Source organism: Dendrobates tinctorius, unplaced genomic scaffold, assembly GCF_039654945.1.
Source record: "Dendrobates tinctorius isolate UK_male_01 unplaced genomic scaffold, ASM3965494v1 ptg000030l, whole genome shotgun sequence".
Taxonomy (NCBI): domain Eukaryota; kingdom Metazoa; phylum Chordata; class Amphibia; order Anura; family Dendrobatidae; genus Dendrobates; species Dendrobates tinctorius.
Genome location: NW_027361698.1, coordinates 6,104,852 through 6,393,209, shown reverse-complemented (window position 1 = coordinate 6,393,209; position 288,358 = coordinate 6,104,852). Strand labels below are relative to the sequence as shown.

At 44.2% G+C, this 288,358-nt stretch overlaps 2 protein-coding genes across 9 annotated transcripts; one reads left to right on the top strand and one right to left on the bottom strand.

Annotated features, from left to right (window-relative positions):
* Window positions 1–67,943: 67,943 nt before the first annotated feature.
* On the bottom strand, window positions 67,944–264,316 carry GSTCD (glutathione S-transferase C-terminal domain containing). 6 transcript variants are annotated; one of them, XM_073571819.1, is made up of 13 exons: window positions 264,179–264,316; window positions 243,079–243,195; window positions 202,235–202,659; window positions 199,309–199,746; window positions 193,119–193,370; window positions 187,304–187,397; window positions 117,263–117,378; window positions 116,134–116,178; window positions 111,123–111,251; window positions 96,272–96,405; window positions 87,318–87,348; window positions 68,709–68,778; window positions 67,944–68,191 (listed from the first exon to the last, which is right to left on the bottom strand). In XM_073571819.1, exons 3-13 carry the CDS (start codon window positions 202,652–202,654, stop codon window positions 68,055–68,057), a joined length of 1,866 nt encoding a protein of 621 aa, XP_073427920.1. In that variant the 5' UTR covers window positions 202,655–202,659; window positions 243,079–243,195; window positions 264,179–264,316; the 3' UTR covers window positions 67,944–68,054. The 6 variants fall into 6 exon arrangements, with proteins under 6 accessions (XP_073427920.1, XP_073427921.1, XP_073427918.1 ...); XM_073571820.1 differs by lacking the exon at window positions 264,179–264,316 and adding an exon at window positions 263,976–264,111; XM_073571817.1 differs by lacking the exon at window positions 264,179–264,316 and adding an exon at window positions 263,947–264,098.
* INTS12 (integrator complex subunit 12) lies at window positions 264,176–283,517 on the top strand. Of its 3 annotated transcripts, none has more exons than XM_073571823.1 (7): window positions 264,176–264,308; window positions 266,862–267,027; window positions 276,617–276,754; window positions 276,890–277,077; window positions 277,244–277,403; window positions 279,253–279,408; window positions 281,986–283,517. In XM_073571823.1, the coding sequence occupies exons 2-7, from the start codon at window positions 266,872–266,874 to the stop codon at window positions 282,559–282,561; spliced, it is 1,374 nt and encodes a 457-aa protein (XP_073427924.1). In that variant the 5' UTR covers window positions 264,176–264,308; window positions 266,862–266,871; the 3' UTR covers window positions 282,562–283,517. The 3 variants fall into 3 exon arrangements, with proteins under 3 accessions (XP_073427924.1, XP_073427922.1, XP_073427923.1); XM_073571821.1 differs by lacking the exon at window positions 264,176–264,308 and adding an exon at window positions 265,427–265,853; XM_073571822.1 differs by lacking the exon at window positions 264,176–264,308 and adding an exon at window positions 265,902–266,038.
* The last annotated feature ends 4,841 nt before the right edge of the window (window positions 283,518–288,358 follow it).

Below are 288,358 nucleotides of genomic sequence, written 5' to 3'. Positions count from 1 at the left end.
GAAACCCCCCGCATGTGACCTCATTTTGGAAACTAGACCCCCCAAGGAACTTATCTAGATGTGTGGTGAGCACCTTGAACCCCCAAGTGCTTCACAGAAGTTTATAATGCAGAGCCGTGAAAATAAAAAATCATTTTTTTTCCTCAAAAAAAAAAAGATTTTTAGCCCGCAATTTTTTTTCACAAGAGTAACAGGATGAATTGGACCCCAAAAGTTGTTGTACAGATTGTCCTGAGTACGCTGGTACCCCATATGAGGGGGGGAACCACTGTTTGGGCACACGTCAGGGCTCGGAAGGGAAGTAGTGACATTTTGAAATGCTGACTTTGATGGCATGGTCTGCGGGCATCATGTTACATTTGCAGAGCCCTTGATGTACCTAAACTGTGGAAACCCCCCACAAGTGACCCCATTTTGGAAACTAGACCCCATAAGGAAGTTGCCTAGATGTGTGGTGAGCACATTGAACCCCCAAGTCCTTCACAGAAGATAATAACGCAGAGCCATGAAAATAAAAAATATTTTTTTTTTCCTCAAAAAATGATTTTTTTAGCTCACAATTTTTTATTTTCACAAGGGTAACAGGAGAAATTGGACCCCAAAAGTTGTTGTCCAGTTTGTCCTGAGTACGCTGGTACCCCATATGTGGGGGGAACCATTGTTTGGGCACACGTCAGGGCTCGGAATGGAAGTAGTGACGTTTTGAAATGCAGACTTTGATGGAATAGTCTGCGGTCGTCATTACGTTTGCAGAGCCCCTGATGTGCCTAAACAGTGGAAACCCCCCACAAGTGACCCCATTTTGGAAACTAGACCTTCCAAGGAACGTATGTAAGATGTGTTGTGAGCACTTTGAACCCCCAAGTGCTTCACAGAAGTTTATAATGCAGAGACGTGAAAATGAAAAAATCATTTTTTTCCACAAAAATCATTTTTTAGCCCCCAATTTTTTATTTTCCCAAGGGTAACAGGAGAAATTAGTCCCCAAAAGTTGTTGTGCAATTTTTCCTGAGTACGCTGATACCCCATATGTTGGGGTAAACCACTGTTTGGGCACACGTCGGGGCTTGGAAGGGAGGGAGCACCTTTTGACTTTTTGAACGCAAAATTGGCTGGAATCAATGATTGCACCATGTCGCGTTTGGAGACCCCCTGATGTGCCTAAACAGTGGAAACCCCTCAATTCTAGCTCCAACCCTAACCCCAACACACCCCTAACCACAGCCCTAACCCCAACACATCCCTAACCACAAGCCTAACCCTAATTCCAACGCTAACCCTAATTCCAACCTTAACCCTAATTCTAACCCTAATTCCAACCCTAACCCTAATTCCACCCTAACCCTAATTCCAACCCTAACCCTCTTTCCAACCCTAACCCTCTTTCCAACCCTAACCCTCTTTCCAACCCTAACCCTCTTTCTAACCCTAACCCTCTTTCTAACCCTAACCCTCTTTCCAACCCTAACCCTAACCCTCTTTCTAACCCTAACCCTCTTTCCAACCCTAACCCTCTTTTCAACCCTAACCCTAATGGAAAAATAAAAATAAAAATATTTTCTTTATTTTATTAGTTGTGCCTACCTATGGGGGTGATAATCGGGGGGGTTTATTTACTTTTTCTTTCATTTTGATCACTGTGAGAGTGATCAAAATGAAAGAATGGAATCTGCAGCCGGTAGATTCGGGCGGGCGCACTGCGCATGCGCCCGCCATTTTCCAAGATGGCAGCGCCCATCATCCGGACCCGAGGGACACCAGGAGGGACTCAGGAGGTACCGGGGGGGGTGAGGGGGGATTGGAGGGTGGTGGGGAGCAGGGACACCAGGAGGGACTCAGGAGGTACCGGGGGGGGTGAGGGGGGATTGGAGGGTGGTGGGGAGCAGAGGGAATGGGAGGGGGGCAGATGATGACAGAGGCGGCAGATCGCCGCTGTCATTCAGTTGCGGGGGGGCGATCGCCGGTAGGGGGGGTGGAATCGGTGTCACCAGCCATGTCCGATGCTACAGCAGCATCGGCCATGGCTGGATTGTAATATTTCATCAATTTTCATTGATGAAATATTACTATCGCTCTGATTGGCTGTTTCACTTTTAACAGCCAATCAGAGCGATCGTAGCCACGCCCCCTGTGGCGAAGAACAAAGCCCCCTGTATCTGCGGGTCGGGTGACCTTTCAGTGACCTAGGTCACCGGACCCGCAGGGGGGCTTTAAAGTCATGACGCCACATAGGCGTCATGGGTCGTTCTGGCACGACTTTTCATGACGCCTACGTGGCGTCAAAGGTCGTGAAGGGGTTAAAGCTATCATTGACATTGTTAGATGGGGCAATACACTGTATTAAAAAATAGGGGATTTGAACTTTTGATCAGAGTCATTTGGATATTTTGGGTTGTCATTATGATTTAAAAAGAGAAAACACAGTATTTTGACAATAAATGGCTTCACCCAACCACTAACCATGAAATGAGATAAAGTTTTAGTGTTATCATTCATATTCTCTGAAAAAAGGCCAAGAAAGCAAAAATTCTGCCAGGGTATGTAAACTTTTGAGCATAACATTTTTCAAGTTAATTTTATATATAAGTTGAGGTTGCTGTATGTAATTCTTCTTGTAGCTCATTCTTAAATATTTTTTGTGCAATATAGGAGGTATTCAATATACATCATCAGTCTCAATGCACTATTTGTTGTATAAATTTAATTCATTGCCAAGTATCATGAAAATGAAAATGCTGTGAACCAGAGATCGGTCATGCAGCTGCTGAAAATCTGAAATCAAGACATTATGGTCTTCTAATATTTTAATGACTCTGATTTAAAGCTGTTTAGTAGTTTGCATCCAAATATTAAATAGGCTAAAATTATGCCAAAAACAGTGCTTTGATGTATTCTTTATTTATAAGTAACAAGTCTTGGAAATATTGTGATTCTCCTTGTTCACAATGAAGAAACACCAGCTATTAATTTATTAAAGACTGAACATATGTAATGCGTCCTCTTGGGAGCACACAGAATATAGCTGGTTTACAGATGGCAGTAAAACTGCAATAGCTATTCAAAAAATATGGCTTTTTCGATATTTGGAGAAGTGTCACCTCTCTTATGACTAGCTCTGAACAGAAGTGGCACATAAGACTAGTGTCTTTTTGATAACCTTGGCCATCTGCTTGTCTTCTTTAGTGCCAAGTGGTGGAGATGTTTCCTACTTACTTCTTCACTGGAACCTGTGTCAAATGCAGAATAGAAGATGTTCTAGTGGTATTGACAGTGGTCAAAAGACCACAAATGTACATACTGTATTAGCCCCATGCACATTGTGACAAAATCACTGGTAAAGTGGTGGAGGGAGATATGTTTCACTACGCTTAACCCCTTAACCCCCAAGGGTGGTTTGCATGTTCATGACCAGGCCAATTTTTACAATTCTGACCACTGTCCCTTTATGAGGTAATAACCCTGAAACGCTTCCATGGATCCTGGTGATTCTGACATTGTCTTCTCGGGACATATTGTACTTCATGCTAGTGGTAAAATTTCATTCATATAACTTGCGTTTATTTGTGAAAAAAACGGAAATTTGGTGAAAATTTTGAAAATTTTGCAATTTTCCAACTTTGAATTTGTATGCCCTTAAATCACAGAGATACAGCACACAAAAAACTTAATAAGTAACATTTCCCACATGTTTACTTTACATCAGCACAATTTTGGAACCAAAATTTTATTTTGTTAGGAAGTTATAAGGGTTAAAAGTTGACCAGCGATTTCTCATTTTTGCAACATCATTTTATTTTTATGGACCATATCACATTTGAAGCCACTTTGAGGGGTCTATATATTAGAAAATAAACAAAAGTGACATCATTCTTAAAACTGCACCCTTTAAGGTGCTCAAAACCACATTCAAGAAGTTTATTAACCCTTCAGGTGCTTCACAGGAATTTTTTGAATATTTAAAAAAAAAAAAAAATGAACATTTAACTTTTTTTCACAAAAAAAATACTACAGGTTCAATTTTTTTTATTTTACCAAGGGTAACAGGAGAAATTGGACTGCAAAAGTTATTGTGAAGTTTGTCCTGAGTACCCTGATACCTGATATGTGGGGGGGAACCACTGTTTCGGCGCATGGCAGAGCTCAGAAGGGAAGGAGCGCCGTTTGACTTTTTCAATGCAAAATTGGCTGGAATTCAGATCGAACGCCATGTCATGTTTGGAGAGCCCCTGATGAACCTAAACAGTGGAAACCCGCACAAGTGACCCCATTTTGGAAACTAGACCCCCCAAGGAACTTATCTAGATATGTGGTGAGAACTTTGAACCCACAAGGGCTTCACAGAAGTTTATAACGTACAGCGGTACAATTAAAAAAATCATATTTTTTCCACAAAAATGATCTTTTCACCCCCAATTTTTATTTTCCCAAGGGTAACAGGACCCTAAAAGTTATTGTGCAATTTGTCCTGAGTACGCTGATACCCCATATGTGGGTGTAAACGACTATTTGGGCACATGGCAGAGCTCAGAAGGGAAGCAGCGCCATTTGACTTTTTTGGCTGGAATTGAGATCGGACACCATGTCGCGATTGGAAAACCCCTGATGTACCAAAACAGTGGAAACCCCCCACAAATGACACCATTTTGGAAACTAGACCCCCCAAGGAACTTATCTAGATTTGTGGTGAGCACTTTGAACCCCCCAGTGCTTCACAGAAGTTTATAACGCTCGTGCGTGAAAATTAAAAAATCATATTTTTTCCACAAACATGATCTTTTAGTCACCAAATTTTTTATTTTCCCAAGGGTACCAGGAGAAATTGGACCCCAAAAGTTGTTGTCCAATTTGTCCTGAGTACGCTGATACCCCATATGTGGGAGAAAACTACTGTATGGGCACACGTCAGGGCTCGGAAGGGAAGTAGTGACGTTTTGGAATGCAGACTTTGATGGAATGGTCTGCGGGTGTCATGTTGCTTTTGGAGAACCCCTGATGTACCTAAACAGTGGAAACCCCCACAAGTGACCCCATTTTGGAAACTAGACCCCCTAAGGAACTTATCTAGATGTGTGGCGAGCACTTTGAACCCCCAAGGGCTTCATAGAAGTTTATAATGCCCGGGCATGAAAATAAAAAAATTGTATTTTTTCCACAAACATGATCATTTAGTCCCCAATTTTTTTTATTTTCTCAAGGGTAACAGGAGAAATTGGACCATAAAAGTTGTTGTCCAATTTGTCCTGAGTACGCTGATACCTCATATGTGGGAGAAAACTACTGTATGGGCACACGTCGGGGCTCGGAAGGGAAGTAGTGACGTTTTGGAATGCAGACTTTGATGGAATGGTCTGCGGGTGTCATGTGCATTTGGAGAGCCCCTGATGTACCTAAACTATTGAAACTCCCCACAAGTGACCCCATTTTGGAAACTAGATCCCCCACGGAACTTATCTAGATGTGTGGTGAGCACTTTGAACTCCCAAGTGCTTCACAGAAGTTTATAATGCCCGGGCGTGAAAATAAAAAAATCATTTTTTTTCCACAAAAATGATATTTTGCCCCCAATTTTTTATTTTCCTAAGGGTAACAGGAGAAATTGGACCCCAAAAGTTGTTTTGCAATTTGTCCTGAGTAGGCTGATACCCTATATGTGGGGGTAAAACACTGTTTGGGCGCATTGCAGAGCTTGGAATGGAAGGAGCACCATTTGACTTTTTCAACGCAGAATTGGCTGGAATTGAGATCAGACGCCATGTTGCATTTAGAGAGCACCTGATGTGCCCAAACAGTGGAAACCCCCCAATTATAACTCCAACCCTAACTCCAGCACACCCCTAACCCTAATCTCAGCCCTAACTCTAGCCCTAACCCTAGCACTAACCCTAATGGGAAAATGGAAATAAATACATTTTCTCTTAATTTTATTATTTTTCCCTAACTAAGGGGGTGATAACGGGGGGTTTGATTTACTATTTATGGCGGTTTTTATTTTTGGCAGCTGTTGCACGCTAAAAGACGCTTTTTATTGTAAAAATAGTTTTTGCATCAACACATATTGAGAGCTATAATTTTTCTTATTTTGACCCACCGAGTCATGTGAGGTCTTATTTTTTGTGGGACGAGTTGACGTTTTTATTGGTATCATTTTCGGGCACGTGACATCTTTTGATCGCTTTTTATTCCGATTTTTGGGACGCAGTATGAACAAAAACCTGCTTTTCATGAATTTCTTTTGGGGGGTGCGTTTACACCGTTCCGCCTGCGGTAAAATTGATAAAGCCCTTTTATTCTTCGGGTCAATACGGTTACAGCGATACCTCATTTAGGTCTTTTTTTATGTTTTGGTTCTTTTATGCAATGAAAACAATTTTATATAAAAAATAATTATTTTTGCATCGCTTTATTCTGCGAGCTATAACTTTTTTATTTTTTCGCTGATGATGCTGTATGGCAGCTCGTTTTTTGCGGGACAAGATGACGTTTTCAGCGGTACCATGGATATTTATATGCGTCCTTTTGATCGCGTGTTATTGCACTTTTTGTTCGGCGGTATGATAATAAATCATTATTTTTTGCTTCGTTTTTTATTTTTATTTTTTAAGGGGTTAACTAATGGGTCAGTTTTATAGGGCAGGTCGTTACGGACACGTCGATACCAAATGTGTACTATTGTTTTTTTTATTTCCAAAAAATGAATTTATTAGGGAATATCTATTTTTTTTTAAATTTATTTCGCGATTTTTTAAAAATTATTTTTACACTTTTTTTTTTTAAGTTTATTACATTGTCCCAGGTGGGAAATAACTGTCATGTGACAGATCGCTGATCTGTCACATCACAGATCACTGTGACAGATCAGCGATCTGTCACAGGCAGTACAGAAGGCTTCCTCATGCCTGCGCTTTGCAGGCACTGAGGAAGCCGGCTCCCTGCAGGCCCCCGAAGGTCCCCGTCGCCATTGGATTCGGGGACCTGCAGGGATGGAGCCCCCCCCGCATCAGCGCTGCACATTGCGCTGCTGTGGGGGGCTCAGGGAAGCACGGAGGGAGCCCTTTCCTGCCGATGCTTCCCTTTAAACCCCGGTACACCTCGATCGTGTTTGATCGCGGTGTGCAAGGGGTTAACGTTTCGGGGGCGGTCCGTGACCGCCCCTGACACATTGTGCCGGGTGTCAGCTGTGATAATCAGCTGACACCCGGCCGCGATCAGCGGCGCTCACCACGTGGGCGCCGCTGATCGCTGTGACGTACTATCCCGTCCCTGGGGATTAAGTCCCAGGGCACATGGACCGGATAGTACTTCACATGACAGAAAGGGGTTAATGGTGTCTGTGATATCAAAGTTTTTCCTTCAGCACACTAAGTGTGGTGAGGCGTTAACTAATTTGCATAATGGCCTGGCTTTTATGTGGACATCCCTAGAGCGGGTGGGAGTATGTCCATCTTATCTCCACCCCAGGATGTGGTCTTTCGCTTAAATAGGTTGACTCCAGAGGCATCCTTGGTTCAGTAGGGCTAGAGAAAATCTCCAGTGGTTTGTGTCCTGAGGAGGAAAGACTGAACGGGCCACTTCAGCAATTGTATGGACTGTGTCTGTCACGCTCACGCCTTGGCTGAATGGCACGAGCCGGGGGTTGTGGCCCCACTGTGCCCAGACCAGACTACCCTGGAAGGGGCGTGACTGCGACAGCTACCTTGGTCTTCACTGGAGCCTCTGAAGGTGAGGTCAGGCTTGTGCGGCAGGTAGCTGCCGGGTGCCACTCCAGGGTGGTGTCTGGCTGTGGCTGCTGATCCCACTTGGGAACAGGACACCTGGACAAGTGCGAGTGACAAGCAGGCTGAGACACTGCGCAAGCAGGCACGGCTTGGTACACTGGCAGGCAGGCACGGCTTGGAGGCACGGCTTGGAGACACTGGGCAAGCGGGCACGGCTTGGAGACACTGGACACGGCTTGGAGACACTGGGCAAGCGGACACGGCTTGGAGACACTGGGTAAGCGGGCACGGCTTGGAGACACTGGACACGGCTTGGAGACACTGGGCAAGCAGGAGTGGTATATGAGAGAACAGGTTGGGACCTGTTCACACAGGAGATGCAGGTGTGGATATAGGCAGGAAGGTGTGGTATATGAGAGAACAGGTTTGGACCTGTTCACACAGGAGATGCAGGTAAGGATATAGGCAGGAAGATGTGGTATATGAGAGAACAGGTTTGGACCTGTTCACACAGGAGATGCAGGTGTGGATATAGGCAGGAAGGTGTGGTATATGAGAGAACAGGTTTGGACCTGTTCACACAGGAGATGCAGGTATGGATATAGGCAGGAAGGTGTGGTATATGAGAGAACAGGTTTGGACCTGTTCACACAGGAGATGCAGGTAGGCAGAGCCGCAGGAGTGCGGAGCAGGCAGAGCTGCAGGAGTGTGGAACACAGATAAAGCTGCGAGAGTGCAGATGCACAGACAGGGAGGACACAAGGAAAAACACAGCAAGGAAGGAACCAAAAACAAGGAGACTGACAGAGGTAAGACTGAGTTCAGACAGAGACACAGGGACAAAGACACAAGGACCAGGATATTCTGCCCCTGGCAGGCAGACAGAGTACGGACAAGGTACAGGGAACAAGACTCAAGGGCCAGGATATTCTGCCTCCTGGCAGGCGGACAGGGTACAGAGCGAGACAGAGTATTCCTACAGAGAAGGAGATACACAGAACAGGGCCTGGCTAGTTCAGCAGCAAGGAGCTAACTGAGTTTAGACATTGCACAGGCAATGTTTCAGTGGGAGTGGTGAAACTAAATAGTCAAGGGCTCCAGGTGATTGGTCAGGGACAGATTACCCAGGTGCACCCAGACTGCATAAGAACCAGAGAGTTCAGGCGCCGCCCCCCTATACACGCAGTCAGGAAACATGGAGAGAAAGCAGGAAAACAAGAGGCATAGCACATGGAGCTCAGGGCTGGCAACAGACAGATTTCACAGCATGGCTTGAAGCAGAAAGTAAGTTGGTGTGCGGGGAATGGGAGGCCATGCAGTGACGCCAGCAAGGTTGTTACAGTACCCCCCCCTTTACGGCCCCTCTTCCTTAAGCCTGCCAGAATGGCCTGAAGAAGGAGTATGGGACCACACACAGTCCAGGTTGACACGACATCCTTTAGGTAGGGTGGAGTATGTGTGCCATCAGGAATCCCAGATTGCCCGGTTTCTTGGTGCCCAAGGGAGTCAGTTTCCAACATAGAGGGTACAAATACTTCTTCTTCCTGATTGGCAGAAGGCAGGGACCTGGAAGCTTCAGACTTGACCCCTACATCAGCCGGCAAGCTAGAAACAGAAGACACCATCACTGAGTCCGACTTCCGCCTGATGTGCCAGAATTGGACCTCCTCCTCCCGGTTGGTGAGAAATGGAGATAGGTAGGTCACTGCTCCAACATCTTCACCCACCTGCCAAATGGAAGCTGGAGGCATACATACAGGGAGCCACTTCAGCCTGTTACCCTGAAAAAACTGGACCACATCCTCCTGGTTAGATAATGGGTAAAGCTCTGTCTTGGGACCTTCACCCCTGGGCCACAGGGGAGCTGAAGGCATACACTCAGGATCCATCTTCAGCCCTTTATCCTGGGGAAGACAATCAAGAGGCAGGGGTGCTCTTGGGAGCAGGACACTGGTATAGCCGCTGGGGACGTGTGAGGAGACTGAGACCGCCTCCCCCTCTTCAGAGGCATCCTGACACCTTGACTCGGCGACTAGCAAACCAGGCAAAGAAGACGACTTTGCTGACTGAATGCGACACAAGGGAACCAGACACCTCTTGTCACTTGGTTGTTTCAAGTGTGGTGCCTTGCTGGGTCTCCAAACATAAATGGGCATCAGGATCTCTGGTTCAGAATGACCCATGGGCATACCAGACAGAAAATGGAAGACGAACTTCTTCGTATACAAAGATCCGACCTGGAGCTGTAGTTGTCCTTGCAGGACTAGACTGTTCTCCAATAGGGCTCGGCCACCTCGAGACAACGCCGACGCTGGCTTCGGGAGCTGTATGACAGAGGCCACATACTGACTCTGTAAGACTGGCGACTTAAATACACCAAAGCTCCCTGAAGGCAGAGAAACAGTTAAAGAGTTTAATGGAGAGGGAGTACTCTCGCCAGGGACAGCCTCTTCTACTGGCCCAGGGATCTGGAGTACAGGCTTCACAGGACAGAAGCCAGATTCCGGCTGCAACTTGGCCCGCTTCTTCTTTTTAGACCTCTTGGATCTTGCACGGGAGGCCGCATCCGCAGACTGAGGAACAGGTGATGGCTGGACTGTCATAGGTGGTTGAGACGATTCATTCACAGGTTCCTCTTGTCTCTGGAAGCTTGGAGGGGAAGACTTTTCAAGAACAGCTGGACGAGGCATGTCAAACACTTTACGGAAGGCCACCAGGAAGGCCCCCAGGCTCAAGACGACAGGATCCCCTGCTTCCCAAAGGGGACAGATCCATATCAAGGCATCACCAGCTAGGTAGGACATGATATATGCCACCTTGACCCGGTCAGAGGGGAAACAAACTGCATTCTGCAGGATGTAGTGCAGGCACTTTTTCAGGAACCCTTGGCACTCTTTGGGGTCCCCATAGAACCTAGGCGGATCTGCTGGGTCGTGCTCTTCGTAGGCCAGGAGCTGCTCATAGATGGCCTTGGAGACTATGAGTGGTTCAGAAGTCTCCACAATTGGAACCACACAAGGCGGAACAAACTCTTCCGGTGGCTCACACTGGCAGGGAGAGAGTTCATGACGCTCTGCGAGCGGAAGGACATGGGACTCAGCGGGGACCATGGCCTGTGCAAACTGTCACGCTCGCGCCTTGGCTGAATGGCGCGAGCCGGGGGTTGTGGCCCCACTGTGCCACAGACCAGACTACCCTGGAAGGGGCGTGACTGCGACAGCTACCTTGATCTTCACTGGAGCCTCTGAAGGTGAGGTCAGGCTTGTGCGGCAGGTAGCTGCCGGGTGCCACTCCAGGGTGGTGTCTGGCTGTGGCTGCTGATCCCACTCGGGAACAGGACACCTGGACAGGTGCGAGTGAAAAGCAGGCTGAGACACTGGGCAAGCAGGCACGGCTTGGTACACTGGCAGGCAGGCACGGCTTGGAGACACGGCTTGGAGACACTGGGCAAGCGGGCACGGCTTGGAGACACTGGGCACGGCTTGGAGACACTGGGCACGGCTTGGAGACACTGGGCAAGCGGGCACGGCTTGGAGACACTGGGCAAGCGGGCACGGCTTGGAGACACTGGGCAAGCGGGCACGGCTTGGAGACACTGGGCAAGCAGAAGTAGTATATGAGAGAACAGGTTGGGACCTGTTCACACAGGAGATGCAGGTGTGGATATAGGCAGGAAGGTGTGGTATATGAGAGAACAGGTTTGGACCTGTTCACACAGGAGATGCAGGTATGGATATAGGCAGGAAGGTGTGGTATGAGAGAACAGGTTTGGACCTGTTCACACAGGAGATGCAGGTAAGGATATAGGCAGGAAGGTGTGGTATATGAGAGAACAGGTTTGGACCTGTTCACACAGGAGATGCAGGTAGGCAGAGCCGCAGGAGTGCGGAGCAGGCAGAGCCGCAGGAGTGCGGAACACAGATAAAGCTGCGAGAGTGCAGATGCACAGACAGGGAGGACACAAGGAAAAACACAGCAAGGAAGGAACCAAAAACAAGGAGACTGACAGACAGAGGTAAGACTGAGTTCAGACAGAGACACAGGGACAAAGACACAAGGACCAGGATATTCTGCCCCCTGGCAGGCAGACAGAGTACGGACAAGGTACAGGGAACAAGACTCAAGGGCCAGGATATTCTGCCTCCTGGCAGGTGGACAAGGTACAAAGCGAGACAGAGTATTCCTACAGAGAAGGAGATAGACAGAACAGGGCCTGGCTAGTTCAGCAGCAAGGAGCTAACTGAGTTTAGACATTGCACAGGCAATGTTTCAGTGGGAGTGGTGAAACTAAATAGTCAAGGGCTCCAGGTGATTGGTCAGGGACAGATTACCCAGGTGCACCCAGACTGCATAAGAACCAGAGAGTTCAGGCGCCGCCCCCCTATACAGACAGTCAGGAAACATGGAGAGCAAGCAGGAAAACAAGAGGCATAGCACATGGAGCTCAGGGCTGGCAACAGACAGATTTCACAGCATGGCTTGAAGCAGAAAGTAAGTTGGTGTGCGGGGAATGGGAGGCCATGCAGTGACGCCAGCAAGGTTGTTACAGTGTCGCAGCATTTTGTTTTCCAGTTTTGCCCCCACAGGTCTAATAAACCAAGAGAAGATTTAATGAGACAGTGTTCCTGTTTTCTACCTCCATGTAAGGCTGAGCAGGGCAGACTGGGACTAAAATTCAGCCCTGGCATTTGAAGGTACACAGGCCCACTTGTCGCATGGTGAATATATAATATACTACATGGAGGCCCGATGCTATTGGACGGTAATGTCACGATGGGGGCAGGCTTTGCAGTGTTGAGAATCTCTCCCCCCACGTGGTCACCCACCTTTCCACTCTCTCTTTCCCTATGTGCTGACTTCTCCCATCTGTGCTCTCTTCTTTGACCTGTCTACCCCGTGTGCTATCCCCCTTGTATGCTGTCTCTCTCCTTCCTGTGCTGTGTACTCCCGTCATGTGCTGTACCGTTTGAGCTCTCTCCCCCCTGTGCTCTGTCTCACTCTCCCCTGTGTCTGACCATGTACAGAACATACTCACAGCTCCTAGGCAAAGGAGGAAGCAAAAGACAATACAGACATTACAGCAGATCGCAGAGGATACATCTTGTGAGGTAAAATATTGTTTAAAAACAGTCAGTGAAATATTTTACCTCACAAAATGAATCCTCTGTGATCTCCTGCTGTAATGTCAGTATTGTCTTTTGCTTCCTCCCCTGTGAACAACCAACATCTTTTGCAACATTGCGTGATGATTTACCCTCTTTTAAGAGTTTGATAATCCTCTCCTTTGTTTCAATTGACATCTCTTGTGTTGGAGCCTTGATTCATGTCAGTCCACTTGGTGCAACAGCTCTCCAAGGTGTGATCACTCCTTTTTAGATGCAGACTAAAGAGCAGATCTAATTTGATGCAGGTGCTAGTTTTGGGAATGAAAATTTAGAGGGTGATTCCACAATTTTTTCCCACAAAATTGAGTGATTCCATAATTTTTCCCTTCTGCTTGGTCTAAAAAAGTAACCATTACTGACTACCACATTTTTTGTTCTTGATTTCTTTTAGTGTTTCTTAAAGCCAGAAAGTTGACATTTGAAATGACTTTAGTTTTGTGCCATGTCTGTGAACTGCTTTTTTTTCTACAAAATTAAACAACTGAATGAACATTCTCCAAGGCCATGCTGTGATTGGCAGCAACACTCGGCTCACTCACACCCACAGAAGTTTATGGATGCATGTGAAACATCGCACTGTACTCGGATGTCACCCCTGTGCAGTGCGATATACGCCGAGACAGGTAATGGAGGAGATGGAGAAACTACTTTTTCCATCTCCTCCGCAGCTTTGCTCTGATCCTGTCATGCGAGAGAATTGGAGCATGGAGCACTGACACTGGGATCACACCCGCAGCAGAGGGTCATTGGCATATCGCATCCAGTGCTCTTGGATCTGAAGTTATAGGCTCATGTGATTCCAGCCTTAGTTGCAGTACCAAGAAAAGTTGCTACTTTACACACAGATCAGGGTCTCATAGATAATGAAGATAATCCACTCTCCATAGTTCTTCACCTGGTCCAAAATGGCCACATTAGCTTTATTTTGCTTCTATGGGAAAAATGTGCACAGAAAATTTAGCATATCTGCAAGAAAAATTGACATGTTGCGAATTTGAAGCATGCACCGCAGGTCAGATTACACTGCATAAAAAAGCCCAGTGAACAGGAGATTTTTATATGGTAAATCCCATCCACATTGCTGAACTGTAAGATGCTGCATTTTTGATATGTAAAATATCTAGCTTCAAAAATGCACGAAAATCTCATTGTGGACACAGAGCCCAAGGCTGGAGTCATACTAGTGTGTCACATCAGATGCGATATGCTAATGACACTTGGCTCCAACTCTGTTGCGAGTGTGATCCGAGTGTAAAGGCCCTTTTACATTTAGCGATGCACCAGCGATCCGACCGGCAATCCGACCCAGTCAGGATCGCTGGTGCATCGCTAAATGATCGCTAGTGAGCTTCCACACAGGAAGATCTCACAGCGATGCAGCAGCGATACAGCGGACGATACTTACCTTTCACACACAGTGATCCAGACGTCCTCCCGCCCGCGTCCAGCGTCGCTCGTCTCACAGTGAGGTAAGTATCACACATAGCGATATCGCTAGCAATATCGCTATAACGTCACAAAATCAGTGACGTTTAGCGATATTGCTAGCGATATCGCTATGTGTAAAACCCCTTTTAGGCTATGTGCACACCTAGTTTTAGGTGCTGCGGATTTGGGAAAATCCGCAGGTAAATCCGCAGGTCAAAAGACCTGCGGTTTACGTGCGGATTAGCCTGCGGTTTAGCCCTGCGGTTTCACACCTCTACAATGGAGAAGGTGTGAAACCGCTGCGGAATCCGCACAAAGAATTGACATGCTGCGGATTTGAACCCGCAGCAAATCTGTGCGGAAAAATCTGCAGAATGTGCACAGTGTTTTTCATTTTACCATTGAAAACAATGGTACTGTACAACGCAGCTAAATCTGCTGCGGTTCCGCAGAGCCAGAAGCGCTGCAGATCCGCAGCAGAATCCGCAACGTGTGCACATGGCCTTTGTGTTCAGTGCTCCGATGCTCTGGCACGAGAGAATCACAGCACAGAACTGAGGAGATGGAGAAAGTAATTTCTCTGTCTTCTCCATGGCCTGTCTCAGTGTATATCGGACTGCACTGGGGTGACATCCGAGTACTGTGTGATGTTTCACTCAGACCCATAGACTTGTATGGGGGTGTGAGTGAGTGGAGTCTCGCTGCCAATCACAGCATGCTGCCATTGTTCTCTCATGCATTTTTGGCATGAGAAAATAATCGCTGATGTGCTCTGCTCCATAGAATAAAGGGGCCTTTACACATAGCGATATCGCTAGCGATATCACTAAAGCGTCACCGATTTTGTGACGCAGCAGCGATATTGTTATGTGTGATACTTACCTCCGACCGGCTCCCCCGCTGTCTGTCGCTGACCGTGCGAGATCGTGCAGCTCCATTTCTCGTCGGGCGCTTCCTGTTGGGCTTCCTGCTGGCGCCGACGAGCGACTCGTGGACGCGGGCGGGAGGACGTCACGATCGCCGCGTCTGAAAGGTAAGTAACGACTGCTGCTGCGTCGCTACATTGCTGTGAGATCTGCATGTGTGGCAACTCACTAGTGACCATTTAGCGATGCACCAGCGATCCTGACCGGGTCGTATCGTTGTCGGGATCACTGGTGCATCGCTAAATGTAAAGGGGCCTTAACACTGGGCCGAGTGCTATCCAATAAAACATCACATGGCACAGCCCCTCACGTTATTTGAAAAATCAAACTGTGCTTTATTCACACTCCGCAGATCAAGTGTCTACAGTTCTGATGTCTCGTCAATAGTGCTGCAGCCAATCAGGGAGCTCAGCAGCTAATTCGCTGTAGCGCTATATACGATATATGTGTAATATAATTGCATATATATATATATATATAAATATATACACTATATATATATATATATATAAATATATACACTATATATATATATATATATATATATATATATATAAATAGACACACACACACACAGTGTGTGTATATATATATATATATATATATATACACACACACACGCCGTATATACTCGTGTATAAGCCGACCCATGTATAAGCCGACCCCCCTAATTTTGTCACAAAAAGCTGGGAAAACTTATTGACTTGCATATCAGCCTAGGGTGCACAGTGAGTGGCCCCAGATAATGGTGCACAGTGAGTGGCCCCAGTTTTGCTGCACAGTGAGTGGCCCCAGATAATGCTGCACAGTGAGTGGCCCCAGATAATGCTGCACAGTGAGTGGCCCCAGATAATGCTGCACAGTGAGTGGCCCCAGATAATGCTGTACAGTGAATGGCCCCAGATAATGCTGCACAGTGAGTGGCCCCAGATAATGCTGCACAGTGAGTGGCCCCAGTTTTGCTGCACAGTGAGTGGCCCCAGTTTTGCTGCACAGTGAGTGGCCCCAGTTTGCTGCACAGTGAGTGGCCCCAGAAAATGCTGTACAGTGAATGGCCACAGATAATGCTGCACAGTGAGTGGCCCCAGATAATGCTGCACAGTGAGTGGCCCCAGATAATGCTGCAGTGAGTTGCCCCAGATAATGCTGCACAGAGGGTGGCCCCAGAAAATGCTGCACAGTGAGTTGCCCCAGTTTTGCTGCACAGTGAGTGGCCCCAGATAATGCTGCACAGTGAGTGGCCCCAGTTTTGCTGCACAGTGAGTGGCCCCAGTTTTGCTGCACAGTGAGTGGCCCCAGAAAATGCTGTACAGTGAATGGCCCCAGATAATGCTGCACAGTGAGTGGCCCCAGATAATGCTGCAGTGAGTTGCCCCAGATAATGCTGCACAGAGGGTGGCCCCAGAAAATGCTGCACAGTGAGTGGCCCCAGTTTTGCTGCACAGTGAGTGGCCCCAGATAATGCTGCACAGTGAGTGGCCCCAGATAATGAGGACAGTGAGTGGCCCCATCATGTTGCTGCCGCTGCCTCCATTAAAAAAAAAAACTGTATACTCACCTCCGTAGCTTCCCGCTGCTCATCAGCGTTGCCGGCTCTGCAGTGACTGTTCAGGCAGAGGGCGCGTGCTAGCTACGTCATCGCGCCCTCTGACCTGAATGTCACTGCAGAGGACGCAAGACAGCAGAGCGACGAGCAGCAATGGGGACAGGTGTTGTGAGTTCATTTTCCCCTTCACTACTGAGGCTCGAGGAACTCCCTCTTCTGGTGAAGAAAGGTTGTGAGCCTGATGGTCAAACACCTGGGGCTGATGATGATGACTGGCTGAGTGGAGTTAATGACTGGATATAAGGCTGCCGACGCCCTTCTGGCCTGCGGGTGATTTCTCTGTGGACTTCTAGGAAACCAGTCTGATTCCTGCTCATCTAAAGCAAAGATTTCTGCTTTGCCTTTTTGCATTAGTGTTTTGTTTTCCTTGCTTTTCTGGATTCTGTCATTCCCTGCTGGGGTGAGCTGAATCTCCTTTTGCCTGTTGCTCTGTCTTCAGAATATTCCTGAGTACTGACATAGCCTTTTTTGAAGCCTAGCGTCTTCAGGGCCTTTTTTACTGTCAGTTTGTTGGCTCTTATTTTCATAGGGTTTTTCACGGATTGCAGACAGCAGCCTTCCTGTCCTTTCCTATCTAAGCTAGCTTGGGCCCCATCTTTGCTCAGTCTATCTTTCTGTCTGTGTTTTGCTCTTTCTTCTTGCTTCACCATCATTATATGTGGGGGGCTGCCTTTTGCTTTGGGGTCTGCTCTGGGGCAGTTTAGATTTCCCTTTCTGTCTTTAGGCTATGTAGTCCTCCGGTTGTGATCGAGGGGCCTAGGGCATCGTAGGAGCCCCCCACGGCTACTGCTAGTTGTGTTGATAGGTTCAGGGGTCTGCAATCCGATAGCTGCCAACTTCTCTGGTTTTCTGGACTTAGCTAGCATTTCTATTTTTGCCTCCTACGGTGACTCAATCATAACAGAATCACCCGCCATACCGCAGATCCTAGGGTACTCAATTGCAGGAAAGAATTGTGTATAAAAAAAAAAAGGTGTGTATTTTTTCCTCTATATCTCTGAGGCCGTAGGGGGAATTTTTTTCTCTCAATGGAGATAAAGCAATTGTCTGATCGTGTGGAGCTGCTCGCTGCGGAAGTTCGGGGAATTTCCGCCTACCTTGCTCATTCACATGCTGCTGAACCAAAGATTCCTACACCTGATGTATTTTTTGGGGATCAGTCTAAATTTTTGAATTTCAAAAATAATTGTAAATTATTTTTTGCCTTGAAGCCTAACTCATCAGGGAGCTCCGCGCAGCAGGTTAAAATTGTCATCTCTTTGCTGCGTGGCGATCCCCAGGATTGGGCGTTTTCTTTAAAACCAGATGATCCTATTCTGACTAATGTGAACGCATTTTTTCAGGCCTTGGGGTTGTTGTATGACGAACCTAATGCCATTGATCAGGCTGAAAAGACCCTGCTGGCATTGAACCAGGGTCGTGATTCTGCAGAATTGTACTGTCAAAAATTCCGAAAGTGGGCAGTACTTACTACCTGGAATGATAATGCCTTGGCTGCTCTCTTTCGGAAGGGGTTGTCAGAAGCCGTAAAATATACTATGGTGGGATTTCCTGTTCCCTCTGGTCTTGACGATTCTATGTCTTAGCCATTCAGGTTGATCGGCGTTTGCGCGAACGCAGAGCTGCACGAGAGGTGTTGCCACCTGTTGAACAGATGTCTGAACCTATGCAATGTGATAGTTTTTTCCAGAGAGCAGCGTCAGGAGTTCAGAAGGCGTAATAAGTTGTGTTTTTTCTGTGGAGATGCCTCGCATATTATTTCTGTCTGTCCTAAACGCGAGAAACGCCTTGCACACTCGTTTTCTGTTGGTGGTGTTCAACCTAAGTTTCTTCTGGCTATTACTCTGATCTGCTCCCTGTCCACATTTTCCGCCAAGGCTTTTGTGGATTCGGGAGCAGCGCTAAACCTAATGGACTTGGATTTTGCTAAACGTTGTGGATTTCCGATGACACCTCTGCAGACGCCTATCCCTTTGAGGGGGATTGATGCTACTCCTTTGGCTAAAAATAAACCTCAGTTTTGGACCCAGGTTGTAATGCGGGTCGCCCCAGACCATCAAGAAAATTGCAGGTTTTTGGTGTTACATAATCTGCATGATACTATTGTTCTGGGGTTTGCCTGGTTACAAATTCATAATCCAGTTTTGGATTGGAAATCTGTGTCTGTGGTGAGTTGGGGTTGTCGAAGTGCCTTTAGTGAGGCTCCGGTGTTTTCCACCTCTCCTCAGTCGCATGATGTTCCTGATTATTTGGCGGACTTTTATGATGTATTTAGTGAGAATGAGTCTGCGTCTCTGCCTCCTCATAGGAGTTATGACTGTGCAATTGAACTGAGCCCGGGGTGTAAATTTCCCAAGGGTCGGCTCTTCAATTTATCTGTACCCGAGCATGAGGCTATGCGATCCTATATTAAGGAGGCGTTGGAGAAGGGTCATATTAGACCATCCTCGTCACCCTTAGGTGCCGGTTTTTCTTTTTGTAGCCAAAAAGGATGGATCATTAAGACCTTGTATTGATTATCGTGCTCTCAACAAAATTACTGTTAAATATCAGTATCCGTTACCCCTGATTTCTGATCTATTCTCCAGAGTTAAAGGTGCTTGCTGGTTTACCAAGCTTGACCTCAGGGAGGCGTATAATCTTATTCGCATTAAGCATGGGGATGAATGGAAGACGGCGTTTAATACTACGGAGGGACATTTTGAGTACCTGGTGATGCCTTTTGGGCTCACTAATGCCCCTTCTCTCTTCCAGTGCTTCATGAACGATATTTTCCGAGATTTTGTCGATAAATTTTTGATTATCTATCTGGATGATATTTTGATCTTCTCCAAGGATCGGGATTCTCATGTGGAACATATTCGGACTGTGTTCCGGATCTTGAGGGAGAATTCCCTGTATGTCAAAGGATCGAAATGCCTTTTTGGAGTACAGAGGATTTCTTTTTTGGGATTTATTTTGTCCCCGTCAACTATTGAAATGGACCCAGCCAAGGTACAGGCCATTTACGATTGGGTTCAGCCCACTTCTTTGAAGGCCTCCAGAAGTTTTTGGGTTTTGCTAATTTTTATCGGAAATTTATAGCAAAATTTTCTAGTATTGCCAAGCCATTGACTGATTTGACTAAGAAGGGTGCTGATGTGTTAAATTGGTCTCCGGAGGCTGTTTCTTCCTTTCAGGAGCTGAAGCGAAGATTCACCTCCGCCCCGGTTTTGCGGCAACCTGATGTCTCACTTCCATTCCAGGTAGAGGTGGATGCTTCTGAGATTGGTGCAGGAGCTGTTTTGTCTCAAAAGGATCCTGTAACATCTAAAATGAATCCCTGTGCTTTCTTTTCCCGAAAGTTCTCTCCATCTGAACGTAACTATGATGTGGGGAATCGGGAACTGTTAGCCATGAAATGGGCATTTGAGGAGTGGAGACATTGGTTGGAGGGAGCTAAGCATCAAGTCGTGGTCCTCACTGACCACAAGAATTTGATTTACTTAGAGTCGGCTAAGCGCTTGAACCCTAGACAGGCTAGGTGGGCCTTGTTTTTTACACGTTTTGATTTTGTGGTTTCTTTTCTTCCTGGAACTAAGAATGTCAAGGCTGACGCCCTCTCTAGGAGCTTCTTTGCTGATTCTCCTGTGGTGACCAAGCCTGCTACCATCTTAGGCGAAGGGGTAGTTCTTTCTGCCATCTCGCCCGATTTGAGACGTGCTCTGGAAGAGTTCCAGGAGGACAAACTTGAACGTTGTCCCAGTGGAAAGTTGTATGTTCCTGACCAGTGGAAGAAGAGAGTGATGTCTGAAGTTCATTGCTCTGCTTTGGCTGGTCATCCAGGTATTTTTGGTACTAGAGATCTGGTGAGTCGGTCTTTTTGGTGGCCCTCCTTGTCTCGTGATGTCAGGAATTTTGTGCAGTCCTGTGGGACGTGCTCCCGGTCTAAATCGTGTTCTCGCTCTAGTGGGTTATTGATGCCTTTGCCTGTCCCCAAGAGGCCATGGACCCATATTTCAATGGATTTCATCTCTGATATGCCTGTCTCTCAAAGGATGACTGCTATTTGGGTGATTTGTTCTCTAAGATGGTTCATCTTGTACCACTCCCTAAGTTGCCGTCTTCCTCTGAATTGGTGCCCCTGTTTTTACAACAGGTGGTTCGCTTGCACGGGATTCCTGAGAACATTGTATCTGACAGAGGAGTCCAGTTTGTGTCTAGATTTTTGAGAACTTTCTGTTCCAAGCTGGGAATTCAGATATCCTTCTCCTCTGCTTTTCACCCTCAGACCAATGGGCAGACAGAAAGAACAAACCAGACCTTGGAGTCATATTTGAGATGTTTTATTTCTGCTGATCAGGATGATTGGGTTTCATTTTTGCCCTTGGCCGAATTTGCTTTAAATAATAGAGCTAGTTCTGCCACTTTGATGTCACCTTTTTTTTGTAACTTTGGGTTTCATCCTCGATTTTCTTCAGGGCAGGTGGAGCCCTCTGCCTGCCCAGGTGTTGACACTGTGGTGGAGAGAATGCACCAGATCTGGGGCCAAGTGGTGGATAAGTTATCTCTCTCCCAGGAAAAGGCCCAGTGGTTTTCCAACCGACATAGGACCATTGGTCCCCAGTTTAAGGTTGGTGATATGGTGTGGTTATCATCAAAAAATATTGCTATGAAGGTGGCTTCTCCTAAGTTTAAGCCTAGATTTATTGGACCTTACAAGATTTTGGAGATTATTAATCCGGTCTCTTTTCGTTTGGCTCTTCCTGTCACATTTAAAATCCATAATGTGTTCCATAAATCTTTGTTGAAGAGGTTTGTTGAACCTGTTGTTCCGGGGGTGGCACCTCCAGACCCTGTATTGGTTGAAGGTAACATGGAATATGAGGTAGAGAAAGTACTGGATTGCCATCTGGCTAGACGGAGACTCCAGTATTTGGTTAAGTGGAAGGGTTATGGTCAGGAGGATAATTCCTGGGTCTCTGCCTCTGATATTCATGCCAAAAGATTGGTGCGTGCCTTTCATCGGGCTCACCCTGATTGCCTGGTGGCGTGGTTGAGGGTTCGGTGACCCCTCCTCAAGGGGGAGGTACTGTTGTGAGTTAATTTTCCCCTTCACTACTGAGGCCCGAGGAACTCCCTCTTCTGGTGAAGAAAGGTAGTGAGCCTGATGGTCAAACACCTGGGGCTGATGATGATGACTGGCTGATTGGAGTTAATGACTGGATATAAGGCTGCCGACGCCCTTCTGGCCTGCGGGTGATTTCTCTGTGGACTTCTAGGAAACCAGTCTGATTCCTGCTCATCTAAAGCTAAGATTTCTGCTTTGCCTTTTTGCATTAGTGTTTTGTTTTCCTTGCTTTTCTGGATTCTGCCATTCCCTGCTGGGGTGAATCTCCTTTTGCCTGTTACTCTGTCTTCAGAATATTCCTGAGTACTGACATAGCCTTTTTTGAAGCCTAGCGTCTTCAGGGCCTTTTTTACTGTCAGTTTGTTGGCTCTTATTTTCATAGGGTTTTTCACAGATTGCAGACAGCAGCCTTCCTGTCCTTTCCTATCTAAGCTAGCTTGGGCCCCATCTTTGCTCAGTCTATCTTTCTGTCTGTGTTTTGTTCTTTCTTCTTGCTTCACCGTCATTATATGTGGGGGGCTGCCTTTTGCTTTGGGATCTGCTCTGGGGCAGTTTAGATTTCCCTTTCTGTCTTTAGGCTATGTAGTCCTCCGGCTGTGATCGAGGGGCCTAGGGCATCGTAGGAGCCCCCCACGGCTACTGCTAGTTGTGTTGATAGGTTCAGGGGTCTGCAATCCGATAGCTGCCAACTTCTCTGGTTTTCTGGACTTAGCTAGCATTTCTATTTTTGCCTCCTACGGTGACTCAATCATAACAGACAGGTAAGTATGGCTCCCCCCCGTTCATGCTCACCCCCTCCTGGCGCTCGTCTCTGCAGCCCCCCTGCTTGTTCCATGTTTCGGCGCCGCTGCTCTTCCTGCTTCAGCGGTCATGTGGTACCGCTCATTAAAGTCATGTATATGCGCATATTCATGACTTTAACGAGCGGTACCACGTGACCGCTGAAGCAGGAAGAGCAGGGGCGCCGAGAACATGGAACAAGCAGGGGGGCTGCAGAGACGAGCCAGGAGGGGGTGAGTATGATCTCTGACACCCCCGCTCCCCCTTCCCCGACGATCCCCCCGGTATATGACTCGCATATGTCACGATCCAATTATTGGAGCCGTGTCAGCTTCTGGATTAACGCATGCAAACCTTTTTTTTTCTTTCAAGCCTTTGGCTTAAGGTTAGTTTTGCCCCCGGTGGCCACGGGTGTCATTGCATCCTAATAGTTGCTTTGGTTACCTTTTGCTCCCGGTGGCCACAAGTGTCATTGCACTTGATGTTTTCTTTGCTTTGCCTTTTGCCCCCGGTGGTCACTGGGGTTATGGCAGCTTTTGGCCCCTGATCATGTGACCATTCTCTTTTCCTATATAGGGTCACATGGTCTATGAGCAGGTGTGGGTAATAGCGTCTTTTTGGGATTCCAACCACAGTGAAGGGAGCAGCTGGCTGAGGTGTGAAGCCACTGCAGAAACCTGGTGAAGTTAGCAGCTGGCTTGAAGGTTGGAGCCACTGCTGAAACCGGTGTTGAACTCTGTCTGTCCGCAGTGGTGAAGGTGGCAGCTGGCTCTGAGGTGTCGAGCCACTGTGAAAAGTTAATCCGGTGCTGCAACAAAGCAAGATGTGTTTTTGGTGTTTCCCCTGTTTGTATTTTTCCCTGGTGTGTATTAGTACAGCGGTGGGGCCAGTGCCTGCACCACCCAGCTCCCTAGCAAGGGATACGTGTAGGGTGTGCTAGGGTGACAGGTATCCATCTCAGCGACAGGTGAGGAGCCTGTATAGGGTATGTTAGGAGTGTGAGGGACACTGACTCAGGGGAGTGCAGGAGGTCTCCACGTCCCTGTTCCCTATCGCAGGGCCCACCGTTGTAACTGTTTCCCCTTCCCCCGTGTCTTGTTGTTTCAGTTACCGACCTGCGGGTCGTGTCAAACAGGACGGGTCCACGTGACAGCGTATAAGCCAAGAAGGGGACTTTCAGCCCAAAAAATTGGGCTGAAAATCTTGGCTTATACACGAGCATATACGGTATATATATATATGTATATATACTAGCTGAAGTGCTGTCCGGGCATAGTAACTAACTACAGTTAGTTATAACAAATTATAATGATTATATATATATATATACATATATAAAGCTGAGTGTAGAGCCCCGCCCATTCCACATAGCAACATTCACTATAATATCCAACATCATCCCGTCAGCCAGAGCCACTGGACAACTACCCCTAATATCCCACATCATCCCATCAGCCAGAGCCACCGGATAACTACCATTAATATCCCACATCATCCCATCAGCCAGAGCTACCGGACTACTACCCATAATATCGCACATCGTCCCATCAGCCAGAGCCATCGGACTACTACCACTAATATCCCACATCATCCCGTCAGCCAGAGCTACCGGACTACTACCCATAATATCCCACATCATCCCGTCAGCCAGAGCCACTGGACTACTACTCCTAATATCCCACATCATGCCGTCAGCCTGGAGTCAGAACCAGAGCGCTGAGTGGAACGGTCCTAACTTCCATACTGGGGATCCCTTTAAGAGAGGCCTGGCGTCAGAAACAGAGCGCTGAGTGGATTTGCCCTAACTTCCATACCATTGATCCCTTTAATAGAAGCCTGGGGTGAGAATCAGAGCGCTGAGGGATTTACACTAACTTCCATACTGGAGATCCCTTTAAGAGAGGCCCGGGGTCAGCACCAAAGCGCAGAGTGGATTTTCCCTCACTTCCATACCGAGAATCCCTTTAAGAGGGGACTAGGGTCAGAACCAGAGCGCTGAGTGGATTTGCCCTAACTTCCATACAGGGGATCCCTTTAAGAGAGCCTGGGATCAGAACCAGAGCGCTGAGTGGATTTGCCCTGACTTGCATACCAATGATCCCTTTAATAGAACCCTGGGGTCAGAATCAGAGCGCTGAGGGATTTGCCCTAACTTCCATACAGGCGATCCCTTTAAGAAAGCCTGGGGTCAGTACCAGAGCATTTGAAGGCAATTGCCCTGACTTCCATACCGGGGATCCCTTTAAGAGATGCCTGGGGTCAGAATTAAAGCGCAGAGTGGATTTGCCCTAAATTCCAAACCAATGATCCCTTTAAGAGACCCTGGGGTCAGAACCACAGAGCTGAGTGGAACTGTCCTAACTTCCATACCGGGGATCCCTTTGAGAGGCCTGGGGCCAAAACCAAAGCGCTAGATGGATTTGCTCTGACTTCCATAGCAATGATCCCTTTAAGAGGGAAGATGTGCCTATGGGATGGAGGATGTGTGATGGGTATATGAGCACAGGAGGGGGGGTTCATTTCTGTCATGTGCTCTCTGCTCCTTTCAGGGGGACAGACAATGGCTGGGAGCTTATGTTCCCAGGGATGCTATATTTCTCCCACCATGTCAGTGTCTGCTGAGGTGTTGTAAAGTGGGAAAACTGTTGGTCATAGCAACCAATCACAGCTCAGCTTCTTTTAACCAGCTCTGGTGAAATGAGAGATGCTTAGTGATTGTTTGCAAGGAAAACTGTTGCTCATAGCAACCAATCACAGTTCAGCTTCTTCTGAACAGCTCTGGTGAAATGAAAGATGCTTCGTGATTGATTGGTGATACACACACACATTCATTTTTTTTAAATATATTTTATTGGTTTCAATAACATACAGAATTGAAAAGAAGCAGCATTTCAAAACAAGTTCAAGGTATACAAGTTCAAGGTACACAATTCGTTTGGTCATGCAAGACAATAGTATCTTATAAATTCCCCAAATACCCAACTTCTTCCCTCCGCCCTCCCTCCCCAACCACATTCATATATATATATATATATATATATATATATATATATATATATATATATTTTACAGCTCTGGCAAAGATAAAGAGCCCACTGCAAAATTTTCAGTTTGTCTGATTTTTCTCTTTATAGGTATATTTTTGAGTAAAATGTAAATTGCTCTTTTATTCCATAAAGTACTGACAACAGTTCTTCGAATTTTCAAGCAATAAATTTTGAATTTATTTTCAGAAAATGAGAAATAGTCAAAATAACAAAAAAAGCAGTGCTTGCAGACCTCAAATAATGCTAAGGAAACAAGTTCATAATCATTTAGAAACAACAATACTTATGTTTTAACTCAGGAAGAGTTAAGAAATCAATATTTTGTGGAATAACCATGATTTTTAATCACAGCTTTCATAAGTTTTGATATGCTTTCCATCAGTCTTTCACACTACTTTTGGGTGACCTTATGCCACTCCTGGTACACAAATTTAAGCAGTTCTTTGTTTGATGGCTTGTGACTATCCATCTCCCTCTTGATTACATTCCAAAGGTTTTCAATGGGGTTCAGGTCTGGAGATTGGGCTGGCCATGACTGGGATTTTATGTGGATGTTCTTCATCCACACATTGACTGACCTAGCTGTGTGGCGTGGCGCATTGTCCAACTGCAAAAACTATTAGCAAAGCCACAAAAGAAGACTAAAAGCCTCCAAAAATTCAAATAAACAGCAGAAAAAAGGCAGCACCGCTTACCTGCCCAGATCTTTGAACAAATGCACTACAAGGTGCAGCCAGCCCATAAAGCCAGATGCTGGCAACATAGGTGCAAAATACTAGATCAACAGCCACTCTCCACCTACCCATTCCTTGAGGGTGCCCAGCATACACTTGCACAATAAAAGTGTCATGATCCCAGTGCAGGTTTTGACCTGCAAGTCAGGGGTTAATTATTGTAGCCTCTCTTTGGCTCAAGGAGGGCTTCTTATAGCCCTGGGAGACTCCAATCCCTGTCAGTTATACTTTTGCCTTTGGCTGAGTGTGGTGACCCCTGTGTGCCTGTGCCTTCTGATTGCCTTCTAGCTTGCTTATATGGTTCTGACCCGGTTCTGTCCCCTGTTGTGAGTTTGTCTCTTGATTCTGTACTGTTTATCTGCTTCTCTGGTTTCTGACTCATTGCCTATGTCCTGACTAGCCTCTGATTGCCCCACTTGTACTGTGCTGTTATCTCCGTGTATGACTCATTGCTTACGTTCTGACTACTCTCTGCTTGTCCCTCTGGTACCGCGCTGCCTTCTCTGTGTATGACCCCCATTTGTCTGATTTGAGGATCCCTGTAGTAGAATCCTGCACTTATCTCCAGCAGCAGGACGCTAAGCCCCGCCCCCTGCAGTCACATGATCGTAGGTCCTTCACTGCTTTCTACCTTCAGTGACACAGGTCCTGTGAGCCTGGAGCATCCATCGTCACCACTGCTGCCCCGCTCTACAGGTATCTTTGGGCACAGGTTTGTACTCAGGACACGCGCACTGGCACAGTGAGCAAGTGCAGTGCGGTGTTCCTGACATTACAACTGACCGTGAACTTTTTTTCTCTCACTTCTGCAGCGTGGACCCACTGCATGCTTTATCTGAGCAGGTGAAATGCTTGACTCAGTTGCTGCTGAAGCTAAGTTTAGAACACCAAACTCTGACCCAGTCCCAATGGCAGGTTGTGGACTTGGTTCAGGGGATGCTTTCCGCTGGGTTTCAGCAGGTGGGGACTAGAGATGTAATTTTAGTCTCACCCGAATCTCCGGTTAAGTTACCAGATACGTTTGCTGGTAACAAAAATGAATTTAGAGCATTTAAGGAGGGCTGTAAGCTCTTTTCCTCCTTGAGACCCTGCTCCTCTGGGGATGAGAAACAGAGGGTGGGGTGATTATTTCCCTGCTTAGTGGGGCCCCGCAGGCCTGGGCATTTTCTCTTTCCTCTTCTGCCCCAGAGAGATTGACTGTGGATGCATTTTTGAAGCCTTAGGACTTATTTACGATAAGCCCGACAGAGTGCGTTTGGCTGAGGACAAGGTGATGAGTGTCTGTCAGGGGAGTGGTTCTGTTCTGAATTTAGACGTTGGGCAGCTGAGATTTCTTGGAGTGATGCCGCCCTTCGGGGGTTGTTCCGTAGAGGCCTGTGTGAACGTCTGAAGGATGCCCTGGCACTTCATCCTCCACCTGACTCCCTGGAGGATGCCAAGACCAAGTGGTTTGTATGGCTCGCAGACTGCGGGCAAGAGGGACGATGCAACTTGAAACCTCTTTATTCCCCAGTGGTCAGACCCGAACTCCTCCTGAGACTATGGAGGTGAGCGCTGTCACCTGTGAGAAGGAAAGAAGACACTGCCGGGAGAAGCAGTTGTGCTTTTATTGTGGGGAATCTGGACATTGGAAGAAGTACTGCCCCTCCTGTCCGTCATCCTCCAAGGTGGCGGGAAAACGACTAGGTCTGGGTAGTAGTCGAGGAGGCTACCCAGACCTTCAGGTACCTTTTTCCTCACTTGCAAAAATTGTGCTTTGGGTGGAACTGGATCTTGCTGATGGTCCTGTTCAGACTACCGCCTTTGTTGACTGTGGCTCTGCTGTTAACCTGATTGATGCCCGATTTATAGCTCTCAATAAGATAGGGACAGTCAGGCTTCAGGCCCCTGTTAAACTTGTGGCAATTAACTCGTCCTCTCTTACCCGGGACGGTATCTGTTTCAGGTATGAACTTTTTTCTCTGAAAGTGGATTCCATTCATGTGGAAATATTAACTTGTCTTGTGTTAGATAGCTTGCCTGCAGGACTGGTACTGGGGATGCCTTGGCTACAACGCCATAATCCTACCATTGATTGGGTGACAGGGGAGATCACTCAATGGGGATGCAAAGATAAATGTTGTAACCTGGGGCCTCTTGTTAACTCTGTTAAAACCGTATCTGTGTCGTCTGTCGGTTTGGAAGGTATTCCGGAGTACCTGAAGGATTTCGAAGATGTATTTTCCGAAAGCGACGCTGAGGCGCTGCCACCACATAGACACTACGATTGTGCCATTGATTTAGTATCCGGAGCCAAGTTACCTAAGGCTCGATTGTTCAATTTGTCCGGGCCTGAGCGCCAAGCCATGAAGGAGTACATAGCTGAGTCTCCGCAAGGGGCATATCAGGCCTTCTGTGTCACCCGTGGCAGCAGGATTCTTCTTTGTGAAGAAGAAAGATGGCGGTTTGCGGCCGTGCCTTGACTTTTGGAAACTTAACAAGATAACGGTTAGGAACACTTACCCACTTCCCCTCATCCCAGACTTATGTAACCAGCTATCTGGGGCCCAATGGTTCTCCAAATTAGATCTTCGGGGGGCCTACAACCTGATAAGGGTTCGGGAAGGGGACGAATGGAAAACTGCGTTCCTCACATCAGAGGGACTCTTTGAATACTTGGTATTGCCGTTTGGGTTAACTAATGCCCCCTCTATTTTGCAAAACTTTATCAATGTTGTGTTTTCTGACCTGATAGGCCATTTTGTTGTCATTTATTTGGATGACATTTTGGTGTATTCCCCGGACAGTCAGTCTCACTTGCAACATCTACAGACAGTTCTCCAGAGACTCAGGGAGAACCACTTGTTTGCTAAATAGGAAAAATGTTCGTTTTTCTTTTTTGGGGCTGATTGTATCTTGTGAGGGGTTTCGTATGGACCCTAAGAAGGTGCTGGCGATCGCAGACTGGGATCAGCCTCGTAATCTCAAGGGGCTCCAGCGCTTCTTGGGATTTGCGCACTATTACCGGAGATTCATTAAAGGTTTCTCTCAAGTGGTTAAACCACTCACGGATCTTACCCGGAAGGGGGCTGATGTAAAAAATTGGTCAGAACTCCCTAAGGAGTCCTTCTCAGCTCTTAAGAAATGTTTCATGTCCGCCCCGGTGTTGGTTCAGTCAGACACGTCCAAACCATTTATTGTGGAGGTGGATGCTTCTGAAGTAGGGGTGGGGGCAGTGTTGTCCCAGGGTCCGGCCACCCTTACTAATCTCAAACCCTGTGCCTTCTTCTCCAAGAAGTTCTCATCCGCCGAGAGAAACTATGATGTAGGCAATAGAGAACTTCTTGCGGTCATGCTGGCATTCGAAGAATGGAGGCACTTTTTGGAAGGGGCAGCTCACCCAATCACAGTTATCACTGATCACAAAATTTTGGCATACCTTGAATCTGCTAAGAGGCTTACTCCTAGACAAGCCCGTTGGTCACTTTTTTTTCACTCTTTCAATTCTCAATTACTTTTCGACCAGGGTCCAAAAATGTTAAAGTGGATGCGCTGTCCAGAAGTTTTCACCCGGTATCTCCCCCCAAGCCGCCGTCCTCCATTCTTTGCCCGGGGGTGGTAGTGGCGGGGGTCTCGTCAGAATTGGAACAAGAAATTATGAGGGCCCAGTCCCTAGCTCCGGCGGCCAGGCCAGGAGATAAATTGTTTGTTCCAGATTTATTGCGGCCTAGACTTCTGCAGGAGTTTCATGAGTCTAGGCTGAGTGCTCATCCCGGTATCGCGGCCACTAGAGAGGCAGTAGCCAGGGTTTTTTGGTGGCCTTCACTTGGGTCCGATGTCAAGAAATTCATTTCAGCTTGTGCCGTTCCAAAAGCTTGCATAACCGGCCGGCTGGGGATCTCATACCGTTACCGGTTCCTGATAGGCCATGGACTCATCTCTCCATGGACTTTATACCGGTCTTCCACCATCCAGGGGCAATACCGTGATCTGGGTGGTGGTGGACAGGTTTTCGAAACAAGCCCATTTCATTCCCTTGGCAGCATTACCCTCAGCAGCAACATTGTCAAGGTTGTTTGTGCTGCATGTGGTCCGATTGCATGGGGTACCCCTGAATGTTGTGTCTGATAGAGGAGTGCAGTTTGTGGCCAAATTTTGGAGGACATTCTGTAAGAAATTGGGCATCTCACTCTCCTTCTCCTCGGCATATTACCCGTAGAGTAATGGTCAGACAGAACGCACCAATCAATCCCTGGAACAGATTCTCAGGTGTCTGACCTCCACCAGACAGGAGGATTGGTGTGATGCATTACCGTTGGTGGAGTTTGCTTTTAACAACCAGTTGAATCAATCCACCAACATGTCCCCATTCCTGGTCAATTATGGGTTTATTCCTCATTTTGGGGAGTTTTCACGGGTGAATTCCGGTTGTCCAGGGGCGGAGGGATCCATTCAACGGTTAAAAAACCTGTGGGCTGAAGTTCGGCGTAATATCTCTCGGGCCCAGGGGAGGTATAAATATTTTTCTGACAAAAAGAGAGCCCGGGACACGTTTCAGGTAGGGGAGGTTTGGCCTTCCACACGCAACATCAACTTGAAGGTACCATCAGCTAAATTGGGACCAAAGTTCATTGGTCCGTATGAGATTGTGGAAATAGTCAACCCAGTGGCATATAGGCTGCGTCTACCTGCCTCCGTAAAAATATCCAATGTGTTCCATAAATCGCTGCTGAAACCCGTGGGGTCTGTCAAGGAGGACTTCGAGCTTGTTGTTCCTCCAGTGTTGGTGGAGGGTCGCTTGGAGTATGAGGTCAGACATATTGTGGACTCTCGGCGGGTGCGCCACTCCTTGCAGTACCTGGTCTACTGGAAGGGATATGGACCTGAGGATCGCTCGTGGGTTCCTGCTCACTCTGTACATGCAGATCGCCTGGTTTGGGCTTTCCATGCCAAATACCCGGGGAAGCCTGGGGTTCCAGAGGCCCCCGTTGAGAGGGGGTACTGTCATGATCCCAGTGCAGGTTTTGACCTGCACATCAGGGGTTAATGTCTTGGGCTCAGTGCAGGCTTGACCTGCACACCGGGGGTTAATTATTGTAGCCTATCTTTGGCTCAAGGAGGGCTTCTTATAGCCCTGGGAGACTCCAATCCCTGTCAGTTATACTTTTGCCTTTGGCCGAGTGTGGTGACCCCTGTGTGCCTACTGATTGTCTTCTAGCTTGCTTATATGGTTCTGACCCGGTTCTGTCCCCTGTTGTGAGTTTGTCTCTTGATTCTGTACTGTTTATCTGCTTCTCTGGTTTCTGACTCATTGCCTATGTCCTGACTAGTCTCTGATTGCCCCTCTTATACTGTGCTGCTATCTCCGTGTATGACTCTTTGCTTACGTTCTGACTACTCTCTGCTTCTCCCTCTACTACCGCACTGCCCTCTCTGTGTATGACCCCCATTTGTCTGATTTAAGGATCCCTGTAGTAGAATCCTGCACTTATCTCCAGCAGCAGGACGCTAAGCCCCGCCCCCTGCAGTCACATGATCGTAGGTCCTTCATTGCTTTCTACCTTCAGTGACACAGATCCTGTGAGCCTGGAGCATGCATCGTCACCACTGCTGCCCCGCTCCACAGGTATCTTTGGGCACAGGCTTGTACTCAGGACATGCACACTGGCTCAGTGAGCAAGTGCAGTGCGGTGTTCCTGACAAAAGGCCCGTATAGGGTGCTGTTCAAACAAGGGTACTGCATAGTGTCTGGTTCACAGCCTATTAGTCACGCCCCTACTATTTGATTAGGTGGGCTAGCCAGCACACTCTCAATGCATCGCAGTATGAACACCCCTCATACGAGACCAGACGTGTTTGTGCTTGGCTGCACCCTGAAGAATATAGTGCACAGAAATACACAAAAATAGTGATGCATTGGTCGATATTTTGGCTTAAATAAGCAAGCTTGCAACCTTTGTCATGGGTCTTCATGCTTGGAAGTTCTAACAATTCAAATAAGCAGCAGAAAAAAAGGCAGCACCGCTTTCGTGCCCAGATCTTTGAACAAATGCACTACAGGGTGCAGCCAGCCCAAGTAGCAAGATGTTGGCGACATAGGTGCAAAATACTACTCCTCATCCCTATCCTGGTATGCATGGCCACCTCATCTCTATCCTGGTGTGCATATTTCCCTCATCTCTAACCTGGTATGCATGACACCAAAATTTGTGACTGAAAGAACAGTTTTGTGGGAAATATTTTCACAAATCTACGTTATAATCTTCTGTGAAGCACCTAGGGGTTCAAGGTGCTCACCACACATCTAATGGTGTCACTTGTGGGGGGTTTCCACTATTTAGGCACATCAGTAGCTCCCCAAATGTGTCCGCTCTCGATTTTAGGCAATTTTGTGTTTAAAAAGTCAAACGATGTTCCTTCCGTTCCGATCCCTGCCATGTACTCAAACAGTAGTTTTCACCCACATATAGAGTATCAGCATACTCAGAAGAAATTACACAACCAATTTTTAGGGTGCTTTTTCTCATGTTACCCTTGTGAAAATAAAAAATTTGAGGCTAAGTTAACATTTTTATGAAAAAATGTAAAGTGTTCATTTTTTCCATTCCAAATTGCTTTAATTCCTGTAAAGCACCTGACTGGTTAGTAAACTTCTTGAATGTGGCTTTGAGGACTTTGAGGAGTGCAGTTTTTAGAATGAGGTTACTTTAGGGTATTTTCTGTCATATAGGCCCACCCAACATCATTTCAAATGTGATGTGGTCCTTAAAAAAATATAAATTGCTGATCAACTTTGAAACCTTCTATTTTCCTAACAAAAAAAATGTTTAAAAAATTATGCAGATGTAACGTAGACATGTAGTAAATGTTATTTATTAACTATTTTGTGTGTGACATGACTCTGATTTAAGGGAATAAGAAATAAAATTTTGAAAATGGCGAAATTTTTGCCAAATTTCTGATATTGTCACATATAAATGCAAGTCATATCAAACAAATTTTACCACTATCATGAGGTACAATATGTCATAAAAAAAAATCAGTGGGATCCGTTGAAGCGTTCCAGAGTTATTACCTCAAAAAATTACACTGGTTAGAATTGTAAAATTTGGCCTGGTCATAAAGGTGAAAACAGGCTTGGGTGGTGAAGGGGTTAATAGTTTAAAAAATGTATATGACCAAATAAAAATTTCTATGTGTTCCGTATGAGATATTTTTTCTTTTTTTGTGTGCACCTTGTCAGGAAAAAGGGGGTTTTATATGACCTTTGGCCGCACACGGCTACCACATGTGCAGGGGGGCGTAACTTAGTTACCCCACCGCTGCCACACTGTGATGAAAAACAGCAAGCTAGCCTTGCTCTAACAATTTATTGCAGGCGTTTATTGTAGTTACCCCACTGCTGCCACACTATGTTACAAGCTGCCGACATTTATGTATATCCCACTTTTCAGTTCCACTTTGAAACTTGCAGCTTGCCTGCACCCCCTTACCCTCAGGTCAGTCAGAGAAATACACCTAGGATAATTAGTCGCCGGATGGGCTACTTGTTGTGCAATGGCTAGTAGGCCCGCTTGCAGTGAGGGAGTTATAATTAGTCCTGGATGCAGCCAGACAAATCAGCTTATAAAACCCCTTCCGTCACTGCCAGTTGGACCACCTAGGCAAAACACACTTCACTGCCACCAGCTTCAGATTTCTCTTATTAATATTTAAAATTAATAGAAGGGTTCGAAGCAAACCCAAATTAGTAGCGTAATTAGCTTATAGGCACGTGAATTCGTCACAGAGCAAGGAGACGGAACTAATAAATTTTATATTTACTCCAAAAGGTAGGCAGTGTTTACAGATATATAATTAGATTTTACAATGGGGGACAATTAAAATATGTACAATGCAATTACAAATAAAATAAAGGATTAAAACAGAAATACACTTACATAATGCTTAGATCATTTCAGGCAAAACCATGCGGGGAGGAGCCAAATATCACCATGCATTTGAGATCCTATTGCCACGGGATCCCAGCTAGAATGATGGAGGGAGTAGGGGAAAATACCTTATACCTTTGGGCTGGTGACATCACTAAAGGGGCTGAGTTACTACCGCCCTCCCCTTTCTCAAAGTACAGATTTGGGTTCTGAAAACTTATAACCATCATATCTGGGCTTGAGAACCTAGCAGAATATTGGCAGAACCATCATTCATCTTATATTGAAATGAGCTTTCTGATGACATCAAACACTAGCTGTATATTCCGCTCTGTTCGAGAGAAATCCATTTCTCTGGTTCTGTTGGTGCTAGAATTTAGCAAGAACCACTGTAATGAAGCCCGATCGGAGCACGTCCCAATATGCCATTTTCCATATTTCTATCATAATCTGGCGGCATTCTATTACCAAGTTATTAGATTCTCATTATTGCCTATGAGAGTAGTTGCACATTTTGGAGACAAAGGGACCCCCTGCTGTGAGGCAGGAAGCCAGTCACTGGTAATTCAGGTTACACTGATTGTGTGTGTGTGAGCTGAGAGGGAGGAACAAGGGGGGTGAGTGGCTGCAGTCTCAGGTTACAGGCTGCCAGTGAGCCGAAATTTGCAGGCAAAGGGAAAAGGAAGGAGGGTCAAATCTACAGTGTGTGTGAGTGTGAATAGAAGAGTCTGGAATGTTCCAGGAATAGTGATAATCAGGGGAATCTTCCATCATATTTTACATTATCGTTACACACCTATAGACTTGAATGGGTGAATCTGATCCAAAAAATGGATGACACTTGTTCATGAGATTTTCTTCACATTGAGGGTTCTCTCTCACTGGCGAGTGGCATCATGTGACAGAATCAGATGTCATGTGCAAATGACCCTTGGCTCAAACTTTGCTGCAAGCGTGAGCCGAGTGTCACTTTACTGTGATCCAATTCTCTTGCATGCGGAAATCGGATCATAGGTGCGGAGAAGATGGAGAACTTAATTTCTCCATCTTCTCCGTTCTGTGATTCTGATGTTTTGCAATTATCCAAAGACTTTTATGGGTGTACGCTGTCTGATATATGCTACCAATTGCAGCATGTAGCGATTTTTTTCTCATTTTCTGACCCTTTTCTGACTTGGCATGAGAAAGTAAACGCTAGTTGACATTGTAATATACAGTAACAATGGAGCGAGTGCTAGCCGATCAAACATTGGATAACACTAGTCTTAGTTATAATACACTGGCTACTCACCATTGTGAGCGAGCCCTGACACTTGATCCGTGTGAAAAAAACGTACCTCTGTAGAGCCCTATTCATAAAATTGGTCTAAGTCTGCCATCCGATTTTAACATGGTCAGCTCATATAAGTAAAATATACTTGTCTGAACTTTGCCTTAGAGTTACTTGCTCCAAGCTTAAATGTCAGTAGACTGTAACCACCAAGCAGCTGGAGCAATGAAGGGTAACCACTAAGCACCTGTGAAGAGTCTGTAGTCATCAAGTCTTTGTACCTTATACCATACCCGCTCAATTCAACAGAGCTGAGCTTTAGTACATGAGAAAGGCTATTACACAGCGAGCAGAGCTGTGGGATTTCCAGTGGATGCAGGACCCGGTAACAGCTGATCGGTGGTGGTGCTGTGTCACACATCAATCTGAGACCTAATCTAATGTTAGGTTATCAATACCTTGGTGTGGCAAACCCCATTTAAGAATCCACATTTGCTTATATTGCCTGTGCGGGAATTCTCTGTAAGTAACTGCAACACAGTGCAATTCATTGGAAATGAGCAATACCGGCAGAATCACATAAGAAGCATTCAATATTCAAGTGATGCCATTTTGGAAAATTCAAGCTTTGTAGACCACTTCACCCTCGCTTTTTTTAACCTCAAGTAAAATTTAAATGTTTTACTTTCTTAAGACGTTTTACGAAAAAGAAGTACTGTCTGATGAATGTCATTATGCTGAGCGTCGATTAATGATCATTATTGCTTGGAGTGTCATTCACTGAACTACTCTATAAGGAGCAACGCTACAAGAGTACCATCGAAATAATTTGTAATTAAATTACTCCATAGTTTCCAAGGGAGTTTGGGAACATTTCATGTTCAATATAACTTGAACGTACTGTAAATAATGACATTATTACATGTTGAGTGGAAGAAAAGTACATAGACATTAAAAGAGGGTAACAGACTGAATTATCGCACAAAAAAACTATAATAAGCATGAAACATAAGACTAGACCTTAATCTGGAAGATCAAGGTATTCAGTGCCTGAAAGCTTTGTGAGGCTGAACCAGCTAGCCGTACTTAACCCTTGTTAGAATTTTTATTTCATAAATCAATAGTGCACATGAAAATAAGATATATCACAAAGTTGCTTATTGGACAAATCTGCTTCTTTCTCTGCCAGAATTGGGGTCAGTTATTATCAGAATTCTCAATTCTGAGATAAAATCTTACATGGATTTGGGCTCAGTTCAGACACACTGGTCTAGGATCCGGGATCCGGGTTTGGCTGCACACAGACCAGGGGACGAGGTTCAGGTCCTTTCCGCATCGGGACCAGTGGATGAGGTTCAGGCACTGGCCATATCACCAAGGGATTACGGATACACGACTGGCCACACCGGGACCAGGGATACGAGTTAAGGACACTGGCCACACTGAGACCAGAGGACCTCACAAGTAACTAGTAGTACGCCTTACTCACTAATAATTTTACATGTTGCTTTGAGACTTCTTAATGGAGAGGGAATATTTTATACAGGATGACTCCCAGCAATTAGGTGGGAGCCATCTTGCAGGTGCTCACATTATGCTAAATGCCTCTCAGCTACAAAGGCTGTCAATCAATGTGACAGGAAGTAAAAACAGCGTTCTCACTGTATAGTAAATGGTAACTGTCACAACTCCCTACACCGCCCCAATGACAGGAAGCGAGCCGCTGTGGGAAGAATATAACTTAATTTTCTCCCTGTAGCTGCTGCTCCAATAATCTAGCTAAACAGGCTATAAATACAGATTACCCCTGTATCTGCAGGTAAATAGCGTTTCTGGACCAGCAGGTTCCCTTTAAGCATTGACATGTCAATGTTAAAAATATAAAACTGGAAGGAGAACCTTTGTCATGCAAATAGGACATTTTTATAGAGATACTTTAATTATACACAAGACAGTATTCCAAGCAGTTGCATTTTAGGCTCAAATAGATTAACAGCGTTGCTGCAAATTTGCTGCCAACATGCTGTGGGAAATAAAAATTTAATTAAAATTGTCATTTTGTAAAACCTGCTCAGCTGCATTGTACAGTCATTTGTGCCTGATCATGATCCTATATAATACTGTGGGTACTAGAATGAGCTGAGGAGACCTAAATATAAAACAGCTCTTCAGAAATAGATGTGAATGAATTCCCACTTGACTTGACCTAAAAGTGTCTAGATAAAATATTCACATAAAATCATGGGTGCCCTTGGTGAAATAATAAGGATCAGAAGCTTTATTTATATCTTGGAAAATATCCTGTAGAGTGAGGAAACAGTAGACACACGTATAGGCCCCGATTCATGAGGGCGTTTCCCCAGTTTTCTCATGTAAAACACCTTCAAATGTCACAATATTTGTGCAAAAAAATTATGATTTTAGCGTTCTTACTCCTGAACAGGTCCATCAAAATAGGCAGAGCATGGACAGGATGGGGCATGCCATCCATCTAATTCATGAAAAGTTACCCCACTTTATGTACTGGAGTACATTTCTGGTGAGATGCATGGAGGCAAACTGTACTAATCCATAGAGTGGCGTGGGAATCTTAATGAATTATGCTCATCTTACTCCATCAGCTCTTTTCATTAAGAATGACATGCACAAAGTCAGTCTTGCCGAATCAGGCCCATAGTGCTGTGAAAAGTATTTATCACCTACCATGTTTTATTTCTCATTGGTCAATAGTTTACAATCTTTTAAAAAATTATCTGGTAAAAAGGCCCATGAATCATTACTTACTCCCTATTAAAAACAAACAAAAAAACAAACAAAAAGAACCCTTTGGTATACTGGGTGGTAAAAACAGGATTTTTGACATTGTTAATCCCTTTACTTACCGATGTACCATGTCACTGCCTTTACTGCAGGCTCACACGCTGAGCCCATAACTTTCCCAGATCCAACCACAGCTGTTAACCAGCTAAATGCCACTGTCAATTACTGACAGCGGCATTTAACATGCATAGACACGAAGTGCGTCATTGATCCCACCCATCGGCTATCCTGTAACATTAATGTGGAGCGCTGATGGGTTGTCATGAAACCCAAGGGTCTGCTGAAGACCCCATGCCTGCCATCATGATCCTATGAACGCTGGCCCTTGGCCGGCATCATAGGATATCATGATTTTTGCTATACAAACGATCACAGCTTCAAGTTTCCTTAAGGGACTATTAAATACAATAAAAATAATAAAAAACACAAAAGCATTCAAATCACCCGGTTTTGCCTCACTGCAAATAAAACAATAAAAAAACCCCACATATTTGGCATCACTGCCTTCAGAAATGTCCCATCAAACGATAAAATAAATTAACCTATTGGTAAATGGGAGAAAAAGAAGAAAAAAAGATCAAAACAGAATTACATTTTTTGGGTTGCCACAACGTTGCAATAAAAGGCGATCAAAACATTGCATCCACCCCAAAATGGTGCCAGTAAAAATGTCAGCTCAGGGAGCAAAAAATAAGCCATCACCCAGTACTAAATCCTGAAAAACAAGAACGTTACAGGTCTTGGAAATATTGAGAAAAGCTACAAAAAATTTTTTGAGAAATATCTGAATTGTTTTTCACTACTTAAAAAAAAACAACTATACATGTTTGGTATCTGCGAACTCGTAATGACCTGGAGAATCATATTACCAGCTCAGTTTTACCATATAGTGAACATGGTAAAGGAAAAACTCAAAAAGCAATTGTGGAATTGCACTTTTTATTTTGCAATTTCAATACACTTTGAATTTTTTCCTGTTTTCCAGTATTTTTTTATTTTGTTAGAATGAATACAGTAGTGTCAAGTACAACTCGTCCCACAAAAAAAACAAGTCCTCATAACGCTAAATGGGTTGAAAAATAAAAAAGGTTATGACTCTTGTAAGAAGGGGAGGAAAAAACAAAACTGAAAAATCATCCCAGGGGAGAAGGGGTTATAGGAGCCATGACAGATATCAAAATCATAAAATGACCCATTGGATGTGATGTATAAGTTTGTCAATAAGGAATAATGCCAGCGTGGAGTAAGTGTGAGCTGGTACAGGTTACTTTAGCCGTAGTACGGGGCCTGCTATTGCCGGGCTAAGTATGGAAAGATACTAGGATGAACAAACTTATTTTTGTACTATGTATTTTAAGTTCACTTAGCAACCAGATTCCCAAGTTCTATATACGTCCATCTGCGAATGTGCTTGCCTCTATTTAAAATGAGCACATGTGTACATCTGGTAGCCCATACCGGAGACATTTGACATAATTGGCAGAAATACTGGCAATAATGATCACAGATTTATCTGGGTAACAGAAATAAACCTAAGCAAATGGGGATTCTCAGTTAGTGAGGTGCTGTAACGAACCTTGAATGTCCAGAAATAATAGCCATGTTGTTAGGAGAAATACAGAATGATGTATCGATTACAATGTATTGCGATTAGTTGTATATGCGAGTAGTGGACGTGCAGCATATAATGGGTCAGCTCTGAAGTCACTTTACTTTATATTAGGAAACTGCATAAAAACAGATTTTTGGGGCATGGAGATGTGTAAAAATAAAGCAAAACAAATAAAACAGCAAAAGCTGCATTTAATAGATGCTACATTTTATATTAGAGATATTGATGATAAAGGAAAGGAGCTTTACAAGACATTTTACAAAGAATTATATATTTTTTTAAATTAATAAAGGAGTTTTTAGGAGGGTTGTTTTATAGCACAACCTTTCCTATAATACAAGTCTACTGATCGCTGTAAAGGTGGGTTGTCTGTAGTGTTGTGTTGTTCCTATTTAAGTGAATTTGGGGCCGAGTATCACACCAAGTCTGCCATACTGTAGACATAGAAAGGTGTAGAATGTCGGACCCCCTATGTCTATGAAGTTCATGTATTCCTAAAGCCCCCGTTACACACTGCGATATCGCTAGCAATATCGCTGTAAAGTCACCGATTTTGTGACGTTATTGCTGCATGTGATACTTACCTCCAACCGGCTCCCCCGCTGGTTATCGCTGATTGTGCGAGAAGCTGCTGGATCATTTCTCGTCGCTCACTTCCTGCGGCGCTTCCTGCTGTGACGACGAGCGACGCGTGGAGGCGGGCGGGAGGACGCAGGATCGCCGCGTCTGACAGGTAAGTAGCGATCCCCGTCCCCAGCGATGTCGCTTGTGAGATCTGCCTGTGTGGCAGCTCACTAGCGACCACCCAGCGATTCACCAGCGATCCTGACCGCGTCATATCGCTGGTCGGGATCGCTGGTGAGTCGCTAGGTGTAACGGTACCCTTACAGGGCATGTGAAAAGGAGTTAACCTGATAAAACTATGCAGTTAAGGTCACAGGGCGCAAAATTAAAATATCAAATAAAAAAAGGAAACGTAAACTTTGAGGGTAGGATTGTTACAGCATGCCAACTATGCAACAATTTAAATTGTGAAGTTTCTCCCCTCCTAGATATTCTGCAATCAAATTTGAGTGGTGTTATTGATAGGCAGAAGCGTTTAGGAACCACAGCAGCTCAGCCACGAGGTGGAAGACCATGTAAAGTTATCATGCAGTGCTGAGGAGTATAGGGCTTAAATGTCGCTAACAGAACTCATCCTCCAACATGATTATCAACATACAGGGCTAATTCACTAAAAGGGCTGTCTGGTCCAAATCAATAAATCTGCAGTAATTCTGTATGACTGCAGACTTATGAATCCCCCACAGGGCATGCACTGTGTGCTGCGGAGGGATTTGTCAGTTTCTGATCCGGGACTGAAGGGTATGTCTGAGTTATACATACTCCCAGCCCATCCAGTGGCTGCGGTCTCGCTTCATACACTTGTATTGAACGAGGCCTCAACTAGTGGTGAGTCCATTCAGTGGGTATGGCTGTCTAGAGGGCTTGGCCAACTAGTGGGAGTGGCCGACTAGAGGGCACAGCCTCGCTACATACATGTGTATGGAACAAGGCGCTGGGCTCTGGCCGGGAGTATGTATAACTCAGGCATACCCTCTGGTCTTGGCTCAGAGACCAGTGAATCTTCGCAGCGCACTCTGTGTGACTGCAGACTTATCGATTTGGACTGGACAACCCCTTTAATACTGAAGATGCCATTGTAAAAAAGATGCAAGTATTTCATTAAGACGTGCCTCTACCAGAAAAATGGTATAAATTTTGATGAATTTGCAAGGCGGGCTTTGCCACGGTCTGTTCTACTCCAGCTCAGGCCCATTTTGTTAAAGCTGGCAGAGAATAATGTAAAATAAAACCTTTGAATTGCATAAAAATTTTGCAACATTTCATTGTTTTACGTCATTTTGGATTAAACAGATTGAAGAATAGGGCCTGTAAGGTAGCGCTGTTATTCAAGTAGGGGACACTCGCTTAGCCGCCACAAAACCAGATCCGGCACGGGTTTTCCATAAAACAATTATAGTCCATGCGGTTTATTCAGCATCATAAACCCACAGCAGTAACATAACGTTCATCACATCAGCATAGCGTCCATGACACAGTTCAGCTCTGTAACCCCTGTGGTCACACAGGTAAGGCATACACAGGCTCTTCAGCCTCAGTTATCTCACCCACATCAGGGTTTCCTCATGACTGCTTCACCTCATCATGCTGCAGGCGTCCATTCCCTCAAGGGAATCATCAGGCACGTGCAGCCATTCAACACAGCGTTCCTCGCTGTCAGGAAGACAGCCCGCCATCTCTCCCAGACGGGGCCTTCCAAAACGGACCAACCAGGTCCCAGCATTCACACCTGACTTACCCTCGCCACCTTATATGGTCCGTAGCCACGCCCACCGGGTCACATGGCTATGACCTCATCACAGGTCCTTGAACCATTCTCACACTCTTTACAGTATCATTCTTAACCACACCCCTGGGTGGATTTGTAGGTAACTAGTTCCGCCCGTCTCCCCAGCTACCTGGAGACTTCTCCCGGACACATTGAAACAGCACCTCAGCAGTATCACTGCTGATCAACACACACATAAGTCTCCATCTCAAGGCCACCCACCTTGAGATACACAACGGTCATTCAGTATTCTGCCATTCATCCTCTCTCCTAGGACATCCACACAGCGCCCCCTAGCGGACACAGTGGTCACTACACCACATACCTCCACCCTCTGTTCAAACTGGTGGGGTTGAACACACACCTTTACACCAGGATCTCGAGACCGGGCACTCATTACACCTTGCCCCACAGGTCGAGAGAACCGTTTCCATCTGTCATACGACCTCATTCCTACGTTAGGCCTCCCCCGCCCCCAGCGGTCAGAATATCGGCCCTGATCTTTGGCCCTCCAGTCACAGCCTGTCTGCGTCATCAGATACTGTTTGGTCACCACATTCCTCTCCCTGTTTGTTCTGTTCCCTAACCAGCTCCCCCGGTCAGTACGGTCATAAGTCTTAGTTAAGCCTACTGTCTGGCCTGAGTCTGACTCATTCAGCATCTCACAGGAACTACGGTCTCTCAACATCGTCCTGCCAGTCGAACTACCATTTGCTGACATTCTTCGGCCATCTGCCATGTCACTTCTTGGAGGAACCGTTCGGGTCCTTACATCTTGGATTTAAGGCGGCCGCCACCTGATGTTCCGTACCTCTTTATTGATCCGTCGACGGTCCAGCCTTAACTGCTCAATCTATTGCAGGTACCCCACTCGATACTCCAATACCATCCGAAAGTTTCTCAGGCTTACCACGGAGCCAACCACTATGATGGGAATCCTACCCTCTTCTCTGGATATCTGGTCTTCATCATCAGGAGGGATCCTCACCCTCACCACACCGTATATATTCACAAGGTCTTGCATTACCTTCCCGAATCTTCCAATGATTCTCCCAATCAGACCTTTGGGTACCGGAATCACATCTTCCCGCAAACCCAGCCGATCCATAGCCTCCCTTGCTAACTCTAGGTGTCGAGCAGCTTTCATATTACTCCGCCTGACCAGCTATTTGGCGTGAAGATATTGCAGATGCATTTCTTTCAGGACAGCTACCCGGTTTGATGTATCTTCTCTGGCTGAAATTATCACCAACTGCCGAGTCTCAGGCGCCCAGTGCACCTTACATGCCTTGACCGCCTCTTTAAAAGCCTCATGCACACCTTCCTCAGCACAGGCTTCTTGCTTGTCTTCGGGTACCTCGACTACAGATTTGAAGGTCGTAGTCTTTCTCTCTTCCTGGACAGAAGACTCTGGCTTTACCACGGACACTTCCCTCACTACCGTTGACCTGACCGGGTGACTGTCTTCTTCAGTTCATTGCTCCCCAACTTCACAAGATTTTTTGCTACGATTTGTACTGGCAGTTCCGTCTTGTTGTCACTCGGGCCCGGCCACTGTACATCTTCGTCCAAGCTCTTCTCCCGCAGAAGACCTCTTACAGTTTCTTTGAGCTCCACGACTTCTTTCTTGAGCTCCTCGACCCTGTGCTCGGTCGTTTGTCTTAGGACACTTTCCCGTTTCATATGTTCTTCCATCTCCTCCCTAAGGGTCTTGTTCACGTCTTGCCACGTTGACAGGTGACCTCTGAGCTCAACTTCCTTCAGCCCTTCTATGCTTTCTCTCTCAGAGCCACAGTCACCCCCAGAGTCTGCGTCACCCCGACCTGCCGAGCAATCCCTCCAGTTACCCATTAACCGTGCCAATACTCCAGCCGTCTTATCAAACAGGTCAATGTCAGTCCAGTCACGAGATGTCAGGTCCGTCCGTTGGGCAGACGTACCCCTTTTCCCGGTCACTTCTACCTCTGTCCTCTCCACGCCAGGAGCCGTCACCATCTTAATATCAGTTAGGCCAACAGTAGGACTGTCTCCAACCTCCTGGCATATGTCATCAAACCTGACAAAGTCCCGGCCCCACTCCAAGGCATACACTAAGTCTGGCGGTATACTGCCACCTTGGCACTAACTGCCTCCGAACCCCTCAAACATTACTCTATCTACCGCATAGTTCACCGTGACCCCATGTTTACAGCGAACCTGGATCATTTTCTCGGTCAGACAGAAAGTGAGGAGTTCCTGTCAGAGTCACCTGACTCTTGAGTCCAACCGTCCTGAGATTCCTTCCCGATGCAGCATCACGGTACACACTTGCGGCCAGTCATCATCCGGAAAGAATATCCTACATTCTGGAAACATACACGAACACTGTGGTTCCTCTTTTGCCACACCGGCCCCTTTCTGGACCACCACCCCAATTTGGGTCACCGCCCCCCTCTGGGACTCAACCCCCTTTTGGGCTACCACCCCAATTTGGGCCACTGCCCCCTTTCAGGATTTCCCCATGTCTGTTATACCGGTCTTTTCAGACCACAGTTCACACCACACAGTTTATGACTCTTACGATACCACACAAGTCCTTGTTGGCACCACCACAGCTCCTGCTGTCACCGATCTTCGACACCACCGGCTGCCGTTCACACACAGCTGCTGGTGTCACCTTCGTAACCCCGCCGAGTTACCGGAAGCCGCTTGTCCCCTTCGTAACCCTGCAGAGTTACAGGAAGCCGCTCGTCCCCTTCGTAACCCAGCCGAGTTACAGGAAGCCGCTTGTCACCTTCTTGACTCCCACTGAGCCACCGCAGGCTGAGTTGAGAAAAGAGAAAAAAAACACCACACAAAACTCACGTGTCCTGTCTGTGTGCTATTCAGGACGTTCCGTCTCCGCCTGAGACTGTCCAACTCAGGGCGCACCGGGTGCTATTCAGGGAGCCGACCCTCCTTCCAGGGTCTCCCAACACACCGGCCTCACCAGGTCCAGGGGCTCAGCGGGTGCTCTTCAGGACATCCATCTCCTCCTGAGACTGCCCAACACTCACGCCTCACCAGGTCCAAGGTCATACCATGTGTTCCAGGGATCCGATTCTTCTTCCAGAACCTCCCAACACTGACCCTCCAGGACCTTGCTGTAACAACCCTACTGGCATCACTGCATGGCCTCCCATCCCCCGCACACCAACTTACTTTCTGCTTCAAGCCATGCTGTGAATTCTGTCTGTTGCCAGCTCTGTGCCTCTGCTCTCCATGTTTCCAGACTGTGTGTATAGGGGGGCGGCGCCTGAACTCTCTGGTTCTTATGCAGTCAGGGTGCACCTGTGTAATATGTCCCTTACCAATCACCTAGAGCCCTTGACTACTTAGTTTCGCCACTCCCACTGAAACATTGCCTGTGCAATGTCTAAACTCAGTTAGCTCCTTGCTGCTGAGCTAGCCAGGCCCTGTCCTATGTCTTGCCTCTGAAGGCTCTTACTGCATACTCCTGTGTCTTGGTACCTTGCCTAGTACTTCTCTGTCCGCCTGCCAGGAGGGAGAATATCCTGGTACTTGTGTCTTTGTCCCTGTGTCTCTGTCTGAACTCAGTCTTACCTCTGTCTGTCAGTCTCCTTGTCCGTGGCTTCCTTCCCTGCTGTGTCTTTCCTTGTGTCCTCTCTGTCTGTGCATCTGCACCCTCGCAGCTCTGCCTGCATGGCTCCCAAGCCGCTCTGCCTGCACGGCTCCCTAGCCGCTCTGCCTGCACGGCTCCCTAGCCGCTCTGCCTGCACGGCTCCCTAGCCGCTCTGCCTGCACGACTCCCTAGCCGCTCTGCCTGCACGACTCCCTAGCCGCTCTGCCTGCACGACTCCCTAGCCGCTCTGCCTGCACGGCTCCCTAGCCGCTCTGCCTGCACGGCTCCCTAGCCGCTCTGCCTGCACGGCCCCCTTGCAGCCCAGCCTGCTCTGCAGCTCTGCCTACTCCACACTCCAGCCTATATCCGTACCTGCACCTCCTGTGTGAACAGGTCCAAATCCTGTTCCAACATACACCACTCCATCCTGCCTACACCTGCTGTGTGAACAGGTCCTTACCTGTCCCTTCTCATACCACGCCCGCATGTCCTGTGTCTCAAGCCGTCACCTACCTGCTCTGTGTCTCCAAGCCGTGCCCGCTTGCCCAGTGTCTCCAAGCCGTGCCCGCTTGCCCAGTGTCTCCAAGCCGTGCCCGCTTGCCCAGTGTCTCCAAGCCGTGCCCGCTTGCCCAGTGTCTCCAAGCCGTGCCCGCTTGCCCAGTGTCTCCAAGCCATGCCCGCTTGCCCAGTGTCTCCAAGCCGTGCCTGCCTGCCAGTGTACCAAGCCGTGACTGCTTGCCCAGTGTTTCAGCCTGCCTGTTAGTCACACCTGTCCAAGTGACTTGTCCCCGAGTGGGATCAGCAGCCACAGCCAGACACCTCCCTGGAGTGGCACCCGACAGCTACCTGCCGCACAAGCCTGACCTCACCATCAGAGGCTCCAGTGAAGACCAAGGTAGCTGTCGTAGTCACGCCCCTTCCAGGGTAGTCTGGTTTGTGGCACAGTGGGGCCACAACCCCCCGGTTCGCGCCATTCAGCCAAGGCGCGAGCGTGACACTTGCTCACTGAACCCTTCAAGTACAGTCTTTCTCACTGACCCAGGTCAGTACAACACGAACACCAGTCCGTTACCTGTGTCGGCCACACAGGTCCTTGGGTACCTCTTATCCGCAGAGGCACCCTAGCAATCACCAGTCTCTTTCTGACTGCCCCGGTCAGTACAACACAGCTTTCACGACCGTCACCTGCTGGCTGCGCAGGTTCTCGGACCCCTCTACCGCAGAGGAGTCCTATAAGTCTCTTCCACTGACCTGCTGTCAGTATATTACATGGCTTTCACAACCGTCAGCCCTCCTGGCTCAGCGTTGCCAGCACTGCAACATGTGCCTTTGGAAACCGTTGCCCTTAGCAACCGAAACTTTGCAGTCCTCTTCCGTTACTCCTAGCAATAAGGCTACAACAATGCCCATAGCTTTCTCCACCAATTGTAAGGTAGCGCTGTTATTCAAATAGGGGATACTCATTTAGCCGCCACAAAACCAGATCCGGCACGGGTTTTCCATAAAACAATTATAGTCCATGCGGTTTACTCAGCAGTAACATAAAGTTCGTCACATCAGCATAGCGTCCATGACAGAGTTCAGCTCTGTAACCCCTGTGGTCACAAAGGTAAGGCATGCACAGGCTCTTCAGCCTCAGTTATCTCACCCACGTCAGGGTTTCCTCATGACTGCTTCACCTCATCATGCTGCAGACGTCCATTCCTTCAAGGGAATCATCAGGCATGTGCAGCCATTCAACACAGCGTTCCTTGCTGTCAGGAAGACAGCCCCCCATCTCTCCCAGACGGGGCCTTCCAAAACGGACCAACCAGGTCCCAGCATTCACACATGTGACCTACCCTGGCCACTGTATGGTCCGTAGCCACGCCCACCGGGTCACTTGGCTATGACCTCATCACAGGTCCTTGAACCATTCTCACTCTTTACAATATCCTTCTTAACCACACCCCTGGGTGGATTTGTAGGTAACTAGTTCCGCCCATCTCCCCAGCTACCTGGAGACTTCTCCCGGACACATTGAAACAGCACCTCAGCAGTATACCTGCTGATCAACACACACAAGTCTCCATCTAAAGGCCACCCACCTTGAGATACACAACGATCATTCAGTATTCTGCCATTCATCCTCTCTCCTAGCACATCCACACAGCACCCCCTAGTGGACACAGTGGACACTACACCACAGGCCCAATAAAAATGCACCGACAGCTTGGTTTGCTTGGCCAAGTACCTGTATGCAAGCCTTACATCAACAAGCACAATGTCAATTGTCAGATGGAGTGGAGTAACGCAAGTGGAGATGTTATGTGGAGTGACAAACCAAGCTTCTTTATCTGATGGTCTGAAGGATTAATCTGGGTTTTGTGAATGCCAGGAGAACGTTACCTGCCTGACTGCACTGTGCAATCTGCAAAAATTGGCATGAGGGATAATGCCATGGGATTGTTTTTCAGGAATAGGCCAGGCCAGTTAGGCCCAGGGAAGAAAAATCAACTTAGTAGGAAAAGTTTGAGGAAGATCCTTTTGTTCCAGAATTACTATGTATCCAGCGCAAAATGTAACATAAAACATGGCATGGTGAGTTTAGTGTGGAAGAATTTCACTGGCCCACACATAGCACTGACCTCAACTTTGGGATGAACTAGATAGAACAGAGATGAATGGTTCAGAGATTATGAGCCAATCCTTCTCCTACAACATCATTAACTGACCTCACAAACGATTATTATTAGAGGGGTTGTCCGACCTTAGGGTACAAGTCTGCAGTCACCCTATGTGCACACTTCGAGGATTCTCTGGTGCCAGTGCCAGGTGGTCATGTGGCGGCAAATATCCAATTTGCATACTTCAGGCCATATTCCAACTAGACTGTGTCCGCGACCTTGCTCAATACAGTTGCATTGAGCAAGGCTGCGCCCATCTAGTCTGCACGTGACCACAAACTTGAGGTCCTGCGCCCATCGCCGGCACCAGAGTATCTGACAGCGAGATGTGAGGATTCACAAGTCTGTAATGACAGAGTGACAACAATTCACACAGACACTCCAAGATCTTGGGGAAAAGCTCCATATTAATGCCTATGGATTTATATTAGGATGTAAAAATAACTCCTGTAGGAGTACAAATGCTTTGGTTCATACATTGTAGGTCTGACTAATGCCGTATATAAGACATAGTGATAGAAATTCACAACAGTAATAATCCTTTTAAATCAGATTTACAAGGACTGTAGTATGCCTAGATCAGGCCTTTTGTACAGATACAGCACATGTATGAAACAGTATATACGTTGGAATGATAACAGAATGGAGATGATCTCCTTGTCTGTGCTATGAGATATGTAGACAGGTACATCTCTCCCCAGGCCATAGAGGGCATTGTGCTTATTGATGAGTGACAGACGGTGGCACGTTACAGAAATATGATATAATGCTGGGAGAAACGTAATGTAAACTGATCTCTCCCAAACAATAGGTAGGATGAGCTCATTTACTGCGCTTTGCAACATATCAAAATATTCTTTTACAATTTTAACTTAGATGTTTGGTTATAGAATAAAAATAATCATTTTAGCAGCCGTCATTTCACATTTCCTGAGCCATAAGATCTCATTGTATTTTGATTTGTTAGCTATATTTAGAAAATGGTAACCTATAGGCTTCTGTCTAATTTGCTGATTGTTGTACAGTTTTTTTTTATTTGAATGCTTTATTATTTTAGGATTAATTATAAATGTGAGAACAATTTCCGACACTTATATAGTAGCAGTTGGTAAAGAAAATATAAGTCGAGGTCAGATGATGCTTGACTTAATATGGATTATGTTTAATAAATGAACCGCCGGGTTTATAAGTGAACACACCGTGCAGATCCTTAAACAGCACAGCCATTGTACGGAGGGAATAAGTCACTTATGAATGTGTGCAACCTTAACGGGAGACTTGGCCTTTCTCACAGTAAGGATCTATGTGGACGGACGCTATGCAGATGAAGCAGACATTAATTTGTTGTGTGAACTTTAAAAAAAAAAAGGGAGATTTCACTGACACTTTGCTAGTGATAGGGCATTAATAGAATCATGCATTTTGGGAAAAGATGTGTAGCCCACAGGAAGGTTCATATTGGTTCCCTCCGGTTACACCAGGTATTTTAGGTTATTAAGGGGAATTTGTTCTGCTTTTGTGAGGCGAGGGGAAGGGTAGCTCCTTGTGTCAAAACGATTGACTGGACGAAGTGGAATGTATTGTACTTTCAAAAGCTTTCACTAGGAATCACACTTATTGCCAAGCTTATATAAGTGCCCCTGGCACTCAGCCCACCCGAGTTTGAGCTTACATTCTAATTTACCAATAAAGTTGAGCCTGAAGATCTGCGTAAAACTGGCATCCCCTTCTAAGTAGACCCTCAACCTAACAACTATCTGTTCCTTGCACATATGCTGAATACAACCATAGCCCCATATTTATCTGACAGAGGTGAATCATGTCTTTTTGGCCTCTGTAGCATCGTTATGTGTATATTATGTATGTTTGTCTCATATCATGCAGAGGAAAGCACAGTATAATTTTTTTTTTTTACTCAAATAAGTGGGGTATGTAAAAAGGTGCTGTCCACGTAGTAGACGACTCCATTATTTATTTTTAGCGCATAGACATCTTCTTTGTAAAATTATAAAATCAGAATCAATTTTTCCTGACACTCAAGTGCAGCCTTTACTGTACATCGCTGTCTCAGATCTTTGCTCACAGACTGCAGTAGTGATGTCAAACCTACAGTATGTGACCACTTCTGCAGTTTTGGCTTTTAGTACCATCTTTATACTGATGACAAACAACTATATACTTCATCCCCTGACCTTACCCCCCCCCCCCGCTGTTCTACAGAACGCCAGTGACTGTCTGTCTGCAGTCTCCAAAATCATGCCTGCTCTCTATCTGAAACTCAACCTTTCCAAAACTGAACTTCTTTCACTCCCGCCATCTACCAACCTCCCTAAATCTGACATTTCTCTCTCCGTGGGTGGCACCATAATAACACCCCGGCAGCAGGCGCGCTGTCTGGGTGTTATGTTTGACACATCTTTCTTATACCTCCCATATACAATCTCTTGCCCGCTCTTGCCGCTTACATCTAAAGAATATCTCTAGAATCCGCCCTTTTCTCACCATGGAAACAAAAACCCTCACTGTCGCCCTGACCCACTCCCGCCTGGACTACTGAAATGCTCTATTAATTGGCCTCCCCATCACTCGACTTTCCCCTCTCCAGTTGATCCTTAATGCAGCAGCCAGGGTCATCCATCTGGCTAATCGGTACTCGGACACGTCCGCTCTTCGCCAGTCGTTACACTGGCTGCCCATTCATTATAGGATTCAATTCAAAGTACTTGTTCTCACCCACAAAGCTCTCCAAGGTGCGGCACCCCATTACATCTCCTCCCTCATTTCTGTCTATCGGCCTAACCGACCGCTGCGCTCTGCAAACGACTTTCGACTAACTTCTGCACTAATCCGTACCTCCCATTCCCGTGTCCAAGACTTCTCCCGCGTTGCACCAATCATCTGGAATGCTCAACCCCAAGAAATTAGGACCAGCCACAACTTGCAGTTTTAGGCACTCCCTCAAAACACATTTGTTCAAAGCAGCCTATCACGTTCCCTAATCAGTCATTTTATGTGTAAGCGTGCGGGAGTAGCCCATTCACTATTTCTATCTATCCCCAACTCCCTCAAGATGGCTGGACCATCATTGTAAATACATCACTGTAAATACACACCTGTGCTTTGTATCTCCCCCACCACATTGTAGATTGTAAGTTCTCACGAGCAGGGCCGTCTTATTTTGCTTTTATCACTGTATTATTGTTAAAGTTGTTACTTTTGACTGTTGTGTTTGAAACTGGTAAATTGTAAAGCACTGTGGAATATGTTGGCGCTATATAAAGATTATTTATTATTATTCAGGTGATCATTGGGCTAAGTGGTCATGATGTATGAGACCACAGAATCCAGTATATGGCTGCAGCTGTGGTAGTCGTGACATCCCTACTGCAGTCTGTGAACAAAGACCAGGGACTGTAAGGGAGCCGCAACACTGGAGTGGCAGGGGGTAAGTAATGCTGATTATATTTTGTTTTTCACACAGTGCACGCTTATAATAAAACATTTAAAAGTAAAAATTCATGTTAAAGAGAAATCGGACTGTTTGGTAAAGCAAAAAACACTGTAAAAATTAAATTAAAAAATATCACAGCAAACATGGTGAAACCATCTATATGATAGCCTACATGCCGGTTCTGTCCGGTGGATTTTTGATTAATATAGGGTTTCTGACAATCTAGAGAGACTAGCAGGGGCAGACATTGAGCACAAAGAGCCTGTGTGTACAGCTACAGGGCCACACAGGCATATTGCACGCGGCCACAAGGCATATGGTACACTTGGACAGGGCACACTGCAATATGACACACTAGGACAGGGCACATGGCAAAATGACACAATAGGACAGGGCACACGGCCGCAGGACACATGGCACACAGGCAACGTGGCACACTAGTACTGGACACATGGCTACAGACGACAGGACACACAGGTAAATTGCACATAGCCTCAAGGCACATGGTATACTAGGACAGAGCACACAGCAACATGACACACTAGGACAGGGCACAAGGCAACAAGAGGCAGGGTACACCAGTACAGAACAAATAGCCACATGAGCACAGGACACAAACATTAAAGGGAATCTGTCACCCCTTTTTTGAGATATCATATAATGATATCATTCAATTGTGTGTCACATAAGTATTCTTAGTACTTTTGCTTCCCCCTGACCCTGCACCTTTCATGCATAAATACCTTTTTTATATCGGCTCAGATGTATGTAAACTGCCGCTGTCCCGTCCGCTGGGCGGGGCTTATTCACCTGCTCCCCCCTCCCTGTCTTGCTCTACGCATTTCTTCTTAACCCCAAGAGTTTTTTTCATTCATTACCAGGCCAAATTTTACAATTCTGACCAGTGTCACAATTTAAACTGCTTGTTCTCACCCACAAAACTATCTACAGTGCGGCACCCTCCTACATCTCCTCCCTCATTTTTGCTTATCTGCCTACATGCTCATTACGCTAGACAAGCGACTTTCGACTAACATCTACACTAATCCGTACCTCCCACTCTTGGCTCCAAGACTTCTACAAAGTTGTGCCAATACTCTGGAAAGCTCTACCCCACAAAATTAGTACTAAAAGCAACTTAAACAGTTTTAGGCGCTCCCTAAAAACACATCTGTTTAGAGCAACCTATCATGTTCCCTAATCAAAGTCCTTTTATACATAGTTACATTATTTGTCAAAATATCAGAAATTAGGTGAAAATTTTAATTCTTATGTCCTACCAGAGAGTTATGTCTCACAAAATAGTTAATGAATAATATTTCCCACGTCTACTTTACATCTGCATTACTTTTTAAACATTTTTTTTGTTAGGAAGTTAGAAAGGTTATCCCCTTTCTGACATCAGACATATTATCCCGTCCATGGGACCCGGGCCCCTATGCCCATGGACGGGATAGTACGTCTAGCGCGATCAGCGGTGCCCACGTGGCGAGCGCCGCTGATCGCGGCCGGGTGTCAGCTGATTATCACAGCTGACACCCGGCACAATGTGTCAGGGGCGGTCACGGACTTCCCCCGACACGTTAACCCCTTGCACACCGCGATCAAACATGATCGCGGTGTACCGGGGGTTAAAGGGAAGCATCGGCAGGGAGGGGGCTCCCTCCGTGCTTCCCTGAGCCCCCCACGGCAGCGCAATGTGCAGCGCTGCTGCGGGGGGCTCTTTCCCTACAGGCCCCCGAATCCAAGATGGCGACGGGGGCCTTCGGGGGCCTGCAGGGAGCTGGCTTCCTCAGTGCCTGCAAAGCGCAGGCATGAGGAAGTCTGCAGTAGTGCCTGTGACAGATTGCTGATCTGTCACAGTGATCTGTGATGTGACAGATCAGCGATGTCACAGGACAGTGAAGTCCCACCTGGGACTATGTAATAAAGTTAGAAAAAAATAAAAAAAAAGTGTTAAAATAATTTAAAAAAAAATCGACAAATAAATTAGAAAAAAAAAAAAATATTCCCCCAATAAATCCATTTTTTGGAAATAAAAAAAACCCAAAAACAATAAAAGTACACATATTAGGTATCGCCGCGTCCGTAATGACCTGCCCTATAAAATTGTCCCATTAGTTAACCCCTTTAGCGAACCCCTTAAAAAATTAAAAATAAAAAACGAAGCAAAAAATAATGATTTATCATACTGCCAAACAAAAAGTGTAATAACGCGCGATCAAAAAGACGCATATAAATATCCATGATACCGCTGAAAACGTCATCTTGTCCCGCAAAAAACGAGCCTCCATACAGCATCATCAGCGAAAAAATAAAAAAGTTATAGCTCGCAGAATAAAGCGATGCAAAAATAATTATTTTTTATATAAAATAGTTTTCATTGCATAAAACCACCAAAACATAAAAAAATGACCTAAATGAGGTATCGCTGTAACCGTACTGACCCAAAGAATAAAACCGCTTTATCAATTTTACCGCACGCGGAACGGTGTAAACGCACCCCCCCAAAAGAAATTCATGAAACGCTGGTTTTTGTTCATTCTGCGTCCCAAAAATCGGAATAAAAAGCGATCAAAAAATGTCACGTGCCCGAAAATGGTACCAATAAAAACGTCAACTCGTCCCGCAAAAAATAACACCTCACATGACTCGGTGGGTCAAAATATGGAAAAATTATAGCTCTCAATATGTGGTGATGCAAAAACTATTTTTACAATAAAAAGCGTCTTTTAGCGTGCGACAGCTGCCAAACATAAAAACCGCCATAAATAGTAAATCAAACCCCCCGTTATCACCCCCTTAGTAAGGGAAAAATAATAAACTTAAAAGAAAATGTATGGTCCAGGGCTAGAGTTAGTGCTAGGGTTAGGGCTGAGATTAGGGTTAGGGGTGTGTTGGGGTTCGGGTTGGAGTTAGAATTGGGGGTTTCCACTGTTTGGGCACATCAGGGGCTCTCCAAATGCAACATGGCGTCTGATCTCAATTCCAGCCAATTCTGAGTTGAAAAAGTCAAATGGTGCTCCTTCCCTTCCAAGCTCTGCCATGCACCCAGTGTTTTACCCCCACATGTAGGGTATCAGCCTACTCAGGACAAATTGCAACACAACTTTTGGGGTCCAATTTCTCCTGTTACCCTTAGGAAAATAAAAAATTGGGGCTTGTAGGGGGTTTCCACTGTTTAGGTACATCAGGGGCTCTCCAAACATGACATGGCGTCCGATCTGAATTCCAGACAATTTTGCATTGAAAAAGTCAAATGGCGCTCCTTCCATTCTGAGCTCTGCCATGCGCCGAAATAGTCGTTCCCCCCCACATATCAGGTATTAGCGTACTCAGGACAAATTGTACAATAACTTTTGCAGTCCAATTTCTCCTGTTACCATTGGTAAAATAAAAAAAATTGAACCTGAAGTATTTTTTTTGTGAAAAAAAGTTAGATGTTCATTTTTTTTTAAATATTCAAAAAAATTCCTGTGACGCACCTAAAGGGTTAATAAACTTCTTGAATGTGGTTTTGAGCACCTTGAGGGGTGCAGTTTTTAGAATGGTGTCACTTTTGGGTATTTTCTATCATATAGACACCTCAAAGTGGCTTCAAATGTGATGTGGTCCGTAAAAATAAAATGGTGTTGCAAAAATGAGAAATCGCTGGTCAATTTTTAACCCTTATAACTTCCTAACTAAAAAAAATTTTGGTTCCAAAATTGTGCTGATGTAAAGTAAACATGTGGGAAATGTTATTTATTAAGTTTTTTGTGTGCCGTATCTCTGTGATTTAAGGGCATAAAAATTCAAAGTTGGAAAATTGTGAAATTTTCGCCAAATTTCCGTTTTTTTCACAAATAAACGCAAGTTATTTGAATGAAATTTTACCACTATTATGAAGTACAATATGTCACGAGAAAATAATGTCAGAATCACCGGGATCCATGGAAGCGTTCCAGAGTTATGACCTCATAAATGGACAGTGGTCAGAATTGTCAAAATTGGCCCGGTCATGAACGTGCAAACCACACTTGGGGGTGAAGGGGTTAAATGTTGATCATCAATTTCTCATTTTTCCAAAATTTAGAAAATCATTTTTTAGGGACCACATCACATTTGAAGTGACTTTAGGGAGCTTATATGATGGAAAATACCCCAAAGTGACACCATTCTAAAAACTAAACCCATTAAGGTGTTCAAAATTACATTCAAGAGTTTTATTAACCCATCAGGTGCTTCATACAATGCGTGCAATATGGAAGGAAAATTTTAACATTTTACTTTTTTTTCCACAAAAATGTTAATTTAGTCTCACAATTTTTGATTTTACAAAGGTAGCAGGAGAATATGGACACTAAGATTTGTTGTGCAATTTCTCCTGATAAGGCCAAAATCCCTTATATGAGGGAAAACTACTATTTGGACACATGACAGTGCTCGGAAATGGTTGGAATCGAGAGCGGATGACTCGTCGCATTTGGAGAGCCCTTGAAGTGCTTAAGTAGTGGAGGAAGGAATGTATCTAAATGTGCTGAGTACCTTGAACCCCCAGGTGCTTCACAGAAGTTTATAACGTAGGGCCATGAAAATAAAAGGTCAAATTTTTCCCACAAAAAAGTACATTTAGCCCCAAATTTTTCATTTTCACAAAAGGTAACAGGAAAAAATGCATCATACAATTTGTTGTGCGATTTTTTTCCTGACTACACCGATATCCCAGATGTGGGGAAAACTACTGTTTGGGCACATGGCAGGGCTTGGAAGTAGTGCCCTTTGACTTTCTGAATTCAGAATTGGCTGGAATTGTTAACGGACGCCATGTCGGGATTGGAGAGACCCTGATTTGACTAAACAGTGGAAATTCCCCACAAGTGATGCCATTTTGAACACTACACCCCTCAAGGAATTTATCGACATGTGTGGTGAGCACTTGGAACCCCCAAGTGCTTCACAGAAGTTTACAATGTTGAGCAGTGAAAAGTAAAAATCACTGTGAAAATGAAAAAAATAATTTGTTCTGCAAAAATGTTGGTTTTGCCCCACATTGTTAATTTTCCCAAGGCTAACAGAAGCAAAATGGACTATATAATTTGTTTTGCCATTTCTCCTGGGCACACAGATACCCCATATTAAGGCGAAAACTACTTTTGAGGCACTGTGCAAAGCTCAGAATGGAAGAAGTTTGGAGTTCAGGCTTTACTGTTATGGTGTGCGAATGCCATGTCACAAAGGCAGACCCCCAGAGGTGCTAGAACATCAGAAACTCCCCAAATTTAACATAATTTTACAAACCACACCTCTCAATGAATTCTTCAAGGGGTGCAGTAAGCATTTTGACACCACATGTGCCTCCCAGAAATGTATACCATTGATAGGTGAAGAAGGAATAATTACATTTTTACGGCCAAAATGTTGCTTTAGCCCCATTTTTTTTCATAAGGGGTAATAGGAAAAAAATGGACCTCTCAGTTTCTTGTGCAATTTCTCCTGAGTGCGCTAATAGCCTACATGTAATCGGGAACTACTTTTGAGCCACCATGCAAAACTCAAAAGGAGGGAGCACCGGAATTTAGTGCAGATTTTACTGTTATGGTTGGTGGGTACCATGATCCACTGGACAGAGATAAGGAGAATTTGCAGACAATCTTCACTCATATGTATACTTTCCGTCTGAACTTGGATCTATTATATGAAATACCAGCAGCACAGAATATTCTCAGTTCTCCTTATCAGTTTTTTCTCGGTCTTATGACTCATTGGACCTGCAGCAGCTGGATTTATAAGTGATAGAAATGTTGTGAATAAACCACTAAATCAGATTAGCAAAACCTTAACACCCTTATCTCCCTTGGATAAAACCCTATTGTGTGGTCTTTTTCCATCTAATTTTTTCCTATGACAGACTGGAAGAGCCCCTGAGGTGCCAGAACAGCAGAACCCCCCATAAGAGACACCATTTTACAAACTACTCTTCTCAATGAATTCATCTCCATCTAAGGCTGCAGTCATCATATTGAGACCAAGGGTGTGTCACAGGATTTTATACCATTGGGCAGTGAAGAAAAAATAATTCGTTTTTTACCACAAAAATTGTAGTTTAACCCCATATTTTGCATTTTTATCCTGGGAACTGGGTAAAAATGTCACCAAAATTTGTTACACAATTTCTGCGGAACGTTGAAATGACTCAGTACTGTGTACAGTACAGCTTAGCCACACTGCGAGACCTGAGGGTTGGAACGCAGATTTTTCTAGAATAGTTTGAAGGCTCCATATACAGAGCTCCTAAGTGCCAGTAGAGAAGAATATCCCCCTCAAGTGACCCCATTTTGAAAATTATAACCCTTTTGGGAATTTATCTACTAGTCTAGTGATGATTTGACTCCATACGTGTTCTCCAGAAAAAAGCAGCAGTGGATGCTGCTGACTGACAATTTAAAATCTGCTATTGTAGTGCCCAGTATGTTGTAGTGCCCAGGACATTATGCCCAACTCGTGCTTTTGGAGATATATACCAGTAAATTCAGCGGGCTCTCATCGCTACAGAAATGCCAAACATGTGAACGCTAAATTTGGTTTAGGCACACTGTAGGGCTCAGAAAGGAGGAGTGCAGAATTTTCTGCATTTCTTTTGAGAGGTGAGGAGAATCGTGCTCCTGCACCAGTGTACTTCTCTGCCCTGACAAGGGCAGAGCAAAGTACTGCAGTGCACATGCATAGGGAAATGTCAAAGAGCCCTGGTGCATGCGCACTGCAGTACTTTACTGTGCTCTAGTCTGGGAAGAGAAATATGCCTGCACAGGAGCGCAATTCCGGTGAGACTGTGTGAATGACGTAGAGATGCATCATCCACACAAAGCAAGAAAGAGGACTGCACTGCAAGAACAAGGGAGGCGCCAGACCAAAACCAGCAACAACCATTGGACCCGACTACCCAGTAGGCGAGTTTATTTTTGTTGCATGCCAAATTGGGGGGCAGGTACACCACATATTAGAATGCTGTAAATTAGAGCTGAAAGGTGGTGGCCGTATCTCATGTGGGACAAACCTGGGGACAGGTTCCCTTTAAGAATTATTATTGGGCACTCAGAGGGGCAAAATGTGGACACTGTTTTCTAGGGCATTAATGTTTTCTAGTGAGCAATTTTACCATCCAAAGGGCACAATGGAGGCATTATTACTATGCAAGGGGCACAGAGGTGATCATTATTATGTGAGGCACTAAGAAAAGCGCTGTTATTGTGCCAAACAGCTGGTGCAGTAATGGCTCACTATTGGGTTATCATTGGGATGAGGCATGTGAGCAGGTTGGCAATAGATGGGGACGGGGCTGGAAATGTGAGAAGTCAGATATGTCTTTGTTGCAATCTCTGGAGATGATTCCTGGCTGGAGAAGTTGTCATCTCTGTCTGGGTCAGATGGAAAAGATGGGAAAAGTGAACTGCTCCATCAAACAGAACGTCAGCTGTAAGCCGATATATATAACTGTACTGTAATCACTTGTATATCTTCCACTATATGGTCACCATATGGCGGTAATTTCTGTCTTCCACCATTATTGCTGAACCCCTAGCTACGTCTTTGACCAATATAGCATGATCCATTTACAAACTGTACACATACTACATCAGGAAGGGCTTAAAAATAGACTGGTCTCCACTTCCATCATTTATACTTTTGCAAATACATGTATTCTCCATGAATAACAGGAACAGCACAATGCAGAGGTCTAAAAAGACGTATTAGCATTGCTATTTCTTGAAGTATATAAGCACTTATTAAAATGTCACATCAGGAGAGCTAATGGGTGCACTTTTTTTTTATTAATTACAACTGTATACCGAAATGCACTTTTTTTTATTAATTACAACTGTATACCGAAATATTTCTTTTTTGCCTTTCATATATCCTTAGTGGAAAAAATAACTAATTTCACAAATGCATCAATGAGACTATCAGCTTATTGTAAGCCCTGGCCATGAAAAGTGCAATATTTCAGATTTTAGAAATATAATATACATACAAACAAAAAAATTAAAAAAAACAGTGGGTTCTACTGAAGAAATCTTAGATTACCATAAAGTGTCTAAAATCATTGCAATTATCGAGGTTCTGACATTTGGTATATACAAGTGGTGGATAAGTGTCTTCTTGATGATGCTGTGCTGCACTTCTTGGAAATGTTTTACAAATAAAAAGAAGTGGCCATTGTAACTCCACTTTTCCTATGCGGGTTTCTTTTTATCATCTCCCATTATCTTTACAGGAAGCCTGTATAACTTAAAGAAAAACATTACCCATTTGCTCTACCAAAAATAAATGCGCAGAATGTTTTCCAAAAGTGGTGGATAAAAATCAGGATTCAAAACAGGTTTTTGCTGTCTGTAAAATGTATGTCCTTTGAGGAGACAGCTATATGTTCTTGATGTGGAGCCAAACTCAATCTTCAAAGCAATTGTAAATGATTTGATTGCACTTGGACAGAGGAGTAAAAAATGTAAAAGGAAAACAAATGACTCCCCCACATTTCTTTCTGAAAAGCACCAGCATAGCAACCACTCTGCAAAAATCGAAAACGGAGCATGTTCTGTGGAACAACCATAAATTCCAGGAATCTAATACACAAAACCCTTGTACTTGGATGAAGCTTGACCGTAAGCAAATGTAATAAAAAACAAAAGTCATAAACGGTATTCATTATCCACATTAGCTTGAGACCAAGATATCTAGGGATACAGCAGGGACAGAGAGCGGAGGATGTGTATGGAGAAGAATTCTGCACCATTCCTTACATGATCATAGCTGTAGAATTAAAAAAAAGGTGTAGTCAAAAAAGGGATAAAGCCGATATCCATTGTACCATGATCTTTATTAGTTGAAACAGAGAGTAAGGATGACATGTATTTTTAAAACTAGTAAACTACATGCTTATATTTATTGGTTAACTAAGTTTTTGCATTCTTTGTTTTCCTTAAAGGAGCAAAAATCACATCCCAACAAAGTCAATACACCCCAGATACACAATACGCTGCCGCCACTGATCAAATTGAGTGACTGTCCCCAAAATATACACTGCTGGCAAACAGTTAAAAGGCCACACACTCGCTGAAAGGCTTCTTTAGAGCATACAAGCAACAAGCTTATTAAAGTTTTAAGCGTTAATATAAAAAGTATAATACTTATAAAAAAAAAATTAAAATTAAAAATAAGGCATCAGGATAAAATAAGAAAGGGGAAATAACAAAAATACCTAAACATTTTCACCTATAGTTGGCTGACCCCAACATGAGAACATCTTTCCATCTTTTTATATGCCTAGTCTTGGGCTCAAAGCTCCAGAATAGCCTATATTTTAATAAAGAAAATGAAAAGCAGCACAGGCAGATAGAGTTCCTGGGTGCTGTGCCTCCAAGGCAATGACTAAACGAAGGCAGCACACCAGTTATGGTGAAAAATGTGGCTATTTAAGTGACCAAAATGGCGACGTTTCGGCTCAGGATTGTGAGCCTGATATAGTCACATTTTTTCACCCTAACTGGTGAGCTGCATTCGTTTTCTGGCTCTATATTTTAATAGTGAGATCACACGTCTGTAACATGTCCGTGAGCTACCAAGGAGGCATGTACATATATATCAAGTAACTTGTTTTCTTCCATCCTGCCTTCCTATTGTAAATGGGGGGGATGTTTTGCTTGGGTATATTGGACCATCAGCCCATCCATTGAAGGAATGACACCCTCTATATTCCCAGCAATACTCCCCTTGGCTCTGTTAGCCTCTTGACCTGTAATAAGACCTGACAGAATTTATGGCTCTTTGTGCAGAGTTATTCATGTGAATGACAGACTTATCATAATTTTATATTCTGAATATTATATTTCCCAAACAGGGTGCTACGAGGAAAATGGCTATAGAGTATGGTGGTCCATCATTACAATCATTATTCCTATTATCTCAATTCAGATGGGAAATACAATCTATGAAGGTAATGCCTGCATATTGACAACCTATTTAATGTGACAGCCCAAAGAGCTGATACATTCTGTAAAAATGTCACATTTGATGGGGCTCTTAGATTTAATTTGGCAGGGTGAGTACCATCTCTGTTACTTTACATTACAGGAATCATTTAGGATCCACTACTTATTTCTCAGGACTGCTCATACTGATTATATTAGTGAGTAGGAGACTTTCCAGATGTTTTAGTTATTAATTGTCTGCAAAATAAGTACTGTATTCCTTCTACTTAAAAAAGTTTACATTTCATAGGGATATGGGTTGTACTAAGAATGGCATTAGTGCACAGAACTTAGTAAGTGGGTACTACAGCTCTTTTTCAAATTGTCTTGTGCCCGTTAAATCTGATCCATGTAAGTGGTTCACATAGTTTGTAGAATATCTAAACTGGCAAGTCATAAACAGTGGTTGTATGGATTTTGAAAACCCCTGTCCCCCTCCACTACATTTTTCTAGCAGAGGAGTTATCATTTCAGTGTTTCTAATGACAAGAAAAAATAAATATTTTATTTGACTTTTTTTTAATTAAAAATGACTGGTCGGAAAAAAAACGATCTTTAAAATGAGACTGGAAGTTTCTATTAGCCTTTTTTCTATTTACCCGTGACATTGGCATAAATGGTAAATCCACCCCAGACTAATTTGCTGTTGAATTTAAACAGTGAAAAATCTGTGGCGATGCAACGCACATGAAATCCTACAGCGTAAACGGACAAGATGAGGATTACAAATCCACACAGCAAGTTTATGCTGCACTTTTTCACACTGACACTGATACATCAAAATGTTTTCAACCCAAATCTGGTGTAAAACACTTGATGAGTGCGCCTCTTAATGAATCAAGCGCCTCGGACTCCCGCATGCCTCTCATTAATGCCAGTGTGAAAAATGCCAGTCTTGACAAGTCAAAGCCATTATGTGCTTGAGACTTAGTAAAATCTCAGCTACAATGCTGTACTGTAATAAGCTGGTCCAGAAAACCTGCTGCATAACTGCCCGATGTGCACTTACCATAAAGGGTTAGGAGTGTTATGCCTTGTGCTTACTACAGGCCTAAATGGAGCGCTGCATGATAGAGGGATTCAGAGACGATCCACCATAGACCCCTGCTTGGGTCCCTAAGAACCTGTAATTGGCATAAGCTTAAAATCAGACAAAAGCAAACTGCAGATGAGACTGGCTCCATGTGCAACGCGGTGTGCTTGCCCGCATAGTGAATGGCTACAGGAACTGCCTGCTATTAATATTTACCACGCAGACTTGGGGTACATGTGAATAATGGCCATGACACAAGTAGCTTAGGTTTTCAGTCCCGGATGTGATCATCTATTGCAATGATGCATCACAACTAGTTTTTCACGCCGACATTGACAAGGAGACATGCTGGAGTCAGACGCTCCTGATTCATTAAGAGGTTAACTCTTCTTTAATGAATCAGTAGCTTCTGACAAGTGGCGTGTGACCACAAATCTTACTCTAGTTGGGGACTAGCGTGAGGTGTGGTGTATCAAATTCTACAGCTCATCATGAATTTGACTAGCAGGGGTTGCCATGCTCCATCCCGCCTGAGCTACACAGACTTTGTAAGAGCTGGCCAAAAATGGTGTAATAATGCCAAAAGTTGAAAAATTTTAGTGCAACCTCAGGTTGTGACAAAACTTTGCCACTTTTCAAAGCTTTTTATGCCAGAATTTGGGGCGTAAAAGCTTTGATGAATCGTGCCCTATGTTTCCAGGAAGTATAATTAAAAATAACGGTTTAAGTTCCCTTTATACAATGAATGGAATGATGGTTGAGTTTTACACTCACAAAACATTTGGGCTTTAAAAGGGTTCTCCGGTCTTAGAAACAAGTCTACAGTAACTCTGTGCGACTGCAGACTTGTGAATCCGCACATTGTGCGCACTGTGCGGATTCTCTGGTGCGGGCACTGGGAGCAGCATCCACTTGACTGCAAGTATGTGATTTGCACATGTGCCGTCATGTGCCGACTAGATGGGCATGGCCTCACTCTATGCAAGTGTATAAAGCAAGGCTGGAGAAGTCTAGAAATGTGGCTGGAAGTATGCAAATCGGATACTTGCGATCATATGACTGCCCGATCCTGGCGCTGATGAATCTTCAGAGTGTGCGCAATGTGAGGACATAGTGTGACTGTAGACTTGTGGCCTAAGGCCAGAAAACCCCTTTCACAGATAAGTTATTTTTGGAGAAAAACCTATGGGAAATGAGCTGAAAATCTTGGGGTCTGTATAATTAGCCTGGGAAAATGTGTCAGTTTTAATTAATCATTAAATGGGTCAAATCTGCTAGAACACAAGGAGACAGACTGAAGCTGATGTGAATCTTCAATCTTGTAAGGACAAAAGTAAAGCAAAATGTGGTAACTGGTTCATAAGAAGCCGTGACCTTCCACTTACATCATTTGTCAGCAGAATCAGCTGTCTTCAAAAATGACTCCTGGCAGCGATGGTCTTGGATTATTAAAGTGAGAATGTTGAACTCTTGTAGGACAGGTGACTGGATACAGAATGACTACATGCTGAACAATATCCGTAGAGACAAATATTCTCGTAAAATTCTTGTCAGGCAGGGCAATAAATACTTCAGAAAGAAATACAGTCTGTGCCTATCAGAGGAATGCAAAATATGACAAGGCCTGAGGAAAGGCCTAAATTGTCTGGAAAGCTTTCAGCTAAAACACAGCGAAGCTATAAAAAGTATCATCTTCAGCGAACCATTTGGCGTTTCCCTTAATAAAACATATTTTCACGATGACACATGAAGGCGTCCTTTACATGCTCCATTGTAGGTACAAACTCAAAATGATCCTATAGGACTTGAAAAGAAAAGATGAACAGACATTTCAGAAAAGGTGGGACAGACATCAAGGCACCAACACATTTCTTATCACTTCCTTACCAATACATTCTCCATTTATAGACGAGCTCTGGTTTTCAACTAAATACACACATGATTTGTCATTTCTGTTCACTTAATACTTCTCCGGAATTAGAAACAGTCTTGCATCTCTTCTGTTTCACGATAACTTTAAGAGTATTTTTAGTCAATTCTCCACCATGTTTCACTGAGATCTATGATGGCTTTAGTTTGGGTCAGGCTGGGATTTCAGCTGTTATTTGCTCTTGTGAAGCCAGCTTTTGGGCTGCATGCACACATCCGTGTTAAGTGTCAGTGTGCTGTCTGATCGGGCAGCACTCCGACACAATGAGTGTGTCCTATGCAGAGCCTCAAAATCGGGTCAAATAAGATACGCTCTGAGTTTCATAGATCTTAGTCTCGGATTCATCATTTGAACAGATGTCATTATTTGAAAAATATATTCAATCTGTCCATGTGCAGTCTGATAAAACCCCCCACAGAAAACAGACATTTCACATGAATGTGTGAATGCAGCCTAAAGGCTCATTCAGATGTCTGTCCACATCAGTCCGACAACAGACCACAATGCATGAGGTTCTCCTGACCCAAGCAGGAAAGCTTCATGTATTTCTGTGAGGTTGTCGCACTCGGGTCAGGAAAGTCGTGGCTGGTCCGTGCATTGTGGTTCAATCTTGAACAGATTTGCACGGATACCTGAATGAGCCTTTAGATTGATATGTCTGCCTATGATGGCATATGGCTATGGGGTATTCCCATAATCATAAAAATGGCTCATATCTTGCTATTTGTAAAGTAAAATGCATTGACAAATATGAACAAATTATCTGCCATGCACCCCCCTTTCAAATATCCCATCTCATTAGTTGTCTAGGTTTTTGGAGATGGAGCATGTGCTTTTGGACACTATTGTTATAGTGGTTTTGTTACATTCCCTGGGCACTGAGTCAGCATAAGTACAGTTTTCCCTGACTGAACAGGAAGGAACAGGATAAACCATGGTTTTCTTCTCTATGGGGAGTCTGGCTGTGTCTGACAGCTGGCTTCCCACCCCCACAGCTGCAAGATCTTCTGCAAGCTGCACTGACGATATCGAATGTCAGTGCAGAGTAGCGTGTGGACTGCCTGGTTGATTATCATAACTGTAGTTAAAGGTTATATGTATTTCATTCATCTATTCACTGGCTCTCTTTTGCAGCTCACTAACATATCCAGGTAGCCTTTACCTAGCTTGAATAAGGGTATAATTATCCGAAACGTTGCTTTTGATGGTCATGTGTTAAACCCTGATTACATAATAAATACTGATATCACAAAGTGATATGTAATATGAAATGAATACTATATAATATGATATATAATATTATATAATACTTACATGACAAAGCCAGAGTTGCTGTTCATTATCTCTGGTATACTTTGACGAGATACTTAGGTAGTAATTGCCCCACACACAATAAAAAAGTGGATTATTTTCATAAACAAACAATTGTCTGAATGATGAACGTTTGCTATCATTCAAAAACTCGATTGGCCGTGTTTTTTCACTCGATGAGGAGGACTGGCTGTGCCAATGACTGTTTAACCATGTCATTTTATGTATGGGGTTCTTAAGGATCAGAAAGAACCTGCACACTGCAGGCACGTTCGCCACTCCTGAGGATGAGTGCGGCCACGGAGGTCTTAGAAATAGGTGTAACAGAAGCTTCATTATCTGTGTGCAGTGGACCCAAAGTTATGGGAGTGAGGATGAAAACTTTAGTATGTGTTAAGAATATACATTTTTTTTTAACTCGTGCTCAAACCGACTAATTCTTATTTATGATGATGCAGAATCTAATTATTAACTTCAAGTATTAATAATAAACCCAGAGTGCCTGGAGCAATGGATTTGTACAATATTCTCATATGCATAGCATAATAACTCTTGATTTATATGCAGGAGATTTGGCAAGCTGACAGGCTGTGCATAATATCTAGCTTTAGGCTATGTCACGAAATACAGATTGTGGGTGTGGATACTGTCCTAAGGCAGAGGCGAGAGGAGGCCAAATATCTTACTTCACAATATTGCTAATAGCCAGAGATTATTAATGATGTTCTAGGGATATATCTTAATTAGTGATGGGACTGTGCAAAAAGAGATCTATCTAGGGTTCGCATAAGGTAAAATATACAACAAGATCATATTTTGGGAAGTGCGGCATTGTAAGAAGCCATATTCGGAGTCTAGCTGAGCTCCAGATCTATGAAACTCATCAATAGCTGCTGGTTATTGACTACTCGGTAACACATAGAATATATTGTATAGCCAAATAAATAGCCATTGGGGGCTTCCTAGTTATGTTTGAACTATCTGGTAAAATTAAACTAGACCTTTGGAAGCCATAGAAACACCAAAGCAGCAATGCACAATCTACACCAAGATCCCCAAAGAGTACATGTGATTTATACTACTGAATTAAATGTATATAACCCCCCATAATCGCAGCTTTATGTGTACATTGTATAGTGACAGGGAGCTGCTAATCAGTGCTGGGGGTGTGGTTGGACCAGGAGGCAGCTTGTCCTGTAGCAATTATTGCCTGCTGATAAAACACTGATTGTATTGAAATAGCAAAACCCAACTCAGTAAGTAACACATACCTGGAATCAGGGTCTCAGCTCCTACATTACAGTGATCTCAGATTACATAGCAAAAACCTGCAGACAGATTGCCTTCAAAAGTTTGTAAAAACATGAAAGAAACCCCTATAATTATGAATGTCATTAACATCAATTTATATTCACTAAGCTATAAAAAATAAAAGTATTTCATAATTTTATTAAAACAATGACTTAAAACAGGATATATTTATAAAAACCTAGTCTCAACATAACAGCATAGGAATTTAAAAAAATAATATTACGGTAATTTAATTTGGGCAGCCAACAATCACATTATTTTTTGGTGAGCAACTCTCTGGTTCCATTGAGAAAACCTTGGTTTTGTAGTCATGTCGTTCAGAAGCCCATGCACGATCCAGGTCTACCAAACCCATGCAGTTCTTCCCTGCAAAAGAAGATATGAAGCTGTGTATAACATATAGACTTCCTTCTAGATTACCATAGTCTCAAAAGGCTATAATAACGGCAAAACACTGAACACTTGGGTCATTGGGTGAATTGTACCACCGCAATCATGGACCTTCAGGCACTCGTTTCTGGTGCTGTACAGTGGTCTTCATTAGACAGAGATATCCCCCCCCCCAGTAATGATTATCTTTTCCTTGCAGTTCTGAAAGTGACAGATAGGCACATCTAAGGTGACTGTGGCTTCTTGGTCCTCCTAAATCTTGGTGGCAGTGTCTCATAAACCCGGTTTCCTCTCTTGTCATGCATGTGAAGCTGTAACGCAAGACCATCACTGGTCATTCTAACTAGTAATTGAAATGCAAACCTCACACACTCATTTGCTGAGCTTTTATTTAGGATGCATATGATTATTTAAATAGCCAGAATGTTTTCTTTCTGCATTCTCAAAAAAGAGAGCGTGCATACTACAAGTAAGCGGCATAGCCCATGCATACCTATCAGCCTCCGCTCCGGAGGAAGCTGGACAGCTGTCTGATCCGCAAATCTACACAGCACCATGTGCTCCTGGAGAGAAGGAAAAGAACATCTACTTAGATCTAGATGAATGCAAATATCGATTTGTATTATAAAAGACATTGAAATAAAAATAAATGGAAAATTCTTCATAACATAATCAGTTTAGATTAGATCTCAACTGGAAATTGTAGAAAAGTGACCAAAAGCTCCGGTATTTTTGGAAGACACAATCTTATCCACAGTTAAATAGTCTTAAGTTATCACTAATACAAATTATCCGCTTATAAAAAGGTACATAAGAGTCGACAAGATTTCAATATTCCTCCATAACATCCCTTAATAAGTGGGTGTTCGCATATGGCACCCAGTGGAATATAGGATGTCCATAGAAGCCCCACGCACTGCTTCCAAAACACAGCCCTGGAGTATTCATGAGGCCTTTTAAAAAGTTACAATCCAAGTAATTTCTCTATTCTACACGTGTTCAACCTCAACTTTTCTCTAAACTTGACAAGTACGTCTCGAATCAGAGAAGTATCGCGCAACTCGGTAGACAAGCATGTAAAAACTGTATACGTTTATTAGAAGTTACCGTGTTTTTTGGACAATAAGACACACTTTTTTACTCCAAAAATGTGGAGGAAAATGGGGGGTGCATCTTACAGTCCGGATGTACCTGCTGTGGTGGAGAGGTGGAGGAGCGGCGGAGCAGAGGGTCACAGGAGGCAGGAGCTGGTGGCTGAGGCTTACACCCGGCCCGCTGCTAAAGAGAAATGAATATTCACTGCATTCCACACCCATGGGCATGGAGGGCAGTGAATATTAATTTCTCTTTAATCGCGGACACGCTGTTAGCCGCAGCCGCCAGCTTCCTGCAGCGGTCAAGTTTTCGCGTGTCCCCGCTACTTAAGGCAATGATCATTCACTGCATTCCACTCCCCCCGGCGGCTGTGGCTAACACTGTGCTCGCTATTAAAGAGCAATGAATACTCATTGCTCTCCATGAACATAGCCCCGGCGTGGAGAGCAGTGAGTATTCTGGTGACTGTCCTCGGCTTGTAAGCAGTGCATGACGTCCCTGCCATGCACTGCTTACAAGCATAAAGCAACTGCTGGCATCGGAACAAGATGCTGCGATGGAGAGCAGGAAGGAAAGTATAATGGTTTGTTTTTTTTAATGTTTTTCTGATGGGGGCCAATCATAACTGGATAAGGATGGGAACATGTATAACAGGACGGAGATGGGGGCCCTGCATACCAGGATGTGGGCCAATCGTACCAGGATAAGGATGGGGCCATGCATACCAGGATGAAGATGGGGTCCTGTATACCAGGATAGCGATAAGGGGGCCATGCATACCAGACTATGGATTAATGGGCCATGCCTACCAGGCTAGGGATGAGGGGGCCATGCATACTAGTATGGGGATGAGGCGGCCATGCATACTAGTATGGGGATGAGGCGGCCATGCATACCAGGATGGGGATGAGGGGGCCGTACACACCAGGATAGGGATGAGGGGGCGGTGCACACCAGGATAGGGATGAGGAGTCCATGCACACCAGGATAGGGATGAGGAGTCCATGCATACCAGGATAGGGATGAGGGGGCGGTGCACACCAGGATAGGGATGAGGGGGCCATGCACACCAGGATAGGGATGAGGAGTCCATGCACACCAGGATAGGGATGAGGGGGCGGTGCACACCAGGATAGGGATGAGGGGGCCATGCACACCAGGATAGGGATGAGGGGGCCATGCACACCAGGATAGGGATGAGGGGACCATGCACACCAGGATAGGGATGAGGGGACCATGCACACCAGGATAGGGATGAGGGGGCCATGTATACCAGGATAGGGATGAGGGGACCGTGCACACCAGGATAGGGATGAGGGGGCGGTGCACACCAGGATAGGGATGAGGGGGCCATGCACACCAGGATAGGGATGAGGAGTCCATGCATACCAGGATAGGGATGAGGGGGCGGTGCACACCAGGATAGGGATGAGGGGGCCATGCACACCAGGATAGGGATGAGGGGGCCATGCACACCAGGATAGGGATGAGGGGACCATGCACACCAGGATAGGGATGAGGGGACCATGCACACCAGGATAGGGATGAGGGGGCCATGTATACCAGGATAGGGATGAGGGGACCATGCACACCAGGATAGGGATGAGGGGGCCATGCATACCAGGATAGGGATGAGGGGACCATGCACACCAGGATAGGGATGAGGGGGCCATGCACACCAGGATAGGGATGAGGGGGCGGTGCACACCAGGATAGGGATGAGGGGGCCATGCATACCAGGACAGGGATGAGGAGTCCATGCATACCAGGATAGGGATGAGGGGACCATAAATACCAGGATAGGGGATATTAGGTACAGAATTGACCACGTTTTTTGCTTAAATTTTTTTTTATTTCCTCCTCTAAAACCTAGGTGCATCTTATGGTCTGTTGCGTCTTCAGTAGTGATGAGGGAGTATACTCGTTGCTCGGGTTGTCTCCGAGTATTTCACGATATGTCAGCAGAGCCCCCCCCCCCCCCGCCGAACCAGAGACCCCAGCAGCACTGCCGGAGACACGGGTAGCAGAGGACACCCGCAGCGGAGCACTGCACACCCCCTCATTCCAGCCTGCGGCCTGCAGCATCACCCCACTCCTGCCTCCTCCAGCAGCGGCTTCGCTTCATCGCAGCCACCACCCCAGGTAAGCAATAAGATGCATGGATTATAAGAAGCAACATCATTTTATTAAAAAAAAAAATTATTTTACTATTTTTCTCCTCAGAATCTGAGAGAATTGGGCCGATTATCCTAATCTTACTCTGATCATCTTCTCCATTCTGTCAGTTGGTGGAAATTTGACTACACTCAGATGTCATCCAAGTGCAGTATGATGTTTTCCAGATTCCTTGACAAGCATGGCCGAGCGCAATCCGAATATTGGATACAAATGCAAGTTGAGCATACTGAGATTTTTTGATGGGACAGACTTTGTCCAAGAAAAAAAATTTAATATATATTTATAGTAAAACTTCTGAAGCACAATACACTAAGACGCCACAAACTGATCACCGACAGCAGATTCTTTATGTAAGGGCCCCGTTTCACATAGCGACGCACCAGTGATCCTGACAACAATACGACCTGGTAGGGATCGCTGCTGCTTCGCTACATGGTCGCTAGTAAGCTGCCAAACAGGCAGATCTCTTCAACGATGCAGCAGCGATCCCAACAACAATACGACCTGGTAAGGATCGCTGGTGCATTGCCACACAGCAGCTATTCTGAACGATTCCAGCCTGCGTCCCTGAGTTCTGCATCGCCAACGAGGTCGCCCGTTGGCATCAAACACAGTGATGCATGCTGGCAAGCGGGACGCCGACTATGAAAAAATGGCCCAGGACATTCGAGCACGATCAGCGATATCCAGTGGGGGGGCGGTCGCCACTATGTGTCACATGTAGCGATCTCGCTATGGGAGACGGGGCCGTAAGGAAATCAGGAGGTCCAAGGCACACATCCCGCTAACACCAGTTTGCTTTAGAATTGCACAGGAGAATTGTTTTGGAAAAAATGAAGAAATATTAGAGTTTTAACCTACTGCTGAAGTTTATACATTACATTAAAGATATGCAATGTACAGAGAAGATCTGATATCTGCACCAGTTATTTCTGTTAGCCACCTTTCTGTATTTTTTTCCTTAGTATTGATTTTTTTTTTTTTTTAAGTAAACCAATTAAGAAGAGATTTAAAATTCACTGTGAATTCCTTGCCACAATTCACTTTTGAAGTACAGGCTTTCAGAGCAGGACTAAAGGAAAATCTTTAAACTGTGTAACTCCATCAAAGTAGGATTTAGTGCAGGTAATTAATGGTCAAGAGGACTAAATCTGCTTGTCCAGCCAGGCTATTGCCTTGAATATTGGGCCTTCTGCCAATTAGCAAGGATAAGTCCCTAAATAGACTATTAAAAGTACCACACATCGCTGCTGGCACTAGGGCTGCTTTGCTACAGCTTGTGCAAACACATATCCCTCTCACACTCTTAGAAATGGCGGCTGGGGCCGGGCAATGCAAAAAATAAAACAGGAATGTGATTAGTCTAAACTTTTCAAATAAAATATCTTTTATTCCACAGACCGGAAATTGAAGAAAAGAAAAACTGGCTGCAGTTAAAACTTGGATCTTTACTCCTGATATACTAGAGTCAAATATTTGCACATTGTTGTTGTGGTCTTTAAAGCCAATGGTGGTGAGCATTGCCTGGATCTAGAGAAATGTCTGACGCCCAAACTTGAACAATTAAAATATTTTGCATGTTCATCATATATACATATCTGGGGCACGAAGATAATAAGTTAATAAAGATAATGAATTAATGATAAATTAAAGGGAATCTGCCAGTAGGATCAACCCTCCTAAGCCATCTCTATGGCTCTTAAAGGGAACCTGGCAGCAGTTTTGGCCGATATAAGATACGGCCATCACTTTTCAGGCCTGATATACAGTATTCTATAATGCTATATATAAGCCCCCAACCCGACCTGCAAGATAAGAAAAATAAGTTTTAAGTTTTATTCTACTCACCTGTGGAGCGGTCCGGGGGTGTCGCTGATCTTGGTCAGGTGCCTCCCATCTTATGATCGTCGTCCTCATGCTTGCTTCTTGCGGATGATGCGACCCTGCATCACACACACAGGCTCCCCGGCATCGCGCTCCTGCGCAGGCGTACTTATCTGCCATGTTGAGGGCAGAGCAAAGTGCCGCAGTGCCCAGGCGCTGGAAAAGATCAAAGAGCCTCGGCTCCAGTTTTTCCAGGTTGGGTTCGGGGCTTACATACAGCATTATAGAATGCTGTATATTAGCCCCGAAAGGTGATGGCCGTATCTTATATCGGCCAAAACTGCTGACAGGTCCTCTTTAAGGACATAGAAAGCTGGAAAAAATGATACCTTTCTAACAGCAATTTAATGTCTTATTCCAGAGAAAGCCACGTTTTTCTTAATATGTAAATAAACTGTTAAGATCTATGGTTGAGACATAGATCTCCAGAGTTTATTTTAAATGAAAGGGAAGTTACTTGTGTGAGACATGTCGACAAGGAGGGCAGACTGTCATTCATTACATGTCTCACACTGGTACTCCTCCTTTCATTTAAAATAAGCTCTGGGAGTCAGACTCTTGACAAGATCTATGTCCCAACTACATATGTTAACCACTCTAACATATTAAGAAAAATGTGGATTTTTCAGGAATAAGGTCACAGATATCAAGGTATCATGTTATTCAGTTTCCTATGACCTAAATGCACATATAGACGGCTTAAGAGGGTTCATTCTACTGACTGATTCCCTTTAATCAGATAATGCCACTCCTACTGAAAAAAACATTATTTATAATCAATAGAAAGGGAAAACTCTCAGCTGTTGCAGAACCTCAATATTAAGTTTTTTTTTGGCGTGTGGAATACAAATAAAATAATGTGTAACTTTCGGGATTTTTTAGGGGGAAACTACAGAAATAATAATTCTGTCAATTTTTCATCAGGTCGGTCAATAGGTGGCTGCCAGCAAAAGCAATCTGTGAAAGACTAAGGCTGGTTTCACATTTGCGTTAAAACAACGCTGCGCCCTGCGTCGTTAAGCCCCGCCCCGAGCCGGCTCCCTGCCCGCCCCATCCGGGATCACCGCCTACTTTCGCATTTGCACGCATGCGATCGGCGCACCCTATCTTTAGCATAGGGTGCGCAGATCATGCGCTGCCAGTGTGAAAGTAGCGTGCTGCGCACTTTTGACGGTGCGCCGTGCGCGCCGAAATGCAGCATGTTGCATTTCGGCGCGCACGGCGCACCGTCAAAAGTGCGCAGCACGCTACTTTCACACTGGCAGCGCATGATCTGCGCACCCTATGCTAAAGACAGGGTGCGCCGATCGCATGCGTGCAAATGCGAAAGTAGGCGGTGATCCCGGATGGGGCGGGCAGGGAGCCGGCTCGGGGCGGGGCTTAACGACGCAGGGCGCAGCGTTGTTTTAACGCAAATGTGAAACCAGCCTTACAAGTACAAGCCGTTTCAAGTGTCTTCACAGAATATGCTGCCATGTGTGTACAATTACACTATTTATGGCCATTATATCGCTTATATTCTGTATTTGCACCAGTTTTCCTCTCTGCAGACTCAATCTCTAATTTTCAGCTGGCTCCGAGTTACTGGGCGGAAAATAATTGCTGTGATGTCTCCTATACACAGCAAACACAGACATGAGGCTTTTCTTCTCTGCTGTCATTATGCATCACATGTTCAAAAGTAGCAGCATGGAGGACATTACTGTATATAGCAGTACTGAGCAGTGTAGCTGTGAATGAATGGTGAAAACTAAAAAAAAACACAAAGCACCATGTGTTAATGTCTCTATGCCTCTATCCTGCTTTGCTCCCCTCTCCAACTTCTCTCTCCAACAGACTTTAATAAGCAGATGTGATCTGACCCACCTCTTTCTCACTATGCTCCCCTCCAACGCCTCCTTTCTCCATAGATTTCAACAGAAAGATGTAATCTGACCCACCTATTTCTGACTTTGTTCCCCCCTCCAACTCCTCCTCTCTCCATAGACTTCAATAGGCAGATGTAATCTGACCCACCTCTTTCTCACTATGCTCCCCTCCAACGCCTCCTTTCTCCATAGATTTCAACAGAAAGATGTAATCTGACCCACCTATTTCTGACTTTGTTCCCCCCTCCAACTCCTCCTCTCTCCATAGACTTCAATAGGCAGATGTAATCTGACCCACCTCTTTCTCACTATGCTCCCCTCCAACGCCTCCTTTCTCCATAGATTTCAACAGAAAGATGTAATCTGACCCACCTATTTCTGACTTTGTTCCCCCCTCCAACTCCTCCTCTCTCCATAGACTTCAATAGGCAGATGTAATCTGATCCACCTCTTTCTCACTTTGCTCCCCCTCCAACTCCTCCTCTCTCCATAGACTTCAATAAGCAGATGTAACCTGATCCCACTGTGCACTGGTAGCCATCTTGTTTTTAGCAAGGAAGATTTTACTAGTTTTTAAAAGTCAATGAGTTTAGGCACATGAGTCAAAAAAGAAGTAGATTTCTATAAGATACATTACAAGGTTTCTTATATTTGCTAAAACCATTAATTTATTGGAAGTCTAATGAAATTACAACAATGTGATCATTTAATAAAAAAAAAAGAAAAAAGATTCTGAAAAAAGTTTAAAGATTAACTAAATCTGTGATACGATTTTTTTTTGTCTACCTAACGGCAAGCAGATCGATGGGGGTCTGGATCAATAGCTCCCCCCGGGCGGCTATATCCCATGCTGGGCTGTATACTGTGCTCGGCTGTATACTGTGCTGGGCTATATACTATGCTGGGCTATATACTATGCTGGGCTATATACTATGCTGGACTGTATAATGTGGCTGGGCTATATACTGTGCTGGGCTATATACTATGCTGGGCTGTATACTGTGCTGGGCTGTATACTATGCTGGGCTATATACTATGCTGGGCTGTATTCTGTGCTGGGCTATATACTATGGTGGCATTGGTGGGCTATATACCATGCTGGGCTGTATACTGTGCTGGGCTATATACTATGGTGGGCTGTATACTATGCTGGGCTGTATACTGTGCTGGGCTATATACTATGCTGGGCTATATACTATGCTGGGCTGTATACTGTGCTGGGCTATATACTATGCTGGGCTGTATACTGTGCTGGGCTATATATTGTGCTGAACTGTATGCTATGCTGGGCTGTATACTATGCTGGGCTGTATACTATGCTGGGCTGTATACTATGCTGGGCTGTATACTATGCTGGGCTGTATACTGTGCTGGGCTGTATACTGTGCTGGGCTGTATACTATGCTGTGCTGTATACTGTGCTGGGCTGTATACTGTGCTGGGCTGTGTACTGTGCTGGGCTGTATACTATGCTGGGCTATATACTATGCTGGGCTGTATATTGTGCTGGGCTATATACTATTCTGGGCTATATACTATTCTGGGCTTTATACTATGCTGGGGTTTATACTATGCTGGGGTTTATACTATGCTGGGCTGTATACTGTGCTGGACACTATGCTGGGCTATATACTATGGTGGGGTGTATACTGTGCTGGGCTATATACTATGCTGGGCTGTATACTGTGCTGGACACTAAAAATGTCCTTAAGATCAATTTTTGGCACTTCAAATACAATAATACACTTAGGGGTAAAAAAGAATTCACTAATTATCCCCAAAAGAAGCGAACCAACACACCATATATATAAAAAATATTATTTTATTGAATATCAAAAATATTCCAATTTTAATAAAAATTACAGACTACATAATACCTTACTCATAACATACCCCAACGGGGAAAAATGCACAGACCATGAACACGGATAAATAATCCTTCTGTTAATAATCATAATATTCCTGTACAATTCATGGAATAAGGCAACAAGACCAATATTATAATAATCCTAAATAGGAATCAATCTAACCTTGCCGTTATAAGACGCCACTAAGTTTTATAGTATGCAATCATAAGTCTCACTCTAAATATAAAAATTCAGGGTAATAAGAAATCCTATGAGGTTATAGAGATACGACATAATACCAGCACCATATAAAGCCTTCATATCGACAAAATCGGGGAGGATTAATCTAACCCCGCTGTGAAAAGCACCGATACAACCTGAGCTAAAATAAACTTAGGACACATAAAATGACAAGGTAGAAGAGCTATCAAACTGATAATTACCTTAGACCGGATTATGCAGGTGTAAATAATCCTGTGCACAGATCCCCGCGCCCCGACGCGCGTTTCGCCCTCTAGCTTCTTCCGGGAGCGTACCAAATCTAGATTAGGGGCTTCTCTTTATATCCACAGACGGCCAATCAATAAGCTGAATCCCTCATCATGTGACCCCATACTTCCGGGAGTGCGCAGTGTAGTGTCCGACGTGATAAAATAATCTAAGTGCACAGAAGACATTACGGCGCATGCACCAGTCCGACACACTCCGGCACGATAAACCTACTTCCTGAACATGCGCTGAATGACCCACACGTGCATCCATGTGGATCATTGTGGCAGCGCTGCAAGAAGTACACGGAGTGCCGACCATGCATGCGCACTATCTTCTAAAAGTGACTACCCAAAAAAGGGGGGACATAAATTATTATAACAATATACATTACCACATACCAATAATAAAAATTCCATTTTTATATATTCAAATAATAGTGCTTATAATAAATAATTACTTTAAAGTAATAAGTGCATGTGCCAAAAGTAACAAATAACTCTATTATTATTAGTGAAATACCTATTAATACATACTAATTAATTCCAATCAAAAGTATTATTAAAAAAATTTATAAAAATAAGTGATAAATTTAATAGTGCCTATAAATATATGGCCGATAACAAAACAACATATATTTTAAAAATACAAGTCCATAGATTACAATCCATACATAATATAATACATATAATTCAAATAATTCAAATATGCATCTATCATTCTATCATACATATAACCTCGATAGCTTTATTATCAATATTAAGACACTTATTCTTTATTATTAAATTCTTGATCTTTAATTCATTCTTGATAAGAACTTCTGAAGACACAGCTACTCCAAACAACCACATCAGAGAGCAGCAAAAGAATGGCTCGATATCCATACACTGGAACAATGAGAATGAACAATTTTAATAATAAAATAAAATAAAATAAAAAGAACCCCACCCCTAAAAAGGAAAACCTCTCAGTAGACACGCTAACCAAATGGAAGTACCCCAAGCTTATTGAAAAAGAACACTCAATGAACATGTTAAATTTAAAGAAATTCCCCGAAACCAAAGGATTCATTAAGTCCATCCGGGCTCAAACTGCCCAGACGGTAGATCCATCTACTTTCAATTTGCAATAGAGTTTTAGTAAGATCACCCCCTCTGACCCCCAAAACTACTTGATCTATGGCCTGTATCTTCAGGCCTTTTGCATTGCATTCATGTGACATTTTGAAATGTCTTTGAAGGGGTTTAAGAGAGGTAAAGTCCTCATTGTTTCTAGCTTTTTCAATGTCTCTAACATGTTCCCTAGTTCTTACCTTGAGCTCCCTTGTGGTCATTCCTATGTAGATTTTTCCACAAGGGCATTTGGCATGATAGATGACTCCAGAAGAATTACAACTCAGGTGTTTTCTTATATCGAAAGTGCGTGATCCATCATGATTAGAAAAAGAGACCGATTTTACATGATTCCGACATCCCTTACACAAGCCGCAGGGAAAGAAGCCAGGCGTCCCAGACTTGGATTTTTCTTTTCTCGGTTCGAAGTGGCTGTGGACTAAAGTGTCTCTCAAATTTGCCGATCTCTTGGCTACAAAGGAAGGTTGAGCCGGAAGAATCTTGCGTAACACAGGGTCCACCATTAAAACACCCCAATGATTTCGCACAATACCTCTTAGATCGTCCCATTTGTTGCTAAAAGTGCTGATAAACCGAATTTGATTGCTCTGTTCTCCTTTATTTCTAGAAGAGGTTCCATATAAAAGATTATTTCTTGTAGTTTTAGTTGCTCTCAAATAGCCTCTCTTTATCATCTTTTTACTATATCCCCTATCCAGGAATCTTCTTGTTAGGTCCACAGCTTGTCGTTCAAAACTCTCCTCCTTTGAACAAATTCTTCTCGCACGTAAAAATTGACCTATTGGAATGCCCCGAATAGTGGAACCTAGATGTGCTGAATCTGCAACCAAAAAAGAATTAGTTGAGGTGCTTTTACGAAAAATATCCGTATTCAAAAAGCCCTTAGAATCCACTGTCACTTTAATATCCAAAAAATCGATTTCTCTACCAAAACGAAAAGTCAGCTTAATGTTTTTATTGTTGTTATTTAGATGTTCCATGAGTTGATGCAGTTCTTGTACGGGGCCATCCCATATGAATAGAATATCATCGATGTATCTCATCCAGTTGTGAACATGGTTCAACTCCTGGATGAGATCACCTTGAAACATCTCTCGTTCCCATGCCCCTAAAAATAAGTTCGCATAAGAGGGGGCACAACAGGCCCCCATTGCTGTTCCTTGCAATTGCAAATACATCCTCTTGTTAAAAATAAACACATTGTGCGTGAGGATGTATTCTAACAAGGTCATAATCAACTCAACCAATGATGTTTCCAGCGGACTGGAATCCAGAAAAAACCTGACCGCAGCCAAGCCATCCTGATGCCGTATTGAAGTGTACAGGGACTCCACGTCGGCAGTTACAATGACCATGTCCTCATCTAATGACAATTGGTCCAACCTTTGTAAAGCCGACGTGGTGTCCTTAATATACGATGGTAGATCACATACCAAGGGTTTCAAAAAATGATCCACAATTAATCCAATAAGCTCACATGGTCCATCATTACCTGCCACTATCGGGCGGCCAGGGGGATCCACAATACTTTTATGTATCTTCGGTATTAGGTAAAATGTTGGTAACTTAGGATGACTATTCCGAATCCGATCCAATAACTTCTTGGCAATTATACCCTGTGCCAAAGCCTTATCCAAGATATCTATTAAAAGGTTCTGGAAAGAGGATAGGGGGTTGAAAGTTAATCTCTGGTAACAACTGGTGTCATTCAAAAGTTTATTGGCCTGTCTCTCATATAGATTTATTGGCCAAATAACCAGATTTCCCCCTTTATCCGCCGGCTTAAAAACTACATCATCCCAAGATTTCAAATCTTGGGATGATGTAGTTTTTAAGCCGGCGGATAAAGGGGGAAATCTGGTTATTTGGCCAATAAATCTATATGAGAGACAGGCCAATAAACTTTTGAATGACACCAGTTGTTACCAGAGATTAACTTTCAACCCCCTATCCTCTTTCCAGAACCTTTTAATAGATATCTTGGATAAGGCTTTGGCACAGGGTATAATTGCCAAGAAGTTATTGGATCGGATTCGGAATAGTCATCCTAAGTTACCAACATTTTACCTAATACCGAAGATACATAAAAGTATTGTGGATCCCCCTGGCCGCCCGATAGTGGCAGGTAATGATGGACCATGTGAGCTTATTGGATTAATTGTGGATCATTTTTTGAAACCCTTGGTATGTGATCTACCATCGTATATTAAGGACACCACGTCGGCTTTACAAAGGTTGGACCAATTGTCATTAGATGAGGACATGGTCATTGTAACTGCCGACGTGGAGTCCCTGTACACTTCAATACGGCATCAGGATGGCTTGGCTGCGGTCAGGTTTTTTCTGGATTCCAGTCCGCTGGAAACATCATTGGTTGAGTTGATTATGACCTTGTTAGAATACATCCTCACGCACAATGTGTTTATTTTTAACAAGAGGATGTATTTGCAATTGCAAGGAACAGCAATGGGGGCCTGTTGTGCCCCCTCTTATGCGAACTTATTTTTAGGGGCATGGGAACGAGAGATGTTTCAAGGTGATCTCATCCAGGAGTTGAACCATGTTCACAACTGGATGAGATACATCGATGATATTCTATTCATATGGGATGGCCCCGTACAAGAACTGCATCAACTCATGGAACATCTAAATAACAACAATAAAAACATTAAGCTGACTTTTCGTTTTGGTAGAGAAATCGATTTTTTGGATATTAAAGTGACAGTGGATTCTAAGGGCTTTTTGAATACGGATATTTTTCGTAAAAGCACCTCAACTAATTCTTTTTTGGTTGCAGATTCAGCACATCCAGGTTCCACTATTCGGGGCATTCCAATAGGTCAATTTTTACGTGCGAGAAGAATTTGTTCAAAGGAGGAGAGTTTTGAACGACAAGCTGTGGACCTAACAAGAAGATTCCTGGATAGGGGATATAGTAAAAAGATGATAAAGAGAGGCTATTTGAGAGCAACTAAAACTACAAGAAATAATCTTTTATATGGAACCTCTTCTAGAAATAAAGGAGAACAGAGCAATCAAATTCGGTTTATCAGCACTTTTAGCAACAAATGGGACGATCTAAGAGGTATTGTGCGAAATCATTGGGGTGTTTTAATGGTGGACCCTGTGTTACGCAAGATTCTTCCGGCTCAACCTTCCTTTGTAGCCAAGAGATCGGCAAATTTGAGAGACACTTTAGTCCACAGCCACTTCGAACCGAGAAAAGAAAAATCCAAGTCTGGGACGCCTGGCTTCTTTCCCTGCGGCTTGTGTAAGGGATGTCGGAATCATGTAAAATCGGTCTCTTTTTCTAATCATGATGGATCACGCACTTTCGATATAAGAAAACACCTGAGTTGTAATTCTTCTGGAGTCATCTATCATGCCAAATGCCCTTGTGGAAAAATCTACATAGGAATGACCACAAGGGAGCTCAAGGTAAGAACTAGGGAACATGTTAGAGACATTGAAAAAGCTAGAAACAATGAGGACTTTACCTCTCTTAAACCCCTTCAAAGACATTTCAAAATGTCACATGAATGCAATGCAAAAGGCCTGAAGATACAGGCCATAGATCAAGTAGTTTTGGGGGTCAGAGGGGGTGATCTTACTAAAACTCTATTGCAAATTGAAAGTAGATGGATCTACCGTCTGGGCAGTTTGAGCCCGGATGGACTTAATGAATCCTTTGGTTTCGGGGCATTTCTTTAAATTTAACATGTTCATTGAGTGTTCTTTTTCAATAAGCTTGGGGTACTTCCATTTGGTTAGCGTGTCTACTGAGAGGTTTTCCTTTTTAGGGGTGGGGTTCTTTTTATTTTATTTTATTTTATTATTAAAATTGTTCATTCTCATTGTTCCAGTGTATGGATATCGAGCCATTCTTTTGCTGCTCTCTGATGTGGTTGTTTGGAGTAGCTGTGTCTTCAGAAGTTCTTATCAAGAATGAATTAAAGATCAAGAATTTAATAATAAAGAATAAGTGTCTTAATATTGATAATAAAGCTATCGAGGTTATATGTATGATAGAATGATAGATGCATATTTGAATTATTTGAATTATATGTATTATATTATGTATGGATTGTAATCTATGGACTTGTATTTTTAAAATATATGTTGTTTTGTTATCGGCCATATATTTATAGGCACTATTAAATTTATCACTTATTTTTATAAATTTTTTTAATAATACTTTTGATTGGAATTAATTAGTATGTATTAATAGGTATTTCACTAATAATAATAGAGTTATTTGTTACTTTTGGCACATGCACTTATTACTTTAAAGTAATTATTTATTATAAGCACTATTATTTGAATATATAAAAATGGAATTTTTATTATTGGTATATGGTAATGTATATTGTTATAATAATTTATGTCCCCCCTTTTTTGGGTAGTCACTTTTAGAAGATAGTGCGCATGCATGGTCGGCACTCCGTGTACTTCTTGCAGCGCTGCCACAATGATCCACATGGATGCACGTGTGGGTCATTCAGCGCATGTTCAGGAAGTAGGTTTATCGTGCCGGAGTGTGTCGGACTGGTGCATGCGCCGTAATGTCTTCTGTGCACTTAGATTATTTTATCACGTCGGACACTACACTGCGCACTCCCGGAAGTATGGGGTCACATGATGAGGGATTCAGCTTATTGATTGGCCGTCTGTGGATATAAAGAGAAGCCCCTAATCTAGATTTGGTACGCTCCCGGAAGAAGCTAGAGGGCGAAACGCGCGTCGGGGCGCGGGGATCTGTGCACAGGATTATTTACACCTGCATAATCCGGTCTAAGGTAATTATCAGTTTGATAGCTCTTCTACCTTGTCATTTTATGTGTCCTAAGTTTATTTTAGCTCAGGTTGTATCGGTGCTTTTCACAGCGGGGTTAGATTAATCCTCCCCGATTTTGTCGATATGAAGGCTTTATATGGTGCTGGTATTATGTCGTATCTCTATAACCTCATAGGATTTCTTATTACCCTGAATTTTTATATTTAGAGTGAGACTTATGATTGCATACTATAAAACTTAGTGGCGTCTTATAACGGCAAGGTTAGATTGATTCCTATTTAGGATTATTATAATATTGGTCTTGTTGCCTTATTCCATGAATTGTACAGGAATATTATGATTATTAACAGAAGGATTATTTATCCGTGTTCATGGTCTGTGCATTTTTCCCCGTTGGGGTATGTTATGAGTAAGGTATTATGTAGTCTGTAATTTTTATTAAAATTGGAATATTTTTGATATTCAATAAAATAATATTTTTTATATATATGGTGTGTTGGTTCGCTTCTTTTGGGGATAATTAGTGAATTGTATACTGTGCTGGGCTATATACTATGCTCGGCTATATACTATGCTCGGTTATATACTATGCTGGGCTGTATACTGTGCTGGGCTATATACTATGCTGGGCTGTATACTATGCTGGGCTGTAAACTATGCTGGGCTGTATACTGTGCTGGACTATATAGCATGATGGGCTATATACTATGCTGGGCTATATACCATGTGGTACCATGTTGGGCTATTTACCTTGTGGTGCTGGGCTATATACAATGCTGGGCTATATACCATGGTGGGCTGTGCTATATACCATGGTGGTGCTGTGCTATATACCGTGGGCTGCTGTGCTATATACCGTGTGGGGCTGGGCTATATACCATGTGGTTCTGGGCTATATACTAAGCGGCTGTGTTATATTCCAAGGGGGGTACATTTTACATTATAATCTATGGGGGAGGCTATGTTATATAATATGAGGGGTTACATTATATTTTATGGGGAAGTGGGCTGTATTTTATTCTATTTGGGGCTACATTATATTCTATGGGGGGCTGTATTATATTTTTTATATTCTATGGGGGGTGATTGCACCATACTCTATGAGGGGGCTACATTATACTATATGAGGAGGCTACATTGTATTCTATGGGGGGGCTGCATTATAATCTGTGGGGGCTAGATTATATTGTATGGGGGCTTTATTATATTGTATGGGGGCTGAATTATACAATATGAGAAGGGCTATATTGTATTCTATGGAGGGGCTACATTATCTTATATATAAAGCTCAAGTGTGTGTATGTATGTCCGGGATTGGCATCCGCACCGTCGCAGCTACAGCCACAAAATTTGGCACAGTCACACGTCTGGACCCCGAGAGCGTCATAGGCTATGTTGTGAGGCAAAATTTTAACCCCGCGCGTTCCAATTCACCAAACAATTTTGCCCCTACATACATACTGGGGAAAAAGTGTGTGTGTGTGTCAAGCCCCGCCCCTCATTATGATGTCATAATGGTTGCCATGGCGACGCTGATGTCATCATAGGTTGTAAGCCCCGCCGCTCATTATGATGTCATAATGGTTGACTATGGGATGGAGGATGTGTGATGGGTATATGGGCACTGGACTATGGGATGGAGGATGTGTGATGGTGTATGGGCACAGGACTATGGGATGGAGGATATGTATGATGGGTATATGGGCACGGGACTATGGGATGGCGAATATGTATGATGGGTATATGGGCATGGGACTATGGGATGTAGGATGTGTGATGGGTACATAGGCATGGGACTATGGGATGGAGGATGTGTGATGGGTATATGGGCACTCGACTATGGGATGGAGGATATTTATGATGGGTATATGGGCACGGGCCTATGGGATAGTGGATATGTATGATGGGTATATGGGCATGGGAATATGGGATGGAGGATAATTATAATTTGCTATAACTAACCACAGTTAGTTAACTATGCCTGGGCAGCGGTGGGCTCTTCAGCTAGTACTATATAAGGGGCTGCATTATACTCTATGAGAGGGTTGCCATATATTCTATGGAGGGCCAGCATTATATTCTATGGGGGGGTTACATTATATTCTGTGGAGTGGCTGCATTATACTCTGAGGGGTAGGTGCATTATGCTCTAAGGGGTGGCTGCATTATACTATAAGAGGGGGGCTGCATTATATTCTATGGGGGTTACATTATATTGTAAGGTGGGGCTGCATTATACTCTGTAGGGTTGCTGCATTATGCCATATGTGGGCTGCATTATACTGTATCGAGGACTATGGGGAATACATTATATGAAGAACTATGGTGTGCATTATACTATGGGAAGTGAAATGTACTACATGGATGACTATGGCGGTGCATTATACTATATGGAGCACTATGAGGAGAGTATTATACTATATGGAGGACTGAACAGTATATTTTAATATATGGAGGACTATAGGGAGTGTATTATACAATATGGAGGACTGAGGAGAGTATTATACTATATGGAGGACTATGAGGCACATTATATTATATGGAGGACCATGGGGTGTACACTGTAGATGTGCTGCTGATAACATGATACTGTATGGTGATCTGTTAGTGATCCATTAGTGATTGTTCTGTCCCCATCATTCTTTTTCAGATGGTGGAAAGAGGCCTGGAAACAAGTGCTGAACGACTTCAATATTGTCGCTCATACTCATTTAGCGGCCTGAACTCAGCGCATGTAAATACAACTGAAAAGCTTCTGTGTGATGTGCAATATGTTAGCTTTTGGGGCCCCATTTTAATCTTTGCCTAGGGCCCCACTTTGCCTAAAACCGGCCCTGCCCACAAAAAACAAAACACTGAGGTTGGGCAACCAGAAGTAACCATGAAGCTTTAGGTTCTTTTAATTATTTCTTCTCCCACCATTGCAGGTTTAGAAGTACCACGCTGTATGTTTGGAGTTCCTCTAGCTTCTGCACTACAGCTGCAGTATTGCCTGGGTTTAGGCTGTAAATACTTGGTTACATAGAAGTTTCAGATGCAGAACATATGAGAGCACTGTGAGAATACCGACCTAGCTGACTTACTAAGACAATAACAACATAGCTTAAGCTGACTAAAGAGCTCCTGTCTGAGAATTAATTAGCCAGGAGGTCGGTGACCCTACAAAAAAATGAAACCTCCCACACTACTTAAAGGGATTAACAAGAAGTCTGCTTTGAGTCTATATTGTTCCAATAATGATATGTCCAGGGAGGACTTCTGTTTATAAAGCTGCAGTCCTGTAATAGAGACTTGATTAGGAGATACATTATTAACTAAATCATTCAATCAACTAAATCAGATCTCTGACCTTAATCATTGAAATATAGATCTGAGGATGGAAATAAATACTATATTTCTCAGTATTTAGGCCTGTATTGATTTTGGTATTTTTGTCAGTGCTTACCTGATGGTAAAAAAATGCTAGAAGGATCTTTTTTTTTAACTTTTCTCTTTGACCTACTTATTTATCCCAGTCCTCTTTAACTAATGTGTAAACTAGGAACCCAACCACAAATGTAGACCTGAGCATAGAGAAATAAATGGGGATCTCTTTATTCTCCATAGATTTCCATGGAGCAAATTAAATACTCTCCTCAAGCCTCACAACTGACATGGGGAGATGGCGTTATTGGAAGCAAATTGAACTCTGTCTTCATTGCTGTCCCTGGGCAGCATCAGTTTACAGCATAAAACTCCATTCATAAGACCCTCTGCAATTCAAAAGCAGCTGTATACAAACTGACGCATATAATGAGATAAAGAGGAAAATACCTTGTAAGACAGTACACTCTGGAAGCGGCAACTGCAATAAACATAAGAAGAATTGATGGTTGCTTGATCAGTTATTACATCTATTGTAATGATAGGATAAAGATTCCTACATGTTAATGGAAGAGGTAACTCTGTAATGAGTCATTGCAACCAGTATGTAAATTATTTTAAAAGGGAACCTGTCACCATGTTTATAAAGTACAGCCACCATCTTTAAGGCCTGTTTTACATCATTCTATTAAGCAGCATGTATGTCCCCAATCCCCTTTATATAGCGCTAAAAAGTCCGGTTTGATGGATGTCACTGATCTTGCTTTGGCACCTCCTCTCTTACTATAATCACTGTGCTCCTGCCTTGCTTCATGTGGCAGACGCGTCTTACGTCACACAGTGTCCCATAATTGTGCATATGTGCAGGCGCACTTCTGTGTCCTGCCCTCAGCAAAGTAGTGTAGTGTGCATGCACCAGGAAAGACCAAAGAGAACCAATAACCCGGAAGTAAAGCCAGCGCATGTGCACAAGTTATTTGTTCTGCCCTCGGCAGGACAGAGAAAAGCGCCTGTGCAGAAATGCAATTGGAGGACACTGTGTGGATGACGAAAAACTTATAATCATCCACATAACGCAAGGCAAGAGGAAGGTGGTTGTAGAAAGAGTGAAGGCACAGGATCAAAACAAGTGACGCCCATAGGGCCGGACCGCACCATCTGTGAGTATAATAAAAGGTAATTTTTGTGTTATGCAGAGGAGTTTGTGGACATACTTACAACATACAAAAATGCTGTACAAGAGACCTTAAAGGTGGTGGCCATATTTTACATTGGGAAAACCTGGTGACAGGTTCCCTGTAAGAGATCAGGGTAACTGGGTGCAACAAAATATGGCATCTTAACTATTGGACTTTCATTCAGCTCAGAAAGAAACTATCCTTTGACCCGGCAGATGTTCTGCTATTGTCCTATAACCAAATCCAAAGGAAAAAAGAGGGGGTCTCCAGCACCAAAATTAGTGAAAAAAGATAAAACTCACATTTATTAGGAAGGTTTTAAAATCATATTAATAAGCCACCATGACAGGCAAGGCTACTTATGCGTTTCAGACAGATATTACATGTCCTTAGTCATAGGTATATCTTATCAAAACTAGGAAGCTTAAATAAATGAATACATGTAATAAGCCACCATGACATGCCTTGCCTGTCATGGTGGCTTATTAATATGATTTTAAAACCTTCCTAATAAATGTGAGTTTTATCTTTTTTCACTAATTTTGGTGCTGGAGACCCCCTCTTTTTTCCTTTGGATTTATAGCGCCAGTTGAACCGCACTGGACATCTGGCATCAGGACGCTTATGGACTATATGGACACTGATGTACGGTAGGCTGAATATTTTTTCTTCTTTTTTTGCTATATTGTCCTATAACGCTGCTCCTGATCACCTTGAACAGCATGTCCATGTTGAACTTTCTTCCCACCTCTCTTTTAGCTCACTGTTTGACAACCTACATTCCACCAAAACTGCCCTGAACAAAATGACTAACTACTTACTTATTGAAAACATGGATTTTTGTGAGTACTCACCGTAAAATCCTTTTCTCCGAGACGCTCATTGGGGGACACAGAGACTGTGGGTGTGTGCTTCTGCCGTCTGGAGGCTGACACTAAGTATACAAAAAAAGAGTTAGCTCCTCCTCCGCCGCATACACCCTCGCCCCCAGACCGGGCGTAACTCAGTTTAGTGCATAAGCAGTAGGAGAACGCGCCTTAAACTCAGGCAAGAAATTATACGTCTGAAAAAGGGGCCACCCTAATCCTTACACAAGGATTTGTATAACTCAAAATAAGTAAATGCCAACTGGCTAATAGGGTGGGTGCTGTGTCCCCCAATGAGCGTCTTGGAGAAAAGGATTTTACGGTGAGTACTCACAAAAATCCATGTTTCTCCTTCGTCTCATTGGGGGACACAGAGACTGTGGGACGTTCTAAAGCAGTCCTCTGGGCGGGATCTTAGCTCACCCAATCCATGCTAATTTGCGCCCCTGATTAGAGGTGCGCAACTGCTGCCTGGAGAATCTTTCTTCCCAGGCTTGCATCCGAGGATGCCTGGGTATGTACGTTATAATGTTTGACAAACGTATGCAAACTGGACCAGGTAGCTGCTTTGCACACCTGCTCCGCTGAAGCCTGGTGTCGCAGTGCCCATGAGGCACCCACTGCTCGAGCCGAGTGTGCCTTGATCTCTGCCGGAACCGGCGTGCCACTGATTTGATAAGATTCTTGGACCGTCAGGCGAACCCATCTGGCCAAAGTCGCTCTGGACGCAGCGAGCCCCTTCCGCCGCCCTTCTGGAATCACGAATAGAGAGTCTGTCTGGCGGAATGGCGCTGTCCTTGTCACATACCTCCTAAGGGCTCTTACCAGATCCAGGGTGTGCAATGCCTTTTCTACCCTGTGCACCGGTGCCGGGCAAAACGAGGGTAAGACAATGTCTTCGTTGATATGGAATGCAGACACAACCTTCGGCAAGAAGGGAGGAGCTGGCCTTAAAACTACCTTATCTTTATAAAAGGTCAGGAACGGCGGTTTACAAGATAAGGCCGCCAATTCCGAAACCCGCCTAATAGACGTTATAGCTACCAGAAAAACGACCTTTCTGGACAGGTAAGGTAAGGAGACTTCTTGCAATGGTTCGAAAGGAGCCTCCTGAAGGGCCCTGAGCACCAAGTTCAGGTCCCATGATTCCGTCGGCGCCTTATAGGGGGGTACTAAATGTGCGACCCCCTGCATAAACGTCCTAACCTGCCAGACGGAAGCGACTTTTCGTTGGAAAAGCACCGACAGGGCCGAGATTTGCGTTCTGAGCGAACTCGGAGCCAATCCCGCGTCCAGCCCTGCCTGCAGAAAAGCCAGTACATTGGGGATCGAAAAAACCAGAGGAGCCACTCCGCGATCCCTACACCAACGGAAAAAAACTTCCCAAGTCCGGTGATATACTCTCGCCGAGGAAGGCTTTCGGGCACTCACCATCGTGGCCGCCACATCGCGCCTGAATCCTGCCTGTGTTAACAGCCAAGATTCAATGGCCACACCGTCAAACACAGGGCCCCTAAGTTCGGATGGCAGATCGGCCCCTGGGACAGTAAGTCCGGCCGATCTGGGAGACGCCAAGGTACGTCCACCACTAGTTGAACCAGATCTGCATACCAGTCCCGCCGGGGCCAGTCTGGGGCCATCAGAATTGCTGGAACCTTCTCTCTCCTTATTTTTCTGATGACTCTTGGAAGCAGAGGCAGCGGGGGAAACAAGTACGGGAGACGAAACTGGCTCCACGGAAGCACCAGAGCGTCTGCTGCGATTGCCTGCGGGTCGAGGGATCGAGCGACAAACCTTTGTACTTTGGCGTTCTCTCTGGATGCCATAAGGTCCACGTCTGGTGTCCCCCACCGTTGGCAGATCTGTTGAAAGACCTCGGGGTGCAGGGACCATTCCCCTGCCGCGACCCCCTGTCGGCTGAGAAAATCTGCCGCCCAGTTTTCGACTCCCGGAATGTGCACCGCTGAAATTACCACGTGGTTCTTCTCTGCCCAACGCAGTACCAGCCCAACCTCGCGCATGGCTGCCTGGCTGCGCGTGCCCCCTTGATGGTTGACATATGCTACTGCTGTAGCATTGTCCGACTGAATGCGCACCGGCCGGTGTCTCAGCAAACGCTGAAAATGTTGCAGGGCCAATCGTATTGCCCGTATCTCCAGAATGTTGATCGGGAGAATTACCTCCCGAATGGACCACCGCCCCTGGGCTGTGTGACTCTGGAAAACTGCTCCCCAACCATGCAGGCTTGCATGGGTCGTCACCACCAACCACTGTTCCGGGGGAAAAGGTTTCCCCTGGACCAGAGACGAGTCGCGAGTCCACCATCGGAGTGATCGCCGGACCGGCGGACACAACTTGCACCGATGACTGAGAGACAGCAGCCTCCGGTCCCATGCTGACAAGAGCGCATGCTGAAGCGGACGGAGATGGAACTGGGCAAACGGGATTGCCTCCATCGCCGCCACCATTCTGCCCAACACACTCATGCCGTACCGGATGGATCTGGTGCCCGGCTGTAGAAGGTTCCGTACCCCCTGCTTGATCCTTCGCGCCTTGTCCTGAGGGAGGATCACCAGCCCCCGGGAGGTGTCGAAAACCATGCCTAGGAATACGATTCTCTGGGCTGGAACCAAGGACGACTTGTTTCGATTGATCAACCAGCCTAGACGGGCCAGGGTATCCAGTGTGATACTGACATTCCCCTGGCACGCCTGAAACGACGGCCCCTTTACCAAAAGGTCGTCCAGGTACGGTAGTACCGTTATGCCCCGTGCATGCAGGATGGCCATAACCACCGCCATTATCTTTGTAAAGACTCTGGGGGCAGTGGCCAAACCGAAGGGCAGAGCCACAAATTGGAAATGTCGCCCTCCGATCGCAAAACGCAGGAACCTCTGGTGTGGAGGAAATATCGGAATGTGTAGATATGCATCCTGCACATCGATCGAGGCCAGGAATTCCCCTGGATCCATGGCTGCAATGACCGAGCGGAGGGACTCCATCCGGAACCGCCTGACCCTGATGAATTTGTTCAGGATCTTTAGATCCAGTACTGGCCTCACAGTCCCGTCTTTTTTGGGGACCGAAAACAGGTTGGAGTAAAAACCTTGCGTCTCTTCGCCTTGCGGCACTGGGACAATGACCCCTTTGCGCTGTAGCGTCATTATAGCCTGTAACAAATCTTCCGCCTGCGATTCTGTCCCGGAAAGTCGGGAACGGAAGAATCGCTGTGGCGGGAGTCCGACAAACTCTATCTTGTACCCGGACGATATCAATTCCGCCACCCAAGCGTCGCGTGCCACTGCGACCCAAACGTGGCTGAACCCTAGTAGGCGTCCGCCCACTCTGTCGTCCGTAGGTACGAAGCGCCTTGAGTCATTTTGCTGGAGGCTTTTGGGATCTGGCCCCCCTCGCTCTGGGCAAACGGCCTCGGCCTCTACCCAGCGGATTGGCCCTGTAAGAGGTTTGCCCTTCCCTACTCTGGCCATCGTTTGCGGAGGAGGATGCCCTGGCCGAAGTCCCCCCCAGGGGCTACGAAAGGGCCGAAAACGCCTCTGCGTTTGCCTGAATGCCGGGCAACTCCTCTGCTGCGGGAGGAAACTACTTCTCCCCCCTGTGGCTTCTGAGATAAGCTTATCAAGCTTCTCACCGAACAACCGATTGCCCTGAAAAGGCAATGAGGTTAAGGATTTTTTAGAGATAGAATCCGCTTTCCACAACCTCAGCCATAATGCTCGCCTAATGGCGATCGCATTTGCTGCTGCCACAGCCGAACACTCGGCCGCGTCCAGTGAGGCGCTGATGAGATAATCACTCGCTCCTGATATCTGATTTGCCACCTCCAAGACCTCCGCGGGCAGATCCCTGTCTTGGAGGGCCTTATGCAGAGCGTCCGCCCATGAAACCATGGCCTTAGCCACCCAAGTTGCCGCAAAGGAGGGGGCCAGAGCCGACCCTGCTGCCTCATACACCGAGCGGGCAAGCCCCTCTATGAGGCGATCAGTTGGGTCCTTGATGGAAGAAACACTGGGTATCGACAATAGCGATCTTGATGCTAAACGTGATACCGGTGGGTCCACTACTGGCGACTCCACCCATCCTTTATGGAGCTCAGGAGGAAACGGATACTTTGCTTGCAGCGCTTTTTGCATTGCAAAACGCTTATCCGGGTGTTCTCTATGTTTCTGGACTAGATCCTCGAACTCCGGATGCGTGGCAAACCTTCTATGCGGTCGCCTGGTTTTCTTGAAGGAGACCTTGTGACCTGAGGCCGTGGACACATCGTCCTCGATCTCTAATGTCTGGTTGACTGCCTCAATGAGGCTGTCCACCGAGTCTTGGTACCCCAGGCTTTCTAGATTCCAGGCCTCCTCCTCCTCGCCCTCATCCTGATCGCTCCCTGAGCTCAGCGACGGGGAACGAGATGCCCTAATACCCGCCGCCGAAGCCCCGGAGGGCCCGGCCGACGGGGAACGAGCTCTTTTGCCATGAGCTTGTCTGGTACTGGAGCGGCCTCTAACGGTCGGAGGGTCCTGAGACGTGGACGAGCTGTCTTCCGCTGGCAGACCACCATCCTTGTCCCTGCCCGGGCCTCGAAGGGATTCAATTGCCCTTGTAAGGGACAACATAGAATGCGATAAAGACACCGCCCATTCCGGGGGGTCCTGACCCCTGGGCTCTGAAACAGCGGGGGGCTCATGGGCGCGCTCCGACTCGCAGGCTTCACAAAATTTACCCGCCTGCGCCCTTGGCAGCCTGACCCCACAGGAAACGCAAACAGCGTATAGGAAAGAGTGAGCTTTCCCTTTGCCAGACATATTGCCCAAGCTTGAAGGTAGGGTAGAAGGAGGAGGAGGGTAACCCCTTCCTTGACTACCAGGGCGGCTCTCGAAACGGGGTTGCACTCACCCACAGGTAACGTTCCACTCCTGTTGAACGACCGCGGAAATGCGAGGGCGGGGGGGGGCGGGAGTTTCCGCTCCGGTACTATGTGCGCCCGCCGCTCTCCACCCCCTGGGCTGAGCCGTACCGGAAGTCAGTGGGCGGGTCTTCCGGCTACCACCGGAAGTCGGCGGGCGGGGCCTCGCGCGGTACCCACGGACTTCCTCGGGGCTTCCGGCCGCACTCCGGTACACGGGGCGTGCGGCGTTACTCGCCGGGGGCAGCACCGGGTTCCTAAAACTTGCGGTGCGCTCCGGGAGAGAGGCGGACCTCCCCATTATCAAAGGTGAGCAGGGCCTTCCGCCGTGGGGGCTCTCTTGGGGTGCTCTCAACTCCATCCCCGGGCAGGGAGGGGGAGTCTTCTGGTATCGGGACGAATCTTCGATCCCTCGGCTCACCTGCGCCTCCAACTCAACCCCTGGTCTCACTACCTAGGGGTGGAAGGGGCCTCAATGAATCGCGTTGAAGGAGAGGAACAACGTGGAGGGTCGCTCACACGTGCTCGCCCGTTGAGGTTATGGGGAAACCGAATCCTCTTATCAGGATGCGTTGCCGCCTCTTTACAAAATAAAAAAGAAAAATGGTTGTCTGGGGAAAAGTCCCAGATGTGTCCCTCGGTGCGGGAGAGGAAAACACGTGGAGGGTTACTCACACGTGGTCGCCCGTTGATGATTTGGGGAGATCGGACCCTCTCTATAGGATCCGTCTCCCCTGTCTTATCTTCATAAAAAAAAAAAAAAAAAAAAAAAAAATCTAGTCTGGAGCTCCAGACTGCGTGTGCCTCCATCAGACACTAAGCAAAAAACTGAGTTACGCCCGGTCTGGGGGCGAGGGTGTATGCGGCGGAGGAGGAGCTAACTCTTTTTTTGTATGCTTAGTGTCAGCCTCCAGACGGCAGAAGCACACACCCACAGTCTCTGTGTCCCCCAATGAGACGAAGGAGAAAAGTTAGCAGTCAAATCTCTGTACTCCTCCTTCTAGAACTGTCATCTGCTTTTGACAGTCAATCACTCCCCCTACTACAAATCCTCGCTTTCCTTTGTGTCAAAGACTTTACAATATCCTGTATCTCCTCATACCTTTCTAAATGCACAGTGTCTCCCACACAACCTCCTCATCCTGCCCTCCCTCTGTTGCTGTCCCTAAAGGTTCTATCCTGGGACCCCTACTCTTTTCAATCTATACCTCTGGCCTGGGACAACTCTTAAAGTCTCATGACTTCCATTATGCTGATGACACTCAGATCTCTCTCTCTGGCCGAGACATCACTTATCTGCTGTACAGAATCCCAGAAGGTCTATCAGCCATATCCGCCTTCTCCCCCCGCTTCCTAAAACTTAGGGTGGACAAAACTGAACTCATCATCATCACTCCATCTCACCTAACTCCGCAGTTCGATCTATCACTATTAATGACACCACGCTTTCCGCAGTACTGGAAGTCCGCTGCCTTGGATTGACCCTTGACTCTGCCCTGTCCGTTAAACCGCACATCCAAGCTCTTGCCACCTCCAACTTAAAAATATTTCCAGAATCAGTCCTTTCCTCAACCATGAGTCTACTTAAATGCATGTCCTCATCATCTCCCGCCTCGACTACAGCAATATCCTCCTCTGTGGCCTCCCTGCTTACACTCTCATACCTCTCCAGTCCGTCCTTAACTTTGCTGCCGAAGTAATCCACCTCTCTTTTGTTACTCCTCTGCTTCTCCCCTCTGCATATCCTTTTATTGGCTCCCAATTCCTCAACGTATCAAGTTCAAACTACTAACTCTAACCTACAAAGCCGTCCATAATCTGTCTCCCAATATCTTTCAACACGCAATCTCTGGTCCTCCCAAGACCTTCTTCTCTCCTTCACAGTCAAACATTCCTCACCCAATCATATTTAAGACTTCTCCTGAGTATCCCTCATGATCTGGAATTCTGTGCCGCAACACATCCTATTAAGTATCCGCCACACTCAGAACTTTCAGACGGGACTTGAAACACCATCTTTTCAAGATAGCTTACAGCCTGCAATAACCCACCTCACCACTATCAAAGTTGCCTCAATCCCCTAACCTATGTTATCCTTCCCATTATCCTGTAGACAGTAAGCCAGTAAGGGAAGTGCCCTCTCCATTCTGTACCAGTCTGTCATTGTTAGTTCATTGTTGTTCACTGAAATTTATATTTGTATTTTGAATGTAACCTTTTCTCATGTTTGGCACCATGAAATCAATGTTGCTCTAAAAATAAATAATAATAAATAATAAAACGAAAATTGATAATAGTTCTAAAATGTCGAGAGATACAAAACTGATCATAAACATGGGACACCAGCAGCATACAATCACTATTTTTTTTTAAATGTCTTTATTGAGATTATACATGAAATTATTGAAATAATGTACAATAAAGTAGATCAATTTATTTTACCTTCGTGGAAATGTGGTCTTGACAGTATTCTGGATAAAGCCATAGCAGCATGGGCAGATGACGAATGCCGCTCTAGCAATGATGCAGTGCTCTATCACCATATCGGTCGCCACTCCGCATGCATGTAGTGCTACCTACAAAGGGTACATTCCGGAATAAAAATGCATTGGTTAAAAGAAGAATTATAGCATAAACTGGGAAAAGTAAACTATGTACCCACACCATAAAGTAATTCCATTAATGAGGTCCACAGCATAATTACTAAGAGAGACATAATGTATAAAATGTATATTTGTCATGCTTATTAATTTGGGGTAACACTGAACAAAGCCTGCCAATAATGCCTACCATGCTCCAGTAGTCCCCTCTGCTTCCTCTAGACTACACACAGATACAGTATTAGTATTGAAGAATAGGACTGACTGGAAGGCTTTCATAGGCACTTAGGTGATCAAGAAGCAGAGAAAATAATATCTTTCTTATGCACACTAATCCCTGCAAGATAACCAAGTTTCATTATTGCCAAGCGTTCCTAATTTACCAGACCAGACCCAAATTCTGAAGACTCTGTTATTATATTGTGTATCTTAAAAAAAACCCAAAACAATACAATATATATACCGTATATTACATTTTGTGGACAGGACCTCCACCTATGGGTGTCCTCTATGGTAGAGAGTTACATATTTTTGAGGGGGAAGAGGATCTTCAGCCTACATTTTTTGTATGAGATGGAAACGCTCCTAATGTACATCTATGATAGATTGTGATGTATCCTGCTATATACATTGGAAAACCTTGTCCATTGTCTCCCATTGTATAGTTAAAAAATTTTTTTTGAAGGATGCTAATAGGAAATGCGGTGCAGGGCTATAATGTGATGCAAATAGGCGGTCATCACAAATTAGACCTTAACCCACTTTTTGAGCCACGGAAACATGAGAGTCTGGTAGTGCCCCTTTTTATGGTCTGCACTGTGTTTTACTTATAACAGCAGCAGTGTGAGCTCTAGAACTGGGGACTGGAAGTTGCAACTCTAGGCCGCTATTTTCGAAACCGTGGATAAACCATTTTGTCACCACCTAATCAGAGAAGCAAGAGACAGGTATTTAGATATTTTGTTTGTGTCTTTAATTCTCATACTTCCTTCCTTCAGGGAGTCATGTGTACAGTATTCTAGTTAACAAAAAATAAAAAACAACAAAAAAACTAAAACTTATCCAACACATCATAACAGAATTAAAGTGACTATCCAGTACTTTTTTCATGAGGCAAAGAACTGACAGGCAGGTAGTTGCAAATATCTGTCTGCTTTGGCTGGTGCCAGCTCAGAGTGATCACAACAGCTCCTCCGGCGATTCTACTGCTTCATGGCAAAAGAGCAGCTCTTGCACATCTGGGCTACTCTGATGACGGGGCGTGACTGCAGATGTCATGCTGATTGAAAGCTAGCTCCCCGAAGTTATGCACTAAAATATATGGAAACACTGAATATATTAAGATTAAAGTACAGAGTTCAGACGCAGCTGATCATGCAATAGTTTTTCTTGTTCTTATTGGAATGTGCACATTGTAGATTTAGACTGAAGGCAGCAATGCCACGAAGTGAAGTGTGTGAAACAAATCAGAATGTGTGTTAACCCTTAGATTCCTCAAAGAACTCCCATTTTACTCTGATGACAGCTTTACACACTCTTTGCATCCTCTTGAACAGTTTCAGCAGGTTGAAATCTAGATAGACTTTCAATGAACAGGTATGCTTTTATCAAGAGTTCATTTGTTTGCAACCATCAGGTGTGTTTTTCAGAAGCAGGTATGAATACCTTTAATTGATATGATGTAACTGGCTCTCAAGAGGATCGCCTCAGGAAAGGAAGACCAAGAATTACCTCTGCTGCAGACGATAAGTTCATCAAAGTTTATTCCAAATCCAAGACACAACACCATCACTTTTGTTGCAAAAGGGCAATGACCCAAAACAGCTCCATGTGAGGGACTGACTTCTGCGTCAGATGACATGGCCTTAACAATCACTGCATCTCAACCCAGCTGAGATGGTTTTGGATGAGTTGGATCGCAGAGTGAAGGCAAAACAGCCAAGAAATGCTCAGCACCTCTGTGAACGCCTTCAAGACTGTTGGAAAGGCATTCCAGGTGACTGCCTGATAGAGCTGCTTAAGAGAAAGCCAAGGGTGTGTAAAGCTGTCATCAGTGTAAAATAGAAGTTCTTATGAGGAATCTACGGTTTAACACATATTCTGGTTTGTTTCACATGTTTACTACTTGTTTCCACATCTGTTCTTTTGTGGTTTTGCTACAATCAGTCTGAACCTACACTGCCACATTGCAAAAGGAACAAGGAAAACCAATGCATGAACAGGTACTGTATGTATAAACTTGTGACCAGTACTGTATATCGTAGTGTATAGTCACATCCCTGTGCTTCCTGGGCCTACTAGGATTAGTAGATAAGTAAAAGGCACACTGAGCTCACAAAAAGCCACATGCACCTTGGATTCTAGCTATGTGAACACCTGTACATACTTTCAATAGAAGCAGCTGTCTGTACAAAACAACTGTAAAAACACAATAAAATGTAAATGTTCTGTATATGTAACTCATCCATGTAATAAAAATATAAATAACTAGACAGCCATGAAAAGTAAAGCTTAAGAAACGCTTAAAATAAGCAAGGTGTCTTCAGATACGGTAGGGAATCTCTGAAGACCAATTCTTTGGATAACAACTGCTTTGTAATGTAGGAGGAGGTGTAATTGTCAAAGGTCATATATGACTTGATGATGATCATGCACTTGCACATTACTAGTATACATGGCACTGTGGGAGAAGAGGTCATGGAAGATTGCTTTCATCTCTGGGTAAAACCACATTATAGGTCAGCATTCCACTATCATCTTTATGAGACTCGCTCATCTGGTACATTGTTTACCCAAGCTCCGACTCAAAAAATGAAAAATTCCACAGTGACATCTTGTTGTAATCCGCTTCAGCTGAACAATAAGAAGAAAATACAGGTTTGTTCTGCTCTACAATGGTTTATATACTCTTCAAACTGTCTGCTAAGACAAAATACAGAAAATACAACTGCTGATCACAAAAGTTGTAGACGCTCACGATACTTTGGGTAAACAGGAGGCTTCATGCAAACATTACATCACTCAGTACTTGAATATAGACACCATGGATGCCACTCTATAAACATAGTGAGATCTGAGAACTCTGCATAAAGAAAAGTTTCTAGCACTGGTCAGTAAAATGATATACAATGGATGAAGTTCAAAATCATGCTGACAAGATCGCTTTAAGTCCTAAAATAGGCAGGTCAGGGTTGGGCACCGTTTTCAGTTTCAAATGATCAGTTCTTGATGTGGAATAACTAGTGAGGTTTTAACTTGTAGGGGGCATAAACTATTAACGATTTAGTGATATCTTTTGTAAATTAGCATAAGGAAAGTAGGAAGAGGTCCGCATAGCAGAACACTAACAAAAGATCCTTTTTTATTTCTGACTTCATAAAACTTGTTGCATAAAACAAACATGGAACAATGACTCCCAGTAACTTTAGTAAATTATGTTACAACTGCAGATGAGAATTATATGTCAATGTCTTAACCCCTTTCTGACATCAGACGTACTATCCCGTCCACGGTACCCAGGCCCGTATGACTGAAGACGGGATAGTACGTCAGCACGATCAGCGACGTCCCAGGGGCGGAGCACAACTGATCGCGGCCGAGTTTCAACTGATTATCACAGCTGACACCCGACACTATACTATGTGTCAGGGTCGGTCACGGACCGCCCCCCAGCACATTATCCCCTGGCACACTGCGATCAAACATGATCGCAGTGTATCGGGGGATTAGGGAAGCATCGGGCAGCTAGGGGGCTCCACGTGTGCTTCCCTGAGACTCCCGGACAGCGCGATGTGCTGCGCTGCTTCAAGGGTCTCCTTCCCTGCAGGATAAAAGATGGCTGCGGGGGCCTTCGGGGAGGCGTCTTTCTCAGTGCCTGCTGAGAGCAGGCTCTGAGAAAGCCTGCAGTGCCTGTCAGATTGCACAGCACTGTGTCAGATCAGCTAAGTGTCAGATCAGCGATCTGACACTGGACAGTGATGTCCCCCCTGGGACAATAAAATAAAAAAAAAAAAAAAGTGTAAAAATAATTTATAAAAATGCCTAAATAAATAAAAAAAATCCCTAATAAATTCATTTTTTGGAAATAAAAAACAAACAAACAATAAAAGTACACATATTTAGGTATCGCCGCGTCCGTAACAACCCGTCCTATAAAATTGTTCCACTAATTAACCCCTTTAGTGAACCACTTAAAAAATAAAAATAAAAAACAAGGCAAAAAACAATGCTTTATCATAACGCCAAACAAAAAATGCAATAACACGCGATCAAAAAGACGTATATAAACATGGTACCGCTGAAAGAGTCATCTTGTCCCGCAAAAAACAAGCTCCTACACAGCATCATCAGCGAAAAAATAGCTCGCAGAATAAAGCGATGCAAAAATAATTATTTTTTATATAAAATTGCTTTCATTGCATAAAAGCGCCAAAACATAAAAAGAGACATAAATGAGGTATCGCTGTAATCGTACTGACCCGAAGAATAAAATCGCTTTATCAATTTTACCACACGTGGAACGGTGTAAACGCACCCCTCAAAAGAAATTCATGAAATGCTGGTTTTTGTTCATTCTGCGTCCCAAAAATCGGAATAAAAAGCGATAAAAAAAGTCACGTTCCCGAAAATGGTACCAATAAAAACGTCAACTTGTCCCGCAAAAATAAGACCTCACATGACTCGCTGGGTCAAAATATGAAAAATTATAGCTCTCAAAATGTGGTGATGCAAAAACTATTTTTACAATAAAAAGTGTCTTTTAGCGTGTGACAAACATAAAAACCCGCTATAAATAGTAAATCAAACCACCCTTTATCAACCCCTTAGTTAGGGAAAAATAATAAAATTAAAAAAAAGTGTTTATTTCCATTTTCCCATTAGGGTTAGGGGTGTGTTGGGGTTAGGGTTGGAGTTAGAATTGGGGGGTTTCCACTGTTTAGGCACATCAGGGCCTCTCCAAACGCAACATGGCATCTGATCTCAATTCCAGCCAATTCTGCGTTGAAAAAGTCAAACGGTGCTCCTTCCCTTCCAAGCTCTGCCATGCGCCCAAACAGTGTTTTACCCCAACATATGGAGTATCAGCCTACTCAGGACAAATTGGACAACAACTTTTGGGGTCCAATTTCTCCTGTTAGAAACTTCTGTGAAGCACTTGGGGGTTCAAAGTGCTCACCACACATCTAGATAAGTTCCTTGGGGGGTCTAGTTTCTAAAATGGAGTCACTTGTGGGGGGTTTCCACAGTTTAGGCACATCAGGGGCTCTGCAAAGGGAACATGACACCCGCAGACCATTCCATCAAAATCTGCATTCCAAAACGTCACTACTTCCCTTCCGAGCCCTGACGTGTGCCCATACAGTAGTTTTCTCCCACATATGGGATATCAGTGTACTCAGGACAAATTGGACAACAACTTTTGGGGTCCAATTTCTCCTGTTACCTTTGGGAAAAAGAAAAAATTGGGGACTAAACGATCATGTTTGTGGAAAAAATATGATTTTTTATTTTCATGCCCGGGTGTTATAAACTTCTGTGAAGCCCTTGGGGGTTCAAAGTTCTCACCACACATCTACATAAGTTCTGTGACATCGGCGGCCGTGCCCGCCGATGCCCCTTCAGCGGCGGTGCCCGCCGCAGCGTTCCCTCACCTGCGCGCTCCTGTCCACGCGCACTTCCGCTCTGCCCTCCGCCCTGCTGCGGGTACCCGCGCCGGTCTTAGGCCGCGCGCGCGTTCCCCCGCTCTCTTCTGCTAGTGGGGGGCGTCGCTGAGGGGCGGGCCTGTAGGACGTACTTCCTGGTTCAGGATATATCAGGCGTCTGCCCTATTGAGAGGGCGCCTGGTGATTGTGTGACTTCCCTGCACTCACCGGCCGCATATCTGCTCTAGAGTACCCTGCCTGTCCTTCTGTCTAGGGCTATTTCCCCCTGTGTGCCTTGTGTCCTGCTCCGCTCCAGTCTGCCTGTCTCTGCCCTGTCCCCTCCGCTCCGACTCTCCTCCTGTGGACTTCTGCCCAGTGCCCTCCGCTATTCCGTCCTGGTACTCTTGTTCTGCCTGCCTGTCCTTCGAGCCGTCCCTCTTGGTACCGGCTGTCGCGGTTCTGCCCCCTGCGGTCACCTTCACCTGGTGAGCTCGGCCCAGGGGCTCCTGATCCACGACCCAGAGGGTCCACTCTCGGACGTATTTGGCCAGAATCGTCGCAGTATCACCAGGCCATGGATCCCGCCGGTGCCGCGACCGCTACACAGAAGGAACTGCTTTTCCTACGAGAAAATCAGACCCGGATAATGTCCTTCATGAAGTCAATGGACACCCGGCTATCCGCCTTGCAGACCTCAGACCCCGGGCACGCCCCCCTCCTGGCCAGCCTCCAGCAGGAGCTCGCGCAGCAGCGCGACGCTCAATCCCACATCTTAGGTTACATGGCATCCGTGGATGATCGATTGCTTGCTCTGCAATCCTCTGCGGCCGCTACAACTTCCCCCCGGGACGTAGTCTCAGCCCCGTCTCCCCGTCTGGGTAAACTCCCCAGGTACAGCGGAGACCCTAAGTTATGCCGGGGTTTTCTGAATCAGTGCAGACTGCACTTTGAGCTGGCCCCCCTCCAGTATCCTACTGACCGCACCAAGGTGGCGTTCATTGTGTCCCATCTCGAGGGTGAGGCTCTGTCCTGGGTGAATCCGTTGTGGGAGAGGGATGACCCCGTAGTGTCTAGCATTCAGAATATCTTGGAAACCTTTCGCAAGGTATTCGATGAACCGGGTCGCTTAGCGTCCACTACGGAGGCCCTTTTTAACCTCCACCAGGGTTCCCTTACTGTGGGGCAGTACGCCATCCGCTTTCGGACTCTGTCTTCAGAGTTGGGATGGAACAATGAGGCTCTTGTGGGAGCCTTTTGGAGAGGTCTCTCCAGTAAGATCAAGGATGAGCTTGCCGGGCGAGACACTCCCACCACCCTGGAGGACCTTATTTCTCTGGCCACTCGTATTGATCTACGCTTTCAGGAGCGCGCTCGAGAGGCGGTCGGGGAGAGAAGGTCCTTTAGGCTGTACCAGGCTCCTGTCCCTCGTTTCCCTGCATCTCCTGTTAGTACCGCTCCTGAGCCCATGCAGATTGATCGTGTCAGACTGTCCGAGCAGCGGCGCAGGGAGAGGATGACCAAGGGACTCTGCCTGTACTGCGGAGGGGCCAACCATTTTGTGCGCTCTTGTCCGGAGAAGCCAGAGAGGCCGGGAAATGCCTCCACCTAGGTCAGGTAAGAGAGGACCCCCTAGGTGATCAAAATTCCTCTCTCCCCCTTACCCTTTCAGCTTTGATAATTGCAGGTCGGGAGCGTGGATCTGGGAGGCGTATGTGGACTCGGGTGCTGCTGGTAATTTCATCCGCCAGGAGGAGGTTGATAAACTCCGGATCCCGGTAAATGTATTGAGGAACCCTCATGCTATTTCCTCCGTCGATGGTAAACCTCTACCCGGACTCATCACCATGGTTACCGTCGAAGTAGATCTTCAAATCGGAGCACTCCACCTCGAGAGAATAGCCTTTTATGTCCTGCCGCAACTAGCCCGTGCTGTTCTTCTTGGGTTACCCTGGCTCAGACGGCACGAGCCGGTGATTGACTGGCGCTCTGGGGAAGTTCTCCGTTGGGGGCACTCCTGCCAGGAGCACTGCCTGCGGGCTCTCATTCGTCCCCGTCAGTGGTCGAAGCCAGCCGACCTTACGGGCCTTCCCGCACCCTATCACGCATATGCCGATGTATTCAGCAAGAGGGAGGCGGACTCTTTACCACCTCATCGCTCCTATGACTGCCCTATCGACCTGATCCCCGGAGCCACCCCTCCCAGAGGGAGAACTTATCCTCTATCCCCAGCAGAGACCACGGCTATGACGGAATACATACAGGAGAATCTGGCCAAGGGGTTCATCCGGAAATCCTCGTCCCCTGCGGGCGCGGGTTTCTTCTTCGTTCGGAAGAAAGATGGGTCCCTGCGACCCTGTATTGATTACCGGGGCCTGAACAACATCACTGTTAAAAACCGGTACCCGCTCCCGCTGATTCCAGAACTCTTCGACCGGCTGAGGGGGGCCAGGATCTTCACGAAGTTGGATCTGCGGGGAGCTTACAACTTAATCCGAATCCGAGCGGGGGACGAGTGGAAGACGGCCTTCAATACCCGGGACGGCCATTATGAATACTTGGTCATGCCGTTCGGTCTCTGCAATGCTCCGGCGGTGTTTCAGGAATTCGTAAACGAGGTATTCCGGGACCTACTCTATTCCTGCGTGGTGGTATATTTGGATGATATCCTCGTTTTCTCGGCCGATCTGTCCTCCCATCGGAGAAGTGTACGCATGGTCCTGCAGCGCCTTCGAGAGAATCATCTTTACGCCAAGATTGAGAAGTGCCTCTTCGAGCAAACAGCGTTACCTTTCTTGGGATATATCATCACGGATTCCGGCCTAAAGATGGATCCGGAGAAGCTGTCCGCGGTACTCCAGTGGCCTCGTCCAGTTGGCATAAAGGCCATCCAGCGTTTCCTCGGCTTCGCTAACTATTACCGACAGTTTGTACCCCACTTTTCTACAGTTACCAAGCCCATCACGGTCCTGACCCGTAAGGGGACGAAGTCTAACGGCTGGTCTTCCGAAGCCGAGGACGCCTTCCTTGCCCTGAAACGCTCTTTTGCCTCTGCTCCGATCCTACACCGCCCAGTGGCCAGTAGGCCCTTCATCCTAGAAGTGGATGCCTCCTCCACTGGAGCTGGGGTGGTCCTTTCCCAACAGGCTCCATCTGGACGTCTAGTCCCCTGCGGGTTCTTCTCCAAATCCTTTTCCCCTGCGGAGTGCAACTACTCCATTGGGGACCGGGAATTGTTGGCCATTAAGATGGCGCTGGAGGAATGGCGATATCTGCTCGAAGGGGCAGTGCATCCCTTTACTATCTTCACAGACCACAAGAACTTGGCCTACCTGCAATCCGCCCAGAGACTCAACTCCAGACAAGCCAGGTGGGCCCTGTATTTTTCCCGTTTTGAGTTTAAGCTCCACTTCCGGCCCGGCAGTAAGAACATCAAGGCTGATGCACTTTCCAGGTCCTTGCAGTCACCTGAAAAGGAGGAGGATCCATCATATATTATCGAGCCGGCTAAAGTTATCTCCGTGGCTCCTGTGAGATTCTCTACTCTTCCGCCAGGCAAGACCTTCGTCCCTTTGAACAAGCGTCTGGAGGTGCTGCGCTGGGGGCATTCCTCCAAGGTTGCTGGGCACGTTGGGATTAAGAAGACCCTTTTGCTTCTCTCCCGGTATTACTGGTGGCCCTCTCTCCACCAAGACGCAAAGGACTTTGTAGCCTCCTGCAGGACCTGTGCTCAGAACAAGGTTCCGAGGACTCTGCCCTCCGGTCTCCTTCACCCGTTGCCTGTGCCAGAGGCCCCTTGGCAGCAAATCGCAATGGATTTCGTGACTGATCTGCCTCGCTCAGCTGGATGTACTACCATCTTAGTCGTCGCAGACCGCTTCTCCAAGATGGCCCACTTCATTCCCTTGTCCGGACTGCCATCTGCTCCGAAGTTGGCCGAGATCTTTATCCACCAGATCTTCAGACTGCATGGTCTTCCTCTACGAATCGTGACCGATCGAGGGGTCCAGTTTACCTCCCGATTCTGGAGGGCTCTCTGTCGGCTCCTGGGCACGTCTCTCGACTTCTCCTCAGCGTACCATCCGCAAACCAATGGCCAAGTGGAACGGATTAATCAAATTTTGACTACCTACTTACGCCACTTTTCTAACGCCCATCAGGATAATTGGGTCTCACTCCTACCGTGGGCAGAATTCGCTCATAATAATCATCCCAGCGAATCAACGGCCAAGACGCCGTTCTTTGTAGTAACTGGGCTAAATCCTGGTGTTCCGCTGCCCTTTTCCGCATCGTCTGGAGTTCCTGCAGCAGATACTCTCGCCAAGGAATTTTCGCAAATCTGGAGGGAGACCAGGGAGGCACTCGAGGTAGCCAGCATTCGAATTAAGAGACACGCAGACAAGAGACGAAGGGATCTACCCCCATACCATCCCGGGGACAAAGTCTGGCTTTCGACCAAACATATCCGCCTAAAAGTCCCTGCTTACAAGTTAAGTCCTCGATACATCGGGCCTTTTGAAGTACTTGGGCGCATTAATGAGGTAGCCTACAAATTGAGGTTGCCGGCATCACTCCGAGTCCCTAACGCCTTCCATGTCTCGCTCCTTAAACCTGTAGTTCTGAATCGGTTCCAACCAACCTCCATGTCCCCTCCTTCGCCAATTTGTTCGGATGATGTCTTTGAAGTAAAGGACATCTTGGCCATGAAAAGGGTCAAGGGTAAGACTCTTTTTCTTATCGACTGGAAGGGTTTTGGTCCAGAGGAGAGGTCCTGGGAGCCCCGAGAGAATGTCGATGCCCCCCTTATCATGAAAAGATTTCTGGCCAACCTCAGAAGGGGAGGACCTAAGGGGGGGGTACTGTGACATCGGCGGCCGTGCCCGCCGATGCCCCTTCAGCGGCGGTGCCCGCCGCAGCGTTCCCTCACCTGCGCGCTCCTGTCCACGCGCACTTCCGCTCTGCCCTCCGCCCTGCTGCGGGTACCCGCGCCGGCCTTAGGCCGCGCGCGCGCGTTCCCCCGCTCTCTTCCGCTAGTGGGGGGCGTCGCTGAGGGGCGGGCCTGTAGGACGTACTTCCTGGTTCAGGATATATCAGGCGTCCGCCCTATTCAGAGGGCGCCTGGTGATTGTGTGACTTCCCTGCACTCACCGGCCGCATATCTGCTCTAGAGTACCCTGCCTGTCCTTCTGTCTAGGGCTATTTCCCCCTGTGTGCCTTGTGTCCTGCTCCGCTCCCGTCTGGCTGTCTCTGCCCTGTCCCCTCCGCTCCGACTCTCCTCCTGTGGACTTCTGCCCAGTGCCCTCCGCTATTCCGTCCTGGTACTCTTGTTCTGCCTGCCTGTCCTTCGAGCCGTCCCTCTTGGTACCGGCTGTCGCGGTTCTGCCCCCTGCGGTCCTGCCCCTAACGATCCCTGTACAGGGGTCGGTCTTCACCTGGTGAGCTCGGCCCAGGGGCTCCTGATCCACGACCCAGAGGGTCCACTCTCGGACGTATTTGGCCAGAATCGTCACAAGTTCCTTGGGGGGGTCTAGTTTCCAAAATGGGATCACTTGTAGGGGGTTTCCACTGTTTAGGCCATCAGGGGCTCTCCAAACGTGACATGGCGTCCGATCTCAATTCCAGACAATTTTGCGTTGGAAAAAGTCAAACGGCGCTCCTCCCTTCTGAGCTCTGCCATGAGCAGAAACAGAGGTTCCTCCCCACATATCAGGTATCAGTGTACTCAGGACAAATTGCACAATAACTTTTGCAGTCCAATTTCTCCTGTTACCCTTGGTAAAATAAAAAAATTGAACCTGAATTAATTTTTTTGTGAAAAGAATTTAAATGTTCACTTTTTTTAAACATTCAAAAAATTTCTGTGAAGTACCTAAAGGGTTAATAAACTTCTTGAATGTGGTTTTGAGCACCTTGAGGGGAGCAGTTTTTAGAATGGTGTCACTTTTGGGTTTTTTCTATCATATAGACCCCTCAAAGTGACTTCAAATGTGATGTGGTCCCTAAAAAAAAATGGTGTTGTAAAAATGAGAAATCATTGGTCAACTTTTAACCCTTATAACTTCCTAAAAAAAAAATTTTGGTTCCAAAATTGTCCTGATGTAAAGTAAACATGTGGGAAATGTTATTTATTAAGTTTTTTTGTGTGCCATATCTCTGTGATTTAAGGGCATAAAAATTTAAAGTTGGAAAATTGCGAAATTTTCAAAATGTTCACCAAATTTCCGCTATTTTTTCACAAATAAACGCAAGTTATATGAACGAGATTTTACCACTAACTTGGAGTACAATATGTCACGAGAAAACAATGTCAGAATCACCGGGATCCATGGAAGTGTTCCAGAGTTACTACCTCATAAAGGGACAGTGGTCAGAATTGTAAAAATTGGCCCGGTCATTAACGTGCAAACCACCCTTGGGGGTAAAGGGGTTAAACAGTTATATAATTAAGAGCAACATATTCAGGTGTTCATATTCATATTAATCCATTTATTCCAAATTGCAATTGAAATCAATGTAATAAATAAGTACTTTACTAGCAACATTATTATATTTAATTGCCACTTTTTTTTTTTAAATAAACCAATAGCTATGTGAATCGTTGCATAAGGAACTACAAGTAAACTGACAATTTATCAATCAACTTCAAATGCTATTTTGCATTATCTTAGTTTTTATCATAGCAAGCTTTTCTCATACTGCAACAAGAAGAATTTATGCACATTATCTGATTCTTCTTACCTTTAATACACTTACTGCAAAAGAAAACATTACTGTGGAGAAACGGGGTCAGTGGGTGCTCTCGTCCGCTGGCCCGGCTGCCTTTAGCAAGACTGCATGGACCAGGGCTCATACCACTGAACATCTGCTCTCTCCCCATGGGCAGAACACTACACAGACAACACAGGGTTAGGATAAAACAGTGTGGCAATACTTTATTGAACCACAACACCCAATAGCAAACAGAACAATCCCAGCAATTACCCCAAGATGGTGCACATTACAGGGTCTCACCCATCCGCTCTTGCAAGGATAATGGTAGATGTTATGTCCGAGCCCCCAGGGTCTCTACTCCACCTGTGATACGCACACAGAGAGGAGGTAACGATATGTGTAGGGAGACAATCAAGAGCAGTCCTGCGTTTTTTTTCAGCTGGGTCCGATGTACCCTCAGCTGAGATCCTGAAGAGTGGCACCAACCAGAAGAAAAAAAAGTCTCTTTTATACCCGAGGCATGTGATCTATTTTTAGATTTACCCAGTGTCCTTCAGTCCACCCTCACAGCCTTTCTCTATCTACTTTTGAAATCAACAAACTGGTTCCAGAATACAATGCACAATTAGCATATCAGCAGACATCAATAGTCAAAGATAAACGCACACTATGGTATATGGTATATCAGCTTGCAAGTCAATTCTTCTTGGTTTGCAAAAACATGGTTGTCTGGGAAATTAAGATACAATCTGGTTTCTTCACAATTACAAATAACAGAAAAATAAAACAATGAAAGCAAAATTAATTAATGCAGGCAATTCTAGAATTATCATTAATGGGGTTGTCTACAATCAGACAATGTTCTGCCGCGACTGCAATTTGTTAAAGAACAACAAACCACGCTGTACTCACCTTCTAAAAGGTCACTGTTGACTCTGCGCCACTGCTCCCGACATCTGGAATTGGCTGTGGTGCTGACGTCAGGTCGAAAGCAAGCAGCCAAGCAGTTTGCTCACTAGCTCTGAAAGTATAGACGGAACGCCCCCTTCCAGAGGCGCCGATTCAACGGATTCGCTGCCGCATTGTCGTTGTGGCTAATGCCACACACACCACTAACAACAGTGGAGATTCGTAGGATGACCAGGGGTAGGCGGGTACAGCGCAATTTCTTGTTTTTTAAGAAACGCCAGCCGGGGCTGAACATTACTTGAAAGGGGATTTTCCCTTTAATGTGAATGATTTTTGACATACATTAAAGCCACCAAAAGAAGATAGTGGTCACTATCGTTGGCTTAGTTGACGGACCTTAAAAAATAGAGGTTTACCTTTACAAAAAAAAATCTATTATTCTAATCCATTTAAATTAAAAAACTAAAAACTATTTTGTAAATGCCAAAAAATCAGAGGTATGGCATCTCCACTTAGTTGGAAGTTGCTGCTCTCGGATAAAGCTTACTATAAAAACTGAATGATACACAGGGGCTAGTACACAGAGTCCAGTATATATTTTCCCAATTTCATACCTAGCAAACAAAGAATAGTGCTAGACACATACAATTCCAAACCAACTAGTAAGTGGTCATCAAGAAGGTGAGTTACCCTGCAGATGGAGCAGACACATTCTCCCCTGGGTGAAGAAGTTTGACCATCATCTTCGACGGCTGAAGCGTAAGCTTTTATTATTCAGTTTTTGTCCCAAGCCATTTTAATTGAGATTAGTTGGTGTGATATTAAAATCAATATGAATGCCATTGAACATAAGAAGAGGTTTTTAAGTCATACCTGTATTTGGACTGTGGCTTCAATCCAGTCCATTTAGGAAAAATATGTCCATGGCCATGTTGCTTCTAGCTATATTTGGACGATGAGTTGGTGTAGAATTTTAACAGTGTTAGTACACATCATGCAATGTGTGTAACGTTTCTCATGCCCCTAAATCAGTAGGAATTTTTGGGAAGAATTTTCAACTTTTTCCAAAATGTTTGGATAGGTAAGCAAGACTCAATGGAGAGATAAAGATCTGCTTAGACATTCTTTTACTTTGGAGAGTAATTTATGGATGTATTCTCCATGTAGAAATGCGAATATGCTGGTTTGTATGATGTGTAGGGAATGTGTAAGGCAGGTTGTTTAGTTTGCAAGTTTAGTTTTATTTTAGGTGTAATCTTATGGAATGTCTTATGGATAAATACAATGTATGGTACGACTTTCCAATTTAACACAGATACAGAAAAGAAATATATTGCATAAAACCACCATAATCAGCCTGTGCAGAAATTAGAACATAAAACTACACATAAAAAACCTAAGACAAGGCACAATTAGACATGACAAATTACTCACCCCTATATTAAACTTCCCAGCAAAGTAATCCAAGTTTGCTTGAACGAACCAGATATTACTTAATCCTAATCCATTACTTCTGTCCCTGGCACGCATCAAAGACTCCTCTTTATTCTCTACCAGAACAATCTGAAGACGGAGAAGCAAAACGTCTTGTTATCGTATTATGTGACTGCTCTGTTTACTGATGAGAATTTGCTTTTATTGTAACAGAAAAAGATGTGTGCAATAAATATAGAACCGCTACAGTGATAACTGACCCCCAAAGTTGGAAGATACAATAGTGATGGTAATTATTTCCATACGTCATGCCCATTCACATAAAATACACATGTGGTGGTGTGATAGGGGGACCGGTTCTTGAAATACAGTACAGACCAAAAGTTTGGACACACCTTCTCATTCAAAGAGTTTTCTTTATTTTCATGACTATGAAAATTGTAGATTCACTCTGAAGGTATCAAAACTATTAATTAACACATGTGGAATTTTATAATTAACAAAAACGTGTGAAACAACTGAAAATATGTCTTATATTCTAGGTTCTTCAAAGTAGCCACCATTTGCTTTGATTACTGCTTTGCACACTCTTGGCACTCTCTTGATGAGTTTCAAGAGGTAGTCATCGGAAATGGTCTTCAACAGTCTTGAAGGCGTTCCCAGAGATGCTTAGCACTTGTTGGCCCTTTTGCCTTCACTCTGCGGTTCAGATAACCCCAAACCATCTTGATTGGGTTCAGGTCTGGTGACTGTGGAGGCCAGGTCATCTGGCATAGCACCCCATCTCTCCTTCTTGGTCAAATTGCCCTTACACAGCCTGGAGGTGTGTTTGGAGTCATTGTCCTGTTGAAAAATAAATGATGGTCCAACTAAACGCAAACCGGATGGAATAGCATGACGCTGCAAGATGCTGTGGTAGCCATGCTGGTTCAGTATGCCTTCAATTTTGAATAAATCCCAAACAGTGTCACCAGCAAAGCACTCCCACACCATCACACCTCCTCCTCCATGCTTCACGGTGGGAACCAGGCATGTAGAGTCCATCCGTTCACCTTTTCTGCGTCGCACAAAGACACGGTGGTTGGAACCAAAGATCTCAAATTTGGACTCATCAGACCAAAGCACAGATTTTCACTGGTCTAATGTCCATTCCTTGTGTTCTTTAGCCCAAACAAGTCTCTTCTGCTGGTTGTCTGTCCTTAGCAGTGGTTTCCTAGCAGCTATTTTACCATGAAGGCCTGCTGCACAAAGTCTCCTCTTAGCAGTTGTTGTAGAGATGTGTCTGCTGCTAGAACTCTGTGTGGCATATTGTTAACCAGTGATTTCTGAGGCTGGTGACTCGGATGAACTTATCCTCCGCAGCAGTGGTGACTGTTGGTCTTCCTTTCCTGGGCTGGTCCTCATGTGAGCCAGTTTCTTTGTAGCGCTTGATGGTTTTTGCCACTGCACTTGGGGACACTTTAAAAGTTTTCCCAATTTTTCGGACTGACTGACCTTCATTTCTTAAAGTAATGATGGCCACTCGTTTTTCTTTACTTAGCTGCTTTTTTCTTGCCATAATACAAATTCTAACAGTCTGTTTAGTAGGACTATCAGCTGTGGATCCACCAGACTTCTGCACAACACAACTGATGGTCCCAACCAAATTTATAAGGCAAGAAATCCCACTTATTAAACCTGACAGGGCACACCTGTGAAGTTAAAACCATTTCTGGTGACTACCTCTTGAAACTCATCAAGAGAATGCCAAGAGTGTGCAAAGCAGTAATCAAAGCAAAAGGTGGCTACTTTGAAGAACCTAGAATAGAAGACATATTTTCAGTTGTTTCACACTTCTTTGTTAATTAAATAATTCTGCATGTGTTAATTCATAGTTTTGATGCCTTCAGAGTGAATCTAAAATGTTCATAGTCATGAAAATAAAGAAAACTCTTTGAATGAGGTGTGTCCAAACTTTTGGTCTGTACTGTATGTGCAAGTTCTAGTAGTGGAACTCATTTATCAGATATTCAAATGTCACCTGTCGTGAGATTCATGCTGCTCAAACCCCTGGATTCTCCCGATCCAGCTCTAAGTGACTGACAGGTCTCTCCAATTTGTGTACATAGTAAGATACCCATTAATCACCTACAATGGTGCAGGGAGAAGCTGTCTGGAGACTGCACCAAAGCAGTCAGGTCTCCACCTATAGTTCCCACCTGACTTGTTCAACACCCGACTTCTTTGAAATGCAGCGTTTCAGAGAAAAGCATGCCTGGTTACAATCAAGCATGTCTGATTCATGCTGCTTATGGAACAGCCAGCATAAATCTAGTGACAGGTTTCCTTTCACGAACATACATGTTATTTTTCTTTATTTTTTCTAAGGAGTACGGCCCTAAAGACTGCCAACTAGCTAGCTAGGGTGTAGCTCAGTTTAATAATTAAAGGGGTAGTACAGTCTAAAAATATTATTATTCACCTACTGAATGGGTGATAAATTTTAGATTAAAGTGGGTACTATTTTCGGGACTCCCACCAGTAATCAGGATATTCTGGCAAGGAACAAGGAATGGAGCAACCAGCTGCACATGTGCCCTGCCACTCCATTCATTGTCTATGGGGATGAAAATGATAGCTGACAATTTTTGTAGACCTGTAATTATTTTTGCTTTAACTAGACAGAGTTTTTCACTGAGACTATAGGAAGATGGAAGATCTGGATCTCCTCCAGTTTACTTTATTTTTAGCAGTTTACCTATTAGCAAGTAACTTTATTTCCCTTTTTTGGCAAATGACTAAAGAAACAAGAAAGTTCTGCATCCTCTGAAATACAGGTGCATCTCACAAAATTAGAATATCATCAAAAAGTTAATTTATTTCAGTTCAATACAAAAAGGTGAAACTAATATATTATATAGAGTCATTATAAACAGACTGATCTATTTCAAGTGTTTATTTCTGTTAATTTTGATGATTATGGCTTACAGACAATAAAAACCCAAAAGTCATTATATCAGTAAATTAGAACACTTTTATAACACCAGCTTGAAAAAATGATTTTAAAATCTGAAATGTTGGCCTACTGAAATATATGTTCAGTAAATGCACTCAATACTTGGTCGGGACTCCTTTTGCATCAATTACTGCCTCAATGTGGGGTGGCATGGAGGCGATCAGCCTGTGTCACTGCTGAGGTGTTATGGAAGCCCAGGTTGCTTTGATAGCAGTCTTCAGCTCATCTGCATTGTTGGCTCTGGTGTCTCTCATCTTCCTCTTGACAATACCCCATAGATGCTCTATGGGGTTAATGTAAGGCGAGTTTGCTGGCCAATCAAGCACAGTGATACTGTTGTTTTTAAACCAAGTATTGGTACTTTTGGCAGTGTGGACAGGTGCCAAGTCCTGCTGGAGAATTAAATTTCCATTTCCAAAAATCATGTCGGCAGAGGGAAGCATGAGGTGCTCTAAAATTTCCTGGTAGACAGCTTCGCTGACTTTGTTCTTGATAAAACACAGTGGACCTACACCAGCACATGACATCTCTCCTGAAACCATCATTGGTTGTGGATACTTCACACTAGACCTTGGAAATCAAGGTCCCAGACTATGGAGGAAGAGTGGATAGACAGACAATCCAAGCTGCTTGAAGTCTAGTGGAGGAAGATGAGAGATACCAGACCCAACAATGCAGACGAGCTGAAGGCTGCTATCAAAGCAACCTGGGCTTCCATAACACCTCAAACAAAAAACTATGGACAATATGCATATTATAGAAAGTGGCCCTGACCACAACTTCGCCAGCACTAGCCATGGAATTACTCTCAGAATACCATTTACACAAAAGAAAAATAGAGTAAAAAGGATCCACAGAAGCAATAGTAAAAATAGAGTACTTTCATTAATCTTAAAAAAAATGAGTCACCAATACATATTACAAAGAACAAGGTCACAATAATACAAAGTTCCGTCAGAGGAGGGATACAGGTGCAGAAAAAACACATGCAGTAGCACAATGCAATCAGGCAAGGATGCAGTAAAGTGACAGTGCTTCAATTTAGATCAAGATAAATAAAACGTCTAGTGTGTGGCCATATAGAGAAAAGTGCCTAGTCCAGCTTAGGAGCACACATGTGAATAGAAAAAACGACCACAACACAGGTCATGATAATTAAATAATCTTATCCATGGTTGCCGTGTGCGCCGTAGGGGCTACACGTGCGGCGCACACGGCAACCATGGGTAAGATCGTTTTTTCTATTCACATGTGTGCTACTAAGCTGGACTAGGCACTTTTCTCTATATGGCCACACACTAGGCGTTTTATATTTATCTTGATCTAAATTGAAGCACTGTCACTTTACTGCATCCTTGCCTGGTTGCATTGTGCTACTGCATGTGGTTGCATTGTGCTACTGCATGTGTTTTTTCTGCACCTGCATCCCTCCTCTGAAGGAACTTTGTATTATTGTGACCTTGTTCTTTTTAATATGTATTGGTGACTCATTTTTTTGAGATTAATAAAAGTACTCTATTTTTACTATTGCTTCTGTGGATCCTTTTTACTCTATTTTTCTTTTGTGTATATTCCATAACACCTCAGCGGTGCCACAGGCTGGTCGCCTCCATGCCACGCCACATTATTGATGCAGTAATTGATGCCAAAGGAGTCCTGGCCAAGTATTGAGTGCATTTACTGAACATACATTTCAGTAGGCCAACATTTCGGATTTTAAAATCATTTTTTCAAGCTGGTGTTATAAAGTATTCTAATTTACTGAGATGATGACTTTGGGGTTTTCGTTGGCTGTAAGCCATAATCATCAATATTAACAGAAATAATCACTTGAAATAGATCACTCTGTTTGAAAGGACTATCTAATATATGAGTTTCGCTTTTTGTATTGATGAACTGAAAAAAAATAACTTTTTGATGATATTCTTATTTTGTGAGATGCACCTGTATTACACATTCATATACATCTATGTACTTGTGTGGTCTGAAGCACTGTAATAAAATACAGAGGCTTACCTGGCATGATGGCAGCATATATGCCAAAACAATTCCAACGTGACCCTGTGTGAATAAGAAACACACAGTGTATTGGCAAATTTACATTGCGCAACATTTTCTGAAATTGATCTACAATTTTTAGGGGCAGTTGTTCCCAGGTTGGTGAACATCTGACCATCTTTGCTTCTGAGAGACTCTGCCTCTCTAACACGCTCTTTTTATACACAGCCTTGTCACTTAGTTGAACATTGACCCTCCAGCAGTTTTTCATTAGTAACACTTTTCCAGCCGTTTGCAAACTGTCCTGTACCAACTTTTTTTGGGCTGTTTTGCCACCATCAATTTATAAATTAGTTAATTTCAAATTAAATGGAAACATGTCTTATTCTTAAAGTCTCATCGGTGTTCCATTGTGAATAAAATTTGATAATAAGAGATTTCCGAATCATTGCATTCTTGTTTTCTCTACACAGCAGTCCAACTTTATTGCAATGGGCGTTGTAGAAAGAATGAGAAAATATCCTCATGTTTTCAATGTTCTATATATGGCAAAATAAAGTAGCAAAACAGTGACCAAGATTTTATTTCATAATAGCTTCACATACACAAAAATCAATATAAAACATACTATTTAAAGACGGCCTTCCATCAAATATTTAAAATTGAACTGGACACAAGGTGTAATAGTGGCTAAAAAGTGGATTACTTTATTTTTCTTTTAAATTTCGCCTCTCCACCGCCTCTAATCATGCAGGAGAGTAGACCAGGAGATCAGGGCTGTCATACAACTCCCACACTGAGAAACCTAATCTATTGTATTGTGAGGTGTGTTCTTTTTCTGCTGTGTTGCTGCCGTCTCATGATTTGTCAGAACCACACAGGGGTAAGAAGTACACGCCCCCTGAGAAACATGTCTGAAAACACACACCTGGACTTAACAAAAATGAACTAATTAGGTGCCAAATACTTTGATTGCCAATATCTCAGTAATGGTGAGGCAAAATAGAAAAAAAAAAAAAAAAAACAACATGCTTTATTCTGCTCTTCAGACACTCTTAAATCATGTGTTCAGCTCAACATGAAAAATTTGATGGAAGGTCTTAACTGGCCAATATAACGAAAACTTAAGAAACAGAAAAAAACATACCCCTCCACTGCAGAAGTCCACAACTGTGTCTCCTGGTTTTGCCATATTAGTGACAATAGATAAGAGATTATTCAGTTGCTGCTCTTTCCTTAGTGCACGGTCACTGGACATTTTACCTAGGATATACATAAAAAACACCATTAGACATCATGAGGCAGGCTTTTCAGTTGGCATACACATCTATTCTTATTTTTCACAGTTTTATATAATTATTAGCTGAAGAGCCCGGCGCTGCCCGGGCATAGTAACTAACTGTGGTTAGTTATAACAAATTATAATTATCCTCCATCCCATAGTCCCGTGCCCATATACCCAACATACCTATCCACCATCCCATAGGCCTGTGCCCATATACCCACCACACATCCTCCATCCCATAGTCCCATGCCCATATACCCATCATACATATTCTCCATCCCACAGTCGAGTGCCCATATACCCATCACACATCCTTCATCTCATAGTCCCATGCCCATATACCCATCATACATATCCTCCATCCCATAGTCCCGTGCCCATATACCCGTCATACATATCCTCCATCCCATAGTCCAGTGCCCATATACCCATCACACATCCTCCATCCCATAGTCAACCATTATGTCATCATAATGAGCGGCGGGGCTTGCAACCTATGATGATATCAGCGTCGCCATGGCAACCATTATGACATCATAATGAGGGGCGGGGCTTGATACACACACTTTTTCCCCATTATGTAGATAGGGACAAAATTGTTTGGTAAATTGGAACGCGCGGGGTTAAAATTTCGCCTCACAACATAGCTTAGGACACTCTCGGGGTCCAGACGTGTGACTGTGCCAAATTTTATGGCTGTAGCTGCGACGGTGCGGATGCCTATCCCGGACTTACACACATACACACACTTGAGCTTTATATATTAGATAAATGAGTGGACTTGGAACACCAATGATAAATCATCTTTCGTTCTGCACCATTATTTATAGGGCAGAATCCAATCAAAGCAACATTTTAAATGATTGGAAGCAAAATCTTATCTGGCACCTGCTTACCTTGCGATTAGGGAAGTCTGTGCCAGCTTCCATGTTACTTGAGAGAACACAGCTGGCAGCAGCAATTCACCACCTGAGAAGTCCCAGGGGACCTCGCTTCTTATGTCCGGAGCAGACAGTAAAATAGTAAGTCAATCTACTGAACCAAGGGGCTGGAAGTGGGTAACGTGCAATTGTGTTGTATACCTCATAGACTATAATGGAGAGTGCGCGTGTACAGTATAGGCGATTATCTGGTCTAGATTCCAGAATAAAACTATATTGAATATTCAGCTGTGAACAGAAGAACCTTGGGTATCAGGTCTACTCTGAGTACCTGTATCATTTTTCGGCAGTAATTAGGAAGTTACAGGTGCCCCATGTATTGGTGGATCATGATACTTCCGAAAACATCATTACAGAGATCCTTCCAACCCCTTGTATCGGTATGTGTAAGAGGAATTATGGTCTCAAATGTACAATGAAAGTGAGTGAATAACCACATCCACAAGTGGAAATGTCCTTTAAAGAGGATGTCAACTGCTTAAAAAAGTTAGACACCTTGTAAAAATCCCTGAACTTCCCTGATACTACATTTTTTTATTCTGTTTTGCATATAGTACAGACCAAAAGTTTGGACACACCTTCTCATTCAAAGAGTTTTCTTTATTTTTATGACTATGAAAATTGTAGATTCACTCTGAAGGCATCAAAACTATGAATTAACACATGTGGAATTATATAATTAACAAAAAAGTGTGAAGCAACTGAAAATATGTCTTATATTCCAGGTTCTTCAAAGTAGCCACCTTTTGCTTTGATTACTGCTTTGCACACTCTTGGCATTCTCTTGATGGGCTTCAAGAGGTAGTCACCGGAAATGGTCTTCCAAAAGTCTTGAAGGAGTTCCCAGAGATGCTTAGCACTTGTTGGCCCTTTTGCCTCCACTCTGCGTTCCAGCTCACCCCAAATCATCTCGATTGGGTTCAGGTCTGGTGACTGTGGAGGCCAGGTCATCTGGCATAGCACCCCATCACTCTCATTCTTGGTTAAATAGCCCTTACACAGCCTGGAGGTGTGTTTGGAGTCATTGTCCTGTTGAAAAATAAATGATGGTCCAACTAAACGCAAACCGGATGGAATAGCATGACGCTGCAAGATGCTTGTGGTAGCCATGCTGGTTCAGTAATGCCTTCAATTTTGAATAAATCCCCAACAGTGTCACCAGCAAAGCACCCCTAACATCATCACATCTCCTCCTCCATGCTTCACGGTGGGAACCAGGCATGTAGAGTCCATCCGTTCACCTTTTCTGCGTCGCAGAAAGACACGGTGGTTGGAACCAAAGATCTCAAATTTGGATTCATCAGACCCAAGCACAGATTTCCACTGGTCTAATGTTCATTCCTTGTGTTCTTTAGCCCAAACAAGTCTCTTCTGCTTGTTGCCTGTCCTTAGCAGTGGTTTCCTAGCAGCTATTTTACCATGAAGGCCTGCTTAAGTCTCCTCTTAACAGCTGTTATAGAGATGTGTCTGCTGCTAGAACTCAGTGTGGCATTGACCTGGTCTCTAATCTGAGCTGCTGTTAACCTGTGATTTCTGAGACTGGTGATTCGGATGAACTTATCCTCCGCAGCAGAGGTGACTCTTCGTCTTCCTTTCCTGGGGTGGTCCTCATGTGAGCCAGTTTCTTTGTAGCGCTTGATGGCTTTTGCCACTGCACTTGGGGACACTTTCAAAGTTTTCCCAATTTTTCGGACTGACTGACCTTCATTTCTTAAAGTAATGATGGCCACTCGTTTTTCTTTATTTAGCTGCTTTTTTTTTTGACATAATACAAATTCTAAGTCTATTCAGTAGGACTATCAGCTGTGTATCTACCAGACTTCTGCACAACACAACTGATGGTCCCAACCCCATTTATAAGGCAAGAAATCCCACTTATTAAACCTGACAGGGCACACCTGTGAAGTGAAAACCACTTCTGGTGACTACCTCTTGAAGCTCATCAAGAGAATGCCAAGAGTGTGCAAAGCAGTAATCAAAGCAAAAGGTGGCTACTTTGAAGAACCTAGAATATAAGACATACAGTATTTTCACACTTTTTTGCTAATTATATAATTCCACATGTGTAAATTCATAGTTTTGATGTCTTCAGAGTTAATCTACAATTTTCATAGCCATGAAAATAAAGAAAACTCTTTGAATGAGAAGGTGTGTCCAAACTTTTGGTCTGTACTGTATATTGCGCCATTCAAAAGTTTTCACATTTATTGCTTTTGGCAATATGTGAAATCTCAGCTATAAGACCAACTGGGTGTTTATTTAGAGTCTTCCCTGGGGTTGCGCATTTTCATCCTTCTCTACCAGACACTTTCAATCATAACTAGGCAGCTTACCTAGCAAGACACTTCTGAGCTGTCATTTGCAGCATCTGGAAGGATGTGTGAATGTAAACGCCCCAAGAGAAAACTGTGAAGGAATGTCCAGAGATTTCACATATTGTGCTCCAAAGGTAAAAAGTTATCTCTGCAATAGAGCAACGCAGTACAAAATGGAAAAAAGAGACAGAATCAGGGGAGCTCAGTGTTTTGCTTTTTTGACCAAGTGACAGGTACTCTTTGAGAAAAGACACAGTCCTATGTAATGTAAGCATGAAAAGGATATTTCCAATTAAGCTCCTCTCTACCACACACTTAACTGATGAAGAAATTTCAATATAGTTATCATAACCTGCCAGTATTGTTTAACTTAATTATTAAGTTATGTTTTTATCTGTATTTTATATGTGCACTTCACATTTTATGTTTTGAAAACAGTGAAGGATAAATGCGGAATTGGTTCTTTTGGGCATAAAAATGATACTAGAAAACTGGAAATTGTTTATGCAAACATGATTCTTTGTAATGTTCAAATTATTTTGGTTTGGGAGTGTGCTGTGAGCCAGAATTTTGACTTAAAGGAGTTTTCAAATGAACAAAAGTTCATCTTAATCAACAGATCTTGGAATAATAATAATTTCCACAATTGGATGTGTTTAAAAAAAATGTTCCTGTGCTGAGATAATCTTATAATCGTGCCCCTGCTGTGTACTGTGTAATGGCTGTGTCTTACCATACAGGAACATAATGTGATCATACCACATCACCTGGGCAGGGGAAGACGTATACAGACATTACAGCATGGGATTGCATATTATTCTTTATTTGAAGTAAAACATGATTTAAAAATAGGCAGTGAAATATTTCAACTTACAGAAAGAATCAGCTGTGATCCCACGCTGTCCTGTCTGTATACTCTTTTGCTTCCTCCCCTGCCCAGGAGCTGTGGTATGATCAGACCAAGTCCCTGCATGGTCAGACACAGCCATTACACAGTACACAGCAGGGACACATTTATAAGATTATCTTAGCACAGGAACATTTTATTTAACCCTTTTGCGCCAGAGCGTATTTTTGTCTTCGTGACCGCTCCAATTTTTTCAATTCTGACCAGTGTCACTTTATGAGGTCATAACTTTACAAGGCGCCAACAAATCCTGGTGATTCTGACAATACTTTCTCATGACACATTGTACTTCATGATAGTGGTAAAAAAATTTTGATATGACTTGCGTTTATTTGTTAAAAAAAATGGAAATTTGGCAAAAATTGTGAAAATTTCACAATTTTCAAACTTTTAATTCTTATGCCCTTAAATCAGAGAGTCATATCGCACAAAATAGTTAATAAATAACATTTCCCACATGTCTACTTTACATCTGTACAATTTTGGAAACAATTTTTTTTTTGTTAGGAAGTTACAAGGGTTAAAAGTTGACCAGCGATTTTTCATTTTTACAACAAAATTTACAAAACCATCTTTTAGGGACCACCTCACATTTGAAGTGAGTTTGGGGGGTCAATATGACAGAAAATACCCAAAAGTGACACCATTATAAAAACTGCACCCCTCAAGGTACTCAAAACCACATTCAAGAAGTTTATTAACCCTTCAGGTGCTTGACATGAATGAATGGAATGTGAAAGGAAAAAATAAACATTTAACTTTCTTCACAAACATTTTACTTCAGAACCATTTTTTTAATTTTCACAAGTGTAAAAAGAGAAAATGAACCACAAATTTTTTGTGTAATTTCTCCCGAATACGCCAATACCCCATATGTGGGGGTAAACCACTGGGCGCACAGCAGAGCTCAGAAGGGAAGGAGCGCCGTTTGACTTTTTCAATGCAGAATTGGTTGGAATTGAGATCGGACGCCATGTCGCATTTGAAGAGCCCTTGATGTGCCTAAACAGTGGAAACCCCCCACAAGAGACACTATTTTGGAAACTAGACCACTCAAGGAACTTATCTAGGTGTGTGGTGAGCACTTTGAACCCCCAAGTGCTTCACTAAAGTTTATAATGTAGAGCCGCGAAAATAAAAAAAAAACATTTTTTTTTCACAAAAATGATCTTTTAGCCCCCAACTTTTTATTTTCACAAGGGTAACAGGAGAAATTGGACTCCAAAAGTTGTTGTCCAATTTTTTCCTGAGTATGCTGATACCCCATATGTGAGGGGAACCACTGTTTGGGTACACGGTGTGGCTTGGAAGGGAAGAAGTGATGTTTCTGAATGCAGACTTTGATGGAATGGTCTGCGGGCGTTATGTGTTTGCAGAGCCCCTGATGTGCTTAAACAGTGGAAACCTCCCAATTCCAACCCTAACTATAACCTCAATCCTAACGCCAACAAACCCCTAACCCTAATCCCAACCATAACCCTAACCCCAACTCTAACCCTAATTTTAGCCCCAACCCTAACTTTAGCCTAACAATAGCCCTAGCTTTAGCCTAACCCTAACCTTAGCCTAACAATAACCCTAACTTTAGCCTAACCATAACCCTAGCTTTAGCCTAACAATAACCCTAACTATAGAATCATAGAATCGTAGAGTTGGAAGGGACCTCCTGGGCCATCTGGTCCAACCCCCTGCTCAAAGCAGGATTCGCTAAATCATCCCAGTCAGATGTCTGTCCAGCCTCTGTTTGAAGACTTCCATTGAAGGAGAACTCACCACTTCTCGTGGCAGCCTGTTCCACTCATTGATCACTCTAACTGTCAAAAAGTTTTTTCTAATATCTAATCTGTGTCTCCTCCCATTCAGTTTCATCCCATTGCTTCTAGTCTTTCCTTGTGCAAATGAGAATAAAGTTGATCCTTCTACAATGTGACAGCCCTTTAGATATTTGTAGACAGCTATTAAGTCTCCTCTCAGTCTTCTCTTTTGCAAACTAAACATTCCCAAATCATGCAACCTTTCCTCATAAGACAGGGTTTGCAGACCGGTCACCATTCTGGTCGCTTTTCTGAACTTGCTCCAGTTTGCTGATGTCTTTTTTAAAATGTGGTGCCCAAAACTGGACACAATATTCCAGATGAGGTCTGACCAAAGAGTAGAGGGAAATAATGACTTCACGTGATCTAGACTGTATGCTTCTGTTAATACATCCTAGAATTGCATTTGCCTTTTTTGCTGCTGCATCACACTGTTGACTCATATTCAGTCTGTGATCTATTAGTATACCCAAGTCTTTTTCACATGTGCTGTCACTTAGCCCTATTCCTCCCATTCTATATATGCTTTTTTCATTTTTATTGCCCAGATGTAGTACTTTGCATTTGTCCCTGTTAAAAACCATTCTGTTAGTTGCTGCCCACTTCTCCAGTTTATTTAAATCTTTTTGAATCCTCTCTCTCTCTTCTCTAGTATTAGCTATCCCTCCTAGCTTTGTGTCATCAGCAAATTTAATCAGTTTACCCTCAATTCCTTCATCTAAATCGTTGATAAAGATGTTGAACAATACAGGGCCCAGGACAGAGCCCTGTGGTACCCCACTTGAGACATTCTTCCAACTGGATGTGCAGCCATTTACGACCACTCTTTGGGTCCGATCACTAATCCAGTTATGAATCCACCTAACAGTTGCCTTGTCCATTCCATACTTAGTCATTTTTTCAATAAGGATTGTATGAGAGACTTTGTCAAATGCTTTGCTGAAGTCAAGATATACTATATCTACAGCATTTCCTTGATCCACCCAATCAGTGATACTGTCATAGAAGGAAATTAAGTTAGTCTGACATGACTTATTAGTTACAAACCCATGCTGACTCTGTTTGATCACTTCATTCTTATCCAGGTATTGACATACATGTTGTTTAATAATTTGTTCAAAGATCTTTCCTGGTATAGAAGTCAGACTCACCGGCCTATAGTTGCCTGGGTCCACCTTCTTCCCCTTTTTGAAGATAGGAACAATATTTGCTCCTCTCCAGTCTTCTGGCACTTCTCCTGTTCTCCAAGAATTTTCAAAGATTATGGAGAGGGGTTCAAAAATTTCTTCTGCTATCTCCTTCAGTACTCTGGGGTGTAATTCATCTGGACCTGGAGACTTGAATTCATTTAGGTTAGCTAAGTGTTTCCTCACTATCTTTCTGTTTATAGATATCCTGGATTCTTCTATTCCCTTAATAGGACAGTGAATAACAGTTGATGTTACATTTCCTTTCTGAGAGAAAACAGATGCAAAATAGGAATTTAAAAGTTCAGCCTTCTCAACATCCTGTCTTACCATTTCATCATTTTCATCCTGTAAAAATCCTATAGCATCTTTGATTTTTCTTTTACTTTTGACATATCCCCAAAATCCTTTATTATTGCTTTTGACATCTCTTGCAAGCCTCAATTCATTTTCAGCTTTAGATAATCTGATTTGTGCCCTGCAGGTTCTGCAGACAGCATTATATTCTTCTTTAGATATGCCTCCCTCTTTCTATTTTATAAACATTTTTTTCTTCCTTTTTAGCATGTGCTTAAGTTCTGTGTTCATTCATCATCATTCATCCATTCTGTGTTCATCCATCCTGGTTTCCTTAAATGCTTCCTATTCTTCCCTCTTTTCGGAATTGTTAACAACTGTGCTTTGAGAATTTCATTTTTCAAGATTTCCCATCCTTCCTGGACATTTTTGTCTTTAAGGATATCCAGCCATTGGATCCCTCCAATTATCTTTCTGAATCCCTTAAAATCTGCCTTTCTGAAATCTAACCTTTCTGAAATCTAACCCTAACTTTAGCCTAACAGTAAAACTAACCCTAATAGTAACCCTATCTTTAACCTAACAGTAACTTTAACCCTAACAGTAACCCTAACTTTAGCCTAACCCTAACTATAGCACTAACCCTAACAGTAACTCTAACTATAGCAGTAACCCTAACTATAGCAGTAACCCTAACTTTAGCCTAACTATAAAACTAACCCTAAATAACAGTAACCCTAACTTGAGCCTAACAGTAACCCTAACAGTAACCCTAACTATATCACTAGCCCTAACCTGCCGTATATATGCTTTTTCTTACTTTGTGACAAGATCGCTGACTGGCACAGCTGTTGCCAGCAGCACTTGTCACACTGCTTCTCCACTGATCTCTCACTGACAGGAGATCAGAGCAGAAACAGCGTTACTATGAGGCAGATCGCTGGGAAAGTTCATTGCTACAACAAACTTTCCCAGTGATCTCTCTCATTGGCTGCTGTGACGCTGACATCATCAGGTAAACTTATAATAAACTAGGCACTCAACTTTGAGATGAATTTTTATGACTTTTTAATGCAGCCAGAATAAAACGTTTCAGCCACAAACGGCCTTCCTCAATTGCAGTCTGGCAGTGAGCTGACAAGCAGTGGATACCGCGTCACTGCCAGACACGCTGACAAGCCTCACCTCCGGGTTCTTTGCTTTATGGTGTGGGAACCTATTAAGGCACCTACTCTAGTAGTGCCAACGGTATTTTTTCACGCTGACGTCATCAGGACCTGAACCAAGCAGGTCTCGATGAGGTCGGGGGTCAGAGGAAGCATTGTGCGCTGGGATCCCCGCGTTATAAGGTACGTGGGGGTCCTGGGGGACCCAGCAAGCGCCGATGTTTATCTACCATTGGCGGTCGGGAAGTGGTTAAACATCCAATTGTGGAAATTATTATTATTCCAAGATATGTTGATAAAAATAAACTTTTGTTCGTTGGAAAATATTGTTCAGGGTTGGAGCGCAAATATTGCACTGGTCACACTCCCGCCCACTACTGACACCACAGAATCCCCACACTGCACGCTGTGAGAATTTACAGGTCTGCAGTCACATAGAAGGACTGCAGACTTATGCCCCAAGCCTGGAAAACCCCTTTAAACACGACAACTTATGGGGGGGCAAGACAAACCCCTATCCATATGGTATTGTGTCTCTGTGCACGTATTTCTTTCACCTCTTATTGTTATCTATCCCTTTTTAATTGCATCTTTCATTCTAAATAAAATTTCTTCCTATTCTAATCTCCTGTGACCAGGCTCGGACTGGCCCATAGGTGAACAAGGGAATCCCCCGGTGGGCCCCCAACCCTACTGTATGTGCAGTACTTGTCATAATTAACTTTATTCAATCTGTACAGAAAAAAGCTGGATCTCATTCATTAACCAAACTACTCATTTTATTATTATATAGAGATACATTTAAATTTGTGAACCAGGTTTGTGTAATACTTGTATGCAGGTGAAAAGTGGGCCGTCAAAGTTACTGGTGGGCCCTTGGCACCCCAGTCCGACACTGCCTGTGACGACCGAATCCTTAGTGGGAGTGCAAATTTCCATATCAAACCCTTCCTATACTATAAATACCCCTCACTGTGTCATGTACAACCAGCTGCAGGATCTACTAGCTGAAAGCTAATTACGCTTGGCAAAGCAGCAAGATCATTTATAAAAATAAGCATAGATGAAAAGCAACAAGAAGTAATCAATCAGAAAACCAGAGCAGGGTCAAGCTAGATGCAACAAATCAATCCGGAAGGAATCTGTATGTGGCCACCGATGGACATAAATAAACAAATCCCTCATCTTTCCCATGACCATGGTCCTCTATATGAGAACTCTGTAATGAAGAATATATTAGGAAATATATAGGAAGGGTAAGTTAGGAATAGTAATTACACTCCTGTCAGGAGAATGGGGATTTTGAGACTCTGCTCAGCAATGGCAGAAAGCATCCCCCTAGAAAAGACTGACTAAGTGTCCACGGTGTGCTCCATTCAAGCCTAAGGTAGCCATGGAAAGCGTGGATCTAACAAAATTTAGGACTTGCCAATTAAGAAAAAATATATATACTCCACACATTTCATGCTCCAATATGTTAACCATTTGATCTCCTTTCCACTTATAACTGGAAACCCCACATATTACTGAACACCCATGCAATTGACCCACTAACTCTCAATGTGGTCTGCTGAGTCACATAGATATGACTGTCGTTACAAAAAAATTAGCACGGCTGAATAATGGAGGTTACAACACTCAGGCACAAAAAATAGAAACAGGCAAAGCGGTTTTTCCCTTCTCAGCCACTCATGGCTCAGATGGAAAGAACTGTGTCCAGGCACTTACTCCAGGAGGTAGGCCAATATATGGCCTATACTGCAAGCTGTGGAAATATGGGTTGCCATTAAAAATGGTACAGATGGGAGCAGAGCTAGCCGGCAATGTGAGTGGAAGCAGGACCCAGGAGCTCCGGTCAATTTATCCTGCTATAATTCTTTATCCTGAGCCCTGAGGGTTCTGGATAGTCATACTGCTTTCTTCTGGAGTCCGCGGTGCTGACAGGTGGTGACTGGGAGGTGAGCGGCAGAGATCTCTGTCAATATGAGGAAGACTCGGCTGGGGAGAGGAGAGGAGAGAGAATCTCAAGATGGTGCCGCGCTGCAGCGTGGGCTGACAGCCGGGAGACGCGTGGAGGAAAGGAGGAGGGAGGTGACTGCAAGGCTGCAGAAATATGCACGGTCCACGAACAGTGGCTCTCCTAAGCAGCACCAGCAGGTAAAGGCTGGATTAGAGAGAGATGCGGCGCAGATGGAGGTGGATGGCTCCCAGGAAATGCAGGGGGCAGGCGATGCCATAGAGACTCAGGCTGGGGAACAAATGCAGGACTCTGTGCTCATGGCTGCTGATCCTCCCACTCTTACTGATGTCCTGAATGCTGTATCAAGGGGGAACGCAGCGCTGGCCCTGCAGATGAAGGACATAAAAGATGAGCCAAGAAATGTGAGGCAAGATACTAGATCCCTAAATGATAGAACCACTGAGCTGGAGGAGAGAGAGTGAGGTGGAAGATGTATTATGGCCTGTGAGAACACGAGTTGAACAATACGGCAGAGTAACAGAAGCAATTAGCGCCAAGTAGGATGATTTGGAAAATCGGATGCACCGCAACAATGTACGTATAGTGGGGGTCCCTGAGAAGGCAGAAGTAAATAGAGCTGTGGAATACTTTGAGGATTGGATTTGCAAGTCATTTGGGAATAATGTTCTATCCCCATTATTTGCAATAGAAAGAGCCCATAGGGTCCCCACTACACCTCAGCTGCCTGGGGCACAACCACGCACTGTCTTGATCCGAATTCTTCATTACATGGATAGAGATGCCATCTTCAGAGAAGCTAGAGACAAGACTGACCTAACAATAAATGGGCAACAAATTTCTTTGTAACCGGATTTCTCCATTGAAGTTCAAAATAAGAGACGGCAATTTCAAGATGTTAAACGCCGGTTGCGATCCTTAAAGGTGCCTTACTTAATGCTGTATCCGTCCAAGCTGCGAGTGGCTGCTATGCAAGCTACGCATTTTTTCGAATCTCCAAAGGATGCACGAGATTGGCTGGATAAGAATGAGAAAACATTACGTCATTCGGAGACTTGAGTCTGTTTATCTTCGGTGCATGAACTACTTCATGATTATGGATCTGCGCTAAATGCCTTTTAGGCGTCTTTTCGAGATGCCTTCCTCTGGAATGACTGTTGGTGGAGAAGCGAGGGAACTCCCCTTCTCCCCTGTTGTACACTGTGAGTCTGCTCTGGTGGTGCATGCGGGCTACAGAGTCGAGTTTTTGATGGTTTCTTAATCCTTCCTTTTCTTGTTTTGGCTTTTTTCTCTTCATTTTGCATTATGTCCATAAATATACGAAAATATTTGGATGACGAGGACTCCGGCAGTGTGTGGAGCGGACAGGGACTGCAGCATGGAGAGGATTTGGCTTTTTTTTTATCTTTGGAGCTCCTGATTGCTGGCGGTGATAAGCTGCTAACAACTTTCCCCCAATTCTGGAGAGCTGATGGTTAATAGTCTGGACTCTCGTGCTAAGCGGAGAACGAGACTCCCGGCCTCCAGTATTATGCTTAAATGGGCTATTGAACTGGTTGGGAAGGGGGGTGGGCATGTTTGTAATTGTTACTATTCTCTCTCAATTATCTCTTGATGTATGGGGTTATTGCGGCTAGGTATGTGCGTGAAATGCTTCCTCACGCTGCTCTATTGCTTTTATGTCTCATAAGCAGGTACCATGGCCCAAAACCTTAAAATATTGACGTGGAATGTCCGTGGCCTGAACAAGCCGACTAAGCGTAAAGCAGTACTTGATTATGTAAAATCTTCACAGGTGGAAGTGATGTTTGCAGGAAACACATATGACAAAGGATAGACTTCAATCTTTGCGTCCTCGATGGGTTGGGCAATGTTTTCATTCTACTTTTTCCACTTATTCTAGGGGAGTGAGTGTGCTGTTTCGAAAAAATACTAAGTTCTGGGAATCTGATTCTAAAATAGACGTGGATGGTCGGTTTGTATGTTTGAGGGGCAGGTTGAATGAAATTGAATGTTTGATTGTAGCTCTTTATGTCCCTCCTCCGTATTCTGGAACAGTGTTGAAGGAGAGTCTTCAGTTTGTAGAGACACCAGGGAGTCCTGATGATAATACTGGGTGATTTCAACAATATACTGGATAATACATTAGATCGATCGCAGGGGTCCATTGAGGGATCAGACACCTTTTGGGAGACTGCTGGATGAGGCTGAGCTGGTGGATTTATGGCGACGAGATAATCCACGAACAAGATTATACTCATGCATGTCCCTCTCTCATGGCTTGCTGTCCAGGATTGATATGATACTGGATAACCCACAGGCAGTCCGACTGTCCAGAGTGGAGTATCAATCTAGGGCCTTGTCAGATCGCTCCCCTATTAAGGTGACATTTAATTTTGAAAATGGCGGGAGAGAGGAACGGGAACCATGATCATTTAATGCATTCTGGTTACCTATTAATCAGGCAGATGCTAGGATCCCTGACTTGCTAAAATAATTTTTTGCTATTAATGAGGGTACAGCCCCCAGGGAAATAATATGGGATGCGTCTAAAGCCTACCTGAGAGGATTGTTGATCTCGGAAGTGAACAGAGTTAAAACTAAGTCTAGGGAATATGCGGAACTCTTACAGAAGGAAGTTATCTCTGCAGAACTGCAATATTTGAAAACTCCATCAGATACACATTTTAACGCATTAAAGGACGCGGAAAAATGATCAGCTCAACATAAGCTTTCAAAAGCTGCAGATAAACGAAATTTCTGGGGACAGGTTTATTTTGGGGAGGGAGAGGGAACTGGACATCTGCTGGCTACCCTGATCAAGACTCAATCTGTCCCTGCAATGGTAGCGGAGATAAAATTAAAACGGGGAACTAGTAAGATCTTCTGGGGCAATTCTAGCAATTTTTAACAAGTTCTTTGAGACATTATATAATTCGCAGGGGGTTCTCTGACGAGTTGCTCAGTAGCTTTCTGGGGACTACTAGTTTGCCTACTCTGTCGGAATCGGAAGCTGTTGGGCTGGAGGCCCCAATTAGTCTGGATGAATTAGAGGAGGCTTTGGACTCTATGGCAGGGAACAAGACACCAGGGTCTGATGGACTGCCTCTGGAGGTATATAAACAGTACTCAAATATAGTGCTTCCACAGCTGCTGAAGGTTTTTGAAGCGGCTAGGGAACAAGGGCACTTGCCCCGGTCCTTGAATGAAGCAATTGTAGTGGTGATCCCTAAGGCTGATAGAGTCCAGAGTCATACCGACCCATCTCCCTTTTAAACGTAGATGTCAAGATTTTAGCAAAGATCCTCGCGATGCGGCTGTCTAGAGTAATATTTAGTATTATTCATCCAGATCAAACTGGTTTTATGCCAGAGAAATCGACTGCAATAAATATCCATCGGTTGTATTTAAATTTACAGATGCCATCAAATGAAAAAGAATCTAGGGCTGTTGCATCTTTAGACGCTGCCAAAGCATTCCAGAGCGTCAAATGGTCATATCTGTGGGCTATTTTAGCCAAGATGGGTTTCCGTAAAAATTTTATTGACTTGATACAATTGCTGTATTCGAGTCCAGAGGACAAAATTAGAGTAAATGGGGACATTTCAAATTAACTTACACAGAGGGACCAGACAGGGGTGCCCCCTGTCTCCCCTACTGTTTGCTCTGGCAATTGAGCCCTTGGCAGTAGTAATTCGGGTGACACCTGAAATTAAGGGGTTTGGATATGGGTCTTTGCAAGAAAAAATAGCGTTGCATGCTGATGACATGCTCTTGTTTTTGGGAGAATTGCTGTCATCCCTAAAAGTGGCAAAGGAAGTCTTTGGATCCTTCACAGGGATTTCTGGTCTGTATTAATTGGGAGAAATCTTCAATTATGCCAGTGGGAGAGGCCCCCGAGAACTTCTTGGGATCGTCCGGACGCTTAAATGTAGTCAAAGAGATATATTGGGCATAATATACAAGATTTTGAGCGTTTAAATATAGTCAGAACCTCCCACTCCCGTCTCCAAGACTTTACACGTGCCACGCCAATTCTTTGGAATGCACTTCCCAGGTCAATACGATTAGTCCCCAATCCCCACAATTTTAAGCGTGCCCTGAAAACGCATTTATTCAGACTGGCCTATCGCCTCAACACATTAACCTAATCTATCCCTGTGTGGCATAGCCAGAAGTTTTACCATAACCAGATTTCCCGCATCATGTTCCCACATGCTTTATGCATCCATTAGACCTCTGTGTCTGTATTGTTACACACTTAACATTATGGCTGGTCCATACAATCAGGGCAACTGTTACCACCCACCTTTCGTGTCTACCTCTTTCCTCATAGACTGTAAGCTTGCGAGCAGGGCCCTCTTTCCTCTTGGTATTTGTTATAATCTACTGTATGTGATTATTGTTATGCTGTAATGTCTATTGTCTGTACAAATCCCCTCTGAAATGTAAAGTGCTGCGGAATATGTTGGCGCTATAAAAATAACATTTATTATTATTATTATTTATCAGATGAATAGAATATTTAGAGAGCTTATCTGGAAGAGAAGTGTTCCTAGTATTTGGTTGGAGGTTTTGCATATATCTAAAGAACTGGGGGGCTTAGCGGTTCCTGACCCGTTTCTATATTATCTTGTAGCGCAGTTGCAGCATTTTAGAGGATGGGGGGAGGAGGATTCTATCATGAGAAGTTCCTCGGGGCGTATGCTTACAAGTGTAGTGGGAAAGGACTTACTGGTGCAGGCGCTAGACTCGGGGCGGTACCGTCAGGGTCGAGGAACATGGCCAAAGAAATATTGGGTATACAGGGAGTCACGGGGCATGCTCTGATCTGGAGAAACTTGACATGTACAGAGCTAAAAAAAATTAGAGGGTTTTGAGCTATGGGAGAGGAGAGGGCTTAAGCTAATATCACAGCTTTATTCGGAAGGGGAGTTTCGATCTTTTGAGGACCTCAAACAGACATTTTCCATTCCTAATGCAAGATTTTTTCAATATGTCCAGCTGAGACATGCTTGTGAAACACAACAGCGACTCATCACCCCACTAGGTAATACAGCTAAAACTCCGCTGTTGGATAGAGTAGTGATGGGAGGAGGATCAAGAGGTATTATATCCATGATCTATGCAGCAATGTTGGAAAAGAGGAAAGAGAGTGGCAGGTTTGGAGACACTGAAGAATAAGTGGCAAGTTGATGTAGGTGATTTAACAGATGATGAATGGGAAGATGCATTGCAAGAAGTCACGAAAGTCTCGGTTCGCGAGGCACAGAGAGTGTCGCATCTTTATTTGCTTCACAGAGTTTATTGAACTGTACGGTTGTTGAAAATGGGCTATGCTAGAGAGGCAGATTGTTGGAAATGTGGAACGCCCAATGCGGATCAGATACACATGACCTGGAACTGTCCTTGGTTACGTAGGTTTTGGGGAGATGTGACTGATGTACTTACAACTGTCTATCAATGCCAAATGGTACTAGACCCCAAAATGGCTCTTCTGTGGCGGGTGGAGACTTGCCGCTTTCAGAGGGACATCAGCTGGCAGTCTCATGAATATTACATCAAGGTCGTAAGAGAGCGGCTCACTGGAGGGGATCTTCTGTACCTACAATCACGGAAGTTACCGATGCAGTTAATAATAATATAGATATGGAGAAATATGTGTATCAAATGTGAAGAACAATTAAGAAATGGGAGGATATGTGGGCGCCTTGGTTGGACACACCCGGTTGGCGCCTTCTAGATTAACAAAGCTGAGAGCGGTGAGGAGGCTATAACGCGAAAATTGTAGCTGTGAGAGACCAAATGCATCGGGAGAGGAGAGAGTTTTTTGTCGGGTGAGGGTGGGGGACGAGATGGGAGGGACTTTTATGGGGTTCTATTGTGTTTATGTAATACACTATTTGGGAACTACCCTGTATGTGATTACCTGTTTTTTCAGTTTGTGAAATTGTTTAATAAAAAATTACCTGATGAAAAAAAAAATGGTACAGATAAATGTGTTTTATCATCACAGACAACTCCATTTATTTGGAGTGTGTCTGACTGAAAAGAGTGCAAGAGGCAAGCACTCTACCCAGCTCTTTCCTGTGTCTGCCATGGCCTTTTGAATTTTCAGTTTAAGTGTCCCATTTAGTCTTTCCACTTTCCTACTACGGTACTTTGTGGTCTATGTATGAAATGCTTGCTGTGCACCCAGGGCCTGCATTACTTCCCTCATTATTTCTCCCATGAAGTGTGTACCCCTATCACTTTCTATGGTTTCTAGGACACCATACTTGCAGATCAGTTCTTTCAACAGTTTGTCTGCAGTCGTTTTAGCATTTGCACATTTTACTGAATAGGCTTCCGACCAAAGAAGAGATCTAAACATACTAGGACATTTGCATACACTCCTACCTTGGTAGCTGTATGTAGTCAATCTGCAGTCTTTGAAACGGGTAGAGAGGCCTAGGTGTCGCTTTCTTAGGGACTGTTTTACCTGGGTTGTGCTGTGCACAGATGAGGCATGATTGTACAAGGTTCGCGGCTGCGTAACTGAAACCAGGAGCGATCCAGAAGGCATCTACCATGGCACACATGTGACTTTTTGAGGCGTGAGTGGGGCCATGTGTTGCTTGCGCCTTGATTGGGAACAGGGACTTCGGTAGGCACAATTTATCCTTATTCTCCCATACTCCATTTGAGTTCAGCTCAGCTCCCAGTCTCCCCCGGTGTACCTTCTCTGTTTGGGCAGCCTTTTGCTGGAGGGATTTTAGTGTGGCTGGAATATGCTGACTCCCTGCCACCGTCCACTGCTCCCTAGGCCGCCTTGCTGCTACTTTAGCAGCCTCGTCTGCCCTTCTGTTGCCCTCTACCTCCACGGAGTCACCTTTTGTGTGTGCTTTTACCTTGACAATGCCAACCTGGACTGGTAACATCAATGCCTCCATCAATTGTTTCACCAGCTTTGCATTTTTAATGGGCTTACCGGCTGATGTAAGGAACGCTCTGCTTCTCCAGATAGGGCCATAATCATGGGCTATTCCCCATGCATAATTCGAATCTGTGTAAATATTAGCGACTTTACCTGCAGCGGCTCTACACGCCTCAGTGAGTGCCTTCAACTCTGCCTCCTGTGCCGACATGTGAGGAGGGAGTGGTTCAACTCGGATTACCTCATGCGAGGATACTACTGCATATCCGGTGTAGAACTGTCCATCCTGGTGGTATCTGGAGCCATCAACAAAAAAACTCAAAATCTGCATTAGGAACAGGTTTTTCATGAACGTGTGCAAACCCCACTGTCTCCTGACTCATTAGTTCTATGCAGTCACGTTCATGCGTCATGTCAAAGTATTCTTCCTCACTTGCTAATACGGTCACCAATTCCCCCTTTTCTGAATCCACAGGCAGGAGGGTGGCTGAATTCAGAAGGTTACACCTTTCGAGGGTGACTACTCAGGAATTAGTAGAGCGCATTCAAGTCGGAGCTGTCTGGCCATAGACAGATGTTTTGGTTGAACTTGTACGAGTATGGAATGGATGTCATGTGGGAATAAATTGTCAAAGGAAAAGTCAGCATGATCTCACATGCCTTTCCTAGTAGTAGTACAGCTGCTCCTACAGCACGAACACACTTAGGTGACCCTCTGATCACTGGGTCTAATTGTGATGAGTAGTAAGCTATTGGTCTCTGTTTCCCTCCATGTTGTTGTGTCAGTACTGCGGTAGCATGTCCTCCCTGCTCTGTGCAAAACAAGAAAACAGGGATTTTTGTGATAATCTCACCGTAAAATCCTTTTCTCCGAGACGCTCATTGGGGGAGACAGATACTGTGGGTGTATGCATCTGCCGCTTGGAGGCTGACACTAAGTGAAAAAAAGAGGTTAGCTCCTCCTCCGCTGTATACACCCTCGCCCCTATTGCGGGCGGAAATCAGTTTGGTGCCAAAGCAGTAGGAGGACAACAAAATCAGCCTTAATACAGGTACAACATGTCCAGAAAAAAGACCACCCTTATATCACATAAATAAATGCGTATAAATTAAACAAAATAGAAGCCAACTTGGCTAATAGGGTGGGTGCTGTGTCCCCCAATGAGCGTCTCGGAGAAAAGGATTTTATGGTGAGTTTATCACAAAAATCCCTGTTTTTCCTTCGCCTCATTGGGGGACACAGATACTGTGGGACGTCCTAAAGCAGTCCCTGGGTGGGAGATTGACTCACCGATCCAAGCTACATGCACCTCTTGTTTAAAGGGGCGCCACCGCTGCTTGGAGAATCCTTCTACCCAGGCTCGCATCCGCCGAGGCCTGAGTATGGATATTATAATGTTTGGCAAATGTGTGCAGGCTGGACCATGTTGCTGCCTTGCAAACCTGTTCCGCCGAAGCCTGGTGCCGAAGCGCCCAAGAGGCGCCCACTGCCAGAGTAGAGTGCGCTTTGATCCCGGCTGGAATCAGCGTGCCTCTAATGCGGTAGGACTCCTGAATAGTCAAACGAATCCATCTGGCTATGGTCGATTTCGAGGCAGCGAGTCCCTTCCTGCGCCCTTCGGGGAGCACGAGCAGCGTGTCCATCTGACGAAAGGGTGCCGTCCTCGACACGAACTTCCGGAGGGCTCTTACCAGGTCTAACGTGTGAAGAGCCTTTTCCACACGGTGCACCGGTGCTGGACAAAATGAAGGCAAGACAACATCCTCAATAATATGAAATGAGGACACGACTTTCGGCAGAAAAAGAGGGTCTGGTCTGAGCACCACCTTATCCTTATGGAAAGTGAGGAACGGAGCTCGGCACGATAGGGCCGCCAGCTCTGAAACCCGCCTGATAGAAGTGATGGCCACTAGGAACACCACTTTCCAGGAAAGGTACCTCAAAGAGACATCCTGAAGTGGTTCAAATGGAGCTTCCTGCAGAACACTTAGGACCAGGTTAAGGTCCCAGGCGTCCATAGTCTCCTTATAGGGAGGTACCAAGTGGGAGACTCCCTGGATGAAAGTCTTCACCGGCAAATTGGTAGCAATTCTGCGCTGGAACAGGACGGATAAGGCCGATATTTGTCTCCTGAGGGAACTTGGGGCCAAGCCCGAGTCTAGGCCTGACTAGAGAAAGGCCAAGATGTTGGGAATCGAGAATCTCAGTGGAGAAACACTCTGGCCTCGACACCAAGCAAAGAACACCTTCCAGGTGTGGTGGTAAATTCATGCTGAAGCAGGCTTCCGGGTGCTAACCATTGTAGCGACCACCTTGCTCCCAAACCCTGCCTGGGTTAGAATCCAAGATTCAACGGCCATGCCGTCAAACACAGGGCCCGAGTTCGGGTGGCAAATCGGCCCTTGAGAAAGTAGATCTGGGTGCTCTGGCAGTCGCCAAGGAACGTCGGCGAGCAGCTGCATTAGATCTGCGTACCACGCTCGATGGGCCAGCAGAATCGCCGGAACCCTTTCCGTCTTGATCTTTTTGATGACTTTCGGGAGTAGTGGCATTGGGGGAAATAGATATGGGAGGCGGAACTGGTTCCATGGCAGAACCAACGTATCCACAGCGATTGCTTGCGGGTCCCTGGCCCGAGCGACATATGGGCACCTTGGCGTTCACTCTGGACACCATCAGGTCCACATCCGGAGTTCCCCACCGTTGACAAAACTGCTGGAAGACCTCGGGATGTAGTGACCACTCTCCGGACACAAGACCCTGCCGGCTGAGAAAATCTGCCGCCCAGTTTTCCACGCCCGGGATGTGGACTGCCAAAATCACTGAGTGGTTTGCTTCGGCCCGCTGAAGAACGTGCCCCACCCCACCTGGTGATTTATGTAAGCCACCGCCGTGGCGTTGTCCGATTGGATCTGGACGGGGCGGCCTGCTAAGTGATGAAACTGCTGCAGAGCCAGCCGAATTGCTCGTATCTCCAATAGGTTGATCGGGAGGCGTGCCTCCTGTGGCGACCACTGTCCCTGGGTCGTGTGGTGGCGAAACACCGCTCCTCAGCCGAGGAGACTGGGTCAGAGAGGAACTGGTTATCCACCATCCGAGTGACAGCCTGACTTGAGAGGACAGTCGGCACCGCCGATCGAGCGAGAAAGGATTCTTGCCCCAGGCTGACAAGAGAGCGTGATGCAGGGGGCGAAAATGGAACTGGGCGAACGGTATTGCTTCCATTGCTGCCACCATTCTTCCTAGAATGCTCATCCCGAAACGAATGGTATGAGGGACTGGTTGGCGAAGAGTCCGAACTCCCTGCCGGAGAGCTAGGGCTTTTTCCTGAGGGAGAATCACCAACCCTCAGCAAGTGTCGAAGACAATTCCTAAGAAGGCAATCCTCTGAGCTGGCACAAGGGATGACTTCTTCGCATTGACCAACCACCCTAAACGGGCAAGAGTATCTAGCATGATGTTGACATTTCCCTCAAATGCCCGTCTTGAAGGGCCCTTGACCAATAGGTCGTCCAAGTAAGGCAAGACGACTATGCCTCGAAAATGCAATATGCCCATGACAACTGCCATAACCTTTGTGAACACTCTGGGAGCCGTGGCTAACCCGAAAGGTAGCGCCACGAACTGAAAATGTCGACCATTGATGGCAAAACGCAGGAACCTTTGATGAGGAGGAAAGATGGGAATATGCAGATATGGGTCCTGGATGTCGACCGAGGCCAAGTATTCTCCCTGCTCCATGGCCGATATGATTGAACGGAGAGACTCCATCTGGAAATGTCTGACCCTGATGAATTTGTTCTGAAGTTTGAGGTCCAAAACAGGTCTGACAGACCCGTGCTTCTTGGGAACCGCAAACAGGTTGGAATAAAAGCCCTGAGCCCTTTTGTGCTCTGGCACAGGAACAATGACCCCATTGCGCTGGAGCGATTCGATGGCTCCCAACAGAGCTCTTGCCTGGGTATCCACCCTGGGAAGACGAGAAAGAAAAAAACATTTTGGAGGGTTTCTGACAAACTCTATTTTGTAACCCGAGGCCACCAACACCTTTACCCATGTGTCATCTGCGACACTGAACCAGACGTGGCGAAACCAGAGTAGTCGGCCACCCACCTTGCTGGTGTCTGGTAAACGCCTTGAGTCATTTGGCTGACGATCTTTGGGATCTGGATCCCCTCGATCTGGGCTGTTGAGTACGCATTCTCCCCAATGGGTTGGTTCTCGAAAGGCCTGAAAACGTGCCTGAAAAGGGTGGCGAAAAGGTGGTTTGACCTTTTGCTGAGGGAGAAAACCGCTCTTTCCTCCTGTGGAGTTGAAGCTAAGTTGATCTAACTTCTCCCCAAATAGACGACCACACTGATAGGGCAGGGAAGACAAGGACTTCTTGGAAGTAGAATCGGCCCGGCATGTCCTTAACCATAGAGCTCTCAGATAGAAATTGCGTTAGTGGCAGCAAGTGCCGAGCAATTCGCCGCATCCAAAGATGTATTGATTACGTAGTCTCCGGCCATCACGATCTGACTCGCGTTCTCCGATATCTCTGCAGTTAGCTCTTGCTCCTGCGCGACCTTATTTAATGATTCTGACCATGAGATCATGGCCTTGGCTACCCAAGTTGCTGTGAACGAGGGGGAGAGCGCTGATCCTGACTCCTCATTTACTGAGCGAGCTAAGCTCTCTATGAGGCGATCCGTGGGATCCTTAATAGAGGAACCACTAGGTACGGATAACAGAATTTTAGTGGCTAGGCGTGACATCGGTGGATCCAACATCAGAGATTCCGTCCATTTTTTTACGGAGGTCCGGGGCAAATGGATACCTTGCTTCGAGTGCCTTTTGACCCGTCTGGTCGTTCCCTGTGTCGCTGCACTATGTCCTCAAACTCAGGGTGAGAGGAAAAAATTCTGTGCGGCCGCTTCACTCGCTTAAACGCCACCTTATGCCCTGTAGCCGCTGCGGGATCATCAATCCCCAAGGTCTGATTGACGGCTTCTATGAGGCTGTCCACTGTCTCATGTGACCCTGGAGCATCCAGGTCAAGGGGCTCATCTGAGTCGAAATCTGAGGTCTGCTCGCTATCAACCACTGGCAATGGGGAGCGAGAAGCAGAACTTACGGATGCCAAAGCACCGGATGGACTGGGCGACACCGCGTGGATTCTCTTCCCCCGGGTCTGCCTGGAATGAGAGCGGCCCCTGCAGGCCGAAGGCTCTAGTGAGGTGGAGGTTCCCTCTAAGGCCGGCGAGCCAGTGTCCCTGCCCCTATGTTGGGCCCGAAGGGACTCGATTGCCCTTGTAAGCGACGCCATGGACTGTGACAGTGATAGGGCCGGTCGCAGTCACAGGGGAGGGCTCCTGGGCACGTTTGGACTTGCAGGCTTCACTTAATCGCTTGCTCTGTGCCCACGGAAACGCAGCCCGACAAGAGATGCATGCAGCGTAATAAAAGTGTGCGTCTTTGCTTTTTCGGACATGCTGTATCTGTCCGCTGCTGGGGAGGGGGGGGAGGTAGCACCTCATCTTCCCTGTAGCATGGCCTCTCGGGCAGCACTTACCCCAGTCATGTGCCCCCACGTTCCTGGACGCCTTCACACCAAAATCGCACGCCACCAGTTGTGGGGCGGCACGCCAGCAAATAAGCCGCTCCAGGGGCGGTACTTCCGACTCTGCGGCCTAGCCGCACTCCGAAGTCGGGGACTAAATTTATCCACCGCCGCCCAGGCCTGGGGGGTGGGCCGCCAGAAGTGACGCGCGGCCCGGAGGCAGAACTTCCGGCCGTGGCCTAGCTCTGGCTAAAGCCGCGGCCTCAATTTATCCCCTGCCTGCGACGGGGGGGGGGGGGCGCAGACCTTCCATGGCGCCCCAAAAACTGGCGCTACTTACTGGCGCGGGCTGCTCCACACCGCCCTCTCCATCTGCAGCCACGCTCAGCCAAGAATGGCCAGTGGCATCCGCCGGCTAAGGGATCCAGCCCCGAATCTTCGCTGCAGGAGCCCTCCCAGGCCCTCTCCTCACTGACGATCCTCTTCGGCTTCCCAGCTCAGGTATGTGAGGGGGGCCTTGAAAAATAGGATGGTGCAGGCACCCTAGCTCCATCTAACCCCTTCAGGGGGTGAGGAGAGGGACCGTCCGCCACCTTGCAGCACCGCAGTCTAAGCATTGGTGGAGCAGTGGGGGCCGCACGGACTAGTCTTGTGCCTCTGTACAGCCCATGGTTTGAATACCTAGGGGTGGTCAGGGCTAAGTCCGGCATCGTGTCCCACGTCGCGGGAGAGGATATGTGGAGAGACACTTGCACGTGCTCGCCCATTGTAGGTTTGGGGAAATCGGACCCTTTCAAAAGGATCCGTTGCCCCTGTCTAATCTTCATGGAAAAAGTTTGGAGCAAAAAACCAGACGTGTGCCTCCATGGACACTAAGCAAAAAACTGATTTCCGCCCGCAATAGGGGCGAGGGTGTATACAGCGGAGGAGGAGCTAACCTCTTTTTTTCACTTAGTGTCAGCCTCCAAGTGGCAGAAGCATACACCCACAGTATCTGTGTCCCCCAATGATGCGAAGAAGAAAATGGCTGGTCATAGTTTGGAATGCCTAAGGCTGGGGCTGACACAATGAGCAGTTTGAGAGAATGGAAGGAACCAATTGCTTCTTGAGTGAGATCATAGGGGTCTGATGACAAACAGTCATAAAGTGGTTGCATCATTTGTGAAGCAGACCTTATCAAAGGCCTGCAGTAGGTCACCAAACCTAGGAAGGTGCGTAGATGCTGATGTGACCTGGGTAGAGGGAGATTTTGAATTGCCTGTTTTCTGTCTTCAGTCAGGTGTCTCGTACCTTCGGCAATACAATGTCCCAAAAATGTCACCTTTTGTTTGCAATACTGTAACTTGTCACGTGAGACCTTGCAGCCCTTTTCTGCTAAAAAACATAGCAAGGAAACTGTAGCTTCCCTGCAGGACCTCTGGTCCAGGCAGAACAGCAAAAGGTCATCCACGTACTGTAAAAGTACAATCTGCGGATGAGGTGATTGCCACTACTCAAGGATCCTTGCCATCGCTGCTGAATAGATGGCAGGGGATTTCTTTCCCCCTTTGTGGGAGGACTGTCCAACAATATTGTTTACCTTTATGAGTAAAGGAAAAGATACTGTCAGCCAGGGTGCAGGGGTACAGAGAAAAATGCACCTGCTAAATGATCTGTGACAGTATTGTGTGTGGGTTAGGGACAATTAAGGTCACACTTTCTGTAACATCATTAATAGCCCTTAAGTCATGAACCATTCTATAAGTGTCAGGGGAACCCTTCGGTCCTTTTTTCTTAATGGGATTCAAAGGGGTGTTGCAAAGGGAAGATCTTTGCACCCGAACCCCTGCCTTATCATACTTTTTAATATCCCTGCTCAGGGCCATTGATTTGGCTAGGCTCAAGGGGTATTGAGTTAAACAAGGAGGAGTGTTTCCTCTTTTTTTTTTTTCAATTTAATCATGACAGTAAATTCATAGTGGTAATGTCACTAACAATAAGTTTTGTAGGCACCACAATTCCAGCACCTCACTGTTTCTAGGTCCTTAGATACCCTACTACGTCTCCACTGTTTTCCTTGTGCACCAGCATACATGTCAAGTTGTCTTATCGTCCTTGTTTACTCAACTTCTTTAGCTACCTTAAGGAGGTCTTTCGGATCTACATATCTCCATTCAGGTCTGGCTGTCTGTACTGCGTCTTGTAAGTCTTTGTTCATACCGTCAATTAATGCATTCCCCAGTATTCTAACATCAAGTGGGTTTATGCAAATGTACCCCATGTCTGTCCATTTCAGCTGTAACCGTCCAAAGTACATCTCTACACTCTCTCCTTTTTGCTGTGTCACGTTAGTCAGGAGTACAGACTGCTCTGTTTGTTCCCCTGTAGCCCAGTTTTAGTGACTCACAGTACGTCTCCCCAGACCGTGCAGATTTATCATCCATGCCCCAAGCCTGATTCTTTGCCACATCTGTGTGTGTATTAATTATATGTCCTAGTGCGTCACCTGCCTTTAAACTCACCAACCTCTCTAGGTCTGCCCAGGTACACTTATATGTCTCCTGTATTTCCTTTTTGTGTCTGTAAAACGGAAATGGTTGGTTTTCAGGGTCAGGCAGCTGCTTCAGCAAAGCCAGCTGGTCAGAGGGAGTCCAGGGATAATACACCTGCATCTTTTTTATTCTAGTCGCCCTTCTAGGTCCTGATGTGGTTGGTCGTCTGATGTCTACTGTCTGCTTACTCCTCAAAGGTCAATGTCCCCACTACCCACTAACCACACTATTATGTCAGCTTCTTATGTCACTACATATGATCTTGTCTGGACAGAATTCAGTGCAACTTGCTTAGGTCAGTAGCACAGGTCACACAAGGAGCTATTCAGTCTGGGTTTGTCTGAGTCTGACCACAGTGTTTACAAGTCCATCTGTTTTGTCTGGGTCTCTGGTTAAACTTTGTCAATCAAAACATTCATAATACACCTTCCATACTGCTGCACATTCTCAAACATCATTTATTCACTTGCTATTTTCTTCCCTTGTCTGTGCCTTTTTGTACATCCAAACATTCACACTCTGGTATGTTTGCCTTTTTCAATATTGGTCCCACTTGTTTTACTGCTTCCTTTCTTCTCTGTCTATTACAATTTGCATAGCTGTCTTGGATCCCATTGGGGGCACCGACTGTACACAGAAAAAGTTGCCCATGGCTTCAATATTTTCTCCCGACAGCTCACCTTTCTTCTGAAACCGTGCCACCCTGTTTTTAAAGGGACCAAAAGTAATTGGACAGATTAAATAATTGTAAATAAAATGTTCATTTCTAGTACTTGGTTGAAAACCCTTTGTTGGCAATGACTGCCTGAAGTCTTGAACTCATGGACATCACCAGACGCTGTGTTTCCTCCTTTTTGATGCTCTGCCAGGCCTTCACTGCGGTGGTTTTCAGTTGCTGTTTGTTTGTGGGCCTTTCTGTCTGAAGTTTAGTCTTTAACAAGTGAAATGCATGCTCAATTGGGTTGAGATCAGGTGACTGACTTGGCCATTCATGAATATTCCACTTCTTTGCTTTAATAAACTCCTGGGTTGCTTTGGCTGTATGTTTTGGGTCATTGTTCATCTATAGTATGAAACGACGACCAATCAGTTTGGCTGCATTTGGCTGGATCTGAGCACACAGTGTGGCTCTGAATACGTCAGAATTCATTCGGCTGCTTCTGTCCTGTGTCACATCATCAATAAACACTAGTGACCCAGTGCCACTGGCAGCGAAGCATGCCTAAACCATCACACTGCCTCCGCCGTGTTTTACAGATGATGTGGTATGCTTTGGATCATGAGCTGTACCACGCCTTCGTCATACTTTTCTCTTTCCATCATTCTGGTAGAGGTTGATCTTGGTTTCATCTGTCCAAAGAATGTTCTTCCAGAACTGTGCTGGCTTTTTTAGATGTTTTTTAGCAAAGTCCAGTCTAGCCTTTTGATTCTTGATGCTTATGAGTGGCTTGCACCGTGCAGTGAACCCTCTGTATTTACTTTCATGCAGTCTTCTCTTTATGGTAGATTTGGGTATTGATATGCCTACCTCCTGGAGAGTGTTGTTCACTTGGTTGGCTGTTGTGAAGGGGTTTCTCTTCATCATGGAGACTATTCTGTGATCATCCACCACTGTTGTCTTCCGTCGGCGCCCAGGTCTTTTTGCATTGATGAGTTCACCAGTGCTTTCTTTCTTTTTTTCTCAGGATGTACCAAACTGTAGATTTTGCCACTCATAATGTTGTAGCAATTTCTCCGATGGGTTTTTTCTGTTTTTGCAGCTTAAGGATGGCTTGTTTCACCTGCATGGAGAGCTCCTTTGACCGCATGTTTTCTTCATAGCATAACCTTCCAAATGCAAGCACCACACGTCAAATCAACTCCAGGCCTTTTATCTGCTTAATTGAGAATGACAAAACGAAGGGATTGCCCACACCTGTCCATGAAACAGCCTTGGAGTCAATTGTCCAATTACTTTTGGTCCCTTTAAAAACAGGGTGGCACAAGTTAAGGAGCTGAAACTCCTAAACCCTTCATCCAATTTTAATGTGGATACCCTCAAATGAAAGCTGAATGTCTGAACTTCAACTGCATGTGAATTGTTTTGTTTAAAATTCATTGTGGTAATGTCTAGAACCAAAATTAGAAAAATGTTGTCTCTGTCCAAATATATATGGACCTAACTGTATTCATTTGAATGACTGGGTCTAATATTACATTTTTCATGAAGCAGCCAAAAAATATAACTAGCCACATATTTCTCTAGTAAAATCAGTTTATCGCAGCTCTCATAATAAATAGAAAGACAGGCTTGTCTCCCTTTGAAGTCCTGTTTGGTAGTGCATCAAAGACTGGTCTGTACTTCCCACAAGTGCTACAAATGCAACACGGTACTAGGACAGCCTATGTCCAGGCCTTGCAGAAAATACTTAATGTGGTGCATGTCATGATCTCAGTGCGGGTTTGACTCGCACACGTGGGGTTAATGTCTGGAACCAGTGCTGATGACTGGCATTTCTGGGGTTAAAGGTTGTGATCCCGATGGAGGCTTACCTGCACACCTGGGGCTATGATTGTGGCCTCTCCCTGGTTCTGGGGGAGGCTTCTTATAGCCTCAGGATGCTCCCATCCCTGTCAGTTATACTTTCGCCCTTGGCATTGTGTGGTGACCCCTGAGTGTGTCTGTGCTGTGTTCTGGTTACTTGATTCTTTGTGTATGACTCGGTCTGTTCTCTGGATATCGCTTTGGATTCTGCCTGGTACCTCCTATGTCTGTTTGGTTTTGATCTCTGCTTGGCCCTGATTATCCGCTCTGTCTCATCCCTGGTGCTGTACTGTGATCCAGTGTATGACCTTTGGCTTTGTCTGAACTCCCATCTGTTTATCCCTCCTGTACCTCGTTTGCCCGTACTGTTGTGACCTTCGATTTGCCTGACTCTGAGTTGTTGTATGGTGTACTGTCATATCTGAAAGCAGGACGCTAAGCCACGCCCCCTTGCAGTCACATGACCATAGGTCCCGTGCAAGCTTCCTCATTTGCAGTGTCCGCAGGTCCCGTGCCTCTTTACTTTCCAGCGCTGACTGGACCCTGACACTATTAGCTTGAAGCATGCCTGGTCACCTCTGCTGCCCTGCTCCCCAGGTAACTTTTAGCACTGCTTCTGTACTCAGGACACGTGCACTGGCTCTATGAGCAAGCGTAGTGCGGTGTCTTTGACATTATAACTGACCATTTCAGTTTTTTTTTTTTTTTTTCTGAAGAAAAAAAAAAAAAAAGTGTGTGTTATCCTCATGGATCCCATACAAGCCTTGTCTGATCAGGTCAAGCACCTGACCCAAATGTTCCATAAGCTCAATGTGGAACAACGCACGATGGCCCAGACCCAGCAACAGTTGGTGGTTACTGTGCAGGGGGCTGTCGATGCAGGGGCTTCTGGTTCTGGGGGTAGGGATGTGTCATTAGCGTCCCCCGAATCTCCGGTCAAATTACCAGACCTTTTCTCAGGGGATAAAAAGGAGTTCAGGTCTTTCAGAGAAGGATGCTTTTTTTTTCTCTAAGGCCCCGCTCCTCCGAGGATGAGTTCCAGAGGGTGGGGGTCATCATTTCCCTACTTCGGGGGGCTCCGCAAGCATGGGCTTTCTCTCTGTCTTCCTCTGCTCCTGAACGTATGTCAGTGAACGCATTCTTTGAGGCCCTCGGGCACATTTATGATGAACCTGACAGAGTGCGATTGGCAGAGGACATGTTGATGAGTGTCTGTCAGGGGAAACACTCAGCTGAGTGGTTTTGTTCTGAGTTCCGCCGCTGGGCGGCAGAGGTCTCTTGGAGCGACGCCGCACTCCGAGGACTCTTTCGCAGAGGCTTGTCCGAGCGGCTGCAGGATGCCTTGGCGTTACATCCCCCACCTAACTCTCTCGAGGACGCCATGACCCAGGCCGTCCGGATGGACCGCAGGCTGCGGGCCAGAGGGGTGATGCAGGTGGATACTCCATTATTCCCCAGTGGAAAAGAGACTGTCCCTGAGCCCATGGATGTAGGTGCCCTCTCCCTGAAGGATACGGAGAGGAAACGCCGGAAGGACAAGCAGTTATGCTTTTACTGCGGTAAAACAGGACATTGGAAAAGGGAGTGCCCGAATTGCCCGACTTCAAACCCGGTCGGCGGGAAACGACTAGGTCTGGGTAGTCAACGGGGAGGCTGCTCAGACCCTCAGGTACCATTTTCCTCGTTTTCTAAAGTAGTACTGCCTGTGGAACTGTTTGTGGATGGTAGTTCTTTTTCCTCTACAGCCTTCGTGGACTGCGGATCATCTATTAATCTTATTGACTCCCAATTGGTCACACACTGCAAGATAGGGACAGTTAGGCTCAAGGTTCCGATCAAGGTGATGGCCATTGACTCATCTCCCCTCACTGAGGGAATTCGCTTTATGTCTGATGTGTTTTCGCTCAGAGTGGGCGCTACTCATGTGGAAAACATAAGTTGTTTTGTGCTGGACAATCTACCTGCAGGGTTGGTGTTGGGCATGCCCTGGTTACAACACCATAACCCAGTTATTAACTGGAAAACGGGGGAGATTGTACAATGGGGGTTTAATGATTTTGATTTATGTGATAAATCCGCACTGCTGGTTGAACCTGTTAAATCTGTGTCTGTATCATCTGTCGAGCTGGAAGGTATTCCGGAATGCCTGAAGGACTTCGAAGATGTATTCTCCGAAAGCGAGGCCGAGACGTTACCGCCACATAGACCCTTTGACTGCGCTATTGAGCTGGTCCCGGGGGCTAAATTACCCAAAGCCCGTCTGTTTAATTTGTCCGGTCCTGAGCGCTTGGCTAAGAAGGAGTACATTACTGAAAGTCTGCGCAAAGGACACATACGTCCTTCAGTCTCACCTGTGGCAGCAGGTTTCTTTTTTGTAAAGAAAAAAGATGGCGGGTTACGTCCCTGTCTCGACTTCCGGGAGCTTAATCAAATTACTGTACGGAATACGTACCCCCTTCCGTTGATTCCCGATTTATGTAACCAACTATCAGGGGCAAAATGGTTCTCCAAACTGGATCTTCGGGGGGCATATAATTTGATAAGGGTCCGAGAGGGGGATGAATGGAAAACTGCGTTCCTCACGACCGAGGGACTATTTGAAAATTTAGTCATGCCGTTTGGTCTTACCAACGCCCCTGCCATATTTCAGAATTTCATCAACGTGGTATTCTCGGATCTCATTGGTCGTTTTGTCGTTATCTACTTAGATGATATTTTGATATATTCCCCCGACAAGTATTCTCATTTGGAACATGTACGAACTGTGCTCCAAAGGCTGAGAGAAAATCATTTGTATGCCAAATTGGAAAAATGTGTATTCTGTGTACAAAAGTTGTCCTTTTTGGGGTTAATTGTATCTGGTGAGGGTTTTCGCATGGACCCCAAGAAGGTGCAGGCCATTGCGGATTGGGTGCAACCCCGAGATCTTAAGGGTCTTCAGCGCTTCTTGGGGTTCGCCAATTATTACCGCAAATTTATCCGGGGGTTTTCGCAAGTGGTCAAACCTCTCACGGATCTAACATGCAAAGGTGCGGATGTGAGAAATTGGTCCTCGCTCGCAAAAGATGCCTTTGCGACGCTGAAAAAATATTTTATGTCTGCTCCTGTGTTAGTGCAGCCAGATCCGTCCAAACCATTCGTCGTGGAAGTGGACGCCTCTGAGGTGGGGGTGGGGGCGGTGTTGTCCCAAGGGCCTGCCACTCTAACCAACCTCAGGCCATGTGCTTTCTTTTCCAAGAAGTTCTCTGCTGCGGAAACAAATTACGACGTAGGCAATAGAGAGCTTCTTGCGGTCAAATTGGCATTTGAAGAATGGAGGCACTTTTTGGAGGGGGCCAGTCACCCGGTTACGGTGATCACGGATCACAAAAATTTGTCGTACATTGAGTCTGCTAAAAGACTAACGCCCAGACAAGCCCGTTGGTCACTTTTTTTTTCCCGTTTTCAGTTTACGATTACATTTCGTCCAGGGTCTAAGAATGTCAAGGCTGACGCCTTATCACGCAGTTTTCAGCCGGTGTCGCCCCCTGAGCCACCGTCCTCCATTCTTCACCCTGGGGTTGTGATAGCAGAGGTCTCATCTGAATTGGAACGGGAGATTCAGGGGGCCCAGTCGCAGGCCTCGGCGGCCAAGCCGGAGGGGAAGTTGTTTGTCCCAGAGCAACTTCGCCTGAAACTCCTGCAGGAGTTCCATGAATCCAAGCTGAGTGCTCACCCTGGTATTTCAGCCACACGTCTGGCGGTGGCTAGGATCTTTTGGTGGCCTACCCTTGGTTCGGACATAAAAAAATTCATTGCTGGTTGTGGGGTCTGCGCTCGTTCTAAAAGCTCTCATAGCCGGCCGGCAGGGGAGCTGATACCCTTGGCAGTGCCCGAAAGGCCATGGACTCACTTATCCATGGATTTTGTTACCAATCTCCCTCCATCTAAGGGTAATACAGTGGTATGGGTAGTGGTGGACAGGTTTTCTAAGCAGGCTCATTTCGTACCCCTGTCCGCACTACCGTCAGCTGAGACGTTGTCCAGGTTGTTTGTGCAGCACGTGATCCGGTTGCATGGGGTACCCCTGAATGTGGTGTCTGATCGTGGTGTGCAGTTTGTGGCTAAGTTTTGGTGTGCTTTCTGCAAAAAATTAGGTATGTCTCTGTCCTTTTCGTCTGCATACCATCCTGAGAGCAATGGGCAGACGGAGCGCACTAACCAGTCCCTGGAACAGATCCTCAGGTGTCTAACCTCTGCTAGACAGAGTGACTGGTGCGATGCACTGCCGTTGGCTGAATTTGCCTTCAATAGTCGGGTGAGTCAATCCACTGGTAGGTCCCCTTTTCTTGATTAACTATGGGTTCAGTCCTCATTTTGGTGAGTTTTCTCGTCTGGATTCGGGGTGCCCCGGGGCTGAGGACTCTGCTCAGTGGTTAAAAGATACATGGGCAGAAGTCCAGCGGCGTATATCCAGGTCTCAAGGCAGGTATAAGTTTTTCGCGGACAGGAAACGAACACCTGGTCCCACGTTTCAGGTTGGAGAGAAAGTTTGGCTCTCCACGCAAAACATTAAGTTAAAGATTCCGTCAGCCAAGTTAGGACCCAAATTCATTGGCCCGTACAAGATTGTGGAAAAAATCAATCCAGTGGCGTATAGGCTGTGCCTTCCACCCTCTTTCAAGATCCCCAACGTCTTCCACAAATCTCTACTGAAACCTTTTGAAGCAGTCCGGGGAGACTCCGAGTCTGCTGCTTCTCCTGTTTTGGTCGAGGGGCAGGTGGAGTACGAGGTTGGTCATATCGTAGATTTCAGGTTGGTACGGCGGTCGGTACAGTACCTGGTTCATTGGAAGGGGTATGGACCGGAGGACAGGTCCTGGGTACCGGCCCGGTTGATGCATGCTGATCGCCTGGTACGGGCTTTCCATGCTAAGTACCCGGGCAAGCCTGGGGGTCCAGAGGCCCCCCGTTGAGAGGGGGGTACTGTCATGATCTCAGTGCGGGTTTGACTCGCACACGTGGGGTTAATGTCTGGAACCAGTGCTGATGACTGGCATTTCTGGGGTTAAAGGTTGTGATCCCGATGGAGGCTTACCTGCACACCTGGGGCTATGATTGTGGCCTCTCCCTGGTTCTGGGGGAGGCTTCTTATAGCCTCAGGACGCTCCCATCCCTGTCAGTTATACTTTCGCCCTTGGCATTGTGTGGTGACCCCTGAGTGTGTCTGTGCTGTGTTCTGGTTACTTGATTCTCTGTGTATGACTCGGTCTGTTCTCTGGATATCGCTTTGGATTCTGCCTGGTACCTCCTATGTCTGTTTGGTTTTGATCTCTGCTTGGCCCTGATTATCCGCTCTGTCTCATCCCTGGTACTGTACTGTGATCCAGTGTATGACCTTTGGCTTTGTCTGACCTCCAGTCTGTTTATCCCTCCTGTACCTCGTTTTCCCGTACTGTTGTGACCTTCGTTTTGCATGACTCTGAGTTGTTGTATGGTGTACTGTCATATCTGAAAGCAGGACGCTAAGCCACGCCCCCTTGCAGTCACATGACCATAGGTCCCGTGCAAGCTTCCTCATTTGCAGTGTCCGCAGGTCCCGTGCCTCTTTACTTTCCAGCGCTGACTGGACCCTGACACTATTAGCTTGAAGCATGCCTGGTCACCTCTGCTGCCCTGCTCCCCAGGTAACTTTTAGCACTGCTTCTGTACTCAGGACACGTGCACTGGCTCTATGAGCAAGTGTAGTGCGGTGTCTTTGACAGTGCATAAACATGTGTTTTCATCCATTCCAGATCCTAATGCCAGTGCAGATGTGCATCAGCTGAATCAAGGTGATTGGGTGGTTATACGCAGACACATGAGAAGGAGCCTGGACCCACGATTTGACGGCCCCTTCCAAGTCCAGCTAGCCACATCCACCTCAGTAAAAACTTGAGGGAAAGCCCACCTGGATCCACGCCAGTCACTGCAAGAAGATCATTTCAACAGCAGAATGACTGCTCTCCTAATCAACTTGCTGGCAGTGACAGGGTTACTGCACTCTACAGAAACACAGGATAAACTCAAATGCTGACTGGGACAACAAACTTATTCGGCCTCATGCTCTTCTCATAAAGGACATGGAAGGACAGAAACCAAAAGACTGTTGGATCTGTACACACAGCCCAGTATCTGCAAGGACTATGCCATACTTAGCCTTACCTCTGGAGCCATGGGAGGTATTAACCCTACACTGCATACACAATGAGACTTGGATTCAATCAAGGTTTTGGGGAAAAGATGTGCCCCGTGATATATCTGCCTCATTGGCTATAATCGGATGGGCCGCTAATCCCTGGTTTCAGTTTAATATAACGCGGCCTAAGGTACAAATGTGAAGGAGGAATGTGTCAAATAATTGGTCCCACCTGTTGTAATTATATCGACCCTGCTGGCAATCTCCAGATCAGGGCCAGTATAGACAAAATAGGTGAACTTAGAGACCAATGGTTAAAACAACACAGTGCAAACAGAAACTCCTGGTGGGGTAACACATTCTTTTTTTAAATCCAGCAAATTGGTTTAATGGCGTAGTAGGATGGATTTTTGGCATTGTACAGACTTGTATGCAAATTTTGTTGTTTTGCTTATTGTTTTATGTAGCTGTAAAAGCGCTAATATATGTATTACTTAAGCTACTGAATAATGTATGCATAAAAAAAGAATCTAAGGCTGAACCTTCTGTAGTGTACCATAGACCCCCAGATAGCCATTGCTGATGGGGAAAGTGAGTGTCCACACTGAGGGTGGATGGGCGAAGCAGGTAGGAAGCCCCCTTATGGGTACTAGACCCATGAGACCGTAGCTCCTTTGTGGATATCAGCTGACCCTGGGGCAAAGGTTAAACCATTTACAAAAAGGGGGAATTGATATAGTATAGTATTGATATGGTATGCCTTTATATCCCTTTAACGCCCTTTAATACTTCAATTGCCTTTTGCATTTCATTGCTATGTTTTCTTATTCTTATGACACTGCAGTTTTGGCTGTCTCCTCTTCAAGGGAAATACGCTTCTTATCATGTATGTTCTCAATAGTCAGCAACAACGTGTTCTGGGTACAATATAAACAATGTTTGACCCTGTAGTGATGGTGGGGGCCACATGAGCTCCATAGAGTTAAGGCCCTTTTACATTTAGCGATGCACCAGCGATCCAACCAGCGATCCGACCCGGTCAGGATCGCTGGTGCATCGCTAAATGATCGCTAGTGAGCTTTCATACAGAAAGATCTCACAGCGATGCAGCAGCGACGCAGCGCACGATACTTACCATTCACACACAGCGATCCTGCGTCCTCCCGCCCGCGTCCAGCGTCGCTCGTCGTCACAGCAGGAAGCGCCCGACGAGAAATGGAGCTGCACAATCTCGCGCGATCAGCGATGGACAGCGGGGGAGCCGGTCGTTGGTAAGTATCACACATAGCGATATCGCTAGCAATATCGCTATAACGTCACAAAACCAGTGACGTTTTAGCGATATTGCTAGCGATATCGCTTAGTGTAAAACCCCCTTTACATATTGTTGTAAATGGTATAAAAGATTGCCTTGTGTTTCATTACATCAGATAAAGTGATTTGCCCACGGCCCTTGTGCAGTCTCTTTTGTCTCCAAGCACTTGTAAATGAAGGGCGTAAAATTCCTAATTAGGCCTCACTGGTGATCTGGCAGACCTGAGGATGGTCAGAACAAAAACAGCTATGACAAAGTACTAGAAATGAACATTTTATTTACAATTATTTAATCTGTCCATTTACTTTTGGTCCCTTTAAAAACAGGGTGTCACATGTTAAGGAGCTTAAACTCCTAAACCCTTCTTCCAATTTTAATGTGGATACCCTCAAATGAAAGCTGAAAGTCTGAACTTCAACTGCATCTGAATTGTTTTGTTTAAAATTCATTGTGGTGATCTCTAGAACCAAAGTTAGAAAAATGTTGTCTCTGTATATGGACCTAACTGTATATGGAGCAACCGGGCCTACTAGAGCGAGTGTTGTACGAACCCCTCTGCTCTTGCTATGTCTACGTCTTTTCCCTTCATTGTACCCATAGGTCTTTCTAGGGCATATAGAAAGGGGTCCTCAAGATTAAATAAGCCCTGAGGGGCACAGAGATAACGACCCAAATACTCTTCACCACCTGACCACAGACTCTGTAGCGATGTGTTGTCCAAGCTGAATTGTACAAAGATAAAGCAGCAGGAGACCCCAGGATGGGAGACACTGTAGACCCTGGAAAACGCCCAGTAGAAGCTGTGATGGCAGATGTGACAAAAGCAAGAGATTTTTTTTCAATATCTTTTTGGAGCAGAGAAGAATTTATTTTTTTCACTAGAAATCTAGGTAGTCTCTGGGGGAGACTTTCCTGTACATCAACATTGCTGTAGAATAAGTTAGACAAGTTGGTCATTTTACAGCCTTCCCTAATTATATGTGAGCACTTTCCATCATACTGTAGGTAGAAGAACAATACAGACAATAAATGAAGTCTAAATTCCACTGGATTTAAAGTTGCCCACATGATATTTCTGTCTGCTAGATTTTCATTGTGTCCCTGACACAAACAGTCTTGTAGGAGCTTGGCAGAGAATACAGGTAGTTGTCTCTGTCGATTTCATCTGCTAGATGGCTGATGAGACAGGGATTATCCATGTGGCAAGAACATAGCAAAAGGGTGATGCTTCAAGGAATATTCCCATTTTTGCCCGATCTAGGAGCGGTGGGGCCGTTGAGTTTGGAAATAGATGCAAATGAACAAACAAAGCCGCTTTTTCCATAACTCCAATATAAAATAAAGGGAATTTGTCAGCAGGCTTTAACTATTTAATCTCAAAGCAGCATAATGTAGAGACAGAGAACCTGATTCTAGAGATGTGTCACTTACTCAGTAGCATACTGTAGTTTCAATACAATCAGTATTCTACCACATTAATACTGCAGGACTAGATGTCTGGTGTCAGGCAGTCCAACTAATCTGTGCAACCACTCCCCCACCGATTGGCCACTTGCTGACAATGTACACAGGAAGCTGCCAATAAGGGATGTGGGGCGGGGTTATACACAGCTCATTTGAGGACGCTTACATCTACAGCGGATAAAACAGGAATTCCATGCAAACTACACCAAGCAGCCCAGAAAGTGATACATCGCTGGAATCAAGCTCTCTGCCCCTACATTATGCTGCTCTCAGATTTCATAGCAAAAACATGCTGACAGATTCCCTTTACTATAATCTGGTGTTACACGGTTTCCAAAAGTGCTGTTCATAGTTGTGGGAATTACCACAACAGTGTACATGAGGCAATCCCATGACAATCTATTTTCTCTTTGGTGGTTTATAATCATTGTATCCTTGTACTGGAAATCAGTAAGACACGTACTAACTTCCCGCTCTTGTGCTTATATGTAGATGCTGCAGTTCAGACTACATAGACTCTTATTAGAGAATGTAGGCAAGCTATAGTCACCCATGGGTAGACAGTAATAATAAGTTTTCATTGCCATTTGCAATAAAAAAAAAGCCAGCAGAGGACAGTAACAGGAGCTAAGCTTTAAATAGAAGTCTGTACGCAGGCAACAGAGTTTTAAATAGTCCCTTCACCCTGAACCAGAAAGCTTTCCTGCTAAGCATTTGTTCTTCAGAACACTCATTATTCTGTCCAACATTCCAGGGGGGTTTCACCTGCAGTTTACTAATGATCTCAATGATCAGTCTGGTTGTCAGCAAGTGGACAGCTCCAGGCGCATCGGCACACACACGGCTGATAGATGCAGCCCCTATGTAAACACAAACAGGCGCAGTCAGGAACTGACATGTATGGTGACCTCAATCTCCCATCTCGCTTTCTCCTTGTCTCAGGGCAAGCCCAGGATATTATTACATTATACAGAATGGGATTGAGGAGCAATTAGTCTCGCAGGTCGGACTGCTTCTCCACAGTTTACCAGCAATTCAGCGCTGAATATGCCACTGTCGTCACCTTGACAATCTAGAAATCTTCCCAAATATACCGCCTTCCTCCCATCCATCTTCGATATGTCAGGCTAGATGAAAAAAAAAAAGAATTTAAAGGTAAAAAACGATATCTACCTGTGGCCAGTGTCTAAATCTGCCGGTAAATACATATACTGTATGTCAGGGTTCCCCAACTCCAGTCCTCAAGGCCCACCAACAGAGCATGTTTTCAGGAATTCCTTTGTATTGCAGAGGTGAAGCAATTATCCCCTGGGTAATACAAAGGAAATCCTGAAAACATGATCTGTTGGTGGGCCTTGAGGACCGGAGTTGGGGAACCCTGCTGTATGTGACAGTCTAGCAATGGTTAGCTGCAGGAAGAAAATGTTTCATGCTGCAGCCGCTCGCATGCAGTCATCTGGGTGGCACCGGGCTGGGAGCAGCCATTGCTATACAGAACTGCTTCTTCAGTGTCATCCTGCTCAGCACATTCACACACTCTTCAGATCAGGATATCACTGAGCTACAGCGCGTTCCCTGAGTAGAGCAGCGGCTGCTTTCTGTGCTGGTGCCGCCCAGATGACTGAAACCAAATGGCTGCAGGAAGAATAGAACTTTATTTTCTCCCTGCACCTAAACTTCCTAATTGCTAGCTGCATATATCTGGTCCTGCATTTTCATGGAGAATAGCATTATTACCGCTGGTAGGTAAATATTATTTAGTTTATTTTTTCATGATTAGTTTCCTTTCAGTTCTGAAGTTTTTTCCAGCTGAAATTAGGGTGCCCAGCCAGCAATAAATACAGTAGTCAGTCCCAAAAACAACTTGTTGGCATGTCTACTGAGCCTAGCCTCTGGATGCCGCCATTAAACACTCCTTCTCTTAAGATGTAATACTCCTTAAAAAGATTTTCTAAAAATATGTATATTCCTCATAACTTTTTGTATGTCTTATGTTGCCAGTTGGAGTACAGTTGGGTGATAACAGGGACTATCATAAAGAAAGGACTGCAAAATGTCAAGACTTGTAAAAGTTGCTTAAAGTGTAATTGCTCTTTTAATATGACAGAGATGTCATTAGTGGGGGGGCTCTGGAGCTATAACCCCCACCATCTGCAAATATGGAAGGGCAGGAGACCTACTCTCTTTAAAGACTAAAGACACATGGGGAAGTTTAATATTATTAGGCTAGTTTCACATTAGCGTTTACGGCCGCAGCATCGGGCTGCGCAACGGCCGCCGCTAAGCCCCGCCCCCTGGCGCGTCCGTTGGTAGCTCCGCCTACGGACGCATGACGCTGCATGCGTCCTGCAGCCGCTATCTTTAGCACTGGGGACGCAGGCCGTGCGCAGTATGCGTTTGGCGGCGCATGCGTCCTTTTGACGCTGCGCCGAGCGCACCAAATTGCAACCTGTCAAAAGGACGCATGCGCCGTCAAGCGCATACTGCGCACGGCCTGCGCCCCAGTGCTAAAAATAGGGGACGCAGGACGCATGCAGCGTCATGCGTCCGTAGGCGGAGCTACCGGCGGAGGTGCGGCAGGGGGAGGGGCTTAGCGGCGGCCGTGCGCAGCCCGACACTGCGGCCGTAAACGCTAATGTGAAACTAGCCTAATACTTTCTTTTTATTGCAGACTAACCCCAGTTGCAGTGAAATTTCAGACTCCTGTCTGCATAGCAAAACTGACTGTGTCTACTAACATCCAGCCACTCCTGCTACCTCCCGCTGGGTCTGGAGGAGTAAAATTAAAATGGCTGCCCATGCCTATGTAAAAGCATATAAAAATGTAGAATAGAGTTATGAAAAGTGAAATGCAACAAAGATCATTCAGCATCACAAACAATACCTACCTTGCAAGACAGAGTATAAAAATCCAGAAGGAATAGTAAAATCCCAGAAAAACGCAATAGCGTCTCAGACAGGATCGCAGGAGCAGTCAAGCAAGCAAAAGCCTCGTAGAACACAATATGGACTTGCACTGGAGAGCTGCAGGAATGCCGTATGATAGGAACCTCAGTGCTAAAGAACAATGCAAGGGAGCGCTAATACGTTGTCTTTTATGACGAGGTCGCCCAATCAGAAAGTGAGAGCATAGCAGTGGCTACCAATCGGTGCAGAGGGGCGTGGAAAAGGTAACGCTGAATCACACCTATCAAGGTCTGAATCTTTACAATAGATGCTGTGTGACAAGGTCCCAACAACTGCCGAGGTCGTTATACAGATCGCTGATCTTCACTGCATCGTTGAGGAGATCTGCCTGTTTGGCAGGTAACTAGCGACCATGTAGCGACGCACCAACGATCCTTGCCAGGTCGTGTCGTTGCCGTGATCGCTGGTGTGTCGCTATGTGTAACGGGGCCTTTAGCACTGTTAGCGATTCCTAATCTGGTTTAGCATTGTGTACACAGTGATCAGGAAGGCAAACATGACCATAAATCATGAAGAAAAAAAGGAAGCAACGGCACAAAGTGAAAAAATGAATACAATCCAAAAAACTTTATTTGAGCATGAAAGCCATGATTAAAACATATTGAAGGTTCAATATGTTTTAATCATGGCTTTCATGCCCAAATAAAGGTTTTTTGATTCTATTCATTTTTTTCATGGTTTTCCGTTACTTCCTTTTTTCTCATGACTGCTGTGCTTCTCAGCGTTACGAGCACCCACCTGCCTTTGTGATTAGGCTCGACCCATTCGGCTCAGTATATGGATCTCGTGGAAGCTCCCAGACCTCTCTCTCAAGATCATAAATCATGTTTCTGTGGGGAATCTGGCCAGGTTTGACAGCTAGACCCAAAATCTCCTGCAAATTGCTTACACTGCACTGATGTTTTAAGGGGGTTTTACACATAGCGATATCGCTATAACGTCACCGATTTTGTGACGTTATAGCGATATCGCTATGTGTGATACTTACCTCCGACCGGCTCCCCCGCTGTCCATCGCTGATCGCGCGAGAATGTCCGGCTCCATTTCTCGTTGTCAGCTTCCTGCTGGGCTTCCTGCTGTGACGATGAGCGACGCGTGGAGGCGGGCGGGAGGACGTCAGGATTGCTCTGTGTGAAAGGTGAGTATCGTGCGCTGCGTCGCTGCTGCATCGCTGTGAGGTCTGCCTGTGTGACAGCTCACTAGCGATCATTTAGCGATGCACCAGCGATCCTGACCGGGTCGGATCGCTGGTCGGATCGCTGGTGCATCGCTAAATGTAAAGGGGCCTTTAGAGTGTCACTGCAGAGTAAAGTGTGGACTGCTGGATCACCTTTCTAATCCATGAGCAGTCCAGAAGTAGTTAAAAAGTAATTCAATGATCAGATTGTACATACAAATTATATGGATGTCTAAGGCAGTAGATCTTGAGGGGAAAAAAAGGATAAGACCCATTGAATTTCATGTGTCCAATTGTTTTGGGCTGTTAAAACATACGGAAGTGGTTTGTCTCCCTCTACCTACTGAAGTTTTTGAGTTTATAGTAAGGTTAGAGAGACAGCGGTCAAATGGAAAGCTGCGCACTATCATACGAGTATGTTCAGTCTAACAAATTCTATCGCAAGTACAAATTATAAAAAATAAGAGTGGCTAGATGATGACATCTACAGCGGCGGCAAGATAGTCAAAACTAGTGTCCATTTTGGCTGGCTTCTATAGTTTGTAGTGAACCAAGTTGCTTTCACCTTTATGTGAGGTCACAATGCATCTAATTACTCACCCACGCTAGAGGTATAGTGAAAAAAAATGATTTTAAATTGCACATCGGCTAGTGCTAACCTTGACCAATATCAGGATGATGTAGTATATGGAATATTTTGATCAGAAACCATCTAAACAAAATACAAATATCCCTACACTAGACTCTGCAGAACTAATGGTTACAAAGCACATTTCACCTTCGGTGTAGCAATGTTTAGGAAGTCATCAGGTAGCGTGATGAATACACATTCCTGCCATGTTTTAAGAAGAATAGCACAATCCTTTTCAAAGCAGATTCCATTCCCCTTCTAGGAAAACCATTCTACCACCCACTGTGGGCTTTGAGCGAATAAAACAACGTATAAAGTGTGTGTACATAGTGGTTATGTTCTTATGTGAGACATACCAATTCTGCATGGACTAAAAATGTTGTGAAAAGTGTGACTGGGATTTCTTACAGAAAGAAGACTTCATGGATTTTTCTCAACTACTGTCTCCAAAATAAACCAGCATTAAAACTTAGCTAAATAGAGTAACCAAATGCACTAAATAGTCTAAGTTGGTGAAGAGAGAAAAATATAGGCATAAATTAAATTTATGGGATCAAATAACTAAAAATTGTCATGTTCATTTGTATTCACCCATTTTGTTATGAAGCTCTTAATTTCTAGTGCAAGCAATTACCTTCATGCATGCATAGTAAAAGTAAGTCCTCCCATGTGCAATCTAAGTGTTACATGGTCTGTCAGTATATTCACACCTTTTATGAAAGGCCACAGAGACTGCAACATCATTAAGCAAGAGGCACCACTTACCAATCTGTGGTCAGATGAGATCAAAATTTACCTTTTTGGCCACCAAGGAAAATGCTATGTCTGGCGCCAAATCATCTCAGTTCATCACTCCAAGAACACCATCCCCATACTAAAACATGGTGGTGGCAGTATCATGCTGTGGCGATGTTTTTCGGCAGCAGGGACAGGGAAAATGTTTTGAGTTGAGTGGAAGATGAATGGTGTAAAATACAGGGATATTCTTGAGCAAAGCCTGTTTAAGTCTGTCAATGATTTAAGAATGAAGAGAATGGCTCCAAACAATATTCCAGTGTTTTAAAGGGAAACGTGTAAATGTTTTAGAGTGGCCTAGTCGAAGCCCAGACCTTACTCCAATTAAGAATCTGTGGTCAGACCAGAAGATTGCTGTTCACCAGAGGAAACCATTTAACTTTAAGGAGCTAGAGCAGTTTTGCCTTAAGGAATGGGCAAAAATCCCAGGGACAAGATGTAGAAAGCTCATACAGACTTATCCAAAGAGACTTGCAGCTGTAAACGCCGCATAAAGTGCTGACATTAGGGGGATGAATAGTTATGCAAACTGAAGTTTATAGCTTTTTTTCCTATTTGTTGTTTGCTTCACAATAAAAATAAAACCAAAATGTTCACAGTATAGGTATGTTCTTTACATGAACTGATGCAAATCATCAAAAAAAAAACAAACTGTGAAATTCCAGGTTGTGAGGTAGAAAAACCTGAAAAATGCCAAGAGTTTTGAATAATTTCGCAAGCCACTGCATAGCACCATTGATTTCCTCAATGCGCTTTACTGACATTGTCATCACTGTCCCCAGTGGGGCTCACAATCTAAATTACAGGTGCTTCTCACAAAATTAGAATATCAAAAAGTTAATTTATTTCAGCTTTTCAATACAAAAAGTGAAACTCATATATAAAGTCATTACAGAGTGATCTATTTCAAGTGTTTTTCTGTTAATGTTGATGATTATAGCTTACAGCCAATGAAAACCCAAAAGTCATTATCTAAGTACATTAGAATAATTAACAAAAAACACCTGCAAAGGCTTCCTAAGCATTTAAAAAGGTCCCTTAGGCTGTTTTAGTAGGCTCCACAATCATGGGGAAGACTGCTGACTTGACAGATGTACAGAAGGCAGTCATTGTCACACTCCACAAGGAGGGTAAGCCACAAAAGGTCATTACTAAAGAAACTGGCTGTTCACAGAGTGCTGTATCCGAGCATATTAATGGAAAATTGAGTGGAAGGAAAAAAGTGTGGTAGAAAAAGGTGCACAAGCAACCGGGATAACCGGAGCCATGAAAGGATTGTTAAGAAAAGGCCATTCAAAAATTTGGTGGAGATTCACAAGGATTGAACTGCTGCTGGAGTCATTGCTTCAAGAGCCACCACACACAGACGTATCCAGGATATGGGCTACAAGTGTCACATTCCTTATGTCAAGCCACTCATGACCAATAGACAACGCCAGAAGCATCTTACCTGGGTCAAGGAGAAAAAGAACTGGACTGTTGCTCAGTGGTCCAAAGTGTTTTCAGATTAAAGTAAATTTGGCATTTCATTTGGAAATCAAGGTCCCAGACTAAGGAGGAAGAGTGGAGAGGCACACAATCCAAACTGCTTGAGGTCTAGTGTGAAGTTTCCACAATCAGTGATGGTTTGAGGAGCCAGGTCATCTGCTGGTGAAGGCCCACTGTGTTTTATCAAGACCAAAGTCAGCGCAGCCATCTACTAGGAAATTTTAGAGCACTTCATGCTTCCCTCTGCCGACAAGCTTTTTTGGAGACAGAAATTTCATTCTCCAGCAGGACTTGGCACTTGTCCACACTGCCAAAATTACCAATACCTGGTTTACAAACAACAGTATCACTGTGCTTGATTGTCCAGCAAACTCGCCTGACCTTAACCCCATAGAGAATCTATGGAGTATTGTAAAGAGGAAGATAAGAGACACCAGACCCCACAATGCAGATGAGCTGAAGACTGCTATCAAAGCAACCTGGGCTTCCATAACACCTCAGCAGTGCCACAGGCTGATCGCCTCTATGCCACGCTGCATTGATGCAGTAACGGATTCAAAATGAGCCCCGACCAAGTATTGAGTGCATTTACTGAACATACATTTCAGTAGGCCAACATTTCAGATTTTAAACTTATTTTTTATGCTGGTGTTATAAAGTATTCTAATTTACTGAGATAATGACTTTTGGGTTTTCATTGGCTGTAAGCCATAATCATCAATATTAACAGCAATAAACACTTGAAATAGATCGCTCTGTTTGTAATGACTCTATATAATATGCGAGTTTCACTTTTTGTATTGAAGAACTGAAATAAATTAACTTTTTGATGATATTCTAATTTTGTGAGAAGCACTTGTATCAACATTGTGGTTTGCATTTAAGTACACCTATATATACTAATCTAAGCCCCTTAGCCCAATGAGAAGCTAAAAAAGAGGAATGGGAAAAAACACTCATAGAACAACAATGTGGTGCCAATGAGGGGAGGTTGGGGCGGTGACCTCCTCACTTGTGTGCTGTACACAAAACCCCAAGGTGATCACTTTACCCACAACACCTGTAGAAGCGCACATGTAGCCAGCAGGCGCTCAGGTGGAGCACTGTGTGCCGCTGGACCGTCTAGAAGTGGAAGTCTTGTAGCAATCTATCAGGTTTGATAGCTGGTTGCACTGCTGCTCACAACAGGTCTCAGGACAGATGAGCGTGCATGTAAATCACTTTATTTGGCCATCACCACATTTCAGAGTAGGATGGACCCATTCATCAGTATACTTCCAGTGTATATGAAACAATCCCTGTGACAATGTTTTAAACAGTTAATTGTGCCCGCCTAAAACTACATCTTTGTCATGTGAGCTTGTGGGCATGAGTAGTTAATTATCAATACTCTGCATGCAGAATTATATTAGAAAAATGAATAAATATACAAATACAGCTAAGACTCTGATATACCGTATATACTCGAGTATAAGCCGAGGCACCTAATTTTGCCAAAGGAAAACTGGGTAAGCTTATTGTCTCGAGTATAAGCCGGGTATGCCTGCTGTGCCTGGCTCCCCCTGTCCTGGTATGTGTGGCTCCCCCCTCGTCCTATCCTGCTATGCGTGGCTCCCCCCTCGTCCTGTCCTGCTATGTATGGCTCCCCCTGTCCTGCCCTGCTATGTGTGGCTCCCCCCTGTTGTATGCATGGCTCGGCTCCCCCAGTCCCACATGGCTCACAGCCCCCCGTCGTACTCATCCTCCTCGCGTCATCGCTGCATCCCAGTTGTCCCTGTGCTGGCAGCTCTTCCTGTGCTCAGTGGTCACGTGGTACCACTCATTAAGGTAATGAATATGCACTCTACGCCTATGGGTGTGGAGACGTGTTCATATTCATTACCTTACTCAGTGGTACCACGTGACCGCTCAGCACAGGGGAAGAGCTGCTGGCGCCGGGACAGGGATGCAGGGACAGAAATGCAGCGACGGTGAGAGGAGGGTGAGTATGATGTTTTCTTGAAGCCGGCGGCTGCAGCTGCAGCTTTCACTGTGCCACAGCCACCGGCTCCTGCCACTGCTCCCTCTCCCCCGCCGGCTTTCTGGACAATGACTTGTGTATAAGCTGAGGGTGGCGTTTTCAGCACAAAAAATGTGCTGAAAATCTCGCTATATACAGTAATTCATGAACCTTTCAGGTATGATGGAGACCCCATTAATTCAGAAGGTATACAAGTTTGCAGTGATAATGTCATAATATGGAAAAGCAGGATGATCCCACTTACATCTAAGGCAGTATCTAATGGAAGGGGGCTTGCCGATATGGGATAATTTAAGGTTTTAAAGTTCATCAATTATACCAGATGTATTTATATATGTATTGATATTTTTATGTAATTCTGTAAGCTGAGTTTTGATGTTAATTAACTACTCATGCCCACAAACTCACATCACAAAGATGTAGCTTTTGGATGGCAATTTGAACTACTTAAAGCATTGTCACTCGGATTGTTTTATATACACTGGAAGTTTACTGACCATGGGGTCAGTATGACCCCGAAACACATTCCTATCCAAAGAAAGCCATTTACATGCACTTTCCTTTGACTTTGTGTCTCTAGACCTTCTGTGAGCAGCAGCACAAGTGCTATCTGACCATAAAGTTACCGCAAGGCTTCCACTTCTTCTTAGCCAAATGAGGAGGCTGAGACTAAACGTGATCTTATTACTATATTAGTCTGCACTCACACCATTACATTTGCCTTTCATCGGGTCTTTGCTAGAAATTTTTTTCTTATCACTTCTATTTTGACATAATTCAAATACCTTTAGCCAAGAATCTCAAGGAACAAGATAATTAGGAAAACGCTCAGTGCATTTATGTGAAGCAGAAGAATGATATCATGCCTGATATATGAACTTTATTTGATACCAGTGAACATGGTGTATCCTTTACAAACACCTTGTATATACCATAGTTACATTTGATCACAAGACTGAGTAGGATACCACACAATCTCCTCTGCCGCTGTTGCTCTTATACCTGGAATACGGTGCTGGAATAGCTGGAGAGGACCCAAATACGAAGGATAAAGGTATCACTCCTTACAAGACTGCGGTCCACTCAGGATGATGTGTGTCTCATTGAATGTAAGTCAGCTAACAGATCTTTTCTGCCAAGTCTGACATTTAGTGTTCTTGATACAGCAATGGTACCATTCATCATCAATGGTGGCACAAATGATTTGATTATGGTCTAGCAAGCTTGGCCCTTGAACAGATTATTCACCAGTGTCCCACCGCCTACACTAATTGATATCACCACCAATGGTTTATCCCTGCTGCTCTGTATTGGCTATAGGCTATACACTTGTACTGTTCAGGTCAATCTATTAAAGTCTGTCACATTTAATTTTGACATTTAGCTACTCTAAGCGTATTATTTGAATACCAGTTGCATTATGTAACTGTATGTGAACATGGATGCTCAGAAACAAATGAAAATCAAAACTTCAGCTTGCTTTATTTTCTTTAGAAAAGGGTTGTACAGGTTCACTTGGTGCTATATTCAGGCATTCTTACATTCTGCACGGAAATAACTCACAGGTGTTTTACATACATATTTACTACAACTAGAACATGTAATTTTGACACATGAAGGTGGACAAAAGGGTGTTCGTTTATGCAGTTTATTAGCATTCCAATCGGGGTTTATTTCACCCCATAAACAAATGCATTGTAGGGAGATACATCAACAATGTTGTAAAATAAAACCACTGGCCACCGATTGGTTTTGAGTCCGCTTGTGTATGTAGCCATTTGCTGATCTAGTGTATTAGGCCAGGTTCACATTATGATAACCCAGTGTCACGGTGTGACTTGTCCTCTGTGCCGTGACCCGCAAGATGGCACTAACACCTGGACACACAAGGGGAACACCGGGGAAACAGTTACAATGGTGGGCCCTGCAATAGGGAACGGAAACGTGGAGACCTCCTGCACTCCCCTGAGGCAGTGTCCCTAACACTCCTAACAATCCCTATACAGGCTCCTCACCTGTCGCCGAGCTGGATACCTTAATCCCTAGCTCGCCCTGCACCTATCCCTTACTAGTGAACTGGACAGTGCAGATACTAATCCCACCACTGTACTAATACACACAAGGAAAATACAACAAAACAGGGAAAACACACAACTTAGCTTTGCTTTGCTGCTATTGCTCCAAGCAACAGAGTACGGCACCCGGATACAGCTTCCACCTGAATAGCTGCTACTCCAAAGCTCTGGCTGAGCTGCAAGGAACTCCTCTCAATAGCTCTTTTCACCACCAAGGTTGGTTGGGAATGAACAATATCACCAACAGTGATTGAGAACACCTGACACTCCCTTATAGGTAGGAGCCAGGGTAATCACACCTGCTTGGTAATTTACGTGTAATAACCCCAGCGGCCACCGGGGGCAAAACCAGAACTACAGCAACTACAGTGTAATAACCCCAGCGGCCACCGGGGGCAAAACTAACCTTAAGCCAAAGGCTTAAAGGAAAAAAAAAAGGTTACATGTGCTAAATCTGTCACAATCCAACCTGGATCGTGACACCCAGCCCGTTCAACGCATAGCGTTGACGGGCTGCGTTAACTGTATAGCATAACGCGATCGCGTTATGCTATACCCGCTAGCGCAGATGATTCATCTGCGCTAGCGGTGACGGAGCCTCAGACGCTGCAGCCCGTGTCCGAGGCTCCGTCACTGAATGACGGCACATCGTGAACGCAGCGTGACCCCGGCCTTAACAGCACCTTTGGTGGCATTATAGTCCAATATCATCGTTGGCTTTTTGTCATCTCTACTACTTACTTCACCGTCATGGTGCATTGTGTTCATCAGAATGACCTGTTTGTTTTTTTGGGGGAATGTAAGAAACCACTGTCGTATCTCCAGTAAAACAAAACATTAAACTATGAACATCTTTTACCAAGGATACCTTGTGGCAGTTCAGGCTTGCTTTTTCTTACAGTGCCCAACATTGTACGTTTTCGTTTTAGCAACAGCTGGCCCAATTGGTGCAATGTAAAAAAGTTGCTACATGTCACATTTTGTCCTCTTAGTTCATACGTCAAATCCAAAACCACACATATACTCTGATTTTTTTCAGGGTTTTCATCTCTCGGAGGCTTTTTTCCTGTATCTATCTGAGCGTTTTGAGCGTCTGAACTGCTGCGGTCACAAAGTGTCCATACCTTGATGTCGTACTTTGCTGGCTTACTCGGCATATATTGTATGAATGGGCAGCTACCTTGGAAAGTCACAAGTTGTTCATCCACAGTGACATTTTCCCCAGTATTGTATGATTTGGGAATAATCGCTATCCATTTATCCCAAGCTTCTCTAATAGAGGCTAGTAATTGGAGAATTATCTGATGTTGGCACAGGACAATTTTCCTGCCTGGGAAGAAGACTAAGTTCCAAACTACAACACTGAACTTCTTGCATCGGACTAGTTGTCTGGGTATCGTGCTCAACCTCAGAATCAGAATTCTCATAATCACTTTCCCTGCCACTTATGTGGTCCTCATCTTCGGACACTTTTTCTAGTTGGATAGCTTCTTCAGAATCTGAGGCGTTGGCAAGCTTTTCCAATTTAGCCTCACTCAAAGGAAAACTTTGCCACATTTAAACCACATTTTAAACATTTCAAGGAGTAATAATAAGTAGAATAAAATAGCACTGTATAAATAAACAACAATCATAATACAATCACAGCAAACACTCACCAGTTTAGCAACAATAAGAGCTTATATACTACAGCGAAACAGACTTGCACAGACCTGTTCCCAAACCCCAGCCATCTGCAGTAACTTGCAAATGAGTCAACCACATGGACTTGCAGGAACTTGAGAAATCGATAAACAAAAGTAGATACAATAGATAATACATAATGATATTATAAAATGTGACTAAAAATATGGCGGGAGATCTGTATAAAACACTATCGGGTCATATTGACCCGAACAGCACCTATCCATAAACAAACCCCCGATTTGCAGATCCTCATAATAAATAATCATGCTGTACATTAACTTTTGCATTTGTCTTGTGACTGTATCCTACTATGTCAAGAACATCACTCTTGTTTTGGAATTAGACCTGAGACCTTGCTCACCACCTAAGAGGAGTCTTCTTGTTTGGTTCTTTCATAAATGCTTTTCTGGCTCTGGCTTTTGGATATCCTGTGACCTCAAGTACAACTCTGCCATCTTCGCATTTTTTCCCAACATCATGCCACGAACAGATGACTATTTCAGGGGTGACCATGAGAGATGGTCCTGCTGATAAAACAGTGATTTTTATCAAAACTGCAGCAAACAGCCCAGTAAGTGACACGTCGCTGGAATCAGGGTATCTACCTCATACATTGTTACCCTCAGATTAGGTGGCAAAAACCCTGGTGACAGATTCACTTTAATCAGCACTACCCTGATAAAAGGAACCACTTTTAAACAGCACAGCAATAAAATATTACTCTGAGAAACCGTGGTTTAACCCTTTGATTTTTCTGGTAGGGGTCAGGTAAAAAGAACATCTCGGTAGCCATAAAATACAAATGTAAAAAAAAAATTGCAATGAATCTAACAGTGCAATTTGTCTTGTTCTCTTGCTGCCACCATTCTAGTCTACATAACAATGGTTAAATATGATATTCCTCATCTTTACAGCCCAATCAGTGTCTGAAGTTCTTCTTTCTAACAACCAAGTAATTAGTCCATTGTTTTAGCTCAGCCATGTCCTCTTCAAAGACGCCTGTAACTTGAACTAGAAGGCTGCTATAGTTCAATGACAGTAATTAACCAGCCACTTTCCACGGCATGTCTGATCTCATTATCTGATCAATGTAAACTTGATCCAGGGGGCAAAGGTCATCACATCGTAATGCCGCTTCAGTTTTTTTTTTTTTTTTTTACATCGCCGGTGTAGAAGAGAATATATAGCGCTGTCTGACACGAATATTTAACCAAATAAATACATATGACTTTTCTTAAAGCTATGGTAGTTGCATACAAGCAGGTAAAAGGGACTAACGGCACCTGTCTCTTTAAGGAACTGTGGGTATACTCTAAAGTAATAGTAGAAAAGAGAACGGCAAGCCATTACTCTAAAGTAATGGCTTGCAACCATCTTCAAGATTGAAGGGGCTTAAACAGGCAAACAAAAAAGGCAATTCTCCAGCATCTTATAAAAAAAGTCTACTAATGGAAAAACTAACAAAGCATTCTCACAAAACCCACGCTGATTGATAAATATTAGAAAAGAAAAAAAAAATGAATTGCTATGCTAGGGGAGGATTAATTTTATCATGCTGTCCCTCCCTACCTGGAACATTCCTAAGGCAATGGAATGACAGATTTACAGTAAGCCCTTTGTTTTTATCTGTCAAGTAATGTGCCGTGAAGATCTGCTTCTTATCACAATACTGTCAGCTGCTGCTGCCACCCCAGACTCCTTCCCCTACACCTCGCCATTCATCCGCACCTTCAGCTAGACAAACCCTGGCAGCGGGCCAGAGCTGGGAACCTCTCAGCCCTTGGCTTGTCATTTTTTTCTTTCTTGGAAATCCAGATATCGGAATAATTATAGGCAAACACAGACAGGCTTAACTAATATATTTCATTAGATGATTTGTCCAGCAAAGCAAAAAAAAAAACTGCTCCAACAATGGTCTACTTTATAGAAGATCGGCTGGAAGGCCTTGTCTAGGAGCTGCACACGGGTCATTAAAATGCCTAAAGTCCTGAGCAGCCTTTATTTTATGACTGGATCTAATTAGATTTTAAGGGGAGCGGAAGAGTTGACTGCAGGCAGGTGTTAGGATATGTACAAGGTGAGATTTTTGAGGAATCTTTTGAAAAGGGTCCGGACAAAAAAACAAAAAGCCTAAAGAAAAATTGTTCAAAAAAAAAAAAAAAACACCTGAAAAATACTTCACATTCATTTGTTTTGTAAAACCACTTTGCTGTTCATATGATCAGTCTCTAGGGCATTTTTCTTCCATTTCAGGTTTTAAAAAAAAAACCAAAACCCTGGCAGGGGAAATAGTGAACGTCACTTCTTTTAAATGACTTCTCATAGAATCTGTTTGAAATTGTCCCATCAGAACAAAATGAGCAAGTACCTTGCAGTAAATAGATAGCAATAGTGCATGAAAATAATATAGGTTTATTAGTTAATGAGATTGTGATTAAAAAAATGTAAAAGCCATTCCACCGCGTCAAGGTGACCCTATTATTAAAACATTACCTTATGTCAAATTAAGTGAATGTGAACATGGGTTGAGCAGGACCGATACCACAACCATGAGGAGCTATATAAACGTAATGTCCAGCTTAATGAAAAGGGAGTCCCACCCTTATTAGCACAGAGAGCAAACACCTGAAACAAAAACCCAAAGCGATGCACTGAAATATAAGTTGGTATGCATGCAGCGTATAGGCACATGTTCACACTGGCCACTAAACAGACAAAACCTAAGATAAAAACAAAGTGAGCAAATACCCTGCAGTAAATAAATGAATAGCAATATTACAAGAAAATAATAGAGTGCTTAGTTAACGTAATTTTGATTAAAAAATGAAAATAATAAAAGCCTTCCCACCACAACAAGGCGACCCTATTTCATGCACTATTGCTATTTATTTACTGGACGTTATTTGATCACTTTGTTTTGGTCTTAGGTTTTCTCTGCTTAGGAGCCAGTGTGAACTTGCGCCTACACGTTGCATGCATACCAACTTATATTCCAGTTCATCTTTTTCTTTGAATTGGCCAATCAGAAGGCTGCAAAAAAACTCTTCCAAACCAATTTGAAAACGCTACAAAATCACTTCAGGAAACATAATCAACTCCCAAAAATCCACAAATAAGGAGCTTTCCAGTAAAAAACTGATGATTTTTGGACACCCCGAAAAAAAACTCAGTGTTCACATACTCTCATTATTCAGGCTGAAAACCAAAGGTGTAAAAAATATTAAGTGATGTTGGTGGCCAATCCCATGTTTCTTCCTTTCTTAATTGTATTCATTATTTGCCATAGGTGATCCCAACACTATTTGTAGTGGTGCCCTCCATCCCCTCTTTTCTTCGATCCCATGTTTCTGGCATAATTGCCAATTTATGAACGTGGTCGTGTGTAGGATTCTTGTGCTACAGATTTTATTTTCATAGCCATGCCCTAATTATTTGGCCATACTTCTTCTATACCTTCATTCCTATCCCCCCAAGGATGGGTCAATATGCCAAAGCTACAGATCCAGACAAAGCACTCCAGTCAAGGACAGGAAACCCTCAGAAGGCTTTTATGATGCCAGGAGAGATTTGCTAACTTTCCTGTTCTAGAAGTGATGGCAGCTATGGTTTAGAATGGAATGGTGTTTGCAGACTTGAAGGCGTATTCTCATCTTCTAGATCCTATACCTATATATAGTAGGTGTATTAATAATAATATTAGCAAATAGCTTAAATTAAAAATGTAGTATAGTTCTTCTGATTTGCCACGTCACTTACATGTGCAGGGTATTGCAGTAACTTAGGTAGCCATGGTTATCACCACTCAAATAGTGAGAGTTAGTTGCTAGTGGTCATAACCATGGATACCTAAGCTGCTACAATGCCCTGCACATGGGGTAAGTTACAAAGCGAATCTCAAGAACTATACTGCACTTCTAATTGGAAGAATTTGCTAATATTAGTATTATTACACTTACTACATATAGGATCTTGGAGACTGGAATACCCCTTTGAAGTTTAAAGGGAACCTGTCAGCAGGATTGTGCTCAGTAACCTACAGACAGGGTCATGTCAGCGCCGTTATACTGATTACAATGATAACTTTGTTGATCAAATCCGTCTTATGGCTGTTGTTTAATCTTTAGTTAATCGGAGCACGAGCATATCATTAACTCAAAACTGAAAATATCATTTCTCCTGAGGTGGTGCTACAGAAGAAAATGAAAACTTACAGACAGATTAACCTGCAGATCACACATGGTTGCTGCTTGGATCCTAGGAGCAGAACACAATGTCGAAGTATTGTCAAAAGTGGATAGTCCTTTAAGGGCCTGTCATACTAAGCGATATCGCTATAATGTCACTGGTTTTTGTGACGTTATAGCGACATTGCTAGCGATATCGCTATGTCTGATACTTACCTCTGACCGTTCCCCTGCTGGTTGTCGCTGATCGCGCGAGAACGTCCTGGACCGTTTCTTGTCGTCAGCTTCCTGCTGGGCTTCCTGTGGAGAGACGAGTGACATGTGGACGCGGGCGAGAGGACATCAGGATCGCCTCGTCTGACAGGTAACGACCCCCGACCGCTGCTATGTCGCTGGTGAGATCTGCCTGTGTGGCAGCTCACTAGCGACCACTTAGCGATGCACCAGCGATCCTGACCACGTCATATCGTTGTCGGGATCGCTGGTGCATCGCTAAGGCCACTTTCACACTTCAGGCTTACGGTATCCGGCATGGTGCGGTGAAAAACCGGACTGCCGGATCCGGCGCCTGTTACGACCAGATCCGGCTTTTTCCCCGTGCTGTTTCATTATTGCCACTTTGCGCCGGATGGCAATGCGGCGCGTCCGTTTTTTTCCCGATCCGGAGAAAATAGCCGGTCCGGCGTCTGGAAAAAACGTTGCATGCAACGTTTTTTCCTAACGCCGGACTGGTTTTTCACACTGCGCATGCCCGGAAACCTTCTCTGCCAGGAATATATCAGGCAGAAAGAAGGCTCCGGTGTTTGCGGCCGGATCCAGTAGTCCGGTTTTTTGCCGCACCATGCCGGATACCGAAAGCCTGAAGTGTGAAAGCGGCCTTTAATCACACCCATTTTCTAATCAGTTTAGCTAATGTGGAAACAATTCAAGAAAACTACTGAATTTTTCTGACTCTGATTCTTATCTCTGACACTTATTATACATGATCCCCTTAGGGCTAGAAATATATCTGTAGCTCCATGTAGAAAGCTGAACAGTGAGCGTAACCCAGAACACCTGGCTCTCTAACAGGAGACAAACAAGGTGGAGAAGCAGCGCCGAGCGCTTCTGTCATAGCGGCGGCAGGATTAAGATCCTGACAGCAACGACTTGAGTTTAGATGCCACAAACCAGCAGGTAAATGCAACCCTACGTACGAAGAATAAATCCATCTGATGAGCTAGGAAAAATATCAGTTACACAGTATTTGTGTACAGGCAACAGAATGTGATATGTGAATATATAAGACGCAATAACAAAATTGTCAGCGGTTAGTAAAAACAGGAATGACATGAAACCTCTGAGCACACATGATGTAATATGGAAGACAAGCATACTCATCCGGTTTGCCAAGAACACTAACGAAAGCCTGCGAAGAGAAATGCACTTGACAGCTTGAAGTACAGGGATAATGAGTTATGATGATGGACTATAATGATGGATGTGCATTTGGGATGAACGCTCAGAATTCTATATTCTGTTCCAAACTTGAGCAGCCAACATGACTTAATCTGAAGAGTACACGTAACTAATGAATGAGCCGAGTCCAACTGTCCCATCTAGAAGTTTACGGAGAGATCTCACACACTAATTGCATTTCATTCTTTCTTCAGACGCCACTCCGGGAAAATGATGGGCATTTATGAAAGGTATATACTGTCATTGCCGAAAGTATTGGCACCCTTGAAATTGTTCCAGAAAATGAAGTATTTCTCCCACTAAATTATTGCAATTACACAACTTTTGTTATACACACATTTATTTCCTTTGTGTGTATTGGAATAACACAAAAAAAAAAAAAAAATTGGACATAATTTCACACAAGACACCAAAAATAGGCTGGACAAAATTGCTGGCACCTTTGCAAAATTGTGGGTAAACAACTTTGCTTCAAGCATGTGATGCTCGCTCAAACTCACCTGTGGCAAGTAGCAGGTGTGGGCAATATGAGAATCACACATGAAACCAGATAAAAAGAGGAGAAGTCGATTCAATCTTTGCTTGTGTGTCTGTGTGTGCACCATACTAAGCATGGAGAACAGAAAGAGGAGAAAGAGAACTGTCCGAGGACTTCAGAACCAAAATTGTCCCTCCATCGGATGAAAAATAAAAATGCTACGGCTCTTGAAAAATGGACACAGTACTCCAAACGTTTGTTTTTTCTTCAAACTTCAGATTTTTTTTTACTACAAAAATAATAATAAAAAATCTGGACATGTGTGGTATTGTATATAGCAAATTGGTTTGGATATATATTACAAAGAATATTAAAACTTAACTTTTAATCACAAGTTTAAAACCTGTATAGTGAAAAACATGGTGCCATAACATAAAATAATAGTGCCTGTGCAAAAGTGCCAATAAAAACAAATTGTATGAGACGCCTTATTTTATCCAGATACTAAACGGAATATTTCTCTTTTTTGTGTCTATATGTGACCAGGTATTATTATTCCAGATACATTAACCATATACCATCTCAGCATATATAACGACACTTTTTTAGTTCTTACAGTATCCAATTTAGGAAGCTATTACGTTTCTTGTTTCCATTTCAAACCTTTAAGAACAGTTATAGAGACAAGGCGAATCAATATGGAGAAAATTATTTCTCCAACTCCAATATATCTATATTATAGCCGCATATTTTAGGTCAAAATGAATCATAAAAAGCACCCATGGAGTCCAGTGTAATATATTGCCCTATGTTCCACAATATTACTGCCTATTAAATACTCTCATGGTGCAATAATAATATGACATTATACTCATCTCATGTGTATTAGTCCTATACACCGATGCCTGTATATGCGCTCTTGTAAGGGGGGCCCCCACTCTTAGCATATCCTAATGCCCGCATTCATCTGGGCGGCCTTTTTCATACACCGTTCTCCCAAAGGAGGAGAAGTCGATTCAATCTTTGCTTGTGTCTGTGTGTGCACCATACTAAGCATGGAGAACAGAAAGAGGAGAAAGAGAACTGTCCGAGGACTTCAGAACCAAAATTGTCCCTCCATCGGATGAAAAATAAAAATGCTACGGGTCTTGAAAAATGGACACAGTACTCCAAACGTTTGTTTTTTCTTCAAACTTCAGATTTTTTTTCACTACAAAAATAATAATAAAAAATCTGGACATGTGTGGTATTGCTGTAATCATGTTGATGAGGAGAATCATATTACATGGTCACTTTTACCCCAAAATGTACATCACAAAAACAATTCCCAAAAAACAATGTCAGAATTGTGTTTTTTTTCACAATTTCTCCCTACTTGGATTTTTTTTCCCATTTTCAAGTACACAAAATAAATGGTGCCATACAAAAGTACAACTCGCCCCACAAAAAAAAGCCATCATATGTCTATGTGGACAGAAAAATAAAAGAGTTATGGTTCTGTGAAGAAAAATACAAAAAAAAAATAAATAAAAAGTGGGCCCCGTTGTGAAGGGGTTAAAAGGGGCACAAATTGTATAGAAAAGAACGCACAGATCCGAAAGCCAATAAAAATGAGCAAATTACTCCAGAAAACCGAAGAAAAAACAATGATGAATTTGGTTCCGTATCTTGAATCGTTTAGCTGCCTTGTCTCATGAATGTTTTCATTTTTGGGGATGTAAATTTTAGTCTTATATCTTTGATTTTGTAGTCATATAACCATTGGTCTAAAATATTTCCATATTATGCACAGCGAATGAATTTCATGTGATTCCTGGGGTTTTCCAGTACTTCAGTATTGATGTAATGGAAAATCCCTAAATATAAGATACTGAATATAATCCTAGGGGGGTACGACACATAGCAGCCATACTGATCAGCTGTCAGAATCTCCGGCATGGGGCCAGGATTTAGACGGCTTTGAATCGGAGCTGATCTGCAGTACCAGTAACTGGTGCTACCGAGTGGTGGTGCTCCAGTCCATATAGTGTTACATCTGACCACTGATACAGGGAACTGGTGCCAGTGCCGAGTGCCAGACCACCACCCGTCTTACACTGATGACTCGTCCTAATGAAAATTAAGAAATTAAATTAGAGACTTGACTGGAAAAAAGGAATACTGGGGGTATATACTTTTAGGACATGTACATAATTATCTATATTAGTCATGGCCTTGGGAGAATGAAAATGAGTAAGTATACATAAGTCTACTTGCATTTAACAAGAGAAAAAACTGATTTTTGTTGGGGTGCTGCATATTTTGGTGGCATCTAGTCTGGTTGACATTCATCAATCGCTACCAAGCAGAAAAACCAAGAAGAAAATGACAGAAGTTTCTAGTAGTGGGTTATCTACTCCATTTTATAAAGAGCCAATGAAAGGATCACTAGAACTTCTATGGTGCTGATTTCTGCTGCAACTACAGGACATCAAACCCGTTTACAAGCTGGAAGTAGAATCAATTTTTTGGGGAAAAATGGTGGTGAAAAATGTTGATACACTCGTGTTCTCAGCGGCGTGCTACTCTCTATGTTCACCGCTCTTTTTCTTCCTGTGTCAGGCTGAGTCCTCATGCAGCTCTTCCAGCTCTGCTGCATTTCCCTGCTGTCTCCTCCTGGCTATAATGAGGCACACTAGTTTTATAATGAGGCACAGCAAGATCCTGCAGGAACTTAACCCTGCTGTGTCCCACAGTGTTTACGTTCCCCAGCTTATCCCTAAGCAACAGTGGTTTTATAAGGCAGCTGCTCCCCACCATTCCTTGCCTGAACGTTGGTTCCTACTTAATTCATCTGCTAGTATCCAATGTATGCGCTTATTTGTACTGCTTCTCATGTTATTGGCCAGGCTTGTACACGCGCCCTGTCTGACCTCTCCGATCTTGACCTCCGTTTTGTATGCTTATCGTGTGCTGCCTGCCCTGACCACGTCTTTGCCTTCGCCCTGCTGTACATCGCAACCGTGTCTTCTGACTCTCTGGTCAGCTGCTACAGATCTGTGGACTATCCTGGAGTGGTACCTGGTGACTATCTGTGGCTACGCCTATCCTCACCTTCAGAGGCTCTAATGATTACCTGGTAGTTAGTTACATCGAGCTCACCTAATTAGTATAATTAATACACCACACTTGCTCAGAAGCATTAGCAGAACAATGCACATAATAAAATGTACACATAAAAGGTTTCCATAAAATCCGATATTGTTTACATATTTCATGTCAATGCACTGAGCAATGGGCTGCAAATGAAGATAAAAAGTGTATAAAGTGACAGTGTCACCCACCCCCACTGATGGACGTGAGCACAGCATTTCCATCAATAGATCCTTCTGCACCCTAGTGTATGTACCACCACTGAATGACAAACGCTTTCAGACATAAGAATTATGTTACTAGTTTTACATTTACATGACTGTAAATGGAAAAATCTAACAAAGATGGTGCAAAATATCATCACAGCAATTTCTAACACCAAGCATATTTTCAGCATATTTTAGCAAGAAAATTCAACTGTCCTTTAAGAATGTTTTCTTATGAAAATTAAATAATTGTGAAAGATAGGTTAGAGAACGATGCGCTACTTGAAGTCCTAGCATTATAAGTTATTCATAAAGAGCGGCTTGCCTGCGCTGTTACAGATCATGACTCTAATGTGTCGGAGTGCACTTATCAAATGTGACCACTATTCCCGGTGATTGACTGGGCTGAAAATTCACAGTAAAAGGCCCCAGGGGCACTGTAATAGCTATTCCTTCTATTATATCTGCTGCTATATGAAGTGCCCCGCCACCTTATATCAGCCATAACATTAAGGGCACAGTCCCATGGAGAGGCCAAAAAAATCCATGTAGATTGTTGATTGATAATGGCTGTACAGTTTTACAGATAAACCATACAGGAAAGATGTATATCTTTGTACCGTGTTAGCCAGTAGATAGAAAAATATTCAGGATTGAGAGTCCTCAGTAGTTGATACCTTTTAATGGCTAACTGAAAAGATGGTAATACATTGCAAGCTTTCGAGACTACTCAGGTCTGATGAAGAGACCTGAGTAGTCTCGAAAGCTTGCAATGTATTACCATCTTTTCAGTTAGCCATTAAAAGGTATCAACTACTGAGGACTCTCAATCCTGAATATTTTTCTTCACAGATAAACCAGTCGCTAATATGAGTCTGTCAGTCCAAACAGTATACACAAAGCCTGAAGGGGATGTAAAGCCTATAGAAATCACACTTGGTGTTCTAGTAAATCCCTCCATTCTGCAGAATGTGAATTAGGGTGCTCCAGGAAAGCCAGTGCTGTCAGTCACCAATGAGGGTGGTGGAGTCATGTAAAACTAGTGGGCGAAACAGTGCACTCAGTCTTTTAGGCACACTAAGGCTGTGTGCCCACGTTGCTTTTTTTAATTGTTTCCACCACGCTTTTGCCGCAGTGGAAACTGATAGGCAGCATCAAGAGTTAAAAGTTTGACACACTTGTCAAGCAAGTGTGACCAACCTGTCAATCACTTTTCCAAGTGGTGCTTCAAATCGCTTGGAAAAGCGCTAGCATTCTGCAAGCTAAAAACGCTTGGGTTCTGTGGGAAAATACATGCGAATTCCGTATGCGTTTTACCCGCGCGGGGACTTGCGGAAATGCTGCGGACAATTTCGCAGCATTTCTGTAACGTGGGCACATAGCCTAAGGGTGCACACACTTACCCTAATTAGTACACCATAATAAACTTCATTCTCTGTAGAACACAGGCAGCAATTAGAATACTATAGGTGTGCTTTCTAAAGTTGCTGTATCACCTTCAAGGAGAGCCATTTGACTTTTTGAATGTAAAATTTGCTGGAATAATTAGCGAACACCATGTCACGTTTGGAAAGCCCCTGACAGTGGAAACCGCTCACAACTGACACCATTTTGGAAACTATACCCCTCAGGTATAGAAGTTTATAACATTGAGCTGTGAAAAAAAAAAAAAATCACATTTTTCCCACAAAAATGTTTTTACCCTCTAATTTTGCAATTTCACATGGGTAACAGGAGAAATTGAAACAAACAATTTGTTGTACAATTTCTTCTGAGCACGCAGATACCTAATATATCTAGGAAAATTACTGTTTAGGCGCACAGCAGGGCTTTGAAGGACAGGAGCGCCATTTGACTTTTTGAATGCAAAATTTGCTCAAATCATTAGTGGACACCTTGTCCCTTTTGGAGGGCCCCTGATGTGCCTAAAGAGTGGAAACCCCCCACAAGTGACCCCATTTTGGAAACTAGACTCCTCAGGGCTCAGAAAGGATGAAGTGACGTTTTGGAATGCAGATTTTGCTGGAATGTTCAGCGGGTGTAATGTTGTGTTTGGTGAACACCTGATGTACCAAAACAGTAAAAATCCCCCACAAGTGACCCCATTTTTGATACTAGACCCCTCAAGGAATTTATCTTGATGTGTGGTGAGCACCTTTTTCCCCACAAAAATGTTGTTTTAGCCCCAAAGTTTTTATTCTGACAAGGGTAACAGAAGAATGAAAAAAGAAAGATAGGAACAAAGCTTAACTTGTAATTAAACCTTTTTTGGGTATGATGTTTGATGAGGTGGCATGCTTGCCAATGGATAGTACAAAAAAAGAAGAGAGGGGCCCGCACACCTCAAGCAATAAATTATTGTACAGATGCACAAATACGCCATTGTGGTCAATATACAAACATGAACACATACTGAGTGTCAACGACTCTTGTGCTGCTGTAATTTGCATTGTGGTGGAGCTTTGGGGGAGCACCATTGTCCACCCATCTTTCCCGAAAAAAAAGGTTCATTATGAGCTAATTTTTAAACAGCAAACAAAAAGGCAGCAACACTTACCTGCCCAGATCTTGAAACAAATGCACTACAGGGTGCAGCCAGCCCATAAAGCCAGATGTCAGCAACACAGGTGCAAAATACTAGATAAGCAGCCACTCTCCACCTACCCATTCCTGGAGGGGTGACGGCCCAGTATACAATTGCACAATAAAGGCCCGATAATCGAAAAGTAGGGGCGTGACTAATAGGCTGTGAACCAGATACTGTGCGGTACCTTTGTGTGAACAACGCCCTATGTGGGCCTTTATTGTGCAATTGTATACTGGGCAGTCACCCCTCCAGGAATGGGTAGGTGGAGAGTGGCTGCTTATCTATTATTTTGCATCTGTGTTGCTGACATCTAGCTTTATGGGCTGGCTGCACCCTGTAGTGCATTTGTTTCAAGATCTGGGAAGGTAAGTGTTGCTGCCTTTTTGTTTGCTGTTTAAAAATGAATTTTTGGAGACCTTGAGCCTTCTTTAGTGGCTTTGCTATTTAGTTCATTATGAGCTAAGCCTGGTTTCTATCTTTTCCCCATTTCCTCTGAGGCCTGGCTGTACCATCCATGTTCAGGTACACCTTGACTTGGTTGGATGGCTTTTATGCTTTTTGATCAAAAAATGTTACCTAAGTATCTTATGTTTTTTACGTGTAGAGTAGCAGTGGAATACATATAATCAATAGTTGCAGTGTGCTGATGGATAGTGAATGTATACTTGTTCGTATATTGGCCACCGTGGCGTATTTCTGCACCCACATATTAATTTAATACTTTAGGTATGCGGGCCCTGTTTTGTAGATTTTTAAAGTGTCTCTGTTTTATAAGGAGTTTTAAAGCCTCCTCCATCTTGTTGTACAGATAAAAAAGTCTCAGACATGACAGAAGCTAGACGTAGCTGCAAGTGATTATAGAAAGTCCAAATGGCGGTAACAGTTGGCTGGGCCGAGACGTTTCCTACTTTAACGCCGGCTTTCATGGCAGCTGTCTCACATCACAATCACTGACCTTCATCACATTACACACTTGCTTGCCACCTGCCCCATGTCTTTTGCTGCGTCACACGATTAACAGCATTTCCCCGAGGACAATCCAGAGGTGTGACAAAAGCCAGGTTTACCATATTCATTTATTCCCTTTTCGGGGGGAAAACACAGAGGCTTTCAGGAAACAAACCACGCTGTCTGCGATGAGGGATTTGGGTACTTCTTACAAGACGCTTATTCTTCAGCCATGTGATTTGCTTAAAATCCCCTCCAAAAATTCCTCTTACAGCAATGATGAAATGTCGGAGCTTCAGAAGGAAAATCCCGTGCCAATATTAAGACGATGCATGTGCCAAGAAGGGTTCATTAGGATGCAGCCGACCCCAATAATCACTCAGCGTCCCAGTCAATAACCTGTGAGTTCACATCTTTACAGGGGATTAACAAACACAAGTAGTTTGCTTAGGTCAAATACATAAGTATGTCCCTGTAGATGAGTCTGAAATGGAAGCTTTTAACTCCATCAGCCGCCTCGTCAGGAAATACATAAGCAGGTGCACCTATAGGGACTCACAGGCGACGCTGAGGGTTTTCGGTCATTCCTTAGCATCTTAATAACATATTCAGCGGTGTCGATAATGAGCAATTTGTGCTGTAGTTATACCATGCAAGCTAGAATGATCGGTGTGGGCTATAAAGACCATTTACATTGGATGTGAGGACAAAAAGAACAGACATGTTGAATTTTAATGTGTGCAATCTTTCGTTCTCAAGCTAACCTACCGCCGTGTGTGTCTGGGTCTTTCCCTTACTCCCATTTCCCAAACACTCGCTACGTGCACAATAGACTAGGAATTATTAGGATGATTGTCTGATTGTGGATGACATGATCAGATATACGTCTCTATGCTAGTAGTCAAATAGGTTTAATTTTCTGAGTTTTTGTCATTTCCACAAGTATCTACTGAAAGGCCCCTCTTTGAAGCATTCTCACAACCAGTTCTAATACAGTAATAATGCTACAGCGGTCCCCCAAGCCTTATGTATCCTGAAAACAGAGTATGATTTTGAGTGACTTTTGCAAGGAAAAATTAACTCAAAATGGAGGAGTAAGATTTCAATGCAGAGTAAAAAGGAACTATAACATCTCAAAGATTAGCACAACATTATCCCGTTGTAATGGCACTGCCTGGAAGTCAGGATATGTTTACAACATTGGCCATTGTGGATGTACATATGGTTAGAACGCACGGCTCCTATGGCCAGCCACTTAGCTTTTGGTAGGGGCCACACATAGGGGGCCAAGCTACTGCATAGTGACCACTGTACTAGTGAATACAATTAGCAGGCCTTATATCTCCACCCCACAACTTAAAAACTCTAAGTAGTGCTCATTTTGGGCATATTTACATAAGCCTAACCCAATTCGAGATAGAAAATCAGCACTTGAAAGATTAAAAAGGGGTTTCCACCACATGGGCAACCCTATTAAAAATGAAGTAGTCCCCCTTTTAAAATAAACATTTTGGAGTTAGGTCTCCCAGGACTCACGTGGTACATCAGCGTCCACTATTAGGCTACTGTGTTCTCACTTCTTCCGCCCAATATTGGCCACTGATTGTTATGCCACGTGGAGCCCTGCAGCCAATGTTATATTAATCCCAGCAGACCTGGTGCCAATATTGCTGGAACGACACTAGTGCAGTAGGCATGTATGTGTTATTTTTTATTTTACAAGGGGTTGTCCATGTAGTGGACCACTCCTTGCGCAATATTCAGACAACCCTTTCTATTTCACTATGCTTCCTCCCAGTAAAACACTAAGGCTATGTGCCCACATTGCAGAAATGCTGCGGAAACGTCCGCAGCATTTACTCAACTCCCTGCCGCGGGTAAAACGCGCTTGGAAAAGTGATTGACAGGTTAGTCACACTTGTCAAGCATAGTGCTTGACAAGTGTGATCACCTTTTTACTATTGATGCTGCCTATGCAGCATCAAAAGTAAAAGATAGAATGTTAAAAATAATAAAAAAAATTAAAAATTGGGATTTATTTACCCTCTGTCGGCCCCCAGAGTCACATGCGTAAAGTGAGCGTTTCAATGCAATCCTATGGCGGAAGAATCGCCGCGATTCAGCAGAATTAATGGACATGTTGCGTATTTTACCGCTATGCGATTCTGTAGCGGTAAAATCCGCAGTATGGGCACAGCAACTGCGGAATCCCATAGGATTGCATGGGGATGCGTTTTATTAGCGTTTTTTAAGTGTTTCCGCTGATGCAAAAATGCGGCGGAAACGCATAAAAAACGCAACGTGGGCACACAGTGTAACACCTATTCTCACTTCCGGTGGCAGCACTGGCTGGGAGGAAACACAGGGATTCAGAAGTAGTGGACAACTCCTTTAAGACACCCCAATGACTTAAACAGCATGGAAATAACCAACACTTATCACATGGTGCAACACATCGGCCCTCTCAGCCAGTCAGTAGCTCTGAAAAGGACCATATGATGCGGCGTTCCTATTTCAGAGCAGTCTTGCATGGTTTGTCACATGATCCTTCTCTATTAATTTCGGTAGGTATCACGTGAAACGAAGTATTGGGGAGAGAATGCTGGCCTATTTTTTTAATTTTGTATTGGAAAAATAAAGAAGTTTTAAAAAGTGCACATTTCTATTTATAATGATATATGATAAGGTTAAGTGGCTTCTGGGGTCCTGGCCGCGGTCAGGATTGTGGCTAATTCCGGGTAAGTGAGAGGAGCTACAGTGAAAAGAATAAAAACTACACACAGTATTAATAGTAATAAATTGCACTTCTAGACTAGATTGCTTTGTATATATTACTATGTATACAGAAAAGATCCATGTAGATAACAGTAACATGTAAGGAATTTAAATGGCCATGCACAATTTATCATAAGTTTTACAAGTCAAAAATGTAAAAAGTGAATCCTTGTTTAATACGCCAGAGATAAGACATAGATAAGACGAGAGAATTCATGTTCCCACATCTCAGGACTTAAAGCAGGGCACCATTCCTGACAACAGGCCCTCTCTGTGTTTAGAGAACAAGAAATTCTGTACTAACTCATGGAGGTTGGGGTTCCACTGTAATGAGCTATATCTGGGGTCAGAAACCTGTCAATTGAGATCAACAAGTGAACTGAAAAGGTTTCCTGGGCTGAAGGGGTCTCAATGGCATTTACAAAACATCCCTTTAACATTATTTGTGGCCTACCATGCCCACCGTGGATTGATTGATGTCCTAAATACTCTGAAGTTTAGAGTCTCGCGCTCTTTGGGTTCGGATCTCACGTGCATGTTGGGGGTATAATATAAAGCGGACAGCGATTTAGGTGGTCAAAACTACTTGCCAGGTTTCCTTAAAGAAGCACACCAAAATTCTGAAAACCTGACATTTGTGAGAAGAGTCAGATCATCGGATTTTCAGAATTATCACATTTAAGTTAGCAAAACTTTAAAATAATAAAAAAAAATAAAATAACTCCTGAAAGATAATTTTTTGTATTAATGGCATGTAAAGCAAATATAATAAATGTCAAGAATAAGACATCAATATGCACATCAGAACTCCAATTCAATTATATAAAATTATCAGACTTTGATGCAGATTTAAGTAGGGACTGTCTACTTTGGCTAATCTTTTTTTCTGCTACAAGGGTTCCCTGACAATAAGATCATCACAAGGCAATCACTTGATTGGAACAGCAAGTATTAAATATCCCTGCATTGCCACCTCAGGAGAAATGAGGTATTACATGGTGTCTATTGAATTCAATGGGTTGTCTATGTAGTATACAGACAATATGGACCCTCCAGACACAGAGATGTTCTTTGTCACATTATAGGTCTCAATAGAGTATCTGAAAATTAATTTTCCTAACCAGTCAGTTTATTGATATCGGAATTGAACTTGTATGGTTATTTGGCTGGCAAAGAAACAAGGAGACCGTGTTTCCAAGAGTCGGCAGGAGTTTGCCTTTAAAAGAATATCGGGATACTGTACAGCACATAGGATATTTTCTCCATTTCTGCATTGACTGTTAAGCTAAATTCCCTTTAAAGGGTTTGTTCACTATTAGGACAACCCTTTCTCAATCCCCGTTAGAATAAAAGCACCTATACTCACCTCCAGGGCTGGTGCCATTCCAGTGTTGTCTGCACTCGCGTGATGTTTTATGTCACGTGAGCCCTGTGCCCAATCAGTGCTGGCATCACTGTTCCCGCCTTTGGATTTATAAGTAATAAAGAGGAGGTGAAAGGCCAGGTCCAGCTCCAACCTCTCATTGATTAGTTATATGCCTGAAGGTGGAGAAAGTGATGCCAGCACTGATTGGGAGCAGGGCTCACATGTCATAACCAGCTCACGTGAGTCCCTGGAACGTGAGTGCCGTCACCGCTAGAATGGCGCCGGCACCGGAGGTGAGTACAGATGTTTTTACTTTAACGGGGAAAACATTTCCATAGAGAAAGGATTGTCCTAGTAATGGACAACCCCTTTAACTATTAGAGGGCTCAATTTGAATTTTTAACGAAGTACAAAGTTAGATTTACCCTGGAAACAGTAAAAAATGTGGAGAAATTTAAACTAATACAACTGATGTTTTATACTATAATATATGCCAGTTTACATTCTTTTGCAATAGATTCATTACGACTAAATACAAGATCACCAAAGTGGTGTAAGTTCAGAGGCTTTCATATGATGATCTAAATCTGGATACTGGTTGGACGTTTTAGGCCGTATTGCCAAGTGTTTTATGAATTAATCATATAAAAGTGGTGCATGATCTCATAATAACATGAATGAATCCACCTTTGGATTCTTATTGGATATTTTGGGTCCCAGGACCAAGTGTTTCAGGACTGAATTCTACTACTGTCCTGTGAGAAGGAATATTTAAAATAAAACCGCCTATAATAACCTCCAAAGCCAGCGACGCTCCTGCAGTGTTGGCGCCTGGTCTCGGCAGGATGTTATGACACGTGAGCCCAGCAGCCACTAAGCGGCCACTTCACTCTCACTTCCTTTAGATGAAATGGAAACCCGAAGAAAAGAGAGCTGCTGCTCTTTATCTCTCTCTGAATGCCAGTTACGTAGAATGTGAGAGTGAAGTGACAACTTATTGGCTGCTGGGCCCACATGACATAACGTCCCGCAAGCTTCAACGTACACATCACTGAAACGGCACCAGCACCAGGAGGTGAGTATTGGCTGTTTTTATTTCATAGCTGTTCACATCTCTTGATCTCTTGTATGTTTTTTGTATGTGATGTATTTTTCCATTATCATTTTAGTAAACAATATTAGTTTATTTAGCCATTGTGTGAATCCATCCATCTTTAACCCAACTAGAGAGGACAACTTGGACCTGGCTCCCTAGAAAGCTGTCGAGTGTATCATGTACCTCCTAAGAAAGAGAGAGAGAGAGAGAGAGTGCAGTAAAAGAAAGAAACCCCATAGTACACTTAACCAGCTGGCCTGGATACTCAGAAGTAGGATCCACTAAAGACTATCTCCAGCAGGAGGAGGGTTTATATAGTAGCAACTGCAGTGTGATAGGCCAGTCTAGATAAATAAAAAAACACCTGCTGTCTGAAAGGAATGGACAAAGTCAAAAAGTAATCAGCACTCAGTGACAGAACCTGCTGTGGCTCAGCGGAAAGACACGCCAACAACAGAGCACAGGGCCACCCGATCGAATCCCAAGGCATGACAAGAGCTCATCATAAGAGATAAATAATAAGATATTTGATTTGTTGAATTTTTAGAATTATTTACAAGTGATGGGTGTCTCAATATGGAAACTGCTGCTGGTACCAACCTATTGTGCGGTACCACCAGCGGAACACCGTCGCACCACACAGAAACACACACACACTCTATACGCCACACGCACCACACACACACACTCACCCTCACACCCATACACTCACACTCTCATATACTCACACTCAGACACACACACACACAGCCTCTTGCGCGGTACCACCAGCGGAACACCGTCGCAGGCACAGTGAATCATTCGGCGGCAGATGCGCCTCAGTGACGTCAGCGGTAATCACTGAGGCTGCACAGACTCCCTGCCTGACCCGCAGTGAACTGACAGCGTGGGAAAGTATTCAGAAACTTTCCCACGCTAATCAGTTCATCTCCGGTCAGGCGGGGAGGCAGCTTTTCCTTCATTCCTCCGTGGTTTACAGCCGGGCCTGTTGCTTTAGCACCAATACATTTTCTTCACTATGTACAGACAAAAGCAGCATCTCATCATTCATTCAACAATTACCTAGTTTATTATTATATAGAAATACAGGTAAATCTGTAAAAGAGAGTAATGTAGTATTTGCATTTAGCTAAATAGTGGTCCCCCAGAGACAATGTTCTTGGTGGGCCCTTTCCAACTCAGTACGACACTGCTGCACCATGGTCCTTTTCTTTAACCTATTCCCATATTCTAAACAAGCGAGGGTGAGAACAATGAATACCTACATGAAAACCTACAAAGATACATCTCAAAGCCTGTACATCGAATCAGGACATTTGGTGGCATCTGGATCAGAAAGGTTTTGACGAGTTTATGAAGATTTGTGCATATAATCATAGTCATGTATAAACTGCACATCTTGCACTTTTACAGGTTTCTGACTGCTTGGGACAAGTTTTTAGCCCAAAACATGAATTTTTTAGCATTTGCTTAGAAAACGCTTTGATACAAAATCACATGTGAGACATCTTATTCGTATGTGTCAGAAGTTCGAAAACTGTCCTGGCAAATCAATAAAATGGTTGAAAGAGAAATAACAGCCAGGTTTACAGTTAACTAAATGCTGGTTATGTGGTGCGTATGTAGGGAGATCCAAGTCCATTCCCTGTATAGGTTTCTATAAATTTATGGAACGTTTGATGGAAAGATGAAAAATTACACATGTCATGTTCAGTTGACTGACATATTATTAATCCAAGTTCCAATATATTCAGTCTAGCGAGGAATATTCACACTTACCTTCAGCTGGGCTTACTGCTGCAGGAAGACTACCCCAGTCAATAATTTGGGATGGGCAGGGATGGGGAGAAAAGACCACCTCAATGCCATGTTCCTGAACAAGAATGAATACAAATTAAGGCAAAAGACAAGTACATGTGCTTCAATCCCTAGAAAGCTACGATAATGGGGAAGGTAGACAGATACTTTAACAGATACGAAATTCAAGAGCCTATCATAGTCTCCTAACATATTCTTCAGGTTTCTCTAGGTTACAAATTAGCACTTAAAGGGAGTCTGTCAGCAGCTTTTGCCACCTCATCTGAGAGCAGCCTGATGTAGGCAAAGAGAAGCTGAATCTAATGATATATCACTTAGATTATTGGGTGCAGCTGTTCTCAAACAATAAGAGTCTTAGATTTAGTAATGAAGCAGAGCTTAGAAAGCTGCCCCCGCCCACACCAGGCTCTGTATGTACAATGTCTATAAACAGTGAGCTGCTAAACATAGGAGGGGCGGAGTCAGACTAGCAAGCATGCACTGCTGTAGTTTGGGCAATGATAATCACTAAGTGATAAAACCTTCATTGAAAGTAAACAACAGAACACAGTCTGTAATGTGACACATTGTTGAAATCTGTGTTGTAATAGCAAAAAACTTGCTGACACATTCCCTTTAAAGTCACTATGAACTGAAGAATGGATAATACAACAATACAATGGAATCAGAAATTCTACATGAATTTTACAATAAACTTAAAGAGGGTTTTTGGACTTTAGACAAACTTCTGAATCTCTTTATGTGATTGCAGATTACTGAATTGTGACAATGTGCACAATGTCATGGTTTCCCTGCATTCACTGTGCCACTGGGTGGTCATGTGAGCACAAGTATGCTATTTGCAAATTTGTGGTCACATGATGACGAGATCATCTGCTTAATAGAACACTTAAGTGGATACGAGTCTTATCGGCACTTGACAGCTAATGTGCAAAGTGCGTAGCTGCAGCCGTGTGACTGAACGCTTGTTTTGGGTCATGAGGTCAAGACTACACAAAAATAAAAATATAGGGCCTGATTTATTAAGAGTGGCGCCACATATGCCAGTTTTAATGAAGCGGTGTTTTGGAGTATGATGCACCAAATTAATTAAGAAGTACACACCAGTTAATGAATTTGGCACATCTTCTCAGTGACGTGAGCCTATGTGAGCCCAGCAAGAAATGCTACTCCAGTCAGGGACAGGAGTAAAGTTTCCAATGCAAGAACGCCGGCACTTTGCTGAATTTGACCAGCGGGCGCATCCAAGCTCCATATAGTGCCAGCTCCACTCCTTTTGGTGGTGCATCAAACTTGTGTGATAAAGTCGAAAGTCGGCTTTGTGTTACCAGGTGTTTCACAAAACTTTTACGACTTTTCAAAGTGTTTTACACTTTGCTGAATCAGGACATTAATTTTTAAATAGTATTTTTTTTTAATAGGTAACAAAGAACTACTGATGGACTGCATGACAAATCGTTACATAGGTCAGATGTCCCAAACTTTAATTCTTACACTACAACAGGCATAGAGGTAAATTATACAAGCCTGGCTGCCAGTAGCCCTCATTATATGGAGTGCACTGCATAGAAAATCAGTTCAAGGGGAGGGGAGCTGTATAAATCTGACATTTTATGTGAATGAAGGGAAGCAGGGTTTTCTGAACTGGGTTTAAAAAAAACAGTCTGTACTCCAGAATGTTGGTCAAACGCTGTCCTCACAGTGTAACTCCAGAAAGAGTGAAAATTTTCCGATCCTTCCCCCCCAGGTTACGGCAGTCCCACTAACCACTGTATGATCAGATCACCACAATACAGTAACATTTCGGTAATATTAACATTTACCTTTTTCTTCTATAATATTTATTTTACTGTCTTTCAAGTCTCAGCCAAAAAGTAAATGAGTGCAGAGCGTGGAATGTCGGCAGCACGTTGCTTTCATTAGCAGTTGCTTAGGATCTGTTATCTAACAAAATAACCAAGTACAATTTCTGAAAGTTCTCGGAAAACATAGAGGAGGCCAAAAACCTGTTTAAAGGGAAACTCCACCACTGAAACACAATGGACAGATATCCAACAATTATGTACTATATTGCATTACTTTTTTACTCTGTTCTATAACTATATACAAAAGAATATTTTTACTAATTTAATTTATTTTACTAATATACTTTGATGATGTCCTGTTTGTCAGTTCCAGGTCACCCGTCTGCTGATGAACCGTTCAGATGCCTCAAAAGTCTCTTCGGCACACAAAAGTAATGTCAGTAATTACGTCTGCAGTCTGGGCTGTGCGCTCGTCCTCCCCAACTGAACATGTGCACAACAACTTTCTCAGTTGCAGAGAAGAAAAGCCCAGCAGATGTCATTGCTGAATTTGCACTCGGATGCCCCTCGGGAGTCTTTGGCCATAACTGGTAGACTTGGCCTCAGCATGGAGTGTTGAACACTGGCAGATCTGTGTCCTTCCATTTTAGTGGGATCAATAGTTTAATGACTTTTTTAGCCAACCTGAAAGCTTGTGATTTGAACCAAAATAAAATGGTTTCTGGACTAAGTGAGATCTCAAGATGGTATATATTCTAAATTATACTATGGTCTGCCTCCCAAATTTGACGGAGGATAACATGAAATACAATTTTTCCCATCAAATTGATGGAAAGCAAGATGGAACCACAAGGACCTCATTGTCCAATAAGTAAATTCAACACAACTACAGAAAAAAGAGTAGACCACATATCCAAATATTATACATTGGACTATTGCGGCTAAGCAAAATTTACAAAAATGTGGTTCATCAAAGTGTATGCCCACTGCCACGCCACGGTAACCTTCTGCAGGTGGTTTCTGCTCTATTAAGGCCATCAGATGTACAACCATGCAACTGCAGGGGAATGAGACAGGCTCTGGGCCCACCATTCCACAAAGCAACAACGGCTGCCCAACAGCCCCATAGCCAGTGAACACTTTACAAACTCATCTTTTCGTGTGGTCTCAGACAAGAAACTCAGAGAATAGAGGTGGTAGCCTTTTTGTTATTTCCTGCTAACTGAAAAACATCTGAGCCAAAGGGGTGCAGTTCTGGTATCAAGGATAAACAACTAATTATTTAAAAGATACTTTATTAACAATTCTTTAAAAAAATTGAGAAAATCTCAAAAAAGGCACAAAAAATTGCTGATCAACTTTTACAAAAAATCCAGCTTAAATCAAATATATGATACCATGTCAGGTGGGGACACATGGTATCATCATTAACCCGCTACAACAGTAAATATTACAGGGATATGACCCACAAAACAAGAGGGGGGGGGCACAATCAATTTAACTATATCCATCTAATTCAAAATTCTCTTACAAAACTGATTTAACCCTTACCACCCCTCACAGTATGCCATGTGTGAAAAAATATTGATTAAATGTCCCCACCTGGTAAAAATCACACACATGACTCTAGGTGGATATATAGGAGCCTCATCATACCCTTAAAGGATTCACTCCCCATGGTATCATATAAAATCATAACGGGTTGCCACACTCATGATTCCCCTTTGATAATTTAATATAACAAACTAATTTTTTCGTAAGGGTCAATAATTATGACCATAGCAATTCCATAACTCATCTCCTAGATCTATGGAGAATCCAAGGTTTTCCTGTACTATTAACAATGAGGACAATTAGTTAGCCGATATCTGCCATATTGGGTCATCTTCAAATGAAGCACCCATACGTGAGTCGATCATTCAGGCCCCTCGGGGCCACGGATTCCATCTTAAAGATCCATCGGGCCTCTTTTTGTAAAATCAATCTATCCCAATCACCCTGTCTGCTACTTTGTTTTACCACTTCCAAGACGCAGAAGGAAAGAACATCTCCATTGCCCCCATGATTCTCTCATATATGATGGGCCACAGGGGTGTCTCTCTTATTTCTTATATCGCCCAAGTGCTCACTTATCCTCCTCCTAAACTCCCTTTTGGTTTTAACAATATAATTTTTTGGACAAGAGCAGGTCGCCATATATACTACTCCAACACTTTTACAATTCGTGAAATCCCTGGCAAAAAAACTTTTACCATTAGACGCACTTGTGAAATTCTTGCCGGATGTCACATATCCGCAAAATGAACAATTTCCGTATCTAAATGTACCACAAACCTTTCTCTCCAACCACGTACCCTCCTGTCTAGCTCTCTTATAATGGCTGTGTACAAGTCTATCGCTGATATAACGGCCCTTGCAAAAAGTAACCTCCGGTCTTCTTGAGATCATGCCTGATAACTCAGCATCCGCCTGCAGAATGCTCCAATGTTTATTGAGAATTCTGTATATGTGGTCTACTTGGTTATCATAGGTACCTATCACTCTCACCGTATTGTTGTTCTCGACTACAGTATTAGGTTGTAATAATGTATGTCTCTCCTTACTCAAAGCATTTCTAAAAGCAGGCTCCAGGACATGATCGGGATACCCCCGTTCCCTAAACCTCTCTCTAAGCTCATAAGCCTGCACTCTAAACGTCTCTGAATTGGAGCAATTCCTTCTGGTTATAAGATATTGACCACGAGGAATACCCCTCTTGAGTGGGACAGGATGACAGCTGTCCCATCTCAAGAGAGAATTCGTAGCAGTAGGTTTACGATAAACACTTGTCATAAGGGCACCCTGGGAATCTTTTGTAATTTTTACATCAAGGAAGGCCAATTCCTTATCACTGATTTCTGAGGTAAATCTCAAGCCAATGGGGTTCACATTCAATTCCTGTACGAACCCTTCAAATTCTTCCTTTGACCCCAGCCATATAAAAAACACATCGTCTACATACCGGTGCCAGGCGGCCACTTTGTCCACCCACCATTCCTCAGCACCGGTAAAGACCATTGTTTCCTCCCACCAGCCCAGGAGGAGACTGATAGTATAGTGTAATTTGTTTCCCCATGCACTGTTATCCCATAAAAATAAGTATTTTTCCAGCTACTGTTTCTCACCCGTCTCTCATTTTGGTGGTTTGTGGCATGAGTCTTCTGATTGTGATACATTGAACTCAGCCATTTGTTGTTCTTTAATGTGATATACTCTAGACATAGAACTCAACAGGGTGAGCAGGGACAGCCACTGTGGAGCGGGGGCGCCATTTGTGTTCCAAGAGGGTGCCAACCTCCGCTGACAGGTAGGGGAGAAGTTATAGGGCCCTATAGGGTCAAAACAGAGTGTATATCCCCACCTGACATGGTATCATATATTTGATTTAAGCTGGATCTGGTACCAAGGATAAACAGAATGAGGATAATGTGGCAGTGCAGTCTGTTTCCTTTTTTTTTTTCTATAGTTAGTTGTCTTTACATATTTTATCTTTCTTGGAACCAGAACTTTACCCATTTGGCACAGGTGTCCTGAATTTGCTCTGTTCGGACAGAAAACCCTAGCACAGTGCAATAAAAATGGACCTTCAATTTCAATGGCCAACTACAAGAGGTAGTAATGGCAGATTCTATGACAGCTTTAAAATAAGGCTGAACGATTTCCTCAATATACATAACATGTAGGTTACACATAATTTGGTGACAAAAAATGTATAATTTGTGGAGAAAAGTTGGACTTGATGGACCAAGGTCTTTTTTCAACCTATCTAATGATAGGTAACTAGATATTAGTTGTTTTTAGCATATTTTAAGTACTTTTTCAGGAGGGCTTTGGAGTGAACCCACCTGAAAAAAAAAACATTTTATTAACATACACTAATGGAGTTTTCCGGTTTTGGAAAATCCCTTTCCTCAACAAACTGATGATCTTACTTTCAGCTTGGTCATGGTGGGCCTGGGACCTCCTAGAAAATGGCTTTCTGAGATGTCCTTTTCTTCGGTGTCTACTTTGAATAATGCTGCCACTTCTTGGTGCTGAGAATCCACATGAGGAAAGTGTAGAAATGTAATATTAGACGCAGCAGCGGCTTTCTGGAGACCTTGGACCTGGAGAACCCGTTCATACCAGCCTAATACTAATGGAAGTTCAGAAGTCTTCTCAGGAGAAATCTTCTGAAGAGCAACCTAAAATAAAGCATTTAAAGAGTTTATTTCTTGCATGATTTATCCCTCAAAATGAAGCCCCAAATATCCCTAAATATGTTATAATATTGCAATGTGCACATCCTATAAACCCACTGCTACGGGTTCAGAAACAGTCCAAACGATGACCTTGATACACAGTACAATGCTAAGAATATCAAGCCACAAACATTCAGTAACAGCCAGTCGAAAGGCCTTTGGACGGATGTGATGGCAAGACGATCCAAACATTAAATGGAATGTGGTATCAGACAATAACCTACAGTTTAAATATCATTTTTATGTTAAATGTAAAGAAAAAAGTTTTTTCTTAATTTTCATATTACGATATGTATTAAAAAAAAAAAATAGAAATCTTGCAATTTTCACACTGATTACTGCGGCTATTCAACACGTCTTCCTGTTCCTTTAAGAAATCCACATGTACATTAGCAGCATTGGACTGAATCACACCTTGTTTACTGTGCGTCCCCTACGGTGATTGGTGGATCCTAGGTGGTCAGCTGTGTATAAAGGGTTTTACCAGTCATTGTAATCCTGCCTCTGAAGATTATGAGGCTGCTGAAAAGTGCGTTGTAAAGAACAGGTTAGTATGAGTCTAAAGTTACCTCAGTGAAAAGTGTCAAAATTGCAAATTTTATTTAATATAGACTGTGATATAGAAAAAACATATTTAATAAAAAACCCTGACTAAATTATTGTGTGATGAAACACTCCCTTTATAAAGCAAGAGTGGGGAAAAGGCAAGAGCCTGTAAGACTTTTCTGTTGCTGCAAATCCCAGTGGAAAATTGAAGAGAAATTGGTAAAAAGAAATTAGCAACATATTCACCTTTCTGCCACTAGGAAGCATGGTGCAGTGGGGATTGATAGAATAACTATAAAAGAGGTGAAAGCATATTCTCTGGAAATAAGTATATGCTGAAGATGTCAGACATCCATAGACAACTCATCTGTGAGTGGCAACATTTAGTCACCCTGTTTCACCATAGAAAATGGTGCTACACTACAACGCTTGGTCATACCCGGCTTTGAAAAAGGTCACGTTTTTCCGTTCTTACACCTGTACATTGGCTGTTTGGAGTACAGGAGCCCTCACTGAGTCTAAAAAAGGGTTGTCCAGTGAAAACAAGTTACCCTCTATCCACAGAATATGGGATAACTGGTTGATCATTGAGGGTCCGACTGATGGGACCACCACCGAATGGCAGAACGGGGCAGAGCAGCCACTACTAGATTTATTACCTATGGGACTGCCCAACAAAGAATGAATGGAGAGGTGGTTACGCTTCATTTGTAATGGAGATAAAGTACCCAGTTCTGTTGATCGGTGCAGGTCCTAGTAGTCGGACCCTCGCTGGTCAGCAAGTTATCCTGCAAGATGGTAACTAGTGATGAGCAAATGTGCTCGGATAAGGTGTTAGTTAACACTAGTGATGAGCGAGTATACTCGTTGCTCGGGTTTTCCCCGAGCATAATCGTGTGATCTCCAAGTACTTGGATGTGCTCGGAGATTTAGTTTCTGTGCTGCAGCTGCATGATTTGTGGCTGCTAGACAGCCTGAATACATATGGGGATTGCCTGTTTGTTAGAGAATCCCCACATGTATTCAGGCTGTCCAGCAGTCGCAAATCATACAGCTACTGCGACAGAAACTAAATCTCCGAGCACATCCAAATACTCGGAGATCACATCCAAATACTCGGAGATCACACGAGCATGCTCGGGAAAACCCGAGCAACCAGTATACTCGCTCATCACTAGTTAGCACCTGAGCATGCTAGATTGAGAGTTTTCGGCGTGCTGGAATAAAATTTTCGAATTCTCGCGCCTGCATGCCCCGCGCCCGTTCCGACAGCCACAACACATGCAGGGATCGCCTATCAAACAGGCAATCCCTAACAAACATTCTCTGCATGTGTTGTGGATGTCGAACAGACGCGAGACACGCAGCGACGGGGACTCGAACATATTTTTCGAGCACGCCGAAAACACCCGGTTAGGACCCGAGCATGCTTGGATAACACCTAATCAGCACATTCGTTCATCACTAGTGGTAATGTGTTTTCACTGGACACTCCTTTACCTAGTGGACTGAAGGATGCTAAATATTACTGAGAAACATCATCAGTACCAAGGAGGTTCTGGAATTTTCTTGAGAAAAACGATAACGATCTTAAAAACAAATCTCCATCAGTAAATCAAATATCACATTTATTACTGGAAAGTAAAAAGATCCCAGCCTAGACACACATTCTCTACACAAAAGACTTCTAAGAAATCCGGCAGGATTTTTTTTTTTGAAGACTCGACACAAAATAGAATTACTTTATAGGAACACAAAATCAATATAGGATGTCATTAACTGCGGTAAATGAAAGCATGACGTGCATAAGGAAGGCCGTGTAACATGGATAAAGGTAGCGCCGAACATGAGAACAATAACGAGATCAATAAGATTATTTCATTTCACATAGCAACATCCACATGAAAATAATCTAAAAAGCTGTAAACCGGTAGTAGCGCTCCTGAGAGATGCACCTAATAGCTGCTCCTGAATAGCAGAGGAACTTGCTAATTGGGGTTCACAGCCCATTGAGTCCCGTGCGCGGGTAGAGTAAGCAATGCATTTTTCACATGTTCTAAGCATGTCGTGAATACCCGGCAGGAACTGAAGCAGGTGAGAAACCAAGGGCACAATGGAGGAGGATTTCCTCTGATGGCTTGCTTACCTAGCAGATAATTCTGTGATCTACAAAATATAAACTAACTATACATAGTTTCCCTGCACGCAAACGATTATTGAAACCGACTTTTTTGTGTTCATTAAAACAAAGGTGAGAAAATATGTACAGGTATTGGAGGCGTTTTAAAAAAAAAGTCTTGAAATTTTCACTGTGGCCACTAAGCCTCATAATACTGTCTGTACTAATTAAATCCCTTTTCTGTAGGTATTTCATTCTCATCACAGGCAGAATCACAATTAAAGGTGACACTTGTATTTTGACCCCACAGGATCACAGCATTCACAAAATGTAATGGTCACCTCCTCTCCCTCTCTGCGCAATAACCTCTGCACAGATCACAGAGCATGCCTAGAAAATTCTCCCTCAAAAAAGTCTTTTAACTATCGCTTTTCGTGTTCCATATCAAGGCCCCAAATCATAGACACTTTGTTACTATTAATATTAGAGATGAGCAGATCAATCCATGGGTCTCTGGTCCATCGGCTAGATCAGATGTACCTGGCAGCGAAAAGGAAGGACCGTCAATTTCTTACCTTCTAATGTCCACAGTGTGGCTTTTAATTAGCCAGGTCTGGTGCGACATCATTTGGCTATTCGAAAGCCGTGCTGGGAATGCCGGAAGGTAAGAGTTTTGCGGTCCGCCAATCACCACTGACCTGACCGCTGGACCGGAGTCCCGAGAATCAATCCTCTCACCTCTAATTAATATCATCCCTTTATTCCTTTCCTCCACTACTATCAGCCTTCTGTCTTTCCTCTTTTTGTGCAGTTACCACCTCCAGTGACTTTAGGTCTTGTCACTAATGGCAGCAGCACTTGCTCCATGTAATGTGTGTATTTCCAGACACAGTAAAGTTCACATTCATGGTTGGACATGCCAGTGGGAATATACATGATGGTCGTGACTGTAGTCTGAGCATGTGATATCAGAAACCACTAATTATTGAAGACGGTATCAGTAGTATTTATGGAGCCTCCGTGTCTGCACAGCTTTCACATAAGACGTGTCTACCCATGTCTTGGGAGATAACCAAGGGACTGAGGATCTGTCAGATCTCCCTGTAATGCGATAGTCTGGAGGTTCAGGTATGAAGTCATCACCTGCAAACAAAGACTGTGCCTACATCTTACCAGGAATGACAGAAAATGGCAATGTCTCCAGAACTGTATCTGCATAAAGTGTGGAAACTAGGTGAGAGGGGTTGAGCAAGTTGGAAATTTCTTTTTAACCCCTTAGTGACACAGCCATTTTGCTACTTAATCACCAAGCCAATTTTTAGAATCCTGACCACTGTCCCTTTATGAGGTAACAACTCAAGAACGCTTTAACGTAGCCCACTGATTCTGAGAATGTTTTTTCGTGACATATTGTACTTCATGTTAGTGGTAACATTTCTTCAATATGATTTGTGTTTATTTATGAAAAAAAACGGAAATATGTCAAAATTTTTTACAATTTTGAAATTTTCAAACTTTTAATTTTTATGCCCTTAAACCAGAGAGTCATATCACACAAAATACTTAATAAATAACATTTCCCACATGTGTACTTTACATTGGCACAATTTTGGAAACATTTTTTTTTGTTAGGAAGTTATAAGGGTTAAAAGTTGACCAGCGATTTCTCATTTTTACAACAAAATTTACAAAACCCTTTTTTTTATGGACCACCTCACATTTGATGTCACTTTCAAGGGTCAATATTGACAGAAAATACCCAAAAGTGATACCACGCTAAAAACTGAACCCCTCAAGGTGCTCAAAACGGAATTCAAGAAGTTTATTAATCCTTTACGTGCTTCACAGGAACTGAAGCAATGTGGAAAGGAAAAAATGAACCTTTAACTTTTTTTTCCCACAAACATTTTATTTCAGAACCATTTTTTTTATTTTCACAAGTGTAAAAAGAGAAAATGAAATACAAAATTTTTTGTGCAATTTGGCTGAATACATCAATACCCCATATGCGGGGGTAAACCACTATTTGGGCGCACAGCAGAGGTCGGAAGGGAAGGAGCGCTGTTTGACTTTTTCAATGCAGAATTGGCTGGAACTGAGATCGGAAACCATGTCGCGTTTGGAGAGTCCTTGATGTGCCTAAACAGTGGACACCCCCACAAGTGACACTATTTTGTAAACTAGACCCCCCTAGGAACTTATCTAGATGTGTGGTGAGCATTTTGAACCCCCAAGTGCTTCACAGAAGTTTATAACGTAGAGTCGTGAAAATAGAAAATCATATTTTTTCCACAAAAATGATATTTTCACCCCCAAATTTTTATTTTCCCAAGGGTAACATGAGAAATTAGACCCCCAAAGTTGTTGTGCAATTTTTCCTGAGTACGCTGATACCCCATATGTGGGGGTAAACCACTGTTTGGGCGCAAGGCAGAGCTCGGAAGGGAAGGAGCGCTGTTTGTGCCTAAACAGTGGAAACCCCCAAATTCTAATTACTACCCTAACCGCAACACACCCCTAACCCTAATCCCAACCCTAACCATAACCCTATCCACAAACTAACCCCAACCCTAATACCAACCCTAGCCCCAACCCTAACTTTAGCTCAACTCACTTTAGCCCAATTCTAAACCTAATGGGAATATGGAAATAAATACTTTTTTTATTGTATTATTTTTCCCTAACTAAGAGGGTAATGAAGGGGTGGGGGTTGATTTACTATTTTTTTTTTATTTTGATCACTGTGATAGCATCTATCACAGTGACCAAAATGAGCCAAGAGGAAAAATCTCCTATTGTTGCCGGGTGCCAGCCGGAAGAATACGCCGGCAGCCGTGGGGGGAAGCAGGAGGGTCCAGGGACACCAGGAGGTACCTGGGGGTGGGGAAATCGGGGGACACTATTTCTCTCTCCTCTGATGTGCGATCACATTGGAGGAGAGAGAAATTAAATGGAAAATCAGAGATTTTTTTTTCCGGTCGTCGTTATACCGTTAATGACAGTGATCGCAACATCGGGGTCGGTGAAGACCTACCCGAACCATGTTCTCTTGGGTTCACAGGTATGATTTGAATAATGGACCTGTGTTTCTTGGATGAGAAAATATACGCTCGTGTGACCCTAGCCTGATAGGTCATCAATAGCTAAGTCCTGTAGCATCCCTTTAACAGCAATTTGAAAAAACACCCTAATGAGCAAAATAAAATAAATTCTTACCAGAAAATGGTGGATGCATGGCAGAAGAACAACATCAGTCAGAGTAAAATATAGACCCTCAGCAAAGACATGCTCAAGAGATGGGAGGTCGGAGTTCCTTGCTTTCCTGATGTGTGCAGGTTCTCTTGTACTTTTTGATGGCACATCTTGAACACTTAGTTTGGACAAAGCTGCCATCAGTTCCAAACTTGGAGGTTTTTGAATGCTGCTCTGAGAAGTTTCTTCTCGTGCTTCCTTTCTTTCAGCAGTATCATTGGATTTCATTTGCTGCTGCATCTTCTGTCGGCGTATTTTATCATCATTGTGGACCCTTACAGGCTCACCAAGCTTTCTTTCAAGCTGAAGAACTTCTGGAGGAATAGGGGCAGAGGGGTCTTTTAGAAAGGTTTCCACAGCCAACGGGATGCTGATCTCACAGAGTCTGGTCCACTGGCTAACCTAACAGCATAAAATAGAAACATCCATATTACAAAATTAAGATAAATATACCTTTGTCACTGAAATGCTAAAACCAGATGTAGGAGTAGGTAGAAGAGAGCAAAATGTATCAACAGTCATGTCAGATCCATCTAGTGACATAACTGACCTGTTAGGTAGTGTCAAGGACAACCTTGCTGTTTGCTCAGTCTACTTAAGGAGCTTGGCAAGCCCTTTTTATTTCTTCTAAAACAGTGAGCAGGATGGGGCATTAAAAAAGGTATACTTGTTATTTTCCATGGTGGTCCTCTGTATGGTACTTCCACCGGTCTCCTTGTTTCCTCTTTGTCTGCAGTAGTGACATTTTGTTCACCTGCCCATCAATGCTGCAAGAGGAATCAAGGAGACCAGAAATTTTTGTTTTTAGACTAAGCTGTGCTGTTTTAGAGGACTTAAAAAAGAGAGGACAACCCATTGAGATTTTGCCACTTCCATAGTATGCTTAAAATAGCAGAAAAAAATAAAACAATATAAACAAGTTACACAACAAATCCATTGGCCTAGGGGGACCATCAAAAGTAGAATCTGTAGGACAGCTGTGTGTTAGGCTGGGCTCACATGAGTGTATTTCACGGTCCATGTCTGGACCACAATTCCCGGATAAACAGGTCTCTTGACCTGAACTAACAGCCTTATAGACACAAATAAGGCTGTAAGCTCAGGCTGGGAGATCTACCGTGAAATTGAATATTGTGGTCCGTATACGGATTGCGAAATACGTAAACCCGACCTTACAGCATCATTCATAGTGTCACCCACTATCGCCTCTATTTGTAGACTCAATATCTTCAAGTTGATGACAACTTTATCCCTATTTCTTATCGACAGCAAGATTAGTCTTCACCACAATGCCCCCATACAGTTCATCACAACACCATCTATTATTAGTCTGAATGCCCCTTAATGTCAGCAAAAGTCCCCCTCATTGTCATTTAGAATACTTCAAAATGCTACATGCCATACCAAGCTCTCCGACTGCCTGTCCGAATGTCCCTACAAATGGTAGACAGACAATCCCCCTTCAGCAACAATGACCCCACGGTATCCCCTATTGACAGCCTCAATGCCCCCGTGCATGAGTGATGATATATCTCACATTTCTCTGTGGCTGTACCTGTCATGTTCATTTATGTGCAAAGACAAATGGCTCGGAGGTCTGGTTTAAAAAAGGGTATTGTGACAAATGGGACCCTTTCTCTGTCTAGGATGCGGAATTCATATCTATTTGTGTAGAATGGTTGTCCCATTGATGAAGCCGGGCTTCTCCCCCAAATATAGTGTTACATAACCCCCCCCCGAAAACTGGTGATGGGACCAATACGTCATCCAGTCAGACAGAAAAATACGGCATGAAATGTTTCAGTGACGTTGGCCTCTGACACGTTACAATAACAAACATCTGACAAGCCCATCTCAATGGAGAAGGATACATTTTTGGAAATCCAATGCTGGGATGCGAGACAAAACATTTCTTCTACATTGTGAGGAGATTAGTAGCTGACATGGCAGACAGATGCAAGCGCAGCACGCTAGACGTAATTAAAGGTTAATTAAGGTAGAGTTTCTACAGCGTAGGCCGTGTCTGTTCCAACATGTCTGCCTAGATTTCTAGCCGTGTAGTCGCACGCTGCAGAACTCGCTGGCATGAAATCTAGAAACACTTACTAAGCCACAATGTATGTGCTTACATATCACGAACATGGCATTTCATCACCACAGACAGAACTTACACTTGTTGGCACACTCAACTCTTCAACAAAATCCTAATTAAAGCCAATTTACTGAATCATTACCTCAACAGGTTTCCAAAAATATTTTTTTTTGCACATTAATATTTATGTGACATCAATATTCTGCTAGAACAAAACAATAAGGGGCGCTATATCAAAGCTTTACAGCAAGAAAGAAAACAAAAAATGCTCTGAAAAGTAGAAAAATTTTTGGGCAATGTGGAGTTTGTCTTTTGTCATTTTCACACCATTTTGAAACAACTCCATCAAAATAGGTGGAGCTGGAGAGAAGTCGGGTTTGGACGGGCAAAACTCCTAAAATGTAGAAAAAAAAGCGCCGATTCTTCTTAAGCCAGAGATGCTACTTCAGTCCCTAACTGGAGTAGCATTTCCGGTAAGGTGTAGAGCAGCACGCCACTGGGGAGATGCGCCAGATTTATTAAGTGGGGTGCGCCTCTTCGTAAACTCAGGGCATTGTACTCCAGTGGAAACCCCCAAGCCCTATGTTAGCACTGGTGGGCAGAATGTCAGTATTAGAGAATCAACCCCCAAGTATCAAGTTGTGTGTGATACAGGGCACCCCACTTGGGAGCCAAAGCATGGAGCAGTAACAATAATATCAGGCACAGCACAATGATAGATTACATGGATGTACGTTCATTGGAATAGGTGTACATCTACCGAGATCCCCAAACCAAGATTAAGGATATAAAACTTACTTCAGCACAAGCCTTTAGGCAGGTCTTTTTAAACCCTAGAAGTTCGATCACATCTTTCCTGGAGGGATTGGAAAGGAATGTTCTCTGTATAATGTGTCTAAGCACCACAGCCAGACCGGCTCTACAGAACGCACCAGAGGCCTCCAGAAAAACCGGAAGACGAGAGCTCTGGACAATTGCTGGAAGATCTTTTCTGGAGATGATTGAGACGTTCAGGTTACTTGGGAAAAAACCTTCCTTGAGAGTCGTGGGGTCGTCTTCTGGTATCACTAGAAAGGTTTTCAATGTCTTGCAATCGCAATAGGACATCAGAAACAGTACAATGGATGTATGAAGAGGTAGCAATGTGTCCTCATGGTGAAGGTCAAGATCTAGGAAAAGTCGTTCTTCAGTATTCTTGATGCTCTCGTTATCTTTCATATTTACTATAATATAAAAAAAACAATTCTATATGTGAACCAACCAAACTGATACATGTATGATATTAGCTAACAGTCTTTACAATTACTGAACATCGGAACCTGACAAGGATATACAAACTTTCATAATTTTTTTTTTACTTAGACTTTTTAAAGCTCACGTTGGACAGCAGCACTCATGGACAAGCCAAGAGCAGTATGAAAGGTTTTACTCCCTAATTCTGGGTCTGTGTAGGGAAGGAAAGAGCTGCAAATGAGCCAGAGGGAGGAATCACACGGTGTTACGGCCATCTGTCCTGCCAACACCCTTCCAGTCACCGTAGAATTAAACATATGTAACAAGTTGAGCATCACTGGTTCATTCCATTCTGTCATTAAAAATCACGGAGGTCATAAAAAATACTACATTTAGTAGTGTTTGATATGGGTTGTACTCATTTCTGCATTACCTAATTTCAGTAAAACTGAAGATTTAGTAATGAAAGTTATAATATGAACTTTACTCTCATGTTATGGGTAAAAATGGTCCAGGAAACTCAGTCGTTAAAATTGTTCAGTGAGATATTGACTAAAATCTTCATTTTCAAAGGGATGCACTCTTTTGTGCTGAACACTAGATATATATTATATATATATTTATTATAGGAAAGTTTATTCATAACCTGCACTAGCTGTCTTAACCCCTTCACGATATATGACGTATATTTATGTCATATGACGTGTCCTGCCTTTGATGCTTTTAACAGCTGCAGGTGGAACGGAACTCCGCCTGAGGCTGTTAACTTGTGAAATCCTGCTGTCGATCTCTGAAAGCAGGATTTAACGTGCGCTCATGTCATTCCACGCTCCCATCGGCATGATCGCGGGGCGTCGATGGGTTGTCATGCCAGCCAAGTGTCTGCTGATGTCCCATGTGCCTGTCATTACGATCCTCCTGCAGTTGGCGTTCATAGGAGATCGTGATTTCTGCTGTACGTATAAGTGTTGAAGCACTGCTATGTATAGCAGAAGTGATCGGACAATTGCAGCTTCAAGTTCTCTACTAAACACAGTGAAATGTTTAAAAGTATTAAAAAAAATCTGAAAAAAATTAAAATAAACACAAAAGTTCAAATCACCTCTCTTTTGTCTCAATGAAAATAAAACAATGAAAAAAAAAATACACATATTTGGCATCGCTGAGTTCAGAAATGTCCAATCTTATCAAAACATCGAGATCACTCGAGGATGCTCGGGAAATCTCGAGTAACGAGTATGCTCGCTCATCACTACTCCCTATAGCTAAGCTTTCTGGAGAACTCTAACAATGAGAAAGTGGGTTAATGTTATTCGTGCCTGAATTTTTAGATTTTGTGTGGTTAAAGTGAGGCGGGGGCTAGAAAGGTACAGACTTTCCCTTTAAAATGTAAGTGTTGATGTTCGTGCTGCTGCCAGCTAGGCCGCCATGAAATAATGTATTCTAGACATGCTTATCAATACAAAGCCTGACGCACATGGTGCAGCTGCTTTGTCCTATGGATTATCTAAAATTGGATTCCGTTTCTGGGAATATAAAACCATGTCTTTCATACATTCTTAAAATTAAGCCTCACCACTGCTGTACACAGAAAGAAAAAAAAAAATCTATCTGCTCTGCCAGTGTTTATTTCTCCTTCTCTGAATAACGGCGTACTAGTGATTATTTATTACGTCCCAGCAGTGCCACACAGCTCAGTATTCAAGGGGAATTTAAAGATGACGAGCACGACTAACAGGACGTGCCACAAATTAAACGGACCTCCACAGGGAACTTCATGGGCTTTTAGTCTGGTGGCAACCTTTTGTTGCTGACGTCACAATGCAAAATAAGGTTTAATGTTTCACCATGTGGAGAGTGACAAGCCAGGCCTGGCATGTGAGGAGACTTATATACCATGCATGCTCCTCGGAAAAATTACATGTTTACAAACTGTCTCTTCAGAGAGAAAAAGGACTTAAACCCTAGGGTCACCTATTGGAAGTCCAATCCTAAAAGAAAATATTGACCCTTAAATGAACCTTACTATATGACTTAAGATTAAAGCCAAATCAGAATCTCAATTTGCAGACACGTGTTTCGGGGTACGGCCCCACATCAGTGCAAAGTATGAGATCTGATTTGCATAGGTGAGAGGTTTAAGACTGGGATCTACAGGGTAACTGTTCTCCCTGGGGAGAGTGACAAGGTTTGGCATGTCAGAGTGAGGAGACTTAGGCTATGTGCACACGCTGCGGATCAGCTGCGGTTTTGGCCGCAGCAGTTCTGCAGACAGTGTACAGTACAATGTAAGTCTATGAGATTTACATTCTGCTGTGCACATGCAGCGGATTTTTAACTGAGGAAAAGCTGCGGTTTTGAATCTGCAGAAAGAAATGACGTCACTTCTTTTCTGCGGATTCTGCTGCGGTTTACCATCTCCTTCATTGTAGAGATGATAAACCGCAGAGCAATCCGCAGGTCATTTTACCTGCGGTTCTGCAGATAAAAATCCGCAGACCAATCCGCAGCGTGTGCACATAGCCTTAAACGCCATGCATACTCCTCTGGGAAATTAAATATACCACTTCAGAGAGGAAGAGGACTAGAACTATAGTGCCACCTATAAGAAGTAGCAATCCCAAAAGTCAATATGGACCCTTTAACGATAATGACTCTTAGGATTGCACTTTCCAATAGGTGGCGCTACAGCCCTCTTCCTCTCTGAAGAGCCAATTTGCAATGCAAAATAAGTACCGTAAATCGAAATCCAGAACTGTTTATTTTAAGCACCACCATGCAGTTAATCAAGAAATTGTTTATACCTCAAAATAGTACCAAACTACAAATCTTCCTGTAAAAAACAGCCTTCATACAGTTCCAGTGACGGTAAATGGGAAAAGGTATGTCTCCTGTGGCTGGGTCCACCGGCACTCTCTCCTCCTTCTCTGCCAGCCTTGGCGGCACATTCCCGCTGCAGCCAATCATTGATAATGCTTGGCCACCGATTGGCTTTAGCAGGAAAAGAAGGAGAAAAGAGCAACGATGTACCCAGCCAGAGGGACAGAACAGCATCAATGGACCCGGGGTGAATATGGGCCATTTCCCTTTTCACAGCACACTCTGAACCTTTAAAGAAATATTAAAATAAAAAAAGATGTGGCAAACCTCTTCAAACTCTATGGCACTCCTCATTTAAAATGGGCAGTACCCAGAAGAGAATCACTGTGGTGCAAACAAGCCCTGTGTGTACAGTATCCAGGTTGCTATACTGCCCCATATATGTTTTATGCTGCAGAGTACAAACTATTTCTCTTGGATGGCTCGTCCCAGTCCGATCCCCACTGCCACTTACCGCCCCACTACCGTAGACTGACGGGTCCATTGCCATGCACGCACGTTGGGAGAGACCTGCAATAACCTGCTTTATGAAATCGCCCATCATTTGAGGTATGGCGGCCGTCTTTTACGTCACTTTTCTTGTCGTGTAATATTCGTTGAGGGTTTTTTAGCTCATGAATTTTATGAAAAATAAAAAAAAACGCTTGTTATTTTTGCATTTAACCCGTTTTGTGACTTCTGAGTGCAAAAAGTTTTGCAAAATTATACAATATTTAAAAAAGAAAAAAGAAAAATTTCTGGCATATATAAAAGATCATTCCAGAGACGGACTGGAGGACATTTTGAGCCTTTTTATGTCGCAATTGATGAATCAGTCAAACACATAATAACACAGGAAAATACATAAAATAGATTTAAAAAAAACAAATGAAAAACAGGTGAAAAACGTCTGGCTACCCCTCAATGACAAACAAAATAAGACAGGCAAAATAGATCAAATAAATGAAAAACTGGAGAAAAGCACCAAAGGAGGAGCAAACGCAAAACTGAATTGGGCCCGTAGCATCTCTAATGTCTAATCCGCGGCTGTTCCCCGGCCGTTTTCTCCCCCCCTGCTCCCCTAGATTGACAGATCTCTCCCTATGTGTGTACAGGGACGGACCTGTCAGTCTAGAGCAGTGTTCCCCAACTCCAGTCCTCAAGGCCCGCCAACAGGTCATGTTTTCCTTAGTATTCCCCAGGTGATAATTGCATCACCTGTACAATACAAGGGAAATCCTGAAAACAGGACCTGTTGGTGGGCCTTGAGGACTGGAGCTGGGGAACCCTGCTCTAGAGGAGCAGGGGCAGCAGCCGCCAGGAACTGGCCTCAGACTAGTCATCAGTGACGGCTTTTCAAAGTAAGCATTCTCTGAATGGCCATATTGTCACCACACACGGTAGGTAGTCACTCTAGGTGCCAATTTAAAGCACCACAACATAAAAGATGGCGGAGCATGAGCATGATATAAGGACAACAATTAGCAAAGAGTATTACATGTGTCATAGATCATACGGCTATATATATGGTAGCCATACGATCATATACAAGCAAAAGCAGGTAGAGGCTTCCAATATTTGTAATCATTTATATTAGTCAGCAATGTATTCCTTGTATTACAAGCAGCTGCTCCAGAACCTCATTTGGAAACAGAAGTGGGAGTTTCGAGTCAACAAACGACTTCTGATTCCAGAGGAGAGGCTGGTACAGTGCGCCCCCTATACCACGCCAGCCTCATGCCCTTAGCATGTCCGCTGCAGTGTGTACCCAGGGGCAGACATGATGTTCCCTCACACAATCACAATGCCCCCAAAGTGGAACCCACAATATGCCCCTGAAAGTCAGCCAGCGCTCTTTACGCTTTAATACCCTGCCAGGCGAGAAAAGTAGCACCATGATCGGACGGGCTGCCATGACGTCAGCAAAAATAACGATTCTAAAAGTAAAATACACTCCCACGGATAAAGCGTGGATCTCAATTGTCATTTTTAATAACATGAATAAAACATTTTTCTATAGACAGTTGGAGATTAGTATTCTCCCTGATTTATTCACACGATTGCACATCATTTTACACTGTGACCAAAATAGCACAAGGCTAGTGTGTATCCTTCCCTCATCACTAGGTGGCGCTGTATACCAGCATTACACAAACATGACCCATAGACACACAATGAAAAGGTTAAATTATAGGCACAGACCTACTGACTATTAGGAAAAAATACGTTACTACTCCTGTCAAATGATCCTGACTCTTGGGTCATATTCTATTCTAAGATGTATGACGTATCTGCGTGTGTGTGTCTAATATACACTGCTCAAAAAAATAAAGGGAACACTCACATAACACATTCTAGTTCTGAATGAATGAAATATTCTCATTGAATACTTTGTTCTTTACAGAGTTGAATGTGCTGACAGCAAAATCACACAAAAATCATCAATGGAAATCAAATTTATTAACCAATGGAGGCCTGGATTTGGAGTCACACACAAAATTAAAGCGGAATTGTAATGTCAATAAAACAAGTCAAGATGAGGCTCAGTATTGTGTGGCCTCCAGGGCTGTGGAGTCGGAGTCGGTATAAAATGGACCGACTCCGACTCCTAAAATATATAATAAATTGGGTACAGTAATTCAATGTGCAGAATGTGCTGAATATTTTTTCATAGGAATTTGGGAAAGTTATGAAATGTCCTATAAATGGCTGTTCTATTCCTGATCTAAGGCTACATTCACACACAGAGTTTTTCCTGCGTTTTTTGAGGATACGTTTTTCAGCTGCAAAAGCAGATCAGCTTTTTAAAAAACTGCATCACCTGAAAGGTTTTTGAGCTCATAGATAATGTTTTCAATAGCAAAATCAGATTAGAAATCTGCTCTATCTATATACCCATATCTGTCTATCCATATCGTATCTGTACCAAAAAGAATGAAAGCCGGGTAGCACACAGACTAACACTCCTTTTTTTTTTTTAGCACCAGTCAGGGACACCTCATAGCTGCCCAAAAGGACGCCCAGGACAGGCATTGCTCGTCTTCAGTAACATCAACATCAATTGATAGTTGGAATAAATACACTGGATTGACCTGTTTCACACATAATAATAATAATAATCTTTATTTATATAGCGCCAACATATTCCGCAGCGCTTTACAGTTGAACAGTTTCAAACACAACAGTCATAAGTAACAACGTTAACAATACAATAATTAAAGTGAAATAAGACGACCCTGCTCGTGGAGCTTACAATCTCCAATGAGGTGGGGGGGATACAAAGCACAGGTTTGCATTTACAATGGTGTATTTACAATGATGGTCCAGCCATCTTCAGGGAGTGGGGGTTAGATGGAGATAGTGAATGGGCTACACACACACAAACATGACTTTGATTACTGAATGTGATAGGCCGCTCTGAACAAATGTGTTTTGAGCGAGCGCCTAAAACACACATCATTTTTTTTGGTCAGTCAAAATCCGCTAAAATGGCGGAGAGCGGATCCGTTCCTGTACTGACCACAACGTTTGTCACCGGACCGATTCGTGAAAGGAAGAATTTTAAAGGAACCGCTGCGAGAGAGAGAGATTTTTCAGCCGCCAGAACAGAGTTTAGGGATAAATTTCCGGCTGAGTGAAGTCTTTCGGGCATGCGCAGTGAGAAGTGCGGATCCTGCCGCCCAAAAAAACGTTGCATGGTCCGTTCGGGCATGTCGGTGGACGTCAAAATTTTGGCGGATCCGCAAAAAAACGGATCCAACGGATGGCCATCCATCAAGATCCGCCAGTAATGCAACTCAATGGGAAAAACGGATCCGCCAAGAAAAATGGCGGATCCGTTTTTTTTTGCAAAACGGCGGATTTTAACTGATGGACACAAACGGATGTGTGAAACAGGCCTCAAGGTGCAGGCTTTATTTTCAAGTGTAGGGGTGTGCAGCAGCTGAGGTGTGCAGTATGAGATTCTGTGGAACAGTATGAGGTTCTGTCCCTCCCTAGTTTTCATCCTGGCTAAAACCGTTTCTTATAGATATGGCGAACCCTCAGGTAACCCTAAATGAAGGTCAATGGACACAGGTGGCTGAATTGAAGGAATTGCTTAATCACCTATTTACCGTGACTAAAAAATTACAAACTGAGGATTTAACTCCTGGCATTTTCATAAGGGAGTGGAAGAACTTGCTATTTTGCCTGTCCCAAAGAGGAGATTTAATCGCAGATGGCATTTCTGCTTCAATGAAACGGAGAGAGACACAGCTATTGGAAAATAAAATTTTTCTGGCAGCTGTTTATGTGGACTCAAGTCATTGTATATTGCTTGATGATCAACAGCTTACTAAAGGAAAAGAAGCTCTGACTAAGGTAGCAGTTAGGATGAGTGGCCTACAGGAGGACTGCCAGGCGCAAGAGGACTCGGGTCCTGACAGTGCTACTGCTGCCATATCTTCATCCTCATCAGATGAGGCATTTGACTTTGACAAGTATTTGGATGATATGGAGCAGGCAAAGCGTTGCTGCAAGGAAAAAGATTTTACTCCATCTCCTATAGCAAGCAGATTGACCATATTTCAGCAAAATGTTTCACTTGCTCTCAAAGAAAAAGAAAAATTCAACCGTTCATCAAAACTGACTGTGCACGAGGCCATTCCTTTATACTTGGAAATTGTTAGAGATGTTGCCCATGTGGTTACGGCTTTGCCTCCAACCCAAGTTAGTGTAGAGAGGTTGTTCTCTGGCCTTAAAATTATTAGGTCAGATTTGAGGTAATCTATGAAGAAGGATCTGATGGAGGCAAATCTATTTCTTAGAACAAATTCATAGACTGCACAAATGTTATTTAGTATGTTTTTGTTGAAAACTGTTTTTTGCCACTTACATAGTTTATATTACAAAAATATTACATGATGATATTACATAGTGTGTTACATATTTACAATTTATTACAGTTTTTTGTGTTCTAAAGTTGTATTCCAATAAATATATATTATGTTCTATCTAAATATCTTGATTATTGTATCATAAAAATGATTAAATGTCTGAAATTCACATTGTACTACAATAAATTTTTCACTTAAAAATAAGCAATATATGTTGGAGTCAGAGTCGTGGAGTTGGTGGAAGGGAAATTGAGGAGTCGGAGTCGCAGGTTTGGCTTACCGACTCCACAGCCCTGGTGGCCTCCACGTGCCTGTATGACCTCCATACTGTACAATGCCTGGGCATGCTCCTGATGAGGCGACGGATGGTCTCTTGAGGGATCTCCTCCCAGACCCGGACTAAAGCAACCGCCAACTCCTGGACAGTCTCACAAGGGGTCTGAGGATCTCATCTCGGTACCTAATGGCAGTCAGGCTACCTCTGGCGAGCACATGGAGGGCTGTGCGGCCCTCCAAAGAAATGCCACCCCACACCATTACTGACCCACTGCCAAACCGGTCATGCTAAAGGATGTTGCAGGCAGCAGATCGCTCTCCACGGCGTCTCCAGACTCTGTCATGTCTGTCACATGTGCTCAGTGTGAACCTGCTTTCATCTGTGAAGAGCAGTGTATTATACACACATATACATTCACATATATATTGCAAAGTAAATATAGATGGGTATATAGCTTAGGATCTATATATATATTATACATGCTAAACCATATATAAGGCTATATTTATACAGTGGGTACGGAAAGTATTCAGACCCCTTTGCATTTTTCAATCTTTGTTTCATTGCAGCCATTTGGTAAATTCAAAAAAGTTCATTTTTTTCTCATTAATGTACACTCCCTGACAGACGTTATGTCACTAATCCATGTTATGTAAATAAAAGCTTATAACCTGACGTTAAATTCATCCATTGGTTGTATAAATTATTCTTTTGAAAGCTGAAACCCTCCGAAATGTGGTTCAGGTTAAGAAAATAAATTGGCATCAATGCAGAAATATTGATCATTTAATGGACACAGAATTGTCAGATTTTGGCAAGACAAAAGTTTTGTCGGCCACAGAAAGTAATGTGATATTCAAACAAATAAGTAACTTAATACAAATATATGTTGCATAACATTGGTGAATGAAGTTGTGGTGCTATTAGAGTCATATTTAATATTTTGTGTGACTTCCATGAGCTTGAAGGACTGCATCCATGCGGTTCAACAATGATTCATACAATTTATTAATGAAGTCATCAGGAATAGCAAAGAATGCAGTCTTACTTGCCTCCCAGAGTTCATCTAGATTCTTTGGTTTTGTCTTCCAAGCTTACTCTTTCATCCTACCCCAAACATGCTCAATGACGTTCATGTCTGGTGACTGGGCTGGCCAGTCCTTGAGCAACTAGATCTTATTTGCCTGGAGAAACTTTGTTGTAGAGATGGATGTATGAAATGGAGCACCATCCTGCTGCAGAATTTGACCCCTTTTATGAACTGAAATATAAGAGGTAGCTAATACTTCTTGATATTTTAGGCTATTGATATTGCCTTCCACCTTGCAAATGTTTTGCACACCCCCATAGTGAATGTAACCCCAGACCATGATCTTTCCACCACCAAATTTAACTGTTTTCTGGGTGTATTTTGGATCCATACGGGCTCCAATAGGTCTCCTGCAGTATTTGCGGTGGCTGTGGTGTAATTCTACTGAAGATTCATCAGAGAAATCGACCTTCTGTCACTTTTCCAGCGTCCATCTGTTTAGCAGGCTGTGGGACTTTGTAAATGCCACACGGTTTTTTATTTGCCTTTTGTTTAGTGCTGGCTTCTTGGCACTGATTCGACCATGGAGGCCATTTTGAGACAGAATCCTACAAACTGTTCTAGCTGACAAAGGGACTTGAGGTGACCAGGCCTGTTGGAGCTCTGCTGCAGTGGAAGAGGGGCTTGCTTTGGATTTTCTAACCAACAAGGGTTCCTATTGAGCGGTTGTCTTGCGGGGTCTGCCGGACCTGGGCTTGTCAAACATATCTCCAGTCTCTTCGAATTTTTTTTAATTCTTTGTACTTGACGATAAGACACATTAAAGGGGCCAGCCACCTCTGCAGTGGATCTGGTCTTCAGCCTCTTGATAATCCAGGCTTTGGTTGCAGGGTAGGTTTTTGGCATGTTGTCAGAGCTCAAGTTGCAGCTCAAGTGAAGGTCTGGGGTGCTGGGTCTCTTTTTATACACACCCACTAATTAGCCGATCATTTACTGGGCACAGGTGAGGATGTAAACTAGGATTGGGTGCATTATATGACCAGGCGACAAAACTTCTGTCTTGCCAAAATCTGACCATTCTGTGTCCATTAAATGATCAATATTTCTGCATTGATGCCAATTTATTTTCTTAACCTAAACCACATTTTGGAGGGTTTCAGCTTTCAAAATAATAATTTATACAACCAATGGATGAATTTAATGTCAGGTTATAAGCTTTTATTTACATAACATGGATAAGCGACATAACTTCTGTCAGGGAGTGTACACTCTGCACCCCATCTTGACTGAAAAAAACAGAAATGTAGAAATTTTTGCAAATTCATTAAAATAAAAACTGAAATATCACATGGTCATAAGTATTCAGACCCTTTGCTCAGACACTCATATTTAAGTCACATGCTGTCCATTTCCTTATGATCCTCCTTGAGCTGGTTTTACGCCTTCATTGAAGTCCAGCTGTGTTTAATTAAACTGATAGGACTTGATATGTAAAGGCACACACCTGTCTATATAGGACCTCACAGCTCACAGTGCATGTCAGACCAAATGAGAATCGTGAAGTCAAGGGAACTGGCCAAGGAGCTCAGAGACAGAATTGTGGCAAGGCACAGATCTGGCCAAGGTTACAAAAGAATTTCTGCAGTATCCAAGGTTCCTAAGAGCACAGTCGCCTTCATAATCCTTAAATGGAAGAAGTTTGGGACCACCAGAAGTCTTCCTAGACCTGGCTGTCCAGCCAAACTGAGCAATCGTGGGAGAAGAGGCATGGTGAGAGAGATAAAGAAGAACCCCAAGATCACTGTGGCTGAGCTCCACAGATGCAGTAGGGAGATAGCTGACTTTCTTCCATCACTGCAGCCTTCTCCCAGTCGGGCATTTATGGCAGAGTGGCCAGACGGAAACCTCTCCTCAGTGCAAGACATATGAAAGCCTGCATAGAGTTAGCTAAAAAACACATGAAGGACTCCCAGACCATGAGAAATAAGATTCTCTTGTCTGATGAGATGAAGATAGAACTTTTTGGTGATAATTCTAAGCGGCATGTGTGGAGAAAACCAGTAACTGCTCATCACCTGCCCAATACAATCCCAACAGTGAAACATGGTGGTGGCAGCATCATGCTATGGGGGTGCTTTTCAGCTGCAGGGACAGGACAACTGGATGCAATTGAAGGCGGCCAAGTACACAGATATCCTGGATGAAAGCCTCTTCCAGGGTGCACTGGACCTCAGTCTTAGCCAAAGGTTCACCTTCTAACAAGACAATGACCCTAAGCACACAGCTAAAATAACAAAGGAGTGGCTTAAGAACAACTCTGTGACTATCATCCTTTTTGGAGTTTGGAGGACATTGGTGCTTGTCTCTGAGTCTTCTCAAGCTAAGTGTTCCCTTGTTTCATTTGTCTATCCCAGTTGCCTTTAGCGATAGTGAGGATTGAATAGTGCTCATTCTGTCCTTCCCAGTGCAGGGCTTATCACCAGGGTCAGGCAGGGATAAGGTATCATGCTCAGCGATAGCTGCGGAACCTATATAGGGACGATAGGACTGACAGAGTGACGTTAGATCTGTCTAGGGGTCTCCACTCCCCCCTTCCCTAGTGTTTGGTTCCCATTCCCTTATCCCTTCGTGTTGCACTTAGCCTTTCCTACCCTATGTGTGACAAAACCCAAAAGTGGTCCGGACAAAATTGTTGTCATCCTGAACTTAATATTTGCTTGCACACCCTTTGGCATAAATAACTGCAATCAATTGCTTCCTATAACCATTAACAAGCTTATTAAACCTCCCAACTGGAATTTTGGACCACTCTTCTGTTCCAGGTCTCTGATATTTGAAGGGCACCTTCTCCCAACTGCAATTTTAAGATACAGTTGTGGCCAAAAGTATTGACACCCCTGCAATTCTGTCAGATAATACTCAGTTTCTTCCTGAAAATGATTGCAATCACAAATTCTTTGGTATTATTATCTTCATTTAATTTGTCTTAAATGAAAAAACACAAAAGAGAATGTAGCAAAAAGCAAAACATAGATCATTTCGCACAAAACTCCAAAAGTGGGCCAGACAAAAGTATTGGCACCCTCAGCCTAATACTTGGTTGCACAACCTTTAGCCAAAATAACTGCGACCAACCGCTTCCGGTAACCATCAATGAGTTTCTTACAATGCTCTGCTGGAATTTTAGACCATTCTTCTTTGGCAAACTGCTCCAGGTCCCTGATATTTGAAGGGTGCCTTCTCCAAACTGCTATTTTTAGATCTCTCCACAGGTGTTCTATGGGATTCAGGTCTGGACTCATTGCTGGCCACCTTAGAAGTCTCCAGTTCTTTCTCTCAAACAATTTTCTAGTGCTTTTTGAAGTGTGTTTTGGGCCATTGTCCTGCTGGAAGACCCATGACCTCTGAGGGAGACCCAGCTTTCTCACACTGGGCCCTACATTATGCTGCAAAATTTGTTGGTAGTCTTCAGACTTCATAATGCCATGCACACGGTCAAGCAGTCCAGTGCCAGAGGCAGCAAAGCAACCCCAAAACATCAGGGAACCTCCGCCATGTTTGACTGTAGGGACCGTGTTTTTTTCTTTGAATGCCTCTTTTTTCTCCTGTAAGCTCTATGTTGATGCCTTTGCCCAAAAAGCTCTACTTTTGTCTCATCTGAACAGAGAACATTCTTCCAAAACGTTTTAGGCTTTTTCAGGTAAGTTTTGGCAAACTCCAGCCTGGCTTTTTTATGTCTCGGGGTAAGAAGTGGGGTCTTCCTGGGTCTCCTACCATACAGTCCCTTTTCATTCAAACACCGACGGATAGTACGGGTTGACACTGTTGTACCCTCGGACTGCAGGGCAGCTTGAACTTGTTTGGATGTTAGTCGAGGTTCTTTATCCAACATCCGCAAAATCTTGCGTTGAAATCTCTTGTCAATTTTTCTTTTCCGTCCACATCTAGGGAGGTTAGCCACAGTGCCATGGGCTTTAAACTTCTTGATGACACGGCGCACGGTAGACACAGGAACATTCAGGTCTTTGGAGATGGACTTGTAGCCTTGAGATTGCTCATACTTCCTCACAATTTGGTTTCTCAAGTCCTCAGACAGTTCTTTGGCGTTCTTTCTTTTCTCCATGCTCAATGTGGTACACACAAGGACACAGGACAGAGGTTGAGTCAACTTTAAGCCATGTCAACTGGCTGTAAGTGTGATTTAGTTATTGCCAACACCTGTTAGGTGCCACAGGTAAGTTACAGGTGCTGTTAATTACACAAATTAGAGACGCATCACATGATTTTTCAAACAGTGCCAATACTTTTGTCCACCCTCTTTTTTTATGTTTGGTGTGGAATTATATCCAATTTGGCTTTAGGACAATTCTTTTTGTGTTTTTTCATTTAAGACAAATTAAATGAAGATAATAATAACAAAGAATTTGTGCTTGCAATCATTTTCAGGAAGAAACTGAGTATTATCTGACAGAATTGCAGGGGTGTCAATACTTTTGGCCTCAACTGTATCTCCACAGGTGTTCAATGGGATTTAGATCCGGACTTATTACTGGCCACATCATAACTCTCCAGAGCTTTGTTTCCATCTATTTCTGGCAAATTCTTAAAGTATGTTTGGCGTCATTCTCCTGCTAGAAGATCCATGACCTAGCACACAAACCATCTGACACTGGGCACCTCATTGCAACCCAAAATCCTTTGGTAATCTCCAGATTTTGGGATGCCTTGTACACATTCAAGCCACCTAGCGCCAAAGGCAGAAAACAATCCCAAAAGATCTTTGAACCTCCACCGTATTTGACTGTAGGTACTGTGTTCTTTTCTTTGTAGACCTCATTCTATATTTGGGAAACAGTAGAATTATGTGCTTTACCAAAAAGCTCAGTCTTGGCATCAGTTGTCCACAAAACACTTTCCAAGAAGGATTTTGGCTTATTCATGTACATTTTTGCAAACTGCAGTCTAGCTATTTTATGTCTGTGTGTCAGCAGTGGGGTCCTCCTGGTTCTCCTGCCATGGAGTTTCATTTAATTCAAATGTCGACAAATAGTTTGCGCTGATACAGATGCATCCTGAGCCTGCAGGACAGCTTGAATTTCTTTACAACCAGTCCACCATCTGGACTATCCTGCATTGTGACCTTTCATCAATTTTTCTCTGCCATCCATGTCCAGGGAGATTAGCTACAGTACTATGGGTTGTAAACGTCTTGATTATGCTGTGCACCATGGCCAAAAAAATATCAAGATCTCTTGAGATGGACTTGTAACCTCGAGATTGTTGATAATGTTCAACAATTTTGGTTCTCAAGTCCTCAGACCAGAGGCGTAGCTAGGGTTTTGGTTCAGGGGGTCAAAACTTCTGAGTGGATCCCTAGCCAGGTAATCCTGATTACAACTGGATGACACACCCTAATAGTGAACGTAGGAGAACCTCAGATGACTGCGCTTTTGCAGAAAATAATCTGTATACAAAGATCAACATTGATATTACTGCCATATGATCAGTGGTAAATACCAGTCCCATGGAACATATAAGTGATTACAGAACAATTACAGAGGATGTTCTTTGTGATGGGAAAAGTGAAAGATTCTATCTTTTCCAACTGGCCCAGACCGACATGACAACTTCTTCCAGCCAGGACTCGGCTGCAGAGATTACAACAAAGACACATTTCACTTCTCATATTTTCAGTACCGTCCCCAACTATTCCCAACCAGCACAAACTCCTTATCCTACTGATACCCCAATACTGAGCCGATGCTGCCATATGTGTCCCTATTACTGCACCTGCTGTAAGAACTGTGTGCCCTCTAGCTGGTAAAACAAAGCTCTAGAAAATAGTAATGTCATGTGCAAGTGCGCTCTCTATAGGCAGACTCTATATTGTATAATGCACTCCCCATAGGCAGAATCTATATAGTATAATGCACCCTCCATAGGCAGACTCTATATTATATAATGCACTAACCATAGGCCTCTATGGTATAATGCACTCACCATAGGTAGACTCTGTATAGAATAATGCAGCCCCATAGGCAGACTCTATATAGTATAATGCACTCTCCATAGGCCAACTCAATATTGTATAATGCACTCCCCATAGGCAGACTCTATATTGTATAACGAACTCCCCATAGGCAAACTCTATATTGTATAATGCACTAACCATAGGAAGACTTTATATAGTATAATGTACCCCCATAGACAGACTCTATAGTATAATGCACTCTCCATAGGCCGACTCAATATTGTATAATGCACTCTCTATAGGCAGACTCTACTGTATAATGCGCTAACCATAGGCAGACTCTATATTGTGTAATACACCCCCAAAGGCTTGGTGTATATAGTGAAACAATCACTGACCTCAGGGAGACCAGTCAAAGAAAACACTGCGGCAGCCAGCAAAGGTGCTCAATCACAGTGAAATCCTAGGTGCATTGCTCCCTGGGAAATACAAATATGCAAATAAAGTCCGTGGAGCCACATTTAAGAGTCTCAAACACCTAGGATTGACTTAAAGGGCCACTTAATATGGTGGTAATGGTGGTTCCCGAAAGGAGCCACCCCTTGGCTGGGTCCTTCCCTGGAGGAAGATCTGGCTAGTCCAGTGTTTGAGACTCTTAAATGAGGCTCCATGGACATTATTTGCACATTGGTGTATATAGTGTAACACACCCCCATAGGCAGACTCTATATTGTATATTATTGCACTCTCTATAGGCAGACTCTATATTGTATAATGCGCTAACCATAGGTAGACTCTATATTGTGTAATACACCCCCAAAGGCTTGGTGTATATAGTATAACGCACCCTCATAGGCAGACTCTATATCGTAAAATGCACTCTCCATAGTATAATGCACTCCCATAGGAAGACTGTATAATGCACCCTCCATAGGCAGGCTCTATATAGTATAACGTACTTCCCATAGCAGATTTTATATTGTATAAGGCAGACTCTATAACACATAAAGCACCCCCATAAAAAATAAAATACAATACTCACCTCTCCTCCTCGTTCTATTTGACCAGCACATTTTTGTATTTTTGGGGTTTTGTGTTAAATTATGTCCAATTTGCTTTTTTTTTTTCTTTGTTTTTTTTGTGTTGTTCCAATACACACAAAGGAAATAAACATGTGTATAACAAAACATGTGTAATTGCAATAATTTTCTGAGAGAAATACTTCATTTTCTGGAATAATTTCAAGGGTGCTAACACTTTTGGCCATGACTGTAAACTTGGAAAACACTCAAAAACAAGTCCTTATATTACCATTTACATGTATGAACCAGATATTCAGTCACAGAAATTTCTGTAACAAATCTGCTGTGAGTAAATGTGTTCCTAGGCTGTATATTCATTGTGCAGTCACATTTGTGGAATTTACCTTGGTACCAGTTTAGCAAAAATCGCAGAAAATTTGAATGGAATGAATAAACCTTAGACATAGGTCCCAATCCTCCCGATTCTCGCGGGATAGTCCTGATTTGGGGGCCGTATCCCGCCATCCCGGCCGGGGGGCTATTTATCCCGCGATCTGGCGAGGAATGGAGGAGGCGGAGAAGATAGGGAGGAAGTCGGGTGAGCGAGGAATGGAGGAGGCGGAGAAGATAGGGAGGAAGTTGGGTGAGCGAGGAATGGAGGAGGCGGAGAAGATAGGGAGGAAGTTGGGTGAGCGAGGAATGGAGGAGGCGGAGAAGATAGGGAGGAAGTTGGGTGAGCGAGGAATGGAGGAGGCGGAGAAGATAGGGAGGAAGTCGGGTGAGCGAGGAATGGAGAAGGCGGAGAGGATAGGGAGGAAGTTGGGTGAGCGAGGAATGGAGGAAGTCGGGTGAGCGAGGAATGGAGGAGGGAGGGGGAGAGAGAGATCTGCTATTACATTGTGTCCTATCCTCCAGTCACCTCCATAGCTGCAGACACTTTTCTGCTGTTACATCATGTCTTATCCTCCAGTCACCTCCAGAGCTGCAATCACTATTCTGCTGTTACATCGTGTCCCTATCCTCCAGTCACCTCCAGAGCTGCAGTCACTATTCTGTTACATCGTGTCTTATCCTCCAGTCACCTCCAGAGCTGCCCTCACTATTCTGCTGTCACATCATGTCTTTTCCTCCAGTCACCTCCAGAGCTGCAGTCACTATTCTGCTGCTACATCCTGTCTTATCCTCCCGTCACCTCCAGAGCTGCAGTCACTATTCTGCTGTTACATCCTGTGTTATCCTCCAGTCACCCCCAGAGCTGCAGTCACTATTCTGCTGTTACATTGTCTTATCCTCCAGTCACCTCCGAATCTGCACTCATTCTGCTATAACATTGTGTCTTATCCTCCAGTCACCTCCGAATCTGCACTCATTATTCTGCTATAACATTGTGTCTTATCCTCCAGTCACCTCCAGAGCTGAACTCACTATTCTTCTGTTACATCGTGTTTTATCCTTCAGAGAGAGAGAGATTTCGCAGCCGGGATATAGGGTTAAATCACCCGGACAAGCGCAAAATGCGGATCCGCGTATGAAAAAAAACGTTTCATGCTCCGTCCTGTCCGCTTAGCGGACGGCAAAATCTTGGCGGATCCATACAATAGCGGATCGAACGGATGACCATCCGTCAAGATCCGCCGATAATGCAAGTCTATGAGGAAAAAACCAGATCCGCCAAGAAAAATGGCGGATCCGTTTTTTTTGCAAATCGGCGGATCTTGACTGATGGTGATAAAGGGATGTGTGAAACAGGCCTAAGCTGACCGCCGGAAATGACTGCTGACCTCATTTCTGGCGGTCAGCTTATAGCATGTCACCTCAGGAGGAGGTAATCGTTCGGGACTCCGCAGGAGGACAGAGAAGCGGCGGCGGGGCATCAGCGCTCCATTTTTTTTCTGTTTATAATTATTGTTTATGAAACAGTGTGATCAGCAGTGCGAAATGGGTGCAGTTGGGGCGTGGATATGGGCGTGACTACTAAAATGGGTGTGGCTAGGGCGTGGCCTAAAATTTGCTGCTACGCGCGCCGCAGCCTCTCTCTCTCTTTGCCTTCTTCAAAAGTTGGGAGGTATGCCTTAGAGCTTGTGCTCATGGTAGTATTATCAGTCCTAGTTTGATCCGACAAAACACTGTATCGCACTCGGACTAAGGTTCGTTTATGGGGCTGTTGCACATGCCTGATTTTCTCCTCAAAGTGTATCTGGGTGAAAAATCACTGAATGTCTGAATTTGATCTGATATTCGGACTGCACTTAGTCATGCAAGTTAGTGAGTGCGCTGAAATCATCAGCCTGCACTCAGTTGACATCTAAGTGCAGTCCAAATTTCCACTACCTCACAAAATGGAGAAGATGGAAACATTTTCTTTTTTCTCCTTATCTGAGTGAACTGGATCACACTCTGATCAGAGTTTGATCCGAGTGTCATTTGCACGATCGTCACAGATTTTCTTGACAATCTACGGCCACATGCACCTGACATTAGGCTACAATCGGGTCAATTATACAAATCACACTCTGCTCAAACGCTGTGATCATAGTGGGATCCGATCCTCTTGGATGAAGAGTAGAAGAAAAAATGTCTCCATTTTCTCTGTTCATGGAAATTAGACTACACTCAGATCTCATCCGAGTGCAGTAGGATGGTTTCCATGGACTCGACTTGCATGGCCGAGTGCGATCCGAATATCACATCAAACTCGAGCATGCAGTGTTTTGGTCCTCTGACCGTCTCAGTCCGAGGAAAAAAATTGGACATTTGCTGCATAGACTAATATTAGTCCGAGTGCAAGTCGATGTTTTGTTGGATCGCACTAGGACCAAAAATACAGCCATGTGCACAAGTCCTAAGGCGGTGTGGCCACAAAGGGCTTCTAGTGAGTTTTTGACAATGTGTATTTTACTGTTCGCCACGACAGCACCCACTTGGAGAGAGGGATCTGCCCATAGGAACAGGAAACCTGCAGAGATAAAAGAGGGCGGTCCACCTCTCCTCCTCAGTTGGTTTCCTGTTCCTATGGGAACCACAGGATTCGCTACAGTCTTACCTGGGCCAAGGAACCGCCTGTGCAGTATCTGCGGGAACGGCAGGGGTTCCGGTCTGGAAGCAGCGACGGGGGAGTGCTAGCATTCGGCTCCCTCCTCATCTGACACAGCAGCAGTGTGAGCAGAAACGCTGGTGCCGGGTGAGGCCGACCGGGGGTTCCCCTGCAGGGTCACACGCCACCGGGATTGCGGGAGAATCCATCCCAGTCCGTGTGGGAGCGCAGGAACGGGAGGTGAGGACGGTAACCTCCGGTGTCCCTAAGGCTTCAGCGTCCAGGAGGATGCACATGCAGCGCCGACAGGAAGGGGTAAGGAGGAACTTCCAGGTTACCGGAGGTTCCTCAGCTCAGGGCGCATGCGCGGCTGCAGGGGAAATATCGCGAGCGCACAGGCATGTAGGAGCACTCCCCGCACCCTCCAAAGAGAGAAAAAAAAAAAGGGAGACGATTTAATTTGCAGAGCGCCGGCGGTGGTATTCCGGGCCGGGCGCATACTAATTAGCCGCAAGCAGGCGCACCTGGAGGGGGAGGTACCAATCTAAGGAAGGGGCTTACAAAAGGCCGGGGGTGATATGGGTACGGCGTGCAATCATGTCTTCACCAAGACAGGACACGCATCCCCAGGCAGGCGATACAGCGGCAGCCAAGGATCACTCCCGCCGAGATTCCTCGGATAGAAGCCACAGAAGCCACGCCAACAAGCCTCCTTCTCAGCCTCCTGAACCGGTACCTACAGCTTCTCTGGTTGAGTGGACGACTCTCTGCCTATCAAGCTGATATATCTCTCTCTCTTTCTCTCGCTCTCCCCCTCTCTCTCGCTACGTCTCCACCTCAGGCTAAGAGAAAGGAAAAATCAAAAAATAAAGAATGTGCCCTTTGTACACGTCCCCTACCGGACTCGTACACAAGAAGGCTGTGCAAAAAATGCATTAATGAAACAGCAAAACAGGCGTCAACATCAGCCACAGACACAAGGGCTATAATAAGAGAAGAATTACAGGCCCTAACCCAGTCCAGCATACCTATAAATACTAAGGCTAACAAGCCAGCTACGGTTAGCATAGAGACTGATGAGGACGAAGCGATACTCTCTGATTCTTCCAATGCATCCACATCATCATCTTCCTCAGATATGGGGGGGCGTTTGTGTTTTCCTCTAGATATCATAGACAACTTGGTGAAGTCCGTGAGGAACACCATGGGGTACACAGAGGCAAAAGAGCCGCAAACGACACAAGAAATTATGTTTGCGGGGCTAACAGATAGGAAAAGGAGAGTTTTTCCTGTTATACCAGCTATAAAAGCTCTGGTTAAGAAGGAATGGGAGAAGCAGGACCAGAGAGGTTATCTTCCCTCGGCCTCAAAAAGAAGGTACCCCTTCAGCGACGAAGAACTGTCATCATGGTCTAAGGTCCCCGAAAGTGGACACAGCAGTCGCCTCCGCCTCAAAGCAATCGGCCTTAACAGTGGAGGACGCAGGGGTTCTAAAAGACCCACTTGACCAAAAAGCTGATGGCTCATTAAAAAGGGCATGGGAGGCGGCTACCGGCACGTTTAAACCGGCAATAGCTAGTACTTGCACAGCTTGTTCAATGCTGGTCTGGATTGATCAACTAGACCAGCAGATAGACCAAAAGATCTCCAGAGACAAGCTACGAGCCGCTATACCACTGATCCGTGGCGCAGCGACATATATAGCAGATGCTTCGGCGGATTCATTACGCATGGCAGCCAGTACAGCAGGCTTAGTTAATAACGCCAGACGCAGCTTATGGCTTAAAAGCTGGAGAGGTGACACCCAATCCAAGGCAAAGCTTTGTGCCATTCCTTGCGAGGGTGAGTTCTTGTTTGGAAAAGCCTTAGATGAAATCTTAACTAAGGCAAAGGAAAGGAAAAAAGGGTTCCCTAACCCCTCTCTCCCATTTTATAGGAGGGCGTTTAGGAGACAACCATTTGGTAGAGGGAGACCAGCAGAAAATCAAAATCGCTGGGCCACGAAGGAAGAAAAAAGGCAAAGGTGCCATGTTTAGAGGATTCTCCTTCCACAGGGACAAGAGCTAAGGAGCCAGACCCTCCAGTTGGGTATGAGACTAAAATGTTTTCTTCAGGAATGGGAGAAGGTTACGGCCAGCCCTTGGGTTCTGGGCATTGTTAGAGAAGGGTTAAAGATAGAGTTCCATCATGTACCCCGTAACTCAGTTATCATAACATCTTTCAGCTCACAAATCCAACAGCGGGCCCTGGAGGCGGAGATGTTGAGTCTGTTGGACAAAAAAGTTTTGGTCCATGTGCCTAAAGGGCAGGAAGGGAGAGGATTTTATTCCCCTCTCTTCCTGATACCTAAGCCAGATGGCTCATTCAGGACAATAATCAATCTGAGGAAGCTAAATTCATTTATAATAAACCATACATTTCAGATGGAATCCATAAGATCTACAATTACCGTATATACTCGAATATAAGCCGAGATTTTCAGCCCAAAAAATTGGGCTGAAAGTCCCCCTCTCGTCTTATATTCGAGTCATATACAATGGGGGTCAGAGGGGGAGGGGGGGCGGGGGTGTCAGGTCATACTTACCCGTCCTGACGCTGTGTCTTGAGCCCCCAGCTTCTTCCCGTGCTCTCTCTTCCTGCCTTCAGCGGTCACGTGGTGCCGCTCATTAAAACTCATGAATATGCGCATATTCATGAGTTTTAATGAGCGGTACCACATGACCGCTGAAGGCAGGAAGAGAGAGCGCGGAGAAGCTGGGGGCTCAAGACACAGCGTCAGGACGGGTAAGTATAGCGATACTCACCTGTCCTGCGTCCATGGCTGCTTGCTGCTGTCTGTCATCGGTCAGTGACTTCAGACAGCAGAGGGCGCAGTGACGTGGTTAGTGTGTGCCGCGCCCCCTGCAGTCTGAACGTCACTGACTGATGACGTGGCAGATAGCGGTGAGCAGCCATGGACGCAGGACACGTGAGTATCTCAGGTGCCAGCAGTGACACCGGCACCTGACACCCAGCGACGGAGAGGTGAGTATGTCATTTTTTTTATTTTTACATGCAGCAGCAGCAGCATGGGGGCAGCATATGGGGGAACAATCTATGGAGCTTCTTATGGGGGCAGCACATGGGGGAATAATCTGGAGCTTCTTTTGGGGCAGCATATGGGGGAACAATCTATGGAGCTTCTTATGGGGCAGCATATGGGGGAACAATCTATGGAGCTTCTTATGGGGGCAGCATATGGGGGAATAATCTATGGAGCTTCTTCTGGGGACACCATATGGGGGAATAATCTATGGAGCATTTCCCACCCTAGGCTTATACTCAAGTCAATAAGTTCTCCCAGTTTTTTGTGGCAAAATTAGGGGGGTCGGCTTATACTCGAGTATATACTGTAAGCTCCTCTTCCCCAATTGTACAATGGCAGGTTTGGATCTGAAAGATGCTTATTATCATCTTCCCATCCATTACAGATATCAGAAATACCTCAGAGTGGCGGTATTCCTCAATGGCACCATACAACATCTTCAGTTCACATCCATGCCATTCGGCCTTTCCATCGCACCGCGAGTCTTTACAAAGGTGATGCTGGAGGTGATGGCTTTTTTACGCCAAAAGGACACACTGATAGTACCCTATCTGGATGACTTTTTGATAATAGGAAACTCAACTCGGCAATGTAATAAACGAGTTGCTGATGCAATCTTATCCCTACAGGCTCTAGGTTGGATAATAAACTTCAAGAAGTCCAGAATCGAGCCGCAATCCGTTCAGTCCTTTCTGGGTCTCCAACTAGACTCAATAAATCAAAAATGTCTGCTGCCACAGGTAAAAATTTCAGTGATTAAAATAAGGGTCAGGTAAGCAATAGACAGGCCACACATATCCCTAAGGGATGCAATGTCCCTCCAGGGGTCCCTGACTTCCTGCATTCCGGCTGTTCGATGGGCACAGTTCCACATGAGGGAATTACAGCATCAAATTCTCTTAGAAGAGACCCATGACCGTGGGAATTTGACAAAGAAAATTACTTTATCCCAGACGGTCCTAACCTCCCTAGCATGGTGGCTAGAGGATGATAATTTATCGGGGGGAGTACCATGGGTGATAACACCCTCCCGTATAATTACTACCGATGCCAGCCCCACAGGATCGGGGGCTCATATGGGAGGCACCTTCACCCAGGGCCTATGGGATATAAATGAAGATCAGGATTCTTCAAACTTAAAAGAGCTAAAGGCGGTTAGTCACGCATTATATCATTTTCTTCCACAGTTACGAGGGGAAAACGTGAGAATACTTTCAGAGAACACCACAGTGGTCACATATCTGAACAGGCAAGGCGGGACTCGATCAGTCGCCTTAATGTCTTCCGCAAGAAAGATCTTGTCCTTAGCCGAAAAACATTTTTTGCCTCTCTCGGCTCTCCATATAAGAGGGAGAGACAATTCGGAAGCAGACTTTCTAAGCTGCCATACACTACGGCAAGGAGAGTGGTGCCTGAGCCAGCAGATATTCACACGCATCATGTCACTATGGGGTCTTCCCCAGATAGATCTCTTCGCCACCAGGAAAAACAGGCAGGTGCGAAGATTCGCCTCTTTGAACGTGACAGACAGTCCGGAAATTCTGGATGCCCTCCAAGCCCCATGGCGGTTCAAACTAGCATATGCATTTCCCCCAATCATACTATTGCCGCAGGTGATCAGGAAGATCAGGGCAGAAAAGGCACAAATAATCTTGATAGCGCCATTCTGGCCAAGGAGGCCATGGTTCTCTTGCCTCCAGGCAATGTCAGTGACAGACCCTTGGGTACTTCCTTCAATCCCCAAGCTCCTCTCGCTGGGGCCATTCTTCCATCCTCAAGTGGACAACCTCCACTTGACGGCTTGGAACTTGAAAATTCTTGGAGAACAGGAGAAGTGCCAGAAGACTGGAGAAGAGCAAATATTGTTCCCATCTTCAAAAAGGGGAAGAAGATGGACCCAGGTAACTATAGGCCGGTGAGTCTGACTTCTATACCAGGAAAGATCTTTGAACAAATTATTAAACAACATGTATGTCAATACCTGGATAAGAATGAAGTGATTAAACAGAGTCAGCATGGGTTTGTAACTAATAAGTCATGTCAGACTAACTTAATTTCCTTCTATGACGGTATCACTGATTGGGTGGATCAAGGAAATGCTGTAGATATAGTATATCTTGACTTCAGCAAAGCATTTGACAAAGTCTCTCATACAATCCTTATTGAAAAAATGATTAAGTATGGAATGGACAAGGCAACTGTTAGGTGGATTCATAACTGGCTTAGTGATCGGACCCAAAGAGTGGTCGTAAATGGCTGCACATCCAGTTGGAAGAATGTCTCAAGTGGGGTACCACAGGGCTCTGTCCTGGGCCCTGTATTGTTCAACATCTTTATCAACGATTTAGATGAAGGAATTGAGGGTAAACTGATTAAATTTGCTGATGACACAAAGCTAGGAGGGATAGCTAATACTAGAGAAGAGAGAGAGAGGATTCAAAAAGATTTAAATAAACTGGAGAAGTGGGCAGCAACTAACAGAATGGTTTTTAACAGGGAGAAATGCAAAGTACTACATCTGGGCAATAAAAATGGAAAAAACATATATAGAATGGGAGGAATAGGGCTAAGTGACAGCACATGTGAAAAAGACTTGGGTATACTAATAGATCACAGACTGAATATGAGTCAACAGTGTGATGCAGCAGCAAAAAAGGCAAATGCAATTCTAGGATGTATTAACAGAAGCATACAGTCTAGATCACGTGAAGTCATTATTTCCCTCTACTCCTCTTTGGTCAGACCTCATCTGGAATATTGTGTCCAGTTTTGGGCACCACATTTTAAAAAAGACATCAACAAACTGGAGCAAGTTCAGAAAAGAGCGACCAGAATGGTGACCGGTCTGCAAACCCTGTCTTATGAGGAAAGGTTGCAGGATTTGGGAATGTTTAGTTTGCAAAAGAGAAGACTGAGAGGAGACTTAATAGCTGTCTACAAATATCTAAAGGGCTGTCACATTGTAGAAGGATCAAATTTATTCTCATTTGCACAAGGAAAGACTAGAAGCAATGGGATGAAACTGAATGGGAGGAGACACAGATTAGATATTAGAAAAAACTTTTTGACAGTTAGAGTGATCAATGAGTGGAACAGGCTGCCACGAGAAGTGGTGAGTTCTCCTTCAATGGAAGTCTTCAAACAGAGGCTGGACAGACATCTGACTGGGATGATTTAGCGAATCCTGCTTTGAGCAGGGGGTTGGACCAGATGGCCCAGGAGGTCCCTTCCAACTCTACGATTCTAGGGAAATGTTAAGGGCAAGAGGATTCACGGAAGGGTTAGTCAATACTCTCCTACAGAGTCGATAATTAACAACGACAAAAATTTACACCAGGGTATGGAGGAAATTCCTAGAGTTCCACACAGCTCCCGACTCTAGAGAAATTCCGATAACATCGATCCTAGAGTTTCTACAAAAAGGGAAAGAGTTGGGACTATCTGTTAAAACACTGAAGGTCCAGGTGTCTGCTCTAGGAGCCCTCTATAGTTATAATGTGGCAGGCAATAGATGGGTAGCCAGATTCATCTCAGCCTGTGAGCGGAGCGAACCGGTACACATACCTAGAGTTCCTCCTTGGGACTTGAATCGCGTACTGGGGGCCCTTACATGTTCCCCCTTTGAGCCATTAGACTCGATATCCCTTAAGCACCTATCTCTCAAGACAGTACTACTAGTTGCACTAACCTCAGCTAGAAGAGTTAGCGACATACAAGCACTCTCAATAGAACCCCTTTTTCTATTGACATTCCAGGATCAGCTAATATTAAAACCAGACCCCTCATATCTACCAAAAGTAGCAGGGAAGTTTCATAGGTCACAAGAGATTCACCTCCCCTCATTTTTTAGTAACCCTTCTACTCCAGAAGAAGAAAAGTTTCATACACTAGACGTTAGAAGAGCAGTATTACAATACATCGAGAGGTCTAGCAGCTGGAGGAAGAGTAGGGCTCTATTTATTTCCGTTCAGGGCCAAAAGAAGGGATATGAGGTCACAAGGGGTACCCTGTCTCGATGGATCAGAGGCGCGATCAGTCTGGCATACTCCGTGAGCAATGAAAATCCTCCGGATGGTATCAGGGCACATTCCGCCAGAGCTATGGCTTCCTCATGGGCAGAGAGGGGAGACGTCGCAATCGAGTCTATATGTAAGGCTGCAACTTGGTCAACGGCCTCTACTTTTTATAACCACTATAGGCTTGATTTATCATGCTCATCTGACCATTCCTTTGGTAGAGCGGTCCTCGGCACGGTGGTCCCTCCCAGGTGAAGGTCTCTGAAAGTCTCTCCAAGTGGGTGCTGTCGTGGCGAAGAGTAAAAAGCTGGATTATTTACCGGTAATGCTCTTTTAATGAGTCCACGACAGCACCCGTTCACTAACCCTCCCTAGAAGTTAACATAATGTATATACACCTTCTTAGATGTAAAATAAATAAAATTTGAATATAATGGCCTAATAATTGGCGGTCGCCCGGGTACTCTGAAATCCAACTGAGGAGAGGTGGACCGCCCTCTTTTATCTCTGTAGGTTTCCTGTTGCTATGGGCGGATACCTCTCTCCAAGTGGGTGCTGTCGTGGACTCATTAAAAGAGCATTACGTAAGTAATCCGGCTTTTTCGCTGCATCAAAACCGCAGCGTCTTACAGTTCTAGCAAAGTGGGTGGGATTAAGGCTGTGTTCACACACAGCGCTTTTTTAGCGGTATTTTTAGCGATATTTTTAGCGGTTTTTCCAATAAAACTGCTAAAAATAAGCTTCCCAGTTATTTCTATGCATTTTGCACTTTTTGTGCATACTGATGCGTTTTTTACCGCGCAAAAACGCAGCATGCTCATTAATTTCGCGGATTTTTCCACGTTTCTGACTATTTCTATGCGTTTTGAAAACGCGCGTAAAAAGGCGTAAAAACTGCGCGTTTTCTGCGCAAAAGCCGCGCAGAAAAAAACGCGTGGTTTCTGGGAAGGGAGTCAGGTTTTCCAGCAGAAATTTTCTGCTACGTGTGCACTTAGCCTTAAAGAAATCGTGTGCCCTCTTATTTCTGCTCAGCATAAACTGACCTGCGGCGCGCGTTTTACATCCGCAACGTGTCAGTTTCAGTTGCGAGTACTCTGAGTTTTCTGTGCAGATTTTTCCCATAGACTTGCAATAGATGCAGAAAATCTGCAGGAGAAAAAACGCACAAGCATTTTTAGTATGCTTCCGTGGTGGAAACATGTCAAAAAGGCATATAATCAACATATTACTATATCAATAAAGTTTTGACAACACCAAATACCAGGAAGTATCAAAACCAAAGCAGCTTTATTTAAAACATGACACACCAACAAGAGACAAAAAAAACGCAGTCAAAAACACCATAATATCGCATGTAAATAAAAAACGCAACCCAATTTACTTAATAGGTGCAGAAAATCTGGACCATCAAACCCTGACGAAAAGCTCATTGTGGGAACGTAGTTTTGTGTGCAAGTTGAGTATTTACTTGCAGAAACTTCTGTAAGTTTTCTGCATCTCTTGGCAGCAAAAACAGCACGTTATTGGTGGAGTTTTGTACAGCAATGAATTATTTTTTGTGCTATACATATTTAAAAAAAAAAGAAGATTTGTGATGCAATTTCCTGGTGAAACCCCTTCTTTTCATTCTAATGCAGTAGAATCAGGGTAATGGGATTAGGGCTTGGTGTCAGCAGCTGTCAGTGACACCAAGCCTTAGGTTTAGTAATGAAGACGTGTCAGCCAGACACCCTCATTAGTAAACTGGTAAGTAAAGAAATTAACGCAAACCCACAGTCACCAGCCTATGCAGGAGCATTACCAGAATGAACCTACACACAAGTGCTTCTCACAAAATTAGAATAAAGTTAATTTCTTTCAGTTCTTCAATACAAAAAGTGAAACTCAGAGTCATTACACACAGAGTGATCTATTTCAAGTGTTTATTTCTGTTAATGTTGATGATTATGGCTTACAGCCAATGAAAACCCAAAAGTCATTATCTCAGTAAATTAGAATACTTTATAACACCAGCTTGAAAAATGATTTTAAAGGGAACCTGTCACCTGTTTTGGCCACTATAAGATGCGGCCACTGCCTTTCAGGACTTATCTACATCGTTCTAGAATGCTGTAGATAAGCCCCTGGCCTGACCTGAAAGAGAAGAAAAACAAGTTTTATTATACTCACCAGCAAGGTGGTCCGGTCTGTTGGGTGTCGCAGGTCCGGGTCCGACGCCTCCCATCTTCATGTGATGTCGCTATCCTGCTTGCTTCATGCTGCGCTACTGCTAGGTGTACTGATCTATCCTGTTGAGGGCAGAGCAAAGCACTGCAGTGCGCAGGCGCTGGACCTCTCTGTCCTTTCCCAGCAGTCGAAAGACACAGGACTGCTTCATTAACCATCACTGAAACCCCAGAGACGTCTTAAAGAATCCAGGTTTGGACAATCGGGTCACCTGGCCACTTACCTCACTGCTTTCGGTTAGCTTCCTAAGCTTGTAGCTACATCCTTCGCCACTCACCAAAGGGGGGAGCCACTGGTGGTGGGTATGCAACACTGGAAGCAGCTATAATCCCGGCGAGTCAGCAAAAGGGTGAGACTCTGTAATTTATGTGAAAAACGCACCACAAAAACACCGTGTGCACACAGCCTTAAGGAGGATACCAGCTCGTTAAGCAGATCCGCCCCACAATTTTTTTTTTTTTTTTTTTTAACAAGAAACCACTAATCTATAGTTTAGAGTCACAATTGATCATAACCAATCTGGGTTTGAAAGATGCCAATAATTTGATTCAGATGCAACATAAAACGGGCATAAATGAAATATTAGTGAATTTTCCTTTGTAATACCCTCAGCATTCACAGCTTGCAGACATTGATCCCATTATAATCAGGGACGCAAGCAGCAGAACATAGACTCTGTCAGCCACAGGGGTATTATTAGCACATTAAGAATATTCAGCAGCCAGTGAGCCAAATCCACGCTAATCTGTGATTCTTAATTTTACCTGCTGCTTAATGAGCCACCTCGGCGCATGTTGTTCAGAGCCCACAATGCAGAAAAAAAGACGGAAAACACTACAAACCCTCAAGAGGAAAATCTAAATTACATTTTAGCAATAAGACTTTAATCCGTCAAGACATGACAAAAATATATTCAGAACATAAACAATATGTCACCGGGTTTAGCTGCACCCCGTGGCTAATTGGAAGCGGTGGTGTCACCTTGGAATTAGGCAGTTGATCTAAAGAACTTCAGGATTTTCAAGAACCAAATAATAATCTATGGCATCAGGCAGTTGTCATGGAATTTCAAATTTAGAGAAAAGGGCAAATACAAATGGGGTTAAATGACATTTTAAAATAATTTGCATTCTTATATCTCACAGTAAAGGATTCAGCAGCTGTAGATGCCTGGACATTTACATGCTGTGCCATTCTGTACTGGAAGGAGGAGAAAGAAAAAGGAGACATTTCTTCCCTCTTAAATATCAACCATCAGCTGGTATTATTGATATGTAGTATATTTGTTGTAGAGGACAAAGAGAAGACTGAGAAATTAAACATGTACTTTCCATGCACGTTCACTAATGTGACATCTATCATCAAGCTAGAAAATAATCAAGGAGCACCACCTAATATAACATACTTAAATATTCGCAAAGCCCCGTTGAAAGGCGCCATTCATCCACTGGTATTGAGGGAGTTGAGCTCAGCGATTGACAGATCACTGTATCTCATCTTCTCGGTCCTCCGTGTAACAGGGCTGGTGTCACAGGATTGGAAAATCACCGACAAGGTACCGATATTTAGGCTGTGTGCACGTTGCGGTTTTTTTGCATTTTTGCGGTGTTTTTCCGCTGCGGAATTGCCGCAAAAACGCAAAGAAAACGCATCCCATGCAATCCTATGGGATTCCGCAATGCTGTGCTAATGCTGAGGATTTTTCCGCTGTGGAATCGCATAGCGGAAAAATACGCAGCAGGCTCATTCTTTTTGCGGAATCGCGGCAATTCCGCACCCATAGGAATGCATTGATCCGCTTACTTTCCGCATGTGGCTATGCCCTCCAAGTGAAAACTAAACGGATCATGTGCGGATGGTACCCACGGTCTGGAGGAGGAGAGACTGTCCTCCAGTCCCTGCGTACCATAATCGTGTAAAAAATAGAATAAAAATAAAAAATAGAGATATAATCACCCTTCAGCGGCCCCCGAAGTCCTTCCCACCTCTCACCACGCTCCCGGCATCTTCCGGTCCCAGTAATGCTTTGCGCGAATGACCGCTGAGGACGTCGTGCTCTCGCGAGCGTGACGTCATCTGAGGTCCTTAGCGCAAAGCATTACTGGGACCAGAAGATGCCGGGAGCGCCACAGAGCAGATCGGGGGCTGTTGGAAGGTGACAATAACAATATTTTTAATTTTTTAAATTATTTTTAACATCCTATCACATTTCTAAGCGCATAGCCTTAAGATGTAAGAAAATGGACCCAGGAAACTACCGTCTGGTAAGTCTGAAATCAGTGGTGGGCTACATTTTTGAGGGCATTGCAAGCACGGATTTCCTAACTTTTACACTTTGCCCCACTCTGGGACAATCATTTTTTGCAGGCTGATTGCTTCTATAGCATGCAGATGAAGCAGTATCTGCATGCCATAGAAGCCTTCAGTGCTGCACTCTCAGGGACACTTGCTGATCATGCACTGCACATGATCAACAAGTTTGCTAACTCTGGTGACCCGGATATCGTCATGACGACATCAGCTCACCATGGCAACGATCAGGACCCCACATCATGCCGCGGGGTATCCAATCCAAAGGCAGAGGGGCCGTCAGCCCTGCACCAGCTCCCAGAATGCGGTGATCTTGTTTGATAGCAGTATTTCGGGGGTTAAAGTGCTGGGAGCGGTCTGCGACCGCTCCTGGCACCTAGTGCCGGATGTCAGCTGTGAGAATCAGCTGACACCTGGCTGCGATCGGCTGCGCACCCCCCGCGATGTCGTAATATTCCGTCCATGGTCAAATTGGCCCAGGTCACATGGATGGAACATTACGTCATGTCAGAAAGGGGTTACTATCATGCTATAAATAAAAAAAATTGTGTCTGAAAACGGCACTGGCTGCACCTGTGCAGTAGCAGCTATCAACGATCCGATAGCTGCTACTGGGCAGGTGGCGCCATCTTGCTAGAGAGAAAAAAAATCCTTCTTCAGCTGTAGCAGCTAGAGGTGATCGTCGATAGCTGCTACAGCGCAGGCGCCGCCATCATGAAGGAGGAAATTTTTTTTTTTTTATCTCTAGCAAGATAGCGCCACCGGGGGGGACTTCATGTGGTGCTCTGCGTAGCTATTCACACTTATGGCTTATGATAGGTCACTGATCCCTCAGGGAACTGCCCCCTATTTTACATAATGAATATAATATGTACTGAAAAAATTACATGCAGTATGATGGCATGTATAATGTGCATTTAATTAATTTATTTGCTGATATAAATTTATTCAGAAAAAATAAATCTGTATCAAAATGTTGCCGGCTGCGCCTGCGCAGTAACATCTATTGAACCGCCCATAGATACTACTGCGCAAACGCAGCCTCGCCATTTTGAGACACAACATTTTTTTCTGAATAAATTTATATCAGCAAATAAAATAATTAAATGCACATTATATATGCGATCATGCTGCAGAGCCGGCGCTGCTGCTAAATGTAATTTTTTTTTTCAATACATATAATAAACAGTATGTAAAATAGGGAGCAGGTCACTGACCTGTCAGAAGCCATGATGAATACCTAATCAGAGCACCACATGAAGTCCCCCACAGGATGCCCCGGAAAAACACGAGCAGATCATTAACTCAAAACTGAAAATAAAGATTGAACAACAACCACAAGACGGATTTCATCACCCAAGGTATCATTGTAATTAGTATAACTGCGCCGACCTGACACTGTCTGTAGGTTACTGAGCACTATAATGCTGACAGGTGCACTTTAAGGCCACAACTAAAGTTTGGTGTCATAAATGGAGGTATAGATTATATAGATCGAAGGCTGGGGAATTGGATCTCTGCCTGCACCACTTGATATCTGATGGAGATCAGACTTGGAGTGTGTATAGAGAGTAATTAACAAGTAGCTGACAGTTGTTGGAAGGGCAAACTTTGTGTACATCCTTATTATCAAGGTGATAACCAATTCAAGGTGAAGATTTCTGCCCCTAAAGCCCCATCTCACATAACGAGATCGCTAGCGAGGTCGCTGAAGCGTCACTGATTTTGTGACGCAACAGCGACCTCGCTAGCGATCTCGCTACATGTGGCACGCAGCGGCGATCGGGCCCCTGCTGGATATCACTGATCATGCAGGAATGTCATGGGCCTTTTTTCATCGTCGGTGTCCTGTTGGCCAGCGCGCATCGCTGTGTTTGAACCGATGAGCGACCTCGTTGGTGACACAGAACTCAGGGACGTAGGCTGGAATTGTTCAGAAAAGTGTTATGAATGAGTCACCGTAGGAGGCAAAAACAGAAATACTAGCTAAGTCCAGAAAAGCAGAGAAGTTGGCAGCTATCGGATTGCAGACCCCTGAACCTAACAACAACAACTAGCAGTAGCCGTGGGGGGTTCCTACGGTGCCCTAGACCCCTCGATCACAGCCGGAGAACTACATAGCCTAAAGACAGAAAGGGAAATCTAAACTGCGCCAGAGCAGACCCCAAAGCAATAGGCAGCCCCCAACATATAATGACGGTGAAGCAAGATGAAAAAACACTCTTACAGATAGAAAGATAGGCTGAGAAAATGATGGGGCCCAAGCTAACTAAATAGGACAGAATAGAAAAGCTGCTGTCTGCAATCCGCCAAAACCTTAAACTGGGGACCAATGGTCCTATGTCGGTTGGAAAACCGCTGGGCCTTTTCCTGGGAGAGAGATAACTTATCCACCACTTGGTCCCAGATCTGGTGCATTCTCTCCACCACAGTGTCAACACCTGGGCAGGCAGAAGGCTCCACCTGCCCTGAAGAAAACCGAGGATGAAACCCAAAGTTACAAAAAAAAAGGTGACATCAAAGTGGCAGAACTAGCTCTATTATTTCAAGCAAATTCGGCCAAGAGCAAAAATGAAACCCAATCATCCTGATCAGCGGAAATAAAACATCTCAAATACGACTCCAAGGTCTGGTTTGTTCTCTCCATCTGCCCATTGGTCTGAGGGTGAAAAGCAGAGGAGAGGGACAACTGAATTCCCAGCTTGGAACAGAAAGTCCTCCAAAATCTAGACACAAATTGAACTCCTCTGTCAGATACAATGTTCTCAGGAATCCCGTGCAAGCGAACCACCTGTTGCAAAAACAGGGGCACCAACTCAGAGGAAGATGGCAACTTAGGGAGTGGTACAAGATGAACCATCTTAGAGAACCTATCACAAATCACCCAAATAACAGTCATTCTCTGAGAGACAGGCATATCAGAGATGAAATCCATTGAAATATGGGTCCATGGCCTCCTGGGGACCGGCAAAGGCATCAACAACCCACTAGAGCGAGAACAAGGTTTAGACCGGGAGCAAGTCCCACAGGACTGCACAAAATTCCTGACATCACGAGACAAGGCGGGCCACCAAAAAGACCGACTCACCAGATCTCTAGTACCAAAAATACCTGGAGACCACAAAATCAAAACGTGTAAAAAACAAGGCCCACCTAGCCTGTCTAGGGTTCAAGCGTTTGGCCGACTCCAGGTAAATCAAATTCTTGTGGTCAGTGAGGACCACGACTTGGTGTTTAGCTCCCTCCAACCAATGTCTCCACTCCTCAAATGCCCATTTCATGGCTAACAGTTCCCAAAAATGAAATCCTCTGTACCCCAAAAAGGCATTTCGATCCTTTGACATACAGGGAATTCTCCCTCAAGATCTGGAACACAGTCCGAACATGTTCCACATGAGAATCCCAATACTTGGAGAAGATCAAAATATCATCCAGATAGATAATCAAAAATTTATCCACAAAGTCTCGGAAAACGTCGTTCATGAAGCACTGGAAGACAGAAGGGGCATTAGTGAGCCCAAAAGGCATCACCAGGTACTCAAAATGTCCCTCCGGAGTATTAAACGCCGTCTTCCATTCATCCCCATGCTTAATGCGGATAAGATTATACGCCCCCCTGAGGTCAAGCTTGGTAAACCAGCAAGCACCTTTAACTCTGGAGAATAGATCCGAAATCAGGGGTAACGGATACTGATATTTAATAGTAATTTTGTTGAGGGCACGATAATCAATACAAGGCCTTAATGAACCATCCTTTTTGGCCACGAAAAAAAAAACGGCACCTAAGGGTGGCGAGGATGGTCTAATATGACCCTTCTCCAACGCCTCCTTAATATAGGATCGCATAGCCTCGTGCTCGGGTACAGATAAATTGAAGAGCCGACCTTTAGGAAATTTACACCCCGGGCTCAGTTCAATTGCACAGTCATAACTCCTATGAGGAGGCAAAGACGCAGACTCATTCTCACTAAATACATCATAAAAGTCCGCCAAATAGTCAGGAACATCATGCGACTGAGGAGAAGTGGAAAAAACCAGAGCCTCACTAAGGGCACACCGACAACGACAACCCCAACTCACCACAGACACAGATTTCCAATCCAAAACTGGATTATGAATTTGCAACCAGGGAAACCCCAGAACAATGGTATCATGCAAATTATGCAACACCAAAAATCTGCAATTCTCTTGATGGTCTGGGGCGACCCGCATTACCACCTGGGTCCAAAACTGAGGTTTATTTTTCGCCAAAGGAGTAGCATCAATCCCCCTCAAAGGGATAGGCGTCCGCAAAGGTGTCATCGGAAATCCACAACGTTTAGCAAAATCCAAGTCCATTAGATTCAGGGCTGCTCCCAAATCCACAAAAGCCTTGGCGGAAAATGTGGACAGGGAGCAGATCAGAGTAATTGCCAGAACAAACTTAGGTTGAACACCACCCACAGAAAACGTGTGTGCAAAACGTTTCTCTCATTTAGGACAGACAGAAATAATATGTGATGCATCTCCACAAAAAAAACACAGCTTATTACGCCTTCTAAACTCCTGACGTTGCTCCCTGGACAAAACTCTATCACATTGCATAGGTTCAGACACTTGTTCAACAGGTGGCAACACCTCTCGTGCAGTCCTGCGTTCACGTAAACGCCGATCAACCTGAATGGCTAATGACATAGAATCGTCAAGACCAGAGGGAACAGGAAATCCCACCATAGTATCTTTTACGGCTTCTGACAAACCTTTCTGAAAGAGAGCTGCCAAGGCATTATCATTCCAGGTAGTAAGGACCGCCCACTTTCGGAATTTTTGAGAGTACAATTCTGCAGAATCTCGACCCTGGCTCAATGCCAACAGGGTCTTTTCAGCCTGATCAATAGCATTAGGTTCGTCATACAACAACCCCAAGGCTTGAAAAAATGCGTTCACATTAGTCGAATAGGATCATCTGGTTTCAAAGAAAACGCCCAATCCTGGGGATCGCCACGCAGCAAAGAGATGACAATTTTAACCTGCTGCGCGGAGCTCCCTGACGAGTTAGGCTTCAAGGCAAAAAATAATTTACAATTATTTTTGAAATTCAAAAATTTAGACCGATCCCCAAAAAACACATCAGGAGTGGGGATCTTTGGTTCAGCAGCATGTGAATGAGCAAGGTAGGCGGAAATTCCCCGCACTTCCACAGTGAGCTGCTCCACATGATCAGACAATTGCTTTATCTCCATTGAGAGAAAAAAAATTCCCCCTACGGCCTCAGAGATATAGAGGAAAAAATATACACACTTTTTTTTTTTTTTTACAATTCTTTCCTGCTATTGAGTACCCTAGGATCTGCGGTATGGCGGGTGATTCTGTTATGAATGAGTCACCGTAGGAGGCAAAAACAGAAATACTAGCTAAGTCCAGAAAACCAGAGAAGTTGGCAGCTATCGGATTGCAGACCCCTGAACCTAACAACAACAACTAGCAGTAGCCGTGGGGGGTTCCTACGGTGCCCTAGACCCCTCGATCACAGCCGGAGAACTACATAGCCTAAAGACAGAAAGGGAAATCTAAACTGCCCCAGAGCAGACCCCAAAGCAATAGGCAGCCCCCAACATATAATGACGGTGAAGCAAGATGAAAAAACACTCACACAGATAGAAAGATAGGCTGAGCAAATGATGGGGCCCAAGCTAACTAAATAGGACAGAATAGAAAAGCTGCTGTCTGCAATCCGCCAAAACCCTCTCAAAAACAAGAGCCAACAGACTGATAGGGAAAAAAGCCCTGAAGACGCTAGGCTTCAAAAAGACTATATCAGTACTCAGGTATTATCTGAAGACAGAGTAAAAAGGAATTCAGCTCACCCAGCAGGGAAAGGCAGAAATCCAGAAAAACAAGGCAAAACAAAACCAAAACACAAAGGCAAAAAGTAGAGCAGAAAACTTAGCTTTTGAGGAGCAGGAATCAGACTGGTCTCCAAGAATCCCTCAGAGTAATCACCCGCAAGGCAGAAGGGTGTCGGCTGCCTTATATCCAGTCAGCAATCCCAGTCACCCAGTCATCATCATTCTTCTCAGGTGCTTTGTAATCAGCCTCACTACCTTCCTTCAACAGAAGAGGGAGTTCATCAGACCTCAATGGTGAAGGGGAAAATGAACTCACAACAGAAAAGCTGCTGTGTGACAAAGTACCAACGACCGCCGAGGATCGCTGGATGGTTGCTGCGTAGTTGAAGAGATCTGCCTGTTTGTCAGCTTACTAGCGACCATTTAGCGATACACCAGCGATCCCTACCAGGTCGTATCATTGTCCGGATCGCTGGTTCGTCACTAAGTGAAACGGGACCATAAGACATATGGTTTGGCTCCATATCAGAGACCCCACATGGCAATGAAAGTACAAAATTTTCAATGTCACATCTATAAAATCCAAGTTTGACACATTACATGTGTTGCGAATTCGCTTTCTGGCCTACCTCTGGTTACTGCTGAAGGTGGTGGAGCTGATCAGGTTGATGGAGGGGTTGCGAGTTCTCTTTCTGGGCTCCCTCTGGTGGTTACTGGAGGTAATGGAGCTGATCTGATTAACAGAGACTTGCCACCTGATGAGGACGACGATTGAAGATCTGGGGTTTCAGACTGGATTTAAGACAGCCGATTCCCTCTATCCCTGCTGGTGATTTTTTCCTGCCTCCTGAGGTCTTAGTTTCCAGCTCAGTCCCTGCATGCTCAGCTAAGTGTTCTTTTGCTATTCTGTTCACATTTGATCTGGTTTTGTCTATTTCAGTTTTGTGTGGGTCAGCTAGCTCCGGCTGGGGCTGTGCTGAATCACCACCCATAAGTTACTGCTTGTGCCAGTTTGTTTTTGTCCCTTATTAGATTGGCCTCTCTTTGCTCTGCTTTCAGAATATACCAGAGTGCTGATATAGTGGGCGAAGTCGTGCGACTTCAGTATTTTTGCATCAAATGTGTTGGACCTTTTTGCAGGGTTTTTTGCGTGATTGCAGACAGTGTCTTTCCTTTCCTGTCTAGTCAGTGTGGGCCCCATTGTTTGCTCAGTCTCTTTTCCTACCTGCGTTTGTGTTTTCATCTTGTCTCACCTACAATATATGTTTGGGGGCTATCTATTCCTTTGGGGTCTGCTCTGGGGCAGTTTAGATTTCCTCTTTCTTGCTTTAGGCTTAGTTAGCTCTCCGGCTGTGCCAAGGCGTCTAGGATCATCATAGGCACGCTCCACGGCTACTGCTAGTTGTGTGGATAGGATCAGGTGTCTGCAATCCGCTTAGTTACCAACCTCTCTGGTTTTCTGTGGCTTAGCTTGGGCTTGCTCTCCTCCTCGGTGACCCAATCATAACAACATGTATATAATCATGATCAGGGAACATATTCATATCTGTGGGTAAAACTGCTGGAGTTTAGGAAGCTGGCAACCTGCCGGAATGAAATATCTCCCAGAACTTTGGTTATATAATTTACATTTCTTGTATGTATAGAATGCTTGAAGGACATACAGTAAGATGACGGCCATATTGCATCCATAGGAGGTTTCTGGGGGAAATTATGATCCAGAGCAGAAATGATGGCCAAAACTGAATTAGAATCAAATCTCAGCCATCCCCTTCTTCCCTCAGCTGTGGGAGTAGTGAGGGGTCTGCTAGACCCCTTTATACTATCTCATCTACTGAATATCAGTGTCACACCCCTGTATAAACGACTAACGCTGGTGGAAATTTGGACAGACCTGCGTTTTCCACTGCCAGAAGTGGCCATGGATTCAATTTGTAAGATGTATCTGTATTTCATTCCCTTATATTTCATACTGTTTATGCCTGAAGGTATGCTATCCAAACCCTGAGGAGCGTGAGCATAGCATGGTTTAATTACCCTGCTCATACCAGAGTGCAAGAACAGTACCAATCAGGTGCTCAGGAAAACTGTATGGCGCATGTGCTAGTATGTTGCCCAGTGCCAGCGTCTCGTTGGGCCTGGTAACATGACGAGTGGTGGCAGGATAAAGTGTGGCGTGGGTATGCTCAGCTCACTGGACTATTGCAGTAGGTGAGCAGACAACGGAGTGGGAAGCACAGTCCCCCTATATGTGTTGTAAGCAAGTGGTGTTCATCACAAATTGGTGGAAGCGGGAGTGTTGATCCTGACATATGGGATCCAGTTTTGTGCTCCATGTTTTAAACATAATATTGCATAACTAGAATCAGTTCAAAATGCAGAACAGATTCTTACAAGGGACGGGCAATCTTTCCTATAAATACAATACAAAGTACATGATTCATTCTTCCAAGGACCGTACAAAGGATCGGGGGACATTCATTACATGTTAAAGAAACTCTGGCACATAAATATGAAGGGGGTCTTTACAGCTAGGGTGTGTTCAGAGTGGGTTTATTTTCTTTGTTTTTGGAGCAGAAATACTTCATAAACCACATAGTACAAAACCCACAAGTTTTGACTGGATAGTTATAAAGTTTCTGCTCCAAAAACTCTGTGTGAACACACTCGTAGGGCAGTCAGAGAGGAATACCCTACCACAAGAGGTAGTAATGGCAGATACTTTAACAACATTAATAAAAAGGGCTGGATGCTTCTTTTTCACAAATATCGGCATTGTGGGGTATAAATAATCTAGCAATAGCGAATGTATACCGTACTTGTTCGCGAAGTAACTTGATGGACCTGTGTCTTTTTTCAACCTGTGTAACTAAATAACTATGTATTATTATGGCAGCGTTTAGGAACCACAGATATTCAGCCATAAAGTGACAGACTACATAAAGTCACAGAGCGGGGCTGCCAAGTGATTCTGGTGTAATGGTGTAAATTGCTTTGAAAAGTCACGATAAGTCACACTGCCCTCTATGAGACTCGGTGACTCTGAAGAGTGGTCTAGTTACTGACTTCATCGATGTTTAGAGATGCCGAGGCTCGCGGGAATCTCCGCTTTTTTTGCACCTGGCTTAGGCTGGTTTCACATTAGCGCTTTTGTGCGCAGCGCATCGTGCGCACCCGTGCGCATGCGCACTGCGCACCTATACTTAACATGACGTGCGCATGGTCTTGCGCATACTTGCGTTTTCGTGCGCATGCGTTTTTTTTGTCTTTTGCGCCAGGCGCGCCAGACGCAACATGTTGCATTTTTGGTTCCGCCCTGTCTCGTCAAAAAAACGCATGCGCACGCTTGCGCACGGAATGCGCAAAAACACCACATTGGAGCCTATGGGAACGCATGCGTGCGCATGGTCTTGCGCACGCTTGCGTTTTTTTGCGCATGCGTTTTTGAGTTAAACAAGTCTAGAATGTTCTCTAGACAATGGAAAAAACGTCACACTTAAAAACGCATGCGCATAAAAACCGCCAACGCATGCAAAAAACGCATGTAAAACGCAAACAACGCTGCGTTTTTTTTACACATCAGCGTGCGCATGACGTTAAAAAAACGCGCGTTTGTTTTGCGTTTTTCTTTGCGTTTTTTATGCGCCCGATGCGCTGCGCAAAAAAACGCTAATGTGAAACTAGCCTTAGGAGGTGGGCCACCTGTTGTGGTGCTGTAATGAGTAAGAGAAAAATATATTTAGCAATCTTCCTAGATTGTCTCAGCAAATACCGGGAGGGTGAATTACAATACAGATGTCCCCTAATCTGTTTGCTGGTATGAGGAGGGGTCATTCGGACAGAAAGCATAATATCGGCAACATATCTCACTTACATGGGAAGCTGCTGACAGCAATAATTTTCAATAATCAAACAGGTACATGGCACACCCAGCGAATGAAAGATTAGCTTGAGATGGGTGCAAGTTCCTCTGAAGCCATCCACTGAGCTCCTGTAGAAGAAAAGTAGACTTAGTGAAGGAACTGCACACCTAAAGGCATGTCGAAATGCTTTAAATAGGATTACCAGTATTTCATATTCATTGGTTAAACCGCGGTAATTACAGTATTGTGTAACGTTTCAGGTGAAAAACCCTTCATCAGACCAGAAGCGAACTGACACATGGCAGGTCTTCATACAGTTGAATTCTGGATGTCCCTATTTGCGGGAAGCCCATCAAGCACCCTGGGTCTCTTTCATTCTGGCTCTCACAGACCTGTTAGTTTTTCTTTAAGAATCCCTCCTACTCTGCATTCATTACCTGTATTAATTGCACCTGTTTGAACGTATTACCGGCAGGGTGGATTTGATTTAAATCTAACTGATTTAAATCACGATTTAAATCACTAGTCAGTAAGGCTTGATTTAAATCAGTGATTTAAATCAAAGTTTCTACCTAAACTAGTTCTTGCTACTTTAACATGCAAGTAGATGAAGATTTTTAGAATCACTTTTTATATTACTTTTTTCTCCCCAGTTTAATGGGTTAATCATTCATATTTGGACACCACTGTTCTGTTGTACTTAGGAAGGAGAAAAATAATCCTGACCTTAATAACAATTTAAATAGATTTATTCAACTGAAACAATAACAACATTACAGCATAAGTTATTTGCTTAAACAAACATCCATGTTTGTTAACTAATTTGGCTAAACAAAATATATATATATATTTTAAGAAGCTTAGACTGTCAGCCCAGCCGACACATGAAAAACTTAAATACTACTGTCCCTGCTGTCCTCTGTAGCTCACTTGTCCTCATCTTCATCATCATCTTCTTCTTTGTTCCTATTCATAATCTGGAAAAGAAAAACAAGCTTTCCTGCTTTATTGGGTCCCAACCGATTTCTCAATTTAGAATGAATGAGTCCAAAGGAAGAGAATATTCTTTCAACGCCTGCAGAAGAAGCTACTGCTGTTAAAAGTGAAATTACTTGAACAGTCTCTAAATCCAAGCGCTTAAGTGACTTCCACCAGTTTACTGGTGTGACCTTCCTTAAAATATCTTCAGCAAACATATATTTCTTGAATGGTTCCCCCTTAGCTCTGAAGTTTATTATAGTTGGCATTAAAGATGGATGATTGCTGGATACCCATGTCATAGCTAACTCCTCTTCCTCAGCACTTAGGTTTTGACCCTGATATTGGATATTGACAATATTTGCCAAAAAATGAGCTGGAGTCAGTGCTTGTCCCATTCGTTTGTTTACTGCTTGTAATTTAATTCTGTCCATGTGTAGTTCTGTTTTTAAGTGTTCACTCAGTTCCTTCCAAATTTCAACAGCATCCGCAATAAAACAGCTATTTTTCTGTATTTTGTTTAAAGCTTGAGAGATGGGTTTCAGGAAGCTCAGCATATGTTCAACATTTCTCTTAAGCCCAATGCTGAGGATTTTGGCCATGACAGTGCCATCTATTTTATCTTGATTTTCTTCACAAAGTGTCATCAGAATAGGCCAGTTTTTGATATACTGCTCAAAACAGTCCACCACAGAGTTCCATCTAACATCTTGTGGGAGCGTTAGCTTGGTTCCACCCATCCTTTTCAGAGCTGCTGCAGCAAAATGATTATTACGGAAGTATTTAGCAAATTCAACAACATTAGCCTTTATTTCTGGAACACTTAAGTCTTTGGCTAAGAGGTGCAGCAAATGAGCACTGCAACCATATGTTATTAGCAGCTTTGTATTCCCTCCCTGCTCTTCTAAATCTCTTCTCATCTTGGATACGTTTGCAGCATTGTCAGTGACCAAACTGCGTACTAGACATTTGAATTTTTGTTCACATGTCGTTATAGCTTTTAGGCTGTGTGCACACGCTGCGGAAAAGGTGCGGATTCATCCGCGCGGATTTTGTACAATCCGCAGGTGAAACCGCAGGTCAAAAGACCTGCGGTTTTACCTGCGGATTGCTCTGCGGTTTTGCCCTGCGGTTTTTCATCTCCTCAATGGAGGAGATGGCAAACCGCAGGAGAATCCGCAGAAAGAATTGACATGTCAATTCTTTTTGCGGATTGAAAACCGCAGATAATCCGCGCGGAAAATTCCGCACCGTCTGCACTGCGGTTTTTGATTCCCATAGGGAATCATTGTACTGTACACCGCAGCAGAAACTGCTGCGGGTCCGCAGCGGCCAAAACCGCTGCGGAACCGCAGCAAAATCCGCAGCGTGTGCACACAGCCTTACTGCCACTTCTTGTAAGTATTCTGCTGTGTGTGCATTTCCTGACGTATCAGTTGTTTGTGCAAGGAAGACTTTACCTTCTTCTGTTGTTATACAAGCACATACAATAGGATCATTGTGGACATTACTCCACCCATCAATACTTAGGTTAACAATTTTACCCTCCAGAGCTGTTGCACATTGCTCCATTTCTCTGTCATACACTTGATCCAGCAGTTTCCCTGCAACATCAGCTCTGCTGGGTGGACTGTATCCTGGTCTCAGTGACTGAACCATATTAATGAAATGTGGGTTCTCAGTCAGACGGAAAGAAGAGTTCGTTGCATAAATAAACTGGGCAATTTTTTCATCAATCAACTCTTTTTCTAATCTGCTAGTTCTTATCACAAACCTATCTATGGTGGTTCCAGGAGGTAAAGGTTTTTTCTTCCTTTTGGGTGATGGTGATATGTGGCTGTGGGTGTCTGATGATGATGCTGCTGCTAATGAAGCACTATCCTGGATGGATAACTCTGAAACTGTAGAACAGGATGATGGTGATCTTGGAGGTGGATAGTTTCCAGAATCCATGAATTCCCCTAAACAAAAAAAGTCAATGCTGTTATTTTATTGTTTATACAATTTCTGCTTATTGTACACAACACATCACTGCCCCTGCCCCAAAAGGAATATTTGTTTTTCTTCATAACTGTACCAAATGACAGTAACATGCAGTAATAATAAGAAATATAATTTTTCTCACACATGACAGTTCAGTCTTTAGAAATAGGATTCAATAAAAATGTTTACCAACCTGAAGATCCTGCCTGTTCAGAAGTGTTTCTTTGGTCATCTTCATCACCGCACTTCTCATGATGTTGCCTCATTCGCGCCACCAGGCCTTGCATCTCTTTGTTGCATCGTTTGCATTTTGCACGCATGCCTGCCTTACCGATAGGCGAAGGAGCTTCATTAAAATATTCCCAAACTGGGTCTCTTTTACGGCCTGCTGCCATTATAAGGAAAGAATGTAATAAACCTCAGATCGTACACACAAACAGATCCAGACTTGTCTGTCTGTGGCTATGCTGCAGTATTGTGCTCAAAGTTTCACTTTCATTTTCTTGTCTGCTTGCCCTTCCTCCTCCTCACACTTCGATTCACATTCTTCTTGTGTTGTGCAGATCTATTCCACTCCAAACAATCAGAAACATATTGTCTAACTTCTTGGACTTGGCACTGAAGGGGTTGATTCTGTATTCATAGGTTTGTAGAACAATAGGATTAAGGTCTTTTTCTCAACTCTGTTCATGTTGTAACATTTTTGCCGTGAAGAAGAGGCTGGGACCTCTGCGGAGTCAAATTCAGTTTTGAGAACTGCGTAAGTAAAGCGAGCATCTGTGATAATATAGGAGAGAAACTGCCCACTAATCCTACAGAAACCTCTGGAAGAGCATGGCATTGTGAATGTTACACATATACAGCCTTTATTCTACAGAGTTAAACAACTCAGCTTTATCTCATGATGGAAGAACCTTTGGATGGTAAAATATTTTCCTCAAAAAGCAGTTTATTGAAAAAAATCTGATTTAAATCAAAAAAATCCGATTTAAATCAAAAAAATCCGATTTTTTTGATTTTTTTTAAAAAAAATTGATTTTTATCCACCCTGATTACCGGTATAAAAGACACCTCTCCGCACAATCAATCACTCGCCAACCTCTCCACCGTGGCCAAGACAAAATGGTAGACCTACACAAGGCTGGGATGGGCTAAAGGACAATAGGCAAGCAGCTTGGTAAGAAGGCAAAAACTATTGGCAAAATTATTAGAAAATGGAAGAAACACAGGATGACAGTCAATCTTAGCTGCCGGCATAGACATTGGGGGCTTATCTACAGCATTCTGTAATGCTGTAGATAAGCCCCCGATGTAACCTGAAAGAGAAGAAAAACACGTTATATTATACTCACCGAGGTGGGCGGTCCGGTTCAATGGGTGTTGCGGTCCGATCCGGCGCCTCCCTTCTTCATGCGATGACGTCCTCTTCTCCCGTCCTGAAATGGCTCCAGTGCAGGCGCATTGCTCTGCCCTGTTGAGGGCAGAGCAGAATTCTGCAGTGCGCAGGCGCCAGACCTCTCCCGACGCCTGCGCACTGCAGGACTCTGCTCTGCCCTCAACAGGGCAGAGCAGTGCGCCTGCACCGGAGCCGTTACAGGACGGGAGAAGAGGACGTCATCGCATGAAGAAGGGAGGCGCCGGACGGGACGGCGACACCCATCGGACCGCCCACCTCGGTGAGTATAATATAACGTGTTTTTCTTCTCTTTCAGGTTACACAGAAGGCTTATCTACAGCATTACAGAATGCTGTAGATAAGCCCCCGATGTCTATGCCGGCAGCGGAAAGGCCAAAAAAAGGGTGACAGATTCCCTTTAAAGGATGATTCTGAGAAAGGTCAGGAATCAGCCAAGAACTACACGGAAGGACCTGGTCAATGACCTGAAGAGAGCTGGAACCACAGTCTCAAATATTACCGCTAGTAACATACTACACCTTCATGGATTAAAATCCTGCAGGCAGGCAAGGTCCCCTACTCACACCAGCACATGTCCCGGCTCGTTTGAAGTTCTCCAATGACAATATGGATGATCCAGCGGAGGCATCGGAGAAAGTCATGTGGTCAGATGAGACAAAAATAGCACTTTTAGGTATCAACTCCACTCGCCATGTTTGAAGGAAGAAGAAGGTTGAGTACAAACTAAGAACATCGTCCCAACCATGAGGCATGGTGGGCGAAACCTCATGCTCTGGAGGACAGAACGACTACCCCATATTAAAGGGAGGATGGATAAGGTCATGTATCATGAGATTTTGGCCAGCAATTTCCTTCCCTCAGAGCACTGAAGATGGGTGGTGGCTGGATCTTCCAGCATGACAATGATCCAAAACACACAGCCAGGGCAGATAAGGAGTGGCTTCATAAGAAGCATTTCAAGGTCCTGGAGTAGCCTAGTCAGTCTCCAGACCTGAAATCAATGCTGAAACTCAATGTTGCCAAGCGAAACCCGAGAAACCGGAAAGACCTGGACAAGATCTGTATGGAGGAGAGGGCCCAAATCGCTGCTGCAGTGGGTGCAAACTTGGTCAAGAACTATAGGGAACGTCTAACCTCTGTAACTGCAAACATAAGTTTCTCTACCAAATATTAACTTTTGTTTTTCTCTTGTATCAAATACTTATTTCATGCAATGAATTGCAAACTAATTATGTAAAAATCATACAATGTGATTTTTTGTTTTTTTTCTTTTTAGATTCTGTCTCTCACAGGTGAAGCGTCCCTACGATAATAATTACAGACCTCTGCATTCTTTGCAATAATTTTTAGGTCTGCATGAACAATGCCAAAAGCCAAAGCACAAGCAGTTTGCTTGTTCATCAGCAGATCGCTATCTACATAGGCCAGTGATCTGAGTTTCAGGCAACATATCAGAATATGCGGTAAAGGCTCGGTGCATTGTCACCAGATTACAGCTTTACAATTGCTCATTATTGCACTATAAGTAATTAAAATGGATAGCTCTGATATTACGTACTAGTTTACCTTTAATTTTAATAACAATTACAGTAATTATCATCAACTGAAAATGATTGATTTGGGCTATTTACAGCAATTATCCCTCGACGCAGTCATAATTAATCGGCGTGAATGCACAATTACTCATGTAGTTATGCCGACAAGAAAAATCTTCTACGTAAAAATAACTAGAAAATGAGACTTATATCTGTCTGAAAGGGGTTTTCCAGACAAATCTAGTATTGTATTATGCCATGCTGTAAGAAAAGGGGCCATGAAAAGTAACAAATACATGATAGCTCCCAATATCTGGCCAATGACTTCCACATCGGCAGCACCTCTCAACTCCTGGTGCAGAAGCATAAGGTGCTGGAGAACCCCCTATAACATGGAAGTATTTAACCCATGGTAATTGGAAACAATTTCAGAATTTAATAATCTGAAAACTTTTACAGACCTTTTACTTCGGATTCAAGCCGTACTGCCAAAAAACTCACTAATTGGCTGTAAGACCGTGTAACACTAGGTATACATTGACCTAATAACAACCAAACACTGGAAATTTATGGCCCTTGGTCTTGGGCCATAACCTCTTGTTAGAATAAATTTACAACACAGGATTAAAGCTCCTGCAATCTAGCAAAAGCAGGTCAAGTTTCCAGCTGTCAAATACCCTGGTGACAAGACAGGAGTGGTTTGTTATCACTGGATACATATTCCAGTGCTTTTGTAGGACCTGGTAATCATGATCGCCATGTCTCTGGCGGCATAGGGTCCTAGCAGACATTTATCAGGTCTGCCTGCAATGTGGGGTACAGCAGGGGGCTTTTGTCCACATGTAATTGGGACTCCTTATATATGTCCTTTTATATATGGTATATGTCTGCCCCACAACCCCCCCAAAAAAAAAAAATAAACACATCTATACCGCCAAGAAATAACAATTGGACGCTTCTTAAAAATGAAAAAAAACATAGTATTACGTATATTTTAAAAATACACATGACATGTCCCTTTCACTCCTGGCCATTATCAGGTTAACAGCACACTCCATCTCTTGATGAGGGTCCAGCCACTGAGATTTGGTACCCAATAGGAACCAGGCATCTCTGATACATTTCAGCAGTGGTGCAAGCTAGTAGATTGCCATGTACCAGCAGAATTATGTGTCATCAGAAAATGTTCTACTGTTAAGGACCAGGGGTATTTCCGATTTTGCGTTTCCATTTTATGGTCCCCTTCTATACAGAGCAATTACTTTGTTATTTTTCGGTCATTATGGCATGTGAGGGCTTGTTTTTTGCGGGACAAGTTGAACTTTTGAACAGCACCATTGGTTTTACCATACCGGAAAACGAGAAAAAACTTCAAAGTGGGGTGAAATTGCAAAAAAAAGTGCAATTCCACAATTGTGTTTTGAGGGGTTTTTTTTTTACCATGTTCACGAAAAGCTAAAACTGACCTGCCATTATGATTCTCCAGGTCATTACGAGTTCAGAGATACCAAGCATGTATGGGTTCTTTTTTATTTATGTGGTGAAAAACAAAATCCAAAGTTAAAAAAAAAAAAGTTGCCATTTTCCGAGACTCGTAGCGTTTGAATTTTTCGTGATCTGGTGCCAGGTGAGGGCTTATTTTTTCTGCTCCGATCTGACGTTTTATTGATACCATTTTGGTGAAGATACACTACTTTGATTGCATTTTATTGCAATGTTGAAGTGACCACAAAAACATAATTCTGACGTTTTGATTTTTTATTCTCATTATGCAGTTTACCGATCGGATTAATTATTTTTATATATTGATAGAGTAGGTGATTCTGAATACAGCTTTACCAAATAGGAGTATCTTTAATTTTTTATTGTTTCATTTTGAATGGGGAAAATAGGGGGTGATTTGAACTTTTATATATTTTTTTATTTTTAAAAACTTTTTTTTACTTTTTATTTGCTTTGATAATCACTATGGGAGACTAGAAGTTGTGATCATCCGATCGATTGTGCTACACACAGCAGAGCTGCAGTCTTCTTGTGGGTAGAATAAATGCTCACTTGCTATGAGCGCCAACCGCTGGGCTAAACTCATAGCAATCTGGCAATGACAAACACAGGATTCTCCTGCAGACCCCGGGTTGTCATGCCAACCCATCGGCGACCCTCGGTCTTGTGACACAGACACCAATGGGCGAGATTAGTGACATGCTTCCATGTTAAAAGCCACGGTCAAAGATTGACAGCGGCATTTAACATGTTAACAGCAGCGGGTGGATTGTAATTACACCAGCAGCCATTAGGGGCACCTGACATCTGATCAGATCAGCCATCATGTGCTGGGAAAGGTGCGGGCTCATCGCCAGAGCCTGTATGAAATGGGGAGGCGTCCAATGATGGATATATCCGACACTGGACGTTAAGGAGTAAAATCAGGTTTTTTTTTAAACTAGCTGAAGAGTCCGGCGCTGCCCGGGCATAGTAACTAACTACGGTTAGTTATAACAAATTATAATGATTATATCTATATAAAAATGAGTGTATAGCCCCCGCCCACTCCGCATAGCCACATTCACTATAATATCCCACATCATCCCGTCAGCCAGAGCTATCGGACTACTACCCCTAATATCCCACATCGTCCCGTCAGCCAGAGCCACCAGACTACTAATATCCCACATCATCCCATCAAAGCCACCGGACTACTACCCCTAATATCCCACCAGCCATGGCCACCGGACAACTACCACTAATATCCCACATCATCCCGTCACAGCCGCCGGACTATTACCCCTAATATCGCACATCTTCCCGTCAGCCAGAGCCACCGAACTACTCCCCCTAATAATCCACATCATCACGTCAGCCAGAGCCACCAGACTACTACCCCTAATATCCCACATCATCCAGTCAGCCAGAGCCACCGGACTACTACCCCTAATATCGCACATCATCCGGTCAGCCAGAGCCACTGGACTACTCCCCCTAATAATCCACATCATCACGTCAGCCAGAGCCACCGGACTACTACCCCTAATATCCCACATCATCCCGTCACAGCCGCCGGACTATTACCCCTAATATCGCACATCATCCGGTCAGCCAGAGCCACTGAACTACTCCCCCTAATAATCCACATCATCACGTCAGCCAGAGCCACCGGACTACTACCCCTAATATCCCACATCATCCCGTCACAGCCGCCGGACTATTACCCCTAATATCGCACATCATCCGGTCAGCCAGAGCCACTGGACTACTCCCCCTAATAATCCACATCATCACGTCAGCCAGAGCCACCGGACTACTACCCCTAATATCCCACATCATCCCGTCATCCTGGGGTCGGAACCAGAGCGCTGAATGGAATGGCCCTAACTTCCTTACCAGGGATCACTTTAAGAGAGGCTGGCGTCAAAACCAAAGCGCTGGATGGATTTGCCCTGACTTCCATACCAATGATCCCTTTAATAGAAGCCTGGGGTGAGAATCAGAACACTGAGGGATTTACCCTAACTTCCATACCGGAGATCCCTTTAAGAGGGGCCTGAGGTCAGAATCAGAGCACAGAGTGGATTTGCCCTCACTTCCATACCGGGGATCCCTTTAAGAGGGGTTTGGGGCAGGAACCAGAGCGCCGAGTGGAATTGCCCTAACTTCCATAAAAATGATCCCTTTAAGAGGCCCTGGGGTCAGAACCACAGCGCTGGATGGATTTGCCCTGACTTCCATACCAATGATCCCTTTAATAGAGGCCTGGTGTCAGTACCAGAGCATTTAAAGGCAATTGCCCTGACTTCCATACCAGGGATCCCTTTAAGAGAGCCTGGGGTCAGAACCAGAACGCTGAGTGGAATTGCCCTAACTTCCACACCGGGGATCCCTTTAAAAGAGGCCTGGTGTCAGCACCAAAGCGCTGGATGGATTTGCCCTGACTTCCATACCAATGATCCCTTTAAGAGAGGCCTTGGGTCAGAATCAGAGCGCTGAGGGATTTGCCCTAATTTCCATACCGGTGATCCCTTTAAGAGAGGCCTGGAGTCAGTACCAGAGCCCAAAGTGGATTTGCCCTCACTTCCATACCAGGGATCCCTTTAAGAGAGGCCTGGGGGTCAGAACCAGAGTGCTTAGTGGAACTGCCCTAACTTCCATACCAATGATCCCTTTAAGAGACCCTGGGGGGTCAGAACCACAGAGCTGAGTGCAACGGTCCTAACTTCCATACCGGGGATCCCTTTAACCCGTTAACCCCCAAGGGTGGTTTGCACGTTCATGACTGGGCCAATTTTTACAATTCTGACCACTGTCCCTTTATGAGGTAATAACTCTCAAACACTTCCATGGATCCCGGTGATACTGACATTGTTTTCTCGTGACATATTGTACTTCATGTTAGTGGTAAAATTTAATTCATATAACTTGCGTTTATTTGTGAAAAAAACGAAAATTTGGCGAAAATTTCTCAATTTTCCAACTTTGAATTTTTATGCCCTTACATCACAGAGCTATGGCACACAAAAAACATTTCACATATGTTTACTTTACATCAGCACAATTTTGGAACAAACATTTTTTTTTGTTAAGAAGTTCTAAGGGTTAAAAGTTGACCAGCGATTTCTCATTTTTGCAACACCATTTTATTTATACAGACCACATCACATTTGAAGTCACTTTGAGGGGTCTATATGATAGAAAATACCCAAAAGTGACACCATTCTAAAACTGCACCCTCTCAAAGTGCTCAAATCCAGATTCGAGAAGTTTATTAACCCTTCATGTGCTTCACAGGAATTTTTTAAATGTTTAAAAAAAAATGAACATTTAACTTTTTTTCACAAAAAAATTACTTCAGGTCCAATTTTTTTTTTATTTTACCAAGGTTAACAGGAGAAATTGGACTGCAAAAGTTATTGTGCAATTTGTCCTGAGTACGATGATACCTGATATGTGGGGGGGAACCACTGTTTCGGCACATGGCAGAGCTCAGAAGGGAAGGAGCGCCGTTTGACTTTTTCAAGGCAAAATTGGCTAGAATTCAGATCGGACGCATGTCACGTTTGGAGAGCCCCTGATGTACCTAAACAGTGGAAACCCCCCACAAGTGACCCCATTATGGAAACTTATCCCCAAGGAACTTATCTAGATGTGTGGTGAGCACTTTGAACCCCCAAGGGCTTCACAGAAGTTTATAATGCCTGTGCGTGAAAATAAAAAATCATATTTTTTCCCACAAACATGATCTTTTAGTCCCCAATTTTTTAATTTTCCCAAGGGTAACAGGAAAAATTGGCCTACCTAAAAGTTGTTGTCCAATTTGTCCTGAGTATGCTGATACCCCATATGTGGGAGAAAACTACTGTATGGGCACACGTCGGGGCTCGGAAGGGAAGTAGTGACGTTTTGGAATGCAGACTTTGATGGAATGGTCTGCGGGTGTCATGTCGCGTTTGGAGAGCCTCTGATGTGCCTAAAATGTTGAAACTCCCCCCAAGTGACCCCATTTTGGAAACTAGACCCCCCACGGAACTTATCTAGATGTGTGGTGAGCACTTTGAACCCCCAAGTGCTTCACAGAAGTTTATAACGCCCGGGCGTGAAAATAAAAAAATCATTTTTTTCCACAAAAATGATATTTTTGCCCCCAATTTTTTTATTTTCCTAAAGGTAACAGAAGAAATTGGACCCCAAAAGTTGTTTTGTAATTTGTCCTGAGTAGGCTGATACCCCATATGTGGAGGTAAAACACTGTTTGGGCGCATGGCAGAGCTTGGAAGGGAAGGAGCACCATTTGACTTTTTCAACGCAGAATTGGCTGGAATTGAGATCAGACGCCATGTTGCATTTGGAGAGCACCTGATGTGCCCAAACAGTGGAAACCCCCCAATTCTAACTCCAACCCTAACCCCAACACACACCTAACCCTAATCTCAGCCCTAACCCTAATGGGAAAATGGAAATAAATACATTTTTTTAATTTTATTATTTTTCCCTAACTTAGGCTGGTTTCACATTTGCGTTTTTTAGCGCTGGAAAAAAACGCATACCTGCGCATGCGTTTTTTCCCCTATATTTAACATGGGTGCGCATACCTGCGTGCTGGTAAGCGCATGTATGCGATTTTCATGCGCTGCTTTTTTTGGGGTGTGCGTTGGTATTTTCCAGACGCAGCATGTTGCATTTTTTGGCCCTGCAAAAAAGCGCATGCGCACACATGCGCACGTTTTGCGCTAAAAATGGCCATTATAGCCTATGGATGCGCATATGTGCGCACTGGCATGCTCATGTATGCGTTTTTTTGCATATGCGTTTTTTTTTTTTAACCATGGAATTTAGGGGTTTGGGTTAGAGTTAGGGTTAGTTAAGGGGGTTTAGGGTTAGGGTTAGGGTCAGGGTTAGGGTTGGGGTTTGGGTCAGGGTTAGGGTTAAGTATGGTTTGGTTAAGGGTTAGGGTCAGGGTTAGGGTCAGGATTAGGGTTAAGTAAGGTTTTGTTAAGGGTTAGGGTCAGGGTTAGGGTCAGGGTTAGGGTTGGGGTCAGGGTTAGGGTTAGGGTTAAGTATGGTTTTGTTAAGGGTTAGGGTCAGGGTTAGGGTCAGGATTAGGGTTAAGTATGGTTTTGTTAAGGGTTAGGGTCAGGATTAAGGTTAGGGTTAGGGTCAGGGTTAGGGTTAAGTATGGTTTTGTTAAGGATTAGGGTCAGGGTTAGGGTCAGGATTAGGGTTAAGTATGGTTTTGTTAAGGGTTAGGGTCAGGGTTAGGGTTAGGGTTAGGGTTAAGTATGGTTTGGTTAAGGGTTAGGGTCAGGGTTAGGGTCAGGATTAGGGTTAAGTATGGTTTTGTTAAGGGTTAGGGTCAGGGTTAGGGTTAGGGTTAGGGTTGGGGTCAGGGTTAGGGTCAGGGTTAGGGTTAAGTATGGTTTTGTTAAGGGTTAGGGTCAGGGTTAGGGTCAGGATTAGGGTTAAGTATGGTTTTGTTAAGGGTTAGGGTCAGGGTTAGGGTCAGGGTTAGGGTCAGGGTTAGGGTTAAGTATGGTTTTGTTAAGGATTAGGGTCAGGGTTAGGGTCAGGATTAGGGTTAAGTATGGTTTTGTTAAGGGTTAGGGTCAGGGTTAGGGTTAGGGTTAGGGTCAGGGTTAGGGTTAAGTATGGTTTTGTTAAGGATTAGGGTCAGGGTTAGGGTCAGGATTAGGGTTAAGTATGGTTTTGTTAAGGGTTAGGGTCAGGGTTAGGGTTAGGGTCAGGGTTAGGGTTAGTTAGGGTTTAGGGTTTGGGTTAGGGTTAAGTATGATTTGGTTAAGGGTTAGGGTCAGGGTTAGGGTCAGGGTTAGTAAAGTCATGGTTTGGGTAGTGTGAGGGGCCACCTAAAAATGTTGGAAAAAAACGCAAACGCGGTAAAAACGCACTAAAAACGCATACAAACGCATAAAAACGCTGCGTTTTTTTCATGCATGCTCATAAAAATGCTTGAAAAAAACGCAGCAGTTGTATGCTTATGTATGCGTTTTTTCAATGCGTTTTTTTGCGGGAAAAACGCGCTGCAAAAAAAAGCAAGTGTGAAACTAGCCTAAGGGGGTGATAACGGGGGGTTTGATTTACTATTTATGGCGGTTTTTATGTTTGGCAGCTGTCACACGCTAAAAGACGCTTTTTATTGTAAAAATAGCTTTTGCATCACCACATTTTAAGAGCTATAATTTTTCCGTATTTTGACCCACCGAATGATGTGATGTCTTATTTTTTGCGGGACGAGTTGACATTTTTATTGGTACCATTTTCGGGCACGTGACATTTTTTGATTGCTTTTTATTCTGATTTTTGGGACACAGAATGAACAAAAACCAGCATTTCATGAATTTCTTTTGGGGGGTGCGTTTACACTGTTCCGCGTGCGGTAAAATTGATAAGGCGGTTTTATTCTTCAGGTCAGTACAATTACAGCGATATCTCATTTATGTTTTGGCGCTTTTATGCAATGAAAACAATTTTATATAAAAAAATATTTATTTTTGCATCGCTTTATTCCGCGAGCTATAACTTTTTTATTTTTTCGCTGATGATGCTGTGTGGCGGCTCGTTGCTTGTGTGACAAGATGACGTTTTCAGCGGTACCATGGTTATTTATATCCGTCTTTTTGATCGCGCATTATTGCACTTTTTGTTCGGTGGTATGATAATAAAGCATTATTTTTTGCATTGTTTTTTACTTTTATTTTTTAAGGGGTTCGCTAAAGGGGCTAACTAGTGGGACAGTTTTATAGGGTGGATCGTTACGGACGCTGCGATACTAAATGTGTACTTTTATTGTTTGTTTTTTTTATTTCCAAAAAATGAATTTATTAGGGAATTTTTTTTTTTTAATCTATTTAGCGATTTTTTATAAATTATTTTTACACTTTTTTTTTTTTTACTTTATTTTACTGTCCCAGGGGGGACATCACTGTCATGTGACAGATCGCTGTGACAGATCAGCGATCTGACACAGGCACTGAAGAAGGCTTCCTCATGTCTGCGCTCAGCAGGCAGTGAGGAAGCCGGCTCCCTGCAGGCCCCCGAAGGTCCCCACTCCCATATTGGATCCGGGGACCTGCAGGGAAGGAGACCCCCGCAGCAGCGCAGCACATCGCGCTGCTCCGGGGGACTCAGGGAAGCACGAAGAGAGCCCCCTCCCTGCCTGATGCTTCCCTGAACCCCCGGTACACCGCGATCTTGTTTGATTGCAGTGTGCCAGGGGTTAACGAGTTGGGGGGTGGTTCGTGACAGCCCCTGACACATAGTGCCAGGTGTCAGCTGTGATAATCAGCTGACACACGGCCGCGATCAGTGGCGCTCCCCCCGTGGGCGCCGCTGATCGCTATGATGTACTATCCCGTCCTTGGGAATTAAGTCCCAGGGCACATGGACGGGATAGTACATCATATGGCAGAAAGGGGTTAAGAGAGGCCTGGGGTCAGACCCAGAGCGCTTAGTGGAATTGCCCTAACTTCCATACCAATGATCCCTTTAAAGGGAATCTGTCACCCCTTTTTAGAGATATCATATAATGATATCATTCAATTGTGTGTCACATAAGGATTCTCTTAGTACTTTTGTTTCCCCCTGACCCCGCACCTTTCATGCATAAATACATTTTTTTATATCGGTTCAGATGTATGTAAATTGCCATGGTCCGGTCCGATGGGCGGGCTTATTCAACTGCTCCCCCCCTCCCTGTCTTGCTCTACACAAGAAGAAATGCGCAGAGCCAGACAGGGAGGGGGGGGCAGTTGAATAAGCCCCGCCCATCGGACCGGACCGTGGCAGGTCCTCCTCACATGGCGGCACCCTGGATTTCTCCTGCAGGCATTAAGCGCTGTATCTGTTTGCAGAGCCTGCACTCCTAGCGCTGTTAACCCATTCCTGTAGCCCTGCTTTATCCAGTCACATTAATCCAACTCCAACCAGATAGACTCGTGCTCCAGGCTCTATATAATACCAGCAGCAAAGACTTTGCTACCACCTAAGGATATCTATTACCCTATCTGTATCTTTTGCAGTTTTCTACCAAAAGAAACCAAAAAACCTTCCTGATGAAGGTCCGTTGTTGGACCGAAAACGTTCATACGATACGAGTCTATTTTTGTCTGGAGAAAGAATATACTGCTTCTTCATTTTTGAGTGCCAAGTATTTTTGTACATATTTATGGGTTGGAAACCTTACTTGAGCACCGAACAACCTTCCTTTTACTCTGGAGTGCCGTGTTTTTTTTCCTACAAAATTTGGCACAGTCACACGTCTGGACCCCGAGAGCGTCATAGGCTATGCTGTGAGGCAAAATTTTAACCCCACGCGTTCCAATTCACCAAACAATTTTGCCCCTATCTACATAATGGGGAAAAAGTGTATGTATGTATTGGCATCCGCACCGTCGAAGCTACAGCCACAAAATTTTGCAAAGTCACACGCCGGTAATGCAACTCAATGGGGAAAAAAACGGATCCGCAAAACAAAATGGCGGATCAGTTTTTTTTGCAAAACGGCGGATTTTGACTGATGGTCACAAACGGAAGTGTGAAACAGGCCTTAAAAGATGAAAAATGAGCTGTGATTGGTTGCTATCAGCAACAGTTTTCTTTGTAGACAGTTGTGGTAACTCAGGCCTATTATTCTTATCATTTCTATGGTGTTATCGTCTATTAGATACACGGCTCAGCAGACAGTATCACACAGGATAGGATTAGATACATGACTCAGCAGACAGTATCACACAGGATAGGATTAGATACACAGTTCAGCAGACGGTATCACACAGGATAGGATTAGATACACGGCTCAGCAGACGGTATCACACAGGATAGGATTAGATACACGGCTCAGCAGTCAGTATCACACAGAATAGGATTAGATACACAGCTCAGCAGTCAGTATCACACAGGAGAGGATTAGATACACGGCTCAGCAGTCAGTATCCCACAGGATAGGATTAGATACACGGCTCAGCAGTCAGTATCACACAGAATAGGATTAGATACACAGCTCAGCAGTCAGTATCACACAGGAGAGGATTAGATACACGGCTCAGCAGTCAGTATCACACAGGAGAGGATTAGATACACGGCTCAGCAGTCAGTATCACACAGAATAGGATTAGATACACAGCTCAGCAGTCAGTATCACACAGGATAGGATTAGATACACGGCTGAGCAGTCAGTAACACACGATAGGATTAGATACACAGCTCAGCAGAAAGTATCACACAGGAGAGGATACTTGGGTAATCGTTTAGTTAATTTGTGTTGCAAATCTGTAGTGTTGAATATATGATGTGAAATGTTTTTATGTGCAATATAATCATTATAATTTGTTATAACTAACCACAGTTGGTTACTAGGCCCGGGCAACGCCGGGCTCTTCAGCTAGTTTATATATAGATTTATTTTTGAAATCTATGAAAATGATCATTTTGCAATTTTCCATATCATTAGCTATATGTAACAAAATAAACAAGCCCCCCTCCCCCCAGAAATCTTGAATTTTCACACTGATCAATAGGTTTAATATTAAGACTCATGCTTTTATAAGCAGCAGACTTTTCAGCAGTCTCATCATTACAGACAGGATTAGAATGATAGAGAGAGCCTTCATATACCGTATATAACCAAGGATCCACAGCTAATAGGCGATCTCACAACTCTCCGCCCAGATCAGGGTGTGCCTAGAATATACTTCAATACAAGTCAGTGAGTCAGCAGAATTCTACTCTGTTGGTGTGGCTGATGAAAAGTATAGACAGTTTATTTTACTCATTTATATAGCACCATTAATTCCACAGCACTTTACATAAATCAGCACTGTCCCCGATGGGGCTCACAATCTAAATTCACGATCAGTACGTCTTTGGAATGTGGGAGGAAACCGGAGTACCCGGAGCAAACCCACCAAACACGGGGAGAACGTACAAACTCCTGTTTGAGCATAATTTTGGGCATATTAATATTGGAAAGATTCTGGATTGCTTTTTGCTCAAAAGCCTCCTCCAGCACTTTGAGTAAGGACTACGCAAAAGCAAGTGGGGCTTCCATGCTGAACATGGGACAGCAGATATGGTCTTCGCAGAACTCCAGGAAAAGCGCCAGAAGCAGCGCAGCAAGCTTTTAGTGACACTTGTCGACTTGAACAAGGATTTCGACACAGTCAGCAGAGAAGGCCCGTGGAAAAGCATGGCAAAGTTTTCTGCCCAAGCATGTTCATCACAGTCGTCCAGCAACTCCACGTAGCTATAATGGTGAAGGTCCCGAATGATGGAGATAAATCGGAGGCCTTCCCAATTACAAATGGCATAAAACAAGGCTGTGTACTTGCCCCGACCCTGTTCAGTATGATATTTTCTGCCATTCTGAGAGACGCTTTTAGCAAGTGCGAAGACGGAATCCATGTCAGGTACAGGACTGACTGCAAACTATTCAACCCCAGATGCCTAAAGGTGTTACAAAGGTACTTGAGACTGTTATCAGTGACTTCTTATCAGTCAACATCAGCACAGAGCAGCAGATGCAGCATGAAATGGACCGTTTTTCACAAGCTTGTGACAACTTTGATCTCATTATCAATACTAGAAAAACTGAAGTTATGTACCAACCTGTTCCAGGAAAACCATATCAGCAGCCACGCATTATGGTGAAGGAGCAGGTCCTCAAAGCAGTTGACAACTTCACCTACCTAGGCAGCACACACTCCCGTATAGTGACCATAGACGCTGGGTCATTCTATGGTAACTTACGTTACATTCACAAGTCAAAAACCACATTCAGGAGATTGTGTAAGAACGTCTCGGAACAAAGGGAATCCAGCCTTACCAGCAAGCTCAAGGTCTACTATGCGGTGGTCCTTACCACACTTTTCTATGCCAGTGAGACCTGGACCGTCTACAGCCGGCATACCAAGCAGCTTGGTCACCTGAGCTTTCTCCACTATCAGATAGCAAAACAATATCACTGACATGGCAATCGTGGAACAAGTTGGGCTCTGCAACATCTACACTCTCCTGCCAAATGCCCAAGCCAGACGTAGAAAAAACATAGGAAAGAAATGAAACTAAGAGTAGAGTGATGCCTAGACCAAAAGGTGGGTGTCAACAGTATTACCTTTAGTCAATGAGATGTATATATGATAATGCCAGCACATATTCAGAGATAAGCTGAGCCAATTGTATTGCTGATGGTGTAATAAAGAGAGATCTGCCTTGATGCTCAATGTATCAGTGTGGCTCTTCAGTGCACGTATTTGGATTTTACAATTTAATTTGTATCAAGCACAATGTCTCATAACGTACCACATTACGCAGCGACAACAGATAATTGTCTAAGAAAGAGCCAGGCCCTTTGAAAGAAAGAGCCATGCCTGAAGAAAGAAAGGGCCATGCCTGTAGAAAGAAAGGGCCAGGCCCGTAGTAAGAAAGTCACAATCATTGCCCTGTGTATAGAAAGTGGCAGCTGTAGCTGTGCCCCTGGCCTTGACTGACAGTCTTGATTCTGAGCCTGCTGTTAGTCAGTTCCGGGGGGGGCACGGTTACAGCCGCACCTTTGTACACTATGCGGTGACTGAATTCGCATCAGCAACACCCCCCATGATCGGAAGCCAAACACTGCAGGGAGGAATAAAGTTAATTTCGCAGACGTCAAGTTCCAACTAAGACTCCCCAGCACTGCCTCACTACTGAGCGTGTCCATAAAGCCAAGATCCTTAGATCAGGAACAGAACAGACATTTATAAGACATTTTATAACTTTCCCAAATTCTTATGAAAACATTTACATCACATCCTGCACTGTACTACTCTACTCAATTTATTATATATTTTAGGAGTCAGAGTTGCTACATTTTATATCTCCAACAAAATGGACACCGACTCTGCAACTCCGACTCCACAGCCTTGCCCCCAGCAGCGGGGAGGAATTTCAGATGTGACAGACTCTTTTTAATGCAAAATTGTAGGAAAAGTGGAAGTAATGTTGCGCTGCCAACAGTACAACATGCGATAGGAGATCAAGAAAGTATAAATGTGGTGTTTATTTGTCAATGCGTTTCGCAGTCTACAAACGTCTTCATCAGGACAAACCACAATCTGACTATTGGCAGTGCGGCATTACATCTACTTTCCTACAATTTTGCATCTAAGGCCTGTTTCACACTTCCGTTTTTGTGTCCGCCAAACGGATCCGTTTCCGTTTTTTTGACGGAAACTGATGCAAACGGATCCGTTTTTTTCAAAACGGATCCGTTTTTTTGACGGATCCGCGGTAACCGCTAATGGAAGTCTATGGGACAAAAAAAACGGATCCTGAAAAAAAAGGCGGATCCGTTTTTTTACGGAAACCAACGGATTTTGACGGATTTGAAAAAACGGAAGTGTGAAACAGGCCTTACCTCTTCAGGAGGATCTGCAGTGGCCCCTTTTTCCCACAAGCTAACAAAGAAGTTGTGATGGTCACATCTCCATAAGGTGGTGATAACCTTTACTGTTTCCTATTATACTGGATAAGATCTTATTGCGCTTTTTATCTTTCCATCCTTCATTTACTCTTTTTAATGACAATTGTGCATCACTGGCCACTGTAAGTGCAGGATTTCTGCTGCAGGTGCACCGCATGGTCATACACTATGTAATCTAATAGCAGATGAAGTACTGCGGCTCCAGATTGACCATTAGATGGAACTTTCTGGCACAATCCACACTGCAGACAAGCGCTCCTCGTTCAGCACATAAGCAGACACGGGGGAAACTACTGCCTGCATCCTCATATTGCTCGTTAAGGCGGGGTGCCAACGATCCAGAAGTGGCAGCTCTATGGACGCAGTGCATGTATGCTGTGTCCAAAGAGCTGCCATCTACTGAACGCAGGTAACCCGCATGTGATCACGGAACCGTGTGAATTCACCGCATCCAATACATTCTATGGGTCAGATTTCTGTTGCATAGACTCTCCACAAGAAAAATTGACATGCTGCGGTCTGGAGAGATGCTCCGCATGTCCGTCTCCGCAGGCGTCGGTGGACGCATAGTGGACATGGGATTTCTTGAAATCCTCTCCATTAAGCTGTAACATCTGGTGGCAGGGGTCACACGCTGCACAAGTACGCAGTGACCAAACCCACAGTGATTACTAATCATGGCCATACCCTTAGGCTGTGTTCACACGTTGGGTTTTTGCTGCTTTTTTAATGCAAATTTTCACAGTGGTAACAAAGTATATGAGCTTTCAGAAACCTCATGCACGCACCTTGTTTTTTTTCCCCGTTTTGTCATAGAGATTTGTTTTTGCAAAATGCAGCATATTACTTCTATCAGTGTTTTGCATTTATTGAAAGGAATAAGTGCAAAAATCACAGCAAAAAATGCAGGGATCAGGTTTTGCTGCGTTTTTGGAGCAGAATCCCACACAGGAGGTGTATCGCAGACTGACCGAACAATACACACACTATGTATATACACACTGACCCTGTCTAGAGGAGAATGCTGTCATCTACCTGTTCTGGGAGCTGCAGCCTCACTACAGCCTATGCAGATGGGGCATCTGTACACATACATGTGCAAGACACTTCCGGCCCCGGCTGTGCAACCTTAGAACAAGTCCCCCTGCCTAGCGCAGTATCACTGGTCCCCTCCGTGTAGCGCTCCCACAGCAGCCAATAATTCCGCATCAATATCGCATCCATCCCGCACCACCTACCGGAATTGGCCTCCGGGAGAGGCACGAGCGGAACCTTTAGCTCCGGTTCGCGGAGCAGGGGGAGGACGCACCGTTGCTTCATACACCCGGAAGTAGCCAGTGAGCTGCCGAATACCGGGGGGGGGGTCAGGTAATGACTGAGTAGGGTGGCTGAGGCTGGGCTGCGGGGCAGTATAGGAGGTTGCACAGTTGCCCTGCGGGGCAGTATGGGAGGGGGGCACAGCTGTCCCGCGGGGCAGTATGGGAGGGGGGCACAGCTGTCCCGCGGGGCAGTATGGGAGGGGGGCACCGCTGTCCCGCGGGGCAGTATGGGAGGGGGGCACAGCTATCCCGCGGGGCAGTATGTGAGGGGGCACAGCTATCCCGCGGGGCAGTATGTGAGGGGGCACAGCTATCCCGCGGGGCAGTATGTGAGGGGGGCACAGCTGTCCCGCGGGGCAGTATGGGAGGGGGGCACAGCTATCCCGCGGGGCAGTATGTGAGGGGGCACAGCTATCCCGCGGGGCAGTATGTGAGGGGGGCACAGCTGTCCCCCGGGGCAGTATGGGAGGGGGGGGGGCACAGCTGTCCCGCGGGGCAGTATGTGAGGGGGGCACAGCTGTCCCCCGGGGGAGTATGGGAGGGGGGCACAGCTGTCCCGCGGGGCAGTATGGGAGGGGGGCACAGCTGTCCCGCGGGGAGTATGGGAGGGGGGCACAGCTATCCCGCGGGGCAGTATGGGAGGGGGGGGGCACAGCTGTCCCGTGGGGCAGTATGGGAGGGGGGGGGGGCACAGCTGTCCCCCGGGGGAGTATGGGAGGAGGGCACGGCTATCTCGCGGGGCAGTATGGGAGGGGGGCACAGCTATCCCGCGGGGCAGTATGGGAGGGGGGGGCACAGCTGTCCCGCGGGGCAGTATGGGAGGGGGGGGCACAGCTGTCCCGTGGGGCAGTATGGGAGGGGGGGGCACAGCTGTCCCGCGGGGCAGTATGGGAGGGGGGCACAGCTATCCCGCGGGGCAGTATGGGAGGGGGGGGCACAGCTGTCCCGTGGGTCAGTATGGGAGGGGGGGGGCACAGCTGTCCCGTGGGTCAGTATGGGAGGGGGGGGCACAGCTGTCCCCCGGGGGAGTATGGGAGGAGGGCACGGTTATCTCGCGGGGCAGTATGGGAGGGGGGAACGGCTGTCCCCCGGGGGAGTATGGGAGGGGGCATAGCTGTTCCGTGGGGCAGTATGGGAGTGGGGCACAGCTGTCCCCTGGGGGAGTATGGGAGGGGGCACAGCTGTCCCGTGGGGCAATATGGGAGAGTGCACAGCTGTCCCGCGGGGCAGTATATGAGGGGGTACAGCTGTCCTGTGTGGCCTCCAGGCGAGCAGAGCCTTCTGCAGCTCTTCTCACCCAGCTCCCTGTGTCACGGTGGAGCAGTAATGTTCTTACTTATGGATTCTGTGCTCCATCACTTACTGGCAGTTGTAGTTAGTGATTGACCAGTGTCACAGATTTTGTATTTGTGGATTTTCCCTTTGAATTATTCTCTATAAATCTATAGTACAGTAGTGGGACTTACAGTAACCCATATACACAGGGTGGAGGCGCTGTCATGGTATGCCACAACAAATGGGTGCCACCAGGACAAGTGGCCCATAGGAGACCCCATGGATATATGTATATAGGCTGGTTCATAGGAAACCGAGGGTGAGCGGGGGAGGACCATGGCTTCTTGTTCTGTGCGCAATCCGAATTCTGCTGCAGATTTATATTAGGGTCTGTGCCCACGATCAGGAATTGTTGTGGGTCCAACCCACAGCGGCCAGATGTTACAGAATAGTGGATGAGATTTCTAGAAATCCCATGCCCACAGACGGCTGCTGCTCACCGAAGTATGTCTATTTAGCTTGCGGTGATGCTAGTGTCTGCAAGAGAAATTTCACCAATAAACTGTGTTGAATGCGATGAATCTGTGCGGTTCAGTGAGCACATGTGGATTCACGTTTGTTCATTAGACAGCAGCGTTTTTGGATGCAGCGGACATGCTCTGTGTCCAAAGTGCTGCTAGTTCCGGATCGTGTGCACCTGGCGGTGTCAGATCTGCAGCACCGCTCGCGTTATCTGCATGTTTTTTTCCCACAGTGCGCACATGAACATTGTCATTTTACTCACAAACTGATCCTTAAATTTCTGCTCATCCCCGGTCCATCTACCCTACTAGGACATATAGCTGACATGGCATACTACACCTTCCCTACAGCAGCCACTACTAATATGCCTGGCTGGTCCTGGCTTCCCGTGGCACAATAAGCTATTTGGTGGGATCTGGGATTATAATTAGACAAACCGGGACACTTGCTAGGACTACATTTTGTTTGGATCCTCAGATTCTGACCAAAACGCCAGACAAAATAGTGAAGAGGTTTTGTGCTATTTTGTCCATTAAAAAAAATGGCTTTCATTAAATTTGTTCTTTACTTCTATGTGTCAATATGGGAAGCAGAGGATGAGGCTGTAAGTTTATCATCCATGTCCATGACTTGTCTCTATGATATCACTGCATCAGCAGAAATCACTTAGAGGGAATTGTGGACTAAATGCCCCCATGGTTGTGCCAGGGCTAAAGTTATCTAAAGAGACTTGTTCTGGAAATGTGTTCTATTTCTATAAATATTGAATAGCATTGTGACATGAAGATTTTTCTATTGTCCTTAGGGGTCAAAACATGGCGGCAGTGATGAACACAGAGTTGGATCCAGTTTTTTTGAAAGCACTTGGTTTTCTCCATTCTAAGAGCAAAGATTCTGCGGAGAGACTGAAGGCATTATTGGATGAATCTCTGTGTAAAAGCATTGACATTGGGTATCGACTTCCGCTAAAGGTTTGACAGAAGCACACAAATAACTTTTTACAAAAGGGGATTTTTACAATGTGCAAATACTGTATGTAATATCATATGGTATTCTGGTGTTTGTAAAGAAGGCAAATGGCATCTGTCAGCCTTACAATCAGTAATGACTTATTGTATGTAAGTTCCCCTTAGTAGTTGGGCACATCGTGTGACGTTTGAGGAGAAACCTTCAATAATTATGTAGTGCCAACATATTCCACAGCGCTTTACAATTACACAGGGACATGTACAGACAATAAAAACAATACAAAGCAACACATAATTGATAAGTTTCAAACCCGCTTAAAATGTGGGGAGCTAGGTATTAATCAGATTGTCTGGGTTAGTGCATTCCAGAATACTGGTGCAGCATGAGAGGTCTTTCTGCGGCTACTGAGGAGGGGGCCTGGAATAAGGGCCCCGTTACACATAACGATGTCCCAGTGATTCCACAAACGATCCGACATGGATGGGATCGCTGGGACATCGTTAGGCTGATCGCTTGTGAGCTGTCACTTAGACAGCCCCTCCAGCGATCAGGACCAGCGAGCAAGCTGGTTTCCAATGTAAACAGTGGGTATCTAAGAGCCGCGTGGCTCTTGGATACCCACTGTTTACCCTGGAAACCCGCGTGCACGCAGGTTTCCAAGGTAAACAGCGGGTAACTAAGAGCCGCACGGTGTTGTGAGTTCATTCTCTGGTTCACCAGTTGTGAGTTCCCCTTCCAGACTCCCTCTGGTGGTGACAGGAGGTGGTGGGGCTGGTTTGATCGGTTGAGGTCTGCCACCTGAGAATGAGGATGACAATTGGACCTCAGGATTCTCAGATTGGATTTAAGACAGCCGACGCCCTATTCAGTTGCTGGTGATTCCTTCTGGCTTGTCAGCTCTTGGTTTTCAGTTCTGTTCCAGTCATCTAAAGCTAAGTTTTTCTGCTAATGTTCACACTTGATTTTGTTGGGTCTTTTCAGTTTTTTGTGTGGTCAGCCAGCCCCGGCTGGGGGCTGTGCTGAATTTCCACTCTTATTTATCAGTATTTTGCCAATTGGCTTTTTGTCCCTTACTAGTTCGGTCTCTTTTTGCTCTGTCTCAGAATATTTCAGAGTACTGATATAGTGGGAGAAGTCTAGTGACTTCAGGGTTAATTTTGCTATCAGAAGTGTTGGACATGATTTTTGTAGGGTTTTTTGCAGGTTGCAGACAGTGTCTTTCCTTTCCTGTCTAGTTAGTTTGGGCCCCATCATTTGCTCAGCCTATTTTCCTGCCTGTGTTTGTGCCTTCATCTTGTTTCACCGTCAATACATGTGTGGGGGCTATCTATTCCTTTGGGGTCTGCTCTGGGGCAGTTAGTTTTCCCTTTTCTTGCTTTAGGCTTATTTAGTCCTCCGGCCATGATGATGCATCTAGGAACATCGTAGGCATGCTCCACGGCTACTGCTAGTTGTTGTGGTAAGATCAGTGATCTGCAATCTGCATAGTTACCAACCTCTCTGGTTTTCCGTGACTTAGCTTGTTTTGCTTTTTTCTCCTCGGTGACCCATTCATAACAGAATCACCAGCCATACCGCAGATTCTAGGGTACTCAAAAGCAGGGAAAAGTTGTTAAAAAAAAAAAAAGTGTCAAAATTTATTTTTTTATATATTCTTTCCTCTTTTTTTCTCTGGGGCCGTAGGAGGATTTTTTTTTTCTTTTTCCTAATGGAGATTAAGCAATTGTCTGATCGTGTGGAGCAGCTGGCTGCTGAAGTGCAGGGAATTTCCACCTACCTCATTCAGTTACATGCTGCTGAACCTAAGATCCCCACTCCTGATTTGTTTTCTGGGGATCGGTCTAAATTTCTGAATTTTAAGAATAATTGTAAATTATTTCTGGCCTTGAAGCCTAGTTCATCGGGGAGCTCTGTGCAGCAGGTTAAAATTGTCATCTCCTTGCTGCGTGGCGATCCCCAGGATTGGGCTTTTTCTCTGACTCCTGAAAATCCTATTCTGACTAATGTGGATGCATTTTTTCAAGCCTTGGGGTTGTTGTATGATGAACCTAATGCTGTTGATCAAGCTGAGAGAACCCTGTTGGCATTATACCAGGGTCAGGATTCTGCAGAGTTATACTGTCAAAAATTCAGAAAGTGGGCGGTCCTTACTACATGGAATGATAGTGCTTTGGCAGCTCTCTTTTGGAAGGGTTTATCAGAGACCGTAAAAGATGTTATGGTGGGATTTCCTGTTCCCTCTGGTCTGGATGATGCTATGTCATTAGCCATTCAAGTTGATCGGCGTTTACGTGAACATAAAACTACACGGGAGGCGCTGCCACCTTTTGAACAAACGTCTGAACCTATGCAATGTGATGGGGTTTTGTCTAGGGCGCAACGTCAGGAGTTTAGAAGGCGTAATAAGCTGTGTTTTTTTTCTGTGGAGACGTCTCTCATATTATTTCTGTCTGCCCAAAACGAGAGAAACGTTTTGCACACACATTTGCTGTGGGCAGGGTACAACCTAAGTTTCTTTTGGCAATTACTCTGATCTGCTCCTTATCCACATTTTCCACGAATGCTTTTGTGGATTCAGGAGCAGCGTTGGATTTGGACTTTGCTAAACGTTGTGGTTTTTCCATGACGCCTCTGCAGACGCCTATTCCTTTGAGGGGTATTGATGCTACTCCTTTGGCGGAGAATAAACCTCAGTTTTGGACCCAGGTGACAATGCGAGTTGCCCCAGACTACCAAGAAAATTGTAAATTTTTGTTGCTGCATAATTTGCATGATACTATTGTTCTGGGTTTTCCTTGGTTGCAAACTCATAATCCAGTTTTGAATTGGAAATCTGGGTCTGTGGTGAGTTGGGGTTGTCAGTGTGTTCTTAGGGACGCTCCTGTTTTCTCCATCTCTCCTCAGTCTCATGATGATCCTGATTATCTAGCCGATTTTTCTGATGTATTTAGTGAGAGCAAGTCTGCGTCTTTGCCTCCTCATAGGAGTTATGACTGTGCAATTGAGTTGATGCCTGGGTGTAAATTTCCCAAGGGTCGGCTTTTCAACCTATCAGTACCCGAACATGATGCTATGCGATCCTATATTAAGGAGTCATTGGAGAAGGGTCATATTAGACCATCCTCGTCACCTTTCGGTGCTGGGGTTTTTTTTTTTGTGACCAAGAAAGATGGTTCATTAAGACCGTGTATTGATTATCGTTTCCTTAACAAGATGACGGTTAAATATTAGTACCCATTACCTCTGATGTCTGATTTATTCTCCAGAGTTAAGAGTGCCTGCTGGTTTACTAAGCTTGACCTCAGGGTGGCGTATAATCTTATTCGCATCAAGCACGGGGATGAATGGAAGACGGCGTTTAATACTTCGGAGGGACATTTTGAGTACCTGGTGATGCCTTTTGGGCTCACTAATGCCCCTTCTGTCTTACAGTCCTTTATGAGTGATATTTTCCGTGACTTTGTGGATCAGTTTTTGATCATCTATCTGGATGATATTTTGATCTTTTCTAGTGATTGGGATTCTCATGTGGAACACGTCCGGACTGTGTTCCGGATTTTGAGGGAGAATTCCCTGTTTGTTAAGGGATCGAATTGCCTCTTTGGTGTACAGAGGATTTCATTTTTGGGATTTATCTTATCTCCATCGACTATTGAAATGGACCCGGCCAAAGTACAGGCCATTTATGATTGGGTTCAGCCTACTTCTTTGAAGGCCCTCCAGAAGTTTTTGGGTTTTGCTAATTTCTATCGTAAATTTATAGGTAATTTTTCTGGTATTGTCAAACCACTGACTGATCTGACCAAGAAGGGCGCTGATGTGCTGAATTGGTCTCCTGAGGCTATCTCAGCATTTCAGGAGCTTAAGCAGAGATTTACTTTAGCTCCAGTTTTCCGGCAACCTGATGTCTCACTTCCATTTCAGGTGGAGGTAGATGCTTCTGAGATTGGTGCAGGAGCTGTTTTGTCCCAAAAAGACCCTGTGACTTCTAAGATGAATCCCTGTGCCTTCTTTTCTCGAAAGTTCTCCCCATCTGAACGCAACTATGCCGTGGGGAATCAGAAATTGTTGGCTATGAAGTGGGCATTTGAGGAGTGGAGACATTGGTTGGAGGGAGCTAGACATCAAGTTGTGGTCCTCACCGATCACAAGAATTTGATTTATCTGGAGTCGGCCAAACGCTTGAATCCTAGACAGGCTAGATGGGCCTTGTTTTTCACGCGTTTTAATTTTGTGGTCTCTTTTCTTCCGGGCACTAAGAATGTTAAGGCAGACGCCCTTTCTAGGAGTTTCTTTGCTGATTCTCTTAGTGTGACCGAGCCTACTACCATCCTAGGTGAGGGGGTAGTTCTTTCTGCCATTTTGCCCGATTTGAGACGCGCCCTGGAGGAATTTCAGGAGGATAAACCTGAGCGTTGCCCTATGGGAAAATTGTATGTTCCTGACCAGTGGAGAAAGAGAGTGATGTCTGAAATTCATTGCTCCGCATTGGCTGGTCATCCAGGTATTTTTGGTACCAGAGATTTGGTGAGTCGGTCCTTTTGGTGGCCTGCCTTATCTCGTGACGTCAGGAATTTTGTACAGTCCTGTGGGACTTGTTCTCGGTCTAAACCCTCTCGGGGGTCTAGTGGGTTGCTGATGCCCTTGCCAGTGCCCAAGAGGCCATGGACCCATATCTCAATGGATCTTATTTCTGATCTTCCTGTCTCTCAGAGAATGACTGTTATCTGGGTGACTTGTGGTAGATTTTCGAAGATGGTCCATCTTGTACCACTCCCAAAGTTGCCATCTTCCGCTGAGTTGGTGCCCTTGTTTTTACAACAGGTGGTTCGGTTACATGGGATTCCTGAGAACATTGTGTCCGACAGAGGAGTCCAGTTTGTTTCCAGATTCTGGAAAGCCTTTTGTTCCAATCTGGGAATTCAGTTATCCTTCTCCTCCGCGTTTCATCCCCAGACCAATGGACAGACTGAGAGAACAAACCAGACCTTGGAGTCTTATTTGAGATGTTTTATATCTGCTGATCAGGATGATTGGGTCTCATTCTTGCCCTTGGCCGAATTCACACTGAACAATAGAGCTAGTTCTGCCACTTTGATGTCACCCTTTTTCTGTAATTTTTGGTTTCATCCTCAATTCTCTTCAGGGCAAGTGGAATCTTCGTCCTGCCCAGGTGTGGACACTGTGGTTAAGAGAATGCAGCAGATATGGGACCAAGTGGTGGATAAGTTGTCACTCTCTCAGGAAAAGGCCCAGCGATTTTCCAACCGGCATAGGACCATTGGTCCCCGGTTTAAAGTGGGTAATATGGTTTGGCTGTCATCTAAGAATATTCCTATGAAGGTTGCATCTCCTAAATTTAAGCCAAGATTTATTGGTCCTGATAAGATTTTGGAAATTCTTAATCCTGTTTCGTTTCGATTGGCTCTCCCAGGTACGTTCAAGATCCATAACGTATTTCACAAATCTCTGTTGAAGAGGTTTGTTGAGCCAGTGGTTCCTATTGCAGCACCTCCTGACCCTGTGTTGGTTGAAGGCAATGTGGAATATGAGGTAGAGAAAATATTGGATTCTCATTTGGTTAGACAGAGACTCCAGTATTTGGTCAAATGGAAGTGATATGGTCAGGAGGATAATTCTTGGGTCTCTGCCTCCGATATTCATGCCAATAGATTGGTTCGTGCTTTTCACCGGGCCCATCCTGATCGGCCTGGTGGCATGGATGAGGGTTCGGTGACCCCTCCTCAAGGGGGGGGGTACTGTTGTGAGTTCATTCTCTGGTTCACCAGCTGTGAGTTCCCCTTCCAGACTCCCTCTGGTGGTGACAGGAGGTGGTGGGGCTGGTTTGATCGGTGGAGGTCTGCCACCTGAGAATGAGGATGACGATTGGACCTCAGGATTCTCAGATTGGATTTAAGACAGCCGACGCCCTATTCAGTTGCTGGTGATTCCTTCTGGTTTCAGCTCTGTTCCAGTCATCTAAAGCTAAGTTTTTCTGCTAATGTTCACACTTGATTTTGTTGGTCTTTTCAGTTTTTTGTGTGGTCAGCCAGCCCCGGCTGGGGGCTGTGCTGAATTTCCACTCTTATTTATCAGTATTTTGCCAATTGGCTTTTTGTCCCTTACTAGTTCGGTCTCTTTTTGCTCTGTCTCAGAATATTTCAGAGTACTGATATAGTGGGAGAAGTCTAGTGACTTCAGGGTTAATTTTGCTTTCAGTGTTGGACATGATTTTTGTAGGGTTTTTTGCAGGTTGCAGACAGTGTCTTTCCTTTCCTTTCCTGTCTAGTTAGTTTGGGCCCCATCATTTGCTCAGCCTATTTTCCTGCCTGTGTTTGTGCCTTCATTTTGTTTCACCGTCAATACATGTGTGGGGGCTATCTGTTCCTTTGGGGTCTGCTCTGGGGCAGTTAGTTTTCCCTTTTCTTGCTTTAGGCTTATTTAGTCCTCCGGCCGTGACGAGGCGTCTAGGAACATCGTAGGCACGCTCCACGGCTACTGCTAGTTGTTGTGGTAAGATCAGGGATCTGCATAGTTACCAACCTCTCTGGTTTTCTGTGACTTAGCTTGTTTTGCTTTTTTCTCCTCAGTGACCCATTCATAACAACACGGCTCTTAGATACCCGCTGTTTACATTGGAAACAAGCATCGCTGATTGCTGGTCTCTTGCTGCCACACACAGCGATGCGTGCTGGCCAACGGGAGACCAGCGATTAAGAAAAGGCCCAGGACGATGGAGCACGATCACCGATACCCGGCAGGGGGGCCGGTCGCTGATCCATGTCACACACAGCGATATCGCTGGGGCGTCACAAAATCAGCGATGTCGCTGGCGATATCGCTGTGTGTGACGGTGCCTTAAAGGGAATCTGTCACCCATATTTAGTGATATCATGTAAAGATATCAGCCAATTGTGCGTCCCATAAGGATTCTATTAGGGCTTTTGACTCCCCCGACCCCGCACCTTTGAGGCATAAATACCTTTTTTATCTTGCTGGGGATGTATGCAAATCGCCGCGGTCCGGTCCGATGGGCGTGGCTTACTCGCCTTCTCCCCTCCTCCTCCTCGGCTTGCTGCATGTAATCTTCATCTGTGAATATCACAGATAACGTTGGTTTCCGCGCTTGCGCATTGTAAAGCCTCCGGCGCCTGCGCAATATGCTATTCCCAACTGTGGGCGAATCATATAATCGCTACTGCGCATGCGCTGGTATTTTCCAGCGCGGTCTATGCCCCGGAAGTCTTCACATGCAGGACACATTTCCGGGGCATAGACCGCGCTGGAAAATACCGGCACATGCGCAGTAGCGATTTATGTGCGTCGCCCACAGTTGAGCAAAGCATACTGCGCAGGCGCCGGAGGCTTTACAATGCACAAGCGCGGAAACCAACGTTTATCTGTGATATTCACAGATGAAGATTACATGAAGCAGGCCGAGGGGAGGGGGGGAGGCGACTAAGCCACGCCCATCGTATCGGACCACGGCGATTTGCATACATCCCCAACAAGATAAAAAAGGTATTTATGCCTCAAAGGTGCGGGGTCGGGGGAGTCAAAAGCCCTAATAGAATCCTTATGGGACGCACAATTGGGTGATATCTTTACATGATATCACTAAATATGGGTGACAGATTCCCTTTAAGTCTTCTGGTGTTACTGTTTGGGAAGTATGTGGTGGAGTGGTGCTGTGACTGCTAGGAAAGTGCGGCTATGGGCAGTGCTGAATACTTGCAAAGGCGGGGGATAGAGAAGAGGGATTGTAAAATCCAGGACCAAATAAAAAAAAATCTTCATTAGGTAAAATTCAAATTATTCTTCCATTAAAAATCCCATCGAAAAACGGGGGGTATATTTGAACATAGCACGTTTCAGACTAGCGATAGTCGAATAAGGACCCCTGTTTTTCTATGGCTTTTTTAATGGAGTAACCTCTTTAACACTAGAACTACCGAATGTTTCATAATACCTATAACTACCATTAGGGGTCATTTTGACCCCCATTCAAAAGTACTGACTCTGGAGTAAAAATAACTTTTTTGTTGCCAACAAATTAAAGAACATTTATTTTAACTTAGTAGGAACAGTGTTAAGATCAAGTACAGCACGCATTTTCCTTTTACATGGTCATAGCATGCGGTGTCCAACAGTTAACACAAACAGTACTTTCTTCCACTTTCCCAGTGCATTTTCCACAAACTGGTTAGTTACAGCTTGCGCAAGTTTTAGTTGTTTTGTTTTCGTTGCATCTTCCAACTCCACATTTTCAACGCTTGCGGATTTCTTGTTCTTTTGCTTGTGGTTCAGACATTGCGGATGATGGGCCACTTCTTCTGACTCATTTTCAGATAAATTCTGAAGACATTTCAGAATTTCATCACTTGTCAGACCCCTCTGCTTACTCATGCTTCAAATATACGTCGCAAAAAGGGACTTGTAAGATCGCAGAAGTAATAAAACGACACTGTACAAATATGCAGAGTTGTAGCTTCAACTGTAATGTTTGCTACTGAAATGCAGACAGAAATCGCTACAAGAGACATGGATCAAACATGTTCAGACAAGTTTAGACAAAACAAAATGCTGAATCATCCCTGATATGCAAAGATACAATTACACTCTACAACTAGGGAGAAGCACTGTGATTTTCTGTACTCTGTAATATTAGGTGACTTGCCTACTACTACTTTTATGTATGGGGTCAAATTGACCCCTTCAGTACTTATAGGTATGAATTGTAAAATCTGGGCCCCTGAAAAAGTTACAATTCATTTTTGTGTCTAAAATACACACTACCATGAATAAATAAAAGTCTCAAAAAGTCAGAACTCATTTGTTAAAATTTTAGAAATTATAGGAAAAAGAAATAGCAAAAGGGTCAAAATGACCCCTCCGGTAGTTCTAGTGTTAATAAATTTGAGTTTTACCTACTGAAAATTTTTCTATTCGGTGCTGGATTTTACAATCCCTATTCCTCATCCCCCACTTTGGCATGTGCTACATATCAAGGCGTGCTGATCTGGAGGATTCCATGCACCGACTTCATAGTGATATTGTTGGCATTGTAGCGGTAAGCTGATAATCTTCCTTTCCTCACAAGTGCTGAATACTGGTGAAGTGAGCATACATGAGTTCTGTGAAAATGGGAGTATTGGCTATGACTACTGGGGAGCAGGGCAGGAGTAAGTCCTCTTCTCAGGTAGTTTGTGTGGGTTGCTGCTATGACTACCAGGGAAGTTTAGAGCTGGGGTGCGGTGCATACTGGGGAAGTGCTTGCTATGACTTCTGGGACACTGTATGGGGTTCATACTGCTTGCAGGATGGTTGATGAGGGCATATTTGCTCACTTTGTCTGTTTTGGGGGAATCACATTCACATAAGACCAGGCTCATTGATGGTTTGACTGCATGGATTTCATAAAAAATGGAGGCGCTTACTGCTTGTTCCTAACAGTGTTAAGTCACTTTACTACTTTTTTTTTTTTTTACAAGAAGAATATACAAGCTTTCTAAAAGTACCATAAAAAATTATGGAGTTGTAGCTGTGAATCACAGATGACCCTTGACTAGAACAACGTCTCTCTTGTTGTAGGATGCGGAGCAGTCTAAAGTGACGCTGCCTAAACCTAAGTCAGATGTGAAGACTAGCAGCAGTTCTGCAAGCAGCATCCTGAAATCACTGCCAATAGAGAAGGTGAAGAAAGAGGCAGAGAAGAGGTCTGCAGAGAAGGTAGGTCCAGGGAATGGATTCAAATGTATTCTATCTAACTTGCTCTTGTAGTTCTGGTTATCTCTTTGTGAAGTGAGATTCTAGTACGTTGGCAGTGCTGCCGTACTATAGTTCACTTTGTGTTTGTCATGATAGATGAAGGCAGATATAGGTGACCCTATTGATTTACCGAAGAAGCCGCGCTTGGAAAAACCAGAGGCGCGCTCCTCACCAATCACTGTGCCGAATAGTAAGGACATACCAATGACTGATCTCTCCAACTTTGATGAAACTAATGCAGATGACTTTGCCATGGAGATGGGTTTAGCCTGCGTAGTCTGCCGGTAAGTGATTGAAATCTAATGATTTGTAAAATGAAGATATTGCTTCTGCCACCACTCCTATTCACAGGCACATGTTGAATTAAATGAAATGCAATCTTGCACGCTTTTAATAGCGACTAAAAAAATTGAATTTCTATTTGACTCCCATATGCTTCAATAATTCCAGACAGATGACCGTTTTCTCTGGTAATCAGCTGGTAGAATGTCAGGAATGCCATAATCTCTACCATCAAGATTGTCACAAACCTCAAGTCACAGATAAGGATGTGAATGATCCCCGTCTGGTCTGGTATTGTGCACGCTGTACTAGACAGATGAAAAGAATGGTAAGGTCCTTGAATGTAGGAATATGATGCTAAAATGATGATTGTGGACTGTGAAACTGTCGGATTCTATCATATTTGCCAACTCTATGTGACTGCAGACTTCTGAATCCTTAGTGCTTGCTGCACGCTTTCAGGATTATCCAGTATTGCCGGCGAGAGGGATTGGTCACATAACCACATATTTGCAGTCATATGGCTGACCACTCTCACCGACAATACCGGATAATGGAGTGAGGTCATTCCCTCTAGTTGGACACGCCAACTGGCTGGCCGCATCACTAGATGGGACGCGGCCTCGGCTCCATACAATTGTATGAAGTGAGGCCACGCCCACTGGTCGGGGGTATGTATAACTCATACATACCCTCCAGTCCTGGGTCTGGAACGGGCGAATCCCCGCAGTGCACAGTGCGAGCGCTGGGGGGATTCATGAGTCTGCAGTCACACAGAGTGACTACAGATATATCGGTTTTGACTTGACAACCCCTTTAACTCCACTATTAGAGATTATTTTTCATCCCAATCTTTTTTGTGCACTCCTAACTTAATTGCTTTTAATGTGAGGATGGGAACTTCTTTTTACAAATGGCACATCTACAGCCCGTAGATTTACCTCTCGTTTTTGGTGTAGAATCCTTGTCCCCTTGAAAGAAAAGGAAGAAGGCGGTGATAACCATATCCTACTCCCAATAATGAGGCACCCACCCCAGGATTACCTACTGGGCCTGGGTTCACTCTGGGCTCAGCAGATGCAGAGCTAAGAGAAGATGCACCCTCCATGGGTTTATTGGATCGGTCCTACCTTAGGGTGTCTTCTTGTCAGGGTACCTTATATAGAAATGTTTGTGACCCAGTGCAGTAGTCATCCTTTGGATGTGACTTCTCCCCTCCCTGAAGAATTCCCACTGATTCCAAACTGCAGGAGGCCTCCGTGAAGGTCATTGGTGTCCTCCTTGCTGCGCCAGTTAACTATTCCTTCTGCCCTGAGGGCCGGAAAACACTGTTCGTTCCACGATGGAATGCAACCGGAAGTTACATCAATTGAAGGGGACTGGTGTCCTGCGTCCCTTCCGAAACATGGTCACTGCAAGGCAGCGTGGAAGGGAAGGAGGACAGACGCTGGAGAGCTCCGGGTGGACCCCAGTCCACCTCCGATCAGCATTGCCTGGAGCCGCAGGAGAACAGAGGGGTCCTGATTGATTTCTCAGTCACCCCACCTTCAACTAAAACCAGTAACATGTAAATGAATAAACTACTAGTGTGGTATCGCAGCAATTGTCATTTCATGGTTCTGGAACATTTTACCAAACATGGAATGCAGTAAAAACAAAACCCAAAAACAATAATAATAATAATAATAATAATAATAATCTTTATTTTTATATAGCGCTAACATATTCCGCAGCGCTTTACAGTTTTGCACACATTTTCATCACTGTCCCCGATGGGGCTCACAATCTAAATTCCCTATCAGTATGTCTTTGGAGTGGCCGAATTCTATTTTTTTGTTTTTTTACCATTTTACACCATTTGGAATTTTCTTCTAATTTTTCAGTAGATTCTATTGTAAAGTGAATGATGATATTATATCAATCTTCGACTCATCCCACAAGAAAAACAAACTTAAAAAAAGCCCTCATACTGGTATGTCTCCTAAAAAAATGCATGGCTATTAGAAGAAGAGCAGGAAAAATGAAATGACAAAAATGATAAATGGCTATTGACGGGAAGGGGGTTAAGATGGAAATACTCCAGTGCAGGCTCTTGTGCATATGTTTTTGACTACATACTATTTAAGCTGTTCTGTGTTACTGATTTCTTTGATTTTGTTTAATTATTGTTCTTGTAGGCACAGAAAAATCAGAAGCCATCTCAGAAGCCTTCCCCATCAGCCGTTTCTGCAACAATGCTGGTAGTAAAGGACACCTCCATCATCAAACCTGAAATGAAACCCAAAACTGATTCCGCTAACACATTCTTAGCATTCAAAAGGACAGAAGTGAAGGTATTGACTTATTTTACCTGTCCTATAGCATATAGGACGGTCTACCCCAGAGGGAATGGGCACCAGCCCTGCGGCCCCTTGAAGGTTCTACCCTGCCCAGTCTTGTGCTTAAGATTAGTCCAGGTCCTGGCAGCTAAACAGAGTATGCTCCTACCTAATCCTTGGTATAGTTAATGTAATGGCATATTCTTGCAATATGTCATCACTTTCTGTAATGGAATATTTCTTTAAGGGTACGTGCACACTGTCAGGAATTGGCAGAGCTTTGGACGCAGAGCTTGTTCGCAGCGTCCAAAGCGCTGCCGGCTATTAAACGCAGATGATTCCGTGTTCACTGAACCGTGCGTACTCACCGCATCCAATACATTGTAAGGGTGAAATTTATCTTGCGGAGATTCACACATCCGCAAGATAAACTGACAAGCTGCGGTCTGGAAAGACGCACGCTTCATGTCCGTCTCTGCAGGTGAGCCGCGGGCGTCTCTGGACACATAGTGGGCATGGGATTTCTTGAAATCCATCCACTATACTGTAACATTTTGATGCTGAAGAAGTATGCAGTAACCAACACGCAGCATTTACTGATCGTGTGCACATACCCTAAAATGACAGCAATACTTTTCTGAACCACATAAAAATGAAAACTTGCTGATTCCTTGCTGTTCAGCCACAAACCACCTTGACCATTGAGTACTACACTAGTTTTTTTATTAACCCGCACTGATTCTCATGTTTGTATGCTTGGGCATGTCTATGGAAAAAATCTGAACATAAAATTTGGTGTACTCGCAAAGAAATCAGCATGTTACAGATTAACACGCGCCGTAGATCAGTTTACGCAGTATGTAAACTGAAAAAAGCAGAGGGCATGAGATTTCTATAAATGCCATCCACTTTGCTTGAACTGTCCACTCTGTGTTTTCTGTGCAGCGAAAATACTCTGTTTAAAAAACTCACCATGGTAACATAACATAAATCAGACATGAGTGTTGTGTCTTCAGTGAGCACAGTACAACCAACCAGTCCACCTCTGCAAAGTCCATACCACGGAACTAAATTAAGTGCACACTTTTACCAGTTTAACTATTTACATGCACCACTTTGATCTACTGTCTCATGGTAGGAGCACTTTGAAATGGTTTGGTTAATCTCTCCTGGTATTGCCTTTTTTCTAAGTGCGCACTTTTATCACTCGCTTAAAGGGAATCTGTCAGCAGGTTTTTGCTATATAAGTTGGAGACAGCATGGTGTAAAGGGCCTGTCACACTAAGCGATATCGCTAGCAATATTGCTATAACGTCACAGGTTTTTGTGACGTTATAGCGATATTGCTAGCGATATCGCTATGTCTGATACTTACCTCCGACCGCTCCCCCCGCTGGTTATCGCTGATCGCGCGAGAACGTCCTGGACCGTTTCTCATCGTCAGCTTCCTGCTGGGCTTCCTGTGGCGCCAAGGAGCGATGCGTGGACGCGGGCGGGAGGACATCAGGATCGCCTCGTCTGACAGGTAAGTAGCGACCCCCGTCCCCAGCGATGTCGCTGGTGAGATCTGCCTGTGTGGCAGCTCACTAGCGACCACTTAGCGATGCACCAGCGATCCTGACCGCGTCATATCACTGGTCGGGATCGCTGGTGCATCGCTAAGTGTGACAGTACCTTAAGGCTTAAAACAGAGGCCTCTCTTATCAAGCTCCTGGTTTTGTTTGCTTGCAGTGATTGTTTTCGCACCAGGAGCTTATCATTGCTGTGATACATCAGCACCTGCATGCTAGTTGGACACGCACGCCCCCTCCTGTGATAGGCACCTCACTGTCTATAGACATTGTATATACAGAGCCTGCTGCTTCTTCAGCTCTGCTTCTTTCTAAATGTAAAAACTCTTGATTGTGTAAGAATGGCTGCCCCAAGTGATCTAAGTGATACATGGTTGGATTCAGCTGCTCTTTGCCTACGGCATGCTGGTCTCAGATGAGGGGGCAAAAACCTGCTGACAGATTCCCTTTAATAAAGACATAGCTTCTATTTGAATATTGTCCATGCCTCCATGCCGCAGTATTTTTAGTCCTAGCTCTATTTCTGAGAAGAAAAGATTACTGCAGGCTACCATCATCAGCATTGTATGTTTCCATGATGCAGCTGAAGGTGTGGCCCATGCACAGCCCATATCTTTTCAGCTGCTGATAATCTAGTTCCATACACAAGTTGCGAGAGGATCAGTGCCATCTGGCAGGCAATATTTAGTTAAGACAAGATAACAGTGGAGAAAGGTAGACATTGTGTACTGAGTAAACCATTTTTATTTTCTTTGTCAATATTTTTCTGCGTCACCCACAGCATGGCCTTATCTAAATCATAGGTGGACACATATGTTCATTGCTAAGAGAATATGAGGAGATTTGGATGTATGAACGTGTATCTGGATATATCAATACTGGAATCCTCTATTTTGTTTGCTAGATACTTTGTTCCTCTGGAGACTGATTAAATGGTTTATGCATTTTATGTGTGTATATTGCTATTTGCTGCAATCTCATTAATTATAACCCACCATTTAATTTCTACTTTATATCACAGGCATCAGTGGCAGCCTCTGGCAATTCCTCTAATTCTGGAACATCGTCCTCTGCTGCAAGTGGTCTTTCAGGGTGGGCAGCATTTGGAGCAAAAACTGCTTCGGCTGCAATTGCATCCTCCAAACTAGGGAACGCAGCACAGGCTGCTGGAGGAAAACCTCCTAGTCTGTCTGCAGGTCAAAAGCCCATGGGATCAGGTAGCTTGACAGCCATAAAGACAGGATCTACCTCTAAGCCAGGATCTGGGAGCAGCAGTACAAATTCTGTTCCATTAAAACCATTGCCGCCTCTAATACTGGGAAAAACAGGCCTCAGCCGTACTATGAGCAGCGAGAATGTCAGCAAAACAGGCCTGCCAAGTCCAAGCGTAAGTTCTGGGAGTAGCATCAGCAGTCAGATGATCAGCAGTAATGGAGGAGGCAGCTCTGCAGGAAGCAGTGGAAGCTCCAGTAGTAAAGCTACTGCAGATCAACAGTCTGGAGCCAAAGGTCCGACGTCTCAAGAATCTCAGTTAAATGCCATGAAGAGACTTCAAATGGTTAAAAAGAAAGCTGCTCAGAAAAAAATGAAAAAATGAAAATTTGGGGAAAAAAAAGTAAAATTTTAGAAATGTAATTACTTGGCGTTCACCTTGTATTTGGAGTAGTGGACTTAATAAGTAATGGAAAGATTATCTGTGGTATTACCCAAATTTATTACGTGAATTTCATTGTATGCTTTTACGGATCTTAAGCGTTCTCCCCCCAAAATGCCATTTATCTCAGTAAATGTAAAAACAACACAAACTAAATTATCACTTTTTTAAAAGTTTATTCAAAGCTATTATCTATCTGTCCTTCTCTGACCTATCCGCACGCGATCACCTGTGCTGTGGATAGCTGATAACTTATAATGCTTGAAATAAGCTTTTAAATTTGGCTTTGACATCGCCTGTGCTTTCTCTCTAAAAATGGTAACTTCTCATGAAGCAGTTTCCGTTTGAAAACATGGTTTTTGATCACCTTACAAAAACTGTGTGCATATACCCTTAAAGTCTGTGCTGTCAGGATTCTACCAATGCCGGCGATGAGGCCGGGCAATCACATGACTGGAAATTTGTGATATGCATACTTCCGGCCACAATCCAACTACGTGTTCATCCTTGTTCAATTCACTTGTATTGAGCAAGGCCACAAACGTCTAGTTGGACCGTGTCCGAGAGTATGCACATGGCATGTTTGCGGCCACATGACCGCCCAATCCTGGACCCGAAGAATCCTGACAGCGTGCGCTATACACACTGAGGATTCACAGTGACTGCAGACTTTTGTGCCAAGCTTGGACAACCTCTTTTAGTGACATGTACTTTCCTATTCATTCACTTTCTGTGTTTGATCTAGTAAATATTGTTGATTAAAGGAGACCTGCAGGAAGAACACTTCTAAAAGATCGTTTAGTTAACAATGTGATACCATTTTTTTTTTTTTAATTTAAAGGCTATGGTCATTTTAGGCATCTTTTTAAATTGTTTTGATAAATCTCCTACCCTTTTAATGCTGTAGAGTATGTGTTATTTCTTTACGTAGTTGACTGTTCTGCTGAATCTAAAATAGATCTAACCTCATGGAAACAGTAGGTTGTGCATGGTACACCAGAAAGAGGAGAGGGAGGCTTTTCGATAGGGCAGATCACACAGAGTATGTAACAGAGCATTGCACATACAGCAGTGATGAGTAAATTGCAAAGGCTGGTTTATTAGAGGAGAACACTCATGGCAGGGAGGCGGGTTAGTCCAATGACTTACTCTCTTCCTGTGTTTGTCGGCACATTATAGAGATCTTCAAAAATATCATGCTTTTTCTACATCAAAGATCAGTAGTTTTTAAAAACTTTTATTTGGAAAATGATTGAAATCAAAGCTTAAGACTTCACTTCTGTGTGTATGTGGGGGACAGCAATAGATTTTGGTTAGTTGACCTCAAAGTTTACGTGACAACCAGACACCGTGACAGAAATCAGAACAGGAAATTCCATCAAAATCTCAAATTTTGAGTATATAATCATTAGATCTCCCTTATAAAGGGAAAAAAAAATAAAAATATATATATATATATATATATATATATATATATATGCACAGTACAGACCAAAAGTTTGGACACACCTTCTCATTCAAAGAGTTTTCTTTATTTTCATGACTATGAAAATTGTAGATTCACTCTGAAGGCATCAAAACTATGAATTAACACATGTGGAATTATATAATTAACAAAAAAGTGTGAAACAACTGAAAATACGGTATGTCTTATATTCTAGGTTCTTCAAAGTAGCCACCTTTTGCTTTGATTACTGCTTTGCACACTCTTGGCATTCTATTGATGAGCTTCAAGAGGTAGTCACCGGAAATGGTTTTCACTTCACAGGTGTGCCCTGTCAGGTTTAATAAGTGGGATTTCTTGCCTTAAAAATGGGGTTGGGACCATCAGTTGTGTTGTGCAGAAGTCTGGTGGATCCACAGCTGATAGTCCTACTGAATAGACTGTTAGCTGCTCTTTTCTTGCTATAATACAAATTCTAAGTAAAGAAAAACGAGTGGCCATCGTTACTTTAAGAAATGAAGGTCAGTCAATCCGAAAAATTGGGAAAACTTTGAAAGTGTCCCCAAGTGCAGTGGCAAAAACCATCAAGCGCTACAAAGAAACTGGCTCACATGAAGACCGCCCCAGGAAAGGAAGACCAAGAGTCACCTCTGCAGCGGAGGATAAGTTCATCCGAGTCACCAGCCTCAGAAATCACAGGTTAACAGCAGCTCAGATTAGAGACCATGTCAATGCCACACAGAGTTCTAGCAGCAGACACATCTCTACAACAACTGTTAAGAGGAGACTTTGTGCAGCAGGCCTTCATGGTAAAATAGCTGCTAGGAAACCACTGCTAAGGACAGGTAACAAGCAGAAGAGACTTGTTTGGGCTAAAGAACACAAGGAATGGACATTAGACCAGTGGAAATCTGCTTTGGTCTGATGAGTCCAAATATGAGATCTTTGGTTCCAACCACCGTGTCTTTGTGCGCCGCAGAAAAGGTGAACGGATGGACTCTACATGCCTGGTTCCCACCGTGAAGCATGGAGGAGGAGGTGTGATGGTGTGGGGGTGCTTTGCTGGTGACACTGTTGGGGATTTATTCAAAATTGAAGACATACTGAACCAGCATGGCTACCACAGCATTTTGCAGCGGCATGCTATTCCATCCGGTTTGCGTTTAGTTGGGCCATCATTTATTTTTCAACAGGACAATGACCCCAAACACAACTCCAGGCTGTGTAAGGACTATTTGACCAAGGAGAGTAATGGGGTGCTACGCCAGATGACCTGGCCTCCACCGTCGCCAGACCTGAGCCTGATCGAGATGGTTTGGGGTGAGCTGGACCGCAGAGTGAAGGCAAAAGGGCCAACAAGTGCTAAGCATCTCTGGGAACTCCTTCAAGACTGTTTCCGGTGATTACCTCTTGAAGCTCATCAAGAGAATGCCAAGAGTGTGCAAAGCAGTAATCAAAGCAAAAGGTGGCTACTTTGAAGAACCTAGAATATAAGACATATTTTCAGTTGTTTCACACTTGTTTGTTAATTATATAATTCCACATGTGTTAATTCATAGTTTTGATGCCTTCAGAGTGAATCTACAATTTTCATAGTCATGAAAATAAAGAAAACTTTTTGAATGAGAAGGTGTCCAAACTTTTGGTCTGTACTGTGTATGTATGGGTGTATATGTATGTGTATATATATATATATATATATATACACACCGTATATACGCTATTCTTTTAAATGTACTGGTACTTTAAACAGCACGTTTTTAATTTACAGCTGATAGTTCTTAAATTGCTATTTAAAGAGGACCTCTATCATAGTAATTGCCATTAACCCCTTTCCGACATCTGGCGTAAATTTACACCAATGGCGGACTCCCACCCTTTGATGTGGGCTCCAGCGATGAGTTGACTTGTGCCCGGAACAGCCGCGATCTACCCATGGCTATTAACTCGTTAAATGCCACTGTCAAACTCTTGCATTTAACATGCACTTCCGGCAATCGTGCTGGAATTCCGCCCATCGGAGACCCCCGACACGTGATTGCAGGTCGATGGGTTGGCATGACAACCAAAGGTCTCCTGGAGACCTCTATGATTGTCACTCCCAGATTGCTATGAGTGCAGCCCGGTGGTTGGCGCTCATATCAAGTGAGGTCTGATCATCGCCTGTATGTAGCAGAGCCGATCGGGTTATGGCAGCTTCTAGTCTCCCATGGAGACTATTGAAACATGACAAAAGTAAAAAAAAATGTTTTTAATAATATAAAAAAAATAAAAATTCAAATTATCCCCCTATCCCCTTATTCAAAATAAAACAATAATAAAAAAAATTAAACATACACATATTCGGTATTGCCGCGTTTAGAATCTCCCAGTCTATCAGTAAAAAAAAGAACCTGATCTTTAAATGGCGTGGCGAGAAAAAAAAGTCAAAACGCTGGAATTGTTTTTTTTTTTTTTGTAGCCGCAACATTACATTAAGGCTATGTGCCCACGTAGCGATTTTTAAGCGTTTTTGCCGTGATTTTCGGCGCGAAAACGCTTAAAAATCGTGTACAGAACGCCCCCCATGCATTCCTATGGCATTCCGCACATGCTGTGCTAATGCTGCGCTTTTATCCGCGGCGGAATCGCATCGCGGAAAAAATCGCATCATGCTCATTCTTTTGTGCGGAATCGCAAAGAATTGCCGCGATTCCGCACCCATAGGAATGCATGAGAATCGCTTACTTCCCGCATGTGGCTATGCCCACCATGCGGGAAGTTAAGCGTCTCATGTGCGGTTGGTACCCACGGTGTGGAGGAGAGGAGACTGTCCTCCAGGCCCTGGGCACCATACCCCTGTAAAAAAAAGAATAAAAAATCGGGGTATATTTACCTTCCGATGTCCCGTGCTGCCATCCCGGCCTAAGCGTTCCCAGTAATGCCTTGCGGCAAGGCCCTGTAATGACGTAGTCTCGCGTGACTCTAGCGGTCTCGCGAGATCGCTATAGCAACGCGAGACTACGTTATCACAGGTCTCGCAAGGCATTACTGGGAACGCTGAGGCCCGGGAATGCAGCGCGGGACGCCGGAAGGTAAATATACCCCGATTTTTTTTATTTTTTTTTAGCATTTTAACATCCTATCTTTTACTATTGATGCCGCATAGGCGGCCTCAACAGTAAAAACCTGGTCACACTTGTCAAACACTATGTTTGACGAGTGTGACCAACCTGTCAATCACTTTCCAAGCGATGCTTCAAATCGCTTGGAAAGTGCTTGAATATCGCACGCGAAAATCGCGGCAAAATCGCGATCATAATCGCGGTGAAATCGCGCGGAAAAAAACGCGCGATTTCTGGGAAGGAGTCCGGTTTTTAGTGAGCGTTTTAAAACGCTACGTGGGCCCACAGCCTAAAATACAATAATGGGCGATCAAAAGAACGTATCTGCACAAAAGTGGTATCATTTAAAACGTCAGGTCATTGCGCAAAAAATAAGCCCTCACCCAACCCGAGATCACGAAAAATTGAGACGCTATGGGTATCAGAAATTTTTTTTTAACAAAGTTAGGAATTTTTTTTCACCACTTAGATAAAAAAATAAGCTAGACATGTTTGGTGTCTATGAACTCGTAATGACCTGGAGAATCATAATGGCTGGTCAGTTTTAGCATTTAGTGAACCTAGTGAAAAAGCAAAACAAAAAAGTGTGGGATTGCACTTTTTTTTTGCAATTTCGCCGCAGTTGGAATTTTTTTCCCGTTTTCGCATATACGACATGGTAAAACCAATTATATAATTCAAAAGTACAACTCGTCCCGCAAAAAATAGGCCCTCACATGGCCATATTGACTGAAAAATAAAGTTATGGCTCTGGGAAGAAGGGGAACAAAAAATGAAAATGCAAAACCAACAATACCTCTGGTCATTAAGGGGTTAAAAAATTCTGGTGCGCCTTTTCTTTGAATGCTGCTGGGTGTAAAGGGGGTTTTACACTAAGCGATATCGCTAGCAATATCGCTAAAACGTCACTGGTTTTGTGACGTTATAGCGATATTGCTAGCGATATCGCTATGTGTGATACTTACCAACGACCGGCTCCCCCGCTGTCCATCGCTGATCTCGCGAGAATGTCCGGCTCCATTTCTCGTCGGGCGCTTCCTGCTGAGACCTCCTGCTGTGACGACGAGCAACGCTGGACGCGGGCGGGAGGACGCAGGATCGCTGTGTGTGAATGGTAAGTATCGTGCGCTGCGTCGCTGCTGCATCGCTGTGAGATCTTTCTGTATGAAAGCTCACTAGCGATCATTTAGCG

Bases quoted from the DNA above. Each gene is read 5' to 3' on its own strand.
- INTS12 (XM_073571821.1), top strand. From the start codon at position 265,759: ATGGTATGCCACAACAAATGGGTGCCACCAGGACAAGTGGCCCATAGG. The intron at 276,755-276,889 runs GTAGGTCCAGGG...TTGTCATGATAG, and splicing joins AGAAGAGGTCTGCAGAGAAG to ATGAAGGCAGATATAGGTGA. The intron at 279,409-281,985 runs GTATTGACTTAT...TTTATATCACAG, and splicing joins TCAAAAGGACAGAAGTGAAG to GCATCAGTGGCAGCCTCTGG.
- GSTCD (XM_073571814.1), bottom strand. From the start codon at position 264,260: ATGAAGCAACGGTGCGTCCTCCCCCTGCTCCGCGAACCGGAGCTAAAG. The intron at 111,252-116,133 runs GTAAGCCTCTGT...CTCCGTCTTCAG, and splicing joins ATATGCTGCCATCATGCCAG to ATTGTTCTGGTAGAGAATAA. The intron at 68,779-87,317 runs GTATTTTCCTCT...CCTTCTCTCCAG, and splicing joins AGAGTGTACTGTCTTACAAG to GAGCACATGGTGCTGTGTAG.